The sequence below is a fragment of the Narcine bancroftii genome, chromosome 9, assembly GCF_036971445.1.
Source record: "Narcine bancroftii isolate sNarBan1 chromosome 9, sNarBan1.hap1, whole genome shotgun sequence".
In the NCBI taxonomy this organism is placed as follows: domain Eukaryota; kingdom Metazoa; phylum Chordata; class Chondrichthyes; order Torpediniformes; family Narcinidae; genus Narcine; species Narcine bancroftii.
The window spans coordinates 46,502,966-46,791,323 of record NC_091477.1 but is presented as its reverse complement, the minus strand read 5'-3'; the positions used below and the strand labels follow the sequence as shown (position 1 = coordinate 46,791,323).

Sequence of the window (288,358 nt, the reverse complement as noted above, 5' to 3'; positions counted from 1 at the left end):
TGAAATGAGACCTGTATTTCCACCCCACCCCCCACCCAAGGTTGACAGGTTCCCCTCCCCAAGGTCGACAGGTTCCTCTACATAATTTGGATGCTTCACTCCTGATTGAAAATATTGCTTTTAATTGAACTTGTTCTTTGCTGTCTTACTTTTAAACATCTAATTTCTTGTTCCATTAAGGATTGATTACAGACAATCTAGAGGAGATTAAGTTCCCACCATTTCAATTCCACACACCATGGCCTCAAGCGCTGCCAAATGGAGGCTACTTGTAAACTGGAGGAACAACACTTTATATTCCATGTGTACTCTCTCCAACCAATTTCTGTTAAACCCCTTCCCGTTCTTCTCATTCCTCCCTCTTTCCCTACCCCCTGTCCCCTTTCCTCCATCACCCCATCCACTCCTATCTGAGAACTACCCTCTTCCTTTTAATTTCTTATCTTTTTTTTCTCTTCTACCTTCCCACCTGTATCCACCTATTAATGTGTGCTCCTCTCCCTGGCCCTTCCTCCTTCCTCTCCCCCACCTTTTTATTCAGGCTGTTTTGTTTATGTGTGGAAGGGCCCAGGCCTAAAACATTAGTTCGCTGTTACTTCCTATGGATGATGGATGACCTGCTGAGTTTCTCCAGCACATTTGTGTTTTACAAGCAATTAACACATTTTCTTTAGCTACACTAGCTACACATAGTTGAGGTAATTGAGAATAAATTCCTAATTGAGATTTCAAAGCTTGAAAATGAAGTCAATCAAAACCTAAATGCCATTGGTGACCTGAAGCTGCAATAATCCCATTTATTTATCCTTCCTTGACAAACTCTTCTTTTCTAAACTTAAATTCACCCCAAACTAATTGTACCACATCCCTGAACTATGGCCACTGAGTCACACATGAGGGCACCAATACCTCAGCAGAAAGCCCTGCAAAGGGAAGTAGACACACCTCAGTACATCACAGCAAAACTCTCCCCACTGTCAAGAACATCTATGGAGAACTCTGCCGTTGGAGGGCGACAGCAATCATCAAAGACCCACACAACCCAGTACACACTCTGTTCTCACTGCTCTATAGGAAAGAGGTCTAGGTGCCACAAGACTCACACTATCAGGTACAGGAACAGCTGCTACTCCTCCACCATCAGTCTCCACAACAACAAACTCAAAACAAAGACTCATTTATGGACTCTTACTTTGCACGTTATTTATGATTGATTTTTATTCTGCATTGCAGTCAGATTGTTTACATTTCTTTCTTTGTTTATAGTTCTCTCTTCCGTATACATATCTATTCTTGAGTACAGTATTTTTACACTGCCAATAAGAAGAAATTCTGCCCGGCCTACAGGAAAAGGAATCTCTGGGTTGTATGTGATGTCATGTATATAGTCTGACAATAAATCAGAACTTTGAACTTTTTTTTAGATTTATTTTCAATGACTCATGCAAATGCAAACAAACAATACAAAACATTTTCTTGCCATCATATAGAGTCTAGTACTTTTTTTCTTCCCCTCTCCCCTTGTTCTCTCCCTTCCCTTTCCCCAACTTATAGAAACACACAATTACATAAGAAAAACAGCCCAGCACCGATGGGATCCTCGACCTTCCTCAAAGTTCAAGAACCCCGGGTATTAAATAAACCGTAAAGTGTAAAGGATGAACAATAAAAATTAGAACACATGTTGTGTGCACTGCAACCCCAATTTACTCTCTTGTAGTGGGCCCAGCGGCCATGTAATGGGCCAAGCGGCTGCATAACACAAAATGTCACCGGGGCAGCTCGCCGAGCGGACGCGTAGAGCCAGGGGCCGGGTTGCTGCTCACTCACCTGGGCAAGAAACCGAATGCACGCGGCACTGCGAGGACCATTTTGCCTCTTTCTAGAGGGCGTGGGGCTCCCAGCCCCACAAATTAGTGGCAAGCACGTGGTGACATCACTCACGGTCTCATGGAGCCCGGACCGGGAGGGATACAAAAAGAGCAAGCATACTCGAATAAACAGTCTTGCTGACTAACCCTGTGTATGTGTATTCATTTAGTAGCTCTACTGGAGTAATTGCTACACTCTCCTTTATTTACCTGGCGAGATGGTTTGTTTCTTAACTCATTACTCAAGGTGGGGAGGGTGGGTATAGATCATATCAGTGGACCCATGTGCCTCAGATATGGCTGGCACACCTTGATGAATGTGTCATACTTCTTCCTCAAGTTATAATTAATCTTCTCCAGGGGAATGCAAATCTGCATTTCTATACTCCATCAATTTCCACACAAAAATTTGAACTTTGTCCCTCCAGCTCTTTCTTCCAGGAACTTTTCTTGCTGCGTCTCAATATTGCTATTTATTGGGAAAAGATTTTCACTGACAAATCTTTGGAAAAAGTTGCTTGCTCTATAATGCTTAAATATGAACAGCACAGAGTTGAATCATGAAGTGTAATTTAAAATAAATAATTAAATATCACATTGGGTGGAAACCTCAATCACTTGGTGATTGTTCATGTCAGTGCTCTGAATCTGAGTGGACTGATTGGATTTCGCAGCCTCGTCGTGTGCATGACTTCCTGGAGTTCAGGAATTTGTGGGAGGAACTCTGGAATTTTGTCTTTCCTTCATCCTATTCAGTTGGAGCACAAGTTTCCAATTTTCCCAGTAACGAGAATTATATTGTCTGCATCAATTAAAGGAAAAAAATTATGGAGTTCCACAAGGTAACCCAATGAAGTGGCAATGGGCTCTTAGTTAAAATCTTGACTGAATTATGTAATTTCTCAGTGCTGTAGATTCCCAGCTTAAACCAAGTAAACAAGACCAATCAATGCAAAAAATATAACATAAAGGTATATTTTGAGCAAAAAAGTAATTTGTTAAAAGAAGTATTTGGAATACCCCTTTGAGCAAAGCAAGCAAAGAAAACTTTCCAGGATCAAAGTCCAATGTATTCTGGAGGGTGAGATCCAGAAGGCTCAATTATATTAATCTTTTCCTTTTATTCCAAAGGAAATCCAGTTGCTTGCAATTGTGGTTTGAATGTTGCATTTTGGCCTGCCTGGTGACTGGGTTTTTTTCTGGGAATTTTCTTTGCTTTTTCATTCCAACAAATGAAATCATTTTGTCTATACTTTGAACAGTTGTATGTAGGTTAATTCGGTGTAAATTGGGTGGCACGAAATCAAGGGCCAAAATGACCTCTTACCATGCTGTATGTCTAAATTTTTAAAAAAAATTCAAATGACTTTAGCCATATATATTCTGGGAAATGCTCAGTTTGACTCTGTGTTCTGATAACTGACGCTCGAATGGCAGCTTCTTAATTATTCATAAAATTATGCCACAATGTGGCATTATGAATACACTGGTCAGCATCTCCCAGAATTCTACGGATTCCAGAACTATTCTCCTAGACTAGAAGGCTGCAAGTGTGACTCCGAGAGGGAAAATAGGGAATTATGCATCCTTTATCCTGACAGCAGTGGTTGGAAAATTTATGGAGTCTACTTTTTCCTCAGGAATTTAAACACGTTTCTGAGCTCTCTTTATAACTTTTGCACTGTTTTTAACCCTATTTTCCTCCATTATTGGAAGTATCCTGTCTCGATGCATCACAGCATGGGTTGGGAACTGCTCCGCCCAAGACTGCGAGAAATAGCAGAGAGTTGTGAACATGACTCAGGCCATCACACAAAGGAGCCATCCCTTCACTTCTTCTCTACCCTTCCATCAGAAAGAAGATACAAATGCATAAACACAAATCTCCATATTCAAAGACAGTTTCTTTCCTTCTGTTACGCCGGACAACAATTTTTTTCAAAAGATTTACTTTCTGAAATAAAATTGGGGATTATGATAGACAATTCAAGCTGAACGCAAGGATAATTTCAGATTTGATGTATCACGCAGGGCAATGGAGAGACATTAAATTGACTTTTATTGAATTTAGCATTTAAAGATGCTAATGACGCTGAGACTGACATTTGTTCAATCAACCTCAAAATATTTTGCTGATGCTTTTCGCTTGTACTCAGCATCTGATGCCTCTCGTGTCAGCGGCCAACAATAATTGGCCAGCATTGATGGATTCCAGTTGCCCTGATACCACATTTCTAGGGTTGTGATGTCCTGGTGAAATCTTTCACCATGTTCATCACCGACTGCACTAAGATCAGCAGGGAAGAAGCCCAAGTGCGAATATAGAAAATGAATTTTCACATTCATTTGACACATTGCACTTCATGGTTTTGTATGTTTCAAGTAGACTTAAAATATGACAGGAAATCACAAAAATAGGTTATATCTAAAAATGGTATGTGATAGGAAAGGTTTAAGTAGCCAAAAATCTATAAAATACACCCAAAGGTGTTCTGGAATCAAAGTATTCATTGTCCAGTGTTATCAATCTCTTAAATGGACCTCACAGAGACAAACCCTGTTTTAGTCCCAACTTTCCTCCATACCTTGCACTGTGTATTTGTCCATATCCTACACTGTTTAACCTTTTGTAACACGACTCTCCACACAGTTTTCTTATTTATTTGGTTATTTATTTGTCATCTGCTGTATGAATTGACTTGCCTGGATAGAATGCAAAATGAAGCTTTTTGCTCTATCTTGGAACCCGTGACAAATAGTAATTCAAGTGGTTACAGGATTGGGCAAAGCCAATTGCTCATATTGAGGATGTAGCAAGAAGAATAGGTCAAGGGGAAACCTCTGGGTGTGGTGTATTTGAACTGACAGGAAACCTTCAATAAAGTGCCATTCAAGATAAAATGAAGCAAAGTTAGAGAAAGGTGGGTTTATGTGAAGATCAGAATAGACACAAAACAAAGTAGGAATAAGTGGATCATTTATGGGTTGTGGTCTGCAAATAATGGAAGGCCACAATTATTGATGCTTGGTCTTCAGCTGTTCACAAACTCGACCGTCTTGACATTTCACAAGAGCACAATTAAGAGTGTCCTGTTCGGTTGCATCTTTGTTGACTGAATTTTCAGTTCAGAACTTATGGAGCATTCTGCTGTCAGAGACTGTGGGGAATTAAATATCGACTCTGCTTTTTGCATGGTGGATGTTGGAAATCCTATGGTATGACATGGAGCAGTGTACACTTGTACGTGGATGAAATGTGGCCTCCCTGCCTGTCTGGAATGTGTGTATTGCAGGTAGTCCCGTGTCCTTCTCAATGAGCTATTGTGCTTTACAGCACGGAATCAGTCCCTTCAGCCCATCTCGTCTATGCTGAGCAAGCTAGTCCCACTTTCCTGCATTTGGCCCAAACCCCTCTCAACCAGCCAACCTCAACAAGGGCCCTGTGACCCACTTACCCCACTATGGGCACAGCACATTGGAGTAAAAGCCTTGGTTTTTTTTACACCTCGTGTAACACAAAAATTTTACATCTTTTTACGTAGTCAGGAGGAGAGAAGTGAAGAAGAGTCCAAAGATTGATTGCTTCACAGGATAAGGAGACGATAATCTTTGAGCAGAATCCTAGAAGAGCTACAGCTAAATTTAAAAAAAAATGATTGAGAATGCCTGCAACCTTTCCTATCCGCATACCCATAGAAATTACTTTAAAGGTTACAATTGTACCTGTTTCCATCACTTGCTCTGACAGCTTGTTCCATACACCCACTGTGTGATGAGGATATGCCTCAGGTCCCTTTTATATCTTTGCTCTCAGATTTACCTCTGTGACTGTATAGCATATTTATGCCACTCATCATTTTATAAACTCTTACATTCCAGGGAGGAAAGTTCCAGCCTGTGCAGCCTCTCCTCGTAATTCAAGCCCACCAGTCTTGGTGAACATTCTTGTGAATCCTTTCTGCACCCTTTACATCTCCATGATGCCTTTCCTAGAGCTGGGTGACCAGAACTAAGCACAATACTCCAAGTATGATCCCACCAGTGAATTGTACAGTTGTAAAATGATGTCCCTGCTCCTGTGCTCACCTCCCTGACTGATGAAGACAAGTGTGCTGAACGCCTTCTTCGCCACCCTGTCTACTTGCATCCTGCATAGCATCACTGTACAAGCTTGTGTTACAGTTAGTAAATAATAGAATCAGGAATTACTGGATCATTGGGAAGGAAATTTGGGGATTTCAATGGTGATATATTTCCAAGTCACAATGTTATGTGGTTTGAAGTGAAAAGTGTCTGGCTACCTGTTAACTTTGATGGTGGAGGTCTCAGGTTTGAAATGTCCTGCTGCAGTGACTCTGGGTAACTGCTGTAATTCTCTAGATGGTCTTTCTTTGGCTTGGCTTCGTGGACGAAGATTTATGGAGGGGTATGTCCACGTCTGCTGCAGGCTCGTTGGTGACTGACAAGTCCGATGCGGGACAGGCAGGCACGGTTGCAACGGTTGCAAGGGAAAATTGGTTGGTTGGGGTTGGGTGTTGGGTTTTTCCTCCTTTGTCTTTTGTCAGTGAGGTGGGCTCTGCGGTCTTCTTCAAAGGAGGTTGCTGCCCGCCGAACTGTGAGGCGCCAAGATGCACGGTTGGAGGGGATATCAGCCCACTGGCGATGGTCAATGTGGCAGGCACCAAGAGATTTCTTTAAGCAATCCTTGTACCTCTTCTTTGGTGTACCTCTGTCTCGGTGGCCAGTGGAGAGCTCATCATAGAACACGATCTTGGGAAGGCGATGGTCCTCCATTCTGGAGACGTGACCCACCCAGCGCAGTTGGGTCTTCAGCAGCATGGATTCGATGCTTGCAGACTCTGCCAGCTCGAGTACTTCGATGTTGGCGATGAAGTCATTCCAATGAATGTTGAGGATGGAGCGGAGACAGCGCTGATGGAAGCGTTCTAGGAGCCGTAGGTGATGCCGGTAGAAGACCCATGATTAGGAGCCGAACAGGAGCGTGGGTATGACAATGGCTCTGTACACGCTGATCTTTGTGTGTTTCTTCAGGTGGTTGTTTTTCCAGACTCTTTTGTGTAGTCTTCCAAAGGCACTTTTTGCCTTTTTTTTACTTACCTCGGCTGCACCATTTCATTTGATGCAAGGATCGACAAAGAGATAGACAACAGACTCTAGATGGTACCCACTACAGAAATGGTGCACCGATGGCAGAGGGAGTCAACATTTAGATGCTGGATGGGGTGCCACTCAAGACAGACTGCCTTGTCTTAAATTGAGTGCACCTGCTTTGTTTACAATACTCCATGCATTGAAATGAACACACTCCAGCCATCATCCTCACAAAGCTCATTAATCCAGCCCTTCCTGTCCTTCCCTGCAAAGTTAGTTGACCCAAATTCCACCTTCCCCTCAATCCCTCCACTTATCCACTAACCACCCTGGTCCCCACTCCACATCTCACAACAGAATGGACAACTTAGCCGCAGCCTATCCTGTTGCCATACAATTCCATCAGCAACAATGTTTATTTTCTCTCCCATCTCTACAGTGGATTGCTGAAACCAATACAATTCCTTTGCCACCACAATTCCTGCAACCCTCTCCAATATTAGCAGGTGAAAGATTTAACTTGTGTGATGGGCTAGAAACATTGTGGTTTCCCTTTACAAGAGAAATTTGTCATTTGCTTCTCATTACACTTCAGTAGGAAAGAGAAGGCCAATACTGCAGCCTTGTCAGTCCAGTGTCAGCCAAGTACAAGGATCCTCGATCTATCATTCCAGTGCCATTCACTGTTTGAAGTAGCAATGCTACTGCGGAGCCTCTGTTTCCCAAGTGCCTGACACCACTGAGGAACCCCTTGCGACCACTCTGAGTTGATCAATTGTTGCTAGTCATTGCCAGAACTTCTAGAGCCACAGGAGGATGCAATATTTCACCAGTTAGTTCCAGGAGGAAGCTGTGGTTACAAAACCAGTTTACTTGAGTGATCCAGAACATTTGATGGTGAGGTCCTTGGCAACTCGAGGCCTTGCACTCTGGACCTGCAGCTTGAACTAAGAGAGGTTGGGTGAAGATTTGAAGATTTGAAAGAGTGACACGTGTTAGTACCGAACTGTACACTTAATATACAAGTGGGAGAAATATGCAACAGGGACACGCATGCACACACACACACACACACACACACACACACACACACACACACACACACACACACACACACACACACACACACACACACACCCACACACACACACACACACACACACACACACACACACACGAGTCAGTAATGTAACATTTATTCAAATCAGATACAAGTTAACTACTAATGATCGCAACTCCCAATGGTACAGCGAGGGTTAAAACAAACAGGGCCTGCCACCCTCCCTGAACAAGCAGGCACTGCACACCAATTAACAAAGATATACAAATCTAGCTATAAGTTACAATGGCGAGACATGACAGCGTCTCCCAGGTGTATGCCACAAATGCCATCCTTTGCCGGCACATACCTTACAATTAGTCCTCCGGCTCACAACCTGAGTGGAGCTCAAGCAGAAAAGAGGGTGAACTAGCTCACCTGCTGGTTTTTATACTGCAGCCAGACAGGGGCCAGACCAGGTAGGCCTGTGTATCCTTAGTGGAGGAGGGGGACCAATTGGGAGGTGTCTTTATCTGTGGGCAGGTCTGACCTCGATTGACATGAGGAAATAACTTTTGACCTGCCACCTGTCTGGGTGGTCAGATGACCCTCCAGGTGTAGGCACATGGAAACTCCTTTGTTCTGGCCAACTTCTTGTCTGACCTGTTGGATAATCTTCTGGGTTATAGGGAAATCCCCTTGTCCCAGAGAGAGGATTTTCGATGAGACAATTCACAGAAAGGAAAGTGGTTTGAATGCAAACCTTGTGATGGGTGCTGATCCAGGTTTTAGGGAGCACTGTAGAAGTGTTTCCTGGTTTTATTGACTATGACAAAAGGTACTTCAAGTAAAATGCCGTAATCCAATCAATTCTCCTATGTTGATAGTTTGAAGCCTTTTCATTATTACATTGAATAAATTGATTCCTAGATTATATATATTCTGAGACACAGAGGTTCTGACAGTGAATTATTCTTTCATTAAGTAAAGGCATAACAAACTTGTTGTTTCCCAGGATTTTGATTACAGGGTGAGGTAGAAGCGATGGTGTGCAGAAGGTGAGAAAGACCGTAAGAAATTGCAGAGAGTTGTGAACACCACATCCCCCCCCCCCATTCCATCGACTCTGTCTACACCTTCCACTGCCTCAGGAAGGAAGCCAACATATCAGAGGTACCAGCCCACCATAGTCTCACTCTCTTCCCATCCCTTTCCTTAGAAAGAAGATACATGTTTGAAAACATGCACCTGGAGATTCAACGACAATTTATTTCCTGCTGTTATCAGTCTCTGGAATGATCTTTCATCAGTAAAAGGTGATCTCTTCGTCTTACAAACCTTACCTCATTAATGCCCTTGCACCATTTTAACAGTATGTCTCGTAGATGTGCACAAAGTCATGAGAGGAACAGATACGGTGAACGCAGAGTCTGTTGCCCAGAGTAGGGGAATCGGTATCCAGAAATATGGGGTTTAAGGTGAAAAGAGAGAGATTTAGCAAGAACCTGAGGGGTAACTTTTCTGCGCCAAGGATGGCGTGTGTATGGAATGGGCTGCCGGAGCAGGTGGTTGAGGAAGGGAGTATTGCAATGTTTAAGAAAATATTGGTAATTTACATGGATGGGTTTGGTGTGATATGGGCCAAATGCAGGCAGGTAGGACCAGTGTGAGTGCGACATTTTCTGGTCAGCATGGGAATGATGGACATTCTTCTGTTTTCTCCATCTCCAACTCATCTGCTCTCAAGATTAAGCTCTTCCATTCCACTGTGGTTGATGGAACTATCTCCCACATTTTCTCCATTTCTATGAAGTCTACTCGCATCCTCTCCCCCAAATGGGACAGAGATGGAAATCCCCTTGTCCTCATCTTTCACGTCATCAGCATTGCATCCTGTCATGTCTGCCAGCTACAATAGGACCCCACCACCAGGCACATCACCCCCCTCCCTTCTCCTTTCCACAGAAATCATTCTGACCATGACTCATCTCTCACACACTCCTCTTCGTGACTGTTTTCACTGCACACACTTTAAATCCCAGTCCCCTCTCCTCCCTACACCCTTTAACATCCCACCCAGTCTAATCCCAGTCTCCCCTCACTCCCTAAAACCTTTATGAATTTACTATCTTAATTCACATGCTCTTCTTCCTTTAATACCTTAACCATAAATTACTCCGGGACCATCAGAACATCTGGCTGCACTAATGAAACCACTATTTTCTTTGCCTAACTGCAACTGTGGGTATTTATTATCTTTTTTCTTTCTAGGTATATTGTGATAATGCAATGAATTCCATAGTATTTGGTGTATTTTACCTACCTGTGTGACTGCAGCATCTGTATACGTTTTGATACATCTCCTCATTGTACTTAAGTAGATGACAATAAATTCTCATCCCATCTCATCCTCCATCCCACCTGGTCTAATTGCTCCTCCCTACTCCTGCCAGTGTGAGGTTGTGGGAGGTGCTCCCTCAGATCTACTGCTGTCTCCAGGGTTCAAGTCACCTTGCCCTGGCACACCTCCAGTTGAAATACTTGTGCCACAGGTCCCTTGAAGGGAGATGGCCCCTCTGTCCATCTCGTCAGTGAGAAGGCAGGTGTGGATGTAAATTTCAGTCAGCACCTCCAAGAGCCAAGGCAATAGGAAGGACAAAACCATTGATTTTTCTGAGGAGGATGAATCCCCAAGGAGGGAACTTTGAAACCCAGGCACTGCCCCCTTACCCGATGTGATTTCCTGCTGTTTGTCCTTGGTGACTGATGTTGGCCAGGAAAAGCTGCAGAAACTGCTTGCAATGTCTAGTCGAAGCCACACGGTGGCAGTGTAGTGCTGGGCTGACTGTCTTGACAATGGGCATATTTATTTAATCTTCAAGAATCAAATCTCCTGTTAATTTGAAGAGTATTTCATAACTATAATAAAATCACCTTGTATTTTAAAATTTCTGTATGAAGTATGAAAAAGAGACCTTTATCAGTAGTAGATTATAATTTTGTGGTTTTACATTGCACCCCACTGCCCAGAGCAAACAGACAATCAAAAACTGCATTGAATTGGTTTATCACCAGCTTACTTCCATTTGTCACTCTTGGTTGCTACAGGGGTTTTCTGCATATGTTCTCTTTATTTGGTCGGGGGTCCAGAACAGCAAAGGATATGTCCTTAAAATCTTTTCAATTTAAATTTTTTAACAGTTTAATTTTTACTTTTAATGATACAGCATGGTAAAAGGCCCTTCCAGCCCATGAAACCCATGCTGCCCCATTGCACCCATTTAACCTACCAACCCTGTAGTTGGGTTGGAGTACCCGGAGGAAATCCACCCAGGTCATAGGGAGAACGTACAAACTGCTTACGGACAGCAGCGGATTCAAACTCGGTAAGAGCATTGCACTAACTGACACGCTAACCAGGCCACCCATGGCAAATTAAAAGAAAAATTACAATTGGACCCAGATCACTTTGGTCTAAAATTCAGAACCAAACCTTTGCTGGAAAGATAGTGGAAACCAAAGATTTGGGTTGCCAAGCACCAATCAAAGTTTTCATGGAACTTTGAGAAGTTAAGGCGTGAAGGAATGTTGAACAAGGCTACAAGTTCCCTAAAGCCACAGCCATTTCCTCTTCAATTCCCAATTCGTCACTTCCTTGCGGTTGATTGATGGGACAGTCAATAGGTATGTTCCACTCCAACAACATTTAAAATGCAGCACATGACATTGGATCAGAGCCATGGCCACTATTCCAATTATTTTCTTGGTTACTTTCATTCTCTCTCCCTTGATTTATTTACCTTTCTCTTCTCCCTGTTCACTGACATTCTGTCACTTGGTTATTGATCCCTCCTCCTCTCCTCACGTCCGCTCACTCTCTCTCATCTCTTTCCTTTCTCTTTCCTCTCTGCTCTCTTGTGTCCTTTCACCTGCTCCCCCTCCATTCCCTCTCTATCTCCTTCCTGCTCATTTTCTTTCCCCACTCCTCTGCTTTTGTTCCCTCCAGCCTCGCCCCTTCTCACTCTTTTTCTCTCTCCTGCTCTCTCTGTTCATCCTCTCCCTCTTTCTCCTCCCATCCTGGCTCACCCTCTTCCCTTCCCTCCTCTCTGTCACAGTCTGAAGTCACTCATTCTGTGCCAAGCCTAGTGGTGTTTGCCAGACTTCGGTGTCTGAATTCACCCTCACACCTTCCTCGCACCTCTGAGGAAGACAGTGCTCATCTCCCGCCCTGTCAGGTGCCAGAACTGAGCCTGACAACTTGTCTCTTGCACATCCAATACAACATTGGTCCAAGTGCCTGGTTGTCATTTTGGTCAGATGCTACTGCCGCTTTTGTGTGAGAATTTGATCGTGAGCCTCAACAGCCAAGGCAACTGAACAATAGCAAAAGCTCATCTGATCATTCAAAAGCAGAACCACGCTGGTTATAAGGGAGGCAGTCTATTCCCCATCGCTTTTCACCAGCTGTCCTAAAATAGCTCAGGATCCTTCTCTCTCAGACAGATCTGTAGACAGATATTTTGCAGATGATACTTTTTATAAGGCAGCCAAATTTGGGAGCCTGTGGCAGTGGGGGTGGAGGTGGATGGAGGGGAAGTGGGGGGGGGGGGGGAGGAAGATTATTCAAATGCAGTCTGACTTGAAACTCCCACTGTGCTTCTCACTCATGCCATCTGTTCCCCTCCTTATCCCTTCTCGGGGGGCATCTTCTTTGCATTTGATGTTCAGTTTTGGTCACTGTACTGCATGAAGGATGTCACCAAACTTGGAGCGGGTGCAGAGAAAATTGTCGAGGATGTTGCCAGTACTCAGGGGCCTGAGCTATAAGGAGAGGTTGAGCAGGCTGGGGCTTTATTCCTTGGAGCAAAGGGTGAGGGGTGATCTCACAGAGGTGTACAAAATCATGAGAAGTGAGCTCAGAGAGTTGGGGAATCGTTAGCCAGGGGCTATAGGTTTCGGGTGATGGGCAAGGAATTTAACAGGAACTTGAGGGGTAATTTTTTTTATACAGAGGATGCTGGAGGAAGTACTGTTGCAATTTTTAAGAAAACATTGAACAGATACATGGATAAGATGGGCTTAAAGGTAGATGGGCCAAATACAGAATGGTGGGACTTGTGTGGTGGGACATTTTGACTGGGGTGGGCAATTGGGCTGAAGGGCTTGTTTCCACGCTGTGTGACTGAGCTGAGGACATGGGAAGGACAACCGAATGATATCGAGACTTACTGCCTCGACATCCTACCTTTAAAGCGGTGCATGTTACAGTCACACCCCTGAGCTCCTCCAGGTGTCTCATTTAGGTGGAGTCTGTGTGCATGGGTTTGCAACTAATTTTGGCCTCTTGGAAGAAGATATTATTTTCTCTGACAGATGGACCACTGACAAGTGCAAGGCCCAGATGAATGTTGCACCAAAAAATAGGGGCCAGACTTGGCATGTGATAAAGACCCCTTCCTGTTTCCGATTACGTCAAATCATTGCGTATTTTGATCGTCAGGTAACTTCTATTCTTTGGATCACAGGCTGACCGAAAAGAGGGCAATAGTAGATACAGGTGGGAGAGTAGAAGTGGTGGGGGAGAGGGCAGAGGGTAGCTCTCTGACAGGAGAAGGAAGGGAAGGGAGTGGGGAGTTAAGAGGAATAGGGAAAGAGAGTCCGGGGAGGTGAATGGAAATTGGAGAAGCCGATATTGATGCCATCTGGCCAGAAGCTGCCATAATGGAGTACAAGGTGATCCTCTAATTTGTGGATGGCCTCGATTTGGCAGTACTATTTGATTTTCCGCATTCCTGATGAAGGGATCAGGCCTGAAATATCGACTGCCCTTTTATTTCCCATGGACGCTGCCTGACCTGCTGAGTTTCTCCAGCACATTTGTGTATTGCACTGGACCCCAGCACCCACAGATCTTCTTGTTCAATTCCCAAAGCAGTCACCCCTCCCTCAGACCACAGGAGCACTCTGACTCCTTGTAAGCCCCCAGCTCTTGTCTTGTCTGGAAGTAACCACATCAAAACAGGGTCAGACCCATGTCAAGTGTAACATCTACCCACCTGAGGGGAAAGAAAGGTTCATGCTGCTTTTGAAGAGATGTGACCAAGCTGGTTATTAATGTATTTTTTTTCTCCCACCATTCTCAGGGAGGGGGGGTGGGTTGCTGCCATGCACACTTGAAGGTTGGGTTTCATGAAATCATCTGGAACCCACTGCACTACTTCAAGCTTTTGAACTTTAAACACATTGCAACATTCCTGGAAAGTAAGCATCCCGACAATACTGCAGTAATGTCCTTCAACATCTGCCGGCTGTGTAAGTGCTTTGTGATTCACACTCTTCACACTGGCATTGGCAATGCTGATGTCATTTGCTTCGTGGTATTCATGCAGTGGGAAGGTTCTTGTGCTTTTATTCAGTACATTGTGGATTTTACTCAGAGCTGGATACTACCTTTTGGCGGTGACCAAAGCCATTCTCCTCCCAGATGAAAGGGGGAAGGCAACATAGGGTAAGAGAATGACTGGAGTAAATGGTCAATGCCAAAGGACCTGGTTCCTTGTGGTTGAGTTTGTTTGGATGTTCCTTCACTCGATCCTCTGCCTCTGGGCTATCATCCAGATGGCAACCTTTAGGGTGGAGCCAGCAGGAGTGTGGAGCAAGGATACATCTTCCGCTGCTCCTCTGCAGGGTCCTACTGCTCAGTTGTTCTGATTAATGGCCCAATGCAGGTTAATTCCACCTGTAGAATGAGACCAGTGTCAGCTTTGCTCACATTGAGGACCCAAGGGATTTGGTGCTCAAAATGGTGGTGCCTGTGTACAGCAGCCCAGACCTTGAGACTGGTGTGGGGCAAAATGTAGATAGATAAATACCTCACCTGCCACCTTGCTGAGAAGGAGAACCCTACTGTGAAGGAGACAAGAAAGCAGAGCAGCAAGGGGCTCACAACAGGCCGTGGGCTGCTGGAGATCACCTTGTGAGAACCAGGTGTCAGGATCAAAATCTGTGTGGAGCAGGACTCCTGAGAGGCTGCGGGAGCTGACAATTTCCCAATCGTATCAGGGGTTCAGAACCAGGAGATGGGTTCACCACCAAATAGGACGGGAGGCTGTGCAGCTGCAGGAGCGCGGAAGGTGAGTCCACGGGCACTCAGTATCCTTGAAGGGACTCTCTTTTGCTTCTCTTTCTCGTCCAGCACTGGACTTTTACGGACAAACAAAGCAAAACAAATCTTAAGTCGCTGGTATATGTGACAAGAAAGGAAACTTGAGGTGCATGCCGACATGTGATCCGGTACTGAGGTGGGAGTCCTAGAAGCTGTCAGTCCAGCATGTGAAGACCTTCAGGATATAGATGCTTTGGAGAGGATGCAGAGGAGATTTACCAGGATGTTGCTTGGATTTAAGAACTTGTCTTTTGAAGCAAGGTTGACAGAACTAGGGCTTTTTGAAACGATGGTGGCTTAATAAAGGTGTATAAGATAATAAGGGGCTTAGATAGGGGGGAACAGCCAGCAACTTTATCCTGGGATGACAATAGGAAATACCAGTGGACATATGTTTTATGGTGAGTGGAGGAAAGTTTAGGGAAGATGTCAGGTGGGTTTTGTACACAGAGAGTGGTGGGGGCCGGAATGAATTGGCGGGGGTAGCGGTGGAGACTGGTACAATAGGGACATTCAAAAGACTCTTAGATAGGCACATGGGTATAAGAAAAATAGAGGTTTATGGGTGCGAGGAAGGGGAGAATTAGATTTTGGGCCGAAGGGCCTGTGCTGTAATGTTCTTTGTTCTATGTTGGAAAGATGTAGGAAAGTGAAGGATGAGCGAGGAAAGGAAGCTACTGGGCTTGAGATCCTGGAACAAATGGGTTGAATCAAAAGACAACACAGTAGTGTCACTCAGAGAAATGGCACAGAAGTCATACGGGATGAGAGTGCAGGTAGCCGGCTTCAGAGATTCCTGGTTGAAATGATTGATTAGTTTGTTCATGAATAATCTTGAGCTTTATAATTTTTGGTTGAATGTGTTCCAAGGTGCTGCAATTGCATACATGATTAATCAGTGTTTGTGTGACTAAAGTGAAAGGTTGTTCCCTCACCATCTTTTATCCTTCCATCAACAATTCTAATGTAAAATGATCTCAAGGCTTTTCCTGTCCCTGCAATAACATCTAAGAAATGGCTTTGGAACCTTGGCCTGGATTCTGGCATCAACCATCAAGGTTAGTGTAGTGGTTTAGCACAGCACCAAAATAGCTCCAATAACCTGGGTTCAAATCTGGCACTATCTGTAAGGGGAGTTGGTACATTCTCCCTGTTACCTGTGCAGATTTTCTCCAGGTTCTCTGGTTAATTGGGTGGGACAGGTTTCAAGTGGCAAAAGGGCCTTCTACCATGTTGTAAATGAATTTTAAAGTTACATCAAGCTGAGCTGACCACTCATTTAATCCCTGCTGTTAAACAAAGAAGTCTGCAGATGCTGGGGTCAAGTGCAATTCACAAAAGGTTATACCCGATGAAGGGCCCAGCCTGAAATGATGGTCACCCTTTACTTCCTATGGGGATGATGTGGGATCTGCTGAGTTTCTCCAGCCAGTTTGTGTATTGCATTTAATCCCTGTTCCCATGTTTTTTTAAATTTAAAAAATTTTTCACACTATGAACCATATTAATCAAAATACACACACACATTTCCCTCTTGAATATACACAGTGTCATTTTCTCCCCTTTTTTTCCCCCTCTCTTCCCTCCCTCCTTCCCACCCCCCTCCAAACCCATTAAATGTTCAACATATACAATGCAATAAACCCATTAAACAATGTCATCACACAATGAAAATAAACAAGAAAATTGTGTCATCTATTTTTACACACTGGATCAGTTCATTTCGTCTTCTTCTCATTCTATCATTTTAGGGGGTGGAGGTTCGCGGTAGGCCCTCTCTGTTATGTTCCATGTACAGTTCCCAAATTTGTTCAAATAATGTGACTTTATTTTTTTAAATTATATGTTATTTTTTCCAGTGGAATACATTTATTCATTTCCATATACCATTGCTGTACTCACAGGCCAATTCTGATTTCCAGGTACATTATACATTTTTTTGCTACAGCTAAGGGTATCATAATAAATCTTTTTTGTGCTTCATCCAGTTTGAGGCCTAATTCTTTACTTCTTACATTACTTAGAAGAAAGATCTCTGGATTTTTTGGTATGTTGCTTTTTGTGATTTTAATTAATACTGATTTAGATCTTCCCAAATCTTTTCCACTTTCTCACATGCCCAAATTGCATATTTCTGATGCATTAAACTGTTTTCTAGATAACGAACTGCAAAGTGGTCACTAATTGTGAACTTGCTGTGCATGTGTTAAATTGAAACTAGATTTGAGACAAATAGATGTTTCAATATCTTTAATGAAAGGAGAAATAGTTTTGGAACAACTACAGAAACTATCTTGAAATGCAACTGCACCTATCTTCCAGCAAAGCTAGTGGAGGAGGGAGGGCTGTAATCTTCCTTGCGGCTATCTTTCTGTGCTGTACAGTGTGGGCCCCAGATGTCGCGCGACAGGCTGAATTGATGCTCAGCTGTTTAAATCAGCACGATTTGTAAATTCTCAAGGCTTTTATGAGGTGTTTCAGCTATTACCCGCAACACCCCGAGGGGAATGCGGCAGCTGGGTATAAAATGCAGTTTAACCATTAGTCCAATCACTCTGCTTCTTGTCAAATTTGATTCAGAGGAGTTTATTTTATATTTAGTAATTTATATTTTATATTTAGTAATAAACAGTCAATGATACAAGGGTCCTTGTCTCTCCTTGGGTCTCTTTGTCTGTATTTATCTCCATCTCTGTCTCTCTCCCTTTCTTACCCTCTCTCTCTTTTGCTCTCTCTCTCTCTCTCTCTATCTCCATATCTCCATCTATCTCTACTCCACATCTCCATCTATCTCTATCATTCTCTATCTATCTATCTCTATCTCTCTCTCCCTCTCTCTCTCTTTATCTCTGTCTTCTCTTTTTCTCTTCACTCTGCAATTCACTCTCTCACACCAGTGAAGTGTCTCCAGACAATGTGTACATTGCAAGTATAATTTTATATTGTGCCATCCCTGGATGGACCTGACAAATATTGCTCCCAGAACAGTAAGAATAAAAATTTTATGCCATAATTTTAACGACACAGGTCAGTTTTATTGCTGTCTGGGGCTCTATTATTCTCTCAAGGTTCTTAATATCTTCTCTTCCCGCTCCAGTACTTTGGCTGCAGTGCTGATTTTCCTATCTGTTCATCTCACGTTTTTCTTTCTCATTTGAAAAGTTACACACCCAAACTTTAACTCCACCTGTTTTCTAAGATAGGCATAAATTTTATCTTCCTTTTATACTCCTTTCTTTAATCTATTCTTTCCTTCTTCCTGGAATTATTAAGCCCATTGAGCTGGAATTCAATGCCATCCCCTCACTGAATGACTCCAACTTGTAACAACATTATTTGTTTTTTTTAAATTTTTTTTAATTTTTTTTATTTTTCACACCATAAATCACATTAGCCATGATATACACTATTTCTTTTTCACACATATACAGTGACTTTTTCTCCCCCCACCCCTCCTCCCAAGCCACCCCCCCACCCCCCCTCATCCATTTTAGGTATACAATCTAGGTTGCATTAAGCCAGTCAGACAATGTTGTCATTCAACAAAAATACACCAGAAATTCTACTGAGTCCATTCTTTTCTTTCCTTCTCCTTCTATCAACTTAGGTAATGTTTGTCCCCGGTAGGTTTTCGCTATTGTATTTAATGTAAGGCTCCTATACTTGTTCGAATATTTCAATATTATTTCTTAACCTATATGTTATTTTTTCTAATGGAATACATTTATTCATTTAAGTTTAGTAGTTTCTTCCTTTTAATTTGGTTATGTATTCCATTAATATTTAAAGTCATATAGTTCAGCGTAGCCCTTTTATATTTTGTTTATCTTCTCTTTCCGTTTTTCCATCATTACCTTTCCTCCTTTTCCATTTCTGTTTTCTTATTTTCAACTCTTTATAAGACAACATTCCTACAACATCCAACATTTTCCTTATTCTCCTATTTCTATCTTATTTATCCCCAATCTCCCCTTCCCCTCCTGAGTTGTCCTTTATCCCTTGTCGGACAACCACATCTCCCCTCTCCATTTGGATTTGCGAATCCACTTGCAAGCGTCAACTGATTTTGCAGTGACCGCTATTTCCCCCCACCCCGCCCCCCCCAGAAAAGATTTCACTTTTCATATGTCACAAAGGTCACTCTTTTAATTCCCTCCTTATTCTCTCTATTCCATTACCTTCCCTTATTAATTCTTGTCTATACTATCTATATTTTCCTCTAAGTACAGATACATTCACGTATGCACATTGTCTCTATTCACTCTTATACCTCTTTACCCGCATACATATCAATCGTGATCATTTTTACTCTCATTACCCGTCTTCATCCCTCAGTCTATTTTTGTCTTTACCCACATACATATCCATCGTGATCATTTTAACTCTCATTACCCGTCTTCCTCCCTCTGTCTATTTTTGTAATTGTTCTGCAAATTTTCGTGCTTCTTCTGGATCCGAGAATAGTCTGTTTTGTTGTCCTGGAATGAATATTTTCAATACCGCTGGATGCTTTAGTATAAATTTATACCCTTTCTTCCATAAAATCGCCTTTGCTGTATTGAACTCTTTTCTCTTCTTTAGGAGTTCAAAACTTATATCTGAATAAATGAAGATTTTTTGCCCTTTATACTCCAGTGGTTTGTCGCCCTCTCTTACTTTTTCCATTGTCTTCTCCAGTACCTTTTCTCTTGTAGTATATCTTAGGAATTTTACTACAATAGATCTTGGTTTTTGTTGTGGTTGTGGTTTAGAGGCCAATACTCTATGTGCCCTTTCTATTTCCATTTCTTGCTGTAGTTCTGGACATCCTAGGGTCTTAGGGATCCACTCTTTTATAAACTCCCTCATATTCTTGCCTTCTTCATCTTCCTTAAGGCCCACTATCTTTATGTTATTTCTTCTGTTATGGTTTTCCATTGTATCTATTTTTTGAGCTAGTAGTTCTTGTGTCTCTTTAGTTTTTTTATTAGATTCCTCCAATTTCTTTTTTAAGTCTTCTACCTCCATTTCTGCTGCTACTGCCCGCTCTTCCATCTTGTCCATTTTCTTTCCCATTTCTGTTAAGGTCATCTCTATTTTATTTATTTTCTCTTCTGTGTTGTTTATTCTTTTTCTTAAATCCTTAAATTCCTGTGTTTGCCATTCTTTAAATGACTCCATGTATCTTTTAATAAGAGAAAGTATATCCTTTATCTTGCCTTTCTTTTCTTCTTCTATTTCATTGTACTCTTCCTCTTCCTCTTCTTCTTCCTCTGGGTTGGCCATCTGCTGTTTCTTTGGTGCCCTTTCCTCCTCTTCTTTCTTGTTTCTATTGTCTTCTGTGGTCTCTTCTTGCTGCAGGTGTTCTGCAGCTGTCGTTGCCGGCTGTGGAGATCGACTCCCCAGCTGGTCCCCCCTCCCGTCGGTGTGTTTTTTTTCATTCGCATCGCGCACTTTTACTCGGCTCTGCGAGCCATTTTTGTAGTCCATTATTTACCGACCTGAGGGAGCGGGTTTCTATCTCCGCAGCGGGCCTCTTCGGACAGGTAAGGCCTTCACCTTTTTCCTCCTTGGTCTTCTCTTCCTCTCTTCTTACCGTTGCTTTCGATTTTTCTTTTTTTGTCGCCATCTTCTTTCCACCTTTATACTCACTTTTCTGTAACTTTTATTTCTGTGCCTTTGTGTTTTCCTTTGTTTTTCCCGACTTTTCTGGAGAGGGCTGGAGTTCACCGTCCGGCCACTACTCCATCACGTGACTCCTCTCAACAACATTATTTGTTGAAGAGAAACTCGTAGCCTTTCTGACTTTCTCCACACATTCTATTTGTTAACCAAAGTACAATCTGCATTTTATTCAGTTTTCGCCTGTCTGGCACATTTATAAACAGATCAAAAAACAAACTGCTGGAGGAACTTAACAGGTTGTGTGGAGGTTAAGTATAGATGCTAGATTTCATGGGATATACCCTCACAATGTTTGTGTCAGACACTTTTTTCCTTTATTTTCCTCTGTGCTCCATAGTTCTAAATTTGTAATTAAACAATTCACATGATTAAAGTGCACGTACCAGATTTTATTCAAGGTTATTTGCATGCATTTTGGTTTGACCAAGAAGAAATTACAGCATTTTTTATACATAGTTCCCTCCTTTCAGGGCACCATAATATTTGGGACATAGCAATGGTATGTATATTAAAGTAGTCATGTTTAATACTTTGTTGCATATCCCTTGCCCACAATGACTGCTTGAAGTCTGTGATTCATAGGCATCTCCAGGTGCTGAGTATATTCTCTGGTGATGCTCTGCCAGGCCTCTACTGCAGCCATTTTCAGCTCCTGCTTATTTCAGGGGCTTGTCCCTTTACGTTTTCAGCATATGGAAGGCATGCTCAATTGGATTTAGAACAGGTGATTGATTATCTTGGCCATTCAAGAATTTTCCAGTTTTTAGCTTTGATAAACTCCTTTGTTGGGGATCATTCTCTTGCTGTAGAATGAAGCATCATCCAATGAGCTTGGAGACATTTGCTCAAACTTGGGCAGATAGAATGCTTCTATACACCTCAGAATTAATTTTGCCTCTGCCATCAGCAGTTACATCCTCATTGAAGATAAGTGCACAGTTCCTGTGGCAGCCATACATGCCCAGACCGTAACATCCACACACCCATGTTTCACAGATGAGGTGGTATGCTCTGAATCTTGGGCAGTTCCTTGATCCCTCCACACTTTGTTCTTGGCAACACTCTGACACAGGTTAATCTTGGTCTCATCTTTCCACAAGACCTTTTTCCAGAATTCTGCTGGCTCTTTTAAATACTTCTTGGCAAACTGTAATCTGACCATCCTGTTTCTGTGGCTAACTAGTGGTTTGCATCTTGCAGTGTAGCCTGCATTTCTGTTCATGAGGTCTCTTGCAGACAGTAGTCATTGACACATCCACACCTGCCTCCTAAAGAGTGTTTCTGATCTGTCGGACAGGCGTTTGGGGATTCTTCTTCATTATGATGAGAATTCTTCTGTGTTCAGCAGTGGAGGTCTTCCTTGGCCTACCTGTCCCTTTGTGATTACCGAGCTCACCAGTAGGGTGATGTCTCTTGCTGTTTCTTCTTGTTTTCCATAATGGGTTCTTTGAGTCTCATTGGCACAACTCTGGTCCTCATGTTGAAAAATGACAATTACAGACTCCAAAGGTGATCAAAAGCTTAGAAGCAAGTCCGGCTCGCTGATACCTGCATCAATGAAGCAATTAAACATTCTTGAATAATCACAAACACCTGTGAAGCCAAATGTCCCAAATATTATGATGCCCTGAAATGGGGGAAGTGTTGTAATTTCTACATGGTCAAACAAAAATGTATACAAATACCCTTTAATAAAATCTGCAATGTTCACTTTCGTTACATGGAGCAAATAAAGCAAAAATGTTTCTTTGTTCCAAACAATATCGAGGCCACTGTAAGTGTTATTGGCAAGGCCAGTCAGTGTTCTTTGTCTCTTTATCTCTGGAAGGTGCCTTCTTTTTCATTTTAATTGCAACGATACAGCACAGTAGAGACCCCTCTGACCCATAAAACCTGTGTCGCCCTCTTACATCCAATTAAATTACTATCCTCATATGTTTTGGAGGGTGGGAGGAGACCGGGAAAATCCACATGGGTTACAGGGAGTACAAAATCCTAAAAGAGGTGAACTGAGGTCGCTGATGCTGTGATCACTTTGCAATAACTGCCACACTGACTTTGGACATCATGTGGTGAACACATTGCCACAGGTTTGTTTCGTAGGGTTTACCTGTGAAGGAACCATGATGTATTTCAGAATGGTCTACCTCTTGGAGATGATGGCCTTCCATTTGCCTGGTGCTCTTGATCTTTAAGTAGAAGTCATGTGTTTGGAAGATGCTGTTGGTGCCGAGGTGAGATGCTGGTGGGTGGGATGTTGCAGATAAAATACCTCTGCAGAGGAAGGTACAAGTGTGTAAGATGTGAGATGGACCACAAATCAGGCAGGGAATACATAGGATCTGCAGATCCTGGAATCTGGAGCAGCACACATAATCTGCTGGAGGAATTCAACAGGTCAATCAGCATCAATGCGAGAAAAAGAATGGTCGACTTTTCAGGTTGGAGTCCTTCAGCAAGACAGGGGTGAAAAGATGAAAAGACCCTCATTCTCTTTTAATTGATTTTCTGAGAGGATCATACCTTCCTCCTAAGCTCTTTTGCACAACATGGCACAACCTGCACACCAGTTCTCCCTCCATGGTCCACTTCAGTGTTTCACCAGGACTGATGGGTTCCAGCCCAGAGCACTGACTATTCTTCTTCTCCCACTGATGTGGTTCTATCTGCTGAATTCATAAATAGGAGCAGGAGTCAAGCCTGCTCCACCATTCAATAAGATCATGGCTGATCTGGCCATGGTCTCAGCTCCACGTTCCCCATAATCCTTAATCTCCCCATTATTTGAAAACCTTCAATATATACAATAATGCAGCCTCTACTGCCTCCTTGGGCAAACAATTCCACAGATTCACTTCTCTCTGGGAATAACAGTTCCTCCTCACCTTCATCTTATACCCATGAACCTCTCGTAGACGAATGGTATGTGTAACCCCTGCCCAAACCACATGAGAACATAAAAATATAAGGGCAGGAGTTGGCCTGCTCCAACATTCAATAAGAACTGACCTCCCTTTTCTCCACAACCCTTAATTTCACTATTTTGCAGGAATGTACGCATCTGCATTTTAAATTTGTTCAATGAGGCAGCCTCCGCTGCTTCCTGGGGCAGAGCATTCCACAGATTCACTATTCTCTGGGAGAAGCAGTTCCTCCTCATCTCCACTCTCTAATCTTGAGTCCATGTCACCTTGTTCCTCCAGCAGATGGCATGAGGCAAAATTTAAATTGGACGGTGTCCTCCGTGGCGTAGCTCTTTGCGTAGCCTTGAGGGTGAGGGGGAGAGATTTAACAGGAACCTGAGGGATTTATTTTCACACAGAAGGTGGTGGGTGTATGGAAGGGGCTGCTGGGAGGTGATTGAGGCAGGTACAATTGCAATGTTTAATGGATGCATGGATAGGATGGATTCAGAGGGATTTGGGCTGAACACAGGCAGGTGGGGCTGGTGTGAGTCGGACATTTTGGTCAGCAGGGGCAAGTTGGGCTGAAGGGCCTGTTTCCATGCTGTATGTCTCCAGGATTCTATCCTCTATTCCCACCATGAGAAAACAGTTGTTATTATCCACCTGATGTGCATCTTTTGTTCTCCCTTTTTCTGGTCTCCCTTCAGCCTCTCCTGTTCTGGTAGAAACTAAAGTCAATCTCACCAATCTCCTCGAAGCTGCAGCACTCCATCCCAGGTTACATCCCGGGAAAGCCAGAAAAAAAAATCTGCCGGGAGATCTAAGCAGGTCGAGCAGCATTGGGGACGGAGGAGGACGAAAAACCTTCAGCAGGATAATTGTGCTGAGGGAAGGCAGCTAGGAGAAGGAGGAGAGGGTGGGAGGAGTGAGGCAGGGGGCGGGGGGGGGGGGTGGATTGGTATGTCCTGTGAATCTCTTTTGCACCACATCTGGTTTCAGTTTAGTTGTGGCATGTGTCCAATTCCTGCCTCAGCCTTCACCGGGCAGCTGAGCAGGTATTTCATTAAAAAAAACTTCAATAGAGCACTTTAAATTAAATGAAAAAGAGGTAATAAATACAAAAATAGTTAGATGACTATGGTAATAAATTTATTGTCATGCACATTGTGCAAAGTACATGTGTACTAGAGTTTTTGCAGCTGAACAGGTACTTGTAATCATAAACTAACTGAATTAAAATAAAGCATACAATAACTACATAAAATAAATAATAAATATTTATAGAATGAGGAAAAAAATGGTGTTACAATAGTGCAGACTGTTCTTTTGTGAAGTCAGAGCAGTCCATGGTTATAGCCATCTGTGCGTATGACCAAAAATAAAAAAACACTGTTTAAATTTTTAAAAATAAAGAAAATATATATGTAAATATACAAATTATGCTTTGACATCCACCAGTGCTAACGATTGTGTGCATATGATAATGACCATCGGACGATATTCTGGCATCGTGTACATCACAGCATTCTTCTTAGTTGTCATGGTAAAAGAATGCTGCACAAGTACAGTGGGCTGTTGGGAGAGCATAGGGCATAGGGATCAGTGTGGGGACTGATAGCGTGGAGTCTATATGCCATGCTAACATACTTCCGACTGGCGTGCATTTCGAGATATGACTGTTCGATCGAATGAACCTCGGTTGTATGTCAGGGAATAGCTGTAGTGCAAAAAGGGGAAGTTGAAGAGCCTGATAGTTGTTGGTGAGAAAGTGTTCTTGAACCTGCAGGTGTTGGTCTTTAGGTTTCTGGATCTTTTGTCTGGAGGTAACAATGAGAAGAAGATGTGACCAGGGTGATAAGGGTCTTTCAATGGATGAAACTCTTGGGAGCTGTTAAAACTGCATTGTTCCAGGAAAAAAGAGTGTTTTCCATTCTACTCCTTACTGTAAAAATGATGGCGCTGCTGCTGGCATGGACCCTGCATGAATAGGGAGCCGGAGACACAGTGCTGTCCCGAAGGGTCCTATGGCCCAGTCTTTCTGCCAATGGCTCCATACAGGCTTTAAACAGTCTGCTAAAGGAACCAATGATCTTTTATTTATTATCCTGTGACCGCAAGGTCTGGGCCCTGTATTTGGTCATGGTTTCAAGGGGTTATAGACTCTGGGGGAGTAGCAGGCTAGCACAGGGGACCAGTAATGGGGAGAAGGAGAAGCAGAGGAGACAGCCCTAAGGATGTTGACCAAGGTAATGGACAAACAAGAGGGTCTGTGGCTGAAGGACACAGACAAGTGACAAGCTGCTGGCAAGTTGAAGTCAAAGGACTCAAGCCAGGCTGCACACTGCTGGAGACGGGCTCTTGTGAACTAGGTACTAGAACTGGGATTCGAGAGGGTGCTCCCAAAGAACCCTGGCCACTGAAGGCTTCCTCATCATGCTGGAGGTTTGGTTTGGGGCTCCGGTTAATGATGATTTGAACTGAACCAGAGTCTTGTGCAGCTGCAGAGGCTGCGGGAGCACTGGAGGTGAATCCAATTTGCTTGTTTGCTTCTCTTTCTCTGACTGTAAAGGATGCTAGGCAACGCTAATGATGAAACATTGTCTGCCTTAAAGCAGACCAAAGGCAATTTTGTGTAATATTAGATTTCTGCTTTATTACATGATAATAAATAGTGCCTGATCTGACTTAGGCCTTGTAGATGGGAGGCAAAGAATGAGTCTCTTGCCCCAGGATACCAAGCCTCTGACCAGCTCCCATAGTCACAGCATTCATGTGGCTGGCCCAAATTAGTATCTGTTCAGCAGTTATCTCCAGGATGTTGGCCATGTGGTCACAGTGGAGGGAATATCAAGAATAGATGCTTATTGAAATGGAGATTCCAATTTGAAAGGGGACCACAAAGAAATTCACATCAGTTATGTATTCTTTATTTCAATCGGCTACTCCTAAAGAAGAGTTATATAGATCAAAACAAGGATGGGAATCAGACTTGAATATTAATATTGATGAGTCCGAGTCAAATTTATGTCACGGTTGTATGACCAATACAATTAATGTAAGATATAGGCTGGTGCGAGAAAGTGACAAACAAGATGTGCTCCACACCAGGGTCATGCCTAGCGCGGAATGCCACACTGACCACCGGCTGGTTCGCTGCAAGCTCAACCTTCACTTCAAGCCAAACCCCAGGAACAATAAAGCCCCCAGAAAGAGGTTCAATGTTGGAAACCTGCAGTCAGACGAAACGAGAGGAAACTTCCAGGCAAACCTCAAAGCAAAGCTCGACGTTGCAACCCGCCTCACGGACCCGTCCCCTGAAACCCTCTGGGATCAGTTGAAGACTACCATACTGCAATCCACTGAAGAGGTACTGGGCTTCTCCTCCAGGAAAAACAAGGACTGGTTTGACGAAAACAGCCAGGAAATCCAGGAGCTGCTGGCAAAGAAGCGAGCTGCCCACCAGGCTCACCTTACAAAGCCGTCCTGTCCAGAGAAGAAACAAGCCTTCCGTCGCGCATGCAGCCATCTTCAGCGCAAACTCCGGGAGACCCAAAATGAGTGGTGGACTAGCCTCGCCAAACGAACACAGCTCAGCGCGGACATTGGCGACTTCAGGGGTTTCTATGAGGCTCTAAAGTCTGTGTACGGCCCCTCACCCCAAGTCCAAAGCCCGCTGCGCAGCTCAGACGGCAAAGTCCTCCTCAGCGACAAGATCTCCATCCTCAACCGATGGTCAGAACACTTCCAATCTCTTTTCAGTGCCAACCGCTCAGTCCAAGATTCCGCCCTGCTCCAGCTCCCTCAACAGCCCCTAAGGCTAGAGCTGGATGAGGTTCCCACCCTGGATGAGACATATAAGGCAATCGAACAACTGAAAAGTGGCAAAGCAGCAGGTATGGATGGAATCCCCCCAGAAGTCTGGAAGGCTGGTGGCAAAACTCTGCATGCCAAACTGCATGAGTTTTTCAAGCTTTGTTGGGACCAAGGTAAACTGCCTCAGGATCTTCGTGATGCCACCATCATCACCCTGTACAAAAACAAAGGCGAGAAATCAGACTGCTCAAACTACAGGGGAATCACGTTGCTCTCCATTGCAGGCAAAATCTTCGCTAGGATTCTACTAAATAGAATAATACCTAGTGTCGCCGAGAATATTCTCCCAGAATCACAGTGCGGCTTTCGCGCAAACAGAGGAACCACTGACATGGTCTTTGCCCTCAGACAGCTCCAAGAAAAGTGCAGAGAACAAAACAAAGGACTCTACATCACCTTTGTTGACCTCACCAAAGCCTTCGACACCGTGAGCAGGAAAGGGCTTTGGCAAATACTAGAGCGCATCGGATGTCCCCCAAAGTTCCTCAACATGATTATCCAACTGCACGAAAACCAACAAGGTCGGGTCAGATACAGCAATGAGCTCTCTGAACCCTTCTCCATTAACAATGGCGTGAAGCAAGGCTGTGTTCTCGCACCAACCCTCTTTTCAATCTTCTTCAGCATGATGCTGAACCAAGCCATGAAAGACCCCAACAATGAAGACGCTGTTTACATCCGGTACCGCACGGATGGCAGTCTCTTCAATCTGAGGCGCCTGCAAGCTCACACCAAGACACAAGAGAAACTTGTCCGTGAACTACTCTTTGCAGATGATGCCGCTTTAGTTGCCCATTCAGAGCCAGCTCTTCAGCACTTGACGTCCTGCTTTGCGGAAACTGCCAAAATGTTTGGCCTGGAAGTCAGCCTGAAGAAAACTGAGGTCCTCCATCAGCCAGCTCCCCACCATGACTACCAGCCCCCCCACATCTCCATCGGGCACACAAAACTCAAAACGGTCAACCAGTTTACCTATCTCGGCTGCACCATTTCATCAGATGCAAGGATCGACAATGAGATAGACAACAGACTCGCCAAGGCAAATAGCGCCTTTGGAAGACTACACAAAAGAGTCTGGAAAAACAACCAACTGAAAAACCTCACAAAGATAAGCGTATACAGAGCCGTTGTCATACCCACACTCCTGTTCGGCTCCGAATCATGGGTCCTCTACCGGCACCACCTACGGCTCCTAGAACGCTTCCACCAGCGTTGTCTCCGCTCCATCCTCAACATCCATTGGAGCGCTTACACCCCTAACGTCGAAGTACTCGAGATGGCAGAGGTCGACAGCATCGAGTCCACGCTGCTGAAGATCCAGCTGCGCTGGATGGGTCACGTCTCCAGAATGGAGGACCATCGCCTTCCCAAGATCGTGTTATATGGCGAGCTCTCCACTGGCCACCGTGACAGAGGTGCACCAAAGAAAAGGTACAAGGACTGCCTAAAGAAATCTCTTGGTGCCTGCCACATTGACCACCGCCAGTGGGCTGATAACGCCTCAAACCGTGCATCTTGGCGCCTCACAGTTTGGCGGGCAGCAACCTCCTTTGAAGAAGACCGCAGAGCCCACCTCACTGACAAAAGGCAAAGGAGGAAAAACCCAACACCCAACCCCAACCAACCAATTTTCCCTTGCAACCGCTGCAATCGTGTCTGCCTGTCCCGCATCGGACTTGTCAGCCACAAACAAGCCTGCAGCTGACGTGGACTTTTTACCCCCTCCATAAATCTTCGTCCGCGAAGCCAAGCCAAAGAAAGAATATCATTTTTTGCATCAGCTAAATCTTACTCTGCAAAAATTACATAAATTAAATGCTAATTTTTCCAATATATGTTTTAGATGAGGGGAAAAAACAGAGACTTTCTTATGCTTCCTGGTCATGTTCTAAATTGAAATCATTTTGGGAAAATTTGAGGGTTTTACTAAATCAAATTATTTGGAAACAATTGCCAGAATTGTTTCTCTTAGGAAATATTGTGGATGGAAGACCTGAAATGAGGGTGTCTACCTACCAGGTAGAGTTTCTTGAAGTGGCATTGGCAGTGGCCAGGAAATGTATTGCAATTCCCTGGAAGTCTGATTCCCTTCTGGACGTAGCCCGATGGAATGCGGAAATGTGTTCCCATGGAGAAAAGCACTTACAATTTAAGGAATAAGTACACTTTTTTTCAGGTATGGGAACCTTACCTACAAAGTGTAGGGTTGAATACTTAATAAATAAGGTATTTATTCTATTTATTTTTCTTCCTTTCATTGAGATTTAGACAAAAAGAATTGAGCTCCCTTTTTGTTGGATTCCAGATCTTGACAGCTCCTCTCTTCTCTTTTTTTTCTCCCCTTTCCTTCTTTTCTTTTTTTCAGTTCTTTTTTCTTTTACTTTTCTTCTTATTTGAGGTTTTGTTTGGGGACAGGGGCTGTAATTGGAAACGAATCAATGATTAATCACATTTAATTACTTATCTGTGATGGTAACTTTGGAACTGTTTGTTGATAAAATCAAAATAAAATACTCAAAATAAAAAGAATAGATGGTTCCAAACTGTCCTGCTATCGGTGGTCATTGACTCACACTTTGTGACACAAATGTTGCAGCGCTTAACAGTCTGCCAGAATGCCTGAACCCCCACCCTCCACCACCCCCCACCCCCTGCTTCTCTCCTAACTATTGACAGGGAGAAGTATGGTTGTTGAGCACCATCACCCTGAAATAATTTTCTCTTTTTCTCTGTATACAGATGCTTGCTGGCCTGCTGCCTACTCCCAGGATGGTCTGTTTTTATTGCATAGTGTCTGGAGCTTTTCGGCCCAATGAACAAGAGTCGGGTTTTACACTAGCTTTGATGGCCTATTCTTGCCCTTCAAGCTATGCTTCTCAATAACCCAGTATGTACTCCTCCATCCACATCAAACTGGGGGAGCCAATTGTAAAATGGTCCTTGGAATGGGGATAGAGAAAGGATCTTCATGAACCAATGAAAGATTTGTGTATTCCTGAAGCCAGTTCTGGAATAATGCTTGCTGGGATAATAATACCACGTGTTTTGAAAAGTCACAAAGGATCCTGTGTACACTGGAGTGGGAAAATGGGGACCTATGTTTAAAAGCTCTTCCAAAAGATGGCACTTCTGAGAGTGCAGGCCCCCCCACCCCCCCACCCTCCCCCCCTCCCCAGTACTGCACTGCTGACTGGAGTGATAGTGGTTAAATTTCTGGATCAGGGCTTATATTTGATTCCTTGTGACTGTGAGAACACTGCTCACTATACCACTGACAAGGTTAGCATTAAGCATTAGCATTCTTAACAGTGTGGAAGAACAGTGAGATCTTGGGCTCCAGGCCCATAGATCTCTCAAGGTTGTCATGCATGTCAACAGGGAGGTTGAGAAGACCTAGGGATGTTTTGGTTTTTATTAGTTGAGGATTGAATTCAGGAGCTATGAGGTAATGTTGCACCTGTGGTTGGACCACATTTGGGTTATTACATTCAGTTGTGGTTGCTTTATTACAGGAAGGCAGTAGCTGCTTTGGAGAGGATGCAGAGGAAATTTACCAGAATGTTGCCTGGACTGGAGAACATGTACTTGGAAACCAGGTTCACAAACCAAGAGATTCTCTCTTTGGAGCAACAAAGGATGAGAGATGACTTTATGGAGGTGCAGTATATAAGATTATGAGGGACCTAGACAGGGTGGACAGACAGTACCTTTTTCTCAGGGCAATGGTAGCAAATACCAGAGGACATCTGTCTAAGATGATGGAGGAGATGTCAGAGGTAAGTATTTTACACAGACCATGGTGAGTGCCTAGAATGCATTGGTGGTGGAGACTGGTATAATGGGGACATTTTTCCTCTTTGACTTGGCTTCGCGGACGAAGATTTATGGAGGGGGTAAAAGTCCACGTCAGCTGCAGGCTCGATTGTGGCTGACAAGTCCGATGCGGGTTAGGCAGACACGGTTGCAGCGGTTGCAGGGGAAAATTGGTTGGTTGGGGTTGGGTGTTGGGTTTTTCCTCCTTTGTCTTTTGTCAGCAGAGCCCACCTCAATGGGGACATTTAAAAGAATCCTAAATAGGCACATGGATGTAAGAACAATAGAAGGTGATGTATGTGAGGTAGGGAAGGGTTAGATTGGTGTGGAGTAGGTTTACATGGGTCAGCTCAACATCATAGACTGAAGGCCCTGTACTGTGCTGTAATGTTTTATCTTCTATTACATCATGATTACAGCGACTGCACTTCCTGAGAAGACTGAAACGAGCAAGGCTATTGGCCACCATCATGTCAACCTTTAAGAGGAGCTCTATCGAGAATGTCCTGCCAGCTGCATCCTGGCCAGCACAGTTAACGTGGCTGGCATGTTTAACATAGTGGTTAGTGCAATGCTGTTACAGCACCACAACCTGGGTTAGAATCCAGTGCTGTCTGTAAGGAATTTCTCCGTTCTCCCCGTGATCTGCGTGGGTTTTTGCAGGTCATCCCACTCTCTAAAATGTTCAGGGCTGTAGGTTAATTTGAGTGCAATAGGGCGCCACATGTTTAAATGGCCAGAATCGGCTCCTACCGTGGAGTAAATAGAAACAAGAAAAGAAGAAAATCGCAGTGTGGATGGTTGCTGCAGAGAAGTGGATCAGAGATCAATCCACAGGAACATAAGAGTGGCAGAGAATATCACTGGAGTTTCCCTCTGAAGAGGGCTTGCAAAATCATTGAGGATCCCTTCCACACAGTGTCTTTCAGCTGCTTCATTTGAGAAAGAGATACAAGAATATCAGAGCCAGGACCAGCAGGCTGAGAAACAGCTTCTTTCCATGAACAGCAAGAATGGTGAACGACCAAAGGAACTGCTCACACAAAACATCCAAGACTCTCATATTATGAAACAGTTATGCAATTTATTTATTTGTACAGTATATATGAATACGTGTCTTGCATATGTTTTATTTATCTGTATGGGTGTTATGTCTAGTTGTATGTCTGCATGTTTTGCACTGAGAACCAGAGAACGTTGATTCGTTGGGTTCTACTCGTACAATCAGACGATAATGAACTTGACTTGACTTGATCTCATCTCCAAGGTGTGCAAGACTCTGCTGAGCAATGGTCAAGGTTTGCTACAAAATTAATTTCATTGGCACAAAAAGATGAGGGTGTTGCCAGAACTATGTAATGCCAGTGCTGCCACTGGTGTGGACCTGAGAGAGCAGAGAGCGGAGACAGGGCTGCTCTGAAGGGTTCAACGCCAAGTCTTGATACAGGCGGCTCCACATTGTCTTCTTATGGATTGTTGGAGGAACCAATGATGTTTTTAAACTAAAATCCTGCAACCATGGGTCTGTGCCCAAGATGGAGGCACCTGTGATCGGCAGTGGCCACGAGGGATTGCAGACTCTGGGGAGCAGAGCACCAGAAACAGGGAGAACAACTCCCACCCCCCACCCATTGAGAAGGAGAAGAGGACATGATCCTACAGGATGGCGACCATGGTGGCGGAACAATGAGGGGCTCAGCAGCTGAAGGACCCACATAGGCTGTGGGGGACTCACGATCAGGGACAGAAGGACAGACCTTTGTCAGAGGTTTCAGACAGAACAGGAGTCTGTGCAAATCCACGAATACTAAATGACTCTGAGGGAACTCTTTTTTATTTCTTTCTCTGGTACTGTAATGGGTGCTGGGCGATATTCATGTGACTGTCTGCAGGCAGAAGCAATTTTGAGCAACATTACATGTTCTGTGCTATTACATGACAATAAAGGAACCTTGAGTCTTGAATCATTTGCTCCACTTGTCATTTAATCACTTCTGAGCGGTCTGACCCTCTTTAGATTTGTAACTGTGTGGAAGCTTCCACAACGATCCCCAGCAAGTGCGATCCAAGTCAAGGAAATGTTCTGAGTACGTCAGCCCAACTTTCACAGGCTGTGCTTAGTGATGGGAACGTGATTTGGTTTATCGTTAGATTTGTTCTTAAATAGCTCTGACATTCTCCGAGGTTCTTCACATCAACATTCTGCAAATCGGAAGCTGATCTTCTGACTTAAAGGATATACTCGGCCTGAATGACATTGGCATGGGTTCAACGGGCAAATAATGAACTGCACAGCCTTAGTTTAAATTGGCTCACAGTGGATTGTTGTGGGATGCCATAATTGCAAGCCATATAATTTCAATACCTGGTTACATTGACATGATATACTTAAGATGAAAAAGCCAATTAGCCCATAATGTCCATGTCTGCTCCCATCAGAATGATTCCATTATCTCATGGGCCTGGAACTTATTCTCTCTCAAATCTAACAAATTCCCTATTTGATTCTTTTGCCTCTTATCTACACTAAAGTGAAATATATAGTTACTGATGAACCTACCAGAACCGCTTTAGGAAGTGGAAGGAAACTAGAGAGCCCAGTGTTACCAAGAGAGAGTACAAACCCTATAGAGGCATTGCCTGAGGTCAGGGTGCCTGGAGCTTTGGTTACGAGCAGCATCTGTTTACAAAGTAATGTAAAATGTATAATATTGAAACAGAAGCATCAGTAGTTAAAAAAAAATTATTGTTAGTGTCAGGAATCTGAAATAAAGACAGAAATACTCAACCGTTCAGGCCACTTCGGTGGAGAGAGAAGTAATTAGTGTTTGGTGCAAGGCAATTTTGGTCTGTTCATTTGCCACGACACAATTCCAGAATGTTGGAGATAAAGGGAGTCAGCGTTATTCAGATTGGAAGGAAACGCAAAATCTGCAGGTGTGGGGTCTTGGCAAACAATGAGATGAGGAGGAACTGAGCAGGTAAGGCAGCATCCACGGAGAGACATGGTCAGTCAATGTTTCAGGTCAGGACCTTTTATTGAGACTAAAGTAGAAAGGGGCAGGAAAGAACAAGGGAAGCAGATGGAGAGCTGCTAAAGAGGTGAAAGAGTGTTGGTTAAAAGAAAATTATGAGTTTATTGACATGAACATTCATGTGTATATACATACTTGAAGCTCTTGCAGCTGAACATGTATTTCTGAAGAACTATATAGCAAACTAATTAAATTAAATTAAAAGAGACAATCAATACGTAAAATACATGTATTATACATCAGTGTATAAGTTGGAATTGAACCTTAAAAATTTTACCCCAAAATCAGGGGTCATGTTATACGCCAAGTATAAAATCTGAGCCTCAATATGCTGTGGTTCGGAGTGTCCTCCAAGCACGTGCATAACTTCTACGGTCTTACCACGAAATATATTTCTGCAAAAACTTACATTTGGGAAGTTAGATTAATAGTAATGTTATATTTGAACAATAAAAATCTATTAGAAAACCTGTCTAACAAACATTAAAATAACAGCACAGCAAATGATGCTAACAGTCGCCACTTGCAACGGCTGACGAAGAGTAAACAATCAGCCAAAGTCCCAGGGTGCATTCTGTTCATCCTGCCTGGTCAGGCCAATCACAAAGTGCCAGTTACCAGTACTTTTAAACTTTTAAAGACAGGGTTTCTTGGAAAGCCTTAAGTTTTCACACCGTCATAAACAGCTGCTCTCTCTCTCTGGGCGAACATTAATCTCCAGCTACCAATTGCCATTACTTGAAATGAATTGGCTAAATTTTAAATAACCAAGACTATGTTGCTTAGTAGTGTGTTTAACAGCACCTCTCCACTGGTCATTGGAAGGACTATTGGGGCAGTAAGCTCTCTATGGTTAAGTGCCAGACTTGGGGTAGTCTTATACAGTGAGTATAGCTCAAAATCTGCATTTAAGTGGAAATTCTGGGGGTGCTCTTGTACCTTATATGCCAACGTATACAGTAATAAATATCCACAGTAATCCTGGTGTAAAAAAGTGACTTGAAATGGTGCACAGTCCATGATTAGTGCACCAAGGGAAGGTTCAAGAGTCTGATTGCTTTTGGAACCTAAAGGTGTTGGCCATCAGGCTTCTGTATCTTCTGCCCAAAGGTAGAAGAGGTTGAGACCAGGATGGTGGGCATTCTTTGTGATGTTGTCTGCTTTCTTTGAGGCAGCGCCTCATATAGATGTCTGCAATGGATGGTAGGTTGGGGTCTGTGATGGACCTGGCTATGTTTGCTACTTTCTGCAGCCTTGAGTGTTCCTGCAGTCAGAACTTTTCACGGTGCACCTGGAAATGATTGATAGAGTATTTGACAACATGCCGAATCTCCTCAGACACCTTAGAAAGTATACCTTCTTCATGGCTTCCTCAGTATAGTAACTTCAGGAAAGATCTTCTGAGATATGAACGCCCAGGTTCTAACCCTCTCCACCTCCATAATTGCAGACAGGACCATGGTCCCTCAACCACTCCTTCGTTAAATCCACAACAACCTTCTTTCTCTTGGTGACGTTGAGATCAAGTTGTTTTGGCACCACCTGTATTCTGACTCGTCAGTTCCAGTTAATCACCAACAATGGTGGTGTGGTCAATCAGTTTGTAGATTGAGTTGGAGCTGAACTTGTCTAAGCAGTCATGAGTGTTCAGGGAATAGAGCAGGAGACTAACACCCAACCTGGGCTGCCCTGTGTTGGTGGTCATCGATGAGGAGGTGATGTTGCTGATCCACACTGATTGGCGTCTGCCAATGAGGAAGTCAAGGATCCAGTTGCAGGGGGATGAATGGATTCCCTGATCTTTTAGCTTTGTCGCATGTTTTGTGTCGAGCTGTAGTTAATGAACAACCGGGTGATGCACGTTTTCCTGTGGACTAGGTGATCTAAATCAGAGTGGAGGACCAGCAAAATGGCATCTGCAATTGACCTGTTGTGAACTGAAGTGGGTTCAGGTCCTTCCGGATATAGGAGTTGATCTACTCCATAACTCCCGTCTCAAAGCATTTCATCACAGTAGATGTCAACTTTATTCCTTGCAATTGGAATTTTATAAGTTCCTCCCGGTTATTTGAAATAGGGCCATCTGTTTTCTAAGGGATATTTGCAGTGAAGAATGATGACAAAAATAATGTAACATATCTACCAGTATTTGTTTCCTGTATTAATTTATTAGTTTCATTCTCTCAAGGTCTTACACCTACCTTAGCTGCCTTCTCCCTATTTATATACTCGTGGAAATGTTTAATCTTTGATTTGATATGATATGCAAGTTTTGTTTCAAAATCAATTTTCTCCTTTCTTGCTTTGCACCCGTAGAGGTTGTTGAGGGTCAGGGTGACATGCCTAACTTCCTTCACCTTCTGAGAAAGTAGATGTGTCGATGCTTTCTTGACCATTGAGTAAACAGGCTTGTCGCAGGTCAGGTCATTGGAGATGTTTATACTTAACGACTTGAAGCTCCCTACTCTTTCTACTCTGTGCTATTGATGTGGAAAGAGGTGTGGTTTCTGGTCCCTCTCTTGGTCAATTATCATCCATTTTGTCTAAAAAGCAATACGCAAAAGTCTGAGTTGAAAGGGAAAGTGGCCCCTGTACAAAAGTCCCAAAGCCAGGTGAGTTGTGGAAATTAGATCATTATTTCAAGTAGATGTGGATGAATGTTTGAAATAAAAATGGAGATTGAGAGGGATGGAACCTGGAACAGAGAGGAGTTGCGGCCTGAGACAGAGCAGCCGGGATCATTTGACTGTTGAAGAAGGCTTGGAAGCCGTGACCTACCCCTGCTCTTATTTTCCTTTTTTCATGTAATTAATTACAGCTTCAGGAGTTTTTAATACCAATAAAACTCTGAGTTGGCCACAAAATCTTATAAAAGTTAATTAAGCATTTGTTTGGTAAGAATGTAGCTTTTTAAATTGTGGCTGTTGTGCATAGAACCACAACCAATCATATATGTTCGTGGACATGATTACGATGCATACGGTGATTTGCGATGTGACACTTTTCTGCAGCGCAGTGTCCAAAGTGAACCTCCTAACTTCAAACTCAATACTTTGACTGATGAAGGCGAATGTGCTGAAAGCTCCTGTCCAATGTGTTTCTGAGTACTGTGTTGAGTTCTGGGCATTTCACCTCAGGATATTATATTGCAGTGGACTCAGGCAGGGTGATAAATAACAGTGCCAGGAATAAAATTGCAATGATAGGTTATCTGATAAAAATTTTTGATTGTCTTTACTCGAATATGGAGTAAAACAATAAATTAACGAGTATTGAAGGAGGCAATAAAATGGGAAGAGACCAATCATTTCCTCCCTGCAATCTTGAAATTAGAACTGAATATTTTACAGGAGATGTAAAAAAATGAAACTCTTCTTCATCCCAAATATAATGGAAATCTAAAACGTTTATCCCCCCTGTTAAAGCCTGGGTCATTTGAAAATGTCAAAACTGAGACTGGTCTATAGAATACACTATCAGCATTTATTGCCAGATGCAAATACAGAGGCACCTTGCTGTAGCTACACAGGTATGTAAAATACACTAACTACAACAGAATAAAATTACCACAGGGAACCTTGAGACAGAGAAAGAGATAATAAATATAAAAAGAGAGATAAATATATTCACAATTCCAGTTACCGAACGTGGAACATTACAGCACAAATGGGCTGCTTGGCCATGATGTATGGCCTATGTAAACAATCTAACCCTTCTTCACAGCCCATAACCCTCCATTTTATTACATCCTTGTAATAAAAGCCTACTCTACCAGCCTCCACCTCCACCCGAGTGATGTTTACCGGGTACCCACCACTCTCTATATAAAAAAAATCCTACCTCTGATGACTCCCCCACTAAAAAAAGAATACACTCGTGCAAACAAATCTTTTGGTGGTCCTGAGTAGTTTAAGGTTAATGTAGTTTAGAGAGGTTCAAGAGCCTGATAGATGTTGGGGGAATAAAAAGCTGTTCTTGAATCTAGAGGTGCTGGACTTCATGCTTCTGAACCTTCTGCCCGAAGGTGGCAATGAGAAAAGGTTGGGACCAGGGTGACAGGGTGCTTCTTGAGGCAGCACTCCACATAGATTTCTTCAGTGGTTGTGAGGTTGGTGCCTGTGATGGACTTAGCTAGGTTGCCATTTTCTGCAGCTTTCTGCATTCCTTTGCACTCGGTTTCCCACCCAATTGAGTACTAAAAGTTGTTGAACAAAGGCAGGTGGGTGAAATGTTGGTGAAGGTTAGCCTTGGCAGACCATGCTTGTGGGGCCGAATGGACCAAATCCAGAATTATGTTCAACAAACAGACATAATGATGTGATTAGGAAATGAATAAAGCACAGGCAGAACTTTATAGCAGGCACATAAATAAGTGATTATATTTTATGGACATAGAAATCTTTCATAATGAATGCGTTAGCAGATGTTAGGTTGATCGCATCAACTGAAACAATTCTAGAGAAGGAGAAATAGTTGCTGGTGGCCCAGAATGTATTAATTGCATGAGTCTGTATTTGAAAGACTGTTAGATTACAGTAATTTATAAATCATATTTTCAGAATATTGAAGAATAATCTGGTGTCAAAATAACATTTCTTTACCTTCCTTGCTTTGTGATCTGGAATGAATTGAAGAGCTTTGAGAATTAAACTACTCAGCGATGCAAATGTTGTTAATCCAAGCCATCTGGAGCTCACATGTTTGATTGAACAGAAAGCAGCACATTCTGGATTTATTCTGGAAATGTGCTGATTTATTCAGCTACAGAGAGCCTGCTATTTTCATGCCATGTTTTAATGAAGCATCTTCTGTACTGAAATAACTGATTGCTTACATCTAATCAATATTCCCACTTGCAGTATTTAATAACATTCTCACCAGCAGAGTTCACCGGAGAGCAATGAACAATTATTCATTTATTTTTCCTCAAAAACATTATCATTGTGCAATATACAAATGTCCTAGAGAAACTCAGCATGGTATCTCTAGGAAGTAACGGGTAACCAATGCTTTGGGCCTGGGCCCCTTCATCAGTATCGGCAGACTTTCTTGTTTAACTCTTCACATTTCACATAGGCAAGGCTGCACAACTCTTCCCCCAGCTCTGCAGTCTTTCTTGTTTAACTAACTCTTTAACTAACATGTTCAATGGTTATCATCGTTGAATTTTACTGTGGCATAATGGCCCAGATCTATTTTGCCTGTAGCTAGAGACCAGCTCTGTGATCAGACCTTTACCACAAGGCTGTGCACTCTACTACAGTCCCAGAGTGGCCAAACACTGCTCAAACTCTGTCCATTGTGATGGGCCCTGAGGACCCCAAAACCCAGCAGCAATAGAAATTCGTTAAGACAAATGGTTACTTAACCAAAAGCTACTTTAAATTTTCATTAAACATAAAAACAGGATCAAACTTTAACTTAACCTAACGTAACCTCCTTCTAATTCTAAGTGCACATGTATTAAATTAACCTAATGTAACCCCCCTTCTAATTCTAAGTGCATATGTATGTAATACGTGTATAAGTTCAAAAAACTTGTTTGATTCACAGTTCAATCTCACTTCTCACTCTTCCAAGTTCACTGGTATTAGGCAATTCTTATACTGTGCACAGAATTTAACATTTATGAATCTTCACCAGGCTTTGGTGCTTGAAAGGTAAATGGCTTCTGCTCAGGAAGGTTCTTGTTGGCTTTCAGAGAGAGATTTGTTGCTTGTTGGACACACACAACTGATCCTTCTGATCAGCCACTTCAGTGTCTTGCTGAAGAAACTTGTCCCATCAGGATTATCCAGATGATAACCTCTTTCTTTCAGGTCACCACAGAGTTCCTTTTTGTTTCCCTTATTTCAAGTGAAACATTATACAGCCAGCCATCTCCTCTTGTATGGACCACAAAGGCTTTGAACAGGCTGAACTCAGAACTCAAAATGGGGTTTCAAAACCAGCTTCCAAAAGCCACTGCAGAAAACCAACAGCCTCTCTTTCTCTCTGTGTAACACTCAGAGAAAAAAAAACTGTGTGTCTCTCTCTCTGCTTGCAAAACCACATGACCTTGTTAGAACAGCAAACTGCATTCAGACAGATTGGACCCAAACTTCTGAGCCCATTCATTTGTTACTTTCCAAAATAATAATCCATTACTCCACAGCATGTCCAATTAACACGTACTTGTGAAGTCCTTCAGCAAGAGAGTTTCCATTGTCTTTACAAAGGCACTGAGAGCCTGGAGTGTCTGGCTTGAGAAGAGCTCTGGCATTTTAAATGAGATCTGTGTTGTGAAGTGCTTGTATCTTTTTCTGACCTAACTAAAAAAAACCCATACAATTTATCTCCTTTAAAACATATCTATATACAAGATAAAATATAATATAATTTGTCACACCATAAATTCCCAGATGATACCACTGTTGTGGAAGGATTTCCAACAACAACAAAGTGGAGTGCAGAAGAGAGATAGAGGGAGCTGAGGCTTGGTACTACGACAACAACCTTTCCCTCAATGTCAGCAAGTCCACTCCCTGGTCTGCATCATCACCGCTTAGGTGGAGACAGTAGATACCTCTAAGTTCCTGCAGTAAACATCTCCAGTGATCTGTCCTGGTTTGCCCAAGCTACCAAGGAAGTGCACCAGCCCTTCTAATGCCTCAGAAGCTGAGAAAATTCAGCATGTCACCTGCATCCCTTAGTAACTTCTGCTGGTGCACCATTGAAAGCACCCTGTCAAAATGCATCTATGAATGGGACTGCTCTGCCCAACACTGCAAGCAGCTGCAAAGGGTTGTCAGTGTGGCTCAGATCACAACACACAAGCCCCTCCCCTTCATCGACTATATTAATATGGCCTTGGAAAAGGACTTGGCATGCCCCAGCTGCTCCCTCCCATCAGGAAGAAGATTCACGTGTGAGATCACCACCACCCCCCCCCACCCCGAGATTCAAAGACAGTTTCTTTCCTCCACCAACCTTACTGAATTCAGTGCAGAATAAATAGATATTTTGGTGGTCCCGAGGAGTTTATGGTTAAGGTTAAGATAGTTTGGGGAGGTTCAAGAGCCTGAAAGATGTTGGGGAAAAAAAAGCTCCTGACTCCCGAAAATGTTCAAAAATATGAAAACTATACTGTCTTTCATATATTCACTACCCTCTGGGTAAAGAAATTCTTTCTAATTTCTGTTCCAGAGAGACATTTTAGTATTGTGAAGCAATGCTCTCTCATCCTCCCTCATACATCTGAACTCCAGTGAATACATTCCCAGAGCCATCATATGCTCCTCATATGATAACCTTTTCATTCCAGGGATTATTCTCATGAACCTCCTCTGAACCCTCTCCAAGGCCATGTCATCATGTGTTATCCTTCCTTAGATAATGAGCCCAAAACTGCTAACAATATCCAAATGCCTTAAAAAGCCTCAACCTTTCAGCCCTGCTTTTCTATTCTATCCCTCTTGAAATGAGTGCAAGCATTGCATTTGCTTTCCTTACCACCTTCAGAGAATCTTGCACAAGGGCTCAGGAGTTGGATGTGAGCCAGCAAAGTGTCTAACATTTCTCTCCTTCTGCAAATACAAAACAATTCAGCAGAGAGTGATAGATGCTAAGAGATTGGAAAATGTTGTTGTTCAAAGGGACATGGGTGCCCTCATACACATGTCATTGACGGTCACCTTGCAGGTGCAGAAAGCAGTTGGGAAATTAAATGTGTTGTCCTCCATTCGTGTATGTATCTAATCTGAGGATTTAATGTATCTTCTTCCAATGGTATGGGACCTTAATGAGTCTGCATCTGGAGTATTGTGTACAGTTCTGGTTTCCTATTTTGGTTTCCTATTCTGGTTTCCTATTTTATAGTAACTGCTCTGGAGTTTAGAAGAAAGAGATCTCATTGAAAATTCCTTCAAGGTTTGGCAAGCTGGATGAAACCCTGATGATTTGTCTCGAACAAGGGGTTATAATCTTAGAATTAAAAAATCATTTATTTGAGACTGAGTAGTGGAGAAATGGCTTGTCTCAGAGGCTGGTGAAGCTCTGGTGGCCTGGGGAGACTCCATCATTGAGTCCATTCAAAACAGAGATTAATAGATTTCTGGAGATTAGAAGGATTAGATGCAGCAAACATCAGTGGAACCTTGTGAAGGATGCCTTGAACAGTCGCTTCTGAGAGCATATGGCCCCGATGTTTCAAGCTACTCATCCTTGATGGAGACACTTGCTTAGGAGACTGTTCCTAAAATTGCTTCCTCTTTGCTGAGACCATTTGGTCTTATTACTTTCTGTCAAAATGCAGTGATAAAAATTATAAAGATAATGAGCTTATTGTCATTCACATTGTACAATGTACACGTGCACCAACGCTTTTACTTGGTGCAGCCAAACATGTAAAGAAAAACTATATTAGTGAACTAAACTAATTAAATTGAGAGACAATAAATGCATAAGATAATAAATATCCTTGTGCAAAAAAGTGACTTGCAATATTGCAGAAAGTTCTTCTGTGGTGTCAGAATTGTCCCTGATTAGTGTAACAAGGGAAGTTTCAAGAGTCTGAAAGCCATATCCTGCAAGAGTGGAAACTGCAGGAAATCTACTCCAACTTGCTATGCATCTCATTTTAATATGGGTGTTGATTAAAGAAATGGAATAACTTAAAAGGATGATTACTTGCTTTGAAAAGCTACTTAGCCCAAAGCTGCAAATGGATGGTGGGTGATCACACCCAAACCAAAGTCCTTGAGAAGGTTCAAACCAGCATGGAAGGTGTATGTGCAAGATGGTTAGTGCTGAAATATGGGGCAGCCTGCTGTGTATAGGAGGCAGGTTGCAAATCATTGGAAAAATACTGAAGAACATCTAAAATCAATATTGATTAATCAGGAGAAATTAGCAAGGATTTGTTAAGGAAAACAATAGAGGCTGCATCATGAAATGTATTTCAAACACATATTGTAGGGGAATTATTGGGAAAAGGCAGATAGATGAATCCATGGCCAGATCAGCCATGATCTTATTGAATGCTGAAGGTCAGATCTGACTGAATCATTGAGATGAAGTGTTGCTCTTTGTTTTGTCCAACCACTATGAGACTTACACAGTAAATGGAAGGAGACTGGTCTATATTATAGAACAGAGAGACCCAGGAGTATAGGTTCACTGTTTCCAGAAAGTGGCAATACAGGTGAATGTGGTGGTAAAGAAGACATTTCGCACATTTTCCTTCATCGGGCAGGGTATTGAGTACAAAAGATGGCATCTCCTGATTACAGATGTACAAGTCATTGGTGAGATCATAGTTAGTGTAATATGTTGCCCAGCTAGCTATTGGCTGGCTATTGATAAGTTGGATGAGGTTCAGAAGAGATTCACCAGGATATTGCCAGGACTAGTGGGCTCGAATTATAAGGAGAGGTTAGGTTGGCTGCATCTTTATTCTCCAGAGTATAGGAAGCTGAGCAGTGACTGTACATAGGTACGATGGACTGAATGGTATTCCATTTTGCTGTAACTTTTTGTGGTTCTATTACACTGAGCATGTCTATCAATGGCTGGGTTTCAATTATATTTAGACTCTGATCATAAGTCTACAAGGCATAGAAGCAGAATTAGACCATTCGGCCCATTGAGCCTTCTCTACCACTCGAATTTAGCTTGATGTATATTTCCTTTCACATAATTTTCCTGCCTTCTCCCCATAACCTTTGACACCCTAACTAATCACAGACCTATCAACCTCTGCATTAAATACACCCATTGACTTGGCCTCCACAGCCTTCTGTGGCAATGAAGTCTATAGAATCACCACCCCCTGGCTGAAGAAGTTTCTCCTCATTGCTGCTCTAAAGGGACCTGCTTTTATTCTGAGGCTGTGTCATCTGGTCCTAGACTCTCCCACTTCCAGACTTCCTGATTCCCCATGTGTTGCTTCCTGTCTCTTCATCCCTGTCAGGCAGTCTTCAGCTTGACAAAGCAGCGAGATGATCCACTTGTACCAGTATTTCTTTAATGTGATGCCTAGTGTGGCCGTTTCACAACCAATTACTTCATGACTGACAGAGCCAGGCCTTAATCCAAAAGAAAGGGAGACCACGTCCAGATATTTCCTTGAATCCCCCTACCTCCATCTGTGTCTCTCCTATTCTCTCTGCCCCTCAATGCTGCCTTCCTCTAACCCCTCACCCTGCCTCCCTCTCCACTCTGGCCCTATTCCTCCTCCTCTTTTCCTTCTCTTTCCCCTCCCATGCTCTCTACCCACACCTTCCCTTCTCAAACTCCTCACCTCCATTCCATGATCTATCTTCCTCCTCACCTTTCCCTGCTATAACCTCCTGGCTTCTTACTTTTTGCCCATTTCCCCCCCCCTCCACTAAACTTCCTTCCTCTCACCTTGCATCCTTTTATTCAGGTTTCCACTCTTCCTATTCCTGATGGGATACGAACCAAAATGTTGACTGTCTAGTAGTTGTCTCTCAGAGTTCCTCATGCACTTTGCATGTTGCTCCCTGTTCCAGTGCCCCTTCCCATCCTAACATCCCTGCTGGATTGTACCGAATGTTATTATACCCTCATTTTATTTTATGTGAGCATTCTATAAACTGCTTAGCTGTTTACAATCCCTCTGCTAGTTAAGTATAGGGTGATTAAATATTATATTGATGCACTTTAATGAAACTCTGCTGTAAATTATACCCTACTCATGTTTTCTTTGTGTTGTCTGGCAAAACAAGAACACATTTTTATTAATTGTTACTCCGCTCTATCTGCATATGTGACTTAGCCAAGACTAATGCAGGCTAGCTGTTCATCAGTCTGCAGTGTGCTTCCATTCTCTGAACGTGAGGGACCACGTAATACCATGACGACTGTACGTCTCCTCTTAGAGTGGATCCCGCACATGAGGCAGATTGAGCACTGCTCCTGGCTCTGTTGTTGCGTGGTCTCTCCTCTCTCTGCCCCACTCCCTGCTTCAGTGAAATGTCGTGCCCATGGGAAATTAAATAAAGGAGGCCCCACTTGGAGTGTCGTGTTCTGTTTTGGTCACTATATCATAGGAAGGATGTTGTCCAGCTAGAAAGGGTGTGGAGAAGATTTAAGAGGATGTTGCCAGGACTCGGAGACCTGAGCTCTCGGGAGAGGCTGAGCAGGGTGGGGTTTTATTCCTCGGAGTGCAGGAGGGTGAGGGGTGTACAAAATCATGAGGTGAACTTAGAGAGACTTTTGCCCAGAGTAGGGGGATCAGTAACCTGTTGCTAGAGAACAGAGGATCAAAGTGAGGGGGGAGAGATTTAACAGGAACCTGAGGGATAAACCTTTTACACAGAGTGATGGGTGTATGGAATGGACACTTGGAGGAGGTGGTTGAGACAGATACTGTTGCAATGTCCAAGAAAAAAATAATTGGACGGATCCATGTATAGGATGGGTTTAGAGGGATATTGGTCAAACCCAGTCAGGTAGGACTTATACTTCCCAGTGGAAAAAGGGACATGCAAGGAATGTTCATCACTCAGCCTTAATGTACCGAGACAACGCGAGTTCATTTTAATGCTTTGCATTTTTATGGACCAGCATAACAGCAAATTATCAATGCACTGCATCACTAACCTTTTACACATTAATTCCTGTTCATAAATTTTTTTTCATTTTATGCGATCGCTTTCAAACTGGATTGAAACAGCCTTGAGCAAAACTGGTAGATAATGGACCTATTTTTAAATCCACAGTTTACGAGGGGCATGATTGCCTGGATTTTCTTTTTATTCATTTTTGGGATTCAAGCACTGGTAGCAAATTAACGTTTATTGCCTGTCCCTAATTGGCCTTGATGTGGAGCTGATGAGGTTTCTTCTTCAAGTATTGCAGTTCTTTGGTGGGCTGCTGGGGAGAGAGTCCTGGCAACAATAAAGGTGCGGCCACGTTTCCAAGATAGTGCGCAACAAAGAGGGGAACCTGTAGAATGTTCAAGTTCATTTATTTGTTTATTTATCACACGATGGTATAAGTATAACTTGACAAAAATGTGTTCGCCCGTCCTTGGTGCAACACACAGCAAATACACATACAGACATAAAACCCACACACACACACACACACACACACACACACACACACCAATGGAATTTATGCACAGTATGAATATACAAACATTAAAAAATATAAATATTATTTTTAAAAAAAAATTTGAGTCATGGAGGGTTTGATTGAGCAGTTCATTCAGTCATTCGGCTGCTCATGGGAAGAAACTGTTTTTCAGCCTGGTGGTTCTGGCTTTGATCCTCCTGTATCTCTTTTCCGACAGGAGTCGTTGGAAGATGCCTTTCCTGATGGGAGTAGCTGGAAGAATGAGGTGTTCCTCTGCATCTCCTCCCTTGTCTTCCTTGGTGGTGGAGGTTGTGCTGTTGGAGAAGACTTGGGCCAGTAACTGCAGCATATTTTGGCCATAGTCCATAATATGGCCTGCTGGTGGAAAGAGTGATGCAGAAAGTGGGAATCAAGTGGGGCGCTTTAACGTGGATGATGCCAAACCTCTTGAGAGTTGTTTGTGTTGTATTCATCCTGGCAAAATGTGAGTCTTCCATTACAATCATACTGTGTTCATTGCCTGGATGGTGGTGTCTTCGAGTTCCCGGGTGTCCGCATATTGGAGGACCTTGTCAGGAGCCAGCATGTCAAGGCGATCATGAAAAAGGCACACCACTGTCTCTACTTTTTTTAGAAGCATGAGAAGATTTGGCATGTCATGAAATACTCTATCAAACTTCTACAGGTGTACTGTGGCAAGTATACTGACAGCTTGCACCATAGCCTGGTTTGGAAACTTGAATGTCCAGGGTTACAGAAGGCCGCAGAGGGTAACAAACCTTGGCCAGTCCATTACAGACACTGATCTCTCATTCAGTGAAAACATCTACGTGAGGCGCTGCGTTGAAAAGGCAGCCAACACCATAAAGGATTCACATCACACTGGTCACAACCTCCTCACTGGCTCCTTCAAGCAGAGGGTCAGAAGTCCGTGGTCCAGCACCTCTAGGTTTCAACAACTAATAGGTTTTTAAACCTTCTTGTACTACCCTACCCAAACCATAAACTACTCTGGGACAGCCCAAAAGATCTGTCTACACTATTGAAATAAATTTTTTTCCTTGCACTAACTATAATTGTGAATATTTATTTATTTATTTATCCTTTTTATATTTGTTATCTCCTTTTTTGTTTTGGAATATTGTGGTAATTTAATTATTCAGAATCAGAATCAGGATTTATTGTCATGAACAAGTCATGAAATTCGATATTTGGTGGCAGCGTCACAGTGTAAACATTCATATTATAAACATTTTACAACATTACTATATAAAAAAAAACAGTAATGCACAAAAAGTGAGGCAGTGTCTTTGGTTCATTGATTATTCAGGAATGATGGGAGTGGGGAAGTAGCTGTCCTTGTGGCGCTGAGTCCTGGTCATGATGGTAGCAGAGTGAAGAGTCTGGGTGGTGGGGGTCTTTGAGGATAAAGGCTGCTTTTTTTAAGACACTGCCTCATGTTGATGTCCTTGATGGAGTGAAGTCTGGTGCCTGTGATGTCGCAGGACAAGTTAATAACCCTCTGGAGTTTATTCTTGTCCTGAGAGTTGGTGGCTTCGTATCAGGCAGTGATGCAACCAGCCAGAATGCTCTCGACATTACACTAGTAGAAGTTTATAAGAGTCTTCACTGACATACCAAATCTCCTTAGACACCACACAATGCTCAGCACAATTGAAACCAAGGGAAATCTATGTCTCTAATCTAGTATAGCTGCTGGCAAGCTTTCTTTGTGATTTAATCAGCATGGAGGTTCTAGGAATAATCCTTGGAGATGTTGACACCCAAGAACTTTAAGTTCTTGACCCTCTCCACTACTGAGCCCTCGATGAGGCCTGGGTAGTGTCCCCCCTGACTTCCTTCTGAAGTCCACAATAATCTCCTTGGTTTTGCAAGGTGGTCCTCGTTACACCATTCAACAAACTGATGCGTCTCACTCCTGTCCGCTTCCTCGTTGCCATTTGTGATTCTGCCGAAAACTGCGGTGTCATAGATACCATTGGAATTGTGCCTGGCCACACAGCCATGGGTGTATAACAAGTAGAACAGTGGGCTAAGTGAACAACATTGAGGTGCGCCTGTGTTGATGATCAGTGAGGAGGAGACATTGCTTCTAATTCGTACTGACTGTGGTCTTCCGATGAGAAAGTCAAGGATCCAGTTGTAGAGTGGGGTACAGAGGCTTAGAGTTTGTAGCTTCTTGACCAGCACTGAGGGAATAATGGCATTGAATGCCAAGCTGTAGTCTATGAAAAGCAGCTGTATGAATGGATTGCTGTTTCGAGGTGATCCAGAGCTGAGTGGAGAGCATCGGGTCTGCGGCGATTGTGACAATAGGCAAATTGCACTGGGTCCATATCTTTAGGTACATGTTAATTCTGGCCAGGACCAGCCTATCAAACCAGTTCATCACAGTAGAAGTTAGTGCTACTGGGCAATAGTCATTGAGACAGCTCACACTATTCTTCTTGGGCACCGGGATGATTGATGCTCTTTTGAAGCGGGGGCAGGGGGAAGCCTCTGAGTGCTGCAATGGCTAGTTGGTTGGCACAAATTGTCAGTATCATTCCAGGTTTGTCATCAGGACCTTACGCTTTGCGAGACTTCATGCTCTTGAATGATGTTCTGACATCGCTCCCAAAGACAGATATCACAGGGTTCTCAGCCTTTTCAGGGATTCTAGTAGGCACTGTTTGGTTCTTTTTCTTAAAGTGGGCATAGAAGGAGTTCAGCTCATTGGGTATTGAAGCATTACACTGTTGTAGTTGGTGAATATTCTTACCTGTTTGGCTGTTGCAAGTAAGAATATTAGTGCATCTGTACATTGTACTTATGTGTATAATAATAAACTCTCACCTCACCTCATCTTAATTTGTGTCTTGAAGATGATGAATCTCACTGTAGGATAACTGGCATTTTTAGAATAGGGTTTACACGGTTGTACATGACTGGTCAAGTTTCTGGTCAAAGGCAATCCCCAGGATATTAAGGACGGAGGAGTTGGTGATGGTAATTCTGGTGAAATTTGGAAAGGGTGGAGAATATTAACCAACATATTTTAATGACATGTTGCATAACTTAATCAAACAATGCTCAGCACAATTGAAACCAAGAGAAATCTATGTCTCTAATCTAGAAATTAGGGTGACACGGTAGTGTAGAGGTTAGCGCCATGCGATGACAGCACCAGGGACTCGGATTCAAATGCCATGCTTTCTATAAGGAAGTAAAAGCACAATACTGGAGAAACTCAGCTGGGCAAATAGTGTACTTTATATAGCAAAGATAAAGATACATGACCAATGTTTTAGGATTTAGCCCTTCATTAACAAAATGTAGGCAGGTGGGGAGGAGGGACAGGGGGAGGGGCACAGTCCTACAGGCAGGGGGTAATAGGTGGATGATAGAGGGAGGGCACATAGGATGTACGGTATTAGTACGTTAATTGGTCACATGGGTGTAATTGGGCAGCATGGGCTCATAGTAGGGCCCTGTTGCTGTGCTGTGTATCTAAATTAAATTAAATATATCTGTCAGCATTACACTGACAGACGACAGAGTTTGTGTGATGTGCTGAAGTAATTATTTCACATACTTAATTGGAAATTTGCATGAATAGTTCACATTTTGAGTAAAAGACAAAACTGGGAATAAGTTACAATTTATTTTAAATGATTAAATTAGATTTAAGCCAGCACTGCCTAAATGCTCCAATTAACTTACAAACCCTTGTCCCTGCTTTCTCCGTTGATCCCTTTAGCCAATAGGATCATATCTAATTCCCTTTTGAATTTGTCTAAGGAACTAGCCTCAACAACTTTCTATGGTAGGGAGTTCGATAAAGTTCATTTCAGTCCTAAATGGCTTCCCTCTTATCCTTGGACAATGATCCATTTCTGGATTTCCCCTACATAAGGAGCATTCTTCCTGCATTGAACTTGTCTAGTCCTGTCAAAATGTTTTTTCTCTATGAGTTCACCCCTCATTCTTCTAAAATCCAATGAGCAAAGCCCCAGTCTATCCAGTCTTTCATTTCTGCCACCCGAGGAATTGGTCTGGTGAACATTACACTCCCTCAATAGCAAGAATGTCCTTCCTCAGGAGAACAAAATCGAGACTCATTATAACTACCGTAAGACCTTCCTGCTTCTATCTTCAAAGTCTCTCACAATAAAGGCCAATGTTTTATAATTTTAAATTTAGACATTCAGCACGGTAACAGGCCATTTCTGTTCATGAGCCAGTGCTGCCCAATTTACACCCAATTAATCTACATCTCAGGTACATTTTGAATGGTAGGAGGAAACTGGAGCCCCCAGGGAAAACCCACACAGACACGAGGAGAATGTACAAGCTCCTTACAGACAGCATGGGATTTGAACCCCAGTCCCGATTGCTGGTGTTCCAAAGGTGTTGCACTAACCGCTACGCCAACCATGCCGTGTGGTTTAGCTTTCTGCACTGACATCTGTACCTGCATTCTAACCTTCATGGCACCCAGGTTTCTTTGCACCTCTCCTTTTCCTAATTTCTCACTATTCAGATAGTACTCTGCCTCCTGTTATTGTCATCAAAGTGAATAAACTGACAATGGTCTACATTAAACTGCATCTGCCAACCATTTTCCCACACTCTTAATATGCCCAAGTCACCTGCAGCCTCTTGAATTCTCCTCAATCTCACACTGCCATTTAGCTGCATTTGCAAACTTAGAGATCTTCAGTCAAATCTTGCAAGGAATAAATACCAGTCAAGAAACTGGAGAAGATTATCCAGCTCCCCTTGAAAACAGTGCTGTTTAAACGTATACATACATAGGATGGATGAATATGTCTTGCTTTGTCAGCTGGTCAGTAAGGTGGGATTTCCTACAGCCTAGCATTCTTTTACAAGCACAATAGGAACACAAAACTCAAATTTCCACTCAAGCCTCCAGACTCGAATTTGAATTTCTGACTTTTGACTCACAGGTAAGGTAATTTACCTTTCCTAGTATCTCATTTACTCACTCTCTAGGTAGCGGGAAATAGTGTAGTTGGTAATTTAAGGCATTTTGTCTTGAAGTATGTGACACTGCAGGAAGACATGCAAACGGCAGCATGCTTCCAAATGACCTTCCTTAACCTATCTCTAAATTGATCCAAGGAGAGTTAGCCAAATGGACGGAAAATTGGCTTCATGGAAGAAAGCAGAGGGTAAGGTGGAAGATCGTTTTTTTTGTGCTGGAAGCCTGTGACTGCTGGTGTACCTCAAAGATTAGTCCTGCCTAATGTTGTTCTTCATTTCTATCAAGGTGGGATATGTACACAGCATGCTTAGCAAGTTTTCAGATGACATTAAAGTGTGTGGTATTGTAGATAGTGAAGACGGTTCCTAAAAATTGCATCAAGATCTTGATCGGGTTGGACTGTTTGATGGAATTGAATACAGAGAAATGTGAGGTGTTTCATTTTGGGAAGTCTAACCTGAATTGTTCCGGCCTTGAGTCCTTGAAGATAGGTCACTGAACCTTTATCTGCCACTCCGCCCCCGCTATATGTGCTCAACAGTTTCTACTTTACAAAGGTAGGAGCGTCCATTGTTTCTGCAAGGGTTATGTAGTAGAGTGATATCATTCTATGTCCCTGATCTGTTGTTTGCTTTCCAATGCAGTACATTTCTACACTAAAGCAACATTTGGACAGATACATGAATAGGATAGGTTTAGAGGGAATTTGGCCAATTGCAGGCAGATGGGAGTAGGAGGAAGGAAGGGGATAGTGTAGCGATTGGTGCAACACTGATACAGCACCAGCGACCTGAGTTTGAATCCACCGCTGTCTGTAAAGAATCTGCATGCTCTCCCTCTGTGATTACATGGGTTTCCTCCAGGTGCCATGGTTTCCTCCCATGTTCCAAAGACGCATAGGGTTGGTAGGTTAGTCACATGGGTGTAGCTGGGTGGCACAAACTCGTGGGTTGGAAGGGAATGTTATCCTGCTGTTGTATATCTCTAAATTTTAAAAAAATTACCAAAAGATATTAAATACCGAATCTGGTCTGATCATGAAAGCTGGAAAGCCAGTGAGGAAGGACCTTTCACCGTGCACTGACCTTGTGGCCACAGTGTACAATGAAATATTCATTGCAGACGATATTAAAGATTATGTTAATTCCTTGATGCATGAAATGTACAGCTACAGAGTTGAGTTAAAATTATGGAATTCCGATAAAATTTAATGATATAAACGAATCCTTTTGACCTCTTTACTGCGTGACAATGAGAAACACAAAAGGACTGGTTTAATGAAAAATTAATTGGTTTCTACTGCTCTTAAACATTATATTGAATTCAGAATGATTTAAATTTGGAGATTCAGCAGAGCTCTCCTGCAGGACCTGGGTAGAAAGCACCATGAACTAAAACCAATGAATCTTTGAAATTTATCCATTTCTAAATAACCCAGAAGATAGCATAGATCTTTTATAAAGTGCAGCACTGCAGGCCCAGGATCATGTGCCTGCATCAACCAGGATGCCACATTAAACTGAGCTCATTCGCTTTCACCGGAACCATGCCCTCTATTTCCCGCCTGTTGTGGCATCTGTCTAAATGTCTCTTCAATGTTGCTATTTATTTGCTTTCACCTCTACCCCAGCCAGTGTGTTCAAGTCACCTACTACTCTCTGTGTTAAAAAAAATCCTTAAAAATCTCTTTAACTTTTCCCCTCTAGTATGTGGCATTTACCCTGGGGCAGAGACTCTCCATCAACAGGCCCATTGGTGGAGGGGGGGGAGTGGAAGAGGGAGGAGCACAGGTGAGACATAATGGGTAGATTCAGGTGGGAAAGTAGAAGAGAAAGAAACTGAAAAGTGATGGTGGATAGGGCTGGGGCTAAGAGGGGGGTAGCTATCTGATAGGAGAAGGAAAGAAAGGTGGTGAGGAGCTGGAGGGAAAGAGGCAGAGAGACAGGGAAAGAGGGAGAGACTCGTGGAAGGGGTTTAACAGAAACTGCAGAGGTCATTGTTCATGCTGGTAAAACACAGGATTCTGTTGACATGGTGGCTAAGGAAAAAAAACCACACAAATACTGGAGAAACTCATCAGGTCAAACAATGCCTTTATGTAGTAAAGGTGAAGATACATCACCAACGTTTCGGGCTTGAGCCCTTCATCAAGGTGTGGGGGAACATAGATGTCCAAATAAAAGGGGGAAGGGGGCAGTGAGGGTGGGAGATGATAGGTGAAGGGAGGGTGGGGGGGAACTGCCAGAGCGGGGGGAGGAATCTAGGTGGAGAGAGAAAAAGGAACTGGAATAACTAGTTAAAGGGCAAAGCAATCTCCTAGATGGAGAGGAGGTGCTGGGCAAAGCGATCTCCCTCTGTAGCCTTCTCTACATCTGAGGGACCCGTTGCAGATTAGGAGATTGCTTCGCCCAACACCTCCTCTCCATCCACAACAAAAGCAACTTCCCCGTAGCTAACCATTTCAATTCTGAGTCACATTCTCAAACTCACATGTCTGTCCATGGCCTTTCACACTACCCCACCCTGACCACCTGCAGATTGGGGGATCAATACCTCATTTTTTATCTGGGCACTCTCCAACCCCAGGGCATGAACATTGAGTTCACTGCATTCCAATAATCAGCTTCCTACTTCCTTTTTCTCTCTCCACCTAACCTAGGCTCTTCTTCCCCTTCCTGCGGTCCTCCCCCCACCTATCATCTCCCACCCTCACCAAGCCCCTCTTCCCATTTTTGTTCAGTCATTTGTCTTGTTCTGGCTCACATTGATGAAGGGCTCAAGCCCAAAATGTTGGTGATGTATCTTCACCTTTGCTACATTAAGGCAGTGTTTGACCTGCTGAGTTCTCCAGCATTTGTGCGTTTTTTCAATGTTCATGGTTGGAGAGTCCCAGATGGAATATTAGGTGTTAGTAAATACTTATTACTGTCACAGAATAGTTATACCCCAAGCAATAAGGCAGAAGCATAATATCCAATCATTATCACTTGCTGTTTGTTGGATCTTGCTGTGCACACATTAGCTGGTGTCTTCCCTTCATTACAGTGGTCGCTGAGACAGTATTGCTTTGGCAGTTAAGGAAGTGAATGGTCCAATATTTTACTGACACATCAGGGTCTATATTGTTTTCTCCCTTGGAAGTTCATTGGAATTCATCTTGATTGCAATGAAGACACCTTAAATGTCAAAATGTTTGCTCAGTAAATGCTATTGTTTTCAAATGAGTTGGGTAGCAATGAGCTGAGCTATTTTGGAATCAGAATGATTTAAAATGCAGCCAATTATTCTTAGGTGAGTTGATTCACTCAGCAGCAGTTTCACCCACATGTAATCCACAGATGCAATTAACATACCCACAGCCAGCAAAAGATAATCTGCATCTTATGCAGAAAAGATAATACATGGTGAAGGTTTGAAAATGATACTGGCTCTCACTAATTCAAGTTATGATTGTTTAAGGACATTTATAAAATTATGAGAGGCACTGATAGATAGGACAGTCAAAATTCTTTTTCCAGAGTAAAAAGGACCAACATAGAAGGGGTCTAAGGTCTATTGTAGAGCAGAAGCACCTAGGAGTACAGGTACATAGTACCTTGAAAGTGTTTCACAGATCGAAAAGGTGGGGTCAAAAAGACTTTTGATATGTTGGCCTTCTTCAGTCAGAATACTGAATACAGAAGTTGGGAGGTCAGTTCAGATTTCAAATTTATTTATCTGAAACCAGCTTTGTGTTTTTACTTCAATCATGGTGTCTGAAGACTTTTGTGCTTTACTTCTAATAAAAGGATAGATGGGTAATAGGTAGTCACCGTTAATGCAAGAAAAAGAAAGCGGTGTTTCAACCGTTGTCAAGATGTCCTGGAATTTCACTGAAGTGGAAGAAAGTCATCCCCAACCATGTGAGACAAGCCAAGAAATATATTGAAAAGTAGGGGCCCTGGAATGTACACTTGTTAATGCAAAGCTCCTGAATCCCACGTGTTCCAAACTGGAATGCACATCAGATTTTTCCCTGCTGTTAAATAAACATAACATCAACAATCTTTGAGACCAATAGAGGTTTTTACTTTCTGTGAATATTGTTTGCTCCACATCTCATTGGTTCCTGCATCCTCCAGAGATGCTGCTTGACCTGCTGAGTTCTTCCAGCGTTCAGTTTCCAGATGCCAGCCTCTTTTTGTCTTTCTGCTCCCTGCATCTTTTCCTTTCATGTTAAAAGTTTCCCTCATCATTTACTTTAAAATATACTTCTGAGATCATTCTATTCCTGGGATCATGCCTGAGATAAAGGATTTGTCTCTTAATTTCTAGATTGGGTCAGAATACGTTCATCACAACTCTCCTCATTATCTGAAGGGGAATTCACCATGAATGTTTTACTACCCACTGTTACCATTGCTGTCCTTAGTAACTTGCTCCAAGCAGCTTGGAATTATCTAATGTACCATTAACTTCCTTTTCTATTACTTCTTGGTGTTCAAATCGTTCCTTGGCTGAAAAATGTATAGAGTGTGGTTTCCCAAACTTCATGAACAATGATCAGAGCACCTCAGAAGACAGCCCAGCTTCTTTGGAACATAGAACTCCACTCAGGAACAGGCCCTTCAGCCAATGTGTCTGCATCGATCATGGTGCCAACATTAAACTAAAACACTGCTGCTTGCAGATGTTAACTATCACTCTATTCCCTGCATATTCATATGTTTATATAGAAGCCTCTTAAATAGAGTCATGCAGTGTGGAAATATGCCCCCTGACTCAATGCCCACACTAACCAAAATGGTCCTCCCACATTATTCCCACCTGCCTGTGTTTGGCCCATATCCCTCCAACCTATCCTATTCATGTATCCATCCATTTTTTTCTTAAACATTGCAATCGTAACTTGTAAATCTCCTCTATGTTACTCTTTCTAATGATTTAATGTTGTTCCTTACCAACTGAGCCATGCCACCCTCTCTGCTTCCCTGCCCATCCTTTCGATATGCTGTCTATCCTTGGATGTTCAGCTCTCAATGACATCCATCCTTTAGCCATGACTCTGTGACGGTCTCAATATCATTCCTGCTCATGTGTAGCTGTTCTATAAGGCCATCCACTTTATCTTGTATGCTGCGTGCATTTAAATACAAACCTTTCTCCTTGCATTTGTTACTTTTTTGACACTGTATCCCAGTTGCATTGCAACTCATTCCACTGGCTGCAATTTTGCCCTCTCTTCCTGTCCTTCCACACAAACTCCTACCAGCCATCTCTACTCATTTGCCTCCTCTGCCTCTTCACTTTGACTCCCACCACTCTGCAAATCTAGTTTAACCTCCCCACCCACAACATTAGCAAACCTACCTTCCAGGATATTAGTTCTGCTCGAGTTCAGGTGCAACCCGTCCCACTTGTACAGGTCACTCCTTCCACAGAAAAGATTCCAATGATCCAAGAAACATGAAACCCTGCCCCCCCCGCCCCTGCACCATCACATCAGCCACTCATTTGTCTGTACTATCATTTTGTTTCAACCTTCAACAGCTCATGACACCAGGAATAATCCAGAAATTACATCCTTAGAGGTCTTGCTTTTTGACTTCTTTCCTAACTCCCTAAATTTACTTTGGAGGACCTCTATCCCACTGCTGCCAATGTCATTAGTACCAATATTTAACATGACCTCTGGCTGCTCACCCTCCCCTTTAAGAATATTCTGCAATTACTTAGAGACATCCTGGACCCGAGCACCCAAGAGGCAACACACTCTTCTGGAGCCACAGAATCTCCTACCTATTCCCCTAACAAGTCCCCTGTGACTATCACTCTGTCTGACTTCACCCTTCCCTTCTGAGGCTCAGAGCTGACCACAGCACTATTGGCCTGGCTGCTGCCTTGCCTCTTAGCTGTGACTGTCTCCTTATAACTTCTGTCTATTACCCTCTCTGCCTCCTGAATGATCCGGAGTTTATCCAGCTTCAGCTCCAGTTCCCTAACATAAGGAGCTGGATGCACCTCTTGCAGGTAGAGTCCATGGGGACATTTATGCTATCCCCGATTTCCCACATTGTGCAGATGGAGCATACCACTGCCCCAGTTTCCATTTCTGCACCCTACACTGGGTTACTATGAAAAGATCTTTCCTGATCTTACCTGAAGCACATCTGCTCGCCAAAGCCTCTTGAGCCAAAGCCTTTAAATCTCCAATCCTGCACCGGGCCCTCAAATACTGGCCACTCCACTTGAGCTTCCATTGTTTATTCGCTACTGGCTTGATCCCTAACACAGATTGTCACCAGTTGCTGCTGTGCTTCACCTTTTAACTCTTCTGAAAATACTCACCAGCTGCCGAGTCCTGGCTCCGCTTCACTTATAAAATCCCCTGAAACAAAGTTAAGTTCCCTACACTCACCAGCTGCCGAGACCTGGCTCTGCTATTGGTGGTTACTAAAGGTGTAGTAATATTCTCCAAAGGTTACATTTACAAATGTTGGATGAGTTTGATATCATGAAGGTAAACATCGGCACCACTTCCTCCTTGCATGCTGAAGTAGGTTCTTAGGAAAAGTGCACCAACAAAATGGCACATTTTGGCACAGCCTCATTGATTAGCCTCCCAACACCCATATCCCCTTTCAAACAGATCACTCCTACCGTGACTTACCTCTCCATCACTCCTGGCTCTTTCCCCAGCCATCGCAGAAGGTGTAACACTTGTTTTTGTATCTCCTCCCTCACCACCATCCGGGGACCCAAACAGCCCTTCCATTTGAGACAAAGATTCATGTGCACCTCCTTCACCACACCTTAATAACTAAGTAGTGGAGAGAGTGGAGTGCACCAAGTTCCTCAGAGTCCACCTTACTAGTGACCAATCCTGGACACTTGTCAGAAAGGTGCAACACTGATGCATATACTGAAAAGATTGAGGCGGGTAAGGCTACCAGCCACCAACCTGTCATCTTTATAGAGGAGCTCCATCTAGAGCGTCCTGGCTGGCTGAATCACAGTGTGGTCCAGTTGCTGTAGAGGATTGGATCAGAGGACAATCCATGGTATCATAATAACTGCAGAGAGGATGACTGAGGTCTCTAACCCCCCCTCCCCCCATTGATGTGATTTACCAAGATCGCTGAAGACCTTTACCACCCCACACACAGTATCTTTCAGCTACTCCTGTCAGGAAAGAGATACAGGAGTATCAGAGCCAGAACCACCAGGCTGAGAAATAGCTTCTTCCCACGGTCAGTGAGAATGCTGAACAACTGAATCAATGGTCCTTCGACAGTCAACTATTTAGAAAATAATATTTATTTATTTTTATTCATGTGTACTCTATATGCATGTACTGCATGTATAGTGCATACATGCTTGTCTGTATGTGTGTACTGTTTGGTAGTGTCTGCATGTTTTGCACTGAGGACTGAAGGATGCTGTTTCATCAGGTTGTACTTGTACAAATGGATAATAATAAACTTGAATTTGAGACTGCAGATGCTGGAAGCTAAACACAATCTGCTGGAGGAACTCAGCGGGTCAAGCAAACTGAATGGTTGATGTTGTGTGTCCGTGAAGGTTTCCAACCTGCAATGTTGATCAATTTTTTTGTCCCACTGCTGCTGCTGCAGGTTGATGACAGACATTTTCCTGTTTGGCAGTCATGTTTAAAACCTTCTTGCTTGTGGTCTGATGGACCTGGCCCTTTGGCAATCGATTGCAAAGGTCACTGTGAAAATATCTCCTTGGGTTGATGGTCCACTCTCTGAATCTCAAGCTGCCACCTCCAACATCAAGTTGCATAAACATGAGGCAGGGTAATCTTATGGCTTGTGCTTTGTTTCTTCTGTACAAATGGAAAGTCTTCGTTTCAAAAGTCAGACCTAATAGCATCTTGAATCCCAGCACCAGCTGTGTCGACTTTATCATTCCTCCCAGAACTAGGAGATCTATGAAAATCTTTTCCTAGACTTGAGAAAAGACATGTATTTACAGAGTTAAACAAGAAAGTTGACAGATGCTGGGGTGGAGTGCAATATACAAACAGAGAAATTCAGCAGGTCACGCAGCATCCACGGGAAGTAAAGGGTAACTATTTCGAGCCTGACTCCTTCTTCAGAATGTACTAAAGGCAGGAAGACACCAGAATGAAAAAACTGAGGGCAAGGAGAAGTAGGAGAGGAGAGGAGAAGGGGAAGAAGCACAAACTAACAAGAGGTCATAATAGGTGGATGCAGATGAAAGGGTAGAAGACATTGGTGAGGGCAAATTTGGAATATTGCATGCAGTTTTGGTCATCTAACTTCAGGAATGATATCAATTAAATTGAGAGTAGAGAATGGATGTTGCTGGGACTTGAGGAACTGAGTTACAGGGGAAGTTTAATCAGGTGAAGACTTTATTCCCTGGAATGCAGAAGAATGAGGGGAAATTTGATAGTATACAAAATTATGATGGATATGGATAGAGTAAATGGAAATAGGCTTTTTCCACTGAAGATACAGAGGACATGGGTTAAGGATGAAAGGGGAGAAGATTACGGTAACATTAGGGGGAATTTCTTCACACACACAGAGTGGCGAGAGTACGGAATGGGCTACCAGCTGAAGTTGTGAATGCGGGGTTAATTTTAACAATTAAGAAAAATTTGGATGGATACATGGATAGGAGGAAGGGGTGAAGTGCTGCCGGAGCTCTACCAGAGCACTGCTCCGGCACCTCAGGGGGCCGCTCCAGGCACCACAGGGGGCAGCTCCAGCCACCTCATGGGCCACTCCAGGCACCTCAGGGGCAGCTCCAGCCACCTCATGGGCCACTCCAGGCACCTCAGGGGGCTGCTCCGTGTGCCATTTTTGATGATCTCCAGCACCTAAAAAATTAGCACCGCACCCCTGATGGGAGGAGTACCGAGGAATAGGGACTGGATGGAGTCAGTTGGACTAGGCAGAGTAATAGTTCAGCACAGACTAGAAGGGCTGAAGGGCCTTTTTTCTGTGTTGCAATGTTCTATAGTTCTAAAAGAAAAAAAACTGTGAAATGATGGAGGAGACCAACATAGCACGTTTTACAACCTCAAGATCCCCCCCAAAGCACTCTGCACTCCATGAAATAAATATAGTAACTTTCTCAAGGTGGTGTGATTTGATCTTGAGTAATTTTTCAGGACACAGTGTAGGGAAAAATTATGGGATCATTAAAAATGTGAGTTAGATCCAATAAAAGTGATGTTGGGGAAAGAGGTAAACAGTAAAGAATCACCCAATTGGGTAATGATTTGGTCTGCTGGTTTTTCAATTGGCATAGACGTGATAGATGTGAGTTATAATGAAAGGCTGGATAGGTTGGGACTTTTGTACCTGGAGCGTAGGACATTGAGGAATAACCTCATTGAGATTTATAAAATCATGAGGTAAATAGCCACAACCTTTTTCCCGGGATAGGAGAGTCTAAAACTAGAAATGATAGATTTAAGGTGAGAGGGAAAAGATTTAAAATGGACCTAAGGAGCACCTTCCCCACGCAGAGGGTGGTGAGTACATGGTGCGAGCTTCCAGAGGAAGTAGGAGAAGCAGTGTTTAAGACATCGGTGAGGCCAAATTTTGAGAATTGTGTGCAGTTTTCATCACCTAAGTACAGGAAAGCTATCAATATCAATAAGATTGAAAGAGTGCAGAGAAGATCTATAAGAGGAGTTGAGTTACAGGGAAAGGTTAAACATGTTCGGACTTTATTCCCTGGAGAGTAAGAGAATGAGGGGAGGAGATCTGAAAGAAGTATACAAAATTATGAGTATAGATGGAGTAAATGCAAGCAGGCTTTCTCTACTGAGATTACTTTAAATTTAAATTTTAAATTTAGATGTACAGCTCAGTAACAGGCCATTTCGACCCACAAGTCCGTGCCTCCCAATTACACCCAATTAACTAACACCCCTGGTGCAATTTTTTTTGAATGGTGGGAGGAAACCGGAATCCCTGGGGAAACCCCAAGCAGACATGGGGAGAACGTACAGACATGTACCTCACCTTACAGACAGCGAAGGATTCCAGCCCCGGTCTCGATCGCTGGCGCTGTAACAGCATTGTGCTAACCACAACACTAATCGTGCCGTCAAGAGACAAGAATGAGAGGATGTGGGTTAAAGGTGAAATGTTTAAAGGGAACATTAGGGGTAACTCCTTCATGCAGAGAATGGTGAGAGCAAGGAACTAGCTGAAGAGGTGAATGCAGGCTCGATTTAGACATTTTAAAAAATATGGATAGGTACATGGATGGGAGGGGTATGGAGGGATATGATTCCAGTGAAGGTCAATGGGACAAGACAGAATAATATTTCACTAGAGACTAGATGGGCCAAAGGGTCTGTTTCTGTGCTGCAGTGGTCTTTGGTTCCATAAGCAGGAACAATTGTAATGTACAAAAGCCATTGATCATAGATGGGAAAGGTTTAGAGGGATATGGGCCAAATGCATGAAAATGGGACTGGCTCATATGGGCAACTTGGCCAGTGGGGCTGAAGGGCTTGTTTCCTTGCTGTATGACCCTATGACTGCCATGGGCTGAGTAACCACTAATGAGGATGAAAGGGTGTGGGGATGGTGGAATGAGACAGTTATAGTGTCATATGATGACTTCTCCGAATGCATATCCAGAGTTGGCAACACAGCTGCACTTAACTGCACAGTTCTTCCTGACGAAGAGGGTTCCAACACACCAGTGTGCCTCCTTCTCCTACAGCCACAGAGGTGGCAGGGCAAAGTCCTTTCACCGGAACAAAACATTGAAACTCTCGCGCTTCGTCAAGCAGCCTTCGCTGCAGTTTATTCTTTAAGAAAAGCAGACAGTAACAAGGACAAAGGTACACCAGCTGAATTGTTTGCCCTTTAGAATAAAGAAGCCAGTCCCAAATGCCCTTCCCTTTCCCAATATACAAAGCACTTTTATCAGGCCTAACACAAAACAGCCACAGCATGTCCTAAAGCTCAGGGTGGCACCTTAGACACATCCATGACAACCCTCCCACTTCCCCCCTACTTTTTCACCCCTCCCGCATGGAAATTAGCATGCAATAAAAAACATTGTAATACAGAACAGAATCATTTTTACTGCAAATTCACTCGTGTCTTCCTTTAAAAAGAAAATACTGAAAGTGTCCAGTTCCTCCACCGATCCCTGGCTCTTTTAGTTGTACATTTATAGAAACAAGTATATGGCATTGAACACGATCTCTTCCACTGATTAGAGAGCTGGCAGACAGGCGCCTTGTATCTTGGCTCTGGAATCTGTTACGATGACTCTTGACAAACGTGGGTCAGTGTCCTTTGGCACTGGTCCCTGAAGTAGAGGTCTATTGTGTTTGGATTTGAGGAACCAATCTTAAATGTATTGAATTCAGAAGGAATTACTGACAAAAATCAGAAGGTAATCACTTTGTCTTCATACCACACTTCCAGCATTTAAATGGGGTTGGCTCATTGAAAATAAACTGATCAAATACTCGAATATTGTGCAGCAAGACTCAAGGGCGCCAATGCAGTGCTCAGATTTTAAATTCTGCTTCTTAAAAAATAGGTTTCACCAGCACAGATTCTGCATACAACAAAACTGCTCATTTTTTGAAGAATAATGGAATGTTATTTCCAATTGGTTCGAGCCAAGTGGAATAAAAAGTGAAACTGTGGGATTTATTCTTAAAAAAAACATGGTAGGACATGAACATCTCAACAAGTAACAAGTGAGGAGAGGTAGTAAAGGCCGGAGAACAAATGATAAAGAAAATAAGATGGATAATGGTATATGTCGAAGGGGAAGTGAGAAGAGGTGAGGAAGAATTCAAGTTTAACCAGGGATGCCGTGAATCAGTGATTTCAACATCTCACATTATTTCTTTGAGCTGAGTACTACATCTTGGCAAGATGTGGCATGAGAGACTCACTCAACAGACCATTACTTTGAAACTCAAATTGTTATTTTGGATGAGTGTGTTGCATGGTCCTTGAACAGCCTTCCAGTAGCCCTCTTGATTGGGGAACTCCTGCTGCTAACATCTGCAATGCCTAAGACCTTGCCAAACCTTGAGTCAGGAGGTTGTGTTGGGATTTGGGCCTGATGGTTAGATTATTGATTTGGTAAAAGGCTGAGTTGAGGGAACTTTAGAACCATAGAACACCACAGCATAGGAACAGGCCCTTTGGCCCATCTAGTCCATGACAAACTATTATTCCACATAGTCCCATTGACTTGCACCTAGACCATAGCTTGCCATAGTCCTCCCTAGATAAGGTTATGGATGGAAGGAGAGAGTGGGTGGTCAGGTGAGACAACATGGAGATAAGGATTGTCCAAGCCCCATCCAATCTCAACCACAGAAAACTGTGGCTGTTAGCATTTTGATAAGGGCTATTGAAGGGAAGGAATCACATGGGATAATGATAAGTAAGAGCCTCAGCTAATTTGGTAAAGGAGGGCAGATGCCAAGGAATAAAATGTTTGTGGACAGGAGGCAAACAAGAAAGATTGCAGATGCTAGAAAAATTGAGCTACACACAAATACTGGAGGAACTCAAGATATGGCCCAAAATGTTGACCATCTATTGCCTTCCATGCATGCTACTTGGTCCACTGAGTTCCTCCAACATGCTGTATGCTGTTTGAGGATGGGACTTGCTTTGGTGGACTCCCAGTCTGGCCATGGGCCACAAAAGCCTAATTGTTCATTAATGGTCATCAATATCCTGAGATAACATTATTTAATTTCCATTGCAATTCTCCACAATTAATGTAGCATAGGGAAGGATGCAATGTGGTGCACATCTAACCTTGCACCCTAAGCTTGGCAGTCACAATGCAATATACAATAGTGCTGGAGAAACTCAGCAGGCCACACAGCATCCATAGGGAGTAACAGGTAACTAAGATTTCAATACTAGCCTCTTTGTCAGATATAAGCAAAAATAGGCAGGTGTCTAAGTAAAAAGATGAGGGAAAGGAGGAGGAGGAGAGGACAGCAGAAGTGGAAGGGGGAGGAGCACAGACTAACACATAAGAGGTTAAGGATGGATACAGGTGGGAGGGCAGAAAGAGAAAAAGCTGAGGTAATGAGGAAAGGGTAACTCTCTGATAGGAGAGGGAAGGGAAGGAGATGGGGAGCTGGAAGAAGGGACTGGGAAAGAGAGACTCTTTCTCCTCCTCCCCTTCCTCCCACCCTTTACCTGCCTGTTTTTGCATAAACCTGACAAAGAGCCGAGACATAAAATGCTGGTTACCCTTGACTTCCTACAGATGCTAAGTGACCTGATGAGTTTCTTCAGCACGTTTGTGGATTGGACTCGATCCCAGCATCTGGGTATATTTCTGTTTAACTTCAGCTAGCCAGCTCTGGTCATGCTGGGTGGTGCCAATCATGCTTCTGGAGTAATGTACAATGACCAGAAAGTGGTTATCACCTTCCACTCATACATTTTCAATGAGGGAGCCTCACAATAAACAGTTGAATAACACTCTACTCTGGGGCTAGAGGCTTTGTTATCTTGCGATGCAAATCAGTTCACTCCATTCTGTGCCTATCAACCAGCATGGATCCTTACGCTTTAAATGGCCTCAATGCTGTTCTACATGGTGTGAGGTGGTGGGGTGGTGGGGCAAAATAAATATATCGTTCCAATGCCCACACTCTATTGAATGAGCCCCCCTCCCAGCTGGAAGATTTAGTGATGTGAAGTGAAACATCATCAATGGGACAATGGGTATGGAAGAGAAGCTGGACTCTGGGCAGTGAAATGGAGGGGGTGCAGCACATAAATTAATTTTAAATTTAGACATCCAGCACGACAGAAGTCCCTTCCAGCCCACATAAGCCTATGCCACCTAAATAGACCAATTAACCTACAAACCCTGTATATTTATGTAGGGAGGGAGAAAATCAGAGCACCTGGAGGGAACCCATGCAGACACAGGAAGATGGCACAAATTCCTTACAGACAGCACTGGATTGGAACCCGGATTTCCGGCAATGTCATGGCTAACTATTGATTGACCAATCTCCAAAGGGTAGCATGCAGCACAGTACACAAATGTGCTGCAGAAACTCAGCAGGTCACACAGCATCTGTAGGAAGTAAAGGGGAACCAACATTTTGGTATACCTGACCAAGGGCCCAGGCCCGAAACATTGGTGCTCTTTCTATGGATGTTGCACGATTTGCTGAGTTTCTCCAGCACATCTGTGTATTGCACTTGATCCCAGCATCTGCAGACCTCCTTGTTTAACTTCAGTCGCACGCTGCGTGAGTGTTTAACAAACTTCAGCTAGTGACTTGTATAGGAGCTAGTGACTTTTCGCCGGTTTAATTACATTACAAGTGATGGTTATCATTCAAAAGTCACCAAGACGGGATGAACCATGTGGTAATTGCAACAGGCACATTGCAATAGATTATTGTAAAGGATAAGGTCATTCCAACCTGGATGGGAGAAAGTCAGTGTGGCTTTGAAGTCCACTTAATGCTTTTGTCATTATAAAGGCAGATCTTCAGTCCAAACCTCGGAAAATATTAGTGCAATCATTAACTAATCCTTCTTCTAAAAAGAGTCGTCCAATGAAAAGCTTAACGTTGTTTTAAATATAAATCTCATTGGATTAAGAATTAGTGAGCTGCCTTTCAGATTAGTTGGTTGGTCATGTGGTGTGGAATTTAACAGTCACATTTTAAGAATAAACATTTCAACCATATTTTATGAAACATAAACAGATCCATATGCACCTTTATTTTCGTGGAACCTTTGAAAAAAAACTTGCTGCAAATTTTAATAATTTTTGGTGAATCTAATTAGTGTTTATGCTTGACATTTGATTCTGAGATTGTTTTAGTAAAATTATTTAATTCATTTTAAAGACAATGGTTTTTCCCTTTTCTGAATGTGATTTCCCCCCACCTCTCTGTCACATGGTTCAAAGTGTGCCAGGGATCCCACCAGCCTCTACCCTGGCTCAATGAATTCTTCATGAAGGAACCAAAGTAAACATTGGCCAGCATTTCAAAGTCTTATCCTGCTCTTAGACCCCCTTGGCTGCAAGACTAGTTTCTCCTAAGGGCTACTGCACACTGAACATGACCTTTTTTCAGATTTCTTTTCCATCCTCACCTAATGAGGGATTGGGGGGGGGGGGGTGTGGTTGGGAGGGCAGTAACTTATCGTTATGGATCTGGATGAGATGAACACAAATCAAGACATGACTCCTTGCTGGTCTGCAGGGTTACAACCCCTCCCTTAACCACTGAGCTACGTGGTGACAGCACTAAATCTCCTTAAGTTTCAATCACTGCAGCAAAAGTTTTGGGGAAAGTAAATGTTTGAGGATTGGTCATATACATAAATATTAAAAAAATAATTCCCATACCCAGCCACTCCTTCGAACAATGCAAAGAGAACAGGGTAGCTTTATTCTGGTATAGCGTCAGTCGAAATTAATACTCCTTTTAGTTACCAGAAACAGACACTCCACATAATATGCCTAGCTCCACAAGTATCAAACTGAGGTAACAGGAAATTGTCAAGACAGCATTAACAGAAGACATTTTAAAGAAGTTATCTTTCCACCATTGGGAAGCTGAGGATGAGGTGTAAAGGCAATTTGAGATCTGACATAATTAGGAGACAATTTAAAAGTAAAATTTCTTGAGTCATTATATGCAATTACTCCCACCATAAGAGTTGTAAAAGTTGAAAAACTCTACCTACAAAAGCCTTGAGAGCCTCAGGGCTTTAAATATCTACAATTACATTTTCAAATTGGCATTGGTACAGTTAAATGCTTTCTAGTTTGCTTGTTCAACAATGTAAGTTGCTCTTTTTTACATTGAGCTACAAAATTGCTCGGCTGGATTCACAAGTATGAGAGACTTCTATTGAAGGGATTGTGTTTGAAAATTCCCTGATTCATTAAACTCTATTCATTACATTATGCTGGCAGAGAAGCAAAATTACTATCGATCCTAGTGTGCGTAGAAAAAGGAGGGTGTAATTTGTGGGGGAAAAAAAACATATACTTTAAAATCAGATGCTCTCTGGAAGCAGCTGTCAATAGGTGCAAATAACTTATTGGATAAGCATGTCCAAGGCATTGACAGCTGACGATAAAATACACAGAACATAAAACTTTATCCCCCTTCCCATGAGGAAAAGAAAAGAAAATATACATGTCAGTGTCGAATATTTACACCTTTAAAAAGCCAGAAGAATTAGATGGAAATTCAGTGTCCTACCAATAGAAGCCATTTGTTCTCGAACAGATAGATCAGAGGAGTTCCGAATCCACACACCAAAAGGCACTGCACAGATTCATTAAGACAGACAACCAGACAAAAAAAACATTGTTTGGGTTAATTTCCAGAGGGCAGGTTTTCCTTTGAAAAATAATAATTTGAAGTCTAATTGTATGCAGTGCTAAGGTGACAAGTCAAATAAATGTTCTAGTTCACTTTGTCCTGGAATATATAGAGGTTGTTAGTGGCGGCGACTGCTATGATATTCTCTGAAGGGTGCCATGCCGTGTGCAGAATCTTCTTACTGAAGTCCAAACTGTCAACACTAATTTCATCTTTCTTCCTCTTGCCACCCATGCATACTTTGCGGGGTTTCAGGATTGCTCTGGGCTTGCTGTTCTCCCGTGACGCTTCTAGCGTGACGTCTCGCTTCGTGTTGCGGTCGAACATCCTGAAGAAGTTGTTGTAAGAGCCCGTCATGATCACACTGAGGAGCAGGCAGACAGAGGAAATAAAACAGAGGAACGTGAGGCTGGGTTTAGCATTTCCTTGGAAACACCTCTACCTTGAGAGATCGCCTGTCAATCTGGTGTCCACAGAGCAAGCTCAGGTAGAAATCGGTCTCCTCATACAAGTTGGTGTAGCTGGTGGAAATAAACTAGAAAATTTACCGATGCTGGAGTCTAGTGCAGTATGCTGGAGAAACTCAGTAGGTCATGCGGCACCCGTGGGAAGCAAAAGGCAGTCCACATTTCGGGCCTGAGCCCTTCTGCAGGAGTGGAGTGTCAAAAACCAGACAGAAGCCTGATTAAAAAGGTTGGGGGGGGGGGAGGGGGAGGAGCACAGGCTGACAGGAAGGAGGTCGAAGCCGGTGGGAATGTAAGGGCAGGGCAGAGAGCTAAGAAAGATGCTCCCTTATAGGAGGAGGAAGGGAAAGATGTGGGGATCTGGAGGAAAAGAGATGGAGGAATGAAAGAAAGAGAGAGACTGGGAAGGGAGGGGAGATAATGAAAATTGGAGAGCAATATTGATGCCAATTAGAAGCACAAAAACTACAGATGTTGGAATATTGAGCAAATAATGAGAAGCTGGGGGGGGGGGGAGGACTCAGCAGGTCCACAGAGAGAAATGGACAGTCAGCATTTTGGGTTGGGGTTCTCAGATTTTTGCCAGGATGTGGGATCTCTTGGTCAAAAGGCACTCCTTGAGAATGCTCCCCATTTCCAATTTCTTTCATGCTGTATTAGTGTAGCGGACATCATTGTAATTTGACCTACAAAAGCAGCTCCAACCCAAGGAGGCGTGGTTGGCGTAGCGGTTAGTGCAACACCTTTACAGTGCCAGCGATCAGGACCGAACTGGGGTTTGAATCCTGTGCTGTCTATAAGGAGTGTCTGCGTGGGTTTCCTCCCACCATTCAAAACATACTGCAGGTGGAGGTTAATGGGGTGTAAATTGGGCGGAATGGACTCTTGGGCCAAAATGGCCTGTTACCGTGCTGTATGTCTGCATTAAAAAAATTAAATTAAAAAAGAGTAAAGGATACAAGTGCTTCCTTGTTCCTTACGGTTACCACCTCAAGGGAAAGCAGATCAAAGGATAACTCACCTGTCAGAACCATTCCACACGCACTCAAACTTGTCAAAGATGCAGTCGTTTTCGTAGAGGGAACACAGCTTACTCCGCAGATATTCATGCACCTAAATGAATAATTAAGGAAGGGGGTTGAGAACGAGTGGCATAAAGGACCTGCTGAAAGTCGGCAAACAAAAATTCTGCAGATGTTGGGGTCTCCTGCAGTGCACAAAAGTGCTGGAAAAACTTAACAGGCCTCGCAGCATCTATAGGATGTAAAAGCTAGTTGATGTTTTGGGCCTGGGCCATTCTTCAGGACTACTGAACAAGGGGTCAGGCCTGAAATGCCAATTGTCTTTTGCTTTTAATGGATGCTGCGTGACCTGCTGAGATCCTCCAGCAGTTTTGTGCACTGGATTAGGTGAATTTGCTGGGGGACTAGTTGTGTGACCTACTTCGTTCCACCACCATTCTCCACATCAGCTTCTTGCTATGCATGGCAGTGTTCACATGTGAACTGTCGGCACACACACACACACACACACACACACACACACACACACACACACACACACACACACACACACACACACACACACACACACACACACACACAGCACTCACCCACTTCCTGCCTGGACATTCATTTGCCATGCTAGCTCTAATCCAGGAGCACTGAGACTACTCATGGTACTTGATTATAGGCCAGCATAGATCAGCTAACTCAATAGGAAGCCATAACTGAGTCTGGACAGGCAAACCGTTTCAACTAACTCCTTAACTTGCAACCTTACATTGTGACAGATCATTTTATAGCATACTGTCTTGTGCCCTCAATGGACAGGACTAAGAATTTTTAAAAATAGGGCAATGTAATTATAAATTCAATCCTGTTTCATGACTCAACCCTAATTATCCATCTCTTCAATATTACATTTAATTCAGTCTCTGAGGAAATCAGAGCAAATGCATTCAGCAAACAGTTAACTAGAGTCCTTCACAGGCTTTCTTTGGTAACTCATTCCAAGATCCCCATGCTCTTTTGGAATCAATCACCCTTCCCCCTGGGACCTTTCAATTTAATGTAAATTTCTTGGTACTTGAATTCCTGACTGCCAGAAGCTATTGCCCACACATCAATTTCCGATTCATTACCTTCTTCCTCTCCTGCAATCCCTTGGAATGGATAATAATTTGCTCCAAACCTACTTTTGTGTCTACTGGTCAGAGTGATGCACTCGTGCATGACAGATTGGGTGGATAGGTGGTGGGAGGTTAAGATCCTTCTGCTATTTCTGCAAAGTTTTCTGTTGGCTCACAATGAAAAGAATTTGGATTTGCACGGCCATCCTGCATTCACCTCCACCACTGAATGGCCAAAGGCCAGGTTGCCCCACAGGTCAGCAAAGAGATTACGTCTTTTCAGGAGGCTTTCAAAATGTCCTTGAATGATTTTCTCTGCTTCTGAGAGAGACATGTTGGGTGCATCACAGCGTGGAGTGGGAGTTGCTCTTCTCAAGATGGGAAGAAGCTGCAGAAGGTGGTGAAGGCAGCTCAGAACATCATGTAAACTTCCCTCCCCTCCAGCGACTCCATCTACATCTCCCACTGCTTTGGAAAGTCAGCCAACATCCTGAAGGACCCATCCCACCTGAGACACACTCTCTTCTCCCTCCTTCTACTGGGGAGAAGGCTCAAAAGTGTGAATGCACCCAACAAAAGGCTTTGAAACCATTTCTTCCCCACAGCCATGAGGCTCCTGAGTGAATCCCACAAGCCCCTCAAGCTGCCTTTGCTCATTGATCTTCTTTTTCATTATTTTCCCTTGCTCTGTAAGTTGTACTCTTTACATATCTGTATGAATGTTAGAGATAACCCATTGATCTGCTCACAGAAGAACCATTCTCGCTATACTAAGTATTTGGGGACAAACTGTAGCCTCTATGGGCAACATTTTAATTTAAAATTTAGACATACAGCATAGTAACAGGCCACTTTGGCCCATAAATCTGTGCTGCTCAATTAACCGGTATGTACTCGTGGGCTGAAATGGCCTGTTACTGTGCTGTATGTCTAAATTAAAAATTAAAAGCTTGGCCACCCCTACTCTATACCATGTCAACATATCAGACACCTGCAGATGCTGGAATTTGGAGTGAAAAACAATATGCTGGGGGAACTCAGTGGGGTGAGTTCAACACACCGAGTTCCTTCAGTTCACAAATCAATTGTCTACATTGGTAGACTCTGTACCAATGGTATGTCTTTTCCAATAAAATTAAATCATTGCCATGGAGATTTACAGCACACAATCAGACCTTTCAGCCTTATTCATCTATGATGACCAGATCGTCCCTCCAAGGGGTCCCATTCACCTGCAATCAGCCTATATCCCTCAAACATTTCCTATCCCAGTAACTGCCCAACTATCTTTTAAATATTACAAATGGGCCCATCTCTGGCAGCTCATTCCAAATACCAGCCGACTTTGTGTCATCGATGGAATCAAATTTCAGAAGTTAATTTATCTTAGCAACTTATCTTAATTGTGAAGAGGAATATTTATATATATATGGCCAATCAAAAGATTTTCCAAGCTCAGTGTAGTCTCCCTGTATGGAAGCCCAGAGAGTGTTTTTGTGCTGGCATTTGAGTGTAACCTAATCGACCGAAAAGCATAAACTGCAGAGACCAGAAATCTGAAATTAAAACAGCGAAGCCAGAAGATATTCAACAGGTCAGGCAACGTCTGTGAAGAAAGTAGAAGAGCTCTGGCATGGAACATTAATTTTGTTTCTCTCTGCTTAGAGGTGGTTCGTGGTCAGTGTGGCAATACTACAATGGCCACTCTGGCTTGAGCGCCTGGACCTGTGAACTTCATAACTAACTTGGGAGACGTTTCGACCGTACCAGGGTGAATTTTGGCTGTATGTGACTTGTTGAAATTTTGGAGTATTGCAAAAATAGCTAAAAATTGTAGTCACCTAATTCAACTTTCAATCATGTAAAAAAAGGGCAAAAGGGAGGCATGGTTAGCGTAAAGGTTAGCGCAATGCTGTTACAGCAGTAGCAATCAGAACGGGGGTTTGAATCTTGCGCTGTCTGTATGCAGTTTGTATGTTCTCCCCACGTCTGAGTGGGTTTCCTCTGGGTGCACTGGTTTCCTCCCACCATTCAAAAACGTATTGGGGTTTGTAGGTCAATTGGATGTAACTGGGTGGCACAGGCTTGTGGGCCAAAATGGCCTGTTTCCTCGCTGTATGTCCAAATTAAATAAAAAATTAAAAGCCAAGGAAACAAAGATAGGAAGAGGAGCAGGTAGTGTTGAGGTAGCACTGAGTCTGCAGAAGAACTCAGGCAGGTTAGGAGATTGGACAATGAATACAGTGTAGAGAAGTGTATGATCATACAATTTAGTGGAAGGAATAAATGAGTGGACTACTTTCTGAACAGCCAACAAGTTCAGAAATCAGAGGTGCAGAGGGACTTGCACAAGATTCCCTCAAGATTAACTTGCAAGTAGAGTCAGTGGTAAGGAAGGCAACTTAAATGCTTACATTCATTTTGAGAGGGATAGAATATAAAATCGGAGACATAATACTGAAGCTTTATAAGGCATTGGTCAATCTACTCTTGGAATATTTTCAGCCATTTTGGGCTCCTTTATCTAAGGAAGGATGTGTTGGCATTGAAGAGAGTACAGAGGAGGTTCACTGGAATGATCTTCAGAATGAAAGGGTTATCAAATGAGGAATGTTTGATGGATCTGAGACTGTATCCGCTGGAGTTCAGAAAGTGAGGGAGGATCTCATTGAAACCCAGCGGACTCTGAAAGGCCTGGATAGAGTGGACGTGGAGAGGGTGTTTGCTATGGTGCGGGAGCCAGGGACCAGAAGGCACAGCCTCAGAATACAAAAAAGTCCCTAAGAACAGAGATGACAAGGAGTTTCTTTACTCAGAAGTTGGTGAATGGGGGCTGGGGGGGGGGGGGGGGGGTGGGGGTGGGGGGAAATGTTGAATCTGCAAAATTCTTTGCTGCAGATGGCTGTAGAGGCCAGGTCATTAATGTGTATTTAAGGCAGAGGTCGATAGATTCTTGATTAGGAAGAGAATCAAGGGTTATGGAGAGGCAGGAGAATTGGGTTGATGGAATGGTGGGACAGACTCAATGGGCCAAAAGGCCTAATTCCACTCCAATGTCTTATGATCTTATGGACAACCTAATCCTGCTCATCAATGAAGTAGCAAAACTTTCCTCATTAATCTACCAACCAGACAGCTGCATAAACATTGGGATCTCCAGGACAATCCTGGTCTCATCTTACCACAGATATTTCTGTTGTCTAATCTATCCACTCTGTAACTCAAAACAAACCTGTTTCCTTACACTCCGGGGACTGAGCAAGGGTCTTCCACCTGAAACATTAACTCTATGCTTCTTTCCACGGATGCTGCTCGACCTGCTGTGATTTTATTCAGCATTTTCTGCAGGGATTTTTCCAAACTCATTGAGTACCTGATACGTTTCCAAAGGCCTGTTTTCCATATTCAAGTCCCAGACTTTGACGGTGAGGTAATCCCTTGTCATCATGAATCTCCCACTGTGGCTGAACTTCACGTCAGATATCGAGGAGATGATCTCGGAGAAGAACGACCGGTTGCTGGGGTCTTCGGGTTCTTCAAAAACTGCAGATATTCACAGCCAGAAGAGCAAAAATGAAATATACATGTTAGGCCTGACATGACCTGTTCTCAACACAACCTTGTGGCATGGATTTACAGAAGAAAATAACTAAAATTCAGGATGTAGTTGTAAATCTTAAGGAAGCAGCAATGATCATTTGCATTAAGAGCTGTCCTGGGGTGTCTAAGGGTTAAATTGCTGCACGATGTTCAAGGCTACTCATCTGAAACATAGAATTATTCAAAAAACACATTTCACATCTGTGCGCTGAGAAAAGATTTCCCAATTTGCTTCCAAACTGTTCTCTCTTTCTAACTGTAAGGCAACATTTACATTCAGTGGCCCCTTCGTGATGGAAGATTTTTTAAAAAAAATCAAAAAATAGAGTTTATTTACAATAAATTACAAAAAAGAAAACCATTCAACATCTTTTCAAACCCGTTCATATCTGTACATTCCCATTGGTGTACATTGTTACACTTGTTCTCTGAATACCCCATTATCACCCCCCTCGCCCCACTGTTGTTTGAGGGATCTCCCCTCAGTCTCAGCCCCTCAATGCCCAGTGACAGAAGGACTTCTGTGGTCCTTCCCCACAGCGCCCTTGCACCAAACCTCAGTGCATCCCTCACCACATACACCTGCAGCCTGGAATATGCTAGTTGGCAGCATACCTACAACGACATCCCTGTGTGCTGAAAGACCAACGGATTCGGACAGACCAAAAGTGCATCTTTCACCGAGATGATGGTCTTCCAGCAGTTCTGGATGTCTGACTCAATGTGTGCCCTGCGAACAGCCCTTAGATCAGAGAGTCCTCTGTCATGCTGCTGCTGGGGTTGAACCGCGACAAGGACCCCTGCATCCTCTCCACACACTCTTAGTGAATCTGCATTCAACAAAAAGGTGGGCAATGGTCTCCACTCCACCACAGTCATGGACAATGTGTGTGGAGGGTGATAGTCTGATTGTATGGGAATGTTCTGACTGGGAGGGATCCTCTCACTGCCAGCCAGACCAAGTCCTGGTGCTTGATTGTGAGGCCTGGCGATGAGCATTTCGCCAGATGACCTTGATGGTCTACTGTCGTCATCTCTCAGTTTTTGCAGGGTGCTCCCTGCAAACCCCTGCCTGATGTTCTTGTGATCAAAGGTATTGGTTTGGAGAAACCTTTCCATTAAGATTATGTGGTGTTGCAAAGTCCAGCTGACTGAGACATTGCCTGGCAACAGGGTCAGGCCTATCCTTCGCATCACCCAGGAAAGGAAGAAAGTCAGCACACAGCGGCACTTGGTGCCCTCATACTTTGGTTCTACGCACTGTCTGATGCAGCTACACACAAAACTGGTCATCAGGATGAGGGCCAAGATGGGTACTCCCTTATCCCCATTGTCTGGTGACATACGTGGCATTCCTTAAGACTTTCTCCACCTTGGATTGCCATATGGACTGGAAAACCGCTCTGGTGATTGCTAGGACAGAGGTGCAGGGGATAAGCCACATCTGCGCCCCTCACAGCAGTCCCAAGAGCACCTTGCACCTGATGACCAGGTGCTTCCCAGGGAGCACCACAACCACAGACTCAATTTCTGGTGGACCTTTGCAATATGTTCCGACCATTTCTTGTTTGGTATGTTAATTGGGCGTAATTGCACGACATGGGTTTTATGGTCAGCAAGGACCTTCAACCATACTGTATCATTAAATATATTCCCCATCCCTCCTCCCTGCCAGCCATACTCTCTTCATCCTTTCCTCACCCCAACCCCAATCAGGAAGAAGATTCACAAACGTGATAATACGTACTCTCAGATTCAAGGACATTTTCTTTCCTGTCACTTTTAGGCTCCTGAATAGAGCCCAAAATAGTAAAATGATGTTGCCATTTCCCCGTAACAACTGCTCTCTCTCTCCGTAATTCTGCATTGTTGTTCGGATCTTATTTGTGGTACTATGTATGAGATGTCTAGCTGGACTGCTCGCTAAACAACCTCTATCGCTGCATTTTGGTATGTGACATGAACTCAGACCTTTCTATCTTCTATACTTCAGCAAATGCATGGCACAGAATGAAAACTATTCTCATAACTGAGCCCACTGATGAATCTGCTCCCCGACGTCCTCTCCTGTAGGTCTTAAACAGAGACAATTGTAAATGGTTATTATTATTTAATTTTTACTTTTCCTTTCTATGTATTATCTTTTTTTCTCTTATAAGTAAGTTTTACTTAAATTGTTTACATTATCCTTTACGTATATGACAAGAAAATCTCCATACATTAGACAAGGTGAGATTGGACTAATACAATTCTTCACTCTCTGCCACTCGATGAGTCCTCATTAAAAATTGGATGTGGATCTAAGCCAAGACTTGCAGGGCAACAAACCTTGTGATAAAAGATGAAATTAGGGGAGATACTTCTTTTCTGACAGACACAAACTAATTGACTGGCTCCCTTCTGGGTCATTAATGATTCTAATCCATTTATTAAACCATGGCACAGAATGTTGAGGGCCAGTTGTAACTTCCATTGTGTTCACTCACCCCTGGTGTAAACGTGCACAGTCACCATTTATGCACTAATCATCCCTTTCTTCTTCTTCTTGTTAATTACTCCCAAATGATTGCTTGGTCTCCCTTGAGCCCTTACATCTCAATAAGGAGGATGGAGCAGACCTGGGCCTACCTTTGGTTTGCTCGTAAAATAGCGTCAGAAGTTGAAGACAAGAAAACATGAGAAACAGGAGCAGGAATTGGCTCTCTGGAGATTATGGCTGATCTGGCCATGGACTCAGCTCCGCCTACTTGCCTGTTTCCCAGAATCCTTAACTCTCCTATTATCCGAAAATTGATCTGTATCTTAAATACGTTCAGTGAGGCAGATTCTACAAGGGAGGTGTTCCTCACTAAAGTCAAATGCTTTGGTGCTTTTTCAAGCAACTCCTCTCCCATTCGATGTGCAACAACTAATGAACACTCCTCCAAAAACATAACATGCAAAACCTGAAACTGAGCAGAACAATTATCCCCATGCAGAAAAACGATAACCACATTGTGGCAAGAATCATTGATCATGAAAATTCACAAATTCATTTCCTTGCCCTAATAACTGCTGGTTTTACTCTCTGTGCTGTATCAGCTGTTCCCAGCAATTTGAGTCTAGATATAGAGCAGGGTAAATCAACAGAGCATTTTTTATTCCCCATTTCTAATGATGAATCTGTGTTCATGACCACATTGTGTGATGATGAGGAAACTTGGCTTGCCACTGATATTTCTCATTGAATTCTATAGATGGACCATTGAAAGTATCCTGTCAGGGGGCATCACTGTGTGGGATGGGAATTCCTCTGACCAAGACAACAAGAAACCGTAGTGGTTTGTGAATGTGGCTCAGACTGTCACACACACAACCACCCTCCCCTCCACTGATATCATCAACACTCACAGCCTCAGAAAATCACCAACGTAATCTACAAGATGATGAGAGGCATAGATAGGGTGGACAGCCTGCACCTGCTTCCCAGGGCAGGATCAGAAAACACCAGAGGACAAGCATATAAAATGAAGTTTAGGGAAGACGTCAGGGGTAAGTTTTTTGTGCAGAGAGTTGTGGGAGCCTGGCATGCCTTGCCAAGAATGGTGGTAGAGGCTGAAACATTAGGGGCATTTAAGAGACTCTTAGACAGACACATGGATGAAAGAAAAATAGAGGGTTACAGGGTAGGTGGGTTTAGTACTTTTTTTTAAAGGAATATATGGGTTGGCACAACAATGAGGGCCGAAAGGCCTGCACTGTGCTGTAGTGTTCTATGTTCCATGTTTCAAGGCCCTCCCTGGCCACATTCTCTTCACCATCGCTCCGTCAGGAAGAAGATTCATGAGTATGAGATCACACACCACCAGATTCTAGGACAATTTGTTTCCCACCGTAATCAGACTCCTGAAGAAACCTCACACTGGTAAAATAATGTTACCTTTCCTCGTTTCCAGCGGATTTCTCTCCATCACTGTAACCCTATGTCCTGAACTGCATTTTTATTTGTATACTATTCATGAGTTGGCTCGCTGGATTGCACTCAATCCCTGCACCTCAGCACACTACAATGAACTTGAACTTGATTTCACTGTGATCCAGCCTCCTTGCTCCCTATAGTTTAAACAGAGTTGAGCAATTGTTAAAAATTCCAGCATTCAGATCACCCAGCCTGTCCCTGCCCTTTGAAAGATCCATCCACTTTTACCTTCCCACAATCATCTTGTGGATTTTTCATCTTCCATTTTAGATGAAACCATCTCCCCATCTTAAAATTGCTGTCACTCTGTTTGCTCCAAGCTCCTAATTAAAAAAAATCTGGACTATTATAATCCACTGTGTTAAAAAAAAATCATCACAGCCCTTCTCCTCATATATCTGTGCCCTCTGGTAATGACACTCTTGCCAGAAGAATCTGCTTTTTCCGATTTTCTCTGTTAAATTGATTTTGAACATTTCTCCACACCCTTCCCTGCTGAAGGGGAAGTAATCCCAGCTTCTCTACACTCTGAAATCTGAGACCACAGAGGAACCTAAAGCCCCCATCCCTGATTACTTTCCTCTAAATCTCCTGTGGACTCTCTTCAGAGCGGCATTGTCCAGACATGAGGAAATTTAATTATCGGACTTCATGGGCAGTTCTGGGCAACAGCCTCGGAAGTGGCGTCCTCCAACACTTTCACAACAGCAGGATTCCTGACACAACAGCCCGTGTTGGAAATTTTAAATTGGTCATTAACAGACTGTCCCTGCTCAGCCACGTTAATGAGAATCCTTCAATTTACACCATGGTTCCCTGGCAGATGGGACCAGAGACAAAGCAGTACACAGAAGTGCTGGGGAAACTCAGCATGTCATGCAGCATCCACAGGAAGAAAAGGGTAACCAACATTGGGGCCTGGGCCCTTCGTCAGGTATAAGCAGAAACAGGCAGGTGGGGAGGGGTTGGGGGGAAGTGGTGAGGAGAGAAGGGAGGAAGGTGCAGAGAGAGGGACAGAGTAAGAGGGCATGGGTGGATACAGGTGGGAGGGCAGGAGGAAAAGAGGAGAGGGTAGCTCCCTTTTGGGAAAGGGAAGAAAGTTGACAGCTAGAGGAAAGGAGACAGAGGACTTGGGAAAGAGAGAGAGATGGGGAAGGGGGTTGAAGGACTGCTGCAGATTCACAAGTGAAGTTTTGCTTCACTTGGAAGGACTGTTTGGGGCCTCAAATGGTGGTGAGGGAAGAGGTGTGGGCTCAAGTACATGACATAGGGCACAGGCCCGAAACACTGGCTAATATTTAATTACTATGGATACTGTGTGATCTGCTGACTTTTTCCAGCACATTCGAATATTGCACTCGACCCCAGCATCTGTGGACTTCCTTTTTTTGTTAACTTCAGGGAACATAGACAATGCTGGCCAGATAAATGAGCTGTGTAAGGAGTTAGCTCGAAGAGCGTAAATTTGCTGAAATTTACTCTGCGAGCTGTTTTATAGCATATTGCAATATTAGGGTCGGAGCGATTTAAAATAAATCTTTACAATTGTGTTGAGATTCTCCAATTTATTTGCACCACACATTTACATCTTCGGGCTTCTTCTTCAGCCTCTTGACAACCTATGAACAGCGAGCGCCTCAAACTGTAGGGGTCCAATGCTTAATTTTAATTTTGAGATACCAAATGGTAAAAGGCCCTTCCGGCCCATGAGCCCTTGCTGCCTGATTACAGCTATGCAACCAATGAACCCACCGTCCCCATTCGTCTTTGGGATGTGGGAGGTATCTTGAGCACCCGAAGGGAACCCACACAGTAAGAGAGCAGAATGTATGACCAGGTTCGAAACTGGGTCGATGGCACTAGAATAGCTTTGCACTAACTGCTACGTTAACCATGCTGCCCATTAAATTAGTTGAGAATGCCACCCCCTAAATTGATACAAAATGTTAAGATTATGGGCTGCATTGTTTGAGTTCATGAGGCATTTTCCTTGCTGGTTAACTTTCTCTCCAGACTCTGGGCAAGATGACTTGCCTCTGAGTTGGGAGCTTGTGGGTTGAAGTTGTCTTTCAGATCTGCTGGTAAACCAAAGCCATCCATAGTTGTAGTAGAAGGCAAGGAAAGGTGCCACTGCATCCGTCAAAGAGCCTGGGACACTTTTCTCTGCTGTCATCGTCAACTTTTATCTCTCAGCCAATACAGTTGGCTGTGCTGGTCTAATCCTAAAAAATCTTTGAGGGAGTTTTTATTTGCATTAATTTACATACGAAAGCACTTCACTATTGGGATCATTCTGGAATATCTCAGTAATCTCTTTTAGACTACAGCCTCTGGGTCACCCTCCTTGGACCCGGGTGCGATTACTGGGGCAAAGATGCTGGAAGCATCTTTTAAATTGCAGGGGGATCTACCTATTAAATCACCAACCCAGAGATTTAAGGGGAGGGATCCCGCCCCCGCAATGACACATCACGAACTCACCGGAAGTACCGCCGGATGTTTGGATGTTGGCTGCCCGGTGACGCACGCACGCACGCAAGCGCTGACATCACAGGAATAAGCAGGTTGGCCATTTTCCTTTTCAAATTGCCTGTGGACATGACCTGGGTAAGTTTAACTGGGTTCCATGACTACCTCTGAGGTAGGTCAGGGACATGGTTGGATTCAGACAGGGTTGAGTGGGTTGGACCCTTTCTAACTGCTGCGTAACTGGGGCACCAACCAGGCAAATTGCCCGGTTAACCCCAGTTTGAAAGGTCCTAATGATTTGAAAGTTGATGCAAAGTCTTTGTTTTCTTTCTACACTTGGACACAAAAGAGACAGACATTAATACAATAATTTTCAGGATTATGTGCATTGCTGGCTAGCATTTATTGAATAGTACAGAAGATGTAATACTGCACAAAATTGCCTTCTGCCTACTATAAGGCAGACAAAGAGTCACCATTAGTGTTGCCTGGTGCTCCTTACAGTCAGAAAGAGAAGGCCTTTTCAAATTGCCTTGTACAATGGGGTTAACCAGACAATTTGCTAGGTTGAAGACCCAGGTACAGGGCTATTTGAACAGACAGAACTGGCCAAGCCCAGTCAAAATCCACCTGGGTCCCAGACCTACCTCAGAGGTGGTCAGGGAACCCAGTAAAACTTTCTCGGGTGTCCTCCTCTGCCTATTTGAAAGGGGAAATGACTCACCCGGTCACTCTGGAACTTTAAACAGAAAGGTCACAGGGAACGGGGATTCCCTGTGGCAGTGTGATGTGCCACGTCATCTCAATCCCGGTCCTGATCGTACCTGGTGTAATGGCGTTGCACTAACCACTAGTCCAACCATGCAGCCCCTCAGCAGTTCCTAATACCTCTTGGCCTATTTAAACATTGGCAACATAATGAGCTTAAAACAAGAAATCTTCAGATGATGGCACAGCCTTTTGCATCCTCTGGATGCTGAGTGACCTGTTGAGCTTCTCCAGAACTCTTCTGGGCTGCAACACAATGGACTGTCATCATTACTAATCTCTAAGTAGCTAGATGAGCTGCATGGAGTCATGTCCTCCCTGGAGGTAAACACCGTGGTCCAGTGCAGAACACAAAAGTTCTGGTGAAAACCAGCAGGTCACGCAGCATCCATAGGAAGTAAATGGCTATCAATGTTTCATTTTTGGCCTGAACCCTTCACTGGGAATCCGGAAAAACAAGTTGACGCTTGAAATTAAATGGTGGGTGAAGGTGGGAGGAGGAGAGGATGGAGGAAGGTGAAGGGGGGTGGAACACATGCTAACAGGAAAGTGATTGTAGGTGGGCGAGTGGAAGAGAAAGAAACGCCTCTTCCTTTCCCTTCTTCTCTCCTCAGACATCCAGAGCTGTTGGAATATCATCAACTCGGTAAAAGACACTCTTTGGTGTGCCTGAAACTTGCTTTGAGATGTCAGGAAGGGAATGTTTCCAACTGGCACATTCCAGGCTGCAGGATTACATGCTGTAGGGTGCACTGAGGCTTTGCACTGCCAATACGAGGGCATTGTGGGGAAGGACCTCAGTCTAGAGCCCTTCCAATATTGGGCATTGAATGGCTGAGACTGGTGGGGAAGCCCCTCAAACAAAAGAAGGAATTATTTCAGTTCAAAGTTCTGATTTATTGTAAGAGTACATATATCGTGCGGCAGGCAAAATTTCTACTTATTGGTAGTGCAAAAATACTGAACTCAAAAAAAGATATATATAGAAAAGTGAGAAATGTAAACAAACTGACTGGACAACACAAAAAATAAATATTCAATAATAAATTATGTGCAAAGTAAGACCTCTTAAATGAGTCTCTGATTGAGTTTTTTGTTTTGGAGTCTGATGGTGAAGGGATAACAACAGTTCCTGAATCTGGTGGTATGAGTCTTATGGAAACTTTCCCTTTTTCCTGATGGCAGCAGCGAAAACAGTTACTGCTCTCCATGTAGATTTTCTTGATGGTGGGGAGAGTTTTGTCTGTGATGTTCTGAACTGTGCCAACTACCTTTTGCAGGGCTTTCCGCTCAGAGGTACCCGTGGCCCCCATACCAGGCCGTGATGCAGTTGGTCAGCACACTTTCAACTACACATCTGTTGAAGTTTCCCAAGGTTTTTGACGTCTTACCAAACCTCTGCAAACTCTTGAGGAAATAGGATATGCTTTCTTCCCGGTGACATTAGTGTGTTAATTCCAGGAAAAATCCTCCAAAATAATAATCACCAGGAATTAAAATTTGCCCACCCTCTCCATCACCAATCACCCAATGATCACTGGATCGTACACCTCTGGTTTTCCCTCCTAAAATCCACTAAATACTTCTTAGTTTTGGTAACACTGATTGTGAGGTTGTTGTTGGTGCACCATTAAGCCAAGTTTTCAATCTCCCTGCTATATGCTGATTCATTGCCCTTTTTATACAACCCACTTCCATGGAATCATCAACAAATTTGTAGATAGGTGTGATTGTGCTATCAAGTCACACAGTCATAGGTTTAAAGCAAATAGAGAAGGGGCTAAGAACACAACTCTATTTGCTCTGGTACTGATGGAGATTGTGGAGAGGAGATGTTCTTACAAATCTTCACTGATTGTGGTTTGGAGGTGAGGAAATCCAGGATCCAAATGTGGCCCAGGTCTTGGAGTTTGCTGATTCATTTTGATGGGATAATGGTATTGAATGCCAAACTGTAGTCAATAAAGAGCATCTTGATCTATGTGTTTTTGCTATCCATTCGTTCAGGATTTTGTGTAGATCCAGTGAGATGGTACGGAAGACAAATTAGATGGATCCATATTGCCGCTCAAGAACTAGTGAGATCTCCAGTTTCAGAGGTTAGCATTACTTAAACTGTATCTGTTCCCCATATATTACCTGCTAACATGTTTTTATATTTTTAAATTTAGACATATAGCACTGTTACAGGCAATTTCACCCCATGAGTCCGTGCCGCCCAATTTACACCTCATTAATCAAGTCCCTCCGTACACTTTTACTGGAAGGAGGAAACAGACAGCGTGGGACTCAAACCCTGGTCCAGTCCTAATCACTGGCACTGTAAAGGCGTTGCACTAACTGCTACGCCTTTCTTCCAAAACATTTGATTTTGTAATTGCATCACTTTTCTACTAAGACTGCACCTCTTAGTTATGTTTGTGGTGTCCTCTGTTTAACAAGTGATCGCATTACCTAATTGTCTAGAATATAAGATAAAAACGGGATTTATTTTGTAGCATATTCGTATCATAGAAACTGAGACATTTCATCAATATTCAGAGAATACCCATTTAATATATATCGTGACAATGGAGCTACATAGAATAATAATTGGTTGACACTATAATGCACAGAAACAAAATGAATAGACTAAATGGCAATATGATACAAAGAATTTTAAAAAAATTTGCAGTGTTTTCCTTTGCATATAAATTTTATTGTGAATAAAGTTAATTTTTGGAAAAAAAAATGTCAGTTCAGAGGAGCTGTCCCAGGAGCTGGATAGATTGCCAAGCCTCCCACAACTCTACAGACCCGACCACCCATCCATCTACTCTCAATCGACACACACTGCCAAGACCACTGCGCATCAGCTGCAAATTAAAACCACCACAACTAGCATGGTTCTGACAACACAGGGAGAAGCCATTCATTTCTATTTGCTGCCCTGGGTGGGCAGAGATAGGTAAAGCCTACAGTCTCATTGTTCAGCACAGCATTTATTGCCTCTCCAACACCATTAGCATAGCGGTTAGCTCGATGCTATTACAGCGCAAGTGATCCACATCCCTCTCCCATCTTATCTTAAACCTATGCCCTCCTATTCTAGAATTGTCCACCCTGGAAGAAAAACTGTACGCATTCACTTTATCCATGACCCTCATGATGTTATACACCTCTATAAAATCACCCTTCAGCCTCTGTATTCCAGGGAGCAAAGACCCAGCCTATCTCTCCCTATTGCTCCATGTCTCTATTGCTGGTAACACCCTGGTGAATCTCTTCATTCCTTCCAAGGTCTTGATCTCAGGTCCAACAGACAGTTCTCAGCAAAACAATCACATTCCTTTTCTCCTTAATTCCTTGGATCATTGCAACCTATTCTTTTCCACATGCCCATCAATTCTCCTTTAATACTCTTGCTATCAACTATCACAGAGACAATTTGCAGGAGTCAAATAACCTACCTGCATATCTTTCAGGATACAAGAGGACACTAGAGCACTGGAAGAAACCCCAGTGACCAGAAAGAACATGCAAATTCCACAAAGACAAGGGCAGGGGGTAGGATGAACCTAGATATCAGAAACCTGCTTTTGTATATGTAGCTTTATCCGTAGTGAAAAAATGTATTGCTAGTATGTGGAAAGATACAAATATGATTGATATTAATAGATGGCATAATGAGATGAAGTATTGTTTAATAATGGAAAAAATTATGTATGTTTCGCATGATAATTATAATTTTTTTATTAATAAGTGGCTGTTATACTCAGAATATTTACATTTCAATTTATATTGATTAGATTTAAATATGTATATTTAATTCTTTTTTTTAATGTTCTTTCTTTTTTCTTTCTTTATGGCTCTCCTTAAGAGAGTTGGCTGAAGGGGAGGGGGGGTTCTTTTCTTTTCTTTCTTTTTTCTTTTTTTCTATATATATATATATATATATATATAAACGTTCATGTTCATGTTTAATTGCTGTATATGTCATATATTATTTGTTTTTTGAATGAATAAATAAAGTTTAAAAAAAAAACTGTGAGGCAGCAGGTCTAACTGCAGCACCTTCCTCTGGGTTGAGAGCAGGAGTACCATGGGGATGCTCTCGTTACCCATACCTTGCATCACTCTCCCACCCTTCTTAGACCCAAGACACGGCAGCAAGTGACACAGTGAAGGACTAAGATGGAGACTTACGCTTGGAATGCTTGTCACACAGTGCTGATGCCCGCATGTCACACAGTCGGATTGTCCCTTTACTGCTGCTGTACACAAACATGTTACACTGGTGTGGGTGGAACTCTGCTGCTGTGATCACCTCTGTCAACTCCTCCATGTTGGCAGGCTTTATATCTACAATGTCTGAAAGACCACAGATTAAGGCAGTAACCAGATTTAAGTGCAATGCCTAATACTTTCACGAGCAAGGTTATATTCTACCTCCCGTGAACTTGCGACCATCTCCTTCCAACTCCATGCTAGAACCAGTTCATGGGGTAATTATTGATGCTAATTTCATGACAATAGAACACAGCCGCTATCAGACTTTTGAACCTCCCCTTGTTACACTAATCAAGGACTAAACTGACACCACAAAAGAATGCCAATTTTTTCTTACCCCATCGTAACTGTGAATATATGTAATCTATGTTTTGTATTTATCTTTTTAATTTAACTTTTTTATTAAGTATCTGTTCAGCTGCATCAAGTAAGAATTTCAGTGCATATGTATGTTGTGCAATGTATATGACAATAAACTCATTATTATCAAATCCTTCCATTTGATGCCATCTCACCCTTCACAGGAGGACAGAGAAAGATACCAACAGTACTAAATAGCTATTTTTATCTTTTAAAGAGACACATCCTTTTAACAGAGGCCTGGTGTCTCTCCATTTAGGATTCTTCACCTGTTAGATTTTTCTAAGAAGACCTCTTTCTTAACCTTGGGGTTCAAGTCTATAGAAACCTAAAGGTTGCTATACAAATTGAGAAGGTTGTTAGGAAAGTGTATGGTGTGTTGGCTGCTGGCCTTCATTAGTTGGAGATTGAGTTCAAGAGTTGCAACTCTAAAACTCTGGGTTTAGTTGTGTTTTGGTCACATCAGTACAGGAAGGATGAACAGTGCCCTTCATAATGTTAGGGAGAAAGACACTTTTTTCCTTTATTTGCCATTGTGCTGCAGTTTAAAATTTGTAATTAAATGATTCACATGTGATTAAAGTACACATTCCAGATTTTATTCAAGGTTATTTGTATACATTTTGGTTTGACCATGTAGAAATTACAGCACTTTTTATACATAGTCCCCTCATTTCAGGGCACCATAATGTTTGGGACATTTGGCTTCACAGGTGTTTGTGATACTCAGGTATGTTTAATTCCTTCATTGGTGCAAGTATCAGAGAGCTTGACTTGCTTCTGAGGTCTTGATCACCTTTGGAGTCTGTAGTTACCATTTTTCAACATGAGGACCAGAGTTGTACCAATGAAAGTCAAAAAAGCCATTATGAGGCTGAAAAACAAGAATAAAACAATAAGAGACATTGCCCATACCTTAAGATGACCAAAATTAACAGTTTGGGACATTGTTAAGAAGAAAGAGTGTTCTGGTGAGCTCCATAATCACAAAGAGACTGGTATCCAAGGAAGATCTCCACTGCTGATGACAGAAGAATTCTCGTCACAATGAAGAAAAATCACCAAACACATGTCCAACAGATCAGAAACACTCTTCAGGAGGCAGGTGGGGATGTGTCGATGACTGCTGCCCGCAGAAGACCTCATGAACAGAAATAGAGGCTGATTTTCAGATTTCAGATCAGATTTCAAATTTATTATCAGAGTACATATATGACATCACATACAACCCCGACATTCTTTTATCTGCAGGCAAGGCAGAATTACCACCTATTGGAAATGCAAACAAAAAATACTGTACACAGTGTATACGTGTAAACAAATAAAGAACTGCTAACAGGTAATGAATGTAAACAAACTGACTGCAATACTGAGAGAATTTAAAAAAAAATAAAGTGTACAAGTGTGAGTCCTTAAATGAGTCCATGATTGAGTTTGTTGTTGAGGAGTCTGATGGTGGAGAGGTAACAGCTGTTCCTGAACCTGGTGGTACAAGTCTAGTGGCACCTACACCACTTTCTTGATAGAAGCAGTGAGAACAGAGCATGATAGTGGGGAGATGACCTGGGCTGTGTCTACTCTTTTGTTGGAGGGCTTTACACTCAGGGGTGTTGCTGTTCCCATACCAAACCATGATTCAGCTGGTCAGCGCACTTTCCACCACACTTCTGTTGAAATTTGCCAGGGTTTCTGGTGTCATACCAAATCTCTGCAAACTCCCGAAGAAGTAGAAGGGCTGACATATGTTGGGTCCAGGAAAGATCCTCTGAGATAGTGACATCTGAGAAATTAAATTTGCTCACCCTCTCCGCCTCTGATCCCCCAATGATCATGGATTGTATACCTCTGGTTTTCCCTTCCTGTAGTCAACAATCAGCTCCTTAGTTCTGGTGTAATAGGTTGTTGTTGGTGCACCATTCAACCAAATTTTCAATCGCCTTCCTGTATGCAGACTCATCACCTTTATTTATGCAACCTGCAAGGCTACACTGCAAGATGCAAACCATTAGTTAGCCACTGAAAGGTTGGCCAAATTACAGTTTGCCAAGAAGCATTCAGAAGAATCTGGCAAAGATTGTGCACAGATGAGACCAAGATTAGCCTGTATCAGATTAACCTGTACCTCCCGTATGCTGGGTGCACTTGTGACTGGGACATTGGTTTAGTGACCATCTCCTTTCAACTCTATGCTACAACCAGTTCATGTGGAGGTGTAAAGGAACAGCCCAAGGTCCAAAGCATACCACGTTTGCCATGATTTGCATCTTGCAGTGTAGCCTCTGTATTTCTGTTCACTAAGTCTTCTGCAGACAGAAGTTATTGACACATCCACACCTGCCTCCTGAAGAGTGTTTCTGATCTGTCGGACATATGTTTGTGGATTTTTCTTCATTATGATGCGAATTCTTCCGTTATCAGCAGTGAGGTCTTCCTTGGAATTCCAGTTCCTTTTGCGATTACTGAGGTCACCATTTCACTCTTTTTTCTTAATGAAGTTCCAGACAGTTGATTTTGGTAATCCTAATGTTCGGGTGATGTTTCTTATTATTTTGTTCTTGTTTTTCATTCTCATAATGGCTCCTCTAACTTTCATTGGCACAACTCTGGTCCTCGTGTGGAAAAATGGCAACTACAGACTCCAAGGGTGATGAAAAGCTTAGAAGCAAGCCTAGCTCTCTTATACCTGCACTAATGATGCAATTAAACATACCTGAGTAATCACAAATATCTGTGAAGCCAATTGTCCCAAACTTTAAGGTACCCCGAAATGAGGGAACTATGCATAAAAATTGCTGTAATTTCTACATTTTTTTTTAGACATACAGCACAGCAATAGGCCCATTTGGCCCATGAGCCCGTGCCACCCAATTGTACTCGATTGACCTACACCCCCAGTACCATTGAAGGTCAAGCCAAAGTGTATACAAAGAACCTTGAGTAAAATCTGGAAGGTGCACTTTAATTACATGTCAATTGTTTGATTACAAATTTAAAACTGTGGAGCACAGAGGTAGATAATGGAAAAAAGTGTTTTTGACTCAAATATTATGAAGGGTACTGTCGATGCTTTTAAGAGGGTGAAGAGGTTTACAAAAAAAACTGCCTGGATTGGAGAACATGTCTTGTTAGGAAGAGAGGTTAAGGGAGCTAGGGCTTTCTTTTTTTGAGTGATGGAGATTGGGAGGTGACTTAATAAGATTATGAGGGGCTTAGATAGGGTGAACAGCCAGCTCTTATGTCTGAGAGCATCAATAACAAATACCAGAAAATATCTGTTTTAGGAAAATGGAGGAAAATTTAGGAGCGGTGTCAGAAGTAGTTTTTGACACAGACAGGTGGGTACCTAGAATGTATTGCCAGGGGTCTTAATGGAGGCTTATACAATGGGGACATTTAAACAATTTTTAGACACATGGATGTAAGAAAATTTGAGTTGTGGGTGTGAGGAAGGGAAGGATTAGATTCTTATGGACTAGGTTTACATAGGTTGGCACTACATTGTGGGCCATACTGTGCTGCAATGTTCTACGTTCTTAATCCTTTCACAAGCAATGATTACTACCACTGCTTGCCCAGCATGTTAATCCTCATTGGGTACCTCACTTCCCAAAGCCAGTGAGACAGTGAATGGATTACCTGGACAAACAAAACCAATCCCAACCTTTATTATAAGGCACTTCTACACAGCCACTGAGAAGCAGAAAAATTGCGCAAATTTTCTGCTCTGCTGGCAGTGTAAAAATGTTCGACGGAATTTATTTGCTAAATTCCATCCCATAATTTTTCCACCAAGACCTTTACACATTTTTACAGAGCGACTGCAGTGTAAATTGACCACAGGCACTCCGTAAGAAACTGGACTAATGAACTCCGCAACACAGGAAGGCTGTGCAAAAGTGCTGTGTAAACAACCACTCCGGAGATAAGTATGCACATTTTTAACAGAATTTTTCCTTTATTTCTGTGTAAAAATCATAAAAGACGAACAAAAGAAAACAATGACATTCAAATTGTTTTAATTCATGTTTATTTTCAATGCCTCCAGTTTAACCGTGACTTAACTTCAAAAAGTACTACAGTTCCTGTAAAGAACCGTAACTTCTCCAGTCTGTAATGTGCAATAGAAACCCGAGTCTCCTGTTTATTTCTTGCAGGCCACAACTTCAAATGGTTAATGAACTATTGATCTTTACCTCCCTGGGGCTAGAATACAACAGGCCATCAGTTTGTTCAACCATTGTAAAACAGATGAGCACGCAGGAAATTTAGTACTTTGGGTTCAATGTCCAAATCGCAACACATGTTGGATCATCCTGTCTGAAAATGTCGAGTTACATTCTGGACATTCCCCAGTTGGAAATAAAGGTGTCAACTCATTACAATTCCTTCAGGGTCTCCAGAAATTAGAGGTTTCAGGAAAACCCAGGAAGGAAACCATTGCACGAAACAAAAAATTTGAACACCGACTCTTTGTTAGTACAGAATAAGGATTCGGGACTAGCTCACTCAGCCAGATAGTCCATTCACTTTGTCCCTGAATCACTGAAACAAGCAGCAGGGAATTAAGTCCTTCAGCCCATCATCCATGCCTCCCATTGGACATCCATTTAAACTGATCCTACAACAATCTCAATAAAAACACAATGCTAGGGAAACTCAGCAGGTTAAACGGTGGACTGTGTATCACCAACACTTTGGGCTTGAAACCTTTATCAAGGTAGGAGCAAAATGTAGTCTGGCACCCAAATAAAATGGTGGTGGGGAGGGGCAGGGGGAGGAGCACAGTCCCACAGGCAGGAGGTAATAGGTGGATAAGGGAAAGTGGGCACAGCAGCAAATAGGGGGAGGGGGATGGCTCTGTGAATAGAGAAGGAAGGGGGAAGGATGGCCTCATATACTTTCAAACCAAGGCCACCTGTACATTGGAAGAGCAACACTAATTTTACGTCAGGGCACTCTCCAATTGGACGGCTCCGGTTTCTGCTAGCCCACTTCCCCCATTTCTCCCTCTCTTCCCCATCCCTGTCTTCTTCCCTCCAGCTCTCAACCCCCTTCCCTCTCCATTCACAGAGCCATTCCCTTCCCCCCTTGTTTGCTGGTGTGCCCTCCCTCCCATATCCACCAATTACCTCCTGCCTGTGGGACAATGCTCCTCCCTGCTTCTTCCCCACCCCCACCCCCCTCCTGCACCGACCATTTTGTTCATGCTCTTGCCTACATTTTGCTCATATCTTGGTGAAGGGGCTCAAACCTGAAACATCGGTTATATCTTTGTTATTAAAAAGTCCACGGATTGACCTGCTGAGTTGCTCCAGCCTTGTGTTTATACTTTAATGACGATGAAGTAAACTTTCAAGTTTTACCCCGACAACAATCCCATTTCATTCTCCCTACACTCCCATCTACTTCTCCTAGATTTTACCACTCACTGATCAACCAGTGGAAATTTACAGTGGCCGATTGATGCATCAACCTTTGGGATTTGAGAGGATGTGTCCATTCCCACCCTAAATCTCCAGACCAAACGTGCCTTTCATAGGGAGAAAGTAACTCGTCATTGCTGTGCCTCCAGTTGCAACCTTATTATGCTTTTAATTTTAGAGATACAGCACAGGCCCTATGTCCCACAAGCCTGCGCTGCCTAAATACACCCATGGGACCAATGAACCTACCAACCCAGAGGAAGCCCACGGAGGAGGACGCACAAACACCTTACACCCAGTGTCGGATTCGAACATGGGTTGCTGGCGCAGTAATAGTGTTGCGTTAACGGTGCTGCACAAATTCTATAGAACTCACAGTGAAGCGGAAAGAACATAATGGTTTTTAAGTGAAGGATACTGAAACTTCGATTGGTTATCTCCAGATGCCAAAGGTTTATTCGCAAGTCATCAGCCGACATGTAGGTTTCATAGTCGCTGTTGACTGAAATGGAGTTGATGTGATAGGTGTGAGCATTGGCAAACACTCTCCTCGGACTGGCTTCCACCATCAGGTCCATAGGTCTCAGCACTGGCACCTGGGGATGAGAACACACATCACTTTGAGAAACAAGCTGCAAGAGCCTGGGCAAGCAGAAATTTCACCAGCTTCCCACCACCCTGGGCCTGACCCTCCAGCCTCAAGATCATGTCCTCCGCAGAGGAAGACAGAGCCTCCTTTGGATGTGCACTGCGGGTTTCTGATACCTGCTAACTTGAATTCCAAAGGCAGCCAAGAGGACAGTTGGTCAACTCATTACAGAATAGGGCCAGGTTTCACTGCTCTCAAAAACAGAATGGCCATCAGAACCCTATGACAGGGCGTATCATAGCTGCAAAGCTGCAAACTGAACATCTCTCCTGAAGTAGACTTCCATTCATAATTCAAGCTCTTTGTCATCTGACTACACCTACACAACATTTATCCAGTCCATGGTGCACACACTTACACACTGCACATAATAATCACAAACAGACATAGAGATCGAATTGAAAATGTATATTTTGGGATGATTTACAGGAAACTATTCATCAAACTCACAGCCTGTGGGAAGAAACTATTTCCTGCCTGACAGTCCTGATTTTGATGCTCTTGTACCTTCTTCTTCATGGTCGTGGGTCAGAGATACTTTGTACTGGATGGAAAAGGTCCTCAAGAATTCTTTGAATGGAAGATATTGTTGTTATAAATCCCTGCTTCATTTTGGGGTTGATCCAGGGGTAGCTAACGGACTGCTCCAAACATGGTTGTTTACTGACACGGAATCCTGTGGGTGGAGTTTGTCGACTGTGGGTGGAGTGGCTGACTGCTGTGGGTGGGGTTTGTGGAGGGGTTCAGGGCCTGGATGCTGTGGGTGGGGTTTGTGGCTGGGTGCTATGGATGGGTGCTGCGGGTGGGTGCTGTGAATGCGTGCTGTGGGTGGGGTTTGTGGATGGGTGCTGTGGGTGGGTGCTGTGAATGTGTGCTGTGGACGGGGTTTGGGGCTGGGTGCTGAGGATGGGTGACGTGTGTGCGGTTTGTGGCTGTGTGCTGTGGGTGGGGGCTGTGTGCTGTGGGTGGGTGCTGTGGGTGGGGTTTGTGGCTGGGTGCTGTGGGTGGAGTTTGTGGCTGGGTGCTGTGGGCGGGGTTTGTGGTTGGGTGCTGTGGACGGGGTTTGTGGCTGGGAGCTGTGGCAGGATCTGGGTGCAGGGCTTACTGTGCGCAGGGTTTTTAGACCTGGTTTGTGGGTGGGACTTGCAGTGGTTTAGTGGGGCAATGAATCTTGGATGTCCTCCCCCTTCTCCACCACCTTTTCACTCAGCCTGATGTTCGACATTCCCAATGAAGGGTCCAGGCCCTTAACTCTCTATGGTTGCTGCATGACCTATTGAGTTTCTCCAGCCCTTTTGTGTACTGTAACTGCCTGATGATATCATTGGGTCTTCCTGCACAGCTCCTGAACTGGCTGGGGTTTGTGGGGGGGGGGGGGGGGTTACCCAGCCTTGGTCCCCTAGATTTACTGACTATATAGGATGAATACCACGCATGATGAAAACCACTGAACGTTAACCAATGGCTTAAGCTTCACATCAATCAGAACAACTGGCAAGCTGAGAAAGATCCTGGAATTTATGGCTTGCTCTAGGATTGAGGGAGAGGTGGGTGGGGAGGAGGGGAGGAATTCACTGGGGATTTACATTCAATCTTTGGGATGGGTGGAGTGGGAGCAAAAATTGAATAACACTGCAGGAAAGCAGCCAACTGTAGCTCTTGGAGAGGAAAGCCCTGGACTCACATTTTCTGCCTCACATCATTAAACATTTGCAGTCTAGACCTTGCACTCAACAAAGGGCCCAGCATTCACATGAGTTTTCTCAAGGCCTTCAGTCAGTTCCATCACATTGTACGATCGAATGAATATCAGAAGAAGGAGAGTCAGCGGCAGGATGGTCTGTGAGCAGGTTCGGCAGCAAAGGGATCAGGGCAACTGTCTGTAGGGAGAGTGGAGTTCCACAAGGATCCATGTAGGAACTATTGTTTGTGATTTATATCGGACTCTGGAGTCAAAACAAGATTTCAAAATTTGCAGATACCACCAAATTGGAAGGGGACAATTGACAATGGTGAGATGATTGTAACAGAATGTGTGTTGAATGAGCATGTATCAGTTTGCAAGTGTGAACAACTAAAGAATGCAGACAGGTACAAGTAAGTGTATAAGTGTGTGTGGACATCGAGTCCACGCTGCTGAAGATTCAGCTGCGCTGGATGGGTCACGTCTCCAGAATGGAGGACCATCGCCTTCCCAAGATCGTGTTATATGGCGAGCTCTCCACTGGCCACCGTGACAGAGGTGCACCAAAGAAAAGGTACAAGGACTGCCTAAAGAAATCTCTTGGTGCCTGCCACATTGACCACTGCCAGTGGGCTGATAACGCCTCAAACCGTGCATCTTGGCGCCTCACAGTTTGGCGGGCAGCAACCTCCTTTGAAGAAGACCGCAGAGCCCATCTCACTGACAAAAGGCAAAGGAGGAAAAACCCAACACCCAACCCCAACCAACCAATTTTCCCTTGCAACCGCTGCAATCGTGTCTGCCTGTCCCGCATCGGACTTGTCAGCCACAAACGAGCCTGCAGCTGACGTGGACTTTTTACCCCCTCCATAAATCTTCGTCCGCGAAGCCAAGCCAAAGAAGAATAAGTGTGTGTGTATGTATACGGGTGTACATGTATCCATATGAATTCAATATATACTCGTTTTAGCACAGTGTAATCACACATGCATTTAGATGCAACTTGAAAGGCCTGATTTTAAGTCCATAGATCAAAAGGAAGAGTTTAATAAAACTGACGCGGGCCATATGTAAATATGTGCAAATAGGTGTATGCAGGTAAGTGTGTGTGATTGTAAATGGTCCACATATCTTAGAGAGAGTTCACGCAAAGATGCTGCGTCGATGTTATAATACACAAGTGGAGTGAAAGCAGAACAGCCTGCCAGCTCTGTCTTTGAAAGGCACGTCAGCTAATTTGCCCTGACAAAAATCAATGATGCATCATTTGGTGTGGTTGGATACTGCTGAGTGCCTGGGGAACCAGTTTGATATGTTTGCTCAGAGATGAGGCAAACCCGACTGTTATTTCTGCAGCTGCCTCTGCAGGAGAAGGGCATTGAAACCTCAGCAGCAGGATCTGCTGGCTCAATTCAGACTAAACCACTGAATGAAGTTCTGTGACCCATCCCTAATTAGTCTTGCACCTTTGGAGCTCACCGAGTGCAATGAATTAAGCACAGTTGAACAGCTTTTGAGCAGAATCTACAGCAAGATGAATGACTTTTCATGGGTAACTCAGGCTTTGCCGCTTCACCCTTTCTGCAATTTCTGCAGCCAACTGTCTCTTCTTTGGCTGAAAACTTACCTCCCAACCTTTAATCCACTTCACAACCTTGCAGGTCCCAAATTTCACCTGGACTGATTAGGGCTGAGTTTATTCATCCACATGCTCAAAGTAGCTCCAAACCCCCAACAACTATTTGGGAGGTGACGTTCAGAATCTTTTGTTTAAGTAATGGAGGTATAGCAATCTACTTTATGGACATGCTTGCTTATTCACTTACTTCTTGCAATAAAGCTTATCCATTATCTAGCTATTAGTCAGAGAGTGTAGAAACAGCTCAACTCTCCCACATCAGACCAAATGTCCCAACCACTTTTGTCCCACCTGCCTGTGTTTGGCCCATATCCCTCTAAAACTATCCTATCCATGGATCCATCCAATTTTTTTCTTAAAAATTACAATAGTACTTGCCTCAACCGCCTCCTCCAACAGCCCACTCCATACACCCTCACCCCTCCTCCTCCTGTAGCCCGCTCTATACACACACACCCCTCTGTGTAAAAAAAGTTACCTCTCAGGTTCTTGTTAAATTTCTCTTCCCTCACTTTAAATCTTCGTCCTCAGGTGACTGATTCCCCCGTCTGCATTCACCCATATCCCTCATCCTCCTGCGCTCCGAGGAATAAAGCCCTAGCCCACTCAACCTCTTCCTATCACTCATCCTTTGCTATCTATCTATATTTGGTATTTATCATCACTTTTTAATTTAACAATCTATACTATTGTAGTCGTTGTCACAAAGTACCTCTCAGGCTGCAGCAAATAAGAACTTTAGAGCATGCCTGTAAACTCTCGATCATAATCAAAAGATTGAGACCATTCCACCTGTCTCTTCCATACTGGCTCCAAGCAGAGAAATTTCCATGTGATCCCCTGCAAATTTTATTTCCTCCCCTTAAGAGGTGATTTATACTGGGGAATTAGCCTTGCCACAAGTCTTTGGGATGTGGGGGAGAAAGCGGGAGGAATCCTACCAGGAGAACATGCAAATTCCATACACACAGGCAGCTCCAGAGGTCAAGACTGATCCTGGCTTACTAGAACTGCGCTGAACTGCTGCTGGAGATTGCTGGGTGCCAACACCGGAACAGCGTTATCTGAACCTAACCGGCAGGGAGTTCAGAAGCCTTGCCAACTTTTCAGTCAACAGTATATATTGGTGATCATCCTTCAGCTAAATAAAACAAATCCTAATGTAAGTCATCACATGAAAACTGGTCTTTCAGTGAGACCTTGGTCAAGAGTTCGGAGTTGTGAGAGCTTATTGACATATAAACAAATGCAATAAACAGGTGCATTGAAATTCTTGCTTGCTGTAGCCAAACAGGTACATAAGATACACAACAAACAATAACATTAATTAAGTTACCATGTAACAGAAGCAAAGATAATAAGTATAAAAGGATAGATTAATATTCACAGTCATCATTAGTGGAAGTCAAAAAAGGCACATTTCAATAGTGCAGACAGTTCGGTGTAGGAGTATGGTTTGGCTCAAGGTAGTATGAAGAGCTTCAAGAGCTGCTGACTAAGAACTGTTCTTGAACCTTGAGATGCTAGACTTTAGGCTTCTGTACCTCTACCTGAAAGGAGGTGAGAAGAGGTTGAGACGAGGGCGATGAGGATCATTGTCCTGCTGTTTGCAGATTAACAGCCACTTGATAATGACATCAGCAGAGAAATTCCTAGAGAGGAAGTGAAAGAACTGACTTGACGGCAGGGCTACATCAATAAGGCGCATGATCTTTTAAACTTCTTTTGAGGAAGAATGCTTTGTGGCATTTTGCCACAGCAGATGGTGCAGTAACACAGCTGGTAGAGCTGCAGACTCCTAGCGTCAGAGAACCAGCTTCAATCCTGACCTCCACTACTGGCTCTGTGGAGTCTGTATGCTCTCCATGTGTCTGTGTAGGAGTTTCCTCCCACAGATGTGCAAGTTTATAGGTTGGATGATCACCGTAAATTGTCCCTAGTGTGCAGATGGGGGCTCTTGATGGGAATGTGGAGAGGATAACACATAGAGGAACACAAAAGCTGCAGTTGCTGGAATCTTGAGCAGACAAAGAACTCCTGGAAGAACTGAGCAGGTTAACAACATCCACAGGTAGAAATGGTCAGTCCACATTTTGGGTCGAGACCCTTCTTCAAGACTAAGTTAGAATCGGCAAAATTACCTACATAAAGCTGGGAGAAGGGCCCAGAAGTGATAGGATACAGGACAGAAAGTGTGGCAGGTGGAGAAATAGGTAGTGAGACTATTAAGATCAAGGTTACCTTGTTGTCATGTATTAATACACATTACATGGGGTGAAGGTGGAGGGGGTAAACGATTTAATATATTTATTGTATATAGTAGTTCGAGATGGAAACAGTAGAATCAGATGGGGGAGGGGGGGAACCTAAAATTAGAAATCTCAATGTTTATACTGTTAGGATTAAGGGTGTCTGGAAAAATATGTCCAGAAGGATAAAATATAGGATTGGCATCAATGGCTGCTTAATGGTTAGTATAGGCTAGATGGGCCAGAGGGAATGTTTCCATAAATTTAAATTTCTTCATTTAGACATACAGCACAGTAACAGGCCATTTCAGCCCACGTGTCCGTGTCACCCAATATACACCCAATTTACTTACCCCCCCCCCCCCACCCCTCCAGTACGTTTCAAACAGTGAGAGGAAACAGGGGCCCCTGGGAAAAACCCATGCAGGCACAGTAGAACGTACAAATTCCTTATAGATAGTGCGGAACCCCGGTCCCGATCGCTAGCGCTGTAAAGGCTTTGCGTTAACTGCCAAACGTGCTGCCCTGTTGTATCTCTCAAGCTTTATAATCATTGATGAAACGTGGAACAATTCTGAGGGGGGGGGGGTTGATAACTTTCAGTGGGATGAAATGTTGCAATTTAAACTCAGCACATGCAACATTATTGTAGATTATGAATACAGGCCCTTCAGCCCAACATGTCTATGCCTACCCAAGCAAATCCCATTTGGCAACAGTTTCCTGAATATTTCCTTGGTCCCAACAGATCCACATTACAGTTGGTTCTTTGCTCCAAACTGAAGCATCTGTAGTCTCTAATGGCATCTGCATCTGAACAGAACTGGATACAACTACAATGTTCAAATGTAATTCGGAAAAGAAGTCCTCAGAAGACTGTTCACTAAATGCAGGGAAAGAGGACAAGCCCAGAATACTGGCAAATTGGATGAGTTGGGCTGCAGGGCCTGTTCTGTGTTCTATGACATTGTGACTTCTATGTGCCCAGGCTTGGTGTCATGGGGGGGGGGGCATTCTCGGGCCATGTCCCCCACCAAATGAACTAGGGTGCCCCCCATCCACCTGCAGCACTAGTGCCACTAGGAGTTGTGGGCTGCAGCAGGTGATGCCATCAGAGAGAGTGTCACCAAAATGAATCACATGGTTTTGTTTCCTACTATATACAATAAATATATTAAATCGTTTCACCCTCACCCCATGTAAAGTGTATCTGAAACACCCCGGAGGGAAGGGAAAGTGTGACAGCGTGGCAGACAGAGGAGCTCCATGGCAGGTATAGCACCTGATCCCCGCCCACCGCTGAGTGAGTCCTCAAATGGCAGTTTATGCCCCCGCAGTTACCATCTCAGATCTCTTCTTACACTGATTCTGTATGTGCCGGACAGCTCCAAGAAAAGTGCAGAGAACAAAACAAAGGACTCTACATCACCCTTGTTGACCTCACCAAAGCCTTCGACACCGTAAGCAGGAAAGGGCTTTGGCAAATACTAGAGCGCCTTGGATGCCCCCCAAAGTTCCTCAACATGGTTATCCAACTGCATGAAAACCAACAAGGTCGGGTCAGATACAGCAATGAACTCTCTGAACCCTTCTCCATTAACAATGGCGTGAAGCAAGGCTGCGTTCTCGCACCAACCCTCTTTTCAATCTTCTTCAGCATGATGCTGAAACAAGCCATGAAAGACCTCAACAATGAAGACACTGTTTACATCCAGTACCGCACGGATGGCAGTCTCTTCAATCTGAGGCACCTGCAAGCTCACACCAAGACACAAGAGCAACTTGTCCGTGAACTACTCTTTGCAGATGATGGCGTTTTAGTTGCCCATTCAGAGCCAGCTCTTCAGCGCTTGACGTCCTGTTTTGCGGAAACTGCCAAAATGTTTGGCCTGGAAGTCAGCCTGAAGAAAACTGAGGTCCTCCATCAGCCAGCTCCCCACCATGACTACCAGCCCCCCACATCTCCATCGGGCACACAAAACTCAAAACGGTCAACCAGTTTATCTATCTCGGCTGCACCATTTCATCGGATGCAAGGATTGACAACGAGATAGACAACAGACTCGCCAAGGCAAATAGCGCCTTTGGAAGACTACACAAAAGAGTCTGGAAAAACAACCAACTGATAAACCTCACAAAGGTTAGCGCATACAGAGCCGTTGTCATACCCACACTCCTGTTTGGCTCCGAATCATGGGTCCTCTACCGGCATCACCTACGGCTCCTAGAACGCTTCCAACATCGTTGTCTCCGCTCCATCCTCAACATTCATTGGAGCGACTTCATCCTTAACATCGAAGTACTCGAGATGGCAGAGGCCGTCAGCATCGAATCCACGCTGCTGAAGATCCAACTGTGCTGGGTAGGTCACGTCTCCAGAATGGAGGACCATCGCCTTCCCAAGATCATGCTATATGGCGAGCTCTCCACTGGCCACCGTGACAGAGGTGCACCAAAGAAGAGGTACAAGGACTGCCTAAAGAAATCTCTTGGTGCCTGCCACATTGACCACTGCCAGTAGGCTGATATCGCCTCAAACCGTGCATCTTGGCGCCTCACAGTTCGGCGGGCAGCAACCTCCTTTGAAGAAGACCATAGAGCCCACCTCACTGACAAAAGGCAAAGGAGGAAAAACCCAACACCCAACCCCAACCAACCAATTTTCCCCTGCAACCGCTGCAACCATGTCTGCCTGTCCTGCATTGGACTTGTTAGCCACAAACGAGCCTGCAGCTGATGTGAACATTACCCCTCCATAAATCTTCGTCCGCGAAGCCAAGCCAGAGACAAAGACTTCTTCACTGAGAACAGGACACTAAGTTTAATGGCATTCCTGCTTCAAGTTTTGTTTCATAAATTGAGAATTCTAGGCAAGATGCATAATGGTTGATTCAGTACCATGTATGTCTCTGAGCAGAGGGGGCACACCAAGCATTAAAATAAAATAATTTCATAGAGCAAGAACATTCACGCAAAATAGCAAAAGTTGAAAATCAGGGAGTCATATATTTCCAATTAGACCCTTTGTGGAAATGTAGATTATATACTGTAGGTTGTAAGCCCCCATGATATTGGCCATTGGCTGGTGCTATATTTTTCTGAGGCAGCTTGATGACCAGGGTCATTGTGGGTGCACAGATGATGATGGTGGAAAGACAGGTGTTCATTGTCAAATGCATAAGTACCATGCACCAAATTGCCAAAGCCCTTTCCTGCTCACGGTGTCGAAAGCTTTGGTGAGGTCAACAAAGGTGATGTAGAGTCCTTTGTTTTGTTCTCTGCACTTTTCTTGGAGCTGTCTGAGGGCAAAGACCATGTCAGTAGTTCCTCTGTTTGCGTGAAAGCCGCACTGTGATTCTGGGAGCCAAGCCAAAGAAGAAGAAGATGCGCCAAATGCACTAAAATTCCTCTTGCTTGCTGCAGATGTACAGGTGGGCCCACTACCATCAAGAAGGAGGTGCAGGAACATCAAAGTCAAGACAGCCAGGCTAGGAAAGAGCTTCTTCCTGCACTCGGTGAGATTGATGAACAGTCAATCATTCCAAAATATTTATATAGGTTTATTTTAAATTATATCATCGTGTATATCTGATTACTATGTGCTGTGTGTTATGTGTCCAGGGCCGGTGCCAGACGATTTTGCCAACTACTTGAATCCTCCAAAAAAGTTGCCAAATATGATTTTCAAAAAATTAAAAGCACAAAATTTGAAACTGCTAAATTTATTTTAAATTGCAAGAATAAGTAATACATCGATCTTTGATCATCTTTCTCAAATACAAATGAAAATATTTTGGCAGGCAGATCATTTTGAACTAAAGGGCACTTGGTAGAACACATCCCTCCACTCAGGGCAATACAACATTAAAACCTTTTACTTCACACACCTTTAAGCCCATACACCTTTTAAGGTTATTTGGCGTAACCAACCCGTCATAGGACAATATTTTGCTTTCAGACAGACAGAGAAACAAACAAAAAACAGATTTTTGGAGGTAATAATCTTGCGAATGGTGTTGTTAAAATTTAAGTCTCATAAAAGCTTCAATTTCAGGCACATCAAAATCTCACTTTGCCAGTCTTTTCCTTTGCAAATTTTGTCACCAATTCAATCAGATCAAGGGCTGATGCCTGGACATATTCAATTGATAGAGTTGCCAAACCATCCAGTCTCTGGGGCAACATTGTTGAGCGTATGTAAGTTTTTATAAGCCTGAGGAAGTACATTCACCACTTGCCCAATGATACTGGAAATGTGAGAAGGATCCTTAGAGCAACAAAAACATTGGGCACATTATCCAGGAGTTTTTGTTACAGTATGAAACAAAGTATTCCTTGTGGCAGCGTAAACATTGGAAGTCTTCGAGCTATTTCTATAGGTTTGTAGCACAGATCTTCTGCATCAATGAGTTTGATTCCATTAAGCATCAATGATTTTTTTCCAAATTCTTACAGCCCTTAAGTACATCTTCAGTAGATTTTTTCCTTATACTGTATATATCATACAGGAAATCTAATAGGGAATTATATTGCAGCTGTTGGAATCTCTCTTCAACAGATTGTATGGCCATGTCTAAGACAGTATAGTAGAAACCTACTTTGAATTTCTGCATTAGATCTCATGGTGCCTCTTTCTGGGCCTCATACTCAAACTGCTGTTTCTTTCTCCTGTTTCTAACTTGTTCTGTCGCAAAGTTTGGTAGTATCTCTAGTTCCTTCGCAATCTCAGGAGTATCAGTCAAAACCAGTTGAAAACCCTCATCACACCTGCAGCCCACAAGGTCACTTTCAATTGTCTTGCAGCTGAATTTAAATCAGCTTCCTTACTTTGTAGTAGCTTGCTTGTACGATTGATTTCAAAAAGGATGTTGTGCCATATAACAAGGGATACCACGAACTTGAACTTACAAATAGCATTAACAAGGACCTTAGCTTCAATTCAGGAAGTATTTCCAGATGGGCTTCTGGTCTCAAAGCATCAATACGATTCTCCCATCTTGTTTCACTCAATGGGTTAAAAGTTATACCCATGTCTGATATATAACTAGTTAGAATTTGAACCAAACGGAAGAAACGATTTGCTTCCAGTGACTACCAAGTTTAAAGCATATGCATCACAGGGCACAAAAAAGGCAAGTGGGTTTTTGTCCAGGACTCTCTTTTGTACGCCATTTTCTTTGCCTTTCCTGTTACTCCCATTATCATAACCCTGACCACGCAGATTCTCAATTGGTAATCCCATTTGCTCAAGCTGTCCAAGAAGAGATTCTGTCGTAAAGGCACCTGTAGTCTCCTTGAGTGGAACAAACCCCAAGAAGTGTTCTCTTATGCTAACTTCATGCTCAGGCATCACATTATCTGATTATCATTTCCAAGAATATTTTTACTTGGAGCTATTTATGAAAAGGATACAAAATTGAAATTAGACAGACCCAAGAAAATTTTTAAAGTATTGCAATAGCAACTGCAAAGAAATGTCTAGCGATATCATGGAAAGATGATGGAGAAGTGTTATTAAGTGGAGAAGCGTTATTAAGTAGATGGTATAATGAGATGCAAAATTGTATTCCTTTGGAAAAAAATTATATATAGTTTAAGGAATCAAAATGAAAATTTTTGTAGTATTTGAAAACCATCTATGGATTTTATGGATAATTTTCCATCCACCTCTTCTATCTTATCCACTCCTCTTAATTAGTAATTTTTAATAACAATTAATGATTGTCTATGTTAATATTATTTTATATTAAATGGTAGGTGTTTCTTTTTCCTTTTACTTTTGGGTGGGAGGGGGAGAAAATATAAAAAGTACATTTTTTGTATCATTTGCTATAGATATTTGATTAATGTTTTATTCATTTCTTCCTGTAATGATGCAAACAATTAAATAATTTTTTAAAACATACAATCATTGTCATTTGCTCAATTTGACGAACATCAGGTGTGCAGTTCAAAATAATTGAACGGTATTTGGCGAAGTTTGTATGTTAATATTTGCTGTTTTATAGCGCCTGCTCGAAGCTGCATAAGCTCATTTTGAATATCTTTTCCTAGGTAGCGAACCATTGTTTCTTGATCTTTAACTCTGGATCAAAAGGGACAGATATTCTACAAACCTTTAAAAAATTTAATTCCAAACACTGTACAACTTTTCATTTGTACCACAGAATGACAAGTTTTGATACAAGGCCATGCAATACATGCATTCATGCAGTATAAATAAAGAACTGAAAGAAATGAATATTTCCTCACCCTCCTTTGAAGCCTCCCACATTACTGCACTCGACGTCGATTTAAGCACTACCAAATGCGTCGGAACTACACACCTGCGCTAAACGTTCCCCTGTCTGCGGGCCCACCGCGCATGTGCCAACTGGCGCCAGTAACTAGCCCATCATGCACGCACCGGCTGGCATTCGTGCACGCGCAAAAGAAAAAACGTGGCCACGCACGGCCTACGGACCCTGGAACACCACAAAAGCCAGACTGTCCAGCCTAAAACAGGACGTCTGGCCACCCTGACATGCCTAAATGCCTGATTAACTGCTTTGCATCGCGAATGTGAGCTGGAATTAAAATTGGTGACATTGAACTATCAGAAAGTGTCATCTGTTTGTCACTGGGTGCTACCAACTGTCTCTAGGAGTGTTGACGAATCCAGACATTTTTAGGTTCCCGCCCATCGTTCTCACTTCCTGGAAGCACTAATCTTGTCTGTTTATTTTTAAAGTACCACCACATAATACTCATAAAAGTCTGTGCCCAAGGCAGCTGCCTAGTTGGCCTAATGGCAGGACTGGCCCTGTATGTTTATGTGTGTGTCTGGAGAAACGCTGTTTCATCAGGTTGCATACATAGTTAGATGATAATAAACAAGAACTAATAAACAAATGACAAGAGAAAAAAATTAATAATTATAAAAGGTAGATATATATTCATAGTAGAAATTAGTGCAAAGAAACATGAGGCAGACAAATCTTTTGGTGGTCCCAGAGTAGTTATGTGGTGGCACTTTAAAGATGAAACTGCATGATTAGTGCTTCCAGGAAGTGAGAAAGACTGGGCAGGAACTTAAAAATGTCTGGATTTGTCAACACTCCAGGAGACAGCTGATAGTTCCCAGTGACAAACAGATGACACTTTCTGATAGTTTAATGCCACCAATTTTAATTCCAGCTCACATTCACGATGCAAAGCAGTTACTCAGGCATTTAGGCATTTCTGAAGTATGCAGGGAGAAGAGAACAAAGGGCTAGATAGAGTGGAAAATGTTTGAATTGACAGAAAGGATGAAAGGTCGATTTGAGAATGACAAAACTGTCAGCAGAATACCTGAAGGTTAATCCAATTTTATGATTGGGTTTTTGTTATTGTTTTCCAGATTTTTCACGTTCCTGCCACTCCCACTTTAATTCCAGGACCTTTGAGACAGGTTTTTGCTAGGAAAATGGGGATTTAGATGATGAACTTCTGTCCTTTTAAACTGGTAAAAATAATGAAGACTTAACCTTCAGGTCAGAATGTCTGTAAGGATTTTGTACACTCTCCCCATGACGTGAGTGGGTTTCCCTGGGTGTTCCAGTTCCTTCCACTCTCAAGACGTACGGGGTTGGTCAGTTAATTGGATGTAATCAGGCAGCAGGAGTTTCATGGGTAGGAAAGGGCTTCTGCCTTGCTGTATTTTCAAAATTTATAATAATTGTTTCCAAGTCTGCAACACATCCATTTCCACATTAAAAGAGTGTGCAATAAAGAGAAGGGGTGGGGTTGGGGTTTGTAAAGGAGGGGGTGAACTACTGTAGCTAGTGAGAAATGGTTATGAGGGACACAAGTCCTTTTCCTCTTCAAAGGGGAGTCATCCTTTTCTGCTTCTCTATATAATTCCTGCCACTCAAGCTCAATAATCATGTAATCGCCTAGAATCACTTTCAACCCCCTTCCCCATGTCTTTCTTTTCCTCTCCCTCTCCTTTCCTCCAGCTCCCCACCCCATTCTCTTCCTTCTTCTATCAGAGAGCTACTCTCCCCCTTATACATCAGCATTTTACTCTCCTATCCTCTCACCCAACTCCACCTATGTCCTTTTACCTTTTAGCCTGTGCTTCTCCCTCTGCCCTTTCTTCCTTCTACTCTTCTTCTCCCCCCACCCCCCCCCCCCCTCCTTACCCATAATCTTTTTATTCTGGCAGTTGCCTGTCTTTTGGTCATACCCTGATGAAAAGCTTACGGCCAAGACATTGGTTACCCTTCACTTCCTATACATGCTGCGTGACCTGCTGTGTTTCTCAAGCACTTTTGCGTATTGCCCAGTAGCCCTTATAAGTTGAGCTTCTAATAGGATGGGAGACTGCAACTGTTCAAGAATCATTCAAGATGGAGGATGTCAAGATGGAGTCAGAGAGGCAGTCAGTGCAAAGCAGAGCTCCCCAGAAGAAAGACAGAAAAAAAAAATCCACTTTGAAAAACAGTTAAGATAAAAAGAAAACATACAAGAAATAATAAAGGTACAAGAGAAAATGGGAAGAAAGAATAAAGGGCTGAATCAAGACAAAAGAAAAAATGGCAGAGGATTGCCTCATGGTGGAAGTGAGGAGGCCGACCTCAGGCCTACTCAAGTGTCGGCTGTGATGGCAGTGAGAGAGGAGCCCCGGACCATCTCGTGGGTGGAAAACATACCTGGTGGGAGTAAGTGAGGGCAGTGTTACAGGGAGCCTGGAGAGAGCTGCGAGTGAGGAGGCGGGAGTGCTGTCAGGCAGAGGCCAGCGGGCAGCACAACTGACAAGCCCTGGAGAGCTGGTGAAGGTGGCAACGGTGACAATGGGGAGGAGGGGAATAAAAGGCACTCACTTGGTAAGGCTGATTTATGTGGGGACCAGAGATGGAGGTGGCAATGGGCAAGCAAGGCGTCGGGAATGGTGGACTACAGGATCAGGGAGGAGCTGGGATGTTGAGGACGGCAGAGAGAGACATGGGCAGAGTTTGTCTAAAGACCAGAAGAAGAAATCAGGGTTCTTTGTTCTTTATTACCGGATTGTAACACTTGCGACTAACGATGTTAGCCGGAGAATGCATTCTGCCGTTATCAGCAAAATGGTGATTTTTTATACCCTTGGATATGTGCTTAGAACATCATCATATCATTACTTGTCCAATGACTAAAACTGTTGCTATCCTTTCCCTGCTAGCTTCCTGCCTCTCAATCCATCAATGTCTCTCTTATCTTGTAAGTACAAGGATGCATTTACATCTTGTTACAGCCCTGTACATTCCCATCTCATGATGTTTTACCTAACAGGAGTACAAGGACACCTCCCCTTCTTGTTACTGCCCTGTACAGGGTAACTCCCTACACATTCCCATCTCATGATGTTTTACCTTACAATAGGGAGGAGGAGGAAAGAATGGAACAAAAGAGAAAGGTAGGGAGGAAAGAAAGCCAAAGAAAAAAGGAGGCATTTTGGATGCTATCCAAGAGATGAATAATACATTAAAAAAAATTGGTGGCAGGGCAGTATGCTATCAAAGAGACTAGATAATTTAACCAAAAGGGTGGAAGTAACAGAAGACAGAATAGAAAAAGTGTAAGAAAGTCTGGAAAAAAGGGAAAGAGAGATGGACATGTGGGGGAAGGAAAAAGAAAGAATATGGGAGAAAATGAACGCTCTCAAAAACTTCAGCAGGAGAAACAATATTAAAATCGTGGGGATGAAGGAGTGTATGGAAGGAGGAGGCCCGGTGGGATTCCTAAGCTGTTGGGGAGGAAGGAAATGGGGAATGATCTGGAGATAGAGCAAGCCCACCAGTCTCTTGCACCACGCCTGGGTCCAAATCAGTGACCCCGATCTGTCCTGGTTAGGTTCTTTCGCTACCAGGACAGAGAAAGAGTTTTATGGGCTGTGGCAAGGGGAGCAAAGGAGAGAGGGAGTCCAGTGGAGTATGGAGGAGTGAGAATCCTCTTTTACCCAGATACAAGTGCTACATTTTTAAGACGCAGGAGGGAATTCGTTCTGGTGAAAAATATCTCAGGATAAAGGGATTCACTTTACCCTCCTTCACCCTGCAAAGTTGAAGGTATTAAGAGTGGGAGGGGATAAAATTTTTTTACAGGCCCTTGGGAGGTATTGGATTTTGTGGAAATACTGCCATCCTCCCAGGCCAAATACAAATAAAGGAAAAAGGGGAATTGGCAGAATTATTGATTGTGTCTACTGTAAATGATATGATTGTGAGGGGTATGTTTCATTGTTTTAACTGTTACTGTCTGAAGAATGGCTAAGATAAAAGATGGTGGATCAGGCAGCAGAGGTGCATTCCCTCCCAGAGTCCTTCTCAACAGCATCATCATGGTGATCCCCAAAAGACATGGACCCATTGAAACCCTCCTCTCAGAGACCCATCTTGTTATTGAATGCGGAATACAGGATCGTAGAAAAAGCACTGGCCAATAGGTTTGTAGTATATTTGCTGAAATTAATGAATCCAGATCAAGGTGGATTTGTAGAAAAGAATTGATCAGTAAACAACATAGCTAGATTGCTTAATATAGTACATCTGGCACCATCAGGGGTGATTCCAGGAGTGGCCATAGCTCTGGATGAGGAGAAAGCCTTTGACAGATTGGAGTAGGACTTTTTGTTCAAGGTAGTGGAGAAATTTGGACTGGGACAAACATTTATTAATTGTGTTAGGACACTCTTCTATAAACCCCAAGCTAAAGTTATTACAAATGGGAAGATGTCTCTAGTGTTTCCATTAAGTAGGTCCAGTAGACAGGGTTGTCCATTGTCCCCAGTGCTGTTCATACTGGCTATTGAGCCACTGGCAGAGGCCATTTGGAGGCATTCAGGCATAAAGAGATAGATGGAACACAAAATCAACCTATTCACATGATATATTAGTATATTTGACGGACCCGGCAGGGTGGGGGTGGGGTCGTTGGCCAGGCTGAGGACCACACTGGAGGATTATGGGAAGGCGTCAGGGTATAAAGTAAATGTGGACAAGAGTGAGATCATGCCTCTGACAATACCAAAAGGGAAATCAATTCAAATGACTGCAAGAAGGCAATAAATATCTGAGGATAAAAGTAGACAAGAATTTACACAATTTATACAAACTCAATTATCACCCTTTGCTCCAGAAGATTGAGGATGACCTCAGTAGATGGAGAACTCTGCTCATAACTTTGGTGGGCAGAGTTAACAGTGTTAAAATGAAGGAGATACCAAGGCTACAATATCTATTACAGTCGTTATCCATTCTGTTGCTCCAGGGCTTCTTTAAGATGCTCAGCGGATATGTCAGAAAGTTCCCGTGGAACGGTAAAGTGGCTAGAACCTCCATGGAAAAATTGACTTGGGATTAAAATTTGAGGGGTTTAAAATTGCCAGATTTCAAAAAATATTACTGAGTGGCCCACGTGAGGTTTATCACCATACCTTTTGAGGAAGGGGATTCCCCCCCCCCTCCTGAGCACAAATTGGACTACATGCAGTAGGTGAAAACCTGGAGAGTTTATATATAAATGGGATACTACATTAATTGCAAAGAAAATTGATAACCCCACATTAAAGCATGTACTTCAGACATGGCATAGAATAAATCAATGTATTGGATTGAAGGTGGGGATATCTCCCAAAATGCCATTGACCTGGAACAAATTAATACACATGACTCTGGACAATAAAATCCTGGATACCTGGTGCCAGAAGGGGATCAGGTGTATTGAGGATTGTTACAAACGAGGGCCACTCATGTTGAGGAATAAATATGATTTGTCTAATTGAACATTCTTCTGCTATGTGCAACAAAGATCTTTTTTTTGAGTGAGAAATTGGGACCATCTGTGACCCTGCCCATGTATAGTGACATGGAGATTCTAATTTGAAGCGGGAATGTGCGTAAGTTTATTTCTATGATGTATTTCATATTCAAAAGTGAGAGCCTGAAGGTGGGTTTACACAGGTCAAAGGGGAAGGTGGGATTTGGACATGGCATGGCAATCCATGACCTGTATGGGGACATCATGACCAGCTGTTATTAATGACAGGTACAGTTTGGTGCAATACAGCTTCCTGCATCAACTGTACCTCTCACTACAAAAGTTACATAAATCTAAATCAGAAATCTTGGAAATGTGCTTTAGGTGTGGTGTGAAGATTGGAACCTTTATCCACTCAACCTGCCTGCGTACAAAGGTGAGATCCTTCTGGGACGATCTGGAGGGACATTCTGAAAAAAATTACAAAAGTGGATTTTCCACAACATCTGGAATTGTACCTTCTGGGGAACAATATGGATGTGCGTTTTAAACTGTTGAGATAGAAAATTCAGTTTGTGAAGATTGCGTTGTTGGTAGCCAGGAAATATATAACGATCACGTGGAAGTCCGACTCCCAACTAAACATTACATGACGGAATATTGTGATAGAGTATTTAGTGGTGGTTTGGGAGGAATTCTTAGAGCAGCTTGCACACACACATTTTAAAACACAAAATATTTGCAGGACTTTTGCAGAATGTTTTTTGCAGGAGATAAAAAAGTATTGACAGCAGCATGCCTGGGAGAGTATGTGATCTTTGCAGGCAGAGGAGAACAGTTTTGCTCTCAGAGAGGGAGGGTGTGAAATGGAGAGAGAGCAGACAGAAATCAGTTCCTGAAGGACAAGCTGGCAAACTTTGGAAGGCTGCCTGGCAGTCTGAAAGGTGACCTGAAAGAAAGAAGATCATCTGGAGAACCCTGAAGGGGGCAATTTTCGTCAGCAAGACTGATTGAGAAGGAATCAGTTGTGGATGTCCTGGAAAAGGAATCTCTTTCTAAAAACCATCAAGAACCCTCTTGAGTGGTAACCATTTGCCTGTTAAGCACCAAAGACTGGTGAACTTTGTTAATGCACAGTACAAGAATTGCCTGCAACCAGTGAGATTGGACTGTGATCCAAAGAACTTTTCTAATCTTAAATATACATTACATACACCTGTGCTTAGTATTAGAGGGGGAATTAAGTAGTTAGGTAGGTTAAGTAATAAGTTAGAGTTTAATTCTGTTTTCTTGTTCAATTATAATTAAAAACTATTTTTGTTTAATAACCCTGTGTTGTAGTGCTGCTGGTTTTTGGGATCCTCTGGACTCCGTAACAATATGGAAATGCAGAGTTGTATTTCCCTGGAGAAAATCGCGTACAATTTAAGAAGGAAATATGGCACATTTGTTAGAGTGTGGCAACCCTATCTGAAGTGTATTGGGTTGCAGATATGATTACCCCTTCAGAACAAGGGTCCTGAAACAATCTGTTCCTGCAGAGAGATGACTAGGATCAAGGAAATGGGACGTGGTGCAGATGACGTGCTTTGTTAGTTGCTTTTTCTTTTTATTCCTTATCTTTGGTTACTCGGTCACCTTGGTTGTTTTATTCCCTAGGCTTTTTCCTAGGTTTCTGTAGGGGTTGTTGACCCCACCTGTATCTGTCTTTTTCATATATGACTTTATTTTTAGTTGTATTGGGGCAGGAGCGGGGCGGGGTGGGGGTTTGGGAATGGGGTAGTGGGGAATAACAATGGACTCTGTATGCTATATGGGTGTTAGAGGAGATTGTATTGTGTGTTTGAAGAAAATCAAAAATAGAATATTCCAAAAAATATCATTCAAGATTCCTTTTTTGTTATGTCATAGTAGAGAACACGTAACATGACAGAAAATTGCCTTCTGCCTGCTGGACGGCAGGCAATGAGATGCCATTAGTGTCACTTGGTGACCCTTACAGCAAGAGAGAAAGAGAAGCAAAAGAGACTTGCTCAGAGACACTGAGTGTCTGTGGATTTGCCTCCAGCGCTCCCAAAGCCTCTGCAGCCACACAGATTCCAGTTCAATTTGTCAGCAACTTGAGCTCCAGGTCCAAACCTGAAGCTGTTTGGGTGCTCTTCTTGCCCTCAGCACCCTCTTGAATCCTGGCTCCAATACCTAGTTCCCATCCAACAAACCGCAGTTCGAGAGGGTCCCCTGACCACAAGTTGCCACAACCTGTGTGGATCCCTCAGCCTTTGAGCCTCTCATTGGTTTGCTGCCATGGACATCTTCCTTATAGGGACATCTCCCATGCTTCCTCTTCTCCCCGGAGTCTGCAATCCCTCTTGAACACTGCTGAGCACAGACACCACCATCTTGGGCACAGACCTCCATGGTCGCAGGATTTTACTTGGAAACACCGTCCGATTAAAGCCTGTACAGAGCTACCAGCATTAGGACTGGGCAGTTGAACCCGGAGCACCGCTGTGTCTCCGCTCTCCAGTCTCCTAGGACTGCACCAGCAGCAGCGCTGCCATTACACCAGTTTTTGCAGCACTGCCATTTTTTTCCAATCATTGTCAAGGCAACCCAATCATCTGGACTGATAAACAAGTGTAGAATACATGCAATGCTGATTTTTTTGGGCCTAAATTGTTGCTTGTGTGGAGGTTTCTACTGTGCTCCATTATCCTTGTGGATAGGACGTGCACTAAGTAGTGACCATGTCTACTCCTGAGCCATATCCCTCTTCTGATCCTCTTCACTGACAGATGTCCGTGCTTTATCCCTATTCCCAATGCCACCACCTACAGTTGGACTTTGAATTTACCTATTGTTGGGTGGGTGTAGTTTTTCTCTGGACCTCCTCTCAGGGTGTGTTTCTTTGCCTGAACATGGAGCTGGGTAAATTTAAGTTTATCCTCAATCTCAGTTTTTACCCTGGAGCAGAATAATATTGAAGAGCTGTAATAGAAAAAGTAATGGCTTTCTTGGCAGGAGATAGTATCTTAGAGAAAGAATGCTCTTCGATCAAACTGGTCTAAGGAAGAGGTGGCAAAGAACAACAAGTGAAGGGTGGGGTTAAATGAGTGGAAAGTGACACTGTAACCAGTGGTATCAAGCTGTTCCCAATCCAGTACACTGAGATGTCGGTGTGGGAATGCTATCAACAGGCAAATTCCAGGCTGTAGGAGTATGTACTGAGGCTTTGTTCTGTCTAGGATACTTTAGGACAGTGGTTCTCAACCTTTTTCTTTCCACTCACAGACCACTTTAAGTAATCCCTATGCCATAGGTGCTCTGTGATTAGGAAGGGATTGCTCAAGGTGGTCTGTGAGTGGGAAGGGAAGGTTGAGCATCACTGCTCTAGACCCAATTGTTACTGAAATATTTTGCTTGAGAAAAATTGTCATCAGCCCATTTCCTTTGGAGTTATGAAACCGTGCACATAACAAGTCAATTAGGGACGATTAAAACAGTGGTTTTCAAACTTTTTCTTTCCACCCACATTCCACCTTAAGCAATCCCTTACTAATCAGAGAGCACCAATCACATAGGGAATACTTAAAGTGGTACTTAGAGTGGAAAGAAAAAGGTTGAGAACCACACCTTTAGGTCATTGAGGGACTGAGGCTGGAGGGGAAGCCTCTTAAACAGCAGAGGGAGTTAGTCACTACAAAGGCCACAGTAGTGTATCACGTGGCAAATTTGAGGATTAATTTAACACTGTACAATCGCCTTCCCAAGATCGTATTATATGGCGAGCTTTCCACTGGCCACCGTGACAGAGGTGCACCAAAGAAAAGGTACAAGGACTGCCTAAAGAAATCTCTTGGTGCCTGCCACATTGACCACCGCCAGTGGGCTGATAACGCCTCAAACCGTGCATCTTGGCGCCTCACAGTTTGGCGGGCAGCAGCCTCCTTTGAAGAAGACCGCAGAGCCCACCTCACTGAAAAAAGGCAAAGGAGGAAAAACCCAACACCCAACCCCAACCAACCAATTTTCCCTTGCAACCGCTGCAATCGTGTCTGCCTGTCCCGCATCGGACTGGTCAGCCACAAACGAGCCTGCAGCTGACGTGGACTTTTTTACCCCCTCCATAAATCTTCGTCCGCGAAGCCAAGCCAAAGAAAGAAAGAAAAAGTACAATAATAAATATATATACTGCACAGTTTTCCTTTGTACATAGTTTTATTGAGAATAAAACTTATTTTTAGAAGAAAAAATACTATTCATAATCCACATTATTGCTTTAGAAGAGAGGATCAAATGCAATATGTCTGGGTCTACTGATAATACAAAGCTGGGAGCCAGTTGGAGTTGTGTGGACGATTCAGACCCGGTTCTAGAGAGGTCTTCTTCTTTGGCTTGGCTTCGCGGACGAAGATTTATGGAGGGGGTAAAAAGTCCACGTCAGCTGCAGGCTCGTTTGTGGCTGACCAGTCCGATGCGGGACAGGCAGACACGATTGCAGCGGTTGCAAGGGAAAATTGGTTGGTTGGGGTTGGGTGTTGGGTTTTTCCTCCTTTGCCTTTTGTCAGTGAGGTGGGCTCTGCGGTCTTCTTCAAAGGAGGCTGCTGCCCGCCAAACTGTGAGGCGCCAAGATGCACGGTTTGAGGCGTTATCAGCCCACTGGCGGTGGTCAATGTGGCAGGCACCAAGAGATTTCTTTAGGCAGTCCTTGTACCTTTTCTTTGGTGCACCTCTGTCACGGTGGCCAGTGGAGAGCTCGCCATATAATACGATCTTGGGAAGGCGATGGTCCTCCATTCTGGAGACGTGACCCATCCAGCGCAGCTGGATCTTCAGCAGCGTGGACTCGATGCTGTCGACCTCTGCCATCTCGAGTACCTCGACGTTAGGGGTGTGAGCGCTCCAATGGATGTTGAGGATGGAGCGGAGACAACGCTGGTGGAAGCGTTCTAGGAGCCTTAGGTGGTGCCGGTAGAGGACCCATGATTCGGAGCCGAACAGGAGTGTGGGTATGACAACGGCTCTGTATACGCTTATCTTTGTGAGGTTTTTCAGTTGGTTGTTTTTCCAGACTCTTTTGTGTAGTCTTCCAAAGGCGCTATTTGCCTTGGCGAGTCTGTTGTCTATCTCATTGTCGATCCTTGCATCTGATGAAATGGTGCAGCCGAGATAGGTAAACTGGTTGACCGTTTTGAGTTTTGTGTGCCCGATGGAGATGTGGGGGGGCTGGTAGTCATGGTGGGGAGCTGGCTGATGGAGGACCTCAGTTTTCTTCAGGCTGACTTCCAGGCCAAACATTTTGGCAGTTTCCGCAAAGCAGGACGTCAAGCGCTGAAGAGCTGGCTCTGAATGGGCAACTAAAGCGGCATCATCTGCAAAGAGTAGTTCACGGACAAGTTTCTCTTGTGTCTTGGTGTGAGCTTGCAGGCGCCTCAGATTGAAGAGACTGCCATCCGTGCAGTACCGGATGTAAACAGCGTCTTCATTGTTGGGGTCTTTCATGGCTTGGTTCAGCATCATGCTGAAGAAGATTGAAAAGAGGGTTGGTGCGAGAACACAGCCTTGCTTCACGCCATTGTTAATGGAGAAGGGTTCAGAGAGCTCATTGCTGTATCTGACCCGACCTTGTTGGTTTTCGTGCAGTTGGATAATCATGTTGAGGAACTTTGGGGGACATCCGATGCGCTCTAGTATTTGCCAAAGCCCTTTCCTGCTCACGGTGTCGAAGGCTTTGGTGAGGTCAACAAAGGTGATGTAGAGTCCTTTGTTTTGTTCTCTACACTTTTCTTGGAGCTGTCTGAGGGCAAAGACCATGTCAGTGGTTCCTCTGTTAGCGCGAAAGCCGCACTGTGATTCTGGGAGAATATTCTCAGCGACACTAGGTATTATTCTATTTAGTAGAATCCTAGCGAAGATTTTGCCTGCAATGGAGAGCAACGTGATTCCCCTGTAGTTTGAGCAGTCTGATTTCTCGCCTTTGTTTTTGTACAGGGTGATGATGGTGGCATCACGAAGATCCTGAGGCAGTTTACCTTGGTCCCAACAAAGCTTGAAAAACTCATGCAGTTTGGCATGCAGAGTTTTGCCGCCAGCCTTCCAGACTTCTGGGGGGATTCCATCCATACCTGCTGCTTTGCCACTTTTCAGTTGTTCGATTGCCTTATATGTCTCATCCAGGGTGGGAACCTCATCCAGCTCTAGCCTTAGGGGCTGTTGAGGGAGCTGGAGCAGGGCGGAATCTTGGACTGAGCGGTTGGTACTGAAAAGAGATTGGAAGTGTTCTGACCATCGGTTGAGGATGGAGATCTTGTCGCTGAGGAGGACTTTGCCGTCTGAGCTGCGCAGCGGGCTTTGGACTTGGGGTGAGGGGCCGTACACAGCCTTTAGAGCCTCGTAGAAACCCCTGAAGTCGCCAATGTCCGCGCTGAGCTGTGTTCGTTTGGCGAGGCTAGTCCACCACTCATTTTGGATCTCCCGGAGTTTGCGCTGAAGATGGCTGCATGCGCGACGGAAGGCTTGTTTCTTCTCTGGACAGGACGGCTTTGTAAGGTGAGCCTGGTGGGCAGCTCGCTTCTTTGCCAGCAGCTCCTGGATTTCCTGGCTGTTTTCGTCAAACCAGTCCTTGTTTTTCCTGGAGGAGAAGCCCAGTACCTCTTCAGTGGATTGCAGTATGGTAGTCTTCAACTGATCCCAGAGGGTTTCAGGGGACGGGTCCGTGAGGCGGGTTGCAACGTCGAGCTTTGCTTTGAGGTTTGCCTGGAAGTTTCCTCTCGCTTCGTCTGACTGCAGTTTTCCTTTTGTTTCTAGAGAGGTACAGACAGACTAACTGAAGGACAGGTCAGGGAGAATTGTTGAGGGAGTGCAGAAGAAATTCACCAGGATGATGCCTGGAATGGAGGACTGTAGTGATAAGGAGAGACCAGACAGGCTGAGTTTATTTTCACTGGAGCATAGGAGGCTGAGGGGTGAAATAATGGGTTGGGGAGCAGGGTTAAAGCCTTCTCCCGAGGGCAGTATAAAACTAAAGGGCATTGGTTTAAAGTGAGAGGGGACGATTTAAAAATCTGAGTGGTAAATGGTGGTTATCTAGAATGAGCTGCCAGAGAAGGTAGTAGATTGGAGGCAGATACAATGATTACATTTAAAGGTTATTTGCATAGGTACTTGGATAGGACAGGCTCGAGCAACATGAGTCTCATGGCATTTATATGGTCAGGCAATATCAAAGTTCTTCTGTTTTGTAAGTTTCTCTGATTCACTAATAAAGAGGAAAATGATGAGGTGGGTGGTGTTGGGTTATAAATTTATTGGAAGTCTTAATTTTGAGGGTTACATTCTGGCCAAAAGGAGTTTGTAACAGTCAGAAATGGAGTGAAATGAGGTTGCGAGAGTGTTGGCAATGGGGAATCAGTGTGGTGTTTAGCCAGGCCATTAAAGACAGCTTAGGTCCTCCCCACCTTCTTACTGTTTAACAGGATGCAAGGACTGAGCCTCAGAATGGTGTAAGAGGATGTACCAGTGAGGATAGCCCAATTGTCTTTACCCAGAAGTCTGCAGGGAAGAATTTTTTTTCCCCAAAGCTGACGAACACGCACAGATTCTCCTTCCCAGTATATTATTGCGTTCCACCCTTATCCCCATCCAACTGTGCTCAGGGTGACGGAAGTGTCATTTATGTAGAGTCATAGAGCCCTGCAGCTTGGAAACAGGCCCATAGGACTAGTTTGTCCGCACCGAACATCATGCCCGCATCAGTCATCAGTGTTAGAGTCCTCTCCGAGAACAACAAACCTTGTACTGAGACCCCAGTTTCTATTGGCTGACTATACCCGGGCAACATCCTGACTCCAGGCTCCCAAAACAGGTGTTTTCTTCAAGACTCTTCCAAGGGGAGATGATACCAGGTGGACAGAAGAAAGTATTTAAGGATCTCCTTGATAAAGTGCCACATCACCACTGACTCCTGGGAAGTTAAACAAGAAAACCTGCAGATGCTGGGATCTAGTGCAGCACAAGAATTGCTGGAGAAACTCAACAGATCATGCAGGATCTAAAGGAAATAAAATGTGGTTGACATTTCAGATTTGACCCCTTCATCGGGAATGGCTCCTGGGACTCTTTGGCCCGTGACCACTCATAGCTGAGAAGGAGCACTTGGGATAGTACTGAGATCTTTAGGATGGGAAGGCACAGAACCTGAGCACAAAGACAGCACCACCTCACAAAGTATCCATCCACCCCATCAGACCTACTGCCCCACCTATTGAAGAGTCTGCAGCCCCCACACTGGTCTCGTCAGTCACCTCAGAACCCACCAAACTGGGGTGGAAGTAAGTCATTCTCATTCGCAAGGGAATGTCTGAGGATGAATTCTGGATATTTTCTATGACTGCTCACAGCAGCATCCTGCCAGCCTGTCCTTTGTAATCCGCAAAGTCTGAAACATGGGCCATGTCTCTTTGCCACATAAAATACAATGTTTGACCAGTTGAGTTTCTCTCGCGTTGTTTTTGCTTTGTAATCCTCAAGTATGGAGCTTAAAATTGCAGATATTACTTAAAAGTATTCATACATATTTAACATTACCTCTCAATTTCTGTCTTCTACATCTCCTGCTGCAAAATCTAGTAACTGTTAGATTTTTTTTTAATGGTCTAATTCACTTGAAGTGCACCCTGCACCCTGTTTGAAGCTTAGGTTTAATTCTGTGCTGACTGATTACAATATATGAGTACTTGATTCTTAATACTGTACACCAAAATACATGAGCTACTTAAGACTGAAGAGAGCATAATAAGTGCATTCCCTATTAAAATTACAGGATTTACAGCTTTGAAGGCTTTCACTACTGCTACGAATGCTGTGATAATCTTGCCTCCATTATCTTGGAATAATGAACAAAGGAATTAAGTCCACACTCACCAACCACCAACAGTCTAACTGATTTGTAAATGATTTTGGGGCATTTGTTTGGTTCCAATAAGGAATTTATGCTGTAGATTTCTAAAACAGTGACTCTTTCGGAATACCGGGCACAATTATGGGAAAAACATGAAGGCTCTCCGATATCTTTAATCAACCAAAGTGGTCTTGATAAAGAGCTTTGGCTCATGACGTTGATCATTCTTTTACTCCTGTGGATGCTGCTCGACCCGCTGTTCCTCCAGGTGATTGTATTTGGCGTCTGCAGTCTCTACTGTTTCACCAAAATGGTAGCGGGGATGAGGGACTTCAGTGGTAAAGTGAGGCGAAAGGAGGCAGGGTTGTTCTCCTTCGCTCAGGGAGTTAACGGAAGAGTTCAAAATGGGAGAAATGGGAAAAATATTTAAAAGAGGGCTGGAGGAACTAAGCAGCTCTGACAGCATCTGTGCAAAGCAAGAGGCAGTTGATATTTTGGGCCTGAGTCAAGGACCAGGATGTTCAGGGATGCCAAAGATGGGGAAAAATAAAAGGTGGGGGGGGGGAGGGTGGACAAAAGGGGTGGAGCACAGGCTTACAGGTGCTAGATGAATGGTAGAAGGAGAAGGAAGAGAAGAAAGGTGGGGAGGGGACACAGGGCTGAGAAAGGTGCATTCTGATTGGAGGAAGAAAGGGGAGCTGGATGAAAGAAGGTAGGGGAGGGAGTCAGAGAGATGAGGGAAAGCAACGGGTGATTGGTAATTGGGTCAGAAACGAAAGACACAGATTTAAAGAGACCAGCAGAGAGAGACTAGAGGACAAGTTACTTATTGGTTACTTATTTTTCATATTTCCTTCTAAAAAAGAAGGAGGCATTAAGTCCATGCCAGGACTTTGAACAATCCCATTCATCTAATTTCTCTACTTATTTCTTTTCCCTCCAATGTACCCATTCATCACCCCCTAAATCTCCCTCCACCTGTCCACACCAGGAGTAATTCACAACTACCAATTAACCTACCAACCAGCCCACCTTTGGGATGCAAGAGGAAACTGAAGCACTTAGGGTGTAACCCATGCACTGACTGGGAGAACGTGCAAACTCCAGAAGTCAGGATTGAACTTGGGTGCACTGTGGAACATATGCTGACTGGATGGATCACAGCCTGTTTTGGGAATTTGACTAACCAGGAATGCAGAAGGCTCCAGAGAGTAACAAACATCACCAAGAACAAAGTGTCTCAGGGAAGTAGATATAGGATGGAGATGAGGAGGAACTGTCTCTCGCAGGCAGTAGTTAATCTGTGGAATTCTCTGCCCAAGGATGCAGTAAAAAAAAACAAAAATATCTCCATACAGGTATCCTAATCAAAAAATAATGACTTAGCAATAGTGAAGACAGTCATTTTGTGGTGTTTGAACTAATTAGTATAACAAGGGGAGGTTTAAGACTCTGATTGCTGTTGGAAAGAAACTGTTCTTGAACCTAGAGGTGCTGGTCTGCAGGCCTCTGTACCTTCTGCTTGAAGATAGCAGTGAGATGTTGTGACCAGGGTGATGGAGCCCCTTTTTATGATGTTGGCTTCATTTTGGAGGCAGCACCTCATGTAGATGTCTATAATGGATGGGAGGTCAGAGCCTGCGATGGACTTGGCTATGCTTCCTATCTCTGCAAAATGTGCTTATTTTTGTTTGCCTGCAAAGTCACACAAAGAGTTACCTCAAAGCCCAGCACCCCTACCAAGAAAGAGAAGCAAAAGAAAGTCCCTTCAAAGATGTTGAATGTTCTTTGATCCCACCACCTCCTCTGATACTGCTGCCTCCTGTACTCTGATAACTTCTGTAGCCACATGGCCTCCTATCTATTCCAGCTGTGAACCTCAGCTCCAGGCGTCTGAGGCATTGATACAATTAAGAAGCTGTCGGTGACCCAAATCCAAGTTCTGATAACTGGTTCCCACAAGCCTGTGTCCTGGTGTGATTTCTTTGGCCTCCTTGGTCCATTGGTGTGGTCATCTTTCCTGTAGGGTCCTCTCTCATGCCTCTCCCTCTGTGGGGTTGGTGATCTCCCAATTGGTGCCCTGTACTGACCCGGCTGCTCGCCTAAATCTCATGCACCTTAAAGTCTGGGCGTTCGGGCACTGCCACCTCAGGCATGAACCTCTGTGGATCTTCCATGTTTACAAAGCCGCCATCCCTGTTTTTTTCAAGAGGTTGAACCCTTTATGGGGCCATCAAAAGAGCACCTCTAGCAAGGCAGCACATCCTCATCGTGATACACAAATGCTGATCCAAGTTTTGCTCATGTCTCTGGACAGAAACTTGAACACACAAATATCTGATTCAATAAGCCAACAAAGTAAGGAAACACTTCTCATGCTAGAGTGCAACTCAGAACAGACTCGTGCAATTAAATCTTTAATATGCCACTGAATTATTCGATTATGCAGGCACAGAGACCACACATCTATCTACATTTTTAAATTTTTAAAAATTTTTCACACTATGAACCATATTGACCAAAATACACATAAACCTTTCCCTCTTGAATATACACAGTGTCATTTTCTTCCCTTTTTCCCCCTCCCTTCCCTCCCTCCTTCCCACCCCCCTCCCCACCCACTCAACGTTCAAGATATATGATATATTAAACCCATTAAACAATGTCATCACACAATGAAAATAAACAAGAAAATTGTGTCATCTACTTTTACACACTGGGTCAGTTCATTTCGACTTCTTCTCATTCTGTCATTTTAGGTGGTGGAGGTCCGTGGTAGGATTTCTCTATTGTGTTCCATGTACGGTTCCCTGTTATTTCTTAAATTATATGTCATTTTTTCCAATGGAATACATTTATTCATTTCTATGTATCATTGCTGTATTCTCAAGCCATCTTCTGATTTCCAGGTTGACATAATACATTTTTTTGCTACAGCTAAGGCTATCATAATAAAACTTTTTTGTGCTCCATCCAAATCGAAGAAAGATCTCTGGATTTTTTGGTATGTTGCTTTTTGAGATTTTATTTAATACCTGATTTAGATCTTCCCAAAACTTTTCCACTTTCTCACATGCCCAAATTGCATGTACTGTTGTTCCTGTTTCCTTCTTACAGCGAAAACATCTATCTGATACTGTTGAGTCCCATTTATTTAACTTTTGGGGTGTGGTGTATAGCCTGTGTAACCAATTATATTGTATCATGCGTAACCTCGTGTTTATTGTATTTCTCATAGTTCCGGAGCATAGCTTTTCCCATGTTTCATTCTTTATCTTTATGTTTAGATCTTGTTCCCACTTTTGTTTGAGTTTACAGCTTATTTCATCATTCTCTTTCTCTTGCAGCTTGATGTACATGTTTGTTATAAATCTTTTAATTATCATTGTGTCTGTAATCACATATTCAAAACTGCTTCCTTTTGGTAACCTCAGTCTGCTTCCCAATTTGTCCTTCAAGTAGTTTTTCAGTTGGTGGTATGCAAACATTGTACCATGAGTTATACCATGTTTGCACTTCATTTGTTCAAAAGATAATAATTTATTTCCTGAAAAACAATTTTCTATTCTTTTGATCCCTTTTCTCTCCCATTCTCTAAAGGAAAGGTTATCTATTGTGAAAGGGATTAGTTGATTTTGCATCAATATTAATTTTGGTAGTTGATAATTTGTTTTTTTTCCTTTCTACGTGAATCTTCTTCCAAATGTTGAGCAGATGGTGCAGTACTGGTGAATTCCCCTGTTGCACCAGCTTTTCATCCCATTTATATAGTATATGTTCAGGTACTTTCTCCCCTATTTTATCTAGCTCTAATCTGGTCCAATCTGGTTTTTCCCTTGTTTGATAAAAAAGTTTAAGAAAGAATCATCATTTAAATGGCAAACACAAGCAATCCGATACCTAGGTATTCAACTAGATAATAATCTAGGCCATCTATACAAATTAAACTATCAGTCATTAATGAAGAAATTACAAGATGACTTAGAACATTGGAAGGATTTACCACTAACACTGATAGGAAGGGTAAACTGCATTAAAATGAATATCTTCCCAAGGATACAATACCTATTTCAATCGTTACCGATTCATCTACAGAGAAATTCTTCAAGGAGCTAAAGAAAATAATAAGGAAATTCTTATGGAAAGGGGGGAAACCGAAGATAGCACTAGATAAATTAGCAGAATGGTACAAACAAGGGGGCTTACAGCTACCAAACTTTACGAATTATTATAGAGCAGCACAATTAAGATACACATCTATCTACATTGATGGGACAGTGGTGGGGAGGGTCAAGTTCATGGGAATCCATATTTAGAAGACCTCTCCTGGAGCTAGCACATTGAGGCAACCATAAAGAAGGTACACTGATGCCTCTACTTTCCCTGAAGATTTGGCATGTGGTCAAACTTCTACAGGTGTACTGTAGAAAGTATACTGAATGGTTGCATCAGAGCCTGGATTGGTCATTTGAGTGTCCAGGAATGCAAAAGACTGCAGACTTTACAGGCAAACAAAAGTAAATGCATTTTGTGCACTTTCTGCACACAATGTAATAGAATCTCAACCCTGAATAAGGTATCTTCAAAAGTGGACGTTAAACATCCCACAACAATAACATTATTCCAGTAACCTCACAATTACATTTTCCTGTTGTTGTCCTAAAATGGCTGAATCGAAGCTCTCATAACAAGCTACAGAATTCAGACATTGAATGAAGCATCTCAGATTAGATTTAGGGCAGAGATGAGGAGGAATTGTCACTCCCAGAGAGTTGGGAATCTGCACAATTCTCTGCCCAAGAAAACAGTAGAAAAGCTACAATAAAATTTTTGGATGCTGGGGTCTTGTGGAGTGTACAAAAGTGCTGGAGAAACCCAGCAGGCCACGCAGCATCCATTGGAAATAAAAGGCAGTCGATGCTTCAGGCCTGAGCCCTTCATCGGGAATGTTGAAAATCAGGCAAATACCAAATAAAATGTTAAGGGAAGAAGTTAGGGAATGCACAGGCTAACAGATAAGAGGTAATAGATGTATACAGGTATAGGGCCTGTCTCATTGATTGTATAATTTCAAAGTATATGGGAATTAAGGGTTTAAGAGAAAAGGCAGGTAGGTGGCCTATATATTGAATGGTAGAGCAGGCTCGACAGGTTAGATGGCCAACTTCTGATCCTATTTTTCATGTTCTTATGGTGCACTAAGACATCACATAAATCCCAGTCAGAATAAACCAAAATATAGAAAGTAGTAAACAAGGAAATCTGCAGATGCTGGGGTCTAGGTGTTGGAGAAACTCAGCTGGTAAGACCATAAGATATAGGAGCAGAAATAGGCTCTTCAGCCCATCGAGTCTGCCCTGCTGATCTATTTTCCCACTCAGCCCCAGTGCCCAGCTTTTCTCCTCAGAACTTTTGATGTCCTGACTAATCAAGAATCTATCAATCTCTGCCTTAAATACACCCAATGACCTGGCCTTCACGATTGCTTTTGACAACAAATTCCAGATTTCCACCCTCTGTCTGAAGAAATTCTTAATGATCTCTGTTCTAAGCGAAGTTGCGCCTTCTTGTCCCAGATGCTCCCACCATGGGAAATAAACATTCTACATCTACTCTGTCCATGCCTTTCAACTACCATCAGGCTGATTTTCAACAATCCCAATGAAAGGCCCATGCCTGAAATGGTGACTGCTTTTTATGTTCTCTGGATGCTGCCTGACCTGTTGAGTTTCTCCAGCAACTTTGTACCACAGAAAGGAATCATTTGTGCAATGGCCACAATTATTTAGTCTTTATTCTACATGGAGATTTTATATCATGTTTTCAGTCATATTTCCAATTATTTGATGGGCTCTAGTTTTATCCAGATCAAAAGGTTGTTTCAATCCAAATTCATGGATGCAGCGCAGACGACTGAGGGAAGGAGAAACAAATTATGCCCAGTTTTAAAAACAGCTTGCATCACTTACCTGCACCCTACAGACGCTGTGCTTTTAATATTCAGGCATATCTGTGCTTTGTTTTGAATATTCATAAGATTCCTGCCTCAACAATCTGTCTGAATTTGTGATAACTTCCATGAAGGAAGCGTCTTACTAAAAATACCTCCTGAATACCAGACGGTTTCCCCTCAGACTTTGAAAGACAGAGTGAGATCCATTTTATCCCTCTCCTTCAATGCTTCAGCTTCCAGCAATTTCCATTTTTATGGCAACTTCGCCAGACAGCTTTCTGTGCATGATCCACATGAGGTGAACGGTGGACAGGTGAAAGAGGATGCTCCTGAGAATGTGGAGAGCCTGGCAGAGAACGAGAAAGGGAGGGGTATCAGAGAGAGAGGTGGAGAAAGAGCAATGGCAGAAAGAGGGAGGGAGTGAGCAGAAAGAAAGAGAGCAGAGATATAGAGATAGCGAGAGAGAGAGAGAGTGTGTGTGAGAGAGAAGAGAGGACAAAGAGAATGTGGCAGAGAGGAAGGGGAGTGGGAGAGAGGGGGAGAGAGGAAATTTTGAGAGAAAGAAAGAACACACACTCTCTCTCTTTCTCTCACTCCTTTTTCCCCTCTCCTCCTTTTCTCTTTCCCATTCTCTTTATATCTCTCTTTCCTTCTTTATCTCTCTCTCTCTCCTCCTTTCCCTTCTTTCATTCTCCATTTTTCTCCTTTCCCTCTTTCTCTTTAGTCCTTTTCACTGTCATTTCTTTCCTTCCCTCCCTCTCACCCTTCCTTTCTCTCTCTCTTCCCTGCCTTTCTCTTTCTCATCCTTCCAACCCCATATATATTGTGGGAGAGACTCCAATATGGAGTCTCAGTGTGGGAATGCCGAGGAAATGCAGAACCCCCAAGACCTTGCTGGGTCGGTGGAAATGGTGTTGATCAGCCTTGGAGCCCAGGACTGCTTTTAGCTGGCTCCTTACATTGTTTGGTCTTTCATTTCTCTCTCCCTGTTATTACCTTTCCTCCCCCAAAGGCAGGGGCTCTGGTTAATGTTTCTGCATGGCTGGAGGTTACCTGTGGAGAGATTCTTCACACAGATGACTAGGCAGTGAGGGGCAATAACCAATGCAACCGTGCCTAGATATTCTTGCTTAAAGTGCCGTTTCAAGGGAGCTGGAATTATAAATGGGATGAAATTACATTCATGACGTCACCAGCCATTTGCTTAATGTGCCACCTGTTATATCAGAGTTTTAAAAAAAATCTGTTTAAAGCAGCATGTTAACCCCCACAAGCACATAACAATGTTGTGCTTGGTTATGAGTGTTGTAATTTTAAAGCAACAGATGTTTAATGCCATGTCAGTCAGAAATGCTACCAATACAAAAATTGTTTGCAGCAAGGGAAACTGTTTTCCAAGGTCACTTGGCTGTCACAGTAATTCAAGATTCAAGATCCCTTCATTGTCATGTGCACAATACATAGAACAGCACAGTCCCTTCAGACTATAATGTTGTGCCAACCCACAACAATCTATGGCATAAACAATCTAACCCTTCCTTCCTTCACAGTCCAAAGATTTGTTAACTTTTGCTTATCATAAAGGCACACATAGAGGTTCCAACTGGCTTGGTTCCCCGACTATCAAGAGAGGGATAAAGATTTTGTTGCTGTCTGAGATGTTGAACATGTATATCCTTACTTTAAGATTATTTTAATTTAATAGGGTGGCACGGTTAGTGGCACGGTTAGTGGCACGGTTAGTGGCACGGTTAGTGGCACGGTTAGTGGCACGGTTAGTGGCACGGTTAGTGGCACGGTTAGTGGCACGGTTAGTGCCATGCTATTACAGTGCCAATGATCCAGGTTCGAGTCGCTGCCATCTGTAAGGAATTCATACGTTCTCTCCATGTCCACATGGGTTTCTACTGGGTTCTCCAGTTTCCTCCCATATGCCAAAGACGTGCAGGAGTGGTCATTTAATTGGTCATGTGGGCGCATTTGAGAGGCACAGGCTCAAGGGCTGGAAGGGCTTGTTACTGTGCTGTATGCCTAAGTCAGTGGTTCTCTACAACCTTTTTCTTTTCACTCACATCCCACTTTAAGTAATCCCTGTGCCATCGGTCCCCTGTGATTAGTAAGGGATTGCTTAAGGTGGGATATGAGTGGGAAGGGAAGGTTGAGAATCACTGCTCTAGACCCAATTGTTACTGAAATATTTTGCTTGAGAAAAATTGTCATTGGCCCATTTCCTTTGGAGTTATGAAACTGTGCACATCGCGAGTCAATTAGGGACGATTACAACAGTGGTTTTCAAACATTTTTTTTCTACCCACCTACCACCTTAAGCGATCCTTTGCTAATCACAGAGAACCTATGGCATAGGGAATACTTAAAGTGGTACTTAGAGTGGAAAGAAAAAGGTTGAGAACCACTGCTTTAAATTAAATTTATCCACACACATAACAAACTGCTGGAGGAATAAAGAGTCCCGACCCAAAATGTCGAGTGATTTCTCTCCAAGGATGTTATCCGACCTGTTGAGTTCTCCCTTCTCAATGGCGTAAAAGCAGCAGGAGGCTGTGCAACCAGCATAATGGGTGCCTTCAACGGCATGCAGTGGTATAAACTGTTTGGACCTGATTGTAAGCATTCTGACCACTTGGAATTAAAGACCAGAGTGATGCGAGTTCCTAGCTCAGGATAAGTCAGAGATAAGAAAGAAAGGAAAACTCATCAAGAAGTCATCAGCATCAACCTAGCAGCCTATCGAAGAGATTTATAATGATCCACACCCCAACAGAACAGGAACCGGTACAATAACTGTCTGACAGAAGTCATCACTAATTCCTTTCAAGCTGCTGAAAAAAAATTATTTTCTGGAACTCTTTCTGACACACTCTCATTTGCAAGTTCAAGTTTTCAGAAACTAGAGCTTGTGAATCATAGTCCCCAAGACACCCATTAAATTTTAAAACTTTACATTTAGACATACAGTACAGTAACAGGCCATTTCGGCACCTATGCCACCCAATTAACCTATACTCTCGGTACATTTTGAATGGTGGGAGGAAATTGGAGCCCCTGTTGCAAACCTATGCAGACATGGGGAGAATGTACAAACTTCTCACAGACAGCGTGGGATTTGAACCCTGGTCCCAATACCTGGTGCTGTAAAGGGGTTGCGCTAACTGCTCTGCCAACAGTGCCACCCAAAGGAATTCTTGAAGGAATATCTAGCGACCAATTTTAAAATGGTTACTTAATTTAAATTTAATTATTAATTTAACACTTCAGCTTGGTAGAAGGCCCTTCTGGCCCATGCAGCCTAATTCCTGTACATTTTGGAGGGTGGGAGGAAACTGGAGAACACGAGAAAACCCACACAGGTCACGGGGTGAACGTACAAATTCCTTACAGACAGCGCCATATTCGAACCTGGGTTACTGGCACAGCAATGGTGTTGTGTTAACTGCCCCCCTAACCCTGGTCCTGTCCATTACCATCTGAAGTTTAGACTGTGCACGAATCACCATCATCCAAGCCTTTTGTTGTGGTCTGCCATTCAGATCATGGCTGATCTGCAACTCATAACATCACAAACCATTTTCAGTGAACCTGCAGAGCCACTATGATGTAGTCAAATGAGGTTGTTGAGCAGCGCATAGTATATATGGAGCCACCAGTTCTCTTGGAGGTGTTTGGTTTATGAGATTATGATGGCAGTAAAACCAACAGAAGTTCTTCAAATTATATCAGAGGTTAACAAATGAAAGTGCAAGGAATTACATACGAGTCCACAGCCCCCAGCCCCCAAAATACATCAATTTATCCATGTTTTTGAAGGGTGGGAGGAAACTGGAGCACCTGAAGGAAACCCATGCAGACATGGGGAGAATTCCTTACAAACGGCGGCGGATTCAAACCTTGGTCACCGGAACTAACTGCCACGCTGGAATCGACAGCCTAATAGAAGAGGGAAAAGTATCAAGTGTAAGTGGAAAGGTTTAATTTAACTTTGGCATCATGCTAGGCATAGATGTGTTGGCCTTAGGGTCTGTTCCTGTGCTGCACCCTTCCATATTCCATGTTCTGAATTCAATTTTATGAGGCCATAAGACATAGGAATGGGACGAGCCAATCGGTCTATCGACGGTGTCCCACCATTCCATCATGGCTGATCTAATATCCTTTCTAATCCCATTGTCTTGCCTTCTCACCTTCATTTTAAACAAAATTAATGCAGCGTGTTATGAGCCATCTTTACTATGCAGCTCTTGGTGCAGACGTAGCTCGGTAATAATACTCTTCCTTTGAGTCAGAGCATTAGAATAGATTCATCATTCCAGGAGATTATAGCCTATCTTATCTGTAACCCACCACATTACTTTAGGGTCTGAAAATCCATCAAAAGTAGCCTTGAATGGGCCCAATAAATGATTGGAATTCTCTCCCTCAGAGAGAAGAGGACAAAGATTTAGAACCACCTTGGTGAAGAAATTTCTCCTTATCTCATTTAAAGGCATCTCCTCATCCTGAAGACATGGTTCTCCAAGGTTGTTAGTTCAAGTCCCATACCATGAATGAAACTGTTACCAATGGAGTACTGAGGGAGCATTCTACTCTTGGCTCTTGTAACAAGTGGAAATTAGGTGGATTAAAGATCTTTAGTTTAAAGAGAAGGCAAATCTTCCCTGATCTCCTGGCTAATGCCTATTCTTCAATCAACATTTCATTAAAAATTTGATCAGAGACCGCTATCAGTGGCTGCAAAGTTCTCTTTGATATCCCTGGGGAATGGAAAGACTCAACACCCCTCTCTATAACTGGATCCTGAACTTCCAAACAGACAGACCACAGTCTATCCAGGTTGGTAGCAGAACGTCGAGCACCGTCACGTTGAGCACTGGTGCACCTCAGGGATTTGTGCTCAGCCCACTCCTGTTCAGCTACTTACCCAAAACTGCATCACCAGATCCAGCTCCAATAGGTGTCATCAAATTTGCAGATGTGGAAGGTTAGTTCAGCAGTAGTGTAGCAGATAACACAATGCTGGTACAGCACCAGCAATTGAAACTTGGGTTCAAATCCTGCACTGTCTGTAAAGAGTTTGTTTGCTCTCCCCATGTCTGCATGGGTTTTCCCCAGGGGGTCCAATTTCCTCCCACCCTCCATAATGTATAGGGGTTGTAGGTCAATTGGATGTGTCTGGGCAGCATGGGCTCGAGGGTTGAAAGGGCCTGTTTCTGTGCTGTATATCTAAAAAATAATGTAGTTGACCTCATCAGCAAAAATGATGTTACACTAAAGAGAGGAGGTGGAAAATCTTGTGAAATTGTGCAAGAGAAGCAAACTGAGTCTCAACATGAAGGAGATGATCATGGACTTCAGGTGGACCAGGAACGACCACCCTCTGCTACACATCAACAACGCTGTAGTAGAGAGATTGGAGACCACCAAGTTCCTTGTAATTCTCTTAACTAGTGACCTATCGTGGACACAAGACATCTCCTCACTTATCAGGAAGGTGCAACAGCGACTGCACTTCCTGAGAAGACTGAAGTGGGCAAGGCTACCGGCCATCATTACGCTAACTTTCTGTAGGAGCCTCTCTCAAGCATCCTGGCTGGCTGCATCACAATGTGGTACAGTTGTTGCAGAGAAATGAATTGGAGGTCAACCTACAGGGCCACAAGAGTAGCAGAGGGAATCACTGGAGTCTCCCTACCCCCCATCGACGTGATCATCCGGGATTATTATCTGAAGAGGGCATGCAATATTACTGACCCTTTCATCCTGCACACAGCATCTTTCAGCTGCTCCTGTCAGGGAAGAGATACAGGAGTATCAGAGCCAGTACCACCAGGCTGAGGAACAGATTCATCCCACGGTCAGTGAGAATGCTGAATGACCAAAGGATCTGTTCACACAAACCATCTGAGACTCTCATATGAACTAAACAATATTTATTTATTTATGTGTATAGATGAAATACTGGTCCTTCATTGTTTGTCTGTCTGTGTGTTATGTCTGGTTGTGTGTCTGCATGCTTTTCATTGAGGACCAGAGAATGCTGCTTTGTCGGGTTGTACTTGTGCAATTAGATGACAATAAACTTGAGTTAAGCATCACAATCTTGTTTTATTACAAAAGTGCTCAGATGCAAATTCAAATTCCTTCATGAATAAAGACTTAAAATGCATTCTCTAGAATGATTATCCAACCCATCAGCACAGGAATGGGAAATCCATTCACTTTGTGATAACTGAATGTTTGTTATTACGGATATGCAGGAGATTGGATGCAGGAATCTGAAGCAACAAACATTCATTGGGAATGAACGACATTCACTGGGAGCATTGCTTAAATAGACAGGGCTTAAAGTATTATTGAGGATCTTTTCCAACCATCACACAAGATATTTAACCTACAACCATCAGGAAGGAGGTACAGGAGCATCAAAATTAGGACTGCCAGGCAGCTTCTTCCCACAGGCTGTGAGATTGATGAATGATACTAATGATATCTTTTAACAGAGTAAATCATATACACACACACTCACTCTATAATTTTCAGATACACACACAAATACACAAAAATATATATTCCAATTTATTTATTTAGTTTAAATGAAATTATTATGTATATATGTGATTATTGTGTGCTGCACATTGTGAGTATGTGGCGCACCATGGTCTAGAGAAATGTTTTGTATGGTTGAATACATAGTCAGAATGATAATAAACTAACTTGAAAAGCATCTGCCATAGGAGTTCAGTGGGAGAGAAAGAATGGTTGTTAAGATCCTCCAGCAGATTGTTTGTGGTTCCTCTGTATTGGAAGTTGCTTCATTCTTCTGGTTTTAAACAAGGTGGTTTCATGGAAACAGTAGCAATAAAAATATGGCCAATATAAAGTCATACTGCCAAACAGATCCTTTGGTCTAACTTGCCCATGCCAACCAAAATGTCCAACTCACACTAGTGCCACCTGCCTAATGTTATCCAGAGGATTATCCAATGGTTGGACAGGAAACTGCTCCAAACAAAGGATAATCCATGTGCTTATTCCTGAAGGGTCATCATCTGACCAGGCACATCGGTAGTCAAATCCACCCACAGGTGAGCACACACTTTACAATTGGCTCCTTTGAATGGATGAACACCTCGCCACTGACTCGCTATATCACCTGCTCAATTTTGGGCATATCTGAGCTGGCCCCACCAGCCGGCTGTAATAAAAAGTCCAACACATAGAGCACTGGTTCTTTCTTTCCTTTGGGAATGAACCCAAGCTCCACTCCAGGTTGCAAGCCATGGGCAATGCTGGAGTGTCATTTGCAAGGTGTATGCCAGTAAAGGGTTGAAGGCTTATCAAGGTCCATGCCTAGAATCACTACTGTGTCTGTTTCGCCACAATCACTGTAAATACTTTTCCTAACTAATCGGGGTGCTGTGTCTGCACCAGATCGAGAGGTGTCTGGTGCCATTTATTGTATCTTTTCACTGTATTTAACTGTCCATGATTAGTAGTGAGTGTCGGTTGTTAATCGTCTCTGTGCAGCCGATGCGAGATAATTGTGTGTGTGTGTGTGTGTGTGTGTGTGTGTGTGTGTGTGTGAGTGCATGAATGGGTGAGTGAGTGTGTGTGTCCTCATGGCTAAATAAAGATCTTTGCTGTAATTGAATTATGTTCAGAAGTATTGCTTCTTGGACCCTCTGAACTTGCATCCCTCGTCACACTGGCATTTGGTTTACATCTCCCATCCTATCCATGTAGAAGTCTAATTTTTCTTAAATGTGGTAACAGTACCTGCTCAATCACCTCCTCCAGTCGCCTGTTCCATACACTCACCACCCACTGTGTGAAAAAATTACCTCCCAGTTTCCTGTTAAATCTTTCTCCCACCTCACCAACCAAAGTCATCTGGATAGAGTTCCCCGACTCCAGCAAGATATTCTTTGCATTCACCCGATCTATTCCTCACGTGATTCTTTACACCTTAATGAGATCACCCCTCGTCCTCCTACACTCAAAGGCCTGCTCAGTCTCCCCTTATAGCTCAGAGCCCAAGTCCTGGCAACATCCTTGCAAATCTTCTCTGCACTCTCCAGCTTCACAAAATCTCTCTTTTTGCACAGTGACCAAATCTGAACACAATACATCTGCAACTTCTGTACTCAATATTGAGACTGATGTAGGATAATTTGACTACTCTACCTGTGACACCACTTACAAGGTACTCCTAGATCGCTCAGCTCTGCAACACTCCCCAGATCCCTACCATTTACTGTGTAATCCTACCCACATTAGACCTCCATTCCAAATCTTTTACTTTATTCTGAAGAATTCTAGTCAGGTTGGTAATTTATTCCAGCTTTTGCTTACAGCCACATGAACCTAATCAAATTCTTTTCACTTAACATCCTCTGTGTCAAGTAAACAGTGGTGGGGGGGTGGGGGGGGGGGGGGAGTGGCAGGTGGGTTGATGATGATGTATTTACCAGACTGCTTGTAGGCCAGGTTAATGTCATTTAACTGTTTGGAACTAGATTGTACAAGGACTGAATCCTGTAGATGTAAGTAGTTCAGACAAAGACTTCCCATTACAGTAAAGTGCACAATTATGTGATTGCCTACACATTTCCCATCCTGTCTTCTCTGGCAATCCTTCGGGAGCTTCGTCCAAGTCTGAAGAATAGAAACGAGCATGGTTCCTTCAACTGAAATCTGGCTATTGTATATCAGCTACCACATGGTCTGAGGTACCTTGGTGCAGTGACGGGATATGGAACAGTATCCGAACCAGCTCATTTGTTAGCAAACTCCTTACATACCCATTGACACACTCTCAACATCTTGCTGAGGTTTTGCCCTCACAAACTCCCTCCCTCACACTCCTTATCTCTGCAACACCCACCACCCTCCCCCAGCTCACCACCTTCCCAGTTAACCCTTGTCCCCTCAACATCCCTCATTCTCAGGACACTCATGAGAAGGGGGGCACCAAGAGGGCTGATTGAGGGCAATTAATGCCAGTCCTCCAAAACTGTTACAAGCAGCAGCATCAGGCAAAGCCCAAGGCCCTTCCTTGACCAATCCTTCCTTGCTAGCCTTTTTACACCTGAATGAGGATGTGGTCTCCCTGTCCCCATTGCCTTTGGAAGAGGGTACCCTTCACCTTCTAGGAAGACCTTTCACTTGTAATCTTCTCCTCATCCTTAGCAGTCTCTAACACTGTGCTCCCTTTGACCCAATACCTTTTCTCTCTCTCCACACACCATTCTGGCACCTTCCAACCTCAGCCCTTTTCTCCACCATGGAAGCACCATCCCTTGCTTTCCTTCACCTTGGGAGTTATTGAGGGAGCAGCTCCTGCAGAAAGCAAAGAAAGGAGGGGAGAGTAAGATGTGTCTGGTCCTGGGATCATGTTGTAGGTGGTGGAAATTGGAGACAGAGGCCAGTGGGGTGGTAGGTGAGGATGAGAGGAAACCTATTGTTAATACATCTGTGGAGAGAGAAAGGGCACAGGGAAGATATGCAGGAAATGGAGCAGATATGGGTGAGGGCTGAGTTAATGGCAGGATAGGGAAAGCCAAGTTTTTTGAAGAAGGAGGACATCTCAAATGTCCTGGAATGGAAGGCCTCCTCCTGGTAGCAGATGCAGGAGCAGACAAAGGAATTGAGAGAAAGGAATAGTATGCTTACAGGAGAGAGGGTGGGAAGAAGTTTAGTCAAGGTAATTTGTCTTCCAAATTAGAGACAGAGATCGAGAATGGTGCCAGAGATGGACCAAATGAATTTGAGGTCAGGATGAAAGTTGGCAGAAAGGTTGATAAAGTTGATGAACTCATCATGGATGCAGGAGGCAGCACCAATGAAGTCGTCAATGTAATGGAGGAAGAGTTGGGGAACTTTGCCTGTGTAGACTGCAACATGGATTACTCTACACATCCAATGAAAAGACAGCCATACTTGGGACCCATGACATTACCCATGGCTACAACTTTGATTTGGAGAAAGTGGAATGAGCTGAAGGAAAAGCTATTGAGGGTGAGAAGGGGGAATATTTAGATCTGTTATCCAGAAATCAGCAGAGAGCCTTGAAACATTTGTTATTGGTGAAGGAACTGGCTGTTCATAATAAAAATTAAGTGGTCCAGACAAGGGCACAAAAAGTTGTCAAAGTTAGCCTCGTTCGACAGTTTGCAGATGATGCCAAAATTGGTAGTATAGAGGATGGTGAGAAAGTTTTCTAAGATTACAACAGGGCCTAGCAGAACTGGGAAAATGGTGAAGGACTGGCCGATGGAATTTAATTTGGATATGTGTTAGGAGTTGCATCCTACCTATTAGTAGGTCCACCACCTCTGGAGCTGCAGTAATGGCAGTAACGCCACTGGTACAGACCTGGCAGAGTGGAGAGCGGAGATACAGCATTGATCCGCAGGGTGTTACTGCCAACAGCTCTGTACAAGTTTTAAATGGCCTGATAAATGAGGCTTTGGCATTTTATTTATAAACCTGCCAACGCAGGGCACCAAAAATGGGGAAAGCACCTGAGAAGGAGAAGTAGAAGAGACGACCGTGTAGGAATGTCACCATAGCAGTTGACCAGAGAGGGACTCAGCGGTTGAAGGATCCACACAGGTTGAAGCTTGATGGTGACTTGCAGTCGAAGGACACACTGGCTTCGGGCTGCTGGCCACTGTGGTTATAGGACTCGCAGCAGGCTGTGGGCTTCTGGAAACTGGCTGATGGGAACCAGGTATTGGAATCGGGATTCGAGAGGGCCCTGAGGGCAAGAAGGGCTCCAAAAGGGTATCTAGCACTGAAGACTTCCTGATTGAATTGGAGGTTTGGATCTGGAGCTTGGGTTGCCAATGGTTTGAACTGGAGTCCGTGCAACTGCAGAGTTGCGAGAGTGCTGGAGGGGAATCCATGGACACTCAGTGACTCTGAAGGAACTTTCTTTTAGTTCTTTGTCTCCTATTGCTAGGGGCACCAGGCAATGCTCTTGACAATTCTTTGTTTGCCTTATGACAGACAAAAGTTGAAGGATGTTATGTCATGTTAGGTGACAATGAATAAACCTTTGAACCTTTAAACCAGAGCAGAACTTACACAGTGAATAATAGAATCCTGGGGGATGTTGTATAAGTGAGACTTGGAAGTACTGTACATAATCCCACGAAAGTGGTGATCAAGGCAGCGAGGATGGTGAAGAATGTGCTTGTCTTCATCAGTCAGGGCATTGAGGACAAGAGCAGCGACATCATGTTACAACTGTACAAGGGTCAGACTGCACTTGGAGCATTGAGGAGAGTTCTGGTCACCCAGCTATAGGAGAAGTGTCATTAAGCCAGAAAGGATGCAGAAAAGATAATGAGAATGTTATCAGGATGGATGGGCTTTAATTATAAGGAGATATTGGAAAGGTTGTGAATTTTCTCCATGGAGTCTAGGAGACTGAGGGGAGACCCAATAATTTATAAAATCATAACTGCATGGATAAGGTACATACAGCAATTTTCCCAGGGTAAGGGAGTCTAAATTTGGAGGGCATAGGTTTAAGGTGAGCAGGGAATGATTTAAAAGGAACCTGAGGGGTACCTTCTTCACACTGAGGGTGGTGGGTGTATGGAATGAATTGCCAGTGTGTGAAGTAGGTACAATTGTAATGTTCAAAAGGCTACAGGTACATGGATAAGATAGGTTTAGAGCAGGGGTGGCCAACCTTTTAGATGTACAGCATGGTAACAGGCCATTTTGGCCCATGAGTTGGTGCCACCCAATTAACCTACACCCCCGCTACGTACTCGTTGGCCAAAATGGCCTGTTACCATGCTCCACGTCTAAATCTGAATCTAAATCTAGAATAGAGGCCCAGGCATGCATGGATTCCTGGTCTTCCCAGAGCCTGCATATCTTTGGGATGAGAGAGGATGCCAGAGTATCCGAAGGAAGAGCAGATGGTAACGGGGAGAGCGTGCGTGTAAATTCCACACAGACAGCAGCTGAACCTAGGGCTCTGAAACTGTGTGGGCTATGTCACTGTACTGGATGGTGGGATGGGTCGAACATCCTAATTCCTCATCTTTAGATGTCCTGGACAGAAAGTCTGGGGCCTGTGCAGTAAATACCATGCAGTTTAACTCGTAAAATAAACTGCCTTTAAGCAGGAAGCTCCCCATAGAGGGAGGAGATGCCTGCCCAAAGTTCCAAACGCTTGGTTTCTAACAAAGCATATTATTTAACCAATTAATAAAATAATTCAAAGAAAATATACGATTTGAAAAGCTTTCTCGATTCCCCTGAACCAGTAGAAAATCCTCACAGGACATTGTAGAGCGTGTCGAAAGAATCAAAGGCTTGTTGATCCAAACCAAGGCTTTTATTTACTAGAAGACTGGAGCATATCACATGTTGGTCGATCAGTCCAGAATGACTTGGTCTAGCTAGGAGCAACCCTTTAAGACCTGCCAGTAGGCGTGGCTATGCTCTCAGCCAGTCACAGTCATCCTACATTACAATCGATACAGAAACGCATTGGTGATAGAATCTGTACTATCACTGACATAACCTGTCAAATATTCTCAGAATCTTATCATTCACCAAGACCAATTGTATTTTATTTTGCTTTTTCCCCCACAGGTGTCCAGGAGGCTAACCTTTAATTACTGATGAATCATTAACTCTGCTTTCTTCTCTCCACAGATGCTTGCTCACCTGCTGAATGTTTCCAGCATTTTCTGCTTCGATAACTTTTAATGATTACTGACCGCAGGACAATGTGGGTGGGGGGGGGGGGGGGGTGGGAATTGATACATACACTTTCAGGAGCACTGGATTCTATCAATTTTGTCCAGTCCGAAATGTCTTTTTCTCCCACTGATGCTGCTTGGCCTGTTGAGTTCAGGTTCAAGTTTATTATCATTTACTGTACATATGCAACCAGACAAAGCAGCATTTCTCTGGACCACAGGGCACACAAATTCACATATACCTGTACATCATTTCTCACACATCACATAATAATTGTGTACAGACATAAAAATACAATATAAAATAAATGTGTACAAATATTCTGTAATAATTTACTCAGATTCATTTCTGAGACCCAAGGCTACAGTTCATCAATCTCACAGCCTGTGGGAAGAAGCTATTCCTATAGAACACTACACCACAGAAACGGGCCCTTTGGCCCATCTGGACTGTTCCAAATTATTATTCTGCCTAATTCCATTGACCTGCACTCGGATCACAACCCTCCATATGCCTCCCCATCCAAGAACCTAACCAGATTCTTCCTATATGTCAAAATCAAACCTGCATTTACCACCTCAGACGGTAGCCCATTCCACACTCTCTCACCACTTTCTGTACGAAGAAGTTCCCGCCAATTTTCCCTCTAAATATTTCACTTAACCCATGCCCTCTAATTCTTCAGAACTGGAAGTTCCTCCAGCAGGCTGATGCTAAGTTTGCTTGCACTGAGACAGAGGTCAAACAGTTTCCTTTCAACACCCACAGAGTAAATTGCTTGCAGATAATTTCTCTCTGCCAGAGCACCCCTTCAAAAGCAAGCCTCTCATGATCTTTCCTGGAACAGATTGACAACCAACTGCTTTTTTTTTTTGGCCATTCAATTTCACTGAAATGATCTGCTAGAGTCTTTTGCATCTTTTCTCCCACGCCATCTGTACAATTCACTTGCAGCTATAAATATTAATATGTTATACACTGAACATTGGAGCTTTAATTCTCCCTTCTCGCCACTGATCAATAATTACATTAACTCGAGTGGAGATAAATTTAACTTAACTGCCTCCTACCAGTTCATTAGGTATTTTCAATGTTCCTTCATCAAGGAAAAAAGTTCAGTTCAAATCCAGCAGTATACTATCAAGGCAGGCAGTGTTACCATAGCAACTCAAATTTAGACCTTACTTGTAACAAAATGCTTATCTTTCCACAGTCCTATTATACTGAAACACTGCCAATCTACTCAAACATCATGGATGGTCTTTCAGATATTGGAAAAGGCTTTAATAAGACTGGAAAGATTTTGTTGAAGAGTGTTGCTGGATTAAAGACCCATGCCATTATGAATGTGTAAACTGACCAGTGCACATGAAAAAAACCCTGGAAAGATGAATTATTAAAACCTGCTCACAGGTTGCCCTTTCCTGCCATTATCAGGCTCATGACTGAGTTTCACATGAGTAAAATGAGATCTTCATTTGGAAGGCACGGTTAGCACAATGATATTACAACGCCGGCGATCAGGACTGGGGTTTGAATCCCACACTGTAAGGAGTTTCTACATTCTCCCCATGTCTGCATGCATTTCCCTGGAGGATCCGGTTTCTTCCCACCATTCAAAAATGCACCAGGGATGGCAAGTCCTTTGAGTGTAATTGGGCAGCATGGGCTTGTGGGCCAAAATGGCATGTTACTGTGATGTATATCTAAATTTTAAAAAATATTACATTTAACAATCTAAATTTAAACCCCTCTCGCTTCACCTTGCTTGATCAGAGAGCCAGGGGTCATTCAGCCTTTTTGATTTGTGTGGGTTTTGGCAGCACCTTGACATCGTGCAAAGAGTGACAGGTGAAGGATGAATGAACACACACCCACATGAGATTTCAGGTTGGAACCCTCACCATTGACAGTGGTGAAAGGATGAAGGACTACCCTTCCTCAGCCTTATTGTTACTTCTGACTCTTTCTCCCTAATGCAGTCCCCTTCAGTTTTCTTTCCAAGCTGTCCCCTTCCACTGTCCTGTCTATCCCCATTATAAACACAAAGCTGACTCCTGAATCGGGACTGAAACTCAAAGAATATTGGTTAGGGATTTGTAATCTGGTCACCTTTGAACCCCCTCCAATTAGGCAGAACTTAGAACAGTCCAGCACAGAAATAGGGCCTTTGGCTCACTGTGATGAAGGGCTCGTCCGAAATGTTGGTCATGTATTTTTATCTTTGCTATTTAAAGAACATTGTTTGACCTGGTGAGTTTCTCCAGCATTGTGTTTCTACCTGATAGGCTGCAGCAAGTAAGATGCTGGTGCATATGTACATTGTACAATGAATATGACAATAAAATCATTATCGAATTAACATTTAGCAGATTCCTGAATAGAATGTCCAGGATGGAGAATATAGAAGTGCTTGCAATGATTAAAAAATACAATGTAATTTAAGGTAGCCATTTCGATTTCCTTGGAGAGTGTTCATTTAAATAAATGAGTGAATTCATGCCAGCAACTTTTTTATAGAAGATAGAACATGACAGCACAATTTAATCCTTCTCGACCTCACCTCACCTCATAAACCTCCATTTTTCTTTTGTCCATGTGCGCCCATTATACCAGCCCCACATCCACACCCTGTAATGCATTCCAGGCACCCACTACTCTCTATGTAAAAAAAAACCTACCTCTGACATCTCCCCTAAACTTTCCTCCACTCAGGTAAAGCTGGTGCACCACGTGATTCCGTGACCACATGACATGTCTCACTGCAGTTTTGTGAAACCACTTTAGAATATACTGATATGATTCGGAAGGAATTAAAAATTTTTTGGCCAGTTTCCCATCTTCTAGACGTAGACGTTTATTCTGGATGCAGAAGGACTTTATTTCTCAGCTTTGGAGAATATGGGAGATTTGAGAGAGGTATACAATATTATGGAGGGCAAAGAGAGGTTAAATGCTTTTTAGCTGAGGTTGGGTGAGACAACAACATGGGTTAAGGGTGAAAGATGAAATATTTTGGGGAACATTAGGGTGAACATCTTCACGCAAAAGGTGATGAGAGTGTGCCATCTGATGTGGTAATTGCGGGCTTGATTTTGACATGAAAAGATTAGATAGCTACATGGATGGGAGGGGTATAGAGGGCTATTGTTTGGGTGCAGGATGATGGGACCAGGGCCAGTTTCTGTACTGTCATTTTCTAGGCCCTTTGGTTTAAAGTGCAAACACCCTGCCACAGCGTTGCTCAGAAACCATCCAAAGCCTTTTGTTACATTATCCAAGTATCTAATCATCATATCCAGCTCTTGCCAAATAACAATTTTTAATTGTTTTCCTAAATCTCGCTGCAGTTGTGAAATGTTTCACATCTCGCTCAAGAGCATGGCATCAAGTTAATGGGCGCAAAGATTAAATTCAGGAAGAGGATGGAACCACCCAAGGCAAAGAAGGGAATTTATGTTGGAATCAGAGGTACTAAATGAATACTTTGTCAAGGAGAAGGGCATGAACATTAGCAGGAAGCACAATGTGAGAATGCTGGGGTATTCTTGATGCAAGAGGTAGCGTTGGGTCTTTTGAGGAACATTGAGGTGGACAAGTTCCCTGGGCCTGATGGGATGTATCCCCGGTTACTGAAAAGAGGCAAGTGGAAAGCTCATGACAAAGATCTTTGCATCTTCACTGGTGACAGGAAAGGTCCCAAAGGACTGGACAGCAATATTCCCTCTAATTTTTAGTAGCCAGTGTGCGCAAAAATCTTATGTAGTGCAAATTTTTTTCCCCCTGTGTCAAAAGTATGTGCGCACTGATTGCTTGTGCGAATATAAACTTGAAATTGCTTCAAGATCATTTTGGCACAGTCTATCTCTCATGTCTAATAAAACTGTATTGGCATGTTTTAATATAAGTATGACTGCATTCTATGAAGTAACGTTTTATAGTATTATATATAACTACATTATTTTAGGTCACTTACCTTTTATGTGCACATTAATGCCCTTTGTGCGCTGGTTGCCAAATGTGTTTGCGTGCACACACGTCCAGAGGGAACAGTGCTGGAGAGGGGCTCATAGAACCATGGAAACATAGAACATTTCTGCACAGAAACAGGCCCTTCAGCCCATCTAGTTCATTCCAAACTATTCTTCCACCGAGTCCTATCAATCTGCACCCAGACCATAGTCCTCCACATCCCTTCCATTCGTATACCTATCCAATCTTCTCTTAAACATTGAAATTGAGCCTACATTTATCACTTCGGCTGGCAGCTCATTTTTCACTCTCTCACCACCCTCTGAGGGATGAAGTTCCCCAGAAAGTTCCCTTTAAACATTTCACCTTTCATTATTAACCCATGTCCTCCAGTTCTTGGCTCACCTAATCTTAGTGGAAAAATGCTGCTTGCATTTACTCTGTCTGTAGCCATCATAACTATGTACACCTCACTTAAATGTCCCCTCATTCTCTGTTACTCCCGGGAATAAAATTCCATCTATGTAACCTCTCCCAATAACTTAGTTCCTCAAGTTCTGGCAACTTCCTTGTAAATCAACTCTGCTCTCTTTCAATATTATTGATATCTTTGCTGCAGGCAGGCGACCAAAACTGCACACAATAAACGTGGCCCCACCAATGACTTGTACAACTTCAACATAAAATCCCAATTCCTGTACTCAGTACTCTGATTTATGAGACCTATGTGCAAAAAGCTCTCTTTATGACCCTACAGCACCATTTTCTGTCTGTATTCCCAGATCCTTCTGTTCTGCCGCACTCCGCTGTTTGTAGTTTTTAAGGCTGAAGGGAGATCTGATAGGGCACGAAGACATGCATTTAAAGTGAAAGGTAAAAGTGCGGGCAATTATTTTTATGCAGAGAGTGGTGGGTATCCAGAATGGGCTGCCAGGAGTAGTGGTGGAATCAAATACACCAGTAGCATTCAAGCCGCATTTAATAGACTGATGAATATGAGGGGAATGAAAGGATATCTATCAGGGGCAAGCAGCAAAGATTTGGTTTGATTTCGACCCTATGTTCGGCACAGACACATGAGCCGAAGGGCCTGTTCCTATCTCATTACTGTACTGCCTACTTAAGATTTATCTAAGATTGCAGTGAGGTCAGCACAAAAATAATTCGATTGCAGTGAAAGTGAAACAGGTTTTATCACTCTGAGGCATTACCTGTAATCTGTGGTAAGGCTTAACAGTTCACTGAATGAACTTACCCGCAGGGCTGTGATTGTGGAGGGGTCTTTGATTCTACCGTCTTCATCCTTCAAGTTGTACCCCTCTGGCCTCTTGTCCCGTTCGCTGATCTTCCACAGTTTAACTGTCTTATCTATTCACAAACAGTTAGAACTGGGTTAGTCCTGTTGAGCTCATAACAGCCTTTGGAATTCTGACAAAGAGTTGTTGACCTCCATTTTTCTCTCTCTGCAGTTGCTGTCTGATCTGCCGAGTGTTTCTAGTGTTTTCTGCTCTTTATTTCAAGTTTCTAGCATCTACTGGATTTTCACTTTGAAATTCTAGCCTGCTCATTCAGATTCCTCTGCACAGCAACTAACATCGCTGAAAATCTGAGCGGGAAGTACTCTCCTCTTTGGAAACAAAACGTTTGCAGAATTCCTTGGAATGAATCCCAGAACATTTCTGGTTCATTGCATTCACAACCATCCAGGAACATGCCAAGTGAATTGTGTCATTGAATTGCACAGTAGAGGCCCTTCCTTGCTGTTCTTTGCCAACTAGGCCAGTTGAGGTCTCCTCAATGAAACCTCCTCCCCATTTCCACTCATGTATCCTCTCTGATCACTAAACCATGAAGGGCTCTGACCGATGATGAGGTAGGCTGCATTTCTAATGACTCTGCCGGAAAATGTCACAGGCACTGATAGCTTTCTGCCAGGTCCATCACTGCCAGTATGTTCGAAACCTGACCCCATGCGATAAAATCCCTGTCCGGTGGAGATGATTATGGTGGCACAGCTAGTGCAATGCTATTACAGCATCACCGACCTAGGTTTGAATCTGTCGCTCTCTGTAAGGAGTCTGTGACCTGAGTGGGTTCCCTCTGGGTGCTCCGGTTTCTTCTCGCTCTTCAAAATCGTACGGGATTTTAGTTAATTGGGTGCAATTGGGCGGCATGGGCCACATGGGTCGGAAGTGCCTTCTACTGTGTTGCAGTGTTAAAATCAAAATAAACAGGGAAATAGAATTAGAATACGGGTAATGCTGGGGTTTATCTCTGACCCCTACTTCAGAATGTTAAATGGTAGGAGAGTGAAGGTAAAGGTTCCATTAATATGTAACACACATGAAACTCTTTAACCTTTGTCTACCGTAAGGCAGACAGGGAGTCGCCACTTCGTCCAGCGCCCCCCACAGAAACCTACAGCACCTGGTGTTCCCAGGTGGTCTCCCCTCCAAGTACTGACCAGGCCTGAGCCTCCTCAGATGATCACAGGCGTATTTCCCAGGCTTTTAGGCTTGAGAGAAGAAAGGAGTTGGGAAATGGGGCTAATTGAACAGTCGGGTTTAATGGGCTAAGTGGTTTCTCTCAGTGCTGCTAGATTGCGAAAGGAACAATAGCTGAGCCATTTTAATTAGCTTCACCATCAAATCAAATGGCACCCTCAGGCAGACCTAACCTTTCCCGGTCATTTAAGGTTTTGTTCATTCCTATAAACACCCCACGCAAGGCAGCAGACCCCGTGACTTGTTAATGCTATAATCTTCTTTAACTGCAGATTCTGTCACTTTTACATGATGGATGCTCGATACAGGAGTTGATTTGCAATGTTTTTATCTAGATACATCTCTTCAACAAAGCATGGAAGCTTCTGAGGTAAATTGCAATCATAGAGCAGGAAGTATGAACATATTAATGAAATATTAACACCTTGCTGAGGTTTTACAAATCGCACCTTCCTCATTATGCCCAGTTTTGCTTCTCCACCTTTTTGCACCCTACCACAATCCCAGGACAGGCCAAAGCCAATCAGAATGTATGTTTAAAGCAAAGTTACTGTTGTAACATAGGCAGCCAATACGCATACAACTTCCACAAAGACCAAGCTGATGATGACTAAATAATGTGTTGTTTTTAATGTAATGTGAATAAAGTGATGCCTAAACCTCCAGTCTTTCATTTTTCATTCTAAATAAGTGCCAAGTAATGTTTTGGCATCTCAGCTTAGATTTTAATGGTCAGAATCAGGAAGAAAAATTGAAGCAGCAGATCTCTCCATCTGGGGCAAGAGCACAGCAAGCTGATTGATGGGGGTGAGGGACATCTCATACTTTGAGCAAACTGCTTCCAGCCTGTGCGGAAGTAATTCAGTTACTCCATTTGTCACCCCTCAGAGGCATTGACTCAGCCCCTGCCCATGAATATTCTGAAAATGTAATTCTCTCCTTTTGCCCCATCCTATCCCCACCTTGTGACTAACACCATCCTAGACAGAGGTAACAGCTGGAGAAACAAGCCCTCGATCCTGTTGCTTTCTTACTGACTGTGGAATGTGATTATACAGCCTGTGACATCACCCAATGGGGAATATATCACCTCCATTCATGCCTCTGGAGAAACTCTTATCTACACTCAAACACTTTTTTGGTTTGTAACTCTGCAACTGTTGGCATCTGTGCCACCACAACCTTCTTCTTTTTGTTTCCAGTGCACAAAAGTTTTACAGGTTATGAAGCATCCAAGGAAAGTAATTGGCGATCAATGTTTCGGGCCTTTGCTCTTCCAAAAGCCAAAAGAAGAAGGTGGTGGGGGTGGGTGAAGCACGGGAGAGCCTTGGTAGATACAGGTAGGTGGGTGAAGAAGAGAAAGAAGATGTGGTGATGGGGAGGGGGCAGAGGGCTGGGAAGGATGCTCTCTGATAGGAGAAAGGAAAGGAAGGGATGAAGAAAGGGAGACAGAGGGATGAGGGAAAGAATGAGAACAAGGAGAGGGAATGAAAGAAAATTGGAAGTCGATATTGATGCCGTCTGATTGGAGATGGCCAAGACTGAATATATGATGTTAAACACAAAAGTCTGCAGACTCTGGAGTAAAAACACACAGAAATGCTGGATGAACTTAGGCGGTCTCACAGCGTCCATAGGAGGAAAATATATATTACTGACAGTTTGGGCAGTAATATACCTTTACTTCCTTTGGACGCTGTGAGACTGGCTGAGTTCCTCCAGCATTCCTGTGTGTTTTGAATATATGGTGTTGTTCCTCTAATTTACATGTGGCCTCAACTTGGCAAGTCACAAGGCCACGGACAGGTATGCCAGTGTAGGCCCAGGGAGTGGAATTGAAGTGGATGGCCACTGGGAGGTCCTTGCTGTTGCAGCAAACAGGGTGAAGGTGCTCAATGAAATGATCTCTCAGACTGCGCCTAGCCTGATGTAGTGGAGATTGCATTGGGAGCACTGAATGCAGCAAATGAACCCTGCATATTCACAGCTGAAACATTGCTTTACTTGGAAGGACTGCTTAAGGACCCCCCCCCCCCCCCCAAAGTTTAAGGCCTGAATGGTAGTGAGGGAGGAGGTGTAGATGCAAGTGTAACATTTATTGTGGTTCCTCCCCCCTCCCCCACCTCGTTCTCTCACTTTCCCACACCCTTGTGTAATGATATGGATTTTACATAGTCATTGGCTGGTAAAGGCACGGGCTGGCCCACCCCCTGATGACACTCTCCCCTGGACTCCTCCCCTGTGGCCTAGGCCATAAAGGTTGTGCCACCTCTCCCTTCATACAATTGCACCAATTAACCCCATAAGTTTTTTGAATATCGGAGGAAACTGGAGCACCTGGAGAAAACTCTATCGCAGGTCAGGATAGAATGTACAAACTCCTTACAGTGAGCGATGGGTTCCCTAGCTTGGATCCAGGCCAGCTCAAGTCTTCTGTACAATAAAGCCTATCGTTCCCCTCAGTCTTTGTCCTTGTGGTTATTGGGGCAACTGGTAGTGCCCATCACCTTGTTTCCCGATCTCCAGCTCCCAACCCATTCTATTCTTTCCTCGTATCAGAGAGAATTTTTCACAGTCTTCTACCCCCTCCCTTAACACCTCTCTGCTAATTTCTCTTCTTCCCCTGCCCATCTACCTGTATCCACCAGTCACCTGCTAGCCTGTGGTCCTCCTCCTTCCCGCCCATTTGATTCAGACATCTGCCTGATTTTTTTGGCACACCAGAAGGGCTCAGGTCTGGAATGTCGACTGCCTTTTACTTCCTACAGATGTTTTGTGACCTGCTGAATATCTCCAGCACTTGTGTACTGCACTCAACCCAAGTATCTGCAGACCTCCTGTTTACCTTCTGAGCATCAGTACAACCAAATCAAATGCAATTCATTTCCCAGGGTTTGCTCATTAAATCCTCCAAGGGATTAATCTCTAATCCCCAAAATCTTCAGGAAAACCCTCAAAGGTTTGGTAATCTGACTTAAATCTTCAGACTGTGATTTGAGAAAAGATTCATTTTGTGTGATGTAGTGAATTGAAAGTGACAAGTTTTTGACAGCCCCTCAGGAATAACTTCACTACAGCAGACTGAGCTGAGAATCTTTTGCCTTGCTGATTCCCAAATTATAGAAAACTCTGATTCCAAGCATTAAGGGTGGGAGCAGAACAAGGTCCCAAAATGCAAGTTCCATCATGGCAGTTTATTTGATGCATGCATTTAAAATGTTAAAGAATCAGTAAACTAGATGCAGTAATAATCTGAGAGGCACTGGACTTCAGTGACACTAGACTGGCAGAATTTCTGAACTTTTGTGTGCTCCTGTTAATATCACAACAAGCTTTACTTTTTTATAATGATACAGCACAGTAGAAGTCCCTTCTAGCCCATGAAACACACGACGTACAATTGCACCAATTAACCCCATAAGTTTTTGGAATGTCGGAGGAAACTGGAGCACCTGGAGAAAACTCTATTGCAGGTCAGGGGAGAATGTACAAACTCCTTACAGTGAGCAATGATTCAAACCCGGGTTGTTGGCACGGTAACTGCTATGCAAACTGAAACTGGTATATATATACACACACTAAAAAAATGATTGGTCTCTTTTTCGGAAGATGAGCGAGTTTAAATGAAGTAAAGGAAATGAGACCCCAGTGAGATTCAAGGGAGCCAGGGAAAGTGAGCTGTTGGGATTTTCCAATGAGGATGATCATATTTTTACCCCCCTGAGAAAGTAGTTCTTCTGGTGGGTGAATCCAGCACAAAAAGGATTCAAATATCGGAGCTGAGTTACTTGAAGAAAATATGAACAGGGACAGATCACCGAGCCCCTCAAACCTCTCCTGCCATTCAAAATTATCTTGATTGATCTGCTCCAGGCCTTGATGACCCCTCTGAGCCAAATCCCCACAGTTCTCAATTCCCCAATCTTTCAAGTATTTATCTATCTCCACCTTGTATATTCAATGATCTGGCCTCCACCACACTTGGGGGGGGGGGGGGGGGGGGTAGTTACAGAGATTCACTATGGACTGAGAAGAAAATTCTCTGTGTCTCGGTTTTAAATGACCAGCCCTTAACGCTCAAAGGAAACAGGGACAAATGAAGAACTCCTTCCAAAAACACAATGGACTGTGGACCCACTGGGAGCTTTCTCATCAGACCAACAGACTTTCTTCAGGAGCAAAAAACTGCAGATGCTGTCAATCTAAAATAAAAATGGAAAACACTGGAAATATTCTGTTGGCCAGTCAGTGTCTGTGGAGAGTGGAGTAACAGATGAGGACTGGAGTAACTCAGTCAGTGGACATTTTGGGTCAGATCTTTCAAGTACAAAACTGCAGTATCCAAAAGTAACATACACCTCCCAATTATCCTTAGGACCTCAAGTGAAGTCATAATTTTTATTTTTTAAAATTTAGACATATATTACGGTCACAGGCCATTTCGGACCATGAACCTGTGCTGCACAATTAACCTACAACCCCCCCCCCCTCTACATTTCGAACGGTGGGAGGAAACCGGAGCCCTCGGGGAAAACCCACGTAGACACTGGAAGAATGTACGGTCTCCTTACAGACAGCGTGGGATTTGAACCCCAGTCCCGATCGCTTGAGGTGTTGTGCCAACCGCGACTCCAACAGTGCTGCCCCGTTTGTTACTTTGTAAATATTCCAGGAACCAGCTAATGACAAAATACTTGTTCCATTTACAATGCATCATGAACATTAATTTCCTCGAACCTACCGTTGGTTGAGAGAAGGAAGTAGGCTGCATTCTGCTGGGGTAACCACCTAATTTTATTGATCTTCTCTTCAATCTCCAGACTCTTCAGATAATCAAATTCTGGTTCATGGCTCTGGAAAGTGCTGTAAACATTGTATTCTCCTCTGCGATGTGACTGATTTTTACTCTGCAGGAAAATAACAGAAGGAATAGGTTATCCACAGTACCAAAAGGAAGATGCAAACATGGAGCATTTTATTTTGATTAACACAACATGTCAGATTTACAAGTACAATTTCTGAAAGATTTTCGAGGCAGACAAAATGAAGGCATGGATTCTCTGTATTCAGAACGGCCATCAAGGAGTTAATCAAGAAAGTCTGCAGAGACTGGGGTCGAGTATTATTCACAAATGTGCTGGAGAAACTCAGCAGGTCATGCAGTATCTATAGGAAGTAAAGGATAAATAATGTTCCGAGATTGGGCCCTTCATCGAGCAAAAAATCAGACAGGGACCTGAATAAAAAGGTGGGGGAGGGTGGGATTGGAGAGGAGGGATGAAGGGCAGTAGATGAGAGGACATAAGTGGATACAGGTGGGCGGGTAGAAGAGATGGGGAGAGGATAGCTCTCTCATAGGAGAGGCAAGGGAATATGGAACAGGAGGATAAGAAAGAGGGATTGGAAAGAGAGAGACTCGACAGAGGGGTTTAATGGAAGTTGGAGAAGTCGATGTTAATGCTGTGTGGTTGGAGAGTGCCAAGATGAAATATTTGGTGTTGTGTCCCAAATTTGTGGGTAGATTCAATTTGGAAGTGCACAAGGCCATTGATAGACATGTTGGTGTGGGAATGATATGTAGATTTTAAATATTGAGCACTGGGAGGTCCTTACTGTTGCAGGGGAGAGAGTGAATGTGCTTCACAAAACAATCTGTCAGTCTTCATCCAGTCTGCTTGATGTAGAGGAGGCTATCAGGACCCCATTTATACTCAACCTATTTTTCTTCTTGCATATTACCTTCTCCCTCTCATCATTTCTCCTGACCCAGGGGGAAAATACATCGGCCAATTAACGTACCATGCAAATCATGTTCGGTGACATCAATAACCAACACCACAGCAACATCTTGAACAGCTCACATTTTTTAAGCATAGTGACTCTGAGCAGCCTATGTGCTAAAAGTTGGGTTAGGAAGGGTGGTGATGCTGATGAAACCAAAGTTCAAAGTTCAGAATTATTGTCAGATTACATACCGTATATACTCATGTAAAAGTTGAGTTTTATAAACCATTTTTTAATGTTAAATTTATGGAGTTGACTATTACATGGATACTATTTTTGACCGTAATAAGTTCTTGGGTCATTCAAGGCAATGGGATCTCTGATGGGCAGACAGCTGGGCTCAGGTAAAAGTCTGCGGTCGAGATATTGGGAGCTCAGTGGGGTGTCATGTGATGTTGTGAAGGAACACCATGCACCCTACTGACTCCCGAGGGATTTATATAAAAAAGTATATATTAAGAAAAGTTAAAAAACTACTCAAAAGTTAGTCTAAAGAGACTTTGGGGTTGGGCCTGGGCGAGAGTCCGTGGTCAAGATATTGGGAGATCCGATGGGAGGGTGGATGGGCCCAGGCAAGAGTCCATGGCCGAGCCATCAGGAGCTCAGATGGGCAGGCAGCTGGGCCCAGCCGAGAGTCCGCAGTCGAGATGTTTGAATCTCCGATGGGTGGGTGGCTGGGGCCCAGGCAAGAGTCCACAGTAGAGGCATCGGGATCTCCGACTGGGTGGGCGGCTGGGGCCAAAAATAGGTGGGGGTCGACTTTTAAATGTGATATATGGAAAATGCCAGACATTTGGGCCAAAATAGGGAATCAACTTTTATATAGTGTCAATTTTTATGCGTATATATGGTATATGATATCATATACAACTATGGCATTCTTTATCCTGCAGGCCAGGCAATATTTCTACTTATTGGTAGTGCAAAAAACCGTACTCAAAATAAGTATAGAAAAAAAGAAATGTAATCAAACTGACTGTGCAATCCAGAAAAAATATGAATATTCAATAATAAATAATGCGCAAAGTCTTTAAGTGAGTTTCTAATTGAGTTTGTTATTTAGGAGCCTGATGGTGGAGGGGTGGCAGCTGTTCCTGAACCTAGTGGTACGAGTTTTGTGTCTTTCCTGATGGCAGCAATGAGAACAATGCATATCCTGGGTGGTGTGGAACCTTGATAATGCTGCTGCTCTCCGACAGCAGTATTGCATGTACATTTTCTCGATGGTGGGGAGAGTTTTGCCTGCGATGTCCTGGGCTGCGTCCTCTACCTTTGCAGGGCTTTCCGCTCAGAGGTATTGGTGCTCCCATAGCAGATTAAGGAAATCAAAATAATAACATCACAAGTTAGGAGTGTTTTTAATTTTTTTTTAAATTTTTCACACTATGAACCATATTAACCAAAATACACACAAACATTTCCCTCTTGAATATACACAATGTCATTTTCTCCCCATTTTCCCCCTCCCTTCCCTTCCTCCTTCTCACCCCCCTCCCTACCCACTAAACATTCAACATATACAATGCAATAAACCCATTAAACAATGTCATCACACAATGAAAATAAACAAGAAAATTGTGTCATCTACTTTTACACAGTGAGTCAGTTCATTTCATCTTCTTCTCATTCAGTCATTTTAGGGGGTGGAGGTCCACGGTAGGCCCTCTCTTTTGTGTTCCATGTACAGTTCACAAATTTGTTCGAATACTGTGATGTTATTTCTTAAATTATATGTTATTTTTTCCAATGGAATACATTTATTCATTTCTATGTACCATTGCTGTATTCTCAGGCTCTCTTCTGATTTCCAGGTTGATATTATACATATTTTTGCTACAGCTAAGGCTATCATAATAAATCTTTTTTTGTACTTCATCCAAATCGAGGCCTAGTTCTTTACTTCTTATATTACTTAGAAGAAAGATCTCTGGATTTTTTGGTATGTTACTTTTTGTGATTTTATTTAATACCTGATTTAGATCTTCCCAATACTTTTCCACTTTCTCACGTAGAAAGGAAAAAAATAAATTACCAACTACCAAAATTATTATTGACACAAAATCAACTAATTCCTTTCACAATAGATAACCTTTCCTTTAGAGAATGGGAGAGAAAAGGGATTAAAAGAATAGAAAATTGTTTCTTGGGAAATAATTTATTATTATTTGAACAAATGAAGTACAAATATGGAATAACTCATGGTACAATGTTTGCATACCACCAACTGAAAACCTACTTAAAGTACAAAGTGGGAAGCAGACTGAGATAACCAGAAGGAAGCAGCTTTGAATATGTGATTACAGACACAATGATAATTAAAAGATTTATAACAAACATGTACATCAAACTGCAAGAGAAAGAGAACGATGAAATAAGCTGTAAATCCAAACAAAAGTGGGAACAAGATCTAAACATAAAAATAAAAAATGAAAAATGGGAAAAGCTATGCTCCGGAACTATGAGAAATACAATAAACATGAGGTTATGCATGATACAACATAATTGGTTACACAGGCTATATATCATGCCCCAAAAGTTAAATAAATGGGACCCAACAGTATCAGATAGATGTTTTTGCTGTAAGAAGGAAATGGGAACAACAGTACATGCAATTTGGGATCCTCCACTTAATGTAGAGATGAAACTCCTCAGGTCTTCTGAACCTGCCAGCAGGTTAATCTTGGCCAAGAGGTGTTCCACATGATATTAAGTAGAGTCCAGTTTAGAATCTTGGCCCTCAAAACAGAGGCTTGTGGCAAAAGCTGATCTCTACCTGGAGAACAATATTGCTGGATGGAATGTGAAAGATTTACATTCACGTTTCCCTCATGATCATCTACAGATCTACTGCAATACACAAATTTGTTGGAGGAACCCAGCAGATCACACAGCATCCATAGGAGAGCTACCCTATTTTTTAACCCTCTGACCTCTTCCTCCATCGCTTCTCAGATTATTTTACTCTTCGACCCTCCCACCTGTATCCACCTATGACCTCTTACATGTTAGCCTGTGCTCCTGCCCCTTCCCCATCCTCCCTACTCTCCTCTCCTCTTCCCCTATCCCCACCCCACTTTATTCAGCTATCTGGCCTTTTTTCCCCCTTATTCATGATGAAGGGCCCAGGCCCGAAACTTTGGTTACCATTTACTGCCTATGGATGCTAGATCAGTTGGGAAGGTGCATCATGGACCGGAGAATGGAATTTAGAACACAGACTGTAGAATATTAGAGCACAGTAAAGGCTCTTCAGCCCATGATGTTATGCCGACCCATATAAACCTATTCAACAATCTGAAACTTCCCTACCTCATACCCATAATGCTGACAAGCATGAGGGGATGTTCTTTGGTAAGTCAAATCTGGCCAGGACTTACACAGTGAATGGTAGGGGCCTGGAGAATGTTGTAAAGACAGAGACCAGGGGCGCAGGTGTTTTGTTTCTTGAAAGCACCAATTCAGGTGGACATGGTAGAAAGGCATTGGGAAACTTCATTTTCTGGATGACACTAAATTGGAAGTAGGGCAGAGGTGATTCACCAGGATGCCTCTGGAACTGGGAAGGTTTGAGTTATAGCGAGAGTTTAGATAGGTTGGGGGTAAAGAAACTCTCCAGATACTGGAGTCGAGTACAGTACACAAACCTGCTGGAGAAACTTAGCAAATCATGCGACATCCCCAACATAGGGCTCAAGCCAAAAATGTTGTCTGCCTTTACTTCCTACGGATGCTATGTGATATGCTGAGCTTTTACAGCACATTTGTGTATTCGAAAGACTGGAACTTAATTCCCTAGAACTTGCAAAGAGAGCATTCCAGTGCAGTAATATGTGCAAGATGGTGTGTATCCCTCACCAAATGGATCCCCAACTTCCTCACTGTTCACATATTTCAGCCATGAAGGGATGAGATCAAGAAAAGGGCAGTAGGAATGTCTCCCTGATGCTAGGAGCGACAGATAATATCATAGCACATTGATACAGAACAGGAACATGGCCTTTGGCCCATCAAGCTACAACTCTGCTGCTTGTACTTGATAGATCTCTTTTAATTTTCATTGGTCTATCACGGGGTGACTGACCTTTTAATTTTTAATTTAGACAGACAGCACGTCAACAGACCATTTTGGCCCATGAGTATGTTCAGGCGGTGTAGGTTAATTTGGCAGCATGAACTCTTGGGCTGAAATGTCCTGTTAATGTGCTATATGTCTAAATTAAAAATTAAAAGGTTGGCCACCCCTGATCTAGTTTCTTAAATGCTACTGTTGTATCTACTTCCACCAGTACCCCTGGCAGCCTGTTCCAGGCACGGGAAGCAGAGATTTGAGATTGCATTATTCAAACACCCCAAGTTAATTTTATAGGTCCATGATTCTTCATTAGAACTGGGGAATGCTGTATTTCGATTCTGGCAATGAGGCTTTCTGTAAAAAAATATTCCCTGAACATCTTCCTTGAACTTCCTCCCCCTCTTGGGTTTGTGGGCTGGAAGGATCTGTTACTGAGGTGTATCTCTCAATTTAAATTTTAATTAAATGGTATTGAGGTAAGCATCAATCAGATAGAAGGATATGAATGGCCTACTCCAGGGAAGTGCATTCCCACCCACACTGCCTTCAAATGAACACATGCTACTCTCAAACAAAAGGTTGCACTTCCAGCTGCCTCATTGCCAGAATGCAAATATAGCATTACCCAGTTCTGATGAAGGACCATGGAACTGAAAGATTAACTTGTTTTTTCTCTCCTCACAGATGCTGCTCAGTCATGGACAGGTGCGCTCCTATATGGTGTCTGAATAATGCAATCTTATATCTCTGCTTTCCCATCAGCTGTGATTGTGCCAACGCTCTCAGACCTCCATCTGAGCCTGTCCAAGGGAGCTACACCACAGGGTATGATGAGCTGTCAGGACCTCTATCCAAGGCGACATCTTGGAGCATCCACTGAGATGGGCGGCAATCTTCTTCTGCATACATTCCCTGTCTGCTCATTAGGTGGGACTTAGCTTTGAGTCAGAAAGTTGTGGGTTTGTCCCACTAGAGAGACTTGTGCAGAGAATCTAGGCCGAGGCCAGAGGGAGTCGGATGTGACTTTTAAATGAACCTCTATTTGGTCTCCTACATGGGTATAAAAACTGGTGTGACATTGTTTGAGATGAGCAGGGAAGTTCTTAGGCTGTGCAACGATTTCTCCTCAAAGGTGATCAATGTTGCTTGTGGGAACCTGTCGATAAAAAAAATTGTGCAAGACATTTCACGCTTTACAACAGTGAACACTGTTCACTGTTCTCCGATAGCCAGAGATTTGAAAGACGGCATAAAAGCAAACCAGCCATTCTTTTCAGTTTGTCGATGCTTATAAATGTTACACAAATCAGCAAAGGGGAGAGGAGAAGCTAGGTTAAATGTGTAGGAGCAGGTGTGGTGAACAGAAAGATCAGGTCCCCCATTTACTAGCCTGTGAAACCCTCTGGATAGCCCCCCACCTAAACGCTTGTGAGAACACATTATTAGCTCCTGTCCCTGGAGAGAGGCACTGTGTGGTATACCTTCCATTTTCTGCAGAGTGACACTTGTGTTTTCTGGTACAAAGAATGGAACTCCAGGACAAGGATTAGTGCATGTTGTGAGCTGATTGATGGTGACACAAATGCCCAGGGCTATTCTCTGATTTGACTGCTGGCAGCAGGAAGTCAGTAAACACAAGTCAAAGACCAAAGAATGATACAGAAAGGCTTGGCAAGTCAAAATAATAAATAAATAGGCTCTCACTCCAGCCATGTACTCATTCAGTTTTGAATTCTTTATCTTAAAGTCTCACAGCGCTGAACTTTCAGCTTCCTGCAAAAGTGAAAATAGAGAAGAGAATATATCTGGATGCAGCATAGAAAAGATGATGCATGTTGGTTTTTCTGCAAGAGGATTTGAACTGAAGATGTATTGTTGGAATTATATAGGCCCCAAGTGAGACTGCACCTGGAGAATTGTGTCCGTCTGGTCTCCATCACCAAAGAAAGATTTACTAGGGTTGGGGGAATGCCACAGCATGGCCTCCTGCATAGATCTGGTCTGCTATTTTTGGGGAATGGGTTTCTAGGGTCTTTTTTCTTTGATTCCTTTATTATCAAGTCAAGCTGAGTTTATTGTCATCTGATTGCACAAGTACAACCCAACGAAACAGTGTTCTCCGGTCCTCAGTGCAAAACACCTAAACGCAACCAGACAGAGAACAAATACAGACAAACAATACACATGCAGGACATGTATTCATCTGTACAAATAAATAATTAAACTTTCTTCCATGAATATGAGAGTCTCGGATGGTTAGTGTGAGCAGTTTCTTTGGTTGTTCAGCATTCCCATTTTCCGTAGGATGAAGCTGTTCCTCAGCCTGATGGTGTTGGCTCTGATACTCCTGTACCTCTTCCCTGATGGGAGAAGCTGAAAGATGCTGAGTGCAGGGTGGAAGGGGGTCCTCAATGATTTTGCACGTCCTCTTCAGACAACGATCCTGGTAGATCACTTTGATGGGATCCTTTTGGCTGCTCTTATGGTCCTGTGGATTGACCTCTGATCCATTTCTCTACAGCAACCATACCACACTGTGATGGAGCCAGCCCAGACACCTAAGAGGTTCAAAGCCAGTGGCCAAGGAGGCTGACGGAGCTCAGGTTCACCACTGGACCAGACAGGAGGCTGTGCAGCTAGGATGAGGTGGTGGGATCTAATGGACACTCAATATCTTTAAAGGGCTTCTCTTTCTCTTCTTGGTTGGGGCTCTGGACTAGTGCCATCTCTTTATGTGTCTTTACAGGCAAATAAAAGTGAACACTTTTTGTTTATTTATATACATGGCAATAAAGGACCTGGAATCTTGAACTTCTCTGTTGCATTGTCCAAATACCCATTCATTTTCACCTGTGAGTAAAGAGCTAAAAGCAGTGGTCTGGCTGGTGGGGGAAGCTGACACTGAACTCAATTGAATTGATTATTGGCACATGTACAAAGATAACAGTGAGACAATTTGTTGTGCATAATATCCAGGCAAGTCAACCTATTCTTAAGTACAAAAAGTTGTGCAACATTTAACAAAAGTGCAGAGCAATGTGTTCCAGAAAAAAAGTTTAGTTAAAACCATGTAAGAGCTGAATTGTTTTACCAATGGGGGTTCCATTCAGGAGTCTAACAGCAGTGGGGAAGAAATTGTCCTTGAATTCAGTGGTCCAAATTTTCAAACTCGAGCATCTTCTACATGATGGTGGTGGGGTAGGGTTGTGGAGTTTAGAAGAAAGTGTGAACTGAGGTGGGACGGGTCCTTTAATACTTTCCCGAGGCACCCTGTCGGTGGAGGGGAACTTGGTTTGTCCAATCACTGAGCAGTTTCTTATGGTTTTTGGCTGTTCCTGTCCAAAGGATCTGGACAGGATAATTTCATTGATGCATCTGTAAAAGTTGGTAAGGGACATTGGGATGCGTTGAGTCTCTTTCAGCTTCAAAACAAATGGAGACGTTGGTGAGCCTTCATGGCCGAGGCGTCAACGTGATTTAACCAAGGCAGATTGCCAGTGATATTTACCAATTGGCTGTGTAGCTGTTTGCTAGGTCTCCCAACTATGAGCAGTCAGCACATTGGCCAACCCTGCTCCATTTGCAACATGTATCACCCAAAACCAACTATAGGAAGTCTGCTCCAGACTAGAGAGGTTCAATCCAGTCCAAATCCTGACTGAAATTCATGTTTAGCTATGTACAACCATCAAGCTGGCTGACTGTTTTATTATGTACCACACAAAATAGCCAATGACTCCATAAGAAGGAAGAACAGAATTAGGCTATTGAGTCTGCTCTACCATTCGAATCATGACTGATGCATTTTTTTCCTCAACCCCATTCTCTTGTCTTTCCCCTGTACCTTTTGACACCTTTACTAACCAAGAACCTTTCAACCTCTGCTTAAAATCTACCCAACGAGAGTCTCCACAGCCAACTGTGAGAATGAATTCCACAGATTCATCACCCTCCAGCTGAAGAAACTTTTCCTCATCGGGGCGGCATGGTTGGCATAGCAGTTAGTGCAACATCTTTACAGCCCCACAGATCGGGACCAGACTGTGATTTGAATCCTGCGCTGTCTATAAGGAATTTGTATGTTCTTCCCATGTCTGTATGGGTTTTTTCCGGGGCTCTGGTTTCTTCCCACCATTCAAAACATACTGGGAGTGTAGGTTAACGGGGTGTAAATTTGGTGGCATGGGATCATGGGCCAAAATGTCCAGTTACCGTGCTGTACGTCTAAATTTTAAAAAATCTCTGTTCCAAAAGGACATCCTTTTATTCTGATGCCATGACCTCCGGTCCTGGACTCTGTCACAATTGAAAACATCTCGCCCAATCTCAGTCAACAGTTAATTAGAGAGAAAGGGTTGACATGACTTTGAAAAATCTCATGATGTCCAACATGATTTGCAACTAGTGAAATCTTTGTTATACCACAGAAAATACTCACTCAAATTCTGCAAGAGCAATGCATAAACAATGAGATATTTGGTTGTTTGGAGTTGGTTTTGAGCTTGCAATTGGCAAGGAAACAAGGGGCAAACCATTTAAAAATAGTAAAATGGGATGTTTTATGATGCCCCAGGGGAAAAAAGGCTCAATTTTTAGTTTTCACACTAAGGTTCTGCCTGAAAGCATTGGTTTATATTTTGAATCAAGTTCCTGGAACAGATTCAAACTCACTGTTTTCCAACCCAGATTCTAATGGTTTCCTGATCCCACTTTCTTTGCATGAACACTTCAGAAACCACAGGCTTGCTTAATGAAAGAGAAGGCATGCTCAATTTGACAGCTACAAGAGATCTGTCAGTATTAAAAAGGATATTAAAATGTGCCTCACAAGAGCCTGAGCAGAGAGAAGTTAGTTTGTCAGATACCGAATACATTTTTCCAAACCACTCTGAGGGAAGCTTTAAGTTCAATAACCATGCGGCTTGCAAATCAGCAGGATCCAGGCTATAGGAACAAAAGAGACATGCTGGTTTTTCAGTGCAACTCACCTCCTGCTCCCTCTGGAATATTACAACACGACCCCCCTTGTCTCCCGTTGCGAGAAGTTCTCCTGTGTTGTTGAATTCTACCGTAGAAATAATGTCAGCTGAAAAATAAAAACAAAGACAAAAATGCAAGTTAAGGCATTTGTTTGCATTAAATAGGTAGTTCAGCCAAACCTCTCGCTGCAGTTCAGACTCTATTTTTCGAATGCTCCATACAAAATCCCTGCTTTGCTGGCCCTTCCCCTGCACCAGAAGTACTGCTGGGGGTTCAAGCTGCAACTCACCACCATCTACTCAAGTGCTACAAATGTCAATGACTCCAGATCCCAAAATATGAATAAATTAAAAGAAAAAATCCCACTGAGCAGCTGGCAGCGGCAGCGGGACACCCACAGCAGATGTGCAGTGAGGGCAAGAGCCCGAGAAGGGAGATGAGATCGCATGCCAGGGGCAGAAAAGACTCCCAAACATCAGGCTCTTTTGGATCTGACATAACATGCTATCATTTTTATCAAGAAATTTTCATTGATCTTACTCTGTCTTTGTGAGAACTTGATGTCACTGATCAAATTAGATATTTAAGACTTAGTCAAATATTACTATTACCGTTGCATTTTTTTGCCTTACTTTTTACCAAACCTGCAAGTTTCAAGCTAAGAATGCAGATAGAAAAGTTTGAAAGCTACACTGGAACCAGTGTGTGTGTGAATTGTCGGAGGCACCCAGGAGACTGCAGACACTGGAAGCTGAAGTCAAACACAATCTGCTGGAGGAACTCAACGGGTTGAGCAGCATCAGTGGGAGAAAAAGAAATGGTCGATCGAGTGCTGGAGAAACTCAGCAAGTCACGTAGCATCTATGGGAAGTGAAAGATTTTCCGGCTTGAGCCCTTTGTGAGGAATGTGGAAGAAAACAAATGGGACACCTGAATAAAAAGATGGGGTGGATGGGGGGGAGGGGTGGGTTGAGGAGAAGAGGAGGTAGGAGGAAGGTGGATGTGTGGAGCACAAGCTAATAGGTAGGAGGTAATAAGTGGATATGAGTCGGAGAGTAGTAGAGAAAGAAGCTGAGAAGTGATAGATAGAGTACAGTGGGCTAAGAAGGATAGCTCTCCGATAGGAGAAGAGGAAGGATGGGGAGCTGGAGGAGGGAAACAGAGGGGAAGAGAAAGGGAGAGATGGGGGGGGGGAGAAATGGAAATTGGAGAAATTAATATTAACACTGCCTGATTGTAGACAGTCAGGACGGAATATAAGGTCTTCCTCCTATTTGTGGGCCTACATTAATAAATCGATTGCCAGTCACTCAGGTAAGATTTATATCCCTGCATTATACAATTTCCTTTTAAATTTTTACTGATTATCACAGTGAACTATGCAAAAATCTGCTCTCAAGCTGCAATCAATAAAAAATAGAAATAAATAACAGAAATATATGATCTTATTTGTCAAAGTTATTAAAGGTAAATAATTTTTATGAGCCTCTTATTTCTAAGTGGGAGATACAATGTGCAGGTAATATACTTTGTAAAAAGAAGCCTACAATAGTTAACTTGTATACCTCTACAACTGGGACGGCTAGTTGCATGAACTCAAGGTGAGTTGATGTCTTTGTGACACCGATCTTTGATTGAAACAGCATTACAGCAGGCAGTGCTGCTGCCTCAATCTCCAGCAACCTGGGTTTGATCCTGACCTCCATCATCGTCTGTGTTTTTCTTTGTGACCCCACTTGTCTCCCCCTAGGTTTCCTCCCATCTCCAAAAGACCTGCGGGTCAGCAGGTTCACAGGCCGTTGTCAAGCTGCTCCTGGTGTTCATGGTTGGGAGGAGTTGATGCATGAGAAAGAGGGTGCAGGGGAAGGTGGGGTTGATAGGATTGCTCTGAGAGCCATCATAGGCTCAATGGGCTGAATGGCTTCCTTTGACACGAGAAATGGGAATGTGGGGCAATAAAATAGATGGCATGGTTAGCGTAGCAGTTTGTATAACGCTGTTACAGGGTTTGAATCTGGTGCTGTCTGTAAGGAGTTTATACGTTCTCCCTGTGTCTTGTGGGTTTCCTCTGGTTTCTTCCCATCTTTCAAACTTACGAGGGTTACAGTTCAATTGGGTGTAATTTGGTGGCATGGGCTCATAGGTTGGCAGGGCCTGTTACTGTGCTGCATTTCTTAAATTGGGAAGGGTAGCATTAGCATAGAAATTGGTGGTTCATGGTTGGCAGAGGTTAGGTGGACATAGGGTTTTTGCCTTGATGTGTCTCAGTATGCTTCTACAATTAAATAGGATGCTCATGTTACTGGGGAAGGACTGTCACTGGGATTGTATCGGTGACCTGGGGAAGAGGGCAGGCTAGATTTCCAGAGCCAACAGCTGCTATCAAAGGCAATTAGTTACCTGTAGGCTTTTCTTTGAAATGGAGATGGACAAAATTGTGGGGTGTGGTTAGCACAGCAGTTAGCACAACGCTATTACAGTGTCAGTGACGCAGGTTTGAATCCAAGTTTGTACATTGTCCCCGTGACTGTGTGGGTTTCCTCTGGAAGTTCCATTTTCCTCCCACATTTTAAGGACCCACAGAATTACACGGTTAATGGGTGCATTTGGTCAGAGCAGGCTAGTGGACTAGAAGGGCCTGTTTCCATGCTGCATTTCTAAATTAAAATTTAAATATTCAAAGAGATACAAAGACAAAAGAGGAACACAAGATATGCAGATGCTGGAGTCTTGAGGAAATAATAGGAAGCTTGCAGCATTCATGGAGAGAAACAGACAGTCAACAACTCGGCTTGAGACACTTGCTCAAAGTCATTGCCCTGTTTTGAGCTGAGATGGTCCTGAGTTGGAGCAGGATGTCAGAAAGTTACTGGAACAAAAACACCCAACGACTAGCAACGTAATTACTTAACATACACATGAGGCAGCCCTCCCTGGCCACAAACAGGGTTTTGAGGAATTGATATTAATCACGAGGCAGATCTTCATCACTCTTTGCTCCTCTCCTTCCCCTTGCTCCTGTTTATACATAGACTCCAGGAAACAGCTTCAGGCTGACTGCAATTGACAAACACCAACCCCCACCCAATGTAAATGCAACATGTTCAATTTACTCTCTGAATGTTGCAATTGCCAATACGGGTACTTAGTGTCATGAGAACAATTACCACCACCTTGTATATGGATTGCAACACTTATGCAGCACATTCTCTTAATCTTTCAACAACTCATTAGGTTTGGAATTAATGATGAACAAGAGGAGAGCGGGCTGGGAGCAGACAGAAAAGCTATTAAGGAGACGTGGTCCCACCTGGAGCAGGCAACAGTCTTCTAACCTATTGGCAAGAGGGTTTAGAAGCAGGGTTGAGGGAATGGTAGTGACGGGGGTTTCTTACCCTCGCCGTCAGCAATTATTTCTAATATTGAAGGGAATTAGCAGTACCATAAACACGAATGTATGGTGGAAGCCACTGGAATTGCTGACAGATTTATCAGAGAGATCTGAGACAAAGCAGACATCTGTTTCTGGAAGCTGCGTGTCAGCCACAGCAAACTGGTTTCATATACGGGGAGATGCAGAATAATCAGCCTCGATCAAGTGACATTTCTGCATGACACTTGTTTAATTGTGGCAATTTGAAAACTGGCAAAACGGATTTGTGAAGCAAATCAATCAACATCCTCATTTTCCGGACCACAGGCTCACAGTTTATTGCAGAGTCAGGTATCTTTAACCCTCCGCCAACACCTTCTCAAGACTAACTATTCATGTTAATCAATGCTGGCCTTGACAGCAACGAGAATGAAAATGGAAATTGAAATGACACATTGCAATGAAAATTGATGGGTAGTGCCAACCGTATTGGTTCAAAAGAAGGGAAGACAGATTTCAAAGCAACCTTCCAAAGGGATTTGGGTCAAAATGTAAGCAGCTGAAAAGAAGGCGAAATACAACCAACAGAAGAACTCTTTCAAGAGATGGTGCAGGCAGGATGCTACTTCCTACACTGCTGAGCTAGTCCCTCTTGTATGTCTCGTGAGGTAAGGCAACTGAAAACTGAGCTGAGGGAATAGACAAATGAAAGGGAATTGCAACAGTTGTTTGCGTGACCTCAAGAGATAACAAAACATGATCCAAAGCCTCCAAATGAATGAAGGCCAAGAAAATTTGCTTTGATATTGTGTGTTTTATAACATTCAGGACATTTGAAACCACTTTACAGCCAACAATGTAAGTACCATTATCCTATTTGAGTGAAATAGGTTGTGGGATGTCCTAGTTGACAGGAACATAAAAACACATGCAAGAGTAGGCCATTCAGCCTTTGTACTTGCTCTGACCTTTCCCCTTTGCACCACTGCAGCATTATTCCCATTTCCCTCAATTCTCTTACTTCCTAAAATTTGATTGAGCCCGCTCTTGAACTCCAAGACTCTTGTGTGTACATAATTTCAAAGGTTCAATGGCCTGTGTGTGGAAATTTCTGCTCATCTCTGATCCAATGGTAGATCTACAGAGGCAAAGCTATGGAAGACATTTTTTTTAATGCTTCTTTTGGATCAGCATGTAGTCCTCCGAACTCCGGAGAAAGTACATTGTTGCTCTTTGTTGGCCTGGTACCAATCGCGAATCAGGACCATGACCAATACACCCACTTATACTAGAACCATAGAACTATGGAACCATGGAACACTACATCACAGAAAGAGGTCCTTCAGCTCATCTAATTTGTGCCAAGCTCTTATTCAGAATCAGAATTAGAATTCAGAATCAGAAGTTATTGTCATGAACAAGTCACAAAATTCAGTTTTTTTAGCAGCGTTATAGTGGAAACATTCATATTATGAACCATCTTACAACAATAATATATCAAAATAGTCGTGCTCAAAAAGTAAGGCTGTGTCTTTGGTTCATTGATTATTCAGGAATCTGATGGCAGCGGGGAAGAAGCTGAGTGATCGTCTTTAGGCTCCTGTACCTCCTTCCTGATGGTAGCAGAGTGAAGAGGGTATGGCCTGGGTGGTGGGGGTCTTTGAGGATAGAGGCTGCTTTTTGAAGATGTCCTTGATGGAGTGAAGTCTGGTGCTTGTGATGTCACAGACCGAGTTAAAAACCCTCTGGAGCTTATGCTTGATCTGAAAGTTGGCGCCTCCATACCAGGTAGTGATGCAACCAGCCAGAATGCTCTCTACGGTGCACCTGTAGAAGTTTACATGAGTTTTCGGTGACATACTGAATCTCCTCAAGTACCTCACAAAGTATAGTTGCTGGCGAGCCTTCTTCATGACCCCAGAAGATACGTATACCACCAATTTCTTCCCCGCTGATATCAGCCTCCTAATTGAACCTTTCGTTCATAAAATGGTGCTACCTTTGCTCTGTTTTAAAGGAATATTTTCTCTGTAATGCTATGCTCTGCACTCTTGGCAAACAAGAATGACAGCAGGAAAACTGGAGCAACACACAAAATGCTGGAGGAACTCAATGGGCCAGTCTGTCTATTGTCTTCCACAGATGCTGCCTGACCCATTGAGTTCTTCCAGCATTTTGTTACTCTGCACGTTTTCCACTCCCTGTTGTACTTCAGTATGGGTTGACTTGCCTAGAGAGCATGCAAAGCAAAGCTTACGATTGTATCCCTTATATGTGACACTAAACTACTGAATCAGGTTGAATCAAAACATACAGCTTCTGCTCCAAGTTACTCTCAAAGGCTGAACTTGACTCTGGTGATCCCTCATGTGCCCTGTCCCTCCTGATACCCATCAAAACTTGCATGGTCCCTTTAAATGCTGCCCCAATCAGCTTGGCTGGCTGGCACCCACACCGGGAATCAGCACTTACACTAACTTGTGTCACAATGTGCACTAATTGAGATCACTTCCACTTATTCTTGGTACTTCAAGTTGAACAAGGAGATTTAAAGTTTCTTTGGTGTCAAATGTGATTAATTTTACCCACTTAATCTGTGGCAATTAGAAAAGGTGCATAACTTACTGAATTTCTTCATCGGAGTTTCTGGCTTGACTCGATCACATAACATACCGAGCCAGTGGTGGGGGTGTTGTTTGCTGCACCATGATTAATAACTCCCAGTTGTCGTTGACTGAGAGGAGAAAGCAGGCAGGGGTGATTTTCAGCCCATTCACAGTTGGCCAATTGAGGCAACCATATGAAATTAAAGCACACACAAGGCTCTCCCTCTCCTGCCACCTGTTTAGACCATCACCATCTCATGCCACAACACAAACTCTGCAAGGTATCCAGTAGCAAAGGGCATGATAAAAGTTTGTAGCAAAAATAATCACCTCATTCAACTTATTTTTAAGCAATAGTTTTTTTAAAGAATCAATTATTTTGTGCTTTAGATGAAACATTGAAGAGTACAGCACAGGAACAGGATGTTCGCCTCACGTGTCTGTGTTGTCTAAATCAAACTAAGACTGCTGCTTGCACTTAGAACAGAGAACATTACAGCACAGTACAGGGCCTTCAGCCCATGATGTTGTGCCCACCTAAACCTATCCCACGACATCTAATCCTTCCCTACCTTACACCATAACCTTCTATTTTGTTTTTACATCCATGTGCCCATCTAAGAGTTTTTTTGAATGTCCCTATTATACCAGTCTGCACCACTACCTCTGTGTATAAAACCTACCTCTGAGATCTCCTTGAAACCTTCCTCCACTCACCTTAAACATTTGCTATTGTTACTGCAGGACAAAGAGGCTGGCTGCCTATTTTATCTAAGCCCATCATAATCTTATAATTCTCGATTATGCCATCTCTCTTCCTTCCTCATTCTAAAGAAAAAAACTCTTGCTCTGACAACCTTGCTTTATAAGACATGTTTACCAATCCAGGTAACTTCCTGGTAAATCTCCTCTGCACCGTCACTGAAGCACCAAATCTTTCTGTAATGAGGTGACTGAATGGGAATACTCATGCAATGAATGAGTTTTATAGGGCTGCAACATTACTTCTTGTATTCTTGAAGTCCTCCTCCTTAACAACCCTATCACATGGTGCGACCTGTTTCCCAAGATCTCCTTGTTCCTCCATACTGTTAAGAATCCTGCATTTAACCATGTACTCCACCTTCACATTTGACTTTCCAAAGTGCATCATCACACTTGTCTGGATTGAACTTCATCTGCCACTTCTCCACACATAATAGATATCCCTCTATTCATTTCATATTCATCTGTTTTTTCAGAAGTCTCCTTAACACTATTTTTAAATTTAGACATACAGCAACGTAACAGACCAATTCGGCCCTACAAATTCGTGCTGCCCCATTTACACCCTATTAACCTACACCCTGGTATGTTTCTGAAGGATGGGATGAAACCAGAGCCCTCAGGGAAAACCCATGCAGACATGGGGAGAACGTACAAACTTCTTATAGACAGCGTGGGATTCGAACCCAGATCTGGTCCCTATCGCTGGCGCTGTAAAGGCATTGTGCTAACTGCTACGCCAACCGTGCCACCCTACAATTGTACCTGCATTTTCCTCCTCCCTACCCATGTACCTCATCATTGAATCTGGTTCTGTGGCAGTAATTTAGGTTAAGAAAATATAATTGAAGTTTGTTTTAAATGAGAGATACAGTAAGGTCCTGGTCCATGAGCCTATGCTTTCCAAATACACCCATGTGACCAATCAACCTTCTAATTCCATGCATCTTTTAATGTTGGTGGAATGGTTGGAGGAACATTGGGCGATACGGTTAGCACCACACTATTACAGCGCCAGCGATCAGGTTTCAAGGCCAGCACTGTCTGTAAGGAGTTTGTATGTTCTCCCCACATCTGTGTAGGTTTTCTCCGGGTGCTCCGGTTTCCTCCGACCCATCAAAACATACTGGGAGTGTAGGTTAATTGGGCGACATGAGCTCATGGGCCAGAAGGGTCTGTGGCCGTGCTAAATTAAATTTAAAAATTAAATTAAAAATAAATGAAACCAGAGTAAGCAGACATGGGGGAGATCATGCAAACTCCTTATAGGCAGCAGAAGCTTTGAACTGCAATGATGTTGCGCAAACCATGCTTCCCCATTTGGAAACAGTGCACTCTTCGACTTACTGTAACACTGCAGACTGCATTTTTGTTTTATTATTGCATTTCCTGCTGCACGTATTTACACATTCACTTGCCTGAATAGTATGCTAAGTTTTCACTGTATATTGGTATACAAGATGAAAAATGAATGAACCTCTCTGGGGTGAAGAGTCAGGTTGTTGTGGCAGTCCACTGGAAGACAACATGGCCTTTTGACTATGGTCAAATAAATGGCTGGACTCGCTGAGCTTCAGACTCTACCTTTGCAAGCCAGGCTGCGTGCTTGGGAAATCAGTAGGAATAGAAGGGCATCCCTGGAGATTCCATGCAGAGCAACTAGGTTCTATTTATAGTTGGCTTTCTTGTGCAACACAAGACCAGATCACGGGATACCCAATCCCCAATTCTCCTCTGGTTTCTTTGTCAAAGATATTAAACATGTCCTCTGGTTATTCACCTCGCCATCAGTAGTGGGTTTCTTTCTGTGGTCACCATTAAAGCTGTTGTTGCGGCACTCCGCTGCGGCAATTGGGCCGGCGGTCCGGACAGCGAGCACAACCAGGAGGCAGCAGACCACGCAGCGGCACTGGCCCCAGCAAGTGAACTAGTGGTCGTACAGCTAAGGCAGCATAGGGGCAGCATACTTTTTTCCTCGACGCTTGCAGTTCCTTGGACATATCTCCCCATTTACTTCATCATTAGCCACTAATACCTTGCATCCTCCCCCAGTCACTGAAACTACACTGCATTCTACCCTCACTGGGGCTTGTTAGTCAATCCACATAACCCAGAAACACCCTCCTCAACCAATCACCTACACAGCTACTTACTCATTGACTTGCCTCGATAAATGCAAAAGAAAGCTTTCTGCTATATCTTGGTACACGTGGCAATAAATAATTCAATTGAATACCACCAACCATGACCTGCTTAAAACTTGGCCAGCAGTGCCTCAAGCAACTTACGAATGGTTCTGACCTGCATTTGACACCAAAGATTTCTCTCAATGAATGCATGCTGACCCTAAACTTCCCATTCTCTTCTAAGCTGGATCTCCATTTGATCATATTGATTCACCCAATGGAAACCATGTGCCTGGTCTTTTAGACAGTCACCCTCTCAATTTCTGAGTTTACAGACTCTGTAACCTGGTATTTTACACCCTATATCTACCCATATACTCTGTAGAGTCACAGAGTTACACAGCACAAAAACAGGCTATTTGGCCCAACTCATCTATGCAGACCAAGGTGCCCACCTGACCTAGATCCAATTGCCTACATTTGGACCATATTCTTCCAAACCAGGGGTGTCAAACTCAAATTCACAGAGGGCCAAAATTAAAAACTTGGACGAAGTCGTGGGCCAAACTGGTAAATCTTTTCTGTACCCTCTCTAGATTATTCATATGTTTCTTATAGTATGGTGACTAGAATTACAGACAATATGCCAAGTGTGGGTTTCTTTCTGTGGTCACCATTAAAGCCTTTGTAGAGGCACTCCGCTGCAGCAATTGGGGCGGCAGTCTGGACGGCAACCACAACCAAGAGGCAGCAGACCACGCAGCGGCACTGGCCCCAGCAAGTGAATCAGTGGTCATACGGCTAAGGCGGCATAGGGGCCAGCATCCCCTATATCTTGTATAACTGTAACATGGCATCTCAATTCCTGTACTTAATGCCCCATCTGATGAAAACAAGCATTCTATACACCTTGTCCATCTGGAGACTGCAAGAGTTGTGGGTGACTTTGGTTTGGCAGGACATGAGGCCATGGACAGTTATGCCAGTGTGGCAATGGCATGTGGAATTAAAATGGTTGGCCTCTGGGAGGTCCTTGCTGCTGCAGTGGACAGAGCAAAAGTACTGAATGAGATGTTCTTCCAGTCTGTCTCAATGAGGAGACCGCATGGTGAGCACCGGATGCAGTAAATGACCTCTGAAGACTTTTGGAAGAACAACACTTCTTGGTCTGCAGTCTCCACACAGACGGCATCAGTATCGACCTCCAATTTCCATTAATGTCTTCTGCCATTTCTCTCTCTCTTTCCCTTCTTCCTACACCACAGCCCCTTCACTTTCTTTTCCTATTGGACAGTTACCCTTCCTAACCCTCTGGTCTTTCCCTCTATCACTTCTCTGCTTCTTTCTCTTCTATCCCATCTATTTCCTCTTACCTGTCAGCCTGCCCTCCTCTCCTTTCCATCCTTTTTCTCCTCTACTCTCCTCCTTCCCCACCCCCCTATCTTTTTATTCAATGGTCTTCCTCATTTTTCCACATTCCCGTCAAAAGGCTCAGGCCCGAAAAGCCGACTGCCTTTTACTTTCTTTGGATGTTGCATGACCTGCTGAGTTTCTCCAGCACTCTTATGTACTGTAGTAGAACCTAGCATCTGCAAATTTTCTTGTTTACTCCCTTAGAATTTGAACATCAGGATTTCCCAAATCTGATCCAGCAGCAGCAGAGAATGACAATTCTATTCACAGTTACAAATCAAAAGTGGTTTTTAAAAAAAATTTAGCAGGAAAAGCACAGATGAAAAAGAGCAATCAATAATTTGGAAGCCTTCTGCGTGCTATGTGGAGGGCTTGGCTTTTGCTGCGTAGGAGTGATGTCACATAAATTGGTTTCCACTGCTATCTAATTTCTCGGAAGCAGGCTGTGTGCGGATGTAATTACGTTGGCTGGCTTGCATGAATGATGATATCCCGCATCCCATGTTCTAATGGGAAGCAAATGCATCTTATCAGGACCCAGCACATTTGAACATTAAGAAAATAGGTTGTGACCTCTGGTGTCTATCAAAAGCGGATTGGAAACAAATCACATTTACATTGAAATGTCTTGCCTGTTGCTTAGTGCCTCAGTGTGTGCTGGAATCCAGGCTGCTGGGCAGTCTGATTCTGAGCCAATGCATATTTTACAAACAGCATACTTATATACCCTCAGTCACCAGATGTGCATTTGAGAAATTAGATTACAGTGGAAACCATTTTATGGATACATGAGAGCACTGTGCCTAGCTTAAACCAAACTTACAAAACACATAGACAACTTCAATATTATTAAAACCACCAAACTACAGAAAAGAAACAGGTCTTTTGGCCCATCTAGTCCATGCTGAACTATTATTCAGTCTAGTCCCATTGGCTTGCACCATACCCCTCCCATCCTTGCATCTGTCCAAATTTTTATTACACATCAAAATTAACTCCAGATTCACCACTTCAGCTCGATCCGCATTCTCGCCATTCTCTGCATGACCTTTATCGAAACTGATTCCTTCTTTCTATCTGGACCTTTCCTGATGAACCTAAAGAGTTCTGGTTGCCAATAGAAGACAGAATCATCCTTTACTGCTCATTGACAAGACCGATATAATGATGAGGAGTGCACACATGCACTGAAATTCTTACCTGCTGCAGCTGAACAGGTACCCTAGACTACAATAGTGCAATCTAAATTACATGATAAGAGATTATAAATACACAGATACCACAGTGCAAGAAAAAGGTGGTATTACAATATTCCAAACAGTCCTTTTTGGATTGTTGGAGCAATTCAACAAGGGTTACACAGTAAGTGCTCGGAGTTTGACAATTTCTCACTTTCAAGACTCTGAATGGCTTCCCCCTTACTGTGATCTCCACCCCTCTGCACTCCAGGGCTATCTGCATTCACTTCCAATCATTTGCATTTCCCAGTTTTCATTGTTTTGCAGTTTTCATTCACCTGGACTCTCAGCTTCCCTGCTGAAATCTTCATGCCTCTTAACCGTATAACCGTATAACCATTTCCGGCGCGGAAACAGGCCATGTCGACCTTTCGAGTCCGTACCGCTTGACCAGGTAGAATGTAAAAAAGAACCTACTTCCTTATGAAGCAGAACAGGAAAGAAAGTTTTTGTAGACAAGATGTATACTAAAAAGTTAAAACTTGAAAAAGACTTCATAATCTTGAACTACCAATCTGACATCACATTTCTAATTACAGGTTTAGTGAATTCTAAACTAAATTGTCTAGTCTCTCATCGAAAACAAGTTTTCTACTTGTCCATTAAATTTCTCCTTTTGAAATTTATCTCGACAGATCTTTCAGTCACCTTCCCCAATACCTTACCTTTCATCGACATAAGAACACAGGAAATAGAAGCAGGAGACAGCCTTGTGGCCCATTGAGGCTGCTTTGCCAATCAATCAGATCTTGGCTGATCTGGCCATGGGCTCAGCTCCACTTACTCCCCTTTTCCTCAGTTCCAGTCTCACCCACCAGTGGAAACAACTTTCCTGTCTCTATCTCATCTATCCTTTTCATCATTTTATCTGTTTTAATAAGATTGTCTCCCATTTTGCTATATTTCTGTTGCAACATTAGAAGTAGCTTGTCATTTTACTCTGTTTTCTAATGAGCAGTGACGAGGTAAAATTGTCAGGTTTCCACCCTCTAAAGAACTTTTTCTGTCTCTCCCAAAATGATTTTTGATGTGATTTTGTTCCATGTAGTGAAGATAACTCTGGTTCTGAACAGAGGAGTGGAGTGGCAGAGGGGATGATGGCTGGTTTCAGTATGATTGAATGACTGGAAATCCAGTAGAGAGTATTAAAACAAACCACAGAGGACATCAGAATTTGCCGTTCTGAAGTTGTTTAGGTCTGAACTCAGGGGCCCAACATCTAATGGACAACATGTAGGAACATCTTATAGGCACCATCTGGCCTCATGTAATATGGGGCAGCAATCAATGCAATGTTACTACAGGGCCAGTGACCTGGGTTTGAATCCATGATGGGAGTTTGTACATTCTCCTTGTTACCTACATAGGCTTTCTCTGGGTGCTCCGGTTTCCTCCCACCCTGCAAAATGTATAGGATTGGGCAAAATAGGCTTCTATCATGCTGTATCATTAAAGAAAACCAGAACTTGCATTTTGGAAGTAGAAAACTAACATAACACAGATACAGAGACAGGTAGAAGGAAAAACTTCAATCCAGGACCCTTCCAAATCACTTTAAAACCTCTTGTACTTTTGAAGTGGATGATGTTGACAATAGCATGGAGAGAATTACTCTGCTCTTCAATATAATGCTCTGGGAGTCTTCAACTAGTACTTCTGGTACTAGTACTTCTGGTACTTCTAACTCTGTAGTGACATTCATTTCTTGTCCAGCCGAGATTTTATGGTTGAATCTCTAGAATGGGACATTAACCATTACCTTCTGAGTTAAGAGTGTTGATTCTGAACTAAAGCTGACACCTTAAAATTCAAAGCAAGGTCAAAAAGGTCCCAAAGGCAGAAATAGGGATTTTGTCCAAAAATTCCTGTTTCTCAATGTGGAGCACAGAGAATAAATTTTGGAATGACACTCCTTCAAGCTGTCCATTATAACTTGATCCAAAGGCAATTTTTTTCTCAATTATTGTCATTACACACTATTGTACTTACCAATGAAAATAGTTACATTTAAATTTTGACATACAGCATGGAAACAAGCCCTTTCGGCCCACAACCCATGGCACCCAATCACACCCAAATGACTACAACCCCCTGGTACATTTTAGAGGGTGGGAGGAATACAGAGCCCTCAGGGTAAACCCCCGGGGAACATAGAAACTTCTTACAGACAGCATGGGATTTAAACCCTGGTCCCGATTGCTAGCACTGTAATAACAATGCGCAAAATGCGACGCCAAACGTGCCGCCCTTATCAATCATAATCAAAGTGTTCTGCGACAATGAACACCAGTCAAATTCACCCTTAACCCTTTATGCTGTAAAAACTATGTCTAACAATTTCAAAGGTTTAAGGGTAGAAGGTAGGGTATTTGAGACGGTGAGAGGATTTGAACATGGAATTGAACTCTTGTTTGGGACTGATCAACTTTAACAAGTCAGCTCATCAGCTTTCGCACAGGCTGAAATTGTTGACTGTCACTGAAGGAATAATCGATGAAACATACAAGACTGCGATCAAAAAAAAACACCAGACCTCAAGGGCACAACCATTGTGTCCAGGAGTTTCAGCCACTTCTATACTGAGTCAGCAACATGTCTGTATTCTTCAGAGCTTGGAGTGACCTGATTAAAGTACAAAATAAGGGGATTACAGAGTCCATGTAGATACGATTTCCCCAACAGAATAGTCTTCAAAGTGGGGACATGGTTACAAGATTGGGGTCAATCGTTGAAAAAATTATGGAGAGATTTCTTCACGCAGTGAACCCCCAGGTTATGGAGGTTGGATCATTAGGAATACTCAGGGTGGAAGCAGATAGAGAACAGAGATTTGACAAAGAGGGGTCATCAAGGTTTGAGGAGTCTGCTCCTTCCTGTGCTCTCGCATGTTGTCAGCAGTGGGAATAAATATGGTGCTTTAACAAGTTAAATCGATGCTTGCTATAGTCCAAAGTAAAAACGCAATGCTGGAGAAACTCACACCATGATCTTTATATAGCAAAGATAAAGAGACATAACCAACATTTTGGGCTTGAGCCCTTCATCATCCTGCTTGTTTTGGTCTGTTCTCTCTTCACCAGAGTACACCCAACAGCAGTGCAGGAGCATTGTTCTGCCCGTGAAATGTGATTCCACTTTCTCCTATAATGGGAAGAGAATTAAATTCAACATTGTCACTGAACTGAAATGCGTTGAAAGGTTTGTTTTGCATGTCGAGCCATTGGTGTGCCTGCTTCAAGGGTGCCAATTTAGCAAGTTCATCTAACATTCCTGATGAGGAAATATTTAGATAAACACTTCTCAAATTTCTGGCATGGGCTGATTGCCAAAATGCTTTTTGTTCTCCTATGTTATTTTATTTTTGTTCCTTTTCCTCAAACTTTTGCTGGACAAGAACAATGAATTTGAATTTACATTTCTCTCAGAAATTCAAACCATTCACTTTTCTCCATTAACTACACCCTAACCAGATTTAAATCGTGTTCTTACTCTATTGGACACATTCGCTTCCCCCTTCAATCAGTGGACATTGTCTCTTCAGCAGTTCCCTTACCTTAGTAACTGGGATCATTCGATTTTCCATCATAGCTTGCTGTATGAATTCAGAGCATGATACAATGCAGGGACTGAATGTACAGTTTGGGCAGTGGATTGGGAAGCTACAGTTTGGAATATAAGAACAGAAGGGCCAGGAGTCGACCATCCAACTCATCAAGCCTGCTCTGCCATTCAATGAGGTCACGGGTGAGCTGGTCATGGACAGCTCCTCTTACCTGTCTGTTCTACATAACCCTTAATTCCCCTACTATGTAAAAACTTAACTAACCATGCCTTAAATAGATTTAATGAGGTAGCCTCTACTGCTTCCTTGGGCAGAGAATTTCATAGATTCACTGCTCTCTGAGAGAAGCAGTTCCTCCTCAGCTCTGTTTTAAATCTGTTCCCTCGAATCTAAATTTTCTCCCTCGAGACAGCAATAAATTTAGGGAGTGGAAATTTATGGAGATTATCCTACATAATCCTTGGGAAATTCTGTCTAAGCCAAGAATCACTACGATGGCAGGTCAAGAGGAGGGCAGTGTTCTGCCTAGCAACACTGAACTCTCATCAGTAGGCAAGCTCAGATATGTGACAGGCATTTAAAAAAACAAGAGTTCAATCAATATGACTGCTGGAGGATCTGCAAGACCACTCCAGTCAGTAGGAGGGAGAGAGAGAGAAAGAGAATGGATAGAGAGGTGATGGAGATAGAAGGGGGAGAGAGAGGATAGAGGGAAGGGAGAGCAGAGGGAGAGAGAGGAGAGAGAGGGAGTGGGGCAGAGAGTGGGAGAGAAGGAGAGAGGAGAGGAGAAGAGAGATGGGGAGGGGAGAGAGGGGATAGAGAGAAAGTGAATGAGAGATGCAGGAGAGAGGAGGGAGGGAGTGAGGAATGAGAGGGCAGGAAGAGAGAGGTAGGAGCAAGGAAAGAGAAAAAAAGTGGAGAGGATAGAGAAAAGAATGCAGAGAGGAGAGAGAGAGAGAGAGAGACAGACAGACAGATCATTCGATTGACATTTCAACTTGTGCCCAAGAGAGTATCTGTCAATACATCAGTTAATGTCAGTCTGATTATGTAGATTTATACTCCTTGGGGACAATGTGCATTCAGCCCATGATATCAGCAATCTCTGGAGTTAGAAGAGGGCAGTGTCACTGCTGACCTTGTGCCAATATCATCCACAGCACAAAGATCATGCAGCATTGTATCACTGCTGACTTCACAGCGCGTGTCTGGGCAACGAGTTTCATTCTCTGGCAAACTCCTCTCTGCTCCGAGGTCAAACAGATGCTGTTTATTGCTGAACAATACAAGCAAAGGCAAGTGATTCTGTACATGATATGCAGTTCTGCGAATACAAGTAGACCTGCAGCATCATTCATACTTCGCTTAGATTTGGTAGGTTATGAGATAAGAAATTTATGCAGTGGATCATCTTTAGTGTGGCAATTCTACATCTGCTATTTTAAACATGGACAGTTTTATTTCCAACTCCCCAGACTCTGACCTGTGGCATTATCAAACACAGGGCACAGTTTGACAGAGTTAAGATTCTTGCTGCTCAGTTCATTGTTAACATTTTTATGTGGTCTCAGTGCAAAGAATTGATAATAACAATGTACTCGACTTGCCTCTACTTTTTTCAAAGATAAAGGAAGTTCAGCATGTCCTCCTTGTCTCTCAACAACTTCTAATAATGAAGAATGCTTGTTGGATATATCACAGCAGAAGCTGCTTTGCTCAGGATCCAAAGAAGCTGCAGAAGATGGGGAATGGATGTCAGAAACTCCCACAAACTTACCTCCCCTCCATGGTCGCCACCTACATATCCTGGTGCCAGGGGAAGGTAATCAACGTCACACCTCACACTCTCTCTTCTCCCTCCTCCCATCAGGCCAAAAGCATAAAAGAACTCATCACTAGGGTTAAAGGCAGTTTCTTCAGTGCACCTCCTGAATGAAACCCACAGCAGTGTTATCATGCTCGTTTTCGCTTGGTACTGATTGATCTTCTTTTTCCTTGTGACCCCGGACTCTGAACTGTGCTCTTTACACAGCTGTACGAATGTTAGAGATGAGAGTGCATCACGAAAGTCTGCAGACGCTGCGATGGTCATAAAAACACAATGCTGGAGCAACTCAGCGGGAGGTAAAGATTTATACCCGATGTTTTGGGCCTGAGCTCTTCAAGACACGAATAAAAAATCTGAATGAAAAGTCTGGGGAGAAGGAAATAAAGGACAGGGGGAGGAGCATAGACCAACAGACAAAAGGTGTTAATTGGATAGGGAGAAGAAGAAGAAAGGTGAGAATTCTTTGGGGGGGGGCTCTGTGAATGTAAAGCTGGAGGAATAGAGACAGAGAGGAAAGAAGAACTAAGGATAGAAAGAGGGCGGGTGGGGGGGGGTTAATGGAAACAGGAGGTTGATATTAATGCCATCTGGTTGGAAGGAATATGAGTGTCGATCCTCAAATTTGTGGATGGTCTCAGTCTGGCAGTGCAGGAAACCATGGATAGACATGTTGGCTTGGGAATGGGGCGGGGAATCAAGATGGGTGGCCACCGGGAGATCCCTGCGATTGTGGTGGACAGAGTCGTGATTCTCAATGAAGCAATTTCCCAGTCTGCCTCCAGTCTCTCTGGAGTAAAGTAGACAACAATGGGAGCAGCAGAAGCAGTGGATGACCCTGCAGATTGACAAGTGAAGTGTCACTTCACTTGGAAGGACTGTTGGGCGCTGCAAATAGTGGTGAGGAAGGAGGTGTGGGCACAAGCGTAGCACTTCCCACAGTCACAAGGCTAAGTGTCAAGGTGGAAAATGGTGGGAAGGACAAGTGGACAAGGGAGTCGTGGAGGGAGGGGTCCCTGCAGAAGTTGGAGAGGGAAGAGATGAGATGTGTCAGGTGGTGGGATCACATAGAAGGTGGCGAAAATAGCAGAGGATGATATTTTGGATGCAGAGGCTAATGGGATGGTAGGTGAGGACAAGGAGAATCTTGTCCTTGTTGTATGTGGGGGGAGTGGGGGCCAGGGCAGATGGTTGGAAAAAGGAGGATATGCAGGTAAGGGCTGTGTTGATGGTAGTAGAGGGGAAGTCACATTTTTTGAAGAAGGAGGACATCTTGGATGATCTAGCATGGAAGACCTCGTCCTTGGAACAGATGTGGTAAAGAGACTGAGTAATCCTTAAAGGGGGCAGGGTTTGAAGAGATGTAGTTGAGGTATTTGTGGAAGTTGGTGGGTTTATGGAAAGAGAGTTTGTCTCTTGAATGGAGACACAGAGATCAAGGGGAGAGTATTGCTCGAGAGACCAAGTCAATTGAAGCTTTGGGTGTAAGATGGAATTAAAGTGGATAAAATTGAGCTCATCACGGGCACATGAGGCAGCACCAAAGCAGTCATCAATAAAGTGGGGAAGAGTTGAAAGCCTTGCTTGTGTAGGCTTGTAGCATGATTGCTCGGTAGCTAACACAAAGGCAGGTATAGCTGGGGCCTATATTGATACCCATGGCTTCCTCTTTGATTTGGAGACAGTGGGATGAGGCAAAGGAGGTTATTGAGAGATGTTAGAAATGACCTGCAAATTTGATCACCTACCACCCCCACCTGCCTCTGAAAACAACATATCATCCTCTTTTCATTTCTGCCACCTACCACGTAATCCCACCTCCAAACACATATTTCCCTCGCCTCCCCTCTCTGCTTTCCGCAGGGACTGTTCCCTCCGTAACATGCTCATCCGTTCCTCCCTCCCCACCAATCTCCTACTGTGTCCACAGGAGATGCGCCACTTGCACCCACACTTCTTTTCTCAACAAAATTCAGGGCCCCAAAGTGAAGCAACACTTCAATGGTTAATCTGCAGGGATCATATACTCTATCTGGTGCTCCCTTTGTAGTCTCATCTACATCGATGGCTGGATGGTGACTGGATGCAGACTAGGAGATGTTTGTTATGCCCTTCAGCTCTGTCCACTGCAATAGCGTGGATCTCCCAGTTGCCACCCATTTCAATTCCCCAGCCCACTCCCTTGCTGGCATGTCTGTCCACGGTCTCGTGCACTGCCAGACTGAGACCACCTGCAAATTAGAGGAATATCACCTCATCTTCCATCTAAGCATCCGCCAATCAGATGGCATTAATACTGACCTCTGATTTACGTTGAAACTCCACCTCCCCCCCCTCCATCTTCTTCCCACTGTCTGCTTTCCTCTAGGTCTGTCTCTGTCTCTGGTTCTATCTTCTCCTTTATCCCTCTGTCTTTTTTCACAGGGTCAAAATCAATTTTCACCTTTCCTCTTATCATATCCAATTAACATCACTTGTCTGATGGTCTGAACTCCCCTCCCCCACCCCATTTTCCCCCCTTTCTTTCCCCAGCCTTTAATTCACTCACCTTGAGGCCTGAAATTTTGGTAATATATATTTTTTCCTCCTATTGACGCTGAGAGACTGACCAAGTTCCTCCAGCATTTCTGTGTTTTGACCGTGATCACAGCATCTGCAGACTTTCATGTTTCAGTAAAATCAGTGATCAACTCTTTCAAGGACATGTTGGTCTTCGAGTAACATGGATTCGTATTGAGAATGAACCACTTTGTTGTTCTTCTCAAATTACATGCAAATAGCCCTCTGCAATATGATGATGGAATAAAGGTCTATTTTATTATCACTGCAGAAGTTGTTGCTGGGGCAGAGTTAATGATTTTGTCAACTGCAGGAAGCCAGTAGTGCAGTGTAGACGCACCCTCAGCTGGGAGGCTCCCCAATCCACTCCAGTGAGTGTTTTCTTGTTCCCCTGGCCAAGTCGCTAAAAGCAAACCTGGTCTGGCACTTAAAAGAAAAATGTGACCTGTGTGGTTTCAACTCCAAAAGGAGTTTCAGCAGTTACAATGCCAAAGATCCCTTCATCCCGTCAAACATACGGGATATTCAGGAGATATGGATCAGACCATAAATTGAAGCTGGATGTACAGGCGTATTACATTTTCCTCTCTACCTTTCCCTCTGAGGCACCACTGATATTCACTCAACTTTATTGCACACTGGAATCCACTCCTTGAGACACAATTGAGACTATTCTCAACCCACCTCCTTCGCACACCATGGTGATGGTGATGGAATGCCCCAGCAGGCTAAAATTTCCTTGACAGCTCGTCTGCAGACCAAACAGAGGGCTGCTACCACAGCCGTCATTGCTGGGGCTACATACATTGTAGAATGGGGAGCAAATGGCTCTGACACAACCCCAGCTGCTCACTCATGCCAACACTTACCAAAACTTCAGCCAAGATGAAGGTCTGACTGCCTGTCATTCCTCGGGAAACGATGAGAGAGAGGTGAGAGAGAGAGGAGAGCAGAAAATAGAGGAGTAAGTGAAAGAGAGATGAGAGGTGAGAGAACAGTGGCGGATTAACGATTAGGCTGAGTAGGCTGAAGTTTGGGGGCCCGACACAACCACTGGTACACCAAAGTAACCACTTGTCAATATGGGCTCCCATTAGTCCTGGGTCCACCTGTCAATCAAGGCACCAAAATGTCAAACCAGACTCAGGAAACCTGGGGCACTTGGTCTTTTGAAAAGTGACTGGGTGAACATCATAGAACACCAAACAGCTCAGCGGCCAGTTTCATGGCTGCCAGAAGAATCCAGAAATGGCGAGAATGCACCTTATCTCCATTGAAGGAGCTGAGGATGCAGTCGAGACTTGGAAGTGACTTAAGGAGCAAGCATGGTGTCCTCCAACACGCCAGCTCTGCACGGGTGAAGCTGGTGTCTGTGGGCCAAAGTCGGCACTGTGCCATTGCCAGGGTGACATGCGCAGTGGTTTCTGGGAGCTGGCGGTGGCGGTATGAAGATTTGTGGCCTGTGTGAAGATGGGCCTCTGAACTACTGGTGTCCAGCCTGTCACCTGTGATAGTAAGTGAACAACGGGAGGGGTGTGCAGCCGGTGGTGTCTGACCGGTTGCGTACTGCTAAAGGAGAGGCCAGTAGTGAGTGGCGCCAGGTGGCCAGGGCCTCGCTGGGGAACGAGGGTTGGCAGGCGTAGCAGGGAGTAAGGGGTGGTAGGATAGCCTGAGCCTGTGATTGGGCAAGGTCAGGGGGGCTTTAATAAAGCTCAGCCTAGGGCCCGGGTGGTAGCTAATCCACTACTGAAAGAGAAAGAGAGGGGTAAAGAGGGGTGAAAGAGGTGAGAAATGGGCAGAGAGAGGTGAAGGAGAGCATGGGAGAGGTGAGAAGGAAAAAAAAGATGAGAAAGAGGTAAGTGAGAGAGAAGTGAAAGGGAGAGGGGTGGTGGTGGGGGGGGGGGGAAAGAGAAGCAGAAAGGAGGGAGAGGAAGGGGAGAGAAAGACCACAGATAATGTGGATCAGAAACACTGATGGGATGCAATAATTTGAAAGATGGAGGTAGAGTGAAAACATCACCTGGTCTGGTCCCTAGTTAACCTTGTGCATTTCTGGATCTCTTCAGTCATTCACCTCTTTTAAATATAAACACTTGCTAATTGAGGGTAACTGCAAGAGGTAACTGGAAAGATTCTGTAAATCTATTCTTTATGGAATAACAAAAACATTGATGCATTTTATACCTTCTACTGGATTGGTTACTATACCTTCCTGCTTATTTCACATAACTGGGAAATAAAAATGTTAATGAATCTCACCACCATGCATTAATGCCCTGGAGAAATGAGACATTCTATGGGTCACAAATCATAAGACCTGGTGCCCTGAGGAAGGGGAGCGATTATAGAGATTTGTTAAATCACTAATTTGCACACAATGATGTATGCATAAATTAACTTCATGCAGAGTAAAAACCTATTATATCTGTTTTCATTTAGGCAGATAGATTGAAAAGAAACAGGAATATTGCCAGCTCCAACTTCCCCTCCCAAGTCACACCCTTTTTCAGACACATGATGTTCTTGCGTGGTTTCCAGTCCGAGCGCTGGGCCACCAACTTAGTACCTGCCCCCTACAGGCTGATGAATCACCAAGGCAGCAACTCACAAACTCTCAGGGACAACAAGATCAAAGGCAGCCACATCTCAAGCATAAACAATAGAACCAGAGGACCAGAGAACAATTACAGTGCAGAAACAGGCCACCGTGGCCACTCTAGTCTGTACTGAACCACTTTTTCTTGTCTACTCCCACTGATCTACACTCAGTCGATAGCCCTCCATACCTCTCTCATCCACATACCTGTCCAAATTTCCCTTAAATGTTAAAATCGAGCCTGCACCTACCACTTCAAGCTGGAAGCTCGTTCCACACTCCCACACTCTCTAATTAAAGAAATTCTGTCTCAGGTTCCCATTAAACTTTTGCCCTCTTACCCTTAACCTATGTCCTTTTATTTGAATCTCACCCACCCTCAATGAAAAAAGACCATCGACAAGTACTCTATCTATCCCCATCATAATTTTAAGCACCTCTATCAAATCACCCCTCATTCTTCTATGCTCATGGAATAAAGTCCTAACCTGTTTAACCTTTCCCCGTAACTCAGTCTCTGAAGTCCAGGCAACATCCTAGTAAATCTTCTCTGCACTCTCTCTTTCTGATTGATACTTTTCCTGTAGTTAGGTGACCAAAACTGCACCCAATGCTCCAAACTGTCCCGCCTTCCCTGGAATAGAGCCCAATGATCTGGAAAGCTGAAGCCCTTCCCCCTACATCATGTTTTTAGCCAGGTGTTAACCTGCATTATCCTCCTATTTCTAACCTCACCAGCATGTGACATGGGTAGCAATCCTGAGATCACAAACCTGAAGGTCCTTTCCTTCAACCTTGCACCTAACTCCCTGAACTCTCCTTCCAGGACCTCCTCATCCTTTCTATCCACATCATTGGTCCCTACATGGAACACAACGTTTGGCTGTTCACCCTCCCACCTAAACTCAGTCTGAGATATCTCTTACCCTGGCACCAGAGAGGCAACATACCAACCAGGATAATAATCACATATATACATTATATACATGTTATTTGAACTAAATATATATGAATAGTTTAGGATGATTTACTCAGTTACCTATCTCGCAGTTATTTCCTAGCCCGGCAGTCCCAGTTTTGAATCTCCTGTACTTCTTTCTTGATGGTAGTGGTTATAAATTGTGTACTGGATGGAAATAGTCCTCAATAATTATTCAGCCAAGCTCCCGGTAAATGTCATCAATAGAAGAAAGGAAAACCCTTGTGTTCTTCTTGGCTGTTTTAACGATCCCATGAATTATTGACTTCCAGTCCGATGCTTTGCAGCTACTACCTCGCACAATGATGCTTTCCTTGCTCCAAATATCACCAAAGAAATAATGAATTTGATGCACCTCTGCTCTGCCATTCCTCTTTTAAACTGACAGAACATAGAACAGCTCAGCATAGGAACAGGCCATTCCACTCACAATGTCTGTGCCAAACACAGTGCCAAAATTAAAATAAAATTCTTTTTCTTGCTTATGTTATATTATATTATATGTTATGTTATATATCTCTCCATTCAGAGCCAGCTCTTCAGCGCTTGACGTCCTGTTTTGCGGAAACTGCCAAAATGTTTGGCCTGGAAGTCAGCCTGAAGAAAACAGGCAGCTCCCCACCATGACTACCAGCCCCCCCACATCTCCATCGGGCACACAAAACTCAAAACGGTCAACCAGTTTACCTATCTCGGCTGCACCATTTCATCGGATGCAAGGATCGACAACAAGATAGAGAACAGACTCGTCAAGGCAAATAGCGCCTTTGGAAGACTACACAAAAGAGTCTGGAAAAACAACCAACTGAAAAACCTCACAAAGATTAGCGTATACAGAGCCGTTCTCATACCCACACTCCTGTTTGGCTCCGAATCATGGGTCCTCTACCGGCATCACCTATGGCTCCTAGAATGCTTCCACCAGCGTTGTCTCCGCTCCATCCTCAACATTCATTGGAGCGACTTCATCACCAACATCAAAGTACTCGAGATGGCAGAGGCCGACAGCATCGAATCCACGTTGCTGAAGATCCAACTGCGCTGGGTAGGTCACGTCTCCAGAATGGAGGACCATCGCCTTCCCAAGATCGTGTTATATGGTGAGCTCTCCACTGGCCACTGAGACAGAGGTGCACCAAAGAAGAGGTACAAGGACTGCCTAAAGAAATCTCTTGGTACCTGCCACATTGACCACCGCCAGTGGGCTGATCTCGCCTCAAACCGTGCATCTTGGCGCCTCACAGTTCGGCGGGCAGCAACCTCCTTTGAAGAAGACCGCAGAGCCCACCTCACTGACAAAAGACAAAGGAGGAAAAACCCAACACCCAACCCCAACCAACCAATTTTCCCTTGCAACCGCTGCAACCGTGTCTGCCTGTCCCGCATCGGACTTGTCAGCCACAAACGAGCCTGCAGCTGACGTGGACATTACCCCTCCATAAATCTTTGTCTGCGAAGCCAAGCCAAAGAAGAAAAAATCTATCAAATTGTGTCTTAAATATATTTAAGGTGGCAGTCTATACTGTTTGCCTGGGCAGAGAATTCCACAAACTCTCTGGGAAAAATAATTCCTCCTCTTCTCCATATAACTTTGCTTTTCTTTCTCTTGTAATTGGGGTGGGGTGGGTGGGTGAGGTCATGATGCCTCTTTGTGTGCCTTTAGGCAAAAGTTAACAAGTTTTGTGTATTAGATGACAATAAAGGAATCTTGAATCTCCCAAATCATGAGGCTATGTCCTTGAGTTCTAATTTCACCTAAGTGTGGAAACAACTTTCCTCTATCCCTTTCAATAAGGTCTCCTCCCATTCTTCTGAATTCCAGCGAATATTGACCCAGGTGAGTCACCCTCCCATCATGGGCTAATCCCTCCTCATCTCTGTGATCATCCTAGTGAACTGACTTTGCACCGCCTTCAAAACTAATATATCCTTTTGCAAGTTTGGAGACAAGAACTTGTACTCCAGTACTCCAGGGACAAGGACACAAATGAAAAGATACTTTAATTTTACTCAGCAGGGTTTTCCAGCATCTGTAGTCTTTTTTATTTGCTGGACACTTCTCATCTTTGGGTAAATGCTCATCCAAATACCAAAGGTTGTCATCTGGGGCCAGATCATCGAATCAACCAGAAGGCAACCAACAGCTCTACCTTCTAAGGAGCCTGAGGGGATCTGGCTAGTCTATCGAACTTCTGCAGGTTTACTGATTGCATCATGACTTGAGTTGGAAAATCCTGGCCAAGTCTATCACAGGCACTGACCTCCTGTCCATTCCAGGCATCTCTGTGGGGCACTGCCTCAAAATGGCAGTCAGTATCATAAAGAACCCCCATCTTGCAGGTCACAACCTCTTCATGCTTCTACCTTCAGGTTGAAGGTACAGCATTTCTAGGTCCAACAGCTATCAGGATCTTGCACATTACCCAAACTCTAAACTATCCCAAGATCAAAGATCTGTCTGCCCTATTGTAGTACCACAATTTTCTTTGCAGAAACAGCCACTGTGAATATTTAGCTATATATTTTTTCTCATGTGGCAACTTAATTTATTGCATGTTGGTGTATTATAGTGTAGTTAGTGTATGTGCACTGGCAGTAGGAAAAACATTTCAGTGCACCTGTGCACTGTACTGTATATGACAATAAACTCTCATACTTCATCTTATCTCAAATTGGTTGAATTAAGGTAAAGTATCTATTTGTTCATTGTGAGATCTTGCTGTGCACCTTCCATTATATTTCAAATTGACTAGAAACAACCGTTAACTGCAAAGAATTTTGAGCTGAGGAGGATGTGATCTTGGCATCTCTGGGAAATTGCAAAACAGTTTGGAATTCAAGATCCTTAGTACAATCCATCAAAAGCAATAATGGGAGCAGAATCCACTCGATCTTTTAATAGTGAAATAAATGAGACCATACGTCCTAGGAGAAGAATTAGGCCATTCAGCCCATTGAGTCTGCTTCACTTTTGTATCATAGTTGTAATATCTTTCCCCTTAACCCTATTCTCCTGCCTTCTCCCTGTAACCTTTGACGTGCTGCTTATCAGGAATCTATAAATATTGATAACCATAAAATGAGAAGATATTTGACATGAAAAGAACAGCCCTTTTGGAGGAACAGCACTTATTATATCCTGGGGCAACAACTTCACCCAGCCACACGCTACCACCAGCCTGAAACCTCACAATGCCAGAGTCCCTTCTTTCTTCACTATCTTGTAAATTATTTTCCCACTAATCCATAATGGATCAGCTGATGATTGAATGGCAGGGCAGACTCAATGGGCTGAATACACTATTTCTGTTTTATACCTTATGGTCTTATTCCCTTTCAAAGCATTGATTTTGTTTTCACTATCTCGTCAGCCACTCTGTCCCAACTTTTCCAACTCATTCCCTCCGAACATCCTGATATAACTTCCATAACCTTTTCCAAGGACTTTGCACAGTCTGTGCTCACACCTGTCTCCAAGGCTCTGGGTGGGCCCCAGCTAGAGAGATCTCATAATCGTTTTTCTTTAAAATATAGGTGGGACATTGATGCAGCCGTTAGAGCAGCATCCTCACAGCTCAGTGACCCAGACAGGTCCTGACATCAAGTGCTGCCTGTGTGGAACTTGCACGTTCTCCCTGTGGAGGCTTGTGTTACCCTTGATTTCCTCTCACATCCTAAGGACGTGCCAATTAGCTAATTTGCAACCCTGGGATGTTTAACGCAGCAGTTAGCCCACTGTTATTAGCTTCAGTGACCCAGTTTGAATCCACTGCTATCTGTAAAGGGTTTGTATGTTCTCTCATTACTGGGTGTGTTACCCCCCCCCCCCCCCCCCACCCCAGGAGCTCCGGTTTCCTCCCACATTCCAAAGATGTATGGGGATAGTAGGCTATTTGGTCACATGGGTGTATTTGGGGAGCGCAGGTTCGTGGGCTGGAAGGACCTGTTGCTGTGTGGTGACTCTAAATTAAAAATAAACCTTCATCAGATTTCCTTTCTCCTCTGTTTCCTTGTTCATCCTCAGCGACAGCAACTTGAAACCAAAGTGTTTTCTTTCTCCCCATTCTGAAGAATTTTTGACCTGAAATCCTAAGCTCTTCTCCCTTCACAGATGCCTCCAGCATTTTCTTGTGGACCTTTACACCGTTACCAGTCTGCTACAATGCTGATTTCCACTGGTGGCTGATGTGGTGAGAAGGTCATCATTACTACAAGCACTGTGTACCCTCCTGAGGTTGAAGCTGAGGAACACAAGGCAGAGCGAAGACATGAGAGACTGTTGATGCTGCAACCTGGAGCAAAAGACAAACTGCTGGAGGAACTCAGTGGGCCGCACAGTATCTGCGGAAGGCAATAGATAGTGAATCTTTCGGATCAAGACTCCTGCTTCAGGAATGGGAGTGTGTGTTAAAGAACTTTACAGCAAGGAAGATATGTTAAGCAATAAAACAGAAAATGTAATTTACACAAAATTACCTTTGGTCTCCTACAAGGCAAAGATTCGCTAAAGAGAAGCAAAAGAAGGTCCCCTCAGAGATACCAAATGACCATGGATTCACCTCCAGTGCTCCCGCAGCCTCTGCAGCCACACAAGACTCCAGTTCAGTTCAAACCATTGAGAACACCATGAGGGTGATTTTGGTGCCCAGGGCCCTTTGGAAACCTCGCTTGCCCTCAGAACCCTTTTGAATCCTGGTTCTAATACCTGCTTCTCATGGGCCAATCCCCAGCCGCCCTCAGCCTGATGTGAGACCTTTGACCTCAAGTAACAAGCAGCCCGAAACCTGTGTGGGTTCCTTGCCTACGTCACCAACACCTCATCGCCTGTGTGTGACCTTCTGTCATAGAGACCCTCACTGCTCTGCCACTGTGATCACTGTCCTTAAGGCTGTCACCTCTGCTTCTCTTTCTCAACGGGGCAATGTTCTCCCTGTTAGGGGTACATTGCACCAGTCCACTGCTCCACTGGAGTTTGCAACCTCTCGTGATCACTGCTGCACACAGGCGCCGCAGTCAAAGGATTTTAAATAAAACACCGTCGGCTCCTTCAGCAGGCTGTCCCATCTTCAAAAGACTAGAAGGAATGGGGGATTATAACTTTAAAATTTTCAGTTTTATTATTGGGTGATTAATACATGTAATCTACTTTCATTATTAAATTTTCATAAATTAGTGAATTGCCCTTCTTGGGTAGAAATGGAACTGAAGTTTTCTATGTTGGCAATTTGAGGTTCCTTTTTACCCTTTTCCTTTTCTAAATTGACACATAATCTGATAATGAGAAATAGGTTGAGAATATGAGCTCAATTTAGAAAATGTTTTGGTTATACTAGTTTTTCCCTCGCTAGTTTCATTATAGATAACCATCTTTTTCAGCTGTCTGTATTAGACGCAGGCTTTAAGAAATGATATAGATTAGGTAACAAAAGTTACAAAGATATTTTTGTTGGAAATAACTTTTGCTTTCTTTTGAAAAATTGTCAGCTAAATTTAACCTAATAGACATTTCTTTAGATATTTGCATTAGGTATTTTGTTCAGTCCAAACTATCTAATTTTCCTCGAATCTCAAATTCTAATATTCTTAATTTATTTTTTTTAATTTACAGTTTGTTTACAATGGATTAATATCATGTATTTGTGATGACTAATTAATTAAATGATTGGGAATGTGATTTGAATATAACATTTTCAGATGAAGGTTGGTCCTCTACTCTTAGCTTGATTAATGATTCCTCATTTTGTGCAAGGCATTGTTTATTACAATTTAAGGTGGTACGTGGAACATGCAAGCCCAAACTCAAATTATCTTGTTTTTATGCAGATGTTGATCCATTATGTGAGACGTGTAAAATTTTTGAAGCTTCATTGATTCATATGTTTTGGGAGTGCCCCAATTTAAGAAGGTTTAGGGAAAACATTTTTCAAACTTTTATCAACGATTTTTGTTAAAATCAATCTATGCCCTTTAATTGCCTTGTTTGGTTTTTCTCGTGAACCATATATTCTTGTGACTCCATCTCAAGAGAAAGGTTTAATTTTTAGCACGTTGATATGGAAAGATGAATCCTCACCTACTGGTTAAATGATACAATGTCATATTTAAGGTTGTAGAAAATTAGATACAACTTAATAGATAGGAAGTTTCAATTTGAAAAGATGTGGGGCCCATACATAGAATATTGGAAGATTTAAGTAATTTGGATTCTCTGTCTAGTTTCTGAAGGTCATTATTTGATCCATATCTTTAAATTCTTTTCTACAAGGTAACCTTGATTATGGGGAGGGGGTAGAATAGATTTAGTTTTAGTTTTTTTTCTTTTTATTCTGTTTTTTAAGATTATCTTGTAAAATATGGGTTTAATTATGTTTGTCTCGATCATATCATTAGACAGAATTTACCCTTTATTTAGACTAAAGGATTGGCTAATGTAGTGAACCTGATTTCTATCCAGAATTATTTTTAAGAAATATTGTTAAATAAAAAAATATGGATAGGTGTTGCAAATTACTTTTATATTAATTTGTGATATGTATATGATATGACTTGTTATTTGTTCTATTAGTAGATTTTGTATGTAGGATTTATATGTTAAATCTAAGAAAAATATTTTAAAAAGAAAAGGAAAGCAGGCTGTTTAAAGCCTGTACGGAGCCGTTGGCAGTAGGACTGGGCAGCGGGACCCTTCGGGGGAGCACTGTGTCTCTGCTTTCTGCACATCCCAGGTCTGCATTGTGACAGCGCTGCCATTACCGCATCTCTGGCAGCACCACCATTTTTTTCTTTTTAGCCCTTCATCTCAACTCATTCATGCTGACCAAGGTGCCTCACTACCAATTGTCTGCTCTTGGCCCATATCCCTCTAAAGCTTTCCTGTCCACGTGTCTTTTAAACTTAATTGTAGCCCCTTCCATAAATCCCTCTGGTTGCTCATTCCAAATGCCCATTACTTTTCTATGTGGAAAAAGTTGCCTCTCAAATCCTTTTTAAATCTTTTTCCTCTCACCTTTAACCTCTGCTCTCTAGTTTTAGATTCTCCACCAATGGGGAAAAATATGTCACTATTAATCTTTTCAATGATCAGAACTGTTCCAAAGGTGACCTTACCAACACCTTGTACAGCCATAAAGACATTCCACATGTCAATAATGCGCATACATCCCACATCCACCTATCTGTTCATGGCCCTCTCCAGCGTTACAGGAAAGCCAAGCATAAACTAGAGAAACAGCACCTCAATGGTGTGACGGGTATATTATATTTTATATTATATATAACTATGTTTTTAAAGGAGATTGATTGTGGGAGTAGTGTAGGTCACAAACAAACAAATACTTCACCAAACAGATCTCATTTAAAATGCAAAAAGTTTGCTGAAAGTGAGACATTGAGGCACCAGTGATCTTGCAAAAATTTTGAAGAGTGCCTATGGAGACTTCACAAGTAGGTGTTCATTGGACTGATGCTGTGGAGTAATGTTTTGAAAGCAACAGATGAACAGGCTCTTAAGGTCTAGAGCCTTGAGAAGATCATGTGGTTTTGCAAGGAGAGAGAGAGAGAAAAGACCAAACAGGCTTTCTCTGAGAGAGAGAGAGAGAGAGAGAGAGAGAGAGAGAGAGAGAGAGAGAGAGAGGAGAGAGAGAGAGAGAGAGAGAGAGAGAGAAAACTGACTTCTGCAGTGGCTTTCGGAAGCTGGTGTAAAACTCCATTTTTAAGATGAGTTGCGAGTTCCAAGTTTAGCCTGTTGAAAAACCGTTGTGGTCATTACAAGAGGAGATGGATGACTAGAGTGTTTCATCTGAAATAAGGGAAACAAGAGGAATTCTGTGGTGACCTGGAAGACCTGGTGACTTCAAAAACCCTGATGAGGCAAGTTTCTTTGGCAAGACACTGAAGTGGCTGATCGGAGAGAATCAATTTGTGTGTGTCCAACGAGCAACAAATCTCTCTCTGAAACCAACAAGAACCTTCCTGAGCAGTAATTAATTACCTTTAAACACCAGAGCTTGGTGAAAATTCATAATTGTTAAATTCTGTGCACAGTATAAGAATTACCTGATACAAGTGAACTTGCACGAGTGAGAAGTGAATAATTGGACTGTGAATCAAAAAAAGTTTTCTGAACTTATACACATTACATACACGTGCACTTAGAACTAGAAGGGGGTTAAGTTAAGTTAATAGTAATAAGTTAAAGTTTGATCCTGTTTTTATGTTTAAAGAAAATTCATAGTAACTTTTGTTTAAGTAACCATTTGTCTTGGTGAATTTCTATTGCTGCTGGGTTTTGGGGTCCTCTGGGCCCAAAGCACTGGCATGAACAATTAACTCTCCAATTTCAGGTAATCTTCATCCTATCTTCCTTTCCTACACCCACCAGATCTCGCTTCTTTGTCCACCTATTCCATTCACACTACCCACCCCCCCACCACCGCCTATTTTGTTATATAGACCTATTGATTCTACCTGGTTCTATATGCCCATCACCCACTTACCTATCTCATGGAGTCTCTTCTTCCTTGATTAACTTTTCCTATCTACCCCCACCCCCTCCACAACTTGGTTCCATTTCCACCTGCCTATCATCCCTCCTTCCATCTATCGGTGACCAGCCTCTGATTCTCCCCTTCCCCATTCCCCCCTTCACCCTACTCCATCTGTTTTATTTTCTTCATTACTTGTTTCAATCTGTCACCTACCAATCTCAATGCTACCCTGGTTTCTCCCTCTGCTTTATCTATCCATCATCCCAATCAGGTCCTATCACCCACCTATCAACCTCAATACTGCCTTTCCTCCTTTGTCTCTATATCTGTCCTGCGCAATCCCCAATCAGGTTCACCTGTCACATACCCCTCATGTCTATCTTCCCTTTATACTCTCTGTCCTGTTGTAGGGTCTTAACTCCAAACAGTTGACCCCAGTGATGCTGCTCAACCCACTGGGTTCTTCCACTGAAACTGAACAAGAGTTGTGTATCTCAGCAAGTTGAAGGCAGTGGTTGAACACAGATCCCAGCCGCTTAGAGCAGAAATTCCACTATTTAGAATATATTAAGATGTAGAGAAGGTGATGAGCAACTCATATGGTGTATGGAAGAGACACAAGTTCAAGCCCTACCCAGAAGAGATGAGGCCTGAGACAGATCAGTCAAGGTCACAATGAATGGTGGCACAGACTTGAAGGGATAAGGAGGCCAATTTCTGCTTCTATTTTCTCATCTGCTCAAACTGGTGATACCTCACACAGAAAAGTCTGCCATGCATTCCAAAACATGTGACTGGACAATAAACTCTCTCATCGCTGAAGTTCAAATTGTCTATATTTGCTGTTTACTGATTTTATATTCCATTGTATTTCTAACAATCATATCCCCCTCGGCATTCCTGCCTGCTTAATTATAATAAATACTGTTTGCAATATATTCAGGGAATCATAGAGATATATATATATATATATATACATTTTTTTTTCATTTGCATTTGCGCTCTCTTTCTTGGCAAAGGACATTTGATGTCCTGCAAATTGGAAGTCCAACCCCATGATTCCATTAAATTATTCAGTGGGGATTGTCGAAGACCACCAGACAGCCTCTCTGAACTCGGGCAAAAAAAATTAAGATGACAGGAGTAATGAGAAAATGGGCCAAACTCACTTCCTCAACAATGCATTAGCAAAGCCAAAGTCCAATTAAGAAAATGAAGATAACGAGGATCCAAAAATGTATTTTATGACGCTTCATTGGTTTTATTTGCTTGGTTGATCATGGAACAGTACCAGAGAGCTCTGGTAATGTGGCCCAGCCAGAGGCAGAAGGTAATGGAACTAAAACTTCCCAGAGTTTAACTTACAATTTTTCTGCCATCCACAGAATAAACCTTATAGATAATGGCTCAATGATGGATTTATGGCCAGAGGAAATGAAAGATTTCAAACCATTGGGATTGCAAGAAAACCCTTGAATCAGAGCAACTAGGTAGTGTTTCTTATGTGCTGGCATCTGGACTGACTCACCTTGAGCACCTCTGTATTCATGCGGGCACAAGTAAACTCGCCATGGAACATGGAGGCTCAATCTAATTCCAGGGTACCTGTAGCCCACCGCCACGAACGGTCTCACACCAAAATTTGGCTCTGCAACATTACCATTCCCGTCACTTCATGTTGAATGGGGGTCGCATTGAGATCACACTTTCACCAGACTAGGACTTTTTTGACTTTCTCTCTGAAACTCTTTGTCACTTGGAAGTGAGCACAAAAAAGAGGCATTGAAGGTCCTTGTGTAACAATGACTTGCTTCAACACCCTCATCACATTTCTCAGGAAAATCTTAGCAATCCAAAAATAACCTTCATTCACAATAAAAGGAAAACAGTAGTCTTTTTGCATCTTTAGTGTCACATTCATATCAAAATCAATTTCTATACATTGCTATGCTAACCCTCTCATTTGCTAAGTAGCACTGTTGCCACCACTGTGGCATCTTATCGTTTCTCCTCCCTCTGTTGTTTCTGGGGCTTCCCCTCCAGTTTCAGCCCCTCAATGCCTGGAAATGGAAAGATTCCAGACAGTGGTTCTTCCCCACAAAGCCCTTACATTGGTTGTGCCAAACCTCGTGCGTCCCTCAGCACGTACTCTTGCACGTGGAATGCTCTAGTTGGCAGCAAACCCTCCCCAACGTCTCAGTATCCTGGAAGACCAACATGTTTCGGGCAGACCAAGGAGTGCTTTACACTGAGGCGATGATCTTCCAGCAACTCTGGATATCGTTTCTGTATGCATCTCTGGGAGCAGCCTGTAAATCAGAGTTCTCTGTTACATTGCTGCTGAGGATGAGTCATGAGAAGGGCCCTTCCATCCTTCTCCACATACTCTTAGTGAATCTGCATTCTGCAAAGAGGTAGGCGACTATCTCCTCCCCACTGCAGAGCAACATGCTTTGGGGGTGATATGTAGTTGTACAGGAACGATCTGACTGAGAGACCTCCTCTCACTGCCAGCCAGGCCAAGTCTTGATTCTTATTAGTGAACACTGGCAAAGAGACATTTTGCCTGATGACCAGAAAGTCTGCTCAGGAACTACCCCAGCATATTCATCGAGTCTTTATCCTTCAATATCTGCAGGACGTTCTGTGTTGTCCACTGTCTCATGAACCACTGCCTATGGTCAAAAGTGTTTTCCACAAAGGAAATGTAGTATAGCAATGTTCAGCTGACTGGGACACTGTGTAGTAATGGGACCAGGCACATCCTTTGCAACATCTGGGAGAGATGGAACATCAGCACATAGCGACAACTGGTCCCTTCATACTTCGGTTCCACGCACAGCCTGATGCAGCCGCAAATGAAGGTGGTCATTAGGACGGGCCATGATAGGTATGCCCTTGCCATCATTGTCTGGTGACTTGTACATGATGACCCTTCAGGGCCATTCCATCCTGGATTCCCAGATGAACCAGAAGACTACTCTGGTGACTGCCAGGGCAGAGGTGTGGGGGAAGGGCAGTACTGTACAGCAATCTTTGCACCTGATGACCACGTTCTTCCCTGCTAATGAAAGGGAGCGCAGCTTCTACAGACCGTCTTTCTGGTGGTTCTCCGTAATCTGCTCCGACCAGTTTTTGTTACATGCCTCAACCAAGCACTGTTTTTCCAAACAAAAGTACCTCCAGTAGGTAAAGGACAATAATGGTTCTAATGTAAAACACACCCTTCCTCAATTCTGCTTCCCTTTCAATTATAGCAAAGGGGCATGTTCCTTCTTGACAGTTACAGATATTCAAAAGGTAACAATTGGCTTAAGCACAATTCATCCCAGAAACACTACACTGGTACCTTACTTCTGAAACAGGCAGACAACAAACTATAAGTTTCTCGGACTGTCAGTTGACATTCACAATAATCCTCAAAAGGGATTTTATTGACTCATTTTTATCAATTAGGATACAAGAAAATTCAATCTTGATGACACAAAGTTTTGAAAAAAAGGGAGAGAAATAGAATATGCGGAGACTGGAAATGTAACACAAATATATCCGTTTCTAACCTCAATTATTTGAAACAGTATTGATTGCTGTCAATGTGAGGGAGATCCTATGAATAATAACTGACACTTCACTACCTAATGGAAGGATTGCTGTATGTTTGGTCAGAGTTTGAGAGTTTAAGGTTATTTCTTACATTACACAAAGTACAGTGAGAATGGTTCTTCTGTGAGCATTCTACCAGGCTATGACAAACATTCACAAAGCCATGTAAAGAGCACTACTTACAGAGTGTAGGATTGCAAGAAAATGATGAATTTGCACCAAGCAAGGGCAGCATGAGAGCACTGTTATGGGGTTCATTCATGAGCCTGATGGTTGCAGAGAAGAAATTGTCTTTGAGCCTGCTGGTGTGTACTTTCACACTCTTGGGTCTTCTCCCCAATGGGAGGAAGGAGAAGGGAGTGTGTCGGGGATATGATGGGTCCTTCAGTATGGATTCGGAACCTGTGTTCCCAATCAGGTCAAAATATATCACAGCATAAAGCAGCAAGGGCACTCACTATTGTTAGGTCTGCTTTGTTCATGAATGAGTGAGACAAACACCAGACTGAGTCGAAATCAGGGTTCTTTGTTCTTTATTACCGGATTGTAACACTTGCAACTAACAATGTTAGTCGGAGAATGCATTCTGCCGTTATCAGCAAAATGGTGATTTTTTATACCCTTGGATACGTGCTTAGAACATCATCATATCATTACTTGTCCAATGACTAAAACTGTTGCTATCCTTTCCCTGCTAGCTTCCTGCCTCTCAATCCATCAATGTCTCTCTTATCTTGTAAGTACAAGGATGCATTCACATCTTGTTACAGCCCTGCCCAGGGTAACTCCTTACACATTCCCATCTCATGATGTTTTACCTTACACTATCCAGCTCACAATGAACTGAATATTCACGTTTGGTTTCTTGAAGCTGTTTTAATTGCCTGTTTTATGTCACCATGTAACCACTTCAGAAATACCTAATGGTTGTTTTTTGGAATATCCTGGGAAATGAAAAGTGCTGTAAACAATTTCCTTCACACATGACAATAAAAAATAGAGTTTTACAGTGCTGTAACATGACATTAAGAATATCACAATGCCTTGATTTTACCATCTGCCAGATTCTGCCTATCACTGAAGAACACGTTGTGGCCTTGAACAATTCCAATTGGCCCAATGAACGGTTGCCAGCTCTCTGGAAGGAGCCACAGATCAACTTTATTTACTTTGCTGTAAACTTCCACCCTGACCTCAAATTCATTTGGTCCATCTCTGGTCACATTCACCTTTTTTTCAGTCGCCCTGACTCCATCTTGGGAGACAAACTTTCCATATTTTCTGCCAGCCCACCAACTCCTACAATTACCGTGACAACACCACTGCACACCCTGTCCCCTGTAAGGATTCTATTCTTTATTCTCATTCCTCCGTCTCATCTGCTCCCAGGATGAGGGCTTCCATGCCAGATCATCCAAAGTGTCCTCCTTCTTCATAAAATGAGGCTTCTCCCTACCACCATCAGCTCAGCTCTTACCCACATCTCCTCTATATTACCCTCACATCTGCCCTGGTCCCCTCTAACTCTAGATGCAACAGGATAGAATTCCCATTGTCCTCACCTATCACCCCAAGAGCCTCCGCATCCATCATATTAACCACCGCACTTTCTGTCACCTACAACATGATCCTACCACCATTTCCCCTCTCTGCCTTCTGCAGGGACTGCTCCCTCAGTCACTCTTTCATCCACTCATTCCTTCCCACTAATCACCCCCTTGTTACTTATCCTTGTGACCCCAGGAAGAGCTGTCCTTGTGCCCACACCTCCTCTCTCACCACTATTTGCGGCCCCAAAATATTCCTTCCAAGTGAAGCAACACTTCACTCATGAATCTGCTGGGGTCATCGACAGCATCTGGTTCCATTGTTATGGCCTTCTCTATATCAGAGAGAATGGACACAGACTGGGAGATCATTTTGCTGAACACCTTTGCTCTGTCTGGTACAATGACGGGCATCTCCCATGGCCAATCATTTCAATTTTGCGCTCTTCTCCCGCGCCAACATGTCTGCTCATGGCCTCATGCACTGAAAAACCAAGGCAACCCATAAATTTGAGGAGCAACATTTAATATTCCGTCTGGGCACGCTCCAACTGGATGGCATTAATGTCCAGTTCTCTGCTGTCTCCCTCTCTTCCCTATCCCTACGTCTCCTTTCCTTCAAAGCACCATCCCTTCCCTCTCCATTCAGAGAGCTATTCCCTCCTCCATCACCTCAGCTTTTTTGTCTTGAGCCCTTCCACCAAATCCACCTATGACCTCTTGCCTGTGACCCTGTGTCCTTCCCCCTGGCCCTCCCTCCACCATTTTATTCAGGCGCCTGCCTGCTTGCTTTTTGCTCATCCTTTGATGAAGGGCTCAGGCCCGAAATGTTGGTTGTGCATCTTTATCTTTGCTGCATAAAGAACGCTGTGTGAGTGAAACCGTATGACTAGTCATGATCAATTTAAATGGTGGTGCAGGCTCAAAGGGCTTAATGGTCTTCTGATACGTTTCTATAACTTCCTCAGCATCCTATCCATCTGTGTTACAGTTATTGAATTTGAAATGCAACTCAGAGGGTGCAAAAATGGTCTCAATGTCCTGATTTCACTTTCTGAAAGCAAATCTGCTATTGTTTTCCTTCAAAGGGTTATATTTCCTCCGTACGTATCCTTCACCCCCTCAAAAGATCATGCTTTCTGGGCATTGCCACACACAAGCTATAAAATCAAACAATTCTTGACACTGAGAAAATGAAGCTGATTTCGATTTGATACTGTCATGGGATTCTAAGTCAACATTGAAGCAATCAGGTTAAACACTATAATGTGGACACAGGGATACCGTGAAATGATTATGGATTCAACAATTAAATGGTTAGTTTTGCCCCAGGCCTGATTGTGGAACTTACAATTTTCAGAAACACTGCAATGTAAATGAATTATTTATTCTCAAAATCAATCTTTATTGCATATGTTCAATAATGTGCAAAACATGCCTGTTCACTGTGCTCACGTTCTCCAAAAAAAAGATGTAATTTACGAGGAGGGTTCAATTATAAGATTTAAAAGATGTTTAGACAGGCGCATGGAGAGGGAGGATGAGAAGGATATGGCTAAGGGAAGAAAATTGGACTAGCTCAGTGTGACAACTTGGTCAGTGTGCACTATTTGGGCTGAAGGGCCTGTTTCTGTGCTGTATACAGGTACACAATCCTTTATTCGGAAACCTTGGGGGTCAGTGTGTTCCGAATTTTGGATTTTTCCAGATTTCAGAACAAAAGCCAGCTGCCCCAAATTTAAGCCCACCCGAATTGTGCTGCCATATCCACTCCCTTCCAGTCGTGCTGGCGTCTTTCGCCCCCTCGCCCACCCGAGGTGCGCTTCTGTCCCTCTCTCTCTCCCCTTGCCCACCCGAGTCGTGCTGCCGTCTCTCTCCCTTCATCTGCGCCCAACCTAGCCGCGCTGCTGTTTCTCTTTCCTCCTCTGCTGTACCAACACCATGAAAAAAATGTCAGTTTTTGGAGCTTTCCGGATTTTAGATGTCCAGATAAAGGATTGTGTACCTGTTCCTCCACGAACATGATTTCCAACCTCCCAAAATAGCCTGCGGATGCAGGAAGTGACACATGACCTAAGATCCTGGGATGCTGAGGCAAGATAGGTGATAGGGGTTGATCTCAGCAACCCTGAGTCTGAAGAAATAGTGGGATCAATGGCACCTCCTGCTGGAGCTGACCATTCTTGCTGAGAAGGCCCATTGACCCAGTCACCATATGACATGTGGTTAAGGAGCTGCCATCCATAGATATGGACAGAGAGTGCATACTAGGGCACCCTAGACATAGAGTGAATATTAGGGCAAACTGATTGATGCTATTTAAAGCTAGCCCACAGCTGAAGGCTCTTGTGGGCAAAGAAAAGCAGCATGGATACTTCTAATAGACACATCCCATTTACAGCCATGTTCAAAATACCTTTCAAGTGTCATATTATTCCTGATGTTAGCGTTGAATAAAATTCAGATTATTTTTCATTAAAAATTAATAGCACTTTAGCATTTGGAACAGTTCATTAAAAACTAATTGTGAGAAATTTTTTTATCAAAAAATCTTTACAGCTCATGGATATTATAGCTGCGTAGCGGTTAGATATCAGAGCAGCTTGAAGTGATTTATATTTTTTTAATAGTGCAATATAATATTGTTACATTAATGCTAAGAGAACATTTATTTTTCATAGTTTTTTAACTGACTATTCATCTCTATTTGAATCACTAGCATGTGTCTTTTATTGTAAGGAAATCTTATAATCTTACCTGGGGCACACTCCAGTGATCTATGGACATTTCCGAGCTCAGGTTATTATTTTTAGAGCACCACAGGGGGAAAGGAGATTTGTTCTTTTAATAGGCAGTGAAGCAGCCATCCCAATCTTCATTGAGGACCCTGAGCTACACACAGAAGTTTGATAAGATGGTGAATGGCGATCATTTGTTTCCTTGCAGGAGATGGAGTGAGGTGAAGGGAAGTGGAAGTTCATCAAAGAGAAGGCAGAGATTAGTATTCAAAGGTGGCATAATGAGTTGAAATCTTGTATCTATTTAGAAAAAAAACATATAGACTACATAATAATTATTCTTTTTACTAAAATGTGGGATCCATATTTAAAATATATGGGTCTTAGTATATGTTAATTAAGACATTTTAATTATTTTTTATTACTTTTTATATATATATTATATTGATGTATTTTAGACTTTGTATAAGATTCCATTAGTTTATAGAAATAGGGGCAGTTTGAGTTTTTTTAGGGGGTTGGGGTTGTTTATTAATTTACTAATTTAAGACTATGTATTTTACTAATGTATTTTTGTAACAAGGGTTTTTTATGTTATTGTATGATTGTATTAGCTTTTTAAAATATTATAAAGTTTTCAAAAAAAAGAGAAGCACATTAAGTGCATCTCCCACTAAGCATTGTACCCACCCCCTCCCTAGTTCACCTATTTCCCACTGGCCCCTGTCCTACTCCTCTCATCCTGTCCTCCTTACCAGCTATCACCCTTTCTGCATGATGCAGGTTGGGAGCCTGAAATTTACACCATTCTTTCTCTCCCACTGATGCTGCTCGGCCTGCTGAGCTCCTCCAGCCGGTTGCACTTTGCTCCCACTGAACAACATGCTCAACAACATCAGTAGCTCAAATGTCAAAGGACATCATTGCTGTTCCTTGTCTTCCTTCCTTGGTATTGAGGCAGACACACCTCCAATCCATGTGTTTCCATGGATAGGCGGGACTAGAACTAGATGAATGAGCCTCAAGATTCATAGAAGCAAATTTAGGATGGAATGAAGGTGGAATTGCCTTTCCCAGAGAGCTGTGAAGCTGTGGAATTCTCTGCCCAAGAAAGCAGCAGAGGCAATCCCATTAAATATATTTAAGTCGCAAAGGTGGATTTTAAGAATAGTGAGGTCAGGGATAAGAGGAGCAGGCGGCTCTGTGGAGCTGAATCCATGGCCAGATCAACTTTGATCTTATTGTATGGTGGAGCAGGCTCGGTGGGCCAGGTGGCCGACTCCTGTTCCTATTTATGTTCTCTTAGACCATCCTTGAAACTTTTCCTCTGTCCACTGGTCATCTCTTGCCATGGTAGAGCTCAAAACAGAGGGTCTGGTGTGGGAGTACAGGGCATGGAAAGAATGTGGCCTGCCCATGAAACTAACTGCTCTTTTCTGAGGATGTTAGTATGAGAGAGAATGCTGACTTTCAGATTCGGATTCCGGTGCAGGCAGTTCGTGTCTCGAAGTTTTCACAAGGGCTGTCCAGTGGGCCATAAACATTGTCCTGGGTTTGAAGTCCTGAAATTCGAACAGAATGTGCCAAATCGTATGAAAGCCCTGTTGCCTTCACCTTCTGCCGTGGTATAGCAACTTGTGCAAGATCAGAGATGGCTGGCATGTAGAATAAGAATGCAGTGGAGCTCCCTTCCTCTCAAAGCATGCACCCTCTCAAAAAACAGCATTACCTTCTGCTGATCCTGTTACAGAGAGGCAACTGGTGATGGCTGTTTACATGCAGAGCACAGCGAATTCAGGCACAGATGCATTTCACGTGCAAATATCCAGGAGTTGGTACATCACTCTAATAGAGTCGAACAACAAACACTCAGACCGACTACCACACCATGGCTGAACACTGGATGCCATGAAGCTACTGAAATGCCAAGGTTGACACAAACCAAACTCTCTGAAGAACTCTTTGATTGTCCTATCAGGCAAGGGTTGACAATTTGGGTCCATATTCCTTAGAGTTTTGAAGAATGAGGTGGCATAATAGTCGTATATAAGTTTATGGTGGGAAGTCAGCACGTTTCTCCAGTTTATGGTGGGAAGTCAGCACGTTTCTCCAGTTTATGGTGGGAAGTCAGCACGTTTCTCCAGTTTATGGTGGGAAGCCAGCAAGTTTCCACAGATTGACAATAGCAAATACCAGAGGGTAACTGCTTAAGGTGCATGGAAGAAAGAGGTAAGTTTCTTTACACAGAGTGGCGGATGCCTGGAATGCTTTGCCGGTGGTGGAGGTTGGTACAATATGGGCATTTAAAAGACCCTTAAATATGCATGTGAATGTAGACAAATAGAGGGTTAGGGTGTGCGGTGGGGGAGTATTGTAGAAGGTTTGCATAGGTTGGCACAACGTCATGGCTTGAATAAAAAGGTGGGGGAGGGGGAAGAGGAGGGAGGAAGGGCCAGGGGGAGGAGCACAGGCTAACAGGTAAGAGGTCATAGGTGGATATTGGTGGGAGGATAGAAGAGAAAAACGTTGAGAAGTGAAGGGAAGAGGGCAACTTTCTGATAGAGGAGGGAAGAAATGGAGCTGGAGTAAAGGAGCCAGAGGAATACGGAAAGAGAGAGAGACACGGAGGAGGGGGTTAACGGAGAAGTCAATCTTGATGCCGACTAGTTGGAAGGTGCCAAGGTGGAATATAAGTGTTGTTCTTCCAATTTTCTGGTGGCCTTGGTTTGGTTTGGCAGTACATGAAGCCACACATGTTGGTGTGGCAATGGGGCGAGGAATTAAAATAAAATTAAAATTAAAATAGGTGACCACTGGGAAGTCCTCGTTACACCACTTTGCCACTGATATGCAGTGCCAGTTAAAGCAAACCTTCCTCACTCACATTGTAAACATGCTTTTTTATTGATCTGCAGCCATATTCTCTTGTACCCCTCTTGCCCACCCCTTCCTGGACTCACCTCCATCAGCTCCACTCACCCTCCATACCCCAATATACCATCCCTCAGCTTAGCCCACAGAGCAAAGGGCCACATTGCAGCTGAGCCCCGTCTCTCCCTTCTCTGATGATTGCATTCGCACAAATAAAGGAGGAGTGAGATTTGAGCTACCCTGAGGCAAAAGCGAACAAGGCCAATTATAACTACACCAGCTCCCAGCTGGGATTATGACTGGCACCTTCCTGTCCTCTGGGGCTCAGTGATACTGTTGGCAGTGCATTTCCAATGTTGCTGCTTTTTAAAATGCAGTGATGTATCCCAGCATGCTTCACAAGAAAGCAGTCAATAGAAGACCAAGCCAAGAAAGGAGGCATGAGGCTGAGCACCAACACTTAGACGGAGAGGTAGGCTTTAAACAGAGGTTTGGGGAGAAACATAGAATAATAGGTGCAGGAGTAGGCCATTTGGCTCTTTAAGCCTACACTGCCATTCAATATGATCGTGGCTGATCAGTACCCAGTTCCTGCCTTCTCCCCATACCCCTTGATCCCCTTAGCCACAAGGGCCAAATCTAACCTGCTCTTAAATATTGACAAGGAACAGGCCTCAACTACTTCCTGTGGCAAAGAATTCTACAGATCCATCACCCTCTGAGAGAAGAAATTTTTCCTCAGCTCACTCCTAAAAAACTTCCCCCTTATCCTTAAACTGTGACCCCTGGTTCTGGGTTTTCCCAGCACTGGAAACAACCTACCTGCGTCTAGTCAGTCTAAACCCTCAAGAAATCTGGAGCCATACAAATGGGACAATGCAAGTTACTGATGTCAATATTTATCTGTGTCCTTCAAGTTCATTTGACACATTATACATAGTACAGTGAGATGGGTTATTCTGCAAGCACTCTAATCAGTTGTTTCTAACATTGTGTAATGAGCACAATTGATAGTGTATAGGATTACAATGAAATTAAGAAAGATCAAACAGCAAGAAGCAAGGTTGGATTAGAGCACTGTGGTCCAGTTCATTCAGGAGACCGATGGCCGCAGGGAAGAAACTATCCTGAAGCCTGTTCGTGCATGCTTTCACATTTTTGAGCCTTCTCTCTGATGGCGGTGGGGCGGGGTGGGGGTGGTGGTGGAGAGAGGGGAATGTGCCCAAGGTGCAATGGGCCTGTCAGTGTGGTGGCTGACTTTCTGAGGCAGTGGGAGATTCAGATGGAGTCCATGGAGGGGAGGAAAGTGTGTGTGATGTTCTGACCTGTGTTCACCACCTTCCACAGTCTCTTCTGATCCTGGGCCAAGCTACTATTCATGCTTATGGCATATCAAATGTCTGCTTCTTCAGCTGTTAGCACCAAGGTAAAATAACCCTCACCGCCTTCCTGGAAGTGCTGCAAGCCATGAACTGAACTGATAGGATTTGGCTGACGTTTAAAGCCACCTTAACACTATTTCTTTCTCCATTGATGCTGCCTGACCCCGAGCATTTTCAGTGCTTTATCAGATTTCCAGACTTTGCAGTTATTTCCTTTAAACAGAGGTTGATCGACATTCTCAGGTGGATCTCAAAGATCCCACATCTAAAGACATTGGATCATCTCCACTGCCTTCCGCCAGCATTGTTAGAAGGAAAAAAAAATGATCAGAACTTGCTGTGTTTCCTAAGTAACACCCAGTGACCAGGGCCACATGAGAGACTGCAGATGCTGGAATCTGGAGTAAAAATACAATCTACTGGAGGAACTCAATGGGATGAATAGCATCTGTGGAACAAAAAGAATGATTCAGAACCATTCACCTCCTCCATGATCAACCTGGACATTGCACTCACCCCAATACACTCCCTGTACACCTTCAACAATGCAGTGGAATACAGAAGTGAGACTTGGTGTCAGTACAATGACCTCTCTCTCTATCTCAGCAAGTCCAAAGAGCTGGTTATAGACTTCCAGGGGAGGGATAGATCCCTGATCTGCATCATCGGTGTTGAAGTGAAGATTACAGATACCTTAAGCTCGTGTTGTAAATCTCTCTGGTGACTTGTCCTAGCCCACCCACATGGATACAAGGCCAAGAAAGTGCAGAAGTGCTTCCTCAGAAGCCTGAGTAAATTCAACATGTCGTCGACATCCCTTAACAATGTCTACATCCTGTCAAGTTGCATCACTGTGTGGGACCAAACCTGCTCTGTCCAAGACAACAATTAACTACAGAATGCAGCTCAGTCCATCGCGCACATCCCCCTCCCCTCTATTAACTTCCATTGTCTTGGAAAAGAAACCGATATATCACCCCACCCCGGCCACACTCTCCTCATCTGCCCCCTCCCACCCCCACCAGGAAGAAGATTTGTGAGTGTGAGAGCACACACCACCAGTTTCAAAGGACAGTTTCTTTCTTACTGCTATCAGACTCCTGAAAGGACCCAAAAAATAGCCAAATAATGTTGCCTTTGCTTCTTCCCTCTGCACTTTCGTACTGGGCCTTACTTGTTGTACTGGTCTGTTTTCAAAACAACCTCTATCACTGCATCTTAATACATGAATAGAGGTTGTTTTTCAGAAGTACTTGCTTATATTTTATATGTAAAGCATTTTGAAATTTCTTGAAATCATGAAAAGGATGGAATAAATCAAGTGTGTTCCTTTCCCTGCTATTTTCATACTGTGCAGACGCCTTAAGATCTCAGAGATCGGAGCCAACTGATACTCAACAGTATCATCCTTAAGATTGAGACCAGAGGTTTTCCACCTTTTTCTTTCCATTCACGTATCACCTTAAGTAATCCCTATGCCATCGGTGCTCTGTGATCAGTATGTGAGTGGGAAGGGAAGGTTGAGAACCACTGCTCTAGACCTAATTGTTACTGAAATATTTGGCTTGAGAAAAATTGTCATTGGCCCATTTCCTTTGGAGTTATGAAACCATGCACATAACGAGTCAATGAGGTACAATTAAAACAGTGGTTTTCAAACTCTTTCTTTCCACCATGTACCACCTTAAAGCAATCCCTTATAAATCACAGAGTAATGATGGCATAGGGATTGCTTAAAGTGGTATGTGAGTGGAAAGAAAAAGGTTAAAAACCACTGATTTAGACAATGGAGGTTTTATAGGTAGTGCAGACATTTCACATAATTAAGATCCTCTGTACAATTTAATTAATATTGTAGTACCTAATTCAATTTAGCTAAACACTTGTATTATCATCAGTGTTATGAAGCAAACAGAAGGAGCCACATCTGCAATCTGGAAGCCAGATCAGTGCTATTGCCTCGGCGTTCCATACCTGCCATATCTATGCACATTCGTCTCCATTAATGTTTTTGCTGTGAGCTTTTATTGCTACCCAACAAATGTAAAAAGCACGAAGCAGAAAATGGGACCCACATGCGCTGGGGAAAGGAGAAGCACAGGTGCCATTCATTTTCTGCTGATTAATGAATCCGCTGCAGGCTGAACACAACAAACAATTAGAGCCTTCTGGCGATTGTGTTGACAGAGGCAGAACAGGCAGTGTGAAACTCACTGCAATTAGCAGTGAGAGTGCAGCTCAAAGTCCAATGAGCACACGGTGAGCTACTGGTGTCTGATTGGGGTTGCACGAGACAAGGGGGAGGGGAGAGGGTCGAGGAGGGATGGGGGTAATTCACAGTACACTCAAATATATCAAAAGTGACAGGTTCTGAACCTTTCTTTGGAAGTGTGGTGCCGGGTGCATTAATAAGTTCACACACATGCCAATATGTTTTAAAGAGTACTGTAAATCAGGCTCCATCAAATCTAACAATCATTTCCCTCCTCTAGTTCATTACAAATAATTGAGGTCTCCATCACTGTACTCTGCTGAGATCAGACCCTTTAGATCCCGTCACCAATTAAGAAACTTCAGTACAATTCTGTCGAACATTTGCTCCTTGTCCTGTCAGACCTCCACTCCTCAGCAAACAAGAACACCTGCAAATGGTAGGGTCTAGTGCAGCACACAAAAAGTGCCAGAAAAACTTAGTGGGTCACACAGCATCCACAGAAAGCAAAAGATTATTGGTGTTTCAGGCCTGGGCCCTACGTCAGGAGACGTCCCCTCCTCACATCAACTCAATTGTGACCTCCAAGCACATTCCCTTATCACGTCAGAGGAAATAAAATTGAAGACTTCAGACAGACTTGATTATTTAAAATTTTCTCCATACATGTAGTAGCCAAAGATTAATATAATAATATAAATTGCAAAAGAGAAAAACTAAAAACTCAAACTACATACATGAGGGTATATATCCCCAAGATCTCCCCACGAAGTCCCACCCTCAAAATAATTAATAGATAAAAGATACAATTTAGTTATAGAAAATAAAAGAAAGAAAAAAGAAACTTTCAGGATTGCACAGAGGGATGGCATCTAATACACATGTTTAAACAGAATTCATTAATACAATTCAGAGGAGATTTTTGCAGGTTTGAGGCACAGGAAGCACAATATTACAAATTTAAAGCTAATATTTGAGTATACAAGCACCAAATATGTCAACAAAAATAACACATTTATTTTTCAAATTATATGTAGTTTTTTTCCAAAGGAATACTACTTTGAATTTCTGCATTCCATCTTGCCATACCCAGATGCGTATCTGATTTCCAAGTGACTGCAATGCATTTCCATGCCTCCACCAATGCAACTTTAACAAATTCCAATTGATATATTGACAGTTTTAATTTAGATCTTGTTCTGTCAATATTTCCAAATAAAAATAAATCTGGTTTTTGCAGAAATACAACACCTATAACTTGTTCAAATAAAAATCCCTAAATCCACCCAAAAGAGTTTTACTTTAGGACAAAAAAGTTGAATGCAAAAAAGTTCATACTTCCTCACCACACCTAACCATTGATCTGATAAATCTGATTTCAATCTATTCAATTTTTTTGATGTAAAATATAGCTGATGTAAAAACTTATACTGAACTAATCTGTACGTTACATTAATAGTGTTAGTCATACAGTCTCTGGAAAGATCTGCCCATCTTTGCTCATCAATTGCAATATTCAAATCTAGTTCTCATCTCTGTCTAGATTTATGAACTCCACATTTAGGAGTTCCTATTTGTAATTTAAAAATATTGTAGAAGTAAACTTAACAATTCCTCTCCTTATAAGAATTTCTACTTCACTACAACCAGGCAACAACATTGTTAGTCCTAGTTTGTCCCTCAAATATGCTCTCAGTTGAAAATAACAAAAAGAAAGAGTATTTTGGGTTATTCCATATTTATTTATCAATTGTTCAAATGACATTAATTGACCCCTTTCACAACAAATTTGAACATTTATAATCCCCTTATGAAAACAAATATCCAAAAATTGATTATCTTTTGAATTTTGTGTCAAAGGCATTTTGGGTGATATACATCCTCTTGCATCAATTTCAGCATTTATTTTAGTCCAAATATTAATCAAATGCTTCAACAATGGTTTTTCTTTTTCACCAACCATCAATTTTGCATCCAATTTGCATATGAATTCCTTTGCTTTTCTCTCTCCTATTTTATTCAATTCTATTTTAACCCATGCCAGGATTTCTACTCTTTGAAAAAAAGTAAGAAATTTCATTTGTTCCACGTGATAATAATTTTTGAAATTAGGAAGCTGTAGGCCTCCCAATTCATATTTCCATGTTAACTTTTCTATAGAAACTCTTGAGATTTGACCTTTCCAGAGGAATTTCCTTACATATTTATATTGTTTACAGTCTCCAGGTTATAAGTTGCTCATAAGACAACTGCCACGAGAGTTACCGTTTAACTCAGATGTGTTCCTCTCCAAAGTCAATAGTGGAATTGATAACTTGGAAGATGTTTTCGGATCCACTTCCCACGACATCTTAAGGCCACCCATGTTTGTGACACTGAGACAGAGGCTGATGCCATTACTTCCTTTTTCTCACTCATCCTTTCTCTGATTTCAAAGCTGCCCAGCTCTCTTTTCCTTTGCTCTATACCCCCTACATCCAGCAACCTTTCACACGTTGTTTTTTTCCCAAACAAGCTTGGCATCATTGTATTAAATCTCCCATATTTAGTCCTTGTGGTTGCATCATGCAATGCACAGATCTTGACCTTTAATCTAAATTCCTCTGTTTATTATAAGAAGTGTGGTTAGTGAAGCCTTGATTACATGATAACTGATGTAATATGCATGGTTACATTACAAATAATGGAACATAGAACAGGCCTTTCCACTACAGAGCAGGCCTTTCCTCCATGATGTCCACACTCTACATGAGGGTAAATTAAACTAAATATCTTCTGTCTACATGCGAGTGGAACTCCTCCATTCCCTGCATAATGATGTGCCCATGCAATTATTATACCTGCTACCACCACCACTCCTGGCAGACCACACCAGGAATCAACCACTCTGCATAATGAAAACCTGCCCCACATGTCACTGAAATTAATTTAAATTTTAGAGACACAGCGCAGAAACAGGCCCTCCTAGCCCACGAGTCCATGCCTCCTAATGTAACCAATTATCTTACCAACCCCTATGTCTTTGGAACATAGGAGGAAACCAAAGCACCCAGAGGAAATCTATGCGGTCACTGGAGAGAAGATGCAAACTATAAACAACGCTGGATTTGAACTGGTGCTGTAATAGGATGGCACTTAACCATGCTGCCCTTCTTTACACTTTCTCCTTGCATCATTGCATCACACAATTCTATTACTTCCAATGAAATGATATCAGTTCACTACTCAAAGTCCCAGGGTCTTCTACGTACTAGTTCTATCCTGCTGCACAAAGTGAATTTAATGTTCCATCATTTCACTCGTGGTTGGATTATTTCATGATATATAGGCTGTTCCACATGGACCCATTAGCTTTTCGCCGTGCAAGCACGAGCAAGCCTGCATTCCCTGAGTATGCATGCGAGGCCACAGACGTTCGAGCTTTGCTGGCCTTATACTCTCCTGATCATTGCCCAACTGGAACTGGTCTCGGACTCCTCAATGAATCATGACTAGGATACAAGGCTCGCTGAACGGGCCCATTAGGTCTGTTGTAGTGTCCCAACTCATTCAAATGGAGAGGAACAATAGTGAGAGAGTCCAGAGATTTAGAAGGATGTTGCCAGGACTTGAGGAATTGAGTTTCAGGAAAAGGTTAAACAGGTTAGGACTTTATTCCCTGGAGTGTTGGAGAATGTGGGGAGATTTAATAGAGGTATCTAAAATGATGAGGGGCGCAGATAGTAATAAACACAAGCAGGCTTTATCTACTGAAGTTAGGTGAGTCAATAACTAGAGGACATAGGTCAAGGGCGAAAAGTGAAATGATTAAATGAATCGTAGTACAGTGGTGAATGTGGGCTCAATTTTGACATTTAAGAAAAAATTAGATTGATACACGTACAGGAGGGGTATGGAGTGTTGTAGTCTGAGAGTAGGTCAATGGGACTAAGCAGAAAAATACTACAGTTCGACATGACGAGATGGGCCAATGGGCCTGTTTCTGAGCTGCAGTGTTCTAAGGTTCTTGGAAGATGCTGAAGTGCTAGATGATTTACGTTTTAAATTAAATTAAATACTTTGCATTGTCTTGAAGTGTTCTTTGGGTTTAATTTTTTTTACTGATTGTCTTTAAAAAAACTGATCTGGAAATTTTTGATTGTGATTTAAAAGTTTGTGTTGAGCAAGGTTTCTGGAAGTCACAATGTATGTTCTCTGTGCATTCTAGCTCTCCTTATCCTGCAAGATTAACAGATATCTGGCAGTCTAACATTCCTCTCAACAGACTGGGTGCAATTTTTATAAAGAGCATCATAGAAAGTATCTTGTTGGGGTGCTTTACAACTCTATACAGGAACTGCTCTGGCCAAGACCACGAGAAACTGCTAAGAGTTGTGAACTCAGCTCAGCCTGATTCTCCGGACCACCCTCGTCCATCCTTCTCCATCCTCAATCCCTTCTCCCCTCTCTTATTAGGCAGAAGATACATGAGCTTCAAAATACCTCCAGATACAAAGACAGTTTCCTGCTTCACTCATTAGTAAATTATGATGTTGAGCTGTACCTTTTCCTTGAACACCATACCCTGCACTTTTGTCTTGTTGTAACATTACCCTCTGCACTTCTGCTTTTATTCTTGCATAAGCTGTTGCGCTGTATTCTTGCCCCTATAGGTTGACTTTACTGGATAGCAAAAAGAAGTTTTTCATTCTACCTAGGTACATGTGTTCATATGCAAAATATAAATATAAACCTTCACTGCGGAAAGGTTATTCACTCAAAATAGTGATTTTGTTTCTCTCTCCACAGACACTGTCAGACCTGCTGAGCATTTCCAAGCAGGGTTCCATTTTGTCCTCCAGATTATTCAGTTTGTTGGTCAGAAGCTGTCTTGCACAGTGGGAAGAGTTCTTCTGCAGACAAACTAACAGGTTATCTCTGATATTTAATCAGCTGTGTGAAGAGCACAATTTATGGAGAAGAGGACTCGACAATGAGAGGACACCTCAATTACCACCAAGCATGGTGTGGGATTCACTCAGGAGCCTGATAACTGTAGGGAAGACATTGTCTTTCTGTCTGTTGGTGCGCGCTTTCTTAATCTTGAGCCTTCTCCCCAAATGGATGAGGGAGAAGAGAGTGGGTCTGGGGTGTGAAGGGTCCTTCAGTATGTCGGCTGCCTTTCCCAGGCCAGGGAAGGTGCAGGCAGAGCCCATGGAGGGGAGGAAAGTTTGCGTGATGTTTCAAGCTGAATTTTCCACCTTCTCCTGATTATGAGCAGAGCAGCTGCCATACCACTCATGCGGCTGCAAATTTTTTTTTTTAACTTTGAGTAATTTGAACCATCCAATCCTTACTCCTGCCAGAAAATTCTAGGGCATTGACTCTTGATTATTACAACATTGCAGTGTCTTAATGAGCAAAGACACACTCTTAATTTCAAGACTTAAAACAAATCAAAACTACATAAGCACGAAATTGCTACTTTGTTCCGGTTACAACTTAAATCATTTAAAGTTTAATCATTTTTAAATCCAGAAAGCAGTTGATTTCAGGAAGACATTGCACAAATAATATTGCAAACCAAATACAATCCAACAACACCAGGGTGTGAAGCAAATATTGCACTCAGCTGGACCATTGCAAAAAACACCTGCTGCTTCCAGGTTAATTCAGACACAATTACTCATCCAGCTGCAGCTGATCGTGTATCGATCTCATCAATACAAACATGCAGGGCAAAGCTCTCAGAAATCCTCCAAATCCTACTGCCAGAAGCCATTTCTAAATTAGTGCAGCTCCAGTGGACCAACAATCCATGTCACTTGAGACGTGCTTTGCTTGAGAGTGAAACCCCTTCTCCCCTGCGTAGCTCATTCCGAGGAATACTAGACTGCTAGAAGTCTATTAACTCTGGGGGTATATTGAACCTGCATTGAGAATAAGTACTGTGGCAATCATTCGAAGCGGCTGCCTGCAATGGTTGAAGCTATAAAAGAATACCCACTCAAAACATAAGAGCAAACCAATATGAGAGATAACTGGTACATAATACACAATAGCAGTGATTCTTCATAAATCATTGTCTGGACTTCAGCAGGAGTACTGTATTGTTAAACAAGAAAGAATGCAGATCCTGCGGTTGAACGCAAGACCCCAAAGTCCTGCACAAATTCAGCAGGTCACGCAGCGTCCAAAAGAAGCTAAGGGTAACCCACATTTCAGGCCTGGGTTCTTCGTCAGATCTAAGCAAAAACTGGCAGGTGCCTGAATAAAAAGGTGGGAGGAAGGGGAAGGGAGAAGTGCACAAGCCAACAGATAAGGTGGGAGGGGGAAGAGGACCGGGGAAGCTCTCCGATAGGAGAAGGAGGAGGTCAGTGCGCCAGCAGGAGTATAGCGTTGGGCTCGGGACAAAATAATTTAAAAACAATGGTGATGGAAACTGACTGGGGAGGATTTTGCTTATATGGACAGGCAAAGAAACTTTAGAATTGTAGAGAATCTATTCAATGCGGGTTGTGAGTTGGGCAGAACTTGATGCAGTGGGGTGAAGTGTACAGCCGGATCAGGTGCATCTGTTTCATTGGGATTAAAGTCGAGTTGGTGAAAGTGATCCATCCGCAGGGTATCGAACTGTGCAGTTTCACTCTGATTGTGAAAGAGCCTCCATAATCACTGATGCCTCTTTTAGTCCCAGTCCTGTGGATCACTGTAAGACATGACCTTGCACACTGTCCTGGGCAGAAGCTACACAGGACAGTTTTATTTGCAGGTCAGAACCAACAGGCTACAAATGCTTGACTTAAACACACGTATGAGCACACTCCCATAATATCATTCAATTTAATATTCCCACAAATATACATACATGAGCAGCTGACCTGATTTCCTCTCCTTTCCCACTTTTAGTCATTGTTTTTTTGTTAACAGTCTTGCCTGCTTTTGGTGCCTTGTATTACTGTCATGGTGTGGTTACCACGTCAGGTGATTTTTGTGTAGGACAAAATTGACACAGAAATCGAAGAAAACGGATCCCCAGGGAGGACCCTCTCAGGAATGACCAGTCATTGCAGTCATGTATCACCCAGAAAAGACTAGGGCTATCTCTAACCACTTTACAATCTGAAGCATAGTCATTTCACATCAAGGGAAACACGACATGCGATTTGTGCTCCTTCTAACAGCTGCTTAGATGCACATCTATTTCAATCCTGTTTTGCGGAAAATGCCAAAATGTTTGGCCTGGAAGTCAGCCTGAAGAAAACTGAGGTCCTCCATCAGCCAGCTCCCCACCATGACTACCAGCCCCCCCCACATCTCCATCGGGCACACAGAACTCAAAATGGTCAACCAGTTTACCTACCTCGGCTGCACCATTTAATCTGATGCAAGGATCGACAAAGAGATAGACAACAGACTCGCCAAGGCAAATAGCGCCTTTGGAAGACTACACAAGAGTCTGGAAAAACAACCACCTGAAGAAACACACAAAGATCAGCGTGTACAGAGCCGTTGTCATACCCACGCTCCTGTTCGGCTCTGAATCATGGGTCCTCTACCGGCATCACCTATGGCTCCTAGAACACTTCCATCAGCGCTGACTCCGCTCCATCCTCAACATTCATTGGAATGACTTCATCACCAACATCGAAGTACTCAAGTTGGCAGAGTCCGCAAGCATCGAATCCATGCTGCTGAAGACCCAACTGCGCTGGGTGGGTCACGTCTCCAGAATGGAGGACCATCGCCTTCCCAAGCGTGTTATATGGTGAGCTCTCCACTGGCCACCGAGACAGAGGTGCACCAAAGAAGAGGTACAAGGACTGCTTAAAGAAATCTCTTGGTGCCTGCCACATTGACCACCGCCAGTGGGCTGATCTCGCCTCCAACCGTGCATCTTGGCGCCTCACAGTTCGGCAGGCAGCAACCTCCTTTGAAGAAGACCGCAGAGCCCACCTCACTGACAAAAGACAAAGGAGGAAAAACCCAACACCCAACCCCAACCAACCAATTTTCCCTTGCAACCGCTGCAACCATGCCTGCCTGTCCCACATCGGACTTGTCAGTCACCAACGAGCCTGCAGCTGACGTGGACATTTACCCCCTCCATAAATCTTCATCCGCGAAGCCAAACCAAAGATGGAGGGGAAATATCGAGGTCCAAAAAGGAATCTCTCCCACCAACACAGTTTCTTTGGTGTCACAGGATCCTTCAAACCCACCAGAATGGGGAGACAGAGTCTTGTTTTCATGTTCCATCTGAACAATGGCATCTACATCATTACAGCATTCCCTCAGCCTTACATTTTTTGCCGGGTAGGTATTGTATTCTCCAGAATAGAAAGTCCAAGATGCTACAAGAATGTAGAACAGCATGGACAGGAGGATAGGTAGTTGGGTGGGAGAAGGCGGAGTGGGGGGGGGGGGGGGTGGGATGGTTCAGGGATAAGGAGTCCTACATTGTGTGTGAGTCCCCAGCTTTGTGAGGTGGTGGGGACTGCACTTCAACAGTTGTTATCACAGGGCATAGAGGAAAGAAATGAACCTATGGGCAGACCCAAGTCAGGTTCCCAGTTGGATACACAAAAGTGCTGGAGAAACTCAGTAGGTGATGGAATTAAAAGGCAGTCAAAGTTTCAGGTCTGAGCCCTTATTTTGAGTACATATAAGAAAAAGTAGGCATACTGATAACTCTCCAGTAGTTAGGTGACAAAAACTGCACGCAATACTCCAAATTTGGCCTCACCAATGTCTTATACAACTTTACCATAACATCCCAGCACCTGGACTCAATACTTTGATTTATGAAGGCCAAAAGCTCTCTTTACAACAAAAGTCCTGGCAAACATTCAGTGATCGTATCAGAGATATGAACACACCTCCTGTATTACTGAATACTGGGGCCTTTGTTTAAGAGTTAAGTATTTTAAAAGCCCCTTCGCCTTTCCTGGATTTTACCTACATCCCAGCCATTTGACTGTCTAGCTCCCTTGTACCAAGGCTACCAACAAGCTCAATGTTGAAGTTAAATTGAGCCACAGAAATTAGATACTGTAGTAAGAACAGCCGGTGGCCTTGTAGGGTCACTCCAGGGGATAACAAAACAGTGATCCAGCTGAGAAAAAGGAGGTTTAAATGATCCCATACCTACCAAACGAGAATTCCTTGTTTTGATAACAGTTGAACCTACTTAAAACAATTGAAGTTTGAAAGTTTAAAAAAAAATTGAAACTCCTAAAGTGTTTCGAATTAGATGATGGTCACCAATATATCTTGGTCATTAATAATATATATATATATATATTTTTTTTTTAGTTCAATTCTACTGAATGCAATTTTAGAGACAGAGCACAGTGATGTCACAGCTATACAGTGCTTTTAGTCTCGCTGAGCAAAGAACAGCTTCTGGGCTGGGCTGCATGTTTCTGCATGCGCATATCCAGATGCACGCGCATGTGTGCATATGCGCATTCCTGCGTGTAATTCTTGCATGCATGTGTCTGTGTACAGTATGTGTAGTCTGCACACCCGCAGGTGTTTCTGTGGGAGTGCCTACATGTCGGTGTGAGATTCCATGTCTGTCTGTGTCCATGTCCGTGTCTGTCATGGTGCTATATTCAACCTGTCAGTCACCTATTGGCCCCTTGGCACTCTGCTGATATGGACAAGAGGGGAACAATAAAAGAGCTCCCCACACACCTGATGGTCGAATGAGCAGAAGTCAGTGTTTCCATGGATTCCTCTTAAAAACATTTTAAAAGTAAAATCTCCCAAAACAATCCCTGTGGATCAGATTGCAGGGTGACCAAGGCCAATTTCAACTGGGATGATGGGATTTTCCCTTTGACCTGCATCCTTGCTGGAAAGTTATGAGTCCAATAATTTCCCCACCCACAGGTCAGATCAGCACTGATTTCTCTGTGGAGTGCATCTGGCCAAGGGCAATATAACAGAAGCCTGCCAAACACTGAAGGAATTGATTTCACAGTGGCAGCCCAGACTTATTACTGACACAAGCGGTGAGGCAGTATATTTGGTTCTGATTGTACATCCTGGGGGCAAGGCTACACACCACAGGAGAGAGTGAGAAATCCAAGGAAGTGATTTCTTTAGAGTTGTGAGAGCACAGAATGCTTTACCACAGGAAGAAACTCCGACCAATCAAGATCACAGAGCCTTCAAAGGGAAGAATTGGAAAACAATTCAAATATTGTGAAGAGGACATCACATTGGATTAATTCCATTGGTCCTATTCCCCTTCTTACTCCCATGCTCTACATCTTATTCTCTCCCACACAAGAACATAGCTCAGGCCATCACACAAACCACCCCCTCTCCCCATTGACTCCAGTTCTTGTTGCCTTGGTGAAACAGTCAACATTATAAAAGACTCGTCCCAATCCTGGCCACACTCTCTTCACCCTGCTCCATCAGGGAATTGATTCATGAGTATATGAGATCACGTGCACCAGGCTCAAAGGCCGTTTCTTACTTGCTGTTGTCAGACTCCTGAATGAACCACAAAATAGTCATATTATATTACCTTTACTCTGTGCAAACTAATCTCTCTCTGAAACATTGCTCTATTATCTTGCTTATGGTTGACCAGCTGCATTGTTCATAAAACAAACTTTCTCATTGTAGCATGGTGCATACTGTGCCTTTCATAAGGTTTGGCACAAAGACACTTTTTTTCCTTTATTGGCCTGTGTGCTCCACAGTTTTAAATCTGTAATCAAACAATCCATATATAATTAAAGTGCACATTCCAGATGTCCACAGAAGACATCATGACAGAAATAGAGAGACAACTTTTCAAGATGCAAACCACTAGTTTGCTACAGAAAGGGTGGCCAGATTACAGTTTGCCGAGAAGTATTTAAAAGAGCCTGAAGAATTCTGGAAAAAGGTTTTGTGGACAGATGAGCCCAAGTTTACCCTGTATCGGAGTGATGATAAAAGCAAAGTGTGGAGGTGTAAAGGAACTGCCCTAGATCAAAGCATACCACCATTGTTATTGTTTGCATCTTGCAGTGTAGTCTCTGCATTTCTATTCATGAAATCTTCTCTGGACAGTATTCACTGAGATATCCACACCTTCCTCCTGAAAAGTTGGACAGGCATTTGGGGATTTTTCTTCATTATGATAAGAATTCTTCTGTCATCAGCAGTGGAGATCTTCCTTGGAATTCCAGTCCCTTTGCAGTTACTGAACCCACCATGCACTAATTTTTCTTAATGATATTCCAAACAGTTGATTTTGTTAATCCAAAGATTTGGGCAATGTCTCTTACTGTTTTATTCTTGTTTTTCCATCCTCATAATGGTTTGTGACTCTCATTGACACTACTCTGGTCCTCATGTTGAAAAATGACAACTATGGACTCCAAAGGTGATCAAAAGCTTAGAACCAAGCCTAGCTCTCTTATGCTTGCACCAATGAAGAAATTTAACACACCTAAGCACTCATATACTCCTGTGAAGACAAATGTCCCAAACATTATGCTGCCCTGAAATGAGGGGACTATGTATAAAAAGTGCTGTAATTTCTACATGTTCATCCCAAAATATATTCAAATAACTTTGAATAAAATCTGAAATGTATACTTTAATCACGTGAATTGATTGATTACAAATTTAAAACTGTGGAGCTCAGGGGCAAATAAAGGAAAAAAAAAAGTACAAACATTATGGAAGGCACCGTAGTCTCCTCATTTAGATGCAAGAAAATTATTGCAATTAAATCCTTCATAGAATCATGTGGAGGCATGCAGCATGTTAACATGAACACCTTCTTCATTCCCTGCAGCAAAGGAGGCTGACGGGTAGCCTGGTCCATAAAACCAATGGCATAAAGACCAAGTCTACAACCCTCTGTAGCCTGTTTCTGTCCTGTGCATTGGCACCTCCATACCAGACAGAGATTCAACCAGTCAGAATGGTCTCCAGAGTATACCTGTAGAAATGTGCAAGAGTTTTTGGTTACGTACCAAATCTCCTCAAACTCCTAATGAAATAAAGCCACTGGCAAGCCTTCTTCATGATTGCGTCAACATAGATAAAGGGAATTACACTAACTGTTGCAACTTGAGGTCCTTCCACTTCCTGCCGCATGGCCCAAGAGTGCAGCATTCTTCCTCAGGAATGAGGAGCAGCTTCCTATGTTCACTCTGCCCAAGTGGAACAAGTGAATCCAGCAGTAAAACATGAACGCTTGCAGACAAGTGGATGAAGTGAAAACACAATGCTGGAGAAACTCAGCCGGTCAAACAGTGTCCTTTATATAACAAAGATAAAAATAAACAAAGTCTCCGGGTTACAAACATCTGACTTACAGACAACTCATACTTATGATCAAATTGCATCCCCAATTCGCACATGTGCATAATGTTACCTCACGAGTGCCCCTTCCAGTGTGCAAGACATCGTTGGAACGAGAGCAAGTGTTAACGTTTAATCATGATCTTTTTTCTTTTATTTCTATCTAAACCAGTGGTTCTCAACTTTTTTCTTTCCACTCAGTACGACTTTAAATATTCCCTATACCATAGGTGCTCTGTGATTAGTAAAGGATTGTGTAAAGTGGTATGTGGGTGAAAAGAAAAAGTTTGAAAACCACTGTTTTAATCGTACCTCATTGACTTGTTATATGCAAGGTTTCACAACTCCAAAGGAAATGGGCCAATGACAATTTTTCTCAAGCAAAATATTTCAGTAACAATTTGGTCTAGAGTAGTGATTCTCAACCTTCCCTTCCCACCCCACATCCCACCTTAAGCAATCCCTTACTAATCACAGACCACCAGTGGCATAGGGATTACTTAAAGTGGTCTGTGAGTGGAAAGAAAAAGGTTGAGAACCACTGATCTAAACTGTTTTAAGAACTGATTCTTTAATTTTTTTTACACTACTAAGGCAAACATTTGACTAACTGATACTAAATAAGAACCATCTGTACCTGTTCTGACTTATCTACAAGTTCAACTTAAATGACAGACGTAGGGACGGATCTCGTTCGTAACCCGGGAACTCCCTATACATTAACCGACGTTTTGGGTTTGAGCCCTTCATCGAGCGAATCCAGCAACTGTTTAAACACTTGAACCTACCCTGCAGCTCCAGCTGCTTCCATCAGGATGGCTCATGAACATCCTGCCAATGGTCAGCTGTACTTCTATAGGTCTATCGATCTTTGTTTAATGAACAGAGGAGACAATCCTTATCCAATCAACTCTGAGAAGAAATACACCAATGTACACAGCTGACTTAACATATAAATAATACACTGCCGGTCAACTTCCCATCTGTTTTCGAAGGCCCACACTGGAAATGTTTGCATGCAAACTGAAACAAACGTATAACACTCTCTCTTTCCACCTGCAACCCACGGCAGATTAAAACCTTGCACTCCTAATCCAGCAGTGCTGTGGAAATTCTGATGGATATAGACCGTGGCTCTTCTGCAAGAAGGCTCGGCATTACTCCTGGGGATTGGTACTGAGTTATTGCCATTTGAAAAATAAGCTTCAGGCATGTGAATCAGGCGCTAACACTGTGGGCTTTCCTTTTCTTTCATTCATGGCACCGGCTCCACAAAACCCCTTCACGCAGGATTGTCACTGATCAAAGGAGAGCCTCTTCAAAAGCTGGCATTGAGATCATAAAACTCTCTGTGCAAGCCCACCCAAAGGAGGAAGATTTTAAAAAATTACCAGCTTTCATCCACTCCCAAATTATCTTGATCCACACTTGATCCAATAAAATGAAAGAGGCTTTTTTTCCCCCTCTTTCCATGATTTTTTTCATTGCACTCAGTTCTAGGTTATTATGTGCTGTGTATGTGTGTGCACTGAGGTCCGGACCCTGTTTCATTGGGTTGAATATGTGTAGTCAGATGATAATAAACTTGAACTTAAACTTGATGATCACATCCATTCTCTGCAACACTGTATTCTTTGAACAAGGTCAATTGTTGCCAACCTCAAACAATCATTCATTTAATCAGTGTAATTTTTCTTTCCCATTCTACTTGGCATTTGTTGTGCACGGGTGTGTGGACAGGAAGTGATCCATTTGATGTTGCTGACAGCTGTACAAGAGACCAGGATCTTGTTGATCAAAGGGAGTGTGCACATTGAACCTCTTGCATGAAGTAAATTCAAAATATCAAAGGAATCTGGGACAATGTAGAGGCTTCACAGCATGACAAGTTCAAAAACAATCATCATCCATTTGGAAACTATCAGTCCAATAGAATACATCAATTGTGGCCAAAAGTGGTACATTTCACCCCAGTGATAATAATAAAAAAGTAAGCCAACTCATGTAAAAACCGATTTGTAGAAAAAAATCTTTAACAGGAATTCAAGTAGCTTAGAGCCAGAAATCTAAACCTTAGCAATTATTTTTAGTGAAATCAAAATGGACTCAAAAATCTCATTAAGGTAAGTAATGTTTATCTTGTTTTTTTTTATATAAAATCAATCTATCGTGAAAAATGCTAAATATGTCTATATTTACATAGTTTTACAAGAATTGAATGGGTTACAAAAGTTGCATGGTGCATGATAACTTATGCGTGTAAAAATTGAAGGATCCTATGTAAAAGGTTGGCCACCCCTGCACTAAATAAATGTCTGCAGGTCAACTTCACCATCTGATAGTACCAAAATTTGCACATAACCTTTTTCTTTAATAATGCTGGGGGCAAATGTTATTTATTAGAGAAGGCAGATAGAACTTCATTTTAATATCTCATTAAAGACATTGGGTTTGATGGTACGGTGCTCCCTCGGAGCTGCATTGGCACCAGCCGAGGTGTGTCCTGGAATCACTGAGAGAAGTAGCATGGAAACGGGCCCTCCAGCTGACTGAGTCCACACTGACCGAGTCACCTTAATTAATTCCAATCCTATCCTTTATTCTCCCCACCTTGCCATCAACTCCCCCAAGATTCTACCATTCATAAGCACACCAGAAATAATTTACTGTGATCAATTAACAGAGGAAAGGTTCAGAGGGATATGGGCCAATTGCCTGCAGTTGGGACAAGTATGGATGAGACATTTAGGTCAGTGTGGGAAATTTAAGCTGAAGTGTCTGTTTCCGAGCCTTGGTTCCCCAGCACTGGTGGTAGAAGCAGATGCCTGGAGCAGATGCTGTGGCCTTGGTTATGCTCTTGGGGACCCCTGCAGGCGGCAGATGCTCTACCGCAGTGCTAGGGGTGGGCTTGCCTATGCCTCATGACCTGCTGGACCACTAAGCCCTCCGGGAATCATGTGAGCCATAGCTCTTGGGCCTTCTGGGTGACCTTCCTCAGGTTGGTGAAGCTCTCCTGGACCAGCAGTGGCCGGATGACCCCGGGCATATGATCAAGGAAAATGCACTCAAAGAGTGGGCAGTTGGTGTGGTCACCCATGAGTTCGAGCATCTCGTCCATCAGCTCCATCAGGAACCTGTCCCGCAGTGTGTCGAGGTGCAGCATCCAAGCAGCATGCTGGTGTCTGGATAGTCCGAGGGATCCGGTAAGCACTCGCTTGATGGTCTCGTATTCGTCTTCGGCGGGTGGGTGCTGAACGAGGTGCAGCACGCGTCTGATGGTGGCCTGGTCTAGGGCAGCGACCACATGGTAGAATTTGGTCATGTCGGACGAAATCTGGCAGAAGTGAAACTGAGGCTCTGTTAGGTTGAACCAGGTCTCCGGCTCCTGAACCCAGAATTCAGGCAGTTTCACGGCTATATCCCAGGCTCGCTCATGGTGGGTTCAAAGACGTTTGAACCAGTCGGGGTCACCAATTGTCGCGGCAGCTACATTGCTCCTTAAAGAACACACACAACCAGATGGGTTGAGCTCAGTGAGCAGACTACTTTATTGCAGGCTGCTGGGCTGCACTTATACTCCCAGCCGCGCTGGAGGGCACTGATGTCACCTGGGCGTCACGTGGTCCCCAGCATGGGCTTCTGAGTACCGTGCTGGAAGGAAGGGAAACCCCCGATGGCGCCAGTTTGGCCGGTTGCCCCGCCGTGTGGTTTACAAGCGGGGCTGGTTTGCCTGCTTAGTGGTGAGCTGCCACAGTCAGTCATTTAAATTTAAATTTATATTCATGGTAACTGCACGGTTACTGGCCCTTCCAGCCCACAAGCTCAAACTGTCCAAATGCACCCATGTGACAAATTAACCTACTAATCCTCAGGGGTCCAGTGCTAATTCTTTTAAGTACCGGAGCTCTCAAAAAAGGCAACAAGGAGGTGCCGGAGCCACCCCATGAGGTGCCTGGAGCTGCCCTCTGAGGTGCTGGAGCAGTGCGCTGGTGAGCTCCAACAACACTGCACCCCTGCTAACCCTGTAAGTGCTTGGGACATGGGAGAAAACTGGATAAAGGAAACAGGATAACTGGAGCACATGGTAAACCACACATGGGGGATTATGTACAAACTCCTTACAACAGTGGCAGATTCGAACCCAGGTTGCTGGCACAGTTACAATGTAGAACTAACCATGGTAACTGGTAATGGTAACTATGCAACTAATGCACTGTTTCACCAATGTCCTTCGGGGAGGAAATCTGCTCTCTTTTCACAGTCTAACCAATGTGTCGCTCCAGACCCATCTGTGTAGTTGAGGGACAATAAATCTCACCAACGAAACAATGGGACAACTTCAGTCTGCCTGTTTCTGGGCTCAACACCCTGTTTGGGTTTAAAGGTCATATGGCACAGAAGCAGGCCCTTCAGTTTGCTACACTCTTTTCCCACTGGCAAGGAAATAAACAGCTATGTCTTATGGGGACAATGAAGTCGGGTCCATCATCATTTTCCCTTGCACTGAATGAGATCTCTGCATTCAGAGGTACTTGCAAATCCAATACAAAAGGTCTCTCATTAAATCACTTGGAGAGATGGATTCTGATAGTTTACGTAGTCAGTCCAGAGTCTCAATAGTCACATTTTCTGAGGCCTGTGTTGTGTACGATGTTCTTATTTCTTGTTTGGAGAAGGCAGTGTTTGGCTAATTTTTCCAAACCAGAGAGCACAATAAAATCAGATTGGTTTCTCCTTTCTGAGTCATGATTTCTGCCAGAGAAAACTGGCTCAAAATTAATGCCCCCCCTTCCCTCCCCCCCCCCCCCCCCCCACCCCAGTTGGCACCGGGCAAAACAAGGATTGCTCAGTTGAAGTTAAACAAGAAAGTATGCAGATGCTGGGCTCAAGTGCAACACAAATATGCCGGAGGAACTCATTAGGTCATGCAGAAATCTGGGGAAGTAAAGGGTAACCAATGATTTGGGCCTGAGCTCTTCTTCAGGAATCCTGTTACATGGAAACTAATCCATTTGGATAAAACATTGAGCTGTAGAGCTCCACAGCATGGAAACAGACTCTTCAGCCCAATATTTCTTTTTTGTAAATTTTATCTATTAGTTTAAAACCACACATTAAAACACATAATTAAAGATCATTCAAGACAATATAAATGCATGTGGCATATAAAAGAAAAAGAAAAATAAGAAAGCCCCCATATACTACCCCCTCCCTCCCTCTATCCCCTACAAAAGAAGAAAAAAATGTAAGAATGGGACAAGAGACCCTCAACAGGGGTGCCTATTACTTTAAAGTCTCTTATAATATATCAAAACTACGAAGAAGGGATTGTCAGAGCTTTATTTAAATATTAACACCATATTTTGTAAAGAAGCACTTCATATCTTCCAAAATATATATTTGTCTTGTAGCAGTTACTACGGTAGAGCTACTAAAGTAATACACACACATGCCAAATTAGTCAACTCAAGAATGACTTTATTCAGGTTTTAGACTCTTCTTTTATGTTTTTATGTTTCGGGCTCCACGGGACAAGGCGGGACATTGCTACTGGAATGCTTCTGATCCACAGGACCGGCAGATTTAAAATGATCCTTGTGAGTGTCCTGCGCCTTCTGGCAGGATACTCAGCAGGACAACATGCCATTCTCCAGCACGCAGAACCACTCCATTAGGTGAGTATTCATCTGTTTGTTTAGTTGCTCCGCAGCCCATGCCGGCGACGGTTCACGACAGGTCACTGCACACTCACTTGGACCACTACACAGTCGCTACAGTTTCTTATATTATAAGAAAATTTCTCAAGTGGTATACATCGTTCCATACCAAAATTCGTATTAGACTTCCAAGTTAAGGCAATACATTTTCTTCCTATTGCTAAAGCAATTTGAAGACTTCTTTTGATACATATTCAGTTTCAACTTAGGTCCAATATTCTTAATATTACTCAATAAAAATAAAATTAGATTCTGTGGGAATTTAATCCCCATAATTAGTTCCAATAATTTACCCATTTCTAACCAAAAAGGTTTAGCTTTAGCACACTGCCAAGTAGAATGCAAAAATGTACCAATTTCCTGTCCTCATCTAAAACATAAATCCAAAAGAGTCTGATCCATTTAAAAAAATTTATATGGTGTTAAATATAATTGATAAATAAAATTATATTGCACCATTCTATATCTCACATTTCCAATGATGACCTAGTTGCCTACCCAAGCTAGTCCCATTTGCCTGCATTGAGCCAATATCCCTCCAAACTTTTCCTCTGGAATGCATGGTTAGTGTAGTAGTTAGCGCAACACTATTGTAGTGCCAGCAACCTGGATTTGAATCTAGCACTGTCTGTAAGGAGTTTGTTTGTTCTCTCTAAGACCTGTGTGAAGTTTCTCTGGGTGTACCCTCCAAAACACATGGGACTGGTAGGTTAATTGGGTGCAATTGAGCAGCACTGGTTTCATGGTCTGGGGACATTCTACTGTGCAGTATCATTAAATTAAATTATCCAGGTACTCGTCTAAATTTCTTCCATGCCATGCAGCTCCTCATCCCAGGTGCACTCCCACATCTCTGAGACCACAGCACATGAAAAGAATTAGGCAACTCAATACCTCAAGCCTCTTGCATGTAGCTCATAAGTGCACTACAAAGCAACAGGGCAGATCATTCAACATTGTGCCTGTCGTGAAGGGGCTGGAGCAAGTAACAGAGTTCATTCTTCAAACCAGACAGAAAGGTCTTTCCTTTCCCAGTGGAAATAGCACATTTGTTTCTTGCATTCAGGGCTCAGAGCCTTGACAGAAAGTTAGTGATTAAACATTCTCCTGAGCAGCAGAACTTAGAATTCTACTGTACGGCATAAATATTAATATGATAATTCCACCAGCACCTGTGACCTTTTCAGGCTGCATTGGGCTCCTATCCCAGTCCCTCCTGAGGAAAAAAGACCTCTTTGCGACAGTCTGGGAAAATAATGATTTTGCGCTAACAGGTGAAACAATGAGTTCCAAGATGGATGACATGTCATTCAGAAATCACCGAACTCTCTGGGATTAATGAAGACCTTGACCTGTGGTGACGACAACCCTGCTTTCTGCTGTTGATGAAATATATCAGAGTCACTTTTAGTTCGAGTGAACAATCAACTCACAATTGGCAAGTGGGGCTTGTTAATCCTCAGTGGTTAGAAGGCAGAGTTGAAGCACATCTGTTCTTGTCGAAGGGAATAAAGCAGGTATCATAATGTAAATGCAGGCCATCATTTTAATATGGCTTTTTGGTTTGGGGGCTTTTGTAACTGCATTTTTATGCTGGTGTCAGTCAGCGATGGAAAGAATTTAAGAAACTGAAAACAATTTCTTCAAGGATATGCCCTTGTTTTAATGAGCTCTACAGAAATGGTCAACATTGCTGCACCTATTTTACTTTGTTGGTCAGAGTCTTCATCTATCACTACCTGGTTAATCTTTCAGCTCCCTCCTACATACACTTGCAAATCAGAAGTGCATGTAGCCTTGTGATGATCCTCCAAATGTCAAGCGTCTATCTTCTATTTATCTATCTATCTATTTATTTATTTAATTACAATGTTGCAGAACCCGATTCTGGTCCATAAAATATGTGTCGCCCAATTACACCCAATTAAGTGACCAACCCCATATGTTTTTGGAGGGTGAGAGAAGAACACCCAGGGAAAACCTACACAGGTCACTGAGAGAGCATACAAACTCCATACAGACAGCGACAGATTCAAAGTGGTGAATACAGCTCAATTTGGACATTTAAGAAAAAAATTTGGATACGTCCATGGATGGGAGAGGCTTGGAGGGCTATGGTCTGGGTGCAGGTCAATGGTACTCGGCAAAATAATAGTTCAGCATAGACTAGATGGGCTGAAGGGCTTGCTTCCATGCTGTAGTTTTCTATGGTTCTATGATTGAGTGCAGAGCAGGAACTGATTTACATTACTGCTTTGGGACAGTCATGGACATTGTTGAAAACTAAACCAGAAAACGGTTTGGAAATAAAAGTAATTTTGCACACATATGATCAAAATCTGACAAACCAGTTTGTCCAATCCAATTTCCCCTTTGTTCTAACAGAACTGGGATGGATTCCAGAATCAATTCCATTTTGCTCTATAGCCAATCACAAGGACAAGCCAACACTAAGCTTCCAGTTCAGGGGTGGCATAAATGAGGCATGATGCATCCTCATCAAGATCATTCACAGCTCCAGTCAGATAACATGGTTGGGAATGAGAAAACAACCCTCACCCCTGCATACCAGTTCTGCAGTGATTGGCTGAGCTATCATGGATCAAAGACTGAACACACGGTTTGACCTCAGTGCCAAAAAATGTTCCCAGAGATGTATTGGGAAAAAAACATTTTCAGTGCTTGTTCGGGGTCTTTGAATGGAAACAAAGTCTGTTTGCGCCCTGCCATGTTCTGTTTTGTTAAACAATACTGTCCATGGTTCTGAAAATACACAGCTTCAAAGCTGATAGACTTGAAATGCAGTTGATCTGATGAGCGATTGACGTTCAAGTCACAGATCAAATTAGCAAGAGCGCTGGGATTAAAGAACAAGACATTATTTCACTGGCATAATCTGTTTAGAATTCCTTTCACAAAATTTCAATTAATAATAACAGGTAGTATGGAAATTGAAATGAGTCATCTCATTATTGCCATTATAATGTGACATCAAATCAATTTTAATTTTAATTCCACACAAGGCAGCCAAAACTCTCCACACCTAAGGATTTCCCATCATGCTCTCTGTAGGTCCTTGTTTTGTTTTCTATATAGTGATCAATTCATATAAACGTGCATTATCTCATACACCAGCCTGTTGCTGGCTGACCCACACTGGTTCAACACTACGTCCCAGTAACCACATGCAGCCATATAGCTCTCCAAGAGACCTACATTTTCCTAATTCTGGCTCTTGTATATTCTAGTCCAATTTCAAAGTTCCAACAATATTAATTGGTCCTGAGATATGTGATTCCTTACACCCCCCCCCCCCTCCGCCCCATCCCCCAAAATACATTTACTTCTCTTTATATAAAGTAGTGGTTTCAAACCCACCCCTTAAACTCACATTCCATCTTAAGCAATCTGCATGCCTTAAATGCTTTATGATTGGTAAACGATTGCTTAGGTGGTATGTGAGTGGGAAGGGAAGGACCCAATTGCTCTAGACCCAATTGTTACTGAAATATTTTGCTTGAGAAAAATTGTCATTGGCCCATTTCCTTTGGAGTTATGAAACTGCACATAATGAGTCAATTCCGTACGATTAAAACAGTGGCATAGATGAGTCATGATTTATCTCCATCAAGTTCATTCACAGCTCCAGTCAGATAACATGGTTGGGAATGAGAAAACAACCCTCACTCCTGCATATCAGTTCAAACCTTTTTTCTTTCCACTCATGAACCACCTTAAACAATCCCTTATGAATCACACTACACTTATGGCATAGGGATTACTTATGGTGCAATGTAAGTTTAAGAGGATAGTTTGAAAACCACTGCTATGAAACAACCTAACTATCTTTATCTCACTCTTCCATTAGAAGATTCCCTGAGGCCCACATTTCTGAGGAAGCTCTGTAAAAATAGACGTTACCATGAAGCATCTTTGGCCATTTTCAGTGCTGGCACTAAACACATACTGTAAAATTGTGATTTTATATAATTTAGAGATATAGCAGAGTAACAGACCCTTCTGGCTCACGAGTCCATGCTGCGCAATTATACCCATGCAACCCATTGATCTATATGTCTTTGGAATGTGGGAGGAAACCAGAGCATTTGGACAAAACTTACATAGGTCATGGGCATAACATACGAACTCCATCCAGACAGCAGCGGATTTGAACTCGGGCTGCTGGTGCTAACCACCATATTAACCAAGCCACATGGAGTGGCTTTCCACCAGCAGCAGGAATAGTTAGTTTCTTCCAACAGCTGTCTGCAAGGACTCAGCAGGATGACCTCATGAACCCAAGCTTGAGGCAACTAAGTCACCATCCTCAGCTCTTGGAACTGAATCCCTGGCGTGAATAGGAGGGAGAAGTCTGGGCTGTGATGGGCCCTTGGCTGCCTTTTCTAGGCAGCAGGAGACATTGATGGAGTCCAAGAAGGGGAGGGGAGTTTGCACAATGACCTGAGCTGCATTCACCACCTTCTGTAGATTTTTCTGATCTTGAGCAGAGCAGCTCCCGTCCCACTTTATGATGCATCTCGCAAGTCCACTTTTCATGGTGTACCATTCAATGGTTCTCCCTTCCTTCTCCTGAATTAGCAGTGCTGGAAGTGGATACTATTACCAAGGCACCATGAATAAGAGCTCTTACTGCCAATACAATGTCTCGTAAGGTTCGTCAGTTCACCACTATTCCGAACCAATATCGGAGCACCGATGCACAAAAAGGAAGGACATGCTCAGAAAGTGATATGGAAGGAGAGTGGGCTGAACTTCCTTCGGGCTGCGACATTAAATTCTACAAGACACCTTCTGCCATCTTTATTGTGCTTTTTATTAAAAAATATTTTTTAATTGCAAATTCTTAACTCACCTCATTTTCCTTCCTCCAAAACATCATGAGGATGGTTGAAATGAGATCTGAGGGATGAGCCCAAAATAAGGGGCATTGCTATAGTAAACATTCCTGGAGGAATTTTCTTTGTGACCACCTGTTAAATTTTTTATGACCTGATTTTTTTTCTGCTCACAAATTCTCACCAAATTATCATGAACCTTGTTTGGGACCTGAACCCAAAGCCTTGAGTCTTTACTCAAACTGTGGCCCACGAAAATGAAACATTGGATCTCATTTTTCCTAGGTGTGGTTTGCAGGCATTCTTTATGAAGCTAGATACTGCTGTGCTGTGCAGTGGAGGAACAAAGTAATCTAATGGTCTGCAAGATCCCCCCCAAGCGAAGTGCTGTGCCCCTCCATCCACTCACGGCCATCGCTCGGCGTCAGACTCGCCCCTGTCCTCGCCTGGCTCACTAGCGGGCGTCAAGCATCACTAGCGTCTAGCTTGATGCCCACTAGTGACTCTCCACACAGTAAAAGCAGTGCTTTCGTCTGCTACATCAGAGGGCATGAATGTTCAGTAGGTAGGTACCAGTACCACCACCACCACCACACTTTCCTCCCCCCTCCGCTGAGCGAGTTTACAAGTGTTGGATTGTGACCCTCCCGGTTACCCTAATGCCCCTCGCTAACACTCATTGTGGCACCAACCCTGGTGGGATGTGCACTAAAAAACACAAAAGGGAACTAAAGACCAAAGGGAAGTGGTAAACACAAAAAAAGTTCTATTAAGTAGGACCATCAAGCAGAGTGATGTTACTAAATCTACATGAGACATTGTGAAGTCTAATTTCAGCCTGAGCAGGGTACATCTCTGGGGTTCCCTGCTTGAAGGACAGCAGAGCCATGGAGTTGGGGAGCAAGATTAGTTGTGGGGGGCTTTACCAAATGAGGAAAGACTTAAGAAACTGGAGGTAAACCAGTACTGCAGATAATGGAAAAATGGAGAAACGCACAATGTGTTGAAGGAACTCACCTACATTCACCTAGCACCTGCATTCACCTATCACCAGCAAGCCTGTATGCCTCTCTCCCCCTCCCATCTTTTATTCAGGCTTCCATCTTCTTTCTGTCTATTCTGATGAAGGGTTACTGCCGAAAATGTTGACTGTCTATTGCCTTCTATGGATGCTGCCAGACCTACTGAGTTCCTCCAGCAATTTATGTGTTGCTTAAGAAACTGAAGCACTTTCCACAAACATAAAGGAGGGAAAAATGAAATCTGAAAGACTTGTTCAAAATTAGGAATCTCAACAAATCAAATTCATTTGGAGGAATGTGTTTCATCTTTGCCCAAGCAGATGGTTATTAGGGTTCTAATTCTTCACAGAAGCACCAGTGCAAAGTGATTCTCCAATAGCTTTGAAAATGGTGGTGAGTAAATTATTTTACAAGAAAAAAAACCCTTTCTTTCTTGAGTGGAACAGGAGCCAGAAACTAACTATCTTTGTAGCTCTTCCAGAGACCACTACCAACATCACTATTCTGTGAAGTAGAGGTTTCTTTTACATTTTTAACTTTAACAATACAGCACAGTAGAAGATCCTTCGGGTCCATGAAATCTGTGCTGCCAAGTTACAACCAATCAGCTGACCAACCGTGTATGTGTTGGAGGGTGGGAGGCAACCAGTGCAGCTGAAAAACCCCTGTGCGGGTCACGAGAACTTACAAACTCCTTACTCACAACACTGGATTCAAACCCTGATTGCTAGCACTGTAAAAGGTTCTTGAGGCCAATGTATCTTCATTCCAATACAAAACTACAACTAAAATAAATTCCATGCTCCTCTTGAATTGGAGACTTAGGAAGTGATGATTTTTAGAAATGAATTGTCCAGTCCAGGAATGTAACATACTAGACCAGCAGCAATGGTAATAACTAAGACAATCGTTTTGGTAAAACAACAAATTTTATTAAAAACATAAAAATTCTTATTTAACTCGTAACTCCACTAGGTGCAAATGGGTGAATTAAAACCCAAACCATTACAGTTAAAGCTTGATTCTGAAGATATGATTTTAAAGTTCAGTCTCAGAAAGCTTTTGTGTTGAAACTCAGTCTTTATTGCTGTTCAAAAGCAATTATGGAGTAAGTGTGAGGCATCCGATTTCTTTAAATTGTTGCTCAAAAGCAATAATGAAATATCATGCCATCAGATCTCTTTAAAACTCACAAATGTATTGTAGAATTGTGTTCAGAGCAATCTTTCTTCATACAAGTGATTTTGTCTCTCTTATGTGGAGATTTTGGAATCTGTGTTCCACATGAAGAATCTGACCTCTTTCCAAAGAAACAGAAAAGTGGCTATTTTCTTCCACAATGATTTCATAAACCCAGACAAGGGTTAAACAAAGTGCCCAACTAGAAAATGACATGGATGAACTGCCCTCTTTATCTTAAAGAGACTGTCAGAAGTGATCTTCCCCATTCAAAAATGCTTGCTCTGTGCTCTCCTTTGACCAGGAGTAACATGTTCAGGTTACTATTTCTTCAATCCTGTCTTTCACAGGATGGTCAACTTCCTTCTGGTTTCAAAAATGCCTCTCATTCAGTTATATGTTTCTCCCAAAACTTTCATCACATGACATTATTTCTGCTTCTTTTCTCCAAAAGCAAGAATCAAACCAGTTGGTCATTTGAAGTTACTTGCAAAGTTAATTCACATCTATAATATTAATAGCATCTCTGTCCCCTTATAAGTGGATATGACTCTGGATAGTCTTAATCACTGAATTAAAAATCCTGCTTGTTTTAACAACTACCAGCAGAATTCTGTCTTCACACAAATGCTTTTAAGCCAACACCTATTGTTCCTGAGTTTCAATTAAGAAAACACTTCTGGTTTATGGCTCTGTTTTCTCCAGACACTTCGACTCCGAAAATGACTTCTCTCTCTGAGTGCAACTGTGTGCCTCTGTGTGACCCTGAAGCCAGCCCACAATTCCCTCACCAAAAATATATATAATTCCATAACTCAACTTTACTAAGAAAAATATATTTTAACTTTAAAGATTAGTATTGGCACAAATCCATTACAAGGAACCACAGAAATATGTGCTCAACCAAACTTAAATTAAATGCAGGATTCAATTTGGTTAAGTTTGAAATCTGGTGCAAATGGATCCTTTCCCTCTGAGATAATGATGACTATTGAATAACTGAAAGCAAACCCTATCAGGCCTGACAATAAGAATTAAACTGCAGCATTTCAAAAGCAGCAAAACATGTACCAAGGACCTGAAATTTGGAGAGATTCCAAACTAAACACCTGCCCCAGATAGGTTAAAACTAGTGCCAATTTACTTTGGGAAAACACAATCATAACTTCCCAAGTTCAAGTTCAACTTTACTATCATTTGAGTGTACAACCAGACGAAACAACGGTTCACCAGAGAACGGTACACACACATAATGCATTTCTCACATAGCGCATAATGTCACAAAAACTTCAAAAATAATACAAAATAAATATGTACAAATATTTCAGAATAATCTACTCATTTCACTTACAAGAGACCCAAGGATACCATTTATCAATCTCATGACTCCCTGCTGGAAGATTTCCCAGCCTGTCAGTCCTGATTTTGATGCTCCTGTACCTCCTTCCTCAGGCAGTAGGTCGATGATTCTGTGTGATAGATGGTAGGGATCCTTGATAATTCTTTAAGCCCTATTTAGGCAATGCTCCAGGTGAATGCTGTCAATAGAGGAAAGGGAGACCCCAGACCACATAACAATGCATCCAGACAGTTCACTCTCAATTGTAATCCTGTAAAATGTTGTCAAGATGGGGGCTGGTAGTTCTCTCCTCCTCAACCTCCTAACGAAATGTAGACACTGCTGAGCCTTCCTGACTAATCTCACCATTCACAATTGAATCCAAAGGAAGGAACTGAGTATCTATAAGGACAATTTCACCTCCAGTTGCAAAAAGTCAATTTGGGTTTAATTGAAACAGTTTAACAAATTAAAGTCTTGGTACTGCTTTAAACACCTGTAATAAATGCACTTGTGGCTGTGAGCAGTGGAAGAATCACAGCCACCATGTTGAGGTCGATAACAACTGTTTTTATTCAAATTCCAGATGCCTCTATAAGAGCAGCATGAGCTCAGTCACCTGGTACATTGTGACATCGTAATCACTGCCCCGAGTCCGCGCTGGAAGGGATGCTGGAGTCAGAGAGAAACCTCTAACGATGCCATTTCCCCATGGCTGCCCCGTCACGTGGCGATGCAAGCGGGGCTGGATCGCCATGAGGATGTGCGCCACCACAGAGCCCCCTCCAGAATTGGCTACGCGTCCTGTTGCTTTGGCGGCCGGACTTGGCGCTTGGGCGCGGTTGTCTGCACCGGCTATGATAAGTCCAGATGGGCCATCTTCAGGCGTTCCACCGTAAAAACTTCCTCTCTCACCCCAACATCCAGGGTGAAGGTTCCGCCGGACTGGTGCAAGACTTTGTATGGCCCCTTGTATGGTCGCTGTAGCGGTGCACCTTGTGGTCTCCTCCACACAAAAACGAACTGGGCCGAGTCAAGCTCTTTGGGAAGATGAAACAGCCGGGTGCCATGGCGTGCTGGGGATGGGGGAGCTAGGGAGGCCAGTCGCCTGCGTAGGTCCGCCAGCAGATTTTTGTCGGTGACTGTAGTGTCAGGGTCTTGGCCAAAAAACTCACTCGGCAGGGAAAGCGGTGTGCTATAGACCATCTCTGATGCTGAAGCCTGCAGGTCCTCCTTGGGTGCCATCCTAATCCCGAAGAGGACCCAGGGTTGAAGGCACTGTAATTTGAGCTCCGGCAGGTGCAGCTGCTTGCTGAAAAAAGCCAGCAGGCGCCATTGTCCATCGAGCCACTGTTCCAGAACCCCCACCTCCCCACTGCCATAGTTGAGGCATCCACAGAGAGCACCGCGTGCACCTCCAGCCGCAGGTGCCACAGCAGCGTGGCGCTGGCTAGAGCCTCCTTTGTTACGATGAAAGCCCTGCCCAACTCCTTTGACCATGATAGTCTTTTCTTTGGTGGCCATGAGCGCAAACAATGGGCGCATGGTGCACGCAGCTCTGGGGATGAAATGATGGTAAAAGTTCACAATCCCTGTGAACTCGTGGAGGCCTTTCAGGGTGGAGGGTTTGGGAAATCGTTGAACAGCCGCTACCTTCTCCAGCGCTGGGGTGGGTGTGCCCCAGGAACTGGAGGGACTTCTTGCCGAACTGGCATTTGGCCGCGTTGACTATGAGGCCGAAGTCCGCCAGGCGGGCAAAGAGTGTGTGGAGGGGGGCTTTGTGTTCTTCGCAGTTGCGACTGGCAATGAGAATATCATCCAGGTAAATGAACACAAAGACCTGGTCTTTTCCAACTGCGTCCATGAGGCGCTGGAACATTTGGACCACGTTCTTTAGACTGAAGGACATATGCAGGAACTCGAAGAGCCCGAAAGGGGTGATAATGGCCGTCTTACCCACGTCGTCTGGATGCACCGGGATCTGATGGTATCCCCGCATGAGTTCCACTTTGGAGAAGACCCATGTGCCATGGAGGTTGGCGGAGAAGTCCTGTATGTGGGGCACCGGGTACCTGTCAGGGGTGGTTGCCTCGTTTAACCAACAGTAGTCCCCACATGGTCTCAGCCCAGGCGCTGTCCGAGTGCCGGACTTCCCAGTTCCTGGAGCCTGGAGAACTCCTCCTTTGCCTTCTGGAGCTTCTCGAGTGGCAGCCGTCTGGGTCTAGCGAGCAGTGGGGGTCCCTGTGTGGCAATGTGGTGGAAGACCCCATGCTGGGGCAGGGCGATGTTAAACCATGGCTCTAAGATGGCAGGGAATTCATGGAGGATCTCGTCAAACTCATCCCTGGCAGCAGTTACGACGGTGATTTCGAGCCTGCGGGCTTCTGCTGTGTCCAGTCGGATGGAGTGGAACTGTCGGGCCTTGACCAGCCTTTTGTTCTTCATGTCAACCAGTAGGCTGTGAACTCTGAGGAAGTTGGCCCCTAACAGCGCGGTGCCCACGGAGGCTGGTCCAATCTGGATCTGTGCCCTGCGGGTTGGACCTCGAGATCGGGTGCAAGTCTCTAATGCTGTGGGGGTGGGAGGGGGGAGGACGCTGAGCTCAGCACCTATGTCCACCAGGAATCGGTGGCCGGTGGATCTGTACATTTCATGAAGGAGGCTGTTTGTGTGGCCAGCTGCTGCAGCAATCAACGGCAGCTGGCCTGGTCGTTTCCCTGAAACCCACGAGGCTGGTGGCTCTTACAGGCTTGCGCTCCCCAGCGCTGGTGATAGAAACACTAGGTCAACTGGCCCTTCTCTGGCTTGGTCTTGGGAGCGGCTTGCAGTTGGCTGGCACCTGGTCATGCCACTTGGTTGAGAGCTTCCTCGTTCTCCCTCTTCATGTGCCAGAGGGCATCCACAAGGGCTGCTGCTCTCCTCAGGTTTGAGATGTCTTCATCTGTGAGGAGCAGCTGGATGTCCTCCGGCATCTCTTCCAGGAATATCTGGCGGAAGAGAAAACAAGGCATGTGGTCTTCCACCAGGGCCAGCATTTCGTCCATCATGCTAACGGATCACGGTCCCCAAGCCCATCTAGGTGAAGGAGCCTGGAAGCCCGTTGCTGGCGAGTTAGCCCGAAAGTTCCAAGCAGCAGGTTTTTGAGGTCGGTGTACATGCCTATAGCTGGGGGGTGGTGGATGATGTCGTCCACCCTTGCTGTCATATCTTGGTCCAGACCGCTCACGACATGATAGAACATGAGGAGATGTTGTGTAATTGAAATTGTGCTTCCACCTGCCCGACCCACATTTTCAGTTGGTGGGTCCAAAAGGTGGGGGAAGCTTGATGGAGACAGCATTAACCTCTGCTGAATCCATGGTGTTTTGAGTCCAGAGAAACATCTGGGCTCGTCGGGGTCACCACTGTGGTGGTGTGAGCCATGGGAGAAACAAAGCCACCACGTTGAGGGTCATTAACAACTGTTTTTATTCCAATTCAGCACGTTCCTTTAAGGGCAGCATGAGCTCAGTCACTTGGTACATTGTGACGTCATCATCGCTGCCCAGGGTGCTGGAGTCAGAGAGAAATCTCTGACGACGCCATTTCACCATGGCTGCCCCGCCACATGGCGATACAAACGGGGCCGGTTCGCCATGAGGATGTACATCGCCACACACTGCTGCTTGGTATATGTGACAATAAACATGAACTTATATTTGTGGGGTTGAACAAGAAAGTCTGCAAATGCTAGGGTCGAGTCCAGTACACCAGATTGTTGGAAAAACTCAGCAGGTCACACGGCATCCATTGGAAGTAAAAGGTAACCAGCTGTTTGGAACTGGGCACTTCATCAGGTATAAGCAAAAACAGGCAGGTGCCTGAATAAAAAGGTGAGGGAGGGGGAGGAAAAAGACCAGGCGGTCTGCACTCGAATTAATGGTACTTTTGATCAAGACGTGGAACTGCAGTACTTCCCCCACATCCCCCAGTGCCTTTGCCCAACACACACACACACACACACACACACACACACAGACACACAGTCTCCCTCCCTCCCTCCACCCCAGGGGGATTCATTGGCATGATTTAAAGTGCAGTGTTTCTGGGAGAATCATGGGCATAATCCTGCTGTTGTGTTTCACTACAGCACACGGGTAACTGCTCATCACAAGTATTTTCCATGTGAAGGATGCAGGGATGCCCCTAAGCCTGGGTGAGATGTGTTAGAAAGGAGTTTTCTACTCCATTTTATCTCCTCCTGGACTACAGTTGCCTGGAAACCATTCAACTTGACATTTTGGTCAACTGGTGGTCCTGATAAAGTTATTACAAATTCCCAGTAATCATACATGTGTGTGTGAGGAGCAGCTGACAATCACTGCCTTATGCTTAACACCATTGAATTTTAAGTTAAAACCATAATTGTCAATCATATTCTATCAGTTATTCGGCACGTCTCATTGTAAACACTTAGCAACTCAACAGGAGGGCAATGATGGAATTGTAGATCACAGCAGTCAATAACACAGATGGGATATTCAGGATTCTCATGTTATGTCATTACTGTAAAACTACAATAACGTGGCTTTGCATTCAACGAGCCCCAAAGCTTCCACTGATCCATAGGTATATTGCCCGTTGAATGCCTGTTTAATATCTTGTCCACTCAATCCATTTCAAACCATAGACGAGTGTCAGTGGGTGAATGTACAGTCTTTTGTCCAGAGTAAGGGAACTGATAACCAGAGAATACAGATTTAAGGTGATGGGGAAGATACTTTAACAGAAACCTGAGAGGTAATTTTTTTTTTACAGAGAAGGTAATAGGTGCATGGAATGGGCTGCCAGAGGCAGTGGTTGCGGCAGGTACTATAGCAATGTTTAAGAAAAAAATTGGATGGATACATGAACAGGATGGGTTCAGAGGGATATGGGCCAAACCTTGGCAGGTGGGACTAGAGTGGGTGGGACATTTTGGTCAGCATGAGCAAGTTAGGCCAAAGGATATAATTTCCATGACTGTGAAACAAGGTAAAAAGAATTTCCGGGTCAATATTCTCCATCTCTGCCCATTTCTATTTTTGACACAAAAGGAATGTAGCAATGCATCAGGGGTGCAGTGCTAAATTTTTAGGTGCCAGAGCTCACCAAACACAGTGACAAGGAGGTGCCGGTGCTGCTGCCTGAGGTAAGCTCTGTCAGCACTGCACCCCTGATCCCCAGGCTGGTTCTGAGGATGTAGATATACTGTACAAGGAGAGATTGAGGAAGTACTTGTCCAAATGTTTTACGAACACTTCGGTTGTACCTGCCTCTTATTGTCTGGAGTTTACCTGAAAGAGGGGCAATCATGCAACATTCACCTGAGTGAATGTTTATGGATGTTGAGGGGCCTGCTCAGTTTCTCCTGGACTTTAGTGACCCCAGGCATCAGACTGCAAGTCAATACAGAGGATCATCAACGCAGCTAAGAAGATTGCTAGGGTCTCTTTTTCCTCCATTGACAACATTCACCAGAACTATTGTTTAAATAGGGTTCAAAGAATTATTCAGGATCCTTTCCATCCAGCACACAGTATCTTTAACCTATCACCATCAGGAAGGAGATACAGGAGCATCAAAATCAGGACTGCCAGGCTGAGAAATAGCTTCTTCCTCTGGGCTGAGAGATTGATGAACAGCATCTTTTAACTAAATAAACCAATCCAAAATATTTTCATATATGTATTTTACACTATATCTGTATGCATGTAGGGGTGATTATTAGGTGCTGTGTATTGTGTGGAGAGTGTGCGTGCACCATGGTCGAGAGAAACATTCTTTCACCGGGTTGTATATGTACAGATGATAATGAACCTGAACTTGAGGTGCAAAGCAAACATTTGAAAGCAAAACTACACCCAAATCACTTGGCAGCACTGAGCAAAGAAAACAGTCAGTCTCCAGAGAAGTGGTTGAGGATTGAGAAAGGGACATGCACTGTACAATTAACGCAATGTTTGCCTGAGGCATTGTATCAAGATGGGGGCCTGCCAATACCCAGGTACCCCTGCAGCTGCCCCGAGAGGGCTCCAGGTTATTATCTCTTTACCATCTGGATTCTCCAGTGGACCTGTAGCTTCCAGCTGAGGGTTAGCATGGCACAAGCAGCTATTCGTAGCAGCAAAGTCCAAGCTAGATATGGCTGCAGATGGAGCCTCCTAGAGCCATAATCCAACAGTGCGTCAGTATCACAGAGCTTGCAGTCATCAAAGGAGCCAATACACGGACTCTTCCACTAAAATGAGACCTAATGAACTATAAACTAATCATAATTTAGCACCATTATAGACTAAAGCTCCTCAGAATTATTATTCAAAGCACTAAGCAGCAAATGTTTGATTTCTCATTGAATTTCTAAATTAAAATAAATGTTTTGAGGGTGGAGTGAAATGGGAATTATTGTATAAAATCTCTCTGCTGCCATCAGCTGCTGACTTGTCTGAGCAGTGATGAAGGCTCTGGGCTCACTTTGTTGATCTTGAGCCAGGGACAAGGGTGCAGGGACGAACTGGCTTCTGTATGCCAGGGTTGGAGAAATCTGCTGGACCAGGAACAAGGAGAAATGCTGGCCAGCAGCTGCCCACTGCCCCCACCCTCCCCACACAATAAATCAGGGGCAACGAGTCGAGAAAACAGGGCAAAGGAACGAGGGGGGAGATAATGGAGGGAGGGAGGTGATGAAGTGATGGGGCAGATGATGGAGAGAGGGATTGGAGATGTAATGAGGGAGGGGGAAAATGATGGAGTGAGAGATGGGAGATGGAGTAAGGGAGGGGAAGATAATAGAGTGAGGGAGGGGGAGATTATGGCATGAAGGAGGGGAGATGATTGACTGAAAGAGGAAGATGATGGAGTGAGGGAGCAGGGGTGGTGGAAAAATGTAATTATATTCAAAGCTCACGAGCTGACATTGATGTAATTAATATTCTTCTATTGAATATATCCACCTCCCCGACCCCAGTACAATAACACACAACCAGCAAGCATGGAACCACAGAACACAACAGCACAGAAACAGGTCATTTGGCCCATCTAATCAGTGCCCGATTATTATTCTGCTTAGCCCTATTGACCTGCTCCTCCGTATCCTTCCCATCCATGTTCCTCATCATATTTTTACTAAATGTCAAAACTGATCCTGCATTTACCACTTCAGCAGGCAGCTCATTCCACGCTCACCACTTCTCTGCATGAAATTCTCCAGATTTTTCCTTCAAACACTTCACCTTTCAACCTTAACCCATGTCCTCAGCGAATCACAATGGAAAAAGCCAGATTGCATTGACTCTATTCATACCCCTCAGGATTTTGTTTCCCCAATTTAGGTAATATTCCCTTAATTCAGGGAAAAGGATGAGCTGAAAGCATGAGCAAGAATTTCTCCATGAAGCCCATCGTAGGGCAGCTGATCCTGCAAGTCCAGGGGATTTGACATGATCTGAAATCTCTTCAGCTTGGTTACTGTCATTGATGGCCATTTGGCCCATCATTGGCATCATATCTGGTCGAAACATACCGGGGGGTTGTAGGTCAATTGGGTGGCACAGACTCTTGGGCCGAAATGGCTTGATACCATGCTGTATGTCTAAATGTTTTTTTAATTAATATCTCTGTAACCTTTATTTTTAAATATGGATCTAATTTGAAGGTCAAAAATCACAAAGGTGAATTTTCATTCATGACAAAGCATCATGTTACCATTTTTAAAAAAAGTATTTTTCAGTCAGCAGATAAACAAGGAGTCTGCAGATGCTGCGATCCAGTGCCTCACACAGAAGTCACGGATATCCAGGCTGCCTTCTGCTTCTCACGGATGCTGCAGAAACTGTTGAGTTTCTCCAGCGATTTTGATTACTTCAGTTAGCAGATATGTTCCTGAGACCACAACTCTGATCATCCAGGGATGAGGGAACTCTATTGCCAACTCTCCGCTTCTACTCTCTGAAGAAAGTCATTATAGTTTTACAGCACAGGAACAGGCTCTTCAGCCCAACATGTCCCTGCCAGTCAAAGTGTCTATCTGAACTAGTTGTTATAAACCTTGTCCAGTTCATGTACTTGTCTACATGTTTTACAACTCAACAGTTGTTCCCACCTTTTATCCTTTGCCCCTGGTTCCATTCACCCTTTCATCTCTGTGTGAGGAAAGTTGGCCCACAGATCTCTTTTAACCCCTGCACATCTTACCTTAAACACACACCCTCTAGTTTTAGACTCCCCTTCCTCCGTAAAAACAAAGGCGGTGGTGCCAGAGTTGCAGCAATGCCAGCATTGTCACTGGTGGGGAACCGGGAGAGTAGGGAGGGGAAACACAGTGCACATCAAAGGGGATTTTTTTTTAACAGTAGAGAACCACTGGAGGTCTGTTCTCAAAATGGTGGCGACTATGCTCGGCAGTGGACAATGAACGCTGTGGGTTTAGGGGCAGCAGAGGATTGGCACAGGGTTCTTTTTTGCTCATTTACATTTTTCTCTCTAGGTCTGTGTTAATTATACTTAAATTGTTGTTAGTGTGTTTTATGTATCTGGAAAGGGACAGCATGGAAGCTTCTGTACATTGTAGTGCGGACATGACAATAAACTCTTCATTCATTCACTTGATTCCAGACCTAGCAATGTGGCTGCCTCTTAACTGGATCCACAGATGAAGGGCACAAGCAATGTCAGCAGTGGCCACATCAAGCCTTTCATATTGCTAGCTGGCTGAATGAAAAATCCAGGCACTTTAAAATGTTAATCAACGCTAATGATCAGCGTAATGACATGAACATTGATGTAGCTGCTGACAGCTCAACTACCAGTGTATGCTGAGGTCATAGAGTCAGACAGTTCAAAAAGAGGCCCTTCAGCCCAACTTGCATTCACTGATCAAAGTGCCCACCCACTCTGGTCCCACCTGCCTGCGTTTGACCCATATCATTTTAAACTTATCCTGTCCACATATACATCTTAAACACTGTAATAATACTTGCCTCAAACACCTCCTCTGGCAGCTTGTTCCACCCCCCCCCCCCCATCCTCTTTGTAAAAAAATATACCCCTCAGGTTCCTGTTAAATCTCTCTTTCGTCACCTTATGTCCTCTGATTACCGATTTCCCTGCTCTGGGCAAAAGACTCTCTGCATTCACCCGATCTATTCTTCTCATAATTTCTTTTAGACATACTGCACGATAACAGGCTCTTTCGGCCCACAAGCCCATGCTGCCCAATTGACCTACAACCCCTGGTACGTTTTGAATGGTGGAAGGAAACCAGACTACCCGGAGGAAACCCACACAGACACAGGAAGAAGGTACAAACTCCTTACAGACAGCGCGGGATTCGAAACCTGCTCCTGATCGCTGGCACTGGAACAGCATTGTGCTAACCACTACGCCATCCTTTTCTACACCTCTCTGAGATCACCCATCATCATCCTGCCTTCCTCGCCTGCTCAACACCTCCCTGTAGCTGTTGGGTGCATGTCATTGACAAACAACATATTGCACCAGAAGACCCAATCTGGTGAGGCACTGGAAACCCAAGGTCAGATACAATGTGCAACTTCCTCGAGTTGTTTAAAAGAAGGTAAAGCCACCAGGCATGGACCTGCCCTACTTTGTTGGGAAAGGTTAGCTCAAAGAATTAAAGGTGGATTAATCAGTTGTGAGAACTTCACAACCATATCCAGATCGGCTTCAAGAGCAACGTGCAGAGACATGAACAGCAGCACTGGACTTGCATCATCCTCTTATAGAGCAGGCCCAAGTGGAATAACTCTGCACCAGGCATGTTGGCGAAAACTACAGAGAGTTCTGGAGCAAAGCCAGTGTTGTGGTGCCCATAGCAGGACAACATGGCAATGCTCAAACAAGCTGCGGATGATGAGTAGGATTCTTTGTCCATGTTGCAGCATCTGTCCTCGGAGCCTTTACAAAAGTGCTTCTGTCCCGCACATGTTCATAATTAAGCAGGGAAGCTAACCACCATAGCCAGCTGCACTCACCCATCAAACTTCGCTGCAGTGTGAACATATTTCAGGCCATCATCATTAAAGGGAGTCCATCAAGGTACCGGCAACCCAGCTGAGGTTCAGCAGAGCCACTGCAGTGGAGGGAAATCTTCAAAGATGAATGAAGGTTTGGAGCTTTCATGAGTGAAACCTCAAGTTCGGGAAGGGGAAATACATCTTTGAGGCCTTTGTGGGAAGATTTGGGGAAAAGAAAATACTGGAATTCGATACCCTCAGGCATCTGAATTATTTTTATTGGAGAATTTAGAAGATATAAAGAACTAAAATGAGGCTATCGAAATATCAATTAAAATTCATTAAGCTTGCTTGAGCAGTGGCCAGGAAATACATAGCAGTTACTTGGAAATCTGATTCCCAACTAGGTTTAACCCACTGGAAGAGTGAGATGCATAACTGTGTTCCCCTGGAAAAGATCATCCATAACCTCAGAAACAGGTCTGATGCACTTTTAAGAATATGGAATTTGTACCTAAGGTACATTGGGGCAAATCTTTAACATTTCCCCCATCCTGTCACTTCCCCCCGGGGCTCACAGCGCCGAGGGCCCTCAATAAGACAGGTTATTTGTCCCTTGATGGGAATGGGGTTTATCCAAGGTGACGCCAATCTTTTATTTTTCTTATGCTCTCTCTCTTCTTATCTTGTTCTTCTTTCTCTCTATTATCTTTATGATCTTTTTCTCCCTTTGGTTCAACTTGGGCATTGAATTTGCATTTTTGTAGTATTACTGTAATTTTTCTTTATAATAATTGAATCGCATGTTGACTTTTTTTCTCACTTTCTTTAATATCGACATGTGGATTGATATTTATTATTCTGTTAATATTATTGATATAGATGTTTTTCTTTTTGATTATCCTTCGTTTTGACCGCATATTAATTAACAATTCTCAAAATAAAATATTCAAAAAAGAGAGGAAATACATTTTTGGACAGGAAGAAGAGAGTTGCCATGCCGGGGTTGGGGGGGGGGGGAGGGGGGAGGTACACAAGAGGTCTTTGACCATTTGATCACCTCCTACCTTCTCGGCCCCCTCCCCAATTTCTTTTCCCCTTCAGCTACATAATATCACTTCTTTTTACTTTAGTATTGATGAGGAGTCAGGACCAGTCTATATTGACTGACCATTTCTGCCCCTGGATGCTGCATGACTCACTGAGTCCTTTAAGCAGCTCACTGGGTGCTCAGTGTCCCACAAATGATGATCAGAAAGGGAAAAGTATCCAAGATTTTTGTGAAAGAAGTTTCAGTGACCAAGATCATGTGTTGGCTCCAGTAATGGTGGTTGCAGACAGGTTATTAAGGACAGACAGGAAAAGTCAACTACTTCTCAGGCACAATAAGCAGGAGGAACCAAATGGAGGAATTAAAGTAGCTGCTGACAATTGTGGAAAACTCACACAGTTATGTGGAGCGAGCAAAAAGTTCAAACAGGCTACGTCGGAGGAAACCCAGGCAGTCACAGGGAGAGAGTAGAAAACTTCACATAGGCAGAGCTTGGGAAATCCACACACAGTGAGAGAGTACAAAACATTACAGCATCTAGAGGAACACATGTAGACAAAGGGAGAGTGTACAAAACTTCACAGAAAGTCCGGAGCAGCACTTGCAGTCACAGGGCAGTGTACAAAACTTCCACAGACAGTGTCTAGGCCAGGGGTGTCAAACTCAAATTCACGGAGGGCCAAAATTAAAAACTTGGACTAAGTCGAGGGCTGAACTAAATATTTATTGAAAATTTTCAACAACATCTGCATGTTTTCTCTTCTTTCAACATATGTAATGTTAAACTTTAGGATATAACTTTAGGAGGATAATGTTACAGGTCAGGAGTAGGTAGCTCAAGTTCACCCTTTGTTTGACCTGAGGGAAACATATTTGGTCCCTGTGGAGATGTAGTCAGCATTCACAGGCTGTGTCCATTTTGGCCTGCATCAGGACTCAGCATTTCCTGCTCACTCCTCAGGCTCTAGGCCTCTATTCACCCTCGACCCACCATCCCTCTACCTGACCAGTCCTTTACCCAACCTCTACTCACCCCTCACTCCACTCGCTCTGCCTCTACCCACCCCATCCTATACACGCCCCTCTACTGCCTCTCCCCTCAACCTGTTCCTCCCTCTACCCGTCTCTCACCCTCTAATCACCCCTCCCCTGCTGGCCCTGCCCCTCCCCTTTTACCTCTTCCCTATCCACCCCTCCTTCTACTCATCCCTCCCTCAAACTGCCCCTCGCACCACCATAACTTCCCCTGCCCATTACTCCTCACCTACACCCTCTGCCCACCCTTGCTTACCCACCCACTCAGGCCCAGTGCGCTGCCAATCAGCCTTTGCGGAACAGTTACAGGGAGAGTGTACAAAACTTTGCATAGAATACAGCAAAATACACGCAGTCATAGGGATTGTGAACAAAACTTCACAGAGAGACACGGTGACACCCACACATAGACAATTCACAAAGCTTCACACAAACAGCATCTGGGGAAATCCACGCAGTCACAGGAAGAGGGCATGGAACTTTCCACAGACAGACCGGGAAAACCTCCACAGCCATAGGGAGAATGTACAAAACTTCACAAAGACAGTGTCCGGGCAAACACACAGAGTCACAGGGAGGGTGTAGAACACTTCACACAGAAAGACCCAGGAAAACCCACACAGTCACAGGGGAGTGTTCAAAACATCACACAGACAGCCACAGGGGACAACCATGCAGTCAAGAGGAGAGTGCACAAAAACATCACACAGACAGTCCCAATGAAACCCATGCAGTCACAGTGACAGTGTACAAAAGTATCACATAGCTTTTGGGCACATGCATGCAGTCACAGGTAGAGTGTACAATCATTCATACAGACAAACTTGGGGTAATCCATGAAGCCACAGGGAGAATGTACAAACCATGCAGACAGACTGGGGTAACACAGCTACAGGGAGTTTGTACAGAACTTCACACAGACAATCCCAGGTAAACCCTTGCCATCACAGGGAGAGTCAACAAAATCACACAGAGAAACACGGAGAAACCCACACAAAGGGACAGGGTTCAAAACATCACACAAACAGCGCCTGGGGAAACCCACACAGTAACAGGGAGAATGTACAAAATTTCACAGAGATACTGTCTGGGGAAATTCGCGGAGTCACAGGGAGACTGTACAAAACCTGACACATATAGATATGGGGAAACTCCCACAGCCACAGGGAGAGCGTACTAAGCCTAACAAAGAGCGTTCAGCGCACGCACACACACCCACCCACCCACCCACCTACGCACTTGAAAAATTCATAAAACTGCGTCCAGGGAAACCCACTCAGTCACAGAGGGTACAAAACTCCACACAGACAGTCCAGGGGATAGCAACACAGTCACAGGGAGAGGGTACAAAACTCCACACAGACAGTCCAGGGGATAGCCACTCAGTCACAGGGAGAAGGTACAAAACTCCACACAGACAGACCAGGGGATAGCCACACAGTCACAAGGAGAGGGTACAAAAGTCCAGGGGATAGCCACACAGTCACAGGGAGAGGGGACAAAACTCCACCCAGACAGTGTCCGGCATTAATGTTGAATAATGATGATAATTCACTTTATTGTCATTGTACCAATAAACCAGCCAATGAAATACAATCAGCATCGATCAGAATTACAAAATAGTGCTATATACACTACAATAAAACCAACAACAGGACTATTCTACAATGAACTGTTAAAAAGTACTGATTTTACAATGTGAGGGCAGAACCACTCAGCACCGTGATTCAGTGATCAACATAATCACAGCTTTGTAAAAAAAAAGCTCTTATGAGCCCACTGATGTGCCATCGAATGCTAGGCTCTGTGATGGTGTGTCGTTTTATATCACCCGCAGGTCCCAATCTCCCACCTACAAGCCGGGTCCCCTCTGCTGCCCTGCACCACACTGTTGTGAGCAGCATAATCCTTCTGCCCAACTGTTAATTTCTTCAACATTGTTAGCGTTTATGTTCTCAGGCATCAACTCATTACTTTTTCCGGGTCAGATGATTTATTTGCACATGGCTCTTTAAAGTATGGTCATTTGTTATTGTGTACTTGGGGGTCAATTTTTGCACTTTGACCCCAAGATCAAAAGGTTGAGATGGTCCAGATACATTGTAAATTTAACCCTCTATCCCACTCACAGATTTCCATCAAATCAGATTGGGTTGGACTTAAACCCAAAAAGGTCAGTTCTAATTAACTTTGGGAACAGGTCCAGCCCTACATCCTGAAATGACTGGCCTTTCAACATTCTGCTTGCACACCTCCACAGATTGTTCCATAAAACCCCCATGCCAGCACATGCAGTTCCCTGGGGCTTTCTGTCGGTTTGTGAAATGTATTTTACCAAGCATCTTTGCAAACCCGACATGTTTAACTATCGGTGTACAAAAAGAAATTAAACTCAAGACATGACAAGCTGTCGCTGCCTCAGATTGCTGCTGCTATTTAATAATTAATTCACAGCAAGGATTGCAGTGGAGAACTGCATTCTCAGCAGAAGCCACATGATTGGATGCTGATTTTTAAAATCCCACATGCTAGGCCGCAAAGTGCGGCAGCAGAAGTCCTGGCTCATCGTGGAATTGACCGTTATTTCCTGAATTTCCGGGTTTTCTGCACACCTGCCCCACACTTCCAATTTGGTTGTTGGTGCCAAGTCTTGCCGAGAACAGGACATTCAGCCCATTTGATCCATGCATACATTAATCAGGCCACCATTCACTCCTCTTTTCCCTGCTCCCTCTTAGTTATGAATTTCTTATCCTGAAATCCCTCCATGATTATTATTTGATGACTGCTTCAGTGTGCAACTTGGTCAGCATGGACAAGTTGGTTGAAAGCCCGTTTCCGTGCTGTGAAGCTCTATGTCCTGGTGGGTTGAACCATTTTCTCACTGCCCTGAGTAAAGAGATTTTCTCTTGAACTATGTACTCACTGTTTATTAATGAGTATTTAAATGTATCGTTGGACACATGCCAAGCGGAGACACCTTCTCTTTAGCACACCCCTCCTTTACCACTGCCTGTGTTCAGTCTTCCCGCATCACTCATGCTGTATATGGCGTGATTTTATTTCTTTTTGTAACAGTGAGCAGATTGCATCCTTTCTCTGCCTCTCCCCTGAAGATATTGACTCACACTGTGCTCAGAGTCTTTGGCCAATTACACTCTGGCAATTGCCACTCCAACTGAGATCAGCAAATGCAACAGAGGTGGGAGATTTCTGGTCTGAACTGCTTTTACTACGCCTCATGCAACAAAAAGCACTCAGGAGGCTCAAAATCAATTGCAGAAAAAGCATTTCATCACTTTTTTTTTTAAAGACATGCAGCAAATGCCAAATACTCCAATTTACCTACAACCCCCCCAGAAGTTTTAAAGGGTTGGAGAAAAGCAGAGCACCTAAAGGAAACCCATGCAGGCACGGGGAAAACATATAAACTCTTTACGGACAATGCCGGATTCTTACCCAGGCCACTGGCAACGTAATAGCAATAGCAACTGTAACGCAAACCGTGTCGCCCATTGCCGCAGCTTGAAATTTTACAGACAATTCCTAAAAGAGAGATAGCAAAATGACAACACATGAGGCAATTCAGCTCATCACAATGTGTTGAACAACACGGTCCAGGACCCTTTGGTCCAACTCATCTGTGCTGACAAAATAGGCATTCTGGGTGAGCCCCATTTGTTTTCATTTGGTCCATATTCTCCCAAACCCTTCCTACCCATACATCTGTCCAAAGATCTTTTGACATTTTGACATCCTTTAATCATACCCATGGCTCAGGCCATCACACATAGACCCACCACCCTCACCATCTAAAACACATGCTGCCTTGGTAAACAATAACCTTACATTCAATGTCACCAAAACTAAGGAGCTGATTGTTGACTTCAGGAAGGGAAAGCCAGAGGTATACAATCCAGTAATAATTGGGGGTTCAGAGATGGAGAAGGTGAGCAAATTTAAGTTTTTGGCAGTCACTATCTCAGAGGATCTTTCCTGGTCCCAACACACTAAAGGCATCGTAAAGAAAGCATATCAGCACCTCTAGTTCCTCTGGAGTTTGTGGAGGTTTGGTACGTCACCAGAAACTGTGGCAAACTTCTACAGATGTATGGTGGAAAGTGTGTTGACTGACTGCATCACAGTCTGGTATGGAAACACCAATACACCCAAGCCTAAAGCCCTCCAAAAGGTAGTGGTCATAGTCCAGGACATCACAGACAAAACCCTCCCCACTATTGAGAACATCCACTCAGCACACACTCCATTCTCACTGCTGCCATCAGGAAAGAGGTATCGGTGCCACAAGACTCGCACCAGGTTCAGAAAGAGTTGCTACCCCTCCACCATCAAACTCCTCAATGACAAACTCCATCAGGGACTCAATTGAAGGAGTCTTACTTATGCACTTTATTGATTGTTTAAATTTTCTCTGTATTGAACAGTTCGTTTACATTCATTATATCTGTTTACTGTTCTTTATTTGTTTACATGTATTGGCTATATACAGTTTTTTTGCACTATCCATAAGTGGTAATTCTGCCTCGCTCGCAGGAAAGAGAATCTCAGGGTTGTATGCGATGCCATGTATGTACTCTGACAATAAATCTGATATCTGAAATCTGAATCTGAAAAGCAGCCAACATATGAAAAGTCTCTTCTCCCACCCCGGCCACACTCTCTTCACCACCTCCTCCAGTCTGGGAGAAGATTCATAAGTATGAAATCTCGCACCACCACATTCAAAGACAGATTGTTTTCTGCTGCCATCAATCTCTTGAATGAACCCCAAAATAGTCAACTTATGTTGCCTTTGCTCCACACCACCTGATCACTCTCTGTAACTCTGCAACTTGTAATTTTGTACTGAGTCTTACTTGTGCTGTGTATGAGATGTCTACTTGTCTGGTTGCTAAACGACCTGTGACAAAAAAAGTACAAACTTCAATCATTCATTATGGGCTGAAAAGTTTTGACCCTCAGGTCCTACACAAATCTCTCCCATCTCTCCTTCAACCTATGTATTCGAGTTCTAGAACTGTCTATCACTGGAAAAGACTGTACATTCACTTTATCCATACTCCTCATGATTTTATAAACCTCCAAAAGGTCATCCTCAGCATTCTACATTGCAGGGCCCAGCCGACCCAGCCTGCACCCCCACTCAGTTCTTTTAACAGCATGGTTCATCGAACCTGGCAATTTGTCCATCTTCATAAGATGATAAACCCCTTACTGCTTTTTTTTTCACCCAGTTTCCCCCACCAACATCCACACTCACCTTAATTGCAACATGGAGAACACCACCCCCTTCTTCTCAAGAGTCTGCCTCACATCCTCCACCATTACATATAGGCTGTTTATTTGGACTCTCTTTCCTGATATTGATAATGAGTTTATTGTCCATGACAAATGTGTTATGATTAATCTTTAGTTTAAATGCTAAACTACATTTCATATTTATATGATTTAGTTAATGTTATTTTGTGGGATTGGTTTCAGGGGCACAAAGACAACACATTTCCATTTTAAAAACACAGAGATTCTTTCAAGATGGCAACTGACATCATCTCAGAGACAGAGTCTGCTCTGACTACAGTCAAAGCAGAGGGATGAAAGATTATATGATGGTTCTTGAGATACTGAGAACAATGGACTGTTTACTTAAGAAGCATTTGCCTGGTCAATGCTAGACTACTCGGAAGCAGGAGAGAAACATCAAACAAAGCCAATTTCTTTGATTTTAAGTTTGGGAAGATAAAGATTAAATCATGCTTTTTAATAGTTTAATGACATTATTTTGAATTTATCATTGCCTGGTGAATTTTCCAATGCTGTTCCTTTATTAGTACTCTTAAGATTTTATTATTTTGTAACAAATTTGGGGGCTCAAGTCTGGGGTTTAACCAAAATTGGAGCTTAATAAGAGGTTATTTGATTGATTAATAATCTATTTGCTTGGTTAAATTTCTTCTTGAAAACCAATTAAAAGGCTTATTGTGTGTGTAGATAAAAAAACAGCAATGGATTTTGATAAATGTTTGGCAACACCAATCTGTATCGATTTGAAAGTGGAGACTTGGTCAAAGTCTACAAAAGTAGCAGATGATTATGTTTTAAATCCCAAAACTAAGTGTGGGCCAAGTGAAACTTTCCAAATAGGATTTGATAAGATTTTGCCATCACCAAACTTTGCAGATCTGAAAAGAGAAAAAAAGAATGATATCGCTAAAGAGTTGGAACTTACAGAGGTAAAACGGTCAATGAAAAAAATTATAGCTGAACACTATGTAAAAGAAAATATTTTTTGAGGAAGAGGTGTTAAAACAATTTTGAGAGTAGATCTCTTGAGCAGCAGTTACACTGAAAGAGAGGAAGTTAGAAAAAAATTAGAACTGAGTGTGAGGAAGAGAAAAACAATAGACAGCATGAGCTAGAAATAGAAAAACAGATTACAGGGAGTGGAAAAACAAAAAGAAGTAGAACCACAAAGGAGATTTCAGGTGGATGAAGCAGGAAAACGACAGAGGTTTGAAAGGGAAAAAGGAGAGAAGAGATACAAAGGGAGGGTGAGAGAGAAAGGGAAGATTAGAAAAAATTCTGTTAAAGTTACAGATGATTATGTGTTAAATCCAGATCTTAAATTAAAGCCAGGTGAAGCTTTTCAAAAGGGACAAAATTCTGTTACATTTGCAGATAAGAATCACAATATGAAATCTGTGCCCAAAAAACTCTATTCAAAAAGGTAATTTGAAATACCCAATTAAGTGTGAAACTAAATGGGGAATTGTTGAAGAAAATGCTGGACAGATTCATTTAAAGAAACAAAAGCCTGTGATACTGCAGCAGGTACAGAAACAGACAGGCTATGGTTACTCATTACACTTTAAATGTTTCTTTGTTAGGTCATAATTCTGATTTTAAACTTAAGGGTGATGACTCACCATTATCTCGGAAAGAGTTTATAGAGAGGTGGGAAAAAAGGATTTGCTGTTAAAATTGGGAGGAAATTTAAATATTTTGTGTCAGAGGGTCTTTTCTTTGGCTTGGCTTCGCGGACGAAGATTTATGGAGGGGGTAAAAAGTCCACGTCAGCTGCAGGCTCGTTTGTGGCTGACAAGTCCGATGCGGGACAGGCAGACACGATTGCAGCGGTTGCAAGGGAAAATTGGTTGGTTGGGGTTGGGTGTTGGGTTTTTCCTCCTTTGCCTTTTGTCAGTGAGGTGGGCTCTGCGGTCTTCTTCAAAGGAGGTTGCTGCCCGCCAAACTGTGAGGCGCCAAGATGCACGGTTTGAGGCGTTATCAGCCCACTGGCGGTGGTCAATGTGGCAGGCACCAAGAGATTTCTTTAGGCAGTCCTTGTACCTTTTCTTTGGTGCACCTCTGTCACGGTGGCCAGTGGAGAGCTCGCCATATAATACGATCTTGGGAAGGCGATGGTCCTCCATTCTGGAGACGTGACCCATCCAGCGCAGCTGGATCTTCATAAGCGTGGACTCGATGCTGTCGACCTCTGCCATCTCGAGTACTTCGACGTTAGGGGTGTAAGCGCTCCAATGGATGTTGAGGATGGAGCGGAGACAACGCTGGTGGAAGCGTTCTAGGAGCCGTAGGTGGTGCCGGTAGAGGACCCATGATTCGGAGCCGAACAGGAGTGTGGGTATGACAACGGCTCTGTATACGCTTATCTTTGTGAGGTTTTTCAGTTGGTTGTTTTTCCAGACTCTTTTGTGTAGTCTTCCAAAGGCGCTATTTGCCTTGGCGAGTCTGTTGTCTATCTCATTGTCGATCCTTGCATCTGATGAAATGGTGCAGCCGAGATAGGTAAACTGGTTGACCGTTTTGAGTTTTGTGTGCCCGATGGAGATGTGGGGGGGCTGGTAGTCATGGTGGGGAGCTGGCTGATGGAGGACCTCAGTTTTCTTCAGGCTGACTTCCAGGCCAAACATTTTGGCAGTTTCCGCAAAGCAGGACGTCAAGCGCTGAAGAGCTGGCTCTGAATGGGCAACTAAAGCGGCATCATCTGCAAAGAGTAGTTCACGGACAAGTTTCTCTTGTGTCTTGGTGTGAGCTTGCAGGCGCCTCAGATTGAAGAGACTGCCATCCGTGCGGTACCGGATGTAAACAGCGTCTTCATTGTTGGGGTCTTTCATGGCTTGGTTCAGCATCATGCTGAAGAAGATTGAAAAGAGGGTTGGTGCCAGAACACAGCCTTGCTTCACGCCATTGTTAATGGAGAAGGGTTCAGAGAGCTCATTGCTGTATCTGACCCGACCTTGTTGGTTTTCGTGCAGTTGGATAATCATGTTGAGGAACTTTGGGGAACATCCGATGCGCTCTAGTATTTGCCAAAGCCCTTTCCTGCTCACGGTGTCGAAGGCTTTGGTGAGGTCAACAAAGGTGATGTAGAGTCCTTTGTTTTGTTCTCTGCACTTTTCTCGGAGCTGTCTGAGGGCAAAGACCATGTCAGTGGTTCCTCTGTTTGCGCGAAAGCCGCACTGTGATTCTGGGAGAATATTCTCGGCGACACTAGGTATTATTCTATTTAGTAGAATCCTAGCGAAGAGGTAAAGTTTCATTAAAGGAGGGAATACCACAGTAAAAATCCTCAGAGATACTGGAGCAGTTCAGTCACTTGTGTTAGACAGTGTTTTGAAGTTTAATGATAAAACTGCCACGGATGAAGCAAATTTGATTTGAGGTTTGGTGAATGATTCAGAGTCGTTACCTTTTCACTAAATAAGGTTGAAGTCAGAATTAGTTAATGGACTTGTTAAAATAGGGAACAGATCAGTTTCCCAGTGGATGGTATTTCATTGCAATTTGGAAATGATTTGGCAGAGGGTAAAGTTATCCCTGCAGTGAAATTAACAGAGAAGCCAGTCCTTGATGAAACAGAAACAGATTTAAATATATATCCAGTGTGTTCAGTAACAAGGCTGACGCTGAGAAAGCTTGCCAGGGAAAACAGTGATGTACAAAATGATTTAAAAGAGCCGGAAATCTGTGAGAGTGCACAGTAACTGCAAAAGGATTTGTCATTATCCAGAGCAAAATTAATAGAAAGACACAATGAAGACACTGATCCTTGCTGAAGATGGGGATAAAGCACTCTCTGATGAGGGTCCACCAGTTGCTCCTTTAAAACCTATTCCTGTTTTTGGAGAACCTTTTCCTAAAGTAATTGTGGATTGTGTTGGTCCACTACCCAAAATAAAAGCTGGAAATGAATATTTGTTGACTATTATGCGTACAGCTTACAGGTTTCCAGAAGCCATACTACTTTGGCTTAATTAAAGAATATTAAAGCAAAAATTGTGTCTGGAGCCCTAGTAAAATGTTGCACTTTGTTTGACTTGCTGAAAGAAATACAGTCAGATCAGGGAAGTAATTTTATGCCAGATGTATTTCAGCAATTAGTTTATAAATTGGAAACTAAACAAACTCCATTCAACTTTGAAAACTATGATAGGGACTCCTTGTTGTGAGAATGAGAAAGACTAGGATCAAGGTGATCATTTTCTTTTGTTTGCATTAAGGGAATCTGTACAAGAATTGTTAGGTTTTAGTCCTTTTGAATGATGTTAAAAGAACAGTGGATTAATGAGGATGTGAAGTTGAATTTGTTACTGTGTTTCAAAATTTTTGAGATCATTGTAAAAAAGTGCGTAAGGTAGCTGAGGAGAATTCAAAAGCGCCTCGAGATAAATTAAAGTCTGAGTGAGAGGAAAGCCAGAGAGAGAAATTTTAAACCAGGAGATAAAGTGTTAATTCTTTCTCCAATAATTTCTAATCTATTTAGAGCAAAGTTTTCATGAGCATATGAGATAGAAACCAAGGTAAATGAAGTTAAAACACCTGATATGAGATGTAAAAACACAGAGTTGGCACGTTAACATATTAAAACCTTATTTTGAGAATTTGGATGCTATCCAGAAACAGTCATCACCAAAGGTCTTGGTTGTGAATAAAACTAAAAAGGTTGAAGATCATGAAAAAATATAAGCTGTTTCTTGTGACAGTCATTTTAAAGAGAATGTTTGATAAATTTTTGAAAGCCAACCTTACTGTTAATTTAGCTAAGATTGAATTTTATCATGCTTAGGTGACTTATCTTGGTTATGTTGTTGGCCAACGAAAATTGGAGTCTGTTCAGGTTAAAGTTCAAACAATTTTGGTCAAGAAAGCGGAGGAGATTTTTACGAATCGTAGGGTATTATAGGAAGTTCTGTAAAAACTTTCCTGACATTGCCCTTCCCCTGACTAATCTTTTGAAGAAGAGTGTAAAGCTTATCTGGACAGTCATGAGTCAGAAAGCATTTGACAAACTGAAAGATAATATTATGTCTCAAACCTGTACTTAAATCACCTTATTTTGAAAAGATAAGTGTTATATTTGCCTGTATTGCATTGTATCATTTTAGAGTGTAATATTTACGAAAAAGATTGTAAATTGCTGTTTAAAATTTTGACCATTTAGAAGTTCAAAACTTTCTCTGTGGAACGGAAATGTGACAAATGTGTTATGATTAATCTTTAGTTTACATGCTAAACTACATTTCATATTTATATGATTTAGTTAATGTTATTTTGTGGGATTGGTTTCAGGGGCACAAAGACAACACATTTCCATTTTAAAAACACAGAGATTCTTTCAAGATGGCAACTGACATCATCTCAGAGACAGAGTCTGCTGTGACTACAGTCAAAGCAGAGAGATGAAAGATTATATGATGGTTCTTGAGATACTGAGAACAATGGACTGTTTACTTAAGAAGCATTTGCCTGGTCAATCCTAAACTACTCAGAAGCAGGAAAGAAACATCAAACAAAGTCAATTACTTTGATTTTAAGTTTGGGAAGACAAAGACTAAATCATGCTTTTTAATAGTTTAATGACATTATTTTGAATTTATCATTGCCTGGTGAATTTTCCAATGCTGTTCCTTTATTAGTACTCTTAAGATTTTATTATTTTGTAACAAATTTGGGGGCTCAAGTCTGGGGTTTAACCAAAATTGGAGCTTAATAAGAGGTTATTTGATTGATTAATAATCTATTTGCTTGGTTAAATTTCTTCTTGAAAACCAATTAAAAGGCTTATTGTGTGTGTAGATAAAAAAACAGCAGTGGGTTTTGATAAATGTTTGGCAACACCAATCTGTATCTGTATCAAAGTCTACAAAAATAGCAGATGATTATGTTTTAAATCCCAAAACTAAGTGTGGGCCAAGTGAAACTTTCCAAATAGGATTTGATAAGATTTTGCCATCACCAAACTTTGCAGATCTGAAAAGAGAAAAAAAGGATGAGTTGTTGCTTATTTTGTTTGGGAAGACAAAGATTAAATTATGCTTTTTAGCATGAAAATGTTAAAAAGGTTCAGTAAAAACTTCAAAGGTAATTATGCTGTCATACCATGTGATATGAAAGATCTGTTTGGAATTTATTATCAAAATCAGACACATTTGGATCAGATGAAGAAGAGAAGGCCATTCTGTATCAATAGGATTGGAAAAGCAGCCATTAATTCCTTTAAAAAGAAGGCTGCCTGTGTTTTTCATAATAAAAGGAGAAACACCAAAAGTGGTATTTTAAAAGAAATAGCCACTCCTACTGCCTCTAAGAAAAGAGGGCAACCTCATGTCTATGAAAAAGAATAGTTACTCTTGATTAAGAAAGAAATTATCATGGCAAACAGACTCCATAACTCTTAGGCAAGATAAGAGGGAGTTTGTAAAATCACTCGAATGAAGAAACATTGCTTTGAATACAAAAGAAAGTTGTGAGTTTTAAAGAGGTCTGAAGACATGGTGTTTCAAAATGCTTCAAAATTACTTCTGAACTGCAATTTGAAAATCTTCAAGTTCAACATTAGACGTTTGATGCTGAAATTTAAAATTGACTTTTCAGAATTATGCCTCAACTATAATAGTTTGAGATTTAATCACACACACGCACACACACGCACACACACAGTCACACTTGCACATAGTGGGGTTTAAGGCAGAGTTAAGTAAGAAATGTTGTTAATAATTAAATAAAAATTATTATTTTGAATTTACCATTGCCTGGTGAATTTTCCATTGCTTTTCCTGTGTTCATGCTCATAAGATTTTATTAGTTCATAACAATGTACAATGTACATAGGATGCAAAATTCTTACATTGGTGCACCTGAGCAGGTACTTCGTAAAAATAAACAAGAGTGTACATTAAATTAACAAAGATAATGAATGAATAGGTAATAAAAAGACAGTCACTACACTGCAAGAAACAAAAAGTGGTGTTTCAACAGTGCAGACAGACCTGTAATGTTGGAATAGGTTCAGATTAGGAGAGATAGAGGAAGGTTCAGAGCCTGATAGCTATTGGAAAAAAAAACTGTCCTTGAACCTACAGAAGATGGTATCCAAGCTTTTATTCCTACTACCTGAAGGTAGCAGCAAGAAGAGGTTGTGACCAGGATGTTCTTGAAGCATTGCCTCAAAAAGATGTCTTCTGTGGATGGAGATCAGAGTCTGTGATGGACATGGGTATATTTGCTACTTTATGCAGTTTTCAAGGTTCCTGACTATTTAAATTTCTAAACCAAGCTGTGATGCACCAAGTCAGTATACTCTCCACAGTACACCTCTATTAGATAGGAGTACACACAGAAAATCCATTGACATCTGTGTGACACCAGCAACATGAGGCACGTGGTAGGGTATTCAAGCTATAACTGACCATAAGTCAACCTTGCAGGTCAGTGACAATGATGCCTCCCTTCCTAACTGGTTGAATCTGACACCAAAGTAACCCCCATCTCCCAGTGAAGAATAGGCACCTTGCAAAGCCTTAGCTGCGATGAGGAAGATCCTATCCAGGATGAACCCATGCAAAGCAGAAGGGCCAGACAACCTGCCTGGTCAGGTGCTGAAGGACGACGCAGTCAGCTGACGGAAGTCCTGAAGGTCATCTTTAACATCCCATTGCAGCAGTTCACTCTCCCCACAGGAGTTAAGGCAGTCATCACATTCCAGTGCCCAAGAGAGTGATGGTAACTGCACTAAATGACTACCACCCAGTGACACTGACTTCTACAGTGCTTTGAGCAACTGGCAATGAGATGCATCAAATCCCACTTTCCAGTGACAATTGGACCCGTTCTAGATTGTCTACTGTTCAAACTGTCCACAGCTGATTCTGTAGCCTTGACCCTCCACTCCATCCTAACCCATCCAGTGAATTATTCCTCATATGCCAAGCTTTTCATTCACTTCAGCTTAGCATTCAACTTGATCATACCTTACAGGCAGGTGGATAAACTGTCCTCGCTGATCTCAACACCTATCTCTGCATCTGGATCCTGGACTTCTAGACTGAAAGACCACAATCAGTCTGGGTTGCAGCAAACTCTCAACTCCTATCACGCTGAGAATTGGAACTGGCAGGGTTGTGCACTCAGCCTGTTACTGTTCATACTACTGACTTACCACAGCACTGCCAGATTCAGTTTTAATAGAACCATCATGTTTAAGGATGATATCATAGTAGTTGGGCCTCAATGGCAACAATGATAATTCGGCTTATAGAGGATGTTGGGAGGCTCATCATATTGTGCAAGAACAACAACCTGAGCCTCAACGTGGACAAGAGAGATGATTGTGGGCCTCAGGAGGACAAAGGTTGTTCACTCTGCATGACAAATCAATGGCTCTCTAATGGAGAGAGTGGAGAGCATAAAGTTTCTTGGTTTGCAGAACTTCTTCCTTTTTGTCATGAAGATGCAGAAGTGCTACACTTCCTCAGAAACACACCTTGCCTCCATCTTGACAACATTTTATAGGGGCACAGTTGAGTGTCCTGTCTGACTGCATCATTATGTGGAATGGTAACTGCAAAACATCAGACTGGGAATCTATACAGAGGATCATTAAAATGGCTGAGAACATCACTAGGGTCTCTATTTTCACAATTGACTACATGTACATAGTAAATAAGACTCAAAGAATTAACAATGAACCTTTCCAACACACAGTGTCTTGGACTGACTTCCATGAGGAAGGACATACAGGAGCATCAAAATTAGGAAATAGCTTATTCCCACAAGATGTGAGATTGGGTCTTATAAATGAAATGAGTAAATTATTCTGAAATATTTATTTTATATTATATTTTATGTACGTACGTAAATATTCATGTATAATGCAAAAAAATTTCCCCCCTTTTTCCCCTCAAAAATAGGGGAGGGGTCCCATTATACTTGAGAGTAAAAAATTAAAAAAAAAATTCTGCAGGTGGGCAAGCGAGTGGCAGCGCGACTCAGGTGGGTGCGCAGGCGAGCGGCAGCGCGACTCCGGCGGCTGAGGGGAGGGGAGGTCGTGAGAGATGACATTGCAAATTGGGCGGATGGGGGGGGTTGTGAGAGACGCCACCATGACTCGGGCGGGTGAGGGGAGGGTCATGAGAGACGGTAGCGCAATTCAGGCAGTCGGGCGAGCGGCCAGAGAGATGGCAGCTTGACTCAGGTGGGTGAGGGGAGGGGGGTCGTATTATACATGGGGGTAAAATTTTTCCCCCTTTTTCCCCTCAAAAAAATGGGGGGGGGGTCACATTATACACAAATATTTACGGTAAGTGATTATTATGTACTGTGTATTATGTGTCTGTGTGTACACTGTGGTTGGGAGAAATGTGATTTTGTCTGGTTGTCTATGTATAGCCAACTAATAATAAACTGCAACCTGAGCTAGAACTCAACAACATGCCAAATCTCCTCAAACCTCTTAGAAAATAGAGGCATTGATGTACCTTCTTCAAGATTGCCTTAGTGTAGTCGAAAGCATCTCTGGACTTCCTTTGACTCTGCAAATCATGTTTTTATTTAAAAACATTTTCTGCTTCCCTAATTTCCCACTTAGTTTCATTTCTTTGCATTCTGCTCTATTATTCTGTGTCCGATACCAAGGACTGGCTTATCTTGCCTTTAGCCTTTCACCTCCGGGAGGTGGTGGGGGGGGCGGGGCTTGAGAGTGAGACAATCCAACTTTTTCTTGTTACAAAAATTGGCGATGGAAGTACTTTTTGTATATAGAAAATATATTAACCACTGATGAGCCCTGGGAGGAAATACCATCTAAAGGGGAAAACAACAAAATTACACTATTTTCCTGTTGTCCCTTTATTCATTCACAAGATTAGAGGGAGTCAGTTGAAAGAGTGACAGTTGAGTAATGGGTATTGGAAACTTTGCACTTCCCAAGTGGTCAATGGGAAAGTGATGCTCTGCTAATATTTGAAGTGTTGGGTGACCTGTGGATGGTGTGTGGGGTGGAACTTACACTCAAGCCTCCAGGAATATGTTCAGCAAGAGGTAGCATATGTTTCACACAGAATGCAATTTTGGATACTGAGATCACATGCCCGACCCAGTTAGCGTAGCAGTTAGTGCAACACTGACACAGCACCAGCGACCCAGGTTTCATTCCAGCGCTGTCTGTCAGGAGTTGGTATGACCCACATGCATTTCCTCTGGTTTCCTTCCATCCTCCAAAACATATGGGGTTTGTAGGTTCATCGGGTATATTTGCATGGCTGCGGGTATCATGGGACAGAAAGACCTTCTACCATGATGAATTGTTAAAAAAAAAACCATGATGTCTGTCAGTAACTTTTACTTAAGTAGGGACTGCGGCAGTTTCATTGAGCCACCAGGGCTTTGAGCTCTTGTGGTAGTTAACACTTAACTAGGTTGAATTGGAAGGCAGGTTCAGAAGTCAATTGCACCTCTGCAAACTGCCTCTTATCAATTATATGCTGCAATGAGAGGAGAATGCGCAGAGATCTATCTATACGGGTACATCATGCCTAGCCTTGCTGTGTTGGTACCAGTCCTTCACTTCCAGTACACCGAGGTACGTATAAATAAACGTTCCTTGAAGACCTACATTTAAACAAAAAATAAAGATCTGGCCCAAATGCTTTAACCACAACAGATGTTTAATGAACTATTGTATACCAGTTTACAGTTTGCAGAAACTGTTGCTGTGGTAACCATTATGTACATTTTCCCCAGTGGTATAAAGTCAGCGCTGTGATTCAAAGTCAGGCTGATTAGTATCAAAGAACAGAATCTCAGGTATTATAATATCGAAGGTATTTTCTGAAATGTCACTGATTTTATTTCCCCCTCCCCACCAAAGAAATCTTTTTCCTCTTCCTGCAGCTTGGAGACATTGTAACAAAATAAAAGTTGCATCTTAGCAGTCATTCAGCTCATAAACAGACCCTTTGGCCCACAAGTCCATGTGGGCCATCAGCCACTCTTTTGCACTTATCCCATTTTATTCTCTTCACATTCCCATCAACTCCTCCCCCCAGAAAAAATTCTAGCCCTCCCCTGTGCTCTTGTGGCAATTCACAGTGGCCATTTGACCTGTGGGAGGAAACTGGAGCACCCAGGGAGGATCATGGGGTAAGGATGAAAATGCTACCTCCACGCACACGCATGTGCACGCAGAGTCCAAGATCAGGTTCAAACCAGGTTTGCTCCGATTGCAAGGCATCGGGTGAACCACTGTGCTACCCCATGTCTCGCTCTCTGTAGTTGGAACAGAAGAGCATGCATTGAATGAATTGGAAATTGAACACACATTGGGATGGGATAGTCTCAACAGCTATGCATTGATTTCAGATCCACTCACTTAATTAAAAATCTGCTCAAATCTCAGTGGTGACTCAGCCCGACACTACTGCTGCAGCTGAGGCACACGACCGACCAGAGGTCGGCTTTGCAGGCTTTACCCCAGTCAACGGCTTCAGGAGGAGGAGGAACACAAGGAAACTGGTCTTGAAAAAGATCAACAAAAAAAAACTGCAGATGCTGAAAAACTGAAATAAAATCAGAGAAAGAGATAAACTGCAAAGAAGGCAATGAGAGGGGTGGGTCGGATAAAGGTTCTTTGATCGAGTGAGATTGGGTCAAAAGGATTAGTGGGGCAGTTCCTGCTAACATGCTCTGGGACAGATATCATTTTATTATAAAGGATCCACAAGAATGTTACCAAATCTAGCGAAGTTGAGTTACAAGGAGGGAATGGATGTTTTCCCTGGAGTATCAGAGACCTGAAGGGGCCCTTATGGAGGTTTTAAAAATCACAAGGGATGTAGATAAACTACATAGTCATAGCCTTTACCATCAGAGTTAGAAGAACCTGAAACTAGAGGCTTGAGGGGAGAAGAGAAAGACCTGAGAGGTGCCTTCTTCACTCAGAAGGTGGTGAGTGTATGCAGCAAGCTACCAGAGGAAGTGGTAGAAGTAGGTGCAATTCTAATACCTTTCGACAGGTACATGGATAGGAAAAGGGTGAGTGGAATATGGGCTGAATGCAGGCAAACAGGATTAACATGGGTAGACAAATTGGTCAGCAAGAGCTTGAAAGGCCTGTTTCCATGTTGGAAAGCTCTCAGTGTAACTAGTTGGAGGGGACAACATATTGGTCGGCCTGCCCTTTTCCACCCAGATGATTTTTCTCTCAGGTGGATGATTATTCATTTACATCATCGAGAGCAAACACGTGGTGCTCTACAACCAATGGAGAGTTTCCAGGCAGCTCTCTGATCTGGGCAAGTTTTGTGGGTCAGATCGTGCCTGGTGCACATCTAAAAATTTGATTTTTTGGATGTACACCAGGAGTCCCAATGCACCAAAATTCTTATCAGAAAGCAGGCTGCTGAAACAAACTTAACCCCAATTTAGAACTGTGGGAGGAACTCATCTAGTCAGCAAGCATCCATGGGTAGAAATAGTCAGTCAACATTTCAGGTCGGGATGCTTTATCAAAATGACGAAAAAAAAAAACGGTGAAATTACATATAAAAAGGTGGAAGAAGCTGGGGGAGGGTTCAGAGTTGATAGAGTATATGTGGGAGGTGGAGAGACAGATAGTGGGAGAAACCATTAGAAAAGGGCAGGGGAGAACAGCTATAGAGAGAGAGAAAGAGAAAGAAAAGAGTACATAAGTAGGTAAAGAAGAAATGGAAACAGTGGAATCAGATGAGGTTGGGAGTTACTGTGTTCATATCATTGGGTTTAAGACTGTCCAAGAGAAATATGTGTTGTTGCCCAAGTTTATGTGCTACCTCACCCTGATAATGGATGAGGCCAAGGACAGACATGTCACTGCAGGAGTGGTTGGGGGAGTTGAAACGGTTGGCTACAATGAGCTCCGGTTTAGACCCACACACAGAGTGGAGGTGCCGCCACTGAGGAGAAGTTAAACCCCTCTGATCGAGGTCCACTGCTGTGGCAATTATCCAAGCAATTTTTGATAGGCAGCAGTTCGAACCAGGCTGCTGTGATTGCTCATAGAAATTAATCAGCAAGGATTTAAACTTCAGAAGGTTGTTCCCATGAGACAACCTTACTGCACACCAATTTACTGAGGTTGAGAATCAAAGCCAGCAGCAGATGGAAGCTAATATGGCAACCAGACACTCACGTAAGCACTGATTAAAGATATGTTGTGCATAAGCCTTAAATGTACTTTCTGCTCCATTTATTTTGAGGTTCCTGAGTTGGGGAAGAGTGGAAACCGAAGAAAATGCAGTTAGGAAAGAGAATCGGGCTGAGCGACAAACTGATGAATATAAATGCTGGTGAACTGGGGAGATGCAAGAAGTTACTCTCACCAAATACAATTCAGGGGATGAAGAACGAGCAACTTTCACTGAGCTGCAGAGGGATGGGAGATAATCAGTTGAAATTGGTCCTTGCTTTCTTGTGCAAGTTGCACAATTTAAGAGGGGCTGCCCATTGCAGTCTGTTTCAAAAGGTTGCATGCAGAGGGTAGAAGGGGAAACATAAAGTGCATGGCAATAGTCAAGTCCAGAGATCAAAGGCCAGGTCATAGATCCAAATTCTTAGCTCTCTCTTGTCAGCAATGCTACCTGACTTGCTGAATATCAAAATTAATTTTACATATAAATATATATATTTAGATATTTGTATATACACATATATATATGTACATGTACATTTATAAATATACATATTTATATGCAATAAATGTCTATATTTGTTTAAAATATATATTTAAAATTAACATACATCATAATGTAGGTACATGGCAAACCTTCTGTTTAATATACACACACCCCCACATGTGGGCGTGCGCACATCCATCTATGTGCTTCTTTATGTGTCTTGTATATTTGTGTGTATGAAAGAATGTGTGAGAGAGAATGTGTGTGTGTGTGAGAATATATGTGTGTAAGTGAGAGAATGTATGCAAGTGAAAGAATGTGTGTGTGTGTATGAGAGAGAGAGAGAGAGAGAGAGAGAGAGAATGAGATAGAGTGTGTGTGTGAGTATGTGAAAATGTATTAAAACAGGGGTGGCCAAACCATGGCTCACGAGCCACATGCGGCTCCTTGAAATGTAATGTGCGGCTCGCGGAAATACGTTAGCTGGAGGAGATACCAGCAGTCCCAAAGCCGCCCTGGGACACCCCAAATCCCTGTAGCCAGACTAGGGGGTCCTGGGACAGAGAAAGCCCAGGCTGTGTGACAAGGAGAGGAAAGAGGGAGTGGGCACTGGAGGAATGCCACTGCAGAGGAGTGGAGTGAGCAGCGCATGCTGGAGTAACATTCTCCTCGCTTGGGCCAGGTCACATCACAAAAGTGCATTGCCAAAGTTGGGTGTGTGGTAGGAGAGTCGGGCAAAGCTGAGGGTCCACTGCAGGGAGCAGCCACAGAGGTTGGAAATTAGGGGCTGGGACAGGAGAGCTCCAGTGAGGCATGTCCTGCTCCAGAGGCGGTGTGCCTCTCCAGGCACTCTGGCAGGGGGGGAAGCAAGATGACAGGGAGGAGAGGCTGAGGGGGTCCCCAATGAGGACCTCCTAGCCAGGACAGAACTGGTGCTGGCAGCAGCAGTGAAGGTCCTGTCAGTGGCCACTGGCAAGCCCAGGCCCCACCAGATGGAGAGTCAGTACCAAACAGTGCAGAGATTTGATCACTCCATCCCCAGCCTCCACTCCCAGCATCTGCTCCCCCATCCTACCAGCAACTGGGAAGAGGGGAGTGGAGGGTGGGATGGGGAGGAGCAGAGTTGTGGGCCCCCTGGCCTCACCCTGCTGCAGGAGGCAGCTTTGCATCGGGCCGCTTCTTGTATCACGTGCTCGGCTATGGACAAGTATCTGTAGAAACAAAAACCTTAATTCCCCTACGATGCAAAAATCTATCTTAAATATATGTAAAGAGTTTGAAAATACTTGCTATGTATATGTGTACATTTTGATTATTGAAACGAATACAAATCAACAGTATAAACTACATACATGAATAAATATTATGTACATGTATTTCTTAATATTTATATAAAAGTTTTGCAACAAAATCTGCATGTAAGAGTAAAAACATATTTATGATATTTTTACATCTTGTGACTCAAACATCTGAAGTTTATCATATGTGGGTCTTACATTAACCAAGTTAGGCTGCCCCTGATGTAAATATTACAAACAAGAATTTGCCCTCTGCTCATGCTACCAGCATATACAGGTGTTGCAAGACAAGATCAGGAAGGACAGAAACCTGTGGAAAAGAAACTCCTACTTTTGTTTGTAGAAACTAAGACCCGTTTCCCAAAATAGAGAGTTGTGTCCAGTGAGTTAACAAGCATTGAAGAGTGAAGACTTCAGAAAGGTAGGCAGACTGGGGCACTTCATGGGAACTACACTGTAGCAAAGAAATAGAAGGCAAGGTAATAAGTCTTAATTGCAGCATGTGGGAGGATACAAGGAGCTGGGAGAATAATGGCTAAATCTGTTGACACTCCAGATGCTGGAATCTGAAACATAGGAACATAGGAAGTAGGAACAGGAGTAGGCCAAAAATGGCCCATCGAGCCTGCTCCACCATTCAATACGATCATGGCTGATCTAATTTATGACCTAACTCCACCTACCTGCCTTCTCCCCATATCCTCTAATTCCTCTATCATAAAGACAAACACAATCTGCAATAGGACAAACCTGCTGGAGAAACTCAGCAGGTCACGCTGTACCCATAGGAAGTAAAGGGTAACTATCATTTTAAACTGGACCCTTCATCGGGTATAAGAAAAAACAGGCAAACGCCTGAATAAAAAGGAGGAGGAGAGAGGGGAGGAACACAACTAACAGGTAAGGTGGATATAGGTGGGAGGGTAGAAGAGGAAACAAGCTGAGGTGATAGGGTGAGAGACCTGTGGATTGGCCTCTGATAGGAGAAGGAAGGGAAAGGGATGTGGAGCTGGAGGAAAGGGATAGGGAAAAAGGAGAGACAACAGTGGAGGGAGGTAATGGAAATTGGAGAAATCGATGTTTCATTTTAATGCTTTCGGTATGGAAGTGACAAATAAAGTGACTCTGATACAGTAAGATAGATTTTTGCATCATAGGGGAATTAAGGGTTTTGTTTCTGCAGATATGTCCACAGCCGAGCATGTGATACGAGAAGCGACCCGATGCAAAGCTGCCCCCTGCAGCAAGGTGAAGCCAGGGGGCCCACAGCTCTGCTCCTCCCCATCCCACCCTTCACTCCCCTCTTCCCAGTTGCTGATAGGATGAGGGAGCAGGTGCTGGGAGTGGAGGCTGGGGTATGGAGTGATCTATCTCTGCGCTGTTTGGTACTGACTCTCCATCCGGTGGGGCCAGGGCTTGCCAGTGGCCACTGATAGGACCTACACTGCTGACGAGACCGGATGCAAGGTATTGTTCATCCAATTTGTGTGTGGCCTCGATTTGGCAGTACATGAGGCCCTGTGCAAACATGTCAGTATGGCAATAGCATGTGAAATTGAACCAGTTGGCTGCTCGGAGTTTGTTGCTCTAACAGCAGACAGAGTGAAGGAGTTCAACGAAACAATCTCCAGGTCTGCATCCAGTCTTGCCAATGTAGAGGAAGTCACTTAGGGAGCACCTGATACAGTAAATAACACCTCCAGATTCACTAGTAAAGTATTGCTTCACTTGGAAGGTCTGTTTGGGACCCCCCCCCCTCCCCCCCCAGTAATGGCGGGAGAGGAGGTGTAAATGCAAATGTAGCATTTATTGAGTTCACAGAAAAAAGTGCTATGAGGCCAGGTCACCTTTAGCCAACCTTATATATTAGATTTCCTCAGCCTTGATGAAGAATTGTGTTTTGAACCCCTGACCATTCTTTTTCTCTCAGTGATGCTGCTCCTCCATTTTTGGCCTACTCCAGCAGATTATGTTTGGCCTTATCTGGTGCTTGCCACATCCACACAGATTGCACACTCAGTATTCCAGGTTCCAGGACTTTACAGATGAAAACTGGGTCTGGTCTAAACAGGCTCCTCCTTCAGAATGAGCCCAATCCATATGCAGAAGGCAACATTAAACACTTTGTTCCATATGTTCTCATTGTTTTTGCCTTGGAACACATGCATTATTCAGTCTGCGAGAGGGGATCCTTCCCATATAATCATATGAAGAATGATTTTCTGATAATATCTCTGCATAGTCCTGAGAAGTAATATCTGCACTTCATTTAACAGTACAAATGCTAAAAGCCAAGTATAATAGGTTGCACACTCCATGCCAGTGCCAGATTTTATTCAATCATAACCAACAGACCAACACACATTGGAAAGTAGACTTGGAAATTTGGAGGCAGAAGCTACTTTGCCTTCCCAATTATGTAGAAAGATGTCCAACTCCATGGGGCCTACTAAAATCTACACAAGTTCCCTGAGCATTCCAGGGAGTGAAATCTTTCATCCAGCTCCACAAATCTGTCAAAGCTCAACCACCCACAAGAAAAATCTCGCAAAGTGAAAATCGCCCTTCAATGTCATTTTCAAAAATTCCACCAAGGGAAACATTACTCTAAAAGAAGGAAATCGTGCTGGTTACAAAAGTTAACCCCAAAATATAAAATTCAGTGTCTCTTCACTTGAGGGAAACATTATGTCCAAGCTGTAGTGGCAAGATAATTTGATGAGGTTCTGAAATGTCCTAAATATGCAATGGATGGTGAACACCTCTCAAGTGGTTGAAGACTTACAGAATGATGCAATGCAGACAAACTCAATCAAGCTCTTACAGCATCAACCAGAGTTGCAGTGGGTGACTTTCACTCAACATTTTTCATGTCTCCACTGCATTTTTTGCATTGCAACAATAAGAAATGTTTCAAATGTCCATCAAGGGTTGTAGAGGTTGAAGCAATCCAAGGTTGTTAAAGGCAAAGCTTTATCAATATTATAATTTAGGTGGGAAGAAGTGTCTATTAAAGATCTGTTTGTAGAGCATTTTGATTCTCTTCTTCATTTATAGCAAGCAAAATCATTTTCCAATGACTCTTTCCCATCCTCAGTGGATTGACAGGAGAGGAGGTGCTTTAAAGTTCAAGAAGCAGAAATAAACCAGACAATTGCTGCTACATTGCAACCAGATATTTACAAGCACAGGCCACCCAATAAAGGCTTTTCTTGACAAAAACAATTCCTTTCTAATTGACCCAAGACTTGGTTGACCTTGGCGACAAAAACCACCTTGATCAGCTTCTCCTTATTTTAATTTAGAGTCACAGCACATTAACCCCCCCCCCCCCACCTTCCAGCCACTCAATTACACCCATGTGACCAATTACCCTACTAACCCCATACATCTTTGGAACTGGGATGAAACCCATGCAGGCCAAGGGGAAGCATACAAAGCCCTTACCGACAGCAGTCGATTCGAGCCCAGGTCGATGGTCCTGAAATAGTGCTGTGCTAACTGCCCAAGAAAAGATATGTATTTGCTTTGGAGTAGTGCTGTCAGCTTGCAGATGAACAGGTACTTTGTAAAACAAAACTTACTAAACTAGTATAATTAATTGAATGAAAAAGACGATAAATATAAAAAGTAGATAGATAGTAACTATTCAAAGCCACGTGCTGGTATGAAATGATGGTGAACAATTAAAAGCAAGTGTTAGCTCCATGAACAGCTCCATCTTCAAACAGTGGCAGACCCCAGTGTGCAGGTTGGAGACAAACTGAAGCACGTGAATCCACCTTCACCCAGAAGTAGAATGTGGATGATTCCTTCACCTGCAGAGAAGTCAATCTCCAGACAATCTGGCTGGTTCACGTGACAGCAGTGAAGGATGGGAAAAATTAGAGCAACCAAAGGCCATGAGTCCTGACATAGCTCAGTTTTGGATCTGCCAATCTGTGCATCAAGAGCTTCCAGTGCAGTCCAGGATGGCTAGATGGGAGGAAGACTGCCCATGAAGGCACAGCTGATTGATTACCAGCGACTTCCACCGTTCAACAGCAAAAAGATACTATTGGAGCCAACAAGCCTTGTTCAATGAACTGCCTTGTTTCACACCTCATGACAAACTTTGTTCAAGTATGGCTTAAAAGAAAATCTAAATCCCAATGGCAAGGTGAGAGTGACCACCCAGGATGTTAAGCATGTGGAGCAGACTTAGAAGGGCTGAACAGCCTAATTCTGCTCCCAGATCTTATGGTCTAAATGTGGGGACCTCGTAAAACTGAAGTTGAGTGGAATCAAGCGGCAAATTCTCTGGTTAGAGCCAAGTCCAATACTGCAGGCAGGTTTTTTTTTCTACTGAGATTAGGTGACTCAAGAACTAGAAGACATGGATTAAGGGTGAAAGGTGAAAAGTTTAGGGGGAACATGAGGGGGAGCTTTACATGCAAAGGGTGGTGAGAGAGTAAAACAATCTGCCAGTTTAAGTGGCGAATGTCGGCTCAATTTTGACATTTAAGAAAAACTTCCATAGGATTGGAGGGGTATGGAGGGCTATGGCCCAGGTACAGGTGAATGGGACTAGACTGAATAATAGTTTTGCACAGACTAGATGGGCCAAAGTGCCTGTTTCTGAGCTGTATTGTTCTATGATTCAAAAGGAAAACAGTGGTGACTGCCAGTTGCAAGACTACACTGTCAGAATTCAAGGCAGAAGCCCAATCAGAGTCAGCTGCTTCAGCAGTGATCTATCTCCCATTAAGTCAGGAGGACAGATGTTTGCAGATGACTACGCACCATGCTGCTTCATTCACAACCCCTCAAATCAATGACGACTCAATTCCTGTGTGCAACAATACTTGGACCACAATGGAGCAAGTTCCAAAGAAATGACCAGAGACAGGGTCTAGACACTTCCCCATGACATTGAACAACAATAAAATTGCTGAGTTCCCCCATGGTCAACCACACACTGATGGGTAGGCACCGCCAATCAGAAATTTAACTGGTCTGGCCATCTGACTGCAAATATAAGTCAGAAGCTCTGGACCCTCAACTCGTGACACCCTGCAGCCTCCCTGGAGTCTACATCAAAGCTACCCCAGGTGGTTGGTGGGGACCCAAAATTTGGATTAGGTGCAGGAAAGAATTTGGCCATTTGGCCCATGAAGTCTTTTCAAATCATAGCTGATGTATATTTCCTGTCAACCCCTTTCTCCTCACTAATCAAGTTTCATCAACCTTCCATTTAAATCTACCCAATGACTTGACCCCCACAGCCGTCTGTGGCAACAAATTCCATACATTCACCACCCTCTGGCTGAAGGAATTTCTCCTCATCTCTCTTCTAAAAGGATGTCCTTTTATTCTGAGGCTGTGCCCTCTGGTCCTAGACTCCCCTACCACTGGAAACATCTTCTGCGCATTCATCCTATCCACAGACAAGTGCAGAGCCAACACATTTAATCCAATATCTTTTTGATACCAAAAAATGACTGGGAGGAAAATTGAGGTTTTTAATTAACACTCCTGTTCACTGTAGGTCCATCCTTGACTTAAAAATGTGTTGGTTTCTACCCTTCTGGAGGCTGGAGTCCAGTACGATGCCTCTAGATAGCCTGAGTGGAAAATAATAAATCATACATGTACTTTGATACCCACACCTCCGCCATGGCAGTCACCAAAGGAGACTTTCAGTTCATATAGTGGAAGGTACCTGAAGGGTCGACATATACAAGTTGCCAGACAATGGGGCAAAGGGAGGATTTGTCATGGCCCTCATCCTGATGACCACCTTCATATGTGGCTGTATCAGGCAGTGCGTGGAATTAAAGTATGAGGGCACAAAGTGCTGCAAGTGTTGTGTTGAATAGCCAGGCCCTGTTGCTGCGCAATCTCCCAGTCAGCTGGACTTTGCCACACCACCTATACTTTGTGGAAATTTTTTCCAAACAAACAGCTTTGACCACAAGGCCATCAGGCAGTGGTCAGTTTGGAACATCCTGCAGACCCTGAGAGATGAGGACTTGATGGATGTGGTGGGGTAATTCCTGGAAAAGACCGTCAAGTCATCTGGCAGAATGCCTCATCACCAGTGCTCTCAAACAAGCTTCAGGACTTGGCCTGGCTGACAGTGAGAGGAGTCCTCCTAGTCAGATCCTTTAACTGGTACATATCCCACAATGCATATGGTTCCTGAGATGACTGTGCAGGAGTGGAGATGGTCACCCACCTCTTTGTAGAGGACTCTGATTTACAGGCTATTCTAGAGGACGACACACACAGAGACAGATATCCAGAACTGTTGGAAAACCATCAACTTGGTGAAAAATGCTTTTGGATCCGCTGATACCTTTCAGCTCACAGATTTGTCGCTGTAGGAATGTTACCGACTGGCACATTCCAGGCTGCAGGAGTGCATACTGAGGGATGCACTGAGGCTTGGTCCAGCCAACGCAAGGACACTGTGAGAAAGGACAACAGTCTAGAGCAGCCATTCTCAACCTTATTATGGCTATGGCCCTCTTAGGGTTCTGTTCAAAATTTATGGGCTCCCTTCCATGTTGACTTCTTCTGTACCTCTTTCCCACTGACTTCATATAAAAAAATATTTTATGATTTCAGTCTGTGCCCTCTCCCCTTAAATGTGCTGTATCCTGCTCTTAAGACCTCCTGTCACTGTGACAGAGGGGAAGCACCTCAAACAGCAGAGGAGAGTAACAGCAGGGTGCCTCAGTGATGACAATGCTGCTCAATGGAAATTAATGTAACAATGTACAGTGATGGAAATGTATGGATACAAAACTAAGTGTTCAGAGAGAATTTGAATGGTTGTCCATTTGTAAATAATTTATTGTGAATAAAGACTATTTTTGGTTTAAAAAATCATGTTGGTGCAAAGAAAAGAACAGAAAGACCCCAAGCATAAACGACAGGTTGTGTTCGTTGAAGATCGTTAGTGAACCAAATGGGTGCATGGGAGAATTGAAATGCAACTCAAGTAATTTCCTGGTCGATTAATCCGGGCCTTACATTTGCCAATTCAGTAACATAACCCTCGGCCAAGTGGCTCTGTTAACTGTTCAAAGACAAGGCTGAGGCAGGGGTCACTGAGGCACAGGAGGCAAATCCCTGACACACGGTGTCTCCAAAGGGACTCTCTTTTGCTTCTCTTTCTCTGATAGGTCGCAGTGTTGGGCTAGAAGCACCTTTTTGTGTGTCTTTATGGTATGCAAAAGTTCAGAAATTTTGTGCACTTATTACACCACAATAAAGGAATCGTGAATCTCATTAAAATAAAAGCATTTGATATAGCAAAGATAACAATGAAGAATATGGGGCCATAAACGTGAGGTCATCAATCCAAATTGTGAACTCCTCTATTAAGAATGTGAAGGTCACTTATACACTGAGTCATTCAAGCAAATAACAAAACAACACGTGTAATAAAGAGATTAAAGAGAAAAGGCAGCATAATTAGACTTAGTAAGAGGCTCATGTACTAATATTAACCAACTTTAAGTACTAGTATCGACCAGTTAGGCTGCCTGACCTGGTTACATTGGTAAACTGTAGGTCCCTCCAGTATTGAAACTTTGAAGGAAAATATTTGCAATATTAATATTCCTATCCAAGCAGAGCCATAAAGAAGTGACACACGTCTCTGCCTGAAAGTCAAATGGTTTTATCAAAGACCCCACCAATAGGCCAAAGTTCTTCATATTCAAAAGTGCCTAAATTACTGTGGTTGCCAAAAAAAATTTAAAATGCCAACACTAGGACAGAGAGGCAGTTGTCAGAGAGATCCAGTGGGGAACAATGCTGTTCATTAAACTTGTCTTATTCTTGTTGGCAAATTACAGACAAAATGCTAGAACTTGAAATTAATTCTAAAATGCCAGTCAGTGGTTAGCATTGCTTAGTTGGGTTGGTTTGCAGAAAATAAAAACAACATAGTGCATGATATGGTTACCCAGGGGATGGAGTCATTGAAAAACTCCTGGATCAGGAAGGATTTGCTTTAACCTGCTTAAATCATGTTAATGCTGTTGCCATTGATCTTGCGCTCTAGATATCAAGTACTTTAAAAATGCTCTTGAATTTCATGCTTAACTTCGGCATAGATCAGCTTGAATGAAATTCCTAACCATTTAACTAAATCCTGAAACAGCAAAAAAAAATTGTTTTTTATTAAAGGTTCTTTGTCAATAGGTACCAATAACGTTCTGGTTGTCACGTGAGAAGGATGAGAGGTGACTTAATCGAGGTGTATAAGATTATGAGGGACAGCCAGCACCTTTATCCCAGGGTAACAATTGCAAATACTAGAGGACATTAGTTTAAGGTGAGTGGAGGAAAGTTTAGGAAGATATCAGAGATAGGGACATATTACATAGAAAATAGTGGGTCCCTGGAATGCATTTCCAGGGATTGTGGTGGAGGCTGGTACAATAGGGACAATCATTCAGAAGAATTGTAGATAGGCACATGGGTGTAAGAAAAATAGAGGGTTATGGGTGTGAGGTAGGGAAGGATTGGATTTACATAGCTCAGCACAACATTTTGGGCTGAAGGGCCTGTACTGTGCTGTAATGTTCTATCGTGGCTGTGTTCTTCTAAGTAAAAGTGCATTTCCATGTAAGTACTGGTCATACATGACCCTAAGGTGATTCAGGTGAAGGTTCTAAATATTGAGATGTAAATTTGAAGAATGCAGCAACATTCAACACTTATATTGTGCAGAAAACTTGGCTTCGAGGATGGCTGCAGTATCACATTTTGTGCTCAATATCATGATGCCCTCTTCCTCTTGGGCAGTCCCTCTGGACTGAGGATGATTTGCTTCTGCTCTAATTCAGACTGGTTTGGTAATTCGAGGGCACAGGAATGCAAAAGGCATCAGAAGGTAGCAAACATAGACAGGCCCATCATAGGCCCTGACCTCCCATCCATTGCAAGAAGGCAGCCAACAGCACATAAAGGACCCCAGTCACAACCTCTTCTCACTGCTACCTTTGGGCAGATGGCCTGAAGACCAGCACCTTGAGGTTCAAGAACAGTTTATTTCTAACATCTATCAGGCTCTTGAACTTCCCCTTGTTACACTAATCAGGGATTGCTCTGACAGCACAAAAGGACTGTTTGCATTATTGTAACATCACATTTTTGCACCAGGATTACCATGAATATTTATTATGAATGTTGTATATTTATTGACTATTTTAATTTAATTCAATTAATTTACTATTATAGTTTTTCTTTATAGGTATGTTTTTGGCTGCAGAAAGTAAGAATGTTGGTGTATGTGTACATTGTACAATGTGTACGACATCATCATTATTTTGTGGGTTCTGAGGAGACAGACAGGGGAAGCTGAATGCTGTTGTAAAGATGTCGTACTTTGAAATACAGATTATATTATTTTAAAGCTGTTAAATTGATTAGGATATGAAATCAGGTAAATGTATTTTAGATACATGCTTGATTAAATGAAAGGAGGCCGTTCCCATCCAAAGACTTGAAAGACACGCAGCTGGAGAATTCAGATTTAAAATATTTGATAAGAGGAATGGCAAAATGTTGATGACTCAGCAAGTTGCTCTGAGCTCAAATTAGCTCCCTAAAAGAGGACTGGAAGCAGAGCCATTAACTTTTTAAAGGGTCAAGAGTAAATATTTAAAAGAGCAAAGATTTGTGGAGCTCTAGGGAAAACAGTGGGCAAGGGTGGAATGGACGGGTCTTTCAAAGAGCTGACACGGGTACAATGGGCCTTCTGCAATTTACAGGTGTGATGGAGAAACAGCAGCTTATGCAGCACCCATCAGAAGTGAGGCCTAGACCTTCTTCAGGAATAAGGACAAATGCCTGAATAAAAAGGTGATGGAGGGGAGAAGGGGAAGGGGCGAGGGGGTGAGGGGGGAAGGGGAGAGGAGAGTTGCGCAGGTTAATAAGCAAGAGATAATAGGTGGTTACACTTGGGAGGCAGAACGCGGAGTAGTGATGGGGAGAGGGCAGAGGGTTAAGATGGATAGTGTTCTGACAGGAGAAGGTAGAAAAGAGAGTGGAGAGCTGGACCTTCTGTGCTCTGTCATTCTAGAAATCTGTTCTCTGATTTTAGAATAACCCACTTAAGTATAAATAGTGTCAACCAAGGATTACACATATTTTGCTGTCAGACCTTCTTAAAATATACCCAACAACTGAGCAACTTGGTGCATTGTAAGTTTTATGTGGACATTATATGGGTGCAGCGGTTAGTGCAACATTATTATAGTGCCAGTGACCCAGGGTTGAATCTGTGCAGTCTGCAAGGAGTTTGCATATTATCCCCATGTCTGTGTGGGTTTTCTTCAGGTGTTTCAGTTTCCTACCACTTTCCAAAGACATGCAAGGTTAGATGGTTAATTGTTCACTTGTATGTATTTGGGCAGTGCATGTTTCTATGTGGAAGGGCTTGGTAACGTGGTTTATCTCTAGAATTAAAAAAAAAATTTATGGGTACAATTTTGAAAATTTCTCTTTTTTTTTTAAGAACTGGGATGGAAACAGGGATTACTATTTGGTGATTTAATATTGTAAAAAACCAATATAAAAATATTGGACCAATTTTATAGGTAATTTCAAACCCATTTTTCTTACAAAAAATGAAGACGAGTGCAGAAATAATTAAGAAACCATGCTAGTTGGGTGGGTGCTGATCATTTTTGATGCTCCTTCCACAAAACTTTGTGGCAAATGAACAAGCTCAGAGATGGAAGCACATCTGCACATTATATTAGTGGATTGACACTGACCACTTTTCCTTGACTAGAGTGAGGGTAAATAAACAAGCCAATTTCATTGAACTATTGCCAAGTCTGCCAACACTCTTGAAGTTTCACCTTGGAGTTCTATTTCCAAACATTCGCCTCCAGCTCCACCATTGAATACTAAATCTTTCCATTCCCTTATGTGTTATTGAATTCTTGAACAGGATTTTGCACCTCACCAAAGTTTGTAGATCCAATAAAAGATTTGGAAAGTAATAAAACAAAAACAAACCATACATTTTTAATACCCTTGTGATCTGACATCTGTTTATCTCACAACAGCGTTCCAGGATTATCTGGCTCAGAAAAAAAGGGATCCTGAGCACAAGAGCACCAATGCCAGAAGGTTCTGGTACAACCCACAATCCTTTGCATTAGTTAGCAAAACTGTATTTGGTCTATACCCTTCCTATCCATGCCTGTATTTGGTCTATACCCTTCCTATACAGTATAGAACAAACTGTACATATTTAACCGCTATATAATTCAATGACTTTTTCACTCACAGGTAGTCCATATCTGGAACGAGCTGGCAGATGAAGTAACAGAAATAAGAATTTTGCTGCATACGTGCATTGTACAATATGTATGGCAATAAACTCCTCATCAGTATCATTACAATGTTCAAAAGATATTTGGGCAGATGCATGGATAGGAAGGGTATAGACCAAATACAGGCATGGATAGGAAGGGTATAGACCAAATACAGGCATGGATAGGAAGGGTATAGACCAAATACAGGCATGGATGGGAAGGGTATAGACCAAATACAGGCATGGATGGGAAGGGTATAGACCAAATACAGGCATGGATGGGAAGGGTATAGACCAAATACAGGCATGGATGGGAAGGGTATAGACCAAATACAGGCATGAATGGGAAGGGTATAGACCAAATACAGGCATGGATGGGAAGGGTACAGACCAAATACAGGCATGGATGGGAAGGGTATAGACCAAATACAGGCATGGATGGGAAGGGTATAGACCAAATACAGGCATGGATGGGAAGGGTACAGACCAAATACAGGCATGGATGGGAAGGGTACAGACCAAATACAGGCATGGATGGGAAGGGTATAGACCAAATACAGGCATGGATGGGAAGGGTATAGACCAAATACAGGCATGGATGGGAAGGGTATAGACCAAATACAGGCATGGATGGGAAGGGTATAGACCAAATACAGGCATGGATGGGAAGGGTATAGACCAAATACAGGCATGGATGGGAAGGGTATAGACCAAATACAGGCATGGATGGGAAGGGTATAGACCAAATACAAGCATGGATAGGAAGGGTATAGACCAAATACAGGCATGGATAGGAAGGGTATAGACCAAATACAGGCATGGATAGGAAGGGTATAGACCAAATACAGGCATGGATAGGAAGGGTATAGACCAAATACAGGCATGGATAGGAAGGGTATAGACCAAATACAGGCATGGATAGGAAGGGTATAGACCAAATACAGGCATGGATAGGAAGGGTATAGACCAAATACAGGCGTGGATACGAAGGGTACAGACCAAATACAGGCGTGGATAGGAAGGGTATAGACCAAATACAGGAAAATGGTCAGCATGGATGAGTTGGGCCAAAAGTCTCTACTCTGCTTGATGACGACCAGAAACTATTGCAGAAAAATTATAATATTACTCTTAAATGATTGGTGCTGGTTTTATCCTCGAAGACCAACAAGTAGCCTCCAACATTTATCATTTTGATACTTTGCATTAAACATGTGGCTTGAGAAAAATAATGGTTTTATTTTCACAAGCAATAAGAGCCCATTCAGCCCATCAATTTCACAGAGCAGAACTTATGGTGGCCAGTTGGGATGAAAGCCTAAAGGAGAACATGCAAACTCCAGACACTAGGATTGAAGCCAGGTACCTGGAGCTGTGAGACAGCACCACCACCTGCTGAAGTGATTTTATTGGAAGGCAAGAACTTGACGGGTGCAGTGTCAAGGTGGGGAACACCAGAACTAGCAGGGCTGTTTGGTCAAGTAACTAGATCCCACATTCAGAGCTACACGCATGGAATCAACAACATAAGGAACAAATCTGCAGCCATGGGCGGCCCAACAGTTTACACATGGCACAGCCGTCAATGCAGCTGCCTCACCAGCCCAGTGACCTGGGTTCAAACTCAACCTCAGGTGCTGTCTGGGTGCATCTTCCATGGTCTCTCAGAGTCCATATGGGTTTCATCCAGAGGCCCTGGTATCTGCCCATAATCCCAGGAATGTGATTGGCTGCTGTAAATAACCCTACCCACACCCCAGTTTAGTAACATACAACTAGCAAAGAACCATAGAACACTACAACACAGAAAAAGGCCATTTGGCCCATCTAATCCATGCCAAGCTATCAACCTACATAACCCTCCCATCCATGTTCCTATCCAAATTTTTCTCAAATGTCAAATTCAAGGCCAATTCATCACTTCCACTCATTCCACTCTCTCATCGCCCCCTGAATGAAGTAGTTCTCCTAAAGTTCCCTTTAAACATTTCACCTTTCATCCTGAATCCATGTCGTCTAGTTCTTGTCTCGTCTAACCAAAGTGGAAAAGCCTGCTTATATTTACTTAATCTGTAGCCCTTATAATTTTATGCACCTCTATCAAATCTCCCCTCATTCACTGATGCTCCAGGGAATAAAGTCCTTACATGTTTAACCTTTCCCTGTAACCAGGTTCCTCAAGTCCTGGCAGCATCCTTGTAAATCTTCTCTGCAATGGAGGAAGGTGGCGGGGATGTGCATGACACAATAAGTAGCCATGTTAGAGGGAAACAAGGAGAGGGGAGTGGGATTGATGGGACACGCTAGGGGACAAAAGGCTCTTAAACTTGCAATACATTTTAAGCAGGGGACCATGAAAATTCCATGAGCTTTGCCCTACCTCCCAGATAGTCCTTCCATTCATCCAGAACAGGCCAGGACTCTTCAGCTGCTGGGTAGATAAGAGCAGAGCACCATTCTTCACCTGCACCAGAGATGACAGTGATCTAACGGGCAGCAGGACATCTGAGCCTTCACTCTGGTGCAGGGGAAGGTCAGTGTGGAGACTGCCCCCACCCCTCCTTCCACACCACTGACTCCCAACACGTTTTAATGAGCCAAAAGACATGCAAACTCATAAATTCCCCGCCCTTTCGAAGCACTGGTGCAAGACCCAGGCTGCAGATCTCCCTGGAAGCATTTCACACGAGAGAGAGCATTCCCTTCCCCATTGTCGCTCAGTGGACCAGTGGTTGCGGGGACTGACCCTCGTTCGCTGCCAGCGAGGAATTCCTCATTTTTGTTCACCACGAACTTTTCAGTATGTTGCTATTTTATCGAGACGTTCGCAAATTGCGAGGGCAACCTCGGAGAACAATGTTAATTCCCAACGCCATATTATCCAGCGACACCGACACCCGTGACTCCATTTCTCAAGTGTATCCTGGCATTTCCAGTGACTGTTGCAAAATGCATCTGTTGGAAAGATCGAATGGCCGCGTGCCCAAGCGAGCAATAAGCAAGTCTCGGTGACAGAAGCGGCGCGGACCTCGCCGCTATTCTCTCCACCGCCCGATTTCTAGTATCTGCCTGCATACGGTCAGTAGTACATTCCCGAGCAACGTTTCAACCGACCCCAGCGGTCGCGCCGTGGCCGAGGCCCCGAGCTCGAACAGCGCAAACCCCATCCGACTCACTGCAAATATTCGTTTGTATTTCAGTCCCCAGGAGTTAATAAAGATCAAATCGCCTAAACTCAGCGTCCAATCTACAGACTTCAATTATGGCAGTAAAAGGAAGACACGCCAAACACCACCCCCCCCCCCGAAAAAAATCTCCCAACGCGTAAAGGTAATAAGCTTAAACGATACAAGGCAAATGAAGTTTCAATATCACAGGCATGAAACTGACGGGTCAGCCCCGGGAGACGCCCGGCCGATCACCAGGTATTTACAGCTTTTTTTTAAAAAACCCGAAACGCCATATTTTTTTGGCCAAGGATAATTTATCTGCAAAGGTGAATCAACCTTTCTTTCTCCGCCGCATAATGGCGAATAAGCAACAGGGAGAACTCAATCTCACAGTTCCGCGAAATCGAGCCAGTACCGCTAGCGGAGGATGTACCGGCAGCGTGGGCACAGTCGCACCTGTACAGTGGTTAGACGGGTCCATCGCCTGACATTACAGCCGCTTCCTGCGCTCACTCAATGGAGTGCCGGCAGTTTGCTGAACATATACTGAAATGACGCCTTTCTTTTTTTCTCTTGCAAGATGTCAAGAACGAGGACATTTCGGGCATCCGTGCGTTAAGACCCCATCCGTGACCGCAGATCTTCAATCACAGCGGCCCATTCACACGAGGGTGGGGGGGGGGGGGGAATAAAATCTTCATTTCCCATTAAATATCCAGTCATTTAATTTCTATATTAAAGAATGGTCTCATTGACCGACTGCCGGACAGCGCCGCAATATTAACTCAGCAACACTTGTCGATGCTTCCTCCTGGATTCCTTTGGGCAAGCAGGCAAGGTTCGGACCCCCAACCCAATTTCCCATTCCATCTAATTCCTCAGCAGAACTCGTGTCCGGGCTGCCGCCACCTCAAAGAGTCCCAAATGCCAAGCAGCCTTACAAAAGGCAGCGGGCCTGGAACATCATTCGCATGCAGACACATTAACAGCCCCCCGCTTAAATACCTTCAGTTGCATAGTTGTGGTCGCGCAGAAAACTGTTGTTAATTTTGCGGGTGTCAGTCTCCTCCTCCATTTACAGCCGGGTAACGGGGAACTGGAATCGAAGCAGAGAAGTATCCACCAGCCCATGGCCCTAGCGGGACGGGGAGGGTCGGCTGGCACCAAACGACATGGTCCAAAGCTGCCCAAGCGGTCTGAGCCTTGCAGAAACAGAGGGAGAAGCGGCCAAGGCCGGGACAGTTCCTTCCGCAGTCTCAGCGGACCCTTTACCAGGACATGCTGATGGTGTGACCCCGCACACGCGGTGTCCTTTTGTTAAAATAAAATATTCAAGCGCAATTGCTTTTTTTTAAAAAAAGGGAAATTAGACAACGATTCCTGTGCTCGTATAAACTTGAATTCTGCGTAGGGACTTTAGTTACTCAAAGGGTACATGTGAGGCACGCAGGCATCTGAGAGAGGATTTGGGAATTAAAATTCTGTAGTTACTTCAGGCAGAGAAAATGCGTCAGCACCGCCTGCGTTGATCTCTCTCTCGTACTGCATGAGACTGCTGTTGTTGGATCCGTATGCTGCATCGCGACTGACTCCTCCCCTACAGCTTGGCCGTGTCCAACCGCATCAGTATCGCGCTCTCCCTCTCTCCCCACCACCTCTGTCTCTCACTCCAGTCTCCTACTCTTTCCCCCTCTCCCTCTCCCCCTTAAACCCCCACCTTTCCGTTTCGGACGCACAGGTTCCAAGCTGCGGTTCGAGGCCGATGGGTGGCACAAGCAACAGACTGAGGAATGGCTAATACCCCTTCAACCCTGCCTCAGCTGCAAAATTGCTGCCTGAAACTTCTCCTTCTCGTGGGCCCTTCGCAGTGGACGGTCTTTTTTTTAAATAGACCCACTTGTCAGCAGGTTCAAGGCGGGCCGGCGGCGTTGAGGAGTCTGCCCGCTTCGTAAAGACTTGATGAAGGGTTCCAGCTCAAAACATCAACCACTCTTTTCCCACCGGTGCTGGGCTCCTCCAGCAGACCATCCCCCCCCCCTCCAAAATCGCTGCACCTGATGGAAGTGAGCAGATAGCAGCCACTGTCTTTGCATTGGAGCGGGGAGCGGGCTTGGCCAAGGGCCCATCCAATGGGGATAACAAGTCTCCGGTGCATGGGGAGACTGCAGTCCAAGGGGCCAGTGCATGGCTTTACCAGAAGTAAACCCGGGCTCAAGGGATTTAAAAGTTATTCCGCCTGTTCTCGCCGCCTTGTTTTGTCCCAACGGACACAAGATTAAGGGGTGATCTAATAGGGGTGTGTGAAACGATTAAAGGATTTGATAGAATCTATTTCCTCCTGGGGCAAGAACGGAGATTCTGATGTTCTGATGAGTCCTTCCCCGGTGACGCCCGGAAGAATTAATAGCACAAAAGCTGAGGGGAAATTGAAATCCTCACCCCAAAATGCCACTGAGGGTCAGAGTCAACTGAAGAATGCAAACTGAGATGCGTTAAGCAACAACAATAATCAAGAGGGGCTGGGAAAGACTTGAGAGGTCTAATGACCTTTCAACCCCCCACCTCCCACCCCCCCCCCCCCCCGCCCCATCCTCTTCCACTTCAAGGGCTTTGTGCTTGGGCGGTCAGTGTTAATACTTATTGGATGATCTTGAATTTGCTGTTAGATGTGGAGAATAGAGAGTTAGACAACTGTACATGAGTTTAAAACCCCGAGGAGCAACATTCAAGGGATTTAACAATTATGGGGGTTGACTTGCTATTTAAAGCAAGACAGAAAGTGCAAACTAATACCCAATACACACGAGGAAAGGACCGACTTCACCACAACAATTCGGAAGATCAACAAGTCCGTGGATTGGAAACAATGGGGCATCGCGGTTGGGGCAACGTTGTGACAGCGACCGGGAATGGAGTTCCGATCCCGCTCTGTCTGGAAGGAGTTTGGACGCTCTCCCCGTGTCTGCGGGGGGTTTTCCCCGGGGGCTCCGGTTTCCTCCCACCGTCAACACGTACTGGGGTTGTAGGTTAATTGGGCGGCACCGACTCGTGGACCGAAATGACCTGTGATGTATGTCTAAATGTGCAAGACTGGAAACCTGCTGGAATAAAACTGGAGACCGGTGGCCCCTTAAACCCAACAGGTCAAGGTGACTTTAAAGCAATTAAAACCCGTTGCATGAAATTACAGCGGAAGACAGCAGAGCAACAGGCTATATTCGTCCCAATACAATTTCAGTGCTTCTTCTCAACATGATCTTCCTCAATCCTGGTCCATCCAAGTCTACCTGTGCAACCGCGATATGCATCAATACCTGCTCTTTGAAAGCAGCAATGAATTTCACCTGCTTCTTGTGCAGGCAATTCCACGGTCCAATTCTGACCAAGGACCCAGGCTCAAAACGCTGACTATCCTTTCTTCATATGCATGCTCTGTGACCTGCTGAGTTTCTCCAGCACTTTGTGTATTGCACATGACCCCACACATCTGAAGACTTTCTTATTTAATTCCATAGTCTAACCATTCTCCCGACAAGCACTTTTCAGATTCATATTTTTTATGCTCAAAGTTTCTGGGTTTTGTCTCTTCCACGGGTGAAAACATCACTAAGTCTCCACCATTAATGATTCTGAAGTATTGCTGAAGGATGTCACCACACTTCCAGAGAAAATGATCAAACAAAGGAAGGGGGTGGGGGGGGGGGGTGGTGGTGGTGGGAAGAGAAGGAGATGAAAATGCAAAAGGACCCCACGAGAGGCCAGCAAGAAGAAGTAGTCCAGAGAAGAAAAGTCCGAGCTACAGTTAGATAGAAATACTATGTCCGTCTATGAACAGGCAATCACCAGTAAATGCAAGCACAGGAACATGCATGACGATCGATATTCAAATTCAGGATATTACAAATTAGATGCTGAAAATGCTATCAGTTTGCACCAGGATCAGTATTATCATTATCATCTATCTTTTTTATTTATTGTTTCTTTTAATTTAATTCAATTGGTTTACTATTATACAGTCATTTGTCTTTACTAGTACGTTTGGCTGCAGTAATGTTGGTGCATGTGTACATTGTACAATATGTCTGACAATGGTCTCATTGTAAATTACAGACTTTAATCATCCTTATAATGAAAGAAAAACCCCAACAAGTTTCAAATGAGTATGAAGAATATTATGGATCGCATCCTTTTCACTGCTTCTTTTCTTTGGCTTGGCTTCGCGGACGAAGATTTATGGAGGGGGGTAAATGTCCACGTCAGCTGCAGGCTCGTTTGTGGCTGACAAGTCCGATGCGGGACAGGCAGACACGGTTGCAGCGGTTGCAGGGGAAAATTGGTTGGTTGGGGTTGGGTGTTGGGTTTTTCCTCCTTTGTCTTTTGTCAGTGAGGTGGGCTCTGCGGTCTTCTTCAAAGGAGGTTGCTGCCCGCCGAACTGTGAGGCGCCAAGATGCACGGTTTGAGGCGATATCAGCCCACTGGCGGTGGTCAATGTGGCAGGCACCAAGAGATTTCTTTAGGCAGTCCTTGTACCTCTTCTTTGGTGCACCTCTGTCACGGTGGCCAGTGGAGCGCTCGCCATATAACACGATCTTGGGAAGGCGATGGTCCTCCATTCTGGAGACGTGACCCACCCAGCGCAGCTGGATCTTCAGCAGCGTGGACTCGATGCTGTCGGCCTCTGCCATCTCGAGTACTTCGACGTTAGGGATGAAGGCACTCCAATGAATGTTGAGGATGGAGTGGAGACAACGCTGGTGGAAGCGTTCTTGGAGCGCCTTCATCCCTTTTCACTGCTAATGCTTTAAGAAAACCAGAAAAGCAGATGCACATGATTATTTGGTATTCAGAAAAGGCCTACAAGTTGCACACAAAGTTGATCCCAGAGCACACCTGGAGGACAGCTGGCATTGGTAAAACACCTTTAGTGCAGTAAAATATCTTAGTTATTTCACATGCACACTCTAAGGCAAAGTTTGGGATGAGCCCTATATGAAGATATGAGAACTTTGTCAAAGGTGTGAGTTTTGAAGAAACTTTTTCAAAGGTCAGAGGGATAGAGAGGCAAAGAGATTCAGACTAAGTTCAGCAGTGTTAAAGTGACCTGGTTTGGGGGAGCTCAGTGGACTCAGAAGGTTGCAGCCAGGATAAAGTTCTATATCGGACAGTGACAATCTCAGATACATACATATTTCTGTGATTGGGAGTAACAATGTTGGAGCTGGGGGTTAGGGTGATGATGCAGCGGTTAGGTTGATGGGGCTGTGGGTTGGGGTGTTTGTGGGGGTTGGGGTGTTGCTGCTGAGAGTTTGGTTGATGGTGATGGGAGTTGGATTGATGGAGCTGTCGTTGGGCTGCTGCTGGGATTGGAATGGTAGTTCTGGGGGTTGAGGTTTTGGTTTTGGTATTGTGATGGTCCAGGAGTTGGGATTCTGATGTCTAGGATTTGGATGGTGGTGGATTGAAATGTCAGTGCTGTAGTTGGAAGCACTGGTGCTGGAGGTTGGAAAGTTATTGTTTCAGTCTGGGATATTGGTGCTGGGAGGTTGGAATGGATCTGTGACTCAACTGTTGCTACTGAGTCGTGGATCATTGGTGCTCATGGGTTGATGTGTCAATGCTGGATGTTCTGATGTCGGTGCTGCTGGGATTGCAATGCTCACTTTGAGGTTTGTAACATTGGTGCTGAGATTGTAACATTGTTGTTTTGGGTTTGAGATGGTGCTGGGATTGGAATGTTGATGCCAGGGGTTTAGATGCTGGTGGTGACAAGGGCAAGATGTTGGTGCTGGGATCGGTGCATTGGGACATTGATGCTGGGGACCGGGATGTCCACTTTGGGCATGTGGTCCTGTGTCAACATGTCCCAAGTCAGGCAAATTCTCATCACTGACAATTCAATGACACTCAGCTCACTCACAATCCCACTCAAGACACTGTTCAATCCGGTGATCATCCAAATGGCCGAAAAGATCACTGGCGTCTTCCTTTCCTCTATCAATACATTCTGAGATAGTTGCTTAAATTGGGCTCAAAGAATTATTGAGGACTATTTCCATCCATCGCATGGTATCTTTGACCCACTACCATAAAGAAGGATGAACATGAGCAACAAAATCAGGTTAGCCAGGCTGGGAAATAGCTTCTTCCTGCAGGCTGTGAGATTGATTAATGGTATCTTGCAACTGAGTAAATCATCCCAAATAATTATATATTTATTTTAAATTATATCTGTATGGGATTATTATGTGCAGAGTATGTCTGTGTGTGCACCATGATCCAGAGAAATGCTATTTTTCCTAGTTTACTATTTACAGTCAGATGATATTAAACTTGAGCTGTCCCAAAGTAGAGCCAGGGTAACAATAATCATCATCAACAAGGAGGAGGGAGGGAAGGGGGGGGGGGGGGAAGGGGAGAAAATGCCACTGTGTATATTTAAGAGGGAAATGTTTGTATGTATTTTGGTTGATAAGGTTCACAGTGTGAAAAATTAAAAAAAAACAAGAAAAACTCAGGGAATATCATTCTTTCCTTCCATAAATTTTCAAATTTGCTCTTCAAGAATATGTTACCACTGAATAGATGTTTAAACTGTCATTACGTGCTTACAAAAAAGTGGCTGGTTTTGTGGCATTGAATGGGCTCAGATCCTAATCCTGTGATATCCTCTCTAAGGTCCAATAATGAATGTAATGAAATCTCAGCATCCATCTAACTTGAGCCTCCAGTTATACAGGGCCCAGGTGAGGCTACAACTGGAAGACTTTCTATAATTATATTGAATTTATTGTCATACACTGTACTCTAACTCCAATAGCATACACTAATTACTGTATGCAAGGAGATAATAGGTACAATTTTATGCTTATCATAGAAGGAGAGCAACAACATTCATTGATCATGTAACATACTAGTGGACTTGTTGAAGTGATTTCTGGCCCAAATTCTCTCAGATCAGAAGTACAAAAGGTGATCTCCTTGAATCCTACTCTTCCAGAGAGGGAATGCAGGGAGGATGCATCCCATGACTGAGGACCTTAGAACCAAAGGTTCTCTGAACAAGAGGATGGAGGACTGAGATGAGGAGAAATTTCTTCATGCAGAGGATGGTGTAATTTGGGGATTTCTTTTTACTCCGGAGAGCTGTGGAAGGCTTATTGGCTCATTCAGTCAAAAAACAGGAGGATAGATTCTAGGACATTAGAGGATATAGGATTCATGCTGGGATAGATGATCAGCTTTGATGTCAATAAACAACAGAGGTAGCTCAAAAGATGGCCTCCCCCAAAAAGCTGAGCAGTGTCCAACTTAGAGCAGTCCATGTGATCATCATCCCAGCTGTTAGCCTCAACATCTGTGACAGGATTATGTATGGAATTCAATGTAGCATCTTACAAGACAGAACTTCTAGTCCATCCTTGCAACTCTTCTCAAGGGCAAGAAGCAGGACATAAACAGCCCCAGAACAGTGATTTTCAAGATTCAAGATTATCTTATTGTCATGCAATAAAACAGAAAATCTTACACAAAATTTCCTTTAGTCTACCATAAGGCAGACAAAGATTTGATATCAGCAGAAATTGCCCAGCAGCCCTTACAGTCCGAGAAAGAGAAGCAAAAGAGTGTCCCCCCAGAGTCACTGTATGTCCACGGCTTTGCATCCAACTGTAGGCACACAGCCATCAGTTCAAACCTTCAGCAACCTGAGCTCCAGATGCAAACTCTGACATAAATGGTAAACATCCAGCACCCTCGGCACACTCTCCCATCCTAGTTTCAATACCTGGTACCCCATCAGCCAGTCTCCAGTAATCTGCTGTCTAGTGTGAGTCTCTTGACCGCAGTCACCGGCAGTCCACAGCAGGTATGAGTTCCTAGCCTTGAGTCACCAACAGCCCTCCGCCTGTGAGTTCTTTGGCCTCACAGCCCTTGCTGATCAGCCACCATGGTCAGTCTCCTCTGCTTCTCCCCAAACGGGGTGCGGTCTCCCCGATTTCTGGTGCCCTGGATCAGTCCTCTGCTTCCCTGTTGAATGACACTCCTCCTGGCCACTGCCATACATAGGCGTCGCCATCTTGGGCCCAAACCCCACAGTCATAGGATTTTAAAATAAGCAACCATCGGCTCCTTTAATAGGCTATTTAAAGCCTACACAGAGCCGATGGCACTCAGACTGATGGGGCTGGACCCTGTGGGGCAGCGATGTGACTCCATGCCTTGCTCTCCATGGGTCCACACCAGCAGTAGTGCTGTCATTTTTTTTCTAAATTAAATAGAACAACACCCTCTATAAGTTCGCAGAGGACAGCACCATCATGGACAGGATCTCTAACAATTACAAGGCAGAGTACAGAAGAGAGATAAGTGGTATTTGTGGCTTGGTGCCAGGACAACCTCACTTTTAATGATAGCAAGACCAAAGGAGCTGATTATATATCTCTATTGAATGGGCAGAGCTTGCTCTCTGCTCTGCTTTGATGAAGACAAGCTGGAGATATCATGGACAGCTTTTTCATGAGGTAACTATCTGCAGTGACCAGTCGTGACCCACCCATATCCATGGACTGGTCCATGAAGCCCACCAGCTTGATGAGTTTCCTCCTCATTGTTCAGTTTCCTCCCGTTCCAAAGATGTATGAGGTTAATTTGTCTCATGGGGGTATTAGGGCAGTGTGGGCTCATGGGGCAGAAGGGCATGTTACTGCACTGTATCTCTTAATTAAAAATGAAAATAAAAGCTAAAAATCAGATCTATAAGTGGATAAAATGAGCAGCCCCCTTCTTAGAATGCAAACATTGGACTCTACAATCATGGCCTACCTCAGCAAAGGCATTCTCACATGAAGGAAATAACTGTAGCAGGCTTACACTCAGTTCTGATGCAGGTCGATGTAGGCCTGAGGGAGGTGAGATGATGTGTTGCTTCCTATCCTCTTCCCCTTCCCAAGAAGGATTGTCAAGGGACTGAGAGGTTTGCGAACTCTGGACTCAAAAATTATAATGGAGTTAAAAGTTGAAGAACTGAGAGTGTGTGGTGTGAGACACACTACGCGATGTGTCAACACTGAGGTCAAGGCAGAGGTGTGGGCTGCAGCACCTCTGGAACTGTTGGAGATGGTCATGACAGTGGCCCGATGGGTTGGTTATGTGATCAGGTGGTGGGGGGAGGTGCGGAATGGAGGGGGAGTAACCCCAGGCAGCCACACATGGTGGCAAGGACCACCACTATGTAGTAAAATAAATAGTTAATGTTGCAATGTAAAGAACAAAATGTATATGTGAATATGACACTAAGAATATGAAAAGATATTGCAGTTTTCTTTTTGGTCTGTTTTTTTTATCGTAAATAAAGTTTATTTTGTTGCTTAGAAAGAGCACCTTCCTTCCTTTCCAATAAAGGAAGACAAGGGATGGCCTCTGAGAATTAGTTACTGGTCTGTCTTGCAATTAATTGCATTACATTCAATGCAGTGAACACATGGATGCTTTTCTTTCTACCTGGCAACCTTGTCAAATGGCATGTGTGAAGGTTTCTCTGGGACAGATTTTCAAGTGTCAGCTTTGCTCTTTCACCTCGGAGTCAGAACATTAAGGGCTCTATTCCAGAAACTTGAGCAGGAAATTTAGGCTGGCGCATGTGTGATATAAACACAAGAACTGCTGACGCTGAAATCTTGAGCCAACAATCAGCCGGTCGAGGTTGATTCTATGTCAGGTTTATGAAGGGTCCTGACCCCGAAATGTTGACAGACCATTTCTACCCGTGGATGCTGCCTGTCCTGCTGAGTTCCACCAGCAGCTCAGTATTTGCTAATGTAAATGGATGCTTGATGGTTGGCATGGGCTCAGTGGGCGGAAGGGTGGTGTGACTCTGCACCCCTCTGATTAGATGCTTGGTCCTGCTCAATAACAACAAGGCCTAACATTTTCTTATGTGGTGAACCTCTTTTGTGCACAATGACAACAAATGAATTGTATCCTACTACAGTACATTTCCAATTATCTGAAACATTGATCAGTTATCCAGATTTAACTGAGAAAGTGCTTTCTGCAGCCCAGTAACCTCAGCAGAATACTGTACTTGTAACGACCGTCGCCGATCACCGATACCTCCCCACCGCCGTTGCGGTGCTACCCAGGAGCCCGAGGTCCCCATTCCTGCTGGGAGCCCGAGATCTCACCTCACGTTTTAATGGCAAGAGATTTTACAAACAATCCCAGGGATTGTCCTCAAGCAGAATTCAGTGACCCCAGGGATAAGTTCCAAAATTCTCTCGTAGGACGGGGTCTGTTTCCCCAGAGAACCAAGTGTGTGATGGGCATATTTTGAAACAAGTCAGCCGGGAGAGAGGTGATGAGTTGTTATTCAAAATCAGGACCTCTAGCTCACTGACGTCCCTGAATGCCCCAGGGTTGATGTCTCTAAGCAGGTTGAAGTCAGCCTGGAGGTACTTCAAGTCATCCAGCCCTAGGAAAGTGTGCCTCTGGAAAGCTTTAATCTTGTTGTTATTGATGTGAAGTCTCTTCGCCAGCTGCAGCCCAAGGAAAGTGCTCAGGATGATATCGTGCAGGCCGGTGCAGAGTGGCTGCGCTTTAAAAGTTGACGAACTCATTGGGGAAGAGTTTGGACATCAAATTCCCATGCAGGAAGAGTTGGAAGAAGCGGGAGGTGGGCACACTGTAATGCTGCAGGTCGGAATTGCCTCTCCTCTTGGAGTCGATGTGAGGATGCCTTCCACTGCCATACACGATCACATCTTGCAAAAGTCCGAAGTCATATTGTCCCAGACAAAGCCCAGAATGATTTGCAGCCTCACAAACCACAGCAGCATTGTCAAACAGTAGCATCTGTTGCCATAAATTGCTTCGGCTGGTTCTGATCTCTGTTGTTACCAAACTGGTGCAAACAGCGCGTCAAAGCCTCACATGAGTACATTCGGTGAATTTTTTTTAACTT

At 43.3% G+C, this 288,358-nt stretch overlaps 1 protein-coding gene and 2 long non-coding RNA genes across 9 annotated transcripts; 1 reads left to right on the top strand and 2 right to left on the bottom strand.

Annotated features, from left to right (window-relative positions):
• Window positions 1-46,124: 46,124 nt before the first annotated feature.
• Window positions 46,125-57,913, bottom strand: LOC138742903 (uncharacterized). Its single transcript, XR_011344515.1, has 3 exons — window positions 57,706-57,913; window positions 49,421-49,574; window positions 46,125-46,427 (listed from the first exon to the last, which is right to left on the bottom strand). It is a non-coding gene; the product is annotated as an uncharacterized lncRNA (long non-coding RNA).
• A 934-nt stretch (window positions 57,914-58,847) lies between these two features.
• Window positions 58,848-278,873, bottom strand: LOC138743494 (serine/threonine-protein phosphatase 2A 55 kDa regulatory subunit B beta isoform). 7 transcript variants are annotated; one of them, XM_069898973.1, is made up of 11 exons: window positions 230,574-230,659; window positions 216,206-216,404; window positions 158,276-158,373; window positions 148,173-148,338; window positions 142,183-142,295; window positions 128,058-128,156; window positions 91,797-91,974; window positions 85,512-85,676; window positions 73,905-74,074; window positions 69,422-69,513; window positions 58,848-59,519 (listed from the first exon to the last, which is right to left on the bottom strand). In XM_069898973.1, the coding sequence occupies exons 2-11, from the start codon at window positions 216,333-216,335 to the stop codon at window positions 59,420-59,422; spliced, it is 1,311 nt and encodes a 436-aa protein (XP_069755074.1). In that variant the 5' UTR covers window positions 216,336-216,404; window positions 230,574-230,659; the 3' UTR covers window positions 58,848-59,419. The 7 variants fall into 7 exon arrangements, with proteins under 7 accessions (XP_069755074.1, XP_069755069.1, XP_069755070.1 ...); XM_069898968.1 differs by lacking the exon at window positions 58,848-59,519 and adding an exon at window positions 66,964-68,300; XM_069898969.1 differs by lacking the exons at window positions 58,848-59,519; window positions 216,206-216,404; window positions 230,574-230,659 and adding exons at window positions 66,964-68,300; window positions 278,407-278,873.
• LOC138743495 (uncharacterized) lies at window positions 234,131-248,429 on the top strand. The gene is made up of 2 exons (XR_011344928.1): window positions 234,131-234,363; window positions 248,142-248,429. It is a non-coding gene; the product is annotated as an uncharacterized lncRNA (long non-coding RNA).
• Window positions 278,874-288,358: the final 9,485 nt, after the last annotated feature.

Coding starts and splice junctions, on each gene's coding strand:
- LOC138743494 (XM_069898968.1), bottom strand. CDS start 216,335: ATGTTTTACTGCTGGATTCACTTGTTCCACTTGGGCAGAGTGAACATA. Junction 158,374..216,205: donor AAGGACCTCAAGTTGCAACA/GTTAGTGTAATT, acceptor TTTATTTTTCAG/CTGACATTATTTCTACGGTA. Junction 142,296..148,172: donor CTTCCTTCTCTCAACCAACG/GTAGGTTCGAGG, acceptor GTTTGTGAATAG/ATAAGACAGTTAAACTGTGG.